The sequence below is a fragment of the Martes martes genome (assembly GCF_963455335.1).
Source record: "Martes martes genome assembly, chromosome: 1".
In the NCBI taxonomy this organism is placed as follows: domain Eukaryota; kingdom Metazoa; phylum Chordata; class Mammalia; order Carnivora; family Mustelidae; genus Martes; species Martes martes.
Genome location: NC_137888.1, coordinates 76,906,750 through 77,195,107, shown reverse-complemented (window position 1 = coordinate 77,195,107; position 288,358 = coordinate 76,906,750). Strand labels below are relative to the sequence as shown.

At 37.6% G+C, this 288,358-nt stretch overlaps 2 protein-coding genes across 6 annotated transcripts; one reads left to right on the top strand and one right to left on the bottom strand.

The window, feature by feature from the left end:
• Nucleotides 1-50,827: 50,827 nt before the first annotated feature.
• On the bottom strand, nt 50,828-226,141 carry MBNL1 (muscleblind like splicing regulator 1). 5 transcript variants are annotated; one of them, XM_080798683.1, is made up of 12 exons: nt 193,694-194,144; nt 192,488-193,485; nt 89,118-89,288; nt 87,975-88,085; nt 79,106-79,306; nt 68,055-68,312; nt 66,808-66,861; nt 65,730-65,883; nt 58,067-58,102; nt 57,279-57,373; nt 54,215-54,289; nt 50,828-50,944 (listed from the first exon to the last, which is right to left on the bottom strand). In XM_080798683.1, exons 2-11 carry the CDS (start codon nt 192,659-192,661, stop codon nt 54,233-54,235), a joined length of 1,311 nt encoding a protein of 436 aa, XP_080654809.1. In that variant the 5' UTR covers nt 192,662-193,485; nt 193,694-194,144; the 3' UTR covers nt 50,828-50,944; nt 54,215-54,232. The 5 variants fall into 5 exon arrangements, with proteins under 5 accessions (XP_080654809.1, XP_080654807.1, XP_080654805.1 ...); XM_080798681.1 differs by lacking the exons at nt 50,828-50,944; nt 54,215-54,289; nt 87,975-88,085; nt 192,488-193,485; nt 193,694-194,144 and adding an exon at nt 130,931-131,092 and having other exon boundaries at nt 56,638-57,373; XM_080798679.1 differs by lacking the exons at nt 50,828-50,944; nt 54,215-54,289; nt 58,067-58,102; ... (2 more) ...; nt 192,488-193,485; nt 193,694-194,144 and adding exons at nt 158,957-159,076; nt 225,942-226,141 and having other exon boundaries at nt 56,638-57,373.
• Nucleotides 225,403-228,665, top strand: LOC308342055 (uncharacterized protein; the record flags this gene model as incomplete). The annotated part of the gene is made up of 2 exons (XM_080802248.1): nt 225,403-225,575; nt 225,695-228,665. The coding sequence occupies 2 exons, from the start codon at nt 225,403-225,405 to the stop codon at nt 226,518-226,520; spliced, it is 999 nt and encodes a 332-aa protein (XP_080658374.1). The 3' UTR covers nt 226,521-228,665.
• Nucleotides 228,666-288,358: the final 59,693 nt, after the last annotated feature.

The following is a 288,358-nucleotide window of genomic DNA, read 5'->3' as shown; positions in this document are numbered from 1 at the left end:
TATCTGTTACAATCTCCTTATTCAGATTTGTTATAAGGGAAAATAATTCCACAATACACTTTCAGCCAGACAGATTAAACTTGAAATTTCCAAAATATTAAAAATCACCCCAGCCTTTCACTTTCTTTATGAAATATGCATAATTTAAAATCATATTACTTTTTAAAATTTTTTAACTCACCTTAAAATCATCTAAATAACATTGCCTATATTTTCTCTTAAGATATAATTTTATTGGGGTACCTGGGTGGCTCAGCCAGTCAAACATCCAACTCTTGTGATTTCAGCTCAGGTCATGAACTCAGGGTTGTGGGATCAAGCTCCACATGGGACTCTGTGCTGGGTGTGGAGCCTGCTTAACAGTCTCTCTCTCCCTCTCCCTCTGCCCCCCTTTCTAAAATTCTTTTTAAAAAAAAAACATAATTTTACTCTATCAAACAAAGAAAGAAACTTAAGATTGAAATTCTAAAGCAGCAGAAGAGATTAAGGTCAGCAATTTCAAGGCGGGTATTAAACAGATGTTTCTGTATTGAGACATACTATTCCGGAAAAGCAATTAAACAAAGAGTTTTCTAGTGTAGCTCTCATTTTTTGGTCATGCTTTTCTTCCTGTATTTCAAAAAAATTTTTAAATCAGTATTAGTAGATATCTATTAAAGCTAAAAAATTCACTCAACTGGATTTTCTGCTTTAAAATTTAAAAGAAACATTCTTTCTGATTCTTAAAGTTTACTGGTTTATAAGCTATCAGGTAAACAAACTGAATCCATCAAAAGACCATTTATTAGTGTTTTAAAAAAATAATACTGCAAAACACAGGAAGTTAGGGGGAGAGATTTTTAAATGAAGGGATGATCTTAATCACAGAAGTGTCAACTTTTTGAAATGATGAAAAGCAACATGTTCAGAAAGGGAGCATTTGATTGACAGATGAGAATCTGCACAAAAGCTTTGAGAGTTTGATCCTGGTCTTTTGTGAAGTTTTTGAATTATGAAAATAATGAATATACCATGTTGTTCTTAGGCATTTCTGCAAAGGAAGGGTTATTTGGTTCAATTTTTTTTCCTGTTTTTGTTAAATATAATTGCTGTTAAACTGTCCTATAAATGTGATGGTCTTTGGTTGAATCTAAAATTTAACTTTAAGATGGAATAAAAGATAAATGAAATCCATATCTGCCATTAGATTTTGTTTCTACCTGGATGAGTCTACAGTTGAAAAAATTCTAAATACAATATAGTTTAACCGAATGCTCTTTAACCAGTCTTATTGGATAGTTAAAATATATAATGTAAATAATACCAAAATCACTTGTTTCATAGCGGGTCTATTAGTTTATTTAAAAAAACTAAAACTCTTTATTTATGAATATGTACTTTTATGAGACATTTGTGACTTAAGTTGAGCTTCCTGAAAAATGGATTCTGAGAGGGATATTTGGTGTCAAGTTTATTACCAAATGAATGGTCTCAGAAATACTTCTAAGGATTAAGAGCAGAGAATGGAACAGGAGGACGAGTTGAACTGTGATGCATTTGTGTAAGTTTTCTCAAATTGAGGCAAAGGATCCAGGCCTCCTTACCCTTCCTGCACTGACCAGCCACTGGATGTGAGCTGCATGCAGGGGAGGGGATGTGTAAGGCAGCCTCCTTCAAAAGAAGAACAATTCCCCAAGTATGAGGCAACTGGCAGCTCTAACCCCCCAGTGCTCCCAGCAGTTGAGAAATGAGTACCTCCATCCTGAAGGTGGTGGATACACTATAGTAAGTGCAACAATTTTCAAACAAACAAACAAAAATTTTCCAGTATACCACTGGCACTTATGACTATGATATCATTAATACTGGAACTGAAACCTGAAAATAACATGTCATCATCAAGCCCAACGGTCTCAAAGCACTGAGGAGGAAACTGTACAGATGTACTCTACACACCAGACAATTTTAAAAGATATTGGACTGATGCTGTTCAGTTAAATTTCAACTCACATATGCACAGTCTACATATTCCTCCTTGATATCCTCATTCAGATGCCTAAATGGCATATTGAAATAAAAATCCACAAGGTGCCTGGGTGGCTCAGTGGAACCAAGATGCCCTTCAACGGACGAATGGATAAGGAAGATGTGGTCCATATACCCTATGGAGTATTACGCCTCCATCAGAAAGGACGAATACCCAACTTTTGTAGCAACATGGACGGGACTGGAAGAGATTATGCTGAGTGAAATAAGTCAAGCAGAGAGAGTCAAGTACCATATGGTTTCACTTATTTGTGGAGCATCACAAATAATATGGAGGACAAGGGTAGGTGGAGAGGAGAAGGGAGTTGAGGGAAATTGGAAGTGGAGGTGAACCATGAGAGACTATGGACTCTGAAAAACAACCTGAGGGTTTTGAAGGGGCGGGGGGTAGGAGGTTGGGGGAACCAGGTGGTAGGTATTAGGGAGGGCACGGATTTCATGGAGCACTGGGTGTGATGAAAAAACAATGAATACTGTTACGATGAAAAGAAATTAAAAAAATTAAAAAAAAAAAAAAGCCTCTGCCTTTGGCTCAGGTCATGATCCCAGAGTCCTGGGATCGAGCCCCGCATCGGGCTCTCTGCTCAGTGGGGAGCCTGCTTCCTCCTCTCTCACTGCCTGCCTCTCTGCCTACTTGTGATCTCTGTCAGTCAAATAAACAAAAAAAAAATCTTTAAAAATAAATAAAATAAAAATCCACATTTTACTTTCCCTTGCATAAGTGTGCTCCTCTTTCTAGATACCTTTTACTCCAGCAAGTGGTACAGTCGTTCTTCCCGGTGCTCAAATGAAAATCATCGGATGCATTATAGTTCACTCCCTGTTGTGCATCTAATCCATCAATACATTATGTAGGCTCTTCCTACAAAACATAAGTAGAGTTGAACCACTAACACAGTTACTCCCTTGGCATAAACCAGTATCTCCACTTGACTACCGCAGCAGCCTCCAAAGTGGTCTCTCCACTTCCTCCTGCCTTGCAATCTATTTTCCACACATCAGACAGACGGATTCTTTTACAACTAAAAAAGATCATGTCACTCCTTTGCTTAAGATAGTCTAAAGACTTCATATCTGCCTCACAGTGCCACTTACTATCGATCTTCACCACCTATCAATTTCCCCGCCTGCCCTCTGCTCTGGCTACCCTAGTCTTGCTATTCTCTGAAGACACCCACCAAACTCACTTCCGGCCCCAGTGGCCTTTTCACTTTGTTTACTCTGCCTTGAACTCTGGGCAGTGTTAGAAATCTGCATGGATGGTTTCCTCACTTTTGTGGATCATTAGTGATCTTTTCACCGCTCTTGCGATCCTGAAATTAAATTTTGTTTTAATATGGCTGTTAATATGGATGGCAACACACTTTGTCTAAAGTAAATACTTAGCATATAAGCATTTAGCATGATGAGGAAAGAGAAAAATTAAAGGTGATGATGGAGAAAGTAAATTTTGCAGTTTTGCTCAATAAAAGAATGTTCTAGTAATTACTGCCATCTGGAGGGGACCTATGCAGAGGTGGTGTTTCTACCATCTGGAGGGTGTCCACAAGGTGCTAGAGAATCACCTGCTAGTGATTATATTCAAGGACTTGGATTAGGGGTTGGTCAAATGAATCTCAATATATCTAAGTTCATATGATTTTATTAGAATTTTAGAGACCATTGTGTCTTACTATTTCATGAATCCTTGAAATATTTTAATTTATGTTCAGATTTCACTAGACAATCCATCTCAACATGCTTGTGGTTTGCCATTAAGATGACTCTTCTTGTAAACAAGGCAAAAAGCAGATTTCTCTTGAAGCATTCATTATGCATATGAGCACTTGATTAGAAATATGGCAACGGGAAATAAATAATCTCTTGAAAGTTCATTACTGAATGATGCTATCATGTTCTAAATAAGCACAGTGTGAATTTCAGACTGGCTCATTAATCATTAGAAGACAACTCTAATCAGTGGAATGTGACTCTAACTTTACTTTAGGGCAATTGTACTTGATTGAAAATAGCAGCCAATTAAGAAAAAAAGTACAAATGATTGGCAAGAAGGAAAAAGAGAACTTTAAAATCTTAGACATAATGACTCCATTGATTGCTAAAAATTGAGTTGTTTAAAACTTTCAGTTTGTTATAACTGCCTTGAATTAATCCTGCACTATGCAGATTAGGGAAGTAATTTCTAAATATAGTACGCAGTATTCATTCTCTCCTTCCTTAGTTTAGAACCCCAATTATATGTGGACTACAACATACTCATGGAATGGACCACATTTCCAGTCACCTTTATGGTTAGGTGACAAAATTCTGAATAAGATTTTAAAGTTCTCTTTTTCCTTTTCTTATAATGATGTGAGATGATAAAATGTCTTTGTGATAAGATTAAGTGAGGTAAATGACAAACACACTGTCACATAGTAGTGATAGGCTACTGTTGACATTCTGACAATGCCTCTGAGGGAGGATCTTCTGCTTCTGGACCACCATGGACACAAGTAACTGAAACTGCAGTTAAGGGGTAAGTACTATACATTTCAATACATATAATTCATCTTTGCTTTCTTTAGGGGAAGGGGCTATATTTTTTCTTCTTTTGGCTTAAGTAAACAAAAATGGGTTTTATATTCCAAGTTGTACTTAACACATGACCAAAGTTAGCCCCAATGTGGGTCAGTTAAACCCAGCATAGTTGGTATTAACTAAACACAAAGCTCATGACCACTGAAGTTGACATATGGATTCTGATATTAGCTGACTCCTTGGACTTCTGAGATTCTAGCATTGGTTCTAGGTCCACATGGCCTCTTAGGTTATTACCACTTAGTGCAGTTAGTTACAGTAGAGTTTTAATGAGATCAACATAACAAGGCCAGATATCTTCTCTCTAGTTTATGACTCTGGAATGTACACTTAGTATTAGGTGGCCATATTACAGACAATGCCACTGACCACCAGCAATATTTGGAGTGCATAAATTCATCTCCACTCCTAGAATAGCAAATCAAGGATTATATAACATTTATGCTAATTTAGTAGACTTTGAACACATTTAGTATAACCCCAATTTAGCACTATTGAGCATGATCGACCTGTACCAGATCTTACTGTAGCAGAGACTGGTTTAGAATATTAAGCAGCCTGACTCTAGTTTCCTATGCTCTTTCCCCACCCATAATTGTGAGGTACAAGCTTTAACTCTGCAGTCTGGGAACCAGATTAGAGTCTACATTTTCTAATTTGCTTAACACAGTTCATACAACCTCTCTAAGTCTCATTTTTCCCACTTCTCATCAGTAAAATGAAAATGATTGAATTAATATATACATTAAATTTGAAATAATACCTTGCACACAGAACTGATATAATGCTATAAATGTTGGATACAATTATTAGGATTAGCAATAATTATTTTAATAATATGAAAATATTTTATGTGCTACCCATTTTATTTTCAATAGATCAATGCATGATTTAGCACCAAAATTTGTAAAGGAAAATAAATACAAAAACCAAACATAGTAGGCAAGTTTTGATTTCACTCTTTTAACTATGAAATATCAAGTGGATAAAAAAATAATTGAATTTTTTTTCCATCTCTTAAGTTCTTGGAATATCAAACTTTTAATCAAACCTTTAGCTCTCAAAATGCCTTTTACTACTATGGCACACTGTCTAAAGCTGCACTCAGAGGAAATTTCATAGTTTAAATACATATATTAATCAAGCAGAAAAATAAAAATAAACTTGTAGAAATTCAAGAAGCTAGAAAAATGCCAAATTCAAGATAAGGAAAAATAGGAGAATTTAATGACTCAAAAAATAAAAAAGGAAAGAAAGAAAATGACTTGAAGTTATAACTAAATTAAATAGCCATTAATTTGGAAAAGTTATAACTTTTACCTAATCCAAAGGAGACAAGGAAAAGAATATTAAAATAAAGAATAAATACAGGGAAATAATTACAGATATTGAGAAAACTAAAATAACCAAAACGTACTGCTTGATTAAACTTCATGAAAATACATTTTAAAATATAGATAAAATGATTAATTTTCTAGAAAGATATATATTACTCAAACTGACCTCTACAGTGGGAAGTTGGTTTTTTTGTTTTCTTTTAGTCAAATAACCATAGAAGTTTGTCAAAGAGCCTCCTTTAAAAAAATTGGTAAGTGGAGTAGATTAGTATAAGTAAAGCCATTCTGTTACATGGACCCTCCCCCCCACCAGCCCCTGTAGAGTGGAAATTCTGACTAAATGAGGCAGCTCTGGGTGGGTGTGGGGTCCAGAAAATTGAATTACTATGTCATTGGTCTTCCTGACTCAAGCCTGGATAAATAACACAGTGAGATCTGCACAGAGATTAGCTTTCCTCAGAAGCTCTGCTCAATTTTTTTAGTGGTAGGTCCTTAGATTTTTACAGGGACAAAGCTCACTGTGCACTTCAGAATTCCATTTGTCCAGTTTTTTCCCCCTCTGTGAGATTTCCCATTTCTATCTGATTTGCAGAAATAAAGCAAAACTTCTCATAAATGATGACTTCTCTCCACCCTAACCTCCACAATTTTTTTCTATTAAGAGTTTATTTTTATTCATATATCTTTCTTTCCTTCTTTTTTTCAACAAAATCTTAGTAGGCAAAGGGGGTAAATGCACATTTCTTATCTGTGTTATTTATTTATTTATTTATTTATGAGAGGAAAATGGGGAGAAGGAGTGGTAGAGGGAGAGGGAGAGAGAGAATCTTAAGCAGGCACCATACCCAGTGCAGAGCATGGTGCTGGGCTCAATCTCATAACCCTGAGATCATGACCTGAGCCAAAATCAAGATTTGGATGCTTAACCAACTGAGCCACCCAGCCCCATGATCTGTCACCTTTATTTTTTTTTAAAGATTTTATTTATTTATTTGACAGACAGAGATCACAAGTAGGCAGAGAGGCAGGCAGAGAGAGAGAGAGGAGGAAGCAGGTTACCTGCTGAGCAGAGAGCCCGAAGCGGGGCTCGATCCCAGGACCTGGGATCATGACCTGAGCCGAAGGCAGAGGCTTTAACCTGCTGAGCCACCCAGGCGCCCCGATCTGTCACCTTTAAAAGAAAGAATTTTTATTCTTGTTCAGAAGATGTCAGAATATGGGGCTCCTGGGTAGTTCATTTGGTTAAGTGTCTGCCTTTGGCTCAGGTCATGGCCCCAAGATCCTGGAACCAAGTTCCACATCCAGGAGCCTGCTTCTCCCTCTGCCTCCCCTCTCTCTCATGAATAAATAAATAAAATCTTCAAAAAAAGCCAGAATGTAGGCATTGAAGTACAGTATATATTTTTGAAATAAACAATTTCATGTAAGCATTTTACTGAGATATTTAATACTTACAATTATGTATAAATCTAGCAGTACAATAGCTTCAAATGTTATAATATAGTCATCATATCGATTTAATGTCAACATAACCAATATAAATATACTTTAGCTTACTACATATTATTGGTGATAGTAAAGATTAAAAATATGAAAGTTGACTTAACGGATATATCCACATTTATGTAAGTATAGACTGTATATCAATGATCTGTTTTAAAAAATGACTATACTTTCTTACTAGAAAATACATCTCCGTTCCTCATATTCCACTTTACTCTGTTTTGAAATTCTTATCTCTCATTTTTGTCCCCACCACCAGAAGAAAGAAAAAAAAAAAAGGATTGGATGATAAGAATTTTGAAAGATAGTCTTGGAGTTTGCTTAGCTTCTCGTCTGATACTCATAACTATCCAATAGGTAAGTCATCCTTTAGAAATAATTCTAATATTCTCATATTTTCTATTAAATCAATGTACAATATCTACTTGTAATATCTGATGATTCAAGTTATTTCTCTAAAATTTTATATGCAAGACTTAAGTATTTTTTTGTTTCTAAATCTAGTTTCAGGAATATCGCATTCCCCAAAATCAAAGTGTTATATAGAGTGTTATGGCATTCCCAAAAATCAAGTCTTTTAATACTAACAAGAAGCCAACTTTTACAATTTTTAACAAGCTAATTTGAAAGACATCATTTATTTTATGAGACAGAGTAGTATTTCTAAATAAATATTCTTAATTCTTCAATAAGTTAATCATAGATTCATACACAATGTAACTGTGCATGTTTAAAACTCATACATAGTAATCTCAATGTCTATAGCCAAGTCAGGTGAGCAAGTTTTAAGATAATTAGTACAGCAATTAGTACAGCAATTAATTAGATTAATTAGATTAATATATTCTGCTTGTGTGTTTCATAAATAAAAAGAAAATGAATTATGGTATTGACTTCCTGATAACACAACATTAAAGCAATTGGTTTTTTAATATAAGGGTGCAAGGTGATCTCAGACTTAACTCTTGTTTGAATTGTTTTACAGTGAGAAAGTATGTCTTTTGTAATGTAATAGGCTTGTAACAAATTTAATTAGAAATAATTGGTTAATTCAGTGGAACAAATAAAAAAAAGACAAATTGACATTCTTTGATCTTTCTTTTCCTGTCCCATCTCCCATACTGTCACCTTCAAAAGACGTTGACATTTAAATTACTTAGTTCTGCTCCCTTGTGCTGTAACTTACCAAGACTCTAAATCTAATGATCACTGTCAACTCTAAGTATAGCTTCTCATCATGGTATGACTTTGGGTGGCAACAGTGAGCAGGGAGACTGTTTTATTTCCTGCTCTGTGACATACTATAATAATTTAAAAAGTATTTGATAAATAAGTAGTTAAATGAAAAGATAATGAATGTAATAAGCACACTAGGCTTAATAAGATAAATATTACTTTATCCACATACATGACATAAAAATAAAGATACTAAAAACTATTATTTGGAGAAGCCCATTTGTGGTAGAATTCTTCCTGTATTTTGTTCACCTGGTTATTTTCAGTCTCTTGCTAACAACTGACATTTTCTTGACATGTTTCTTATTTTGTTGACTTTGTCATTCAGAAGAGAAAATAGAGTTAAGCACCCATCTTTTGCATAGCACAGAGAGTGAAAACACCCTGGGCCAAGACAACAATGCAATGGGATAGAAAAATCCTGAGGAGGAACTGGAAGTTAAGAAAGGGAGAGAACTGACAGCAAATGGAGGGAAGAAAACACTCTGGTTGGGAAATTAGAAAATATCGCAAAATTCACCTTCAGAGTAATGTGCCCATTGACTATTTTGGTATTAAAATTAAAACAGCGTTTACAAAGCCACTGAGACAATAGATAAAGTGTTTCATTTAACTCCAGAGAACATTTCAGTTGGCAAGTGACTTATTTTCTGAAAAAATGTAGGAAAACAGCTTAAACAATCACTATGTCTATAAATGAGTAGTGGTCTTTACTTCCTGACCATAAAAAGAAAAAATAGAACTTCAGTGGTGGAAGTACTGTATACCTCATTCAATTCCTTAAGTTTCAGACAAGAAAGCAATGGTGCACAGCAGTCAAGCTACTTAACCAAGTTAAGTGAAACTGTAGCTACTAACTTTTAGTGAGATGTTTTTTTTTCAAGATTTATCTAATAGTAGAATTCTTTAAAAATGACTAGACTTCCAGCTTCAATACCATTATGGTAGAGAAAGGCAAAGGCAGCTATGGATCTCTGACCATGAAGGAAGTGCAGATCAATAGCCTGGGATGGGTGTGGACAGATTTCTGATAATGGTGACAAAATGATGTCATATGAATCTTCCCACAGGTAAAAGTTATAAAGCTCAGACACATTTTAAAATACTATTTAAAGGTACCAAGGAAGTATATAAGTGCAAACAAAAGCCAAGGGAAATTGTATTCTCAAAAATCATCATTATGAAGGTTAAGAAATGCCTGAGTATGCTCCAAAGACCATCTATAGAGAAGAAGAAGCATTCTGCCTAACCAGCTCTAGAATAGAGAGGAAAGTGCTCAGTATTAGAATAGCAGCTAAGAATTTAAAAGGCAAATCTGAGAGAAGTGCAGAAGTACCAAGACCCAATCTTTGCATGTTAAGTTCTGCAGAAATCCCAGACTGACCACTAAACTATAAATGTTCAAAGCAGAGCCCTGGGGGTCTGGCAAATAGTGCAGGGAAAGATCAAATGGAAATATCATTTTGAAAAACAGATTTATCAGGTGAGATTTGTGACTTTGCTGCTTTTTTAAACAAGTGGATTCTCTGACTCACATGCCAGTTATTGATTTGAAACATGAAAGAAGAGAGTCTACTGCTGGCAGAGCATCTAGAAATTTGAGTCTTCAGAGGCAGAGTTACCAGGATCTGTGAGCCTAAAAATGTGAAATACATTTTTCCTGAATCGTCAGCTTATCACCATGCCATCATAGTGAACACCTTCAGGGAATTAGGCTACAAAAAAGCAGCAGCTGTTTGCTGGGAGGAATAAGCAGGGTTATCAGCTGCTGCATTCTACTGGAAAGAGTGAAGTTACAATTTGAATCCAATAAAATTAACTGACTGCTATAACTAACAAATCCCCAGAATAACACAACAGAATCCAGAGTTGCTACAACATAGAACCTACAATATCCAGTTTTCAATGAATATTATTATATATGCAAAGAAAGAGTAAAGTGTAATCGATAATCTTAAAAAAATAAACACCACAAATCAAATGGGACCTTACTTCCAGTTGCCCAGATGATGGCTCTGTCAGACAGGTACTTTAGGAAAGCTATTACGTGTTTGAAAAATTGAGAAAAAATATTTGAAAATAATCAAAGAAAATGGTCCAAAAGAGTGAACAGAAATTACAATATATGAAAATAGAAATTCTATAATATAAACATTGAAATGAAAAATTCACTAGATGGGATCAACATCAGATTGAAAGTGGTAGAAATAACTTGTGAAATTTATAAGAAGATCAAAAGAAATTGCTCAATCTCAAGAACAGAAAGAGTCAAAGTGCTGAAGAAAAATAAATATAAAATAAGTAAATAGAAAAATACCTTTACTGGGATAATGCCTAGAGGCCTAAAAGACATGCAATTAAAGTTCCAGGAGAGGAGAGACAGGCATAGAAAAATATTCAAAGGAATGATGGCTAAACACTTCACAGATTGGTAAACAACCTTAACTTTCAGATCTAAGAATCTCAACAAATCAAAACAAACACTGCACATACACACAAAGGATAAATATAGAGAAAATCACACCAGAGACAAACTGCTGAAAACTAAAAAATAAAGAAAAAAAAGTTGTGATAAGCACCGAGAGAAAAGTAACACAAAACATATATAAGAACAATGATACAATTAGTAGCTTTTTGTCATAATAAAAGGAGTCCAGAAGCATATTCAAAGTGCTGAAGAATCTTTTCCCAGAAAAATTATCCTTAAAAAACAAAGGAAATATAGGTATTTTCAGATAAACTAACCATGAGGAAATTTATCTCCAGCTGACCTAGATTTAAAAAAAAAAAAAAAAAAGTGCTAAAGGAAATACTTCAGGTTAAAGGAGTTGTTCTCTGACTGTAAGAGAATAGTTACAAATAAATACAATATGGTATCTAGAAAGGCCTCCAAGATATGTAAATTAAACAAGTCACTTCTGCACAACCTGTTGGCCAAACAAGAAATCACAAAAGAGCTTAGAAAATAATTTGAACTAAATGATACAGAAAATGTTACCAGAGTTGGGTTCTTTGCCCCCACACGGTGAAACCAGTGCCAAAACTCAAAGTTACAGGCAAGGCTTCACCCGGGCTGCAGCTCCCCCGGGGGCACACACAGCGTAAGGGAGTAAACTCTAAAGGGAAGGTCCTGCATATAGAAAGAAATCTCCCACCCAGGTTCCCACTAGGGTCTAATACGTTAATGAGAGAAAGGTGGGGGGGGGGGAAGCGCTTCTTCCTGATTGGTTGGAAGGGCCTCGTTCTGATTGGTCTATATTGGCAGGCAATTCAGGCAGCTCATTGTTGCTCTTTGGACTCAGAGTCCTGTTTTAAGTCCAATTTGTTTATGCGGCCACGCTCTGGTTCTGTTTTGGGGAATAGTGGTGTAATAGTAACATCCAAAGGAAAGTGTCCCGCTGATGAAGTTTTTCACTTGGGGTTTGTTCCCATGGTCCCTAACCGTCTCAAAACAGCAAAAGCAAATGTGTGGGATTCAGCTGAAACAGAAAAAAACAATAGCTTTATATGTTTCTATTACAAAAGAAAAAGGTGGAGAACCCAAAATCTAAGAAATGAAGAACAAAATTGATCAGGAGGAAGGAAAGAAGGAAGAAAGGCAGGGAGGGAAGAAGGAGGGTTAGTTATTATTGCTTTAAAGTCTAATGTCTGGTCCATCTCGGAGTTTCCATCTGTTGATCTGCTGATTATTTTCCCTTGAGGATTTTTCATGGTGTCCTGGTTCTTCCTATGTTGAGTATTTTTGGGTTGTATCCTGGACATTTTGAATATTATGTTATGAGACATGAATACTGGATCCTGTAACAATCCACTAGAGAACTTGGATTGGTGGTGGCAGTGAAGTTGAAACGTCCTTAAGTTGAAACTTGAGTTACTTACTTTGTTGAAACTTGAAGTTCTACCTTACTTGAGTTGAAACTTGAAGTGCTACCTTAACTTCCACGGGTAGAATTCCTGTGTGGGCTGAGCTTTCAAAGCCAGTGCTATGTTGCATTTGGTCTGTCCCACAGACGCCCAGCTCCAATGGAGCTGGGACTTGGGTCAGTTCAAAGGCAGAATTGGAGCCTTCCCCAAGTTCCCTTCACGGGGCAATTTGCCACATATTCTCAGCCTTCAAGGGCTCCCTTTTCCTATTCCTCTGGCTTGACTATTGTCTTGTTTGGTTTTGCATTTTGCTTTTGTGTTTTGTTTTGTTTTTGGAGTTTTAGCTGCTTTCACTGCCACAGTTAATGCGCAATTGGGGCTGCACTTGGAGCAAGGGCTCCTTTTCCTGTTCCTTCTACCAGAAAGACAGGGTTTCTCTCTCTGAAATTTGCTCCCTGTACCAAATCCACAGTTGCACCTTGAAGCTGCCCATGCTCGTGGCACAAAGATAAAAGAAGGGAAATAATCAGGAAACTCATTCTCTACCGGGCATTTTTCAAGTTTGGTCTTCCACCCTCCATTTATTTTCTGTTGTTAATTTTCAGAGTTCTCAGGTAGTTGTTTGTTTTTGACATTATTGTCCGAAGTGTTTGGCTGTGATCAGTGAGAAAGATAAACTATAGCGGGTTTACTTCATTTTGATCAGCCCCCAGAAAACTAAGGGTGATTTTTTTCAAATTTGCTATGATAATCACAAGCATTACTTATATATTTAGGAATGAACATGAAACATTACAAATAGTCTGTGCATTAATTTTTTTTAAGATTTTTATTTATTCATTTGTCAGAGAGAGTGAGCACAGGCAGACAAAGGCAGAGGGAGAAGCAGGCTCCCCGCTGAGCAAGGAGCCCGATGTGGGACTCGATCCCAAGACCCTGGGATCATGACCCGAGCCGAAGGCAGCCGCTTAACCAACTGAGCCACCCAGGCGTCCCTGTGCATTAAATTTTTTAAAGCTGCTTAAAAATAGTTTCACAAAATTTCAGCCCAGCATAATTGAAAGAAATGGAACACACTCACTCCTGTTATGTATGTTGTTGTTGTTTATATGTACTGGGCTCCTTATTAGAACATATGCTTATTGCCAGAAACTGTATCTTAATCATCTTTGCTTCTGTCCACCATGTTTAGCACTGCATGTAACATATAGTAAATGTTAAATTGCCCTGAATTCGATTTCCATTATTAGAAAGGGACTCTGCCTAGGGGCGCCTGGGTGGCTCAGTTGGTTAAGCAGTGGACAGTTGGTTTCAATTCTGGTCATGATCTCAGGCTCCTGCTCAGGGCAGAGCCTGCTTGAGATTCTTGCTCTCCCTCTCCCTCTGTCCCGCCCTCCCAGCTCACATGGATGTGTGCTCTCTCTCTGTAATAAATAAATAAATCTTCAAAAAAATAAAAGAAAGGGACTCTTTCTGAAGCCCTCTCTATCTGCTGTAATAGTTAACCAGGTGATTTTTCTACATTCTCCTACCCCTACCTTTCACGCTATTAAATTCAAAATCCTATAGTGAGTAAGAGAGGACCTGAGTTGAAACCGAAAGGCTCTACATAGTTAACAACAGCAGTAGCTTTCAGAGAAAAAATTAATTCTGTCAGTGGTATATCAAAAGGAATTTAAAAAATTAGTTTTGCAATAAAGTAGCAGTATTCATATTGTTACTGACCCCTCTAAAGATTCTTTCCTAAGGTAAGAGATTGAGAAAACAAGTTATCAATGTCCATAGACATGTGAAATTAAAGATACTGATCACTGGGGATAAATTTTAACATATAGAGATATGTTAATATCAATAGCAATAGAAAGATTGATGCATTGATACCTGCATATAATTAGACCTAGATCACATATGTGACTCATTTTGAGAAAGTATCTGTTTGATGGGAAATTATTCTAAAAGTAGCAAAAATGTATGAAAAGATGAATTTGATTATTTGGTTCTTATTTTTTGGTTTTATTCATGTGAAAACAGTAATTAATAAATCAGTTTCTGAACTCAGAAAATTGAGTTAGTCATAAGAGTTGTTAGTTACATAATAATGAGAATAGTTACCAGCCTACTGTTATCACCCACAGTTTTGGTAAAATTGTTTTTTTACTAATAGTATAAAATTAATATTGAAATTATAAATAATTTTTAAAAGAGTGTAATGATCCCAAATTCCATCATTTTAACATAACTATAACCATTTTGAATTTTCTGGAAATTTTTTTTTCCTGGGCATCTATTTCTCATTTAGCCTTAATGGGTCTACACAATTCACACCATGCTTTCCTTTTTATCTAAGCCTTACCATGATGCCATATTGTCTTCATAACATATAGCAATAAAATCATAACACTGATTTTAATTGGTACTTAACATGCTGAGAAGAGATGGTACCGTGGTTATCGCAAATAATTTTTTGGTGGGTGATTAGACTCTCCTCAGTTTTTATTCAATTAAATAATACTATTATAAAATTTGTATCTATGTTGACTTTCCATTTTTTAATTAACTTTCTTAGTAGGAATTTTCAGAAGTAGAGTTAATGTTTTAAAGATTAAAATTATTTTTTATATTTGAAAAATATTATTTAATTACTCTTCCAAAATGCTGACTTTTGTTAGCGATGAATAAAATTACTTTCTTTACTCTATTTTTAAATCATTTGGTGGTATCTTTTTGAGGGCAATTAATTTAATAAAGAATAAATGGCATGTTGGTGTTATTGTGCATTTCTTTGATTACCGATTTTAATGTTTTCATTGCATTATCTTTTGAAGATTGTTTTCTATGCCCTTTGAATGAACTTCTCATAGATCTCTCTGGCGCTAAGCAACAAAGAAGTATTTGTAATCATTTAATCACGGGAACAACTTTTTAAAACCCTTGTAATCTTCTTTTCAATAGTTCTACTTGTTGATAGAAACCAGTGTTGTTGGTTTTTTTTGTCTAGTTGGCAAACATAACTGAGCATTGACTAGACTCTTTATATTAACTATCTCATTTAATTCTTTTTGCCAGTCCTATAAAGTAAGGACTATTATTTATTGTCACCTTCGAGGTGACTGGAGAGAAGTTCAAAAAGGGTAAGTTACCAAAGGTCATACATCCAGTTACTGCTGAAGTCAAAACCAGACCCACACCCCCCCGCACTTTAACACGACAAACTACCAAATACGGGAAATGTTTATATAAACAATCTGTCACACAGAAGGTGTTAGAAAATGATCTGATTCATACTGTCTCATTTCTGAGCTTTAGCCTCAGCCTTGTGACCAGGAAATAGCCAGAGAGTGGTATATAGTTTACCTCTCAATATGACTAACGAACTGGAATTGTGGAGATATTTTCCTCATGATCTGTGTGAATTGATAAAGGGAACCTTGATGGAGTAAGACCTGGGCCTTCTACTAATCCCCTGGTTTTCTGTTAACCCACTGAGTCAGCACCAGAAGTTATTTAAGTTCTCAGGATCACAGTGCCCTCATCTTTAAAAACAGCATCTACAAAAATTTCCTTGGACTAAATGAGATTATATGTGTAATGGACCTGAAAGAATGCTGAGTACCTAACAGGTGCTCAATAGAGAGTTGCTATTTTTTGTGCTTCGTTTCCAAGACTTGATTTGGATGTGCAGTGTGTGCAGTGGCTCCAAATGATTTGCTCAGACTCTGTCATTCCTGAGAGTTACTAAACCACTTAATTCTTGCCAAGACTTTAATTGGAATGAAAATAATCCAGTTCAGAACTTCCAACAAGTACATATACATTGGAAACTTTCCAGTGTAAACTAACTGACTCTTAGTGGATCGCTGGACAATTTCATGTCCTTCCATATCTCTGTACCTTGACTATTCATTGTGTAAATTCCTGCAATAGGCTTAAATAATCGACTGAGGGAAAGAATAAAGAACCTCATACCGTTGACAAGATTCTGACTCCCACACGTCTAATTACCTCCCTGAAAAGTACTCTTCTGTACTCTAGCTCCTGTCTCTCAAAACACTTAACCACGACCTTGATTTTTGTTTCTGCTCATTACCAATAGGTTTTATCTTCAAAGCAGATATGAGTAGTGCATTATTACTTTTTAATCCAACACCGACACAGGCATCGTTATAAGATATCCATTCTTCTTTGGAAGCAGTTTGTTTTGTAGAGTCCTTTATAATTTAATTGTTCCTGATTCATGATGTAGTTTAAGGAGATTCTCAATGAAACATGTCCTCTTTGCTCATATTCTATTGTTTTCTGCGGGTGTTTGTAAGCCGTTTTGTCTTTCTCACACAATTGCAATCTTTCTAGAATTATTGCATTTATTACCTTTAAGAACAGTATAATCTCTATTTAATAATTTATTACCTTTAAGAACAGTATAATCTCTAAAAAAAGGTCACACTTAGGAGCTCGAGTAACTTTACCTAATTTCCTTTACTCAGTAAAGGTAGTGGTGAGAGTATTTGGGGTCTGCAGAGAATAAATAGGTTAAACAGATATTCAAGGCTGACTATATTTGAATGACACAAAAACTTCATAATTTTAAGGTGTTTTGCAGTACCTTCTATATTGTAATTATTGTCTTTGGTCTTTAACAATCCAATGCTCACCTAATTAAAATGGCAGTGCTAATTCTTATTCAGGCTGTGTGGTATTTCTATTCCTACCGTGATGGATAAATCATTTGGAGGACATAACCCTTAACAACCTTTAACAAGACCTCACTCTGTAATCTGTCAGAATTATTCCCTGAATACAGTTATTCCTTCTTCTACTGCTGAACATTTATATAGCAATGAAATGTTAATAACTCCTAAGAGATTTGGCTGGAATTTATTATATTTTAGAAGGAACAATTATTTCTCAGAGAGCCCAAGATTAAAATTGGATAGTCTATCCAAGGACCTCAACCTCAAAGACTTCTCTAGAAGTAGAATGATCCAGAAAAGCCAGTTTGGACAGGCTTTGAAAATTTCATCTTTTCTCAAGAAACTGCACTGATGCCAATGACATATGGTTGGAATGTCTTTTCTTGGTAGCCATATATTAAACATGTGACTTTCCTGCATTTGCTTACTTATCACCTCACAAAACACACAAGACTCTTTTCTTGACCATGGTATGATTAAATGTCATCCAGTGCATATGGTCATAATTTTTTGCTCATAGCAATCTAGCTACTGTACACCAGACTTGACAGAGGTAAGCCTTGCAATCCCATCCGTTATAGTGCCAACTTCCCTTTTTGTGTATAGACTTCGTCTTTGGTTTTATCTCATCTGTCTCTTTCTGTCCTTGATTTGATTCTGACCAGAGCCATGCAAGTGTAAGAACCTAGTTAATCTTCATCTATGCTGGCCACAGTCATCTAAGACTCGCTTTATACTCCCTAACTGTAGGGTTTTAAAATTTCACTAACTTTAGAAGGAATTGTAAAACAAAATTTTATGTGGTAGGTGGTACTTTAATAGTGATTCTTTCTCTTTTCAGAAGCTCCTTAATTTCTAAAATGACTCTTTATCTGCTTGACTATTTACTACTCACTCAGTGTGGATTCTTAAATGTGGATGTAGGACAAATAGTTTTATTACTCAGATCTCTTTCTTCCTTCCATGTGAGTTTTGAGATTTCTTTCTGGCGGTAGGATCACGAGAAAAATGTCCTCCACATACATTCCATCTCAGTTTAAATCTAAATATGTGTATATACTCAAATATACATGCATATTTGTTTTGGTCACTCCACAGAGGGAGATGGACTTACACCCAATATTTGGTTTGAATGTTGAGACTGCTGATGTCACCTACATCAAGAGAGTAGGAAAATGTTTGTTATATAATGAGATTTTTGGAGAGAGCAGGCTGCCTCCCAAGCAGGTCCAAAAGTGATTTGAGAGAGGGCGCTAGCTGGGGAGTCCTTGTGCTGTTTAGAGCTGGGGCTGCAGTGAGAATTCCTTGTGTGGTTTGAACCCCCTGCCGGAGTAGATGGAAGGGAGTACCGGCCTTTGTTATCAGCTTGCCCAGATGCTAGGCCAAGTCTGGGAAGGAGCAGAGAGCCTTAAAATCCCCCGTCAGGAGGCAAATACCAAAAAATGGAGTTGGACTCTTAATACAATACTACACCTGCATAAACAGCACAGATTTGAATACACCTACCTACACATACTGCCTCCTTTATCAAATCGTAGGACACGATTTCTGTGCCTTGCAAGGACTTAGGTTTCTGTGTCACTCCTGGCTCATAATTCCCGCTCCTTTGCGATTCTGACTTGTGTCTCCTGTCCCCGGGCTGTTTATGTCGTTGCACTTGGGTTGATCAAGATGCAGAATTCAGTCCTTCTACATGACTGAAAAAGCAACTAAAACAAAAATGTCTCACTTACACAGGACATTTGTATTTGTGGCATGCTATTCTAAAAGCTTGATCATTAAAGGGAAGGGAACAATAGGGAGATGTCTATCCCCACTGATGAGATTTGCCACATCCCTTAGAAGGTAGAAGCGCCTACAAGTTTGAACTTCAAATAACTAGTAGATTTTTTTTCTTTAGGATTTAAAAAAAGCTGTTCCCCTTTGATTATATGAGATTGTAAATCGAAGCAATCTGGCACGTGTGAGCGCATGAACACCCACACACCCACACACCTGTACCCGTCCCATGCGGAAGAATGCCGACCCGCGGTTTGAAGATCTTGTTGGCTTCCTTGAGGCTAAACGGGGCAACATCACACAAACTTGTCTTAGGCTCAGGAGACTCAGAAATTCTGATATTCCCTCAGGAAAACAAAACTGGAGATCACTAAAGGTCTTTTATATTGAATTTTATCATTTGTATAAAACTCCTACAGAAAGTATCCAAATTCATTTTTCCTCTTTTTTTTTTCCATTGAAAATATATCTCTGAAAAAAAAAACCAGAACCATTTCTGTTTATTCCTAAGATATATATTCATACCTCACTTTCCCTAATGACATGTGGGGCTAGGGGTAAATTATTTTCAGTGTCAACTTGGCACCATGGGTTGAACTTGTTTGTAAACATTAAGCCTCTGACGCTCACTGGCAATGGTGTCAACTGTGAGCATTTACTGAGAGTGATAGGTCTGGAGGCTGCGCTGCACTGCTTCCTTTCCAATCTAACCCCGGGGCAGATTCCTACTGAGGAGGACAGTCTGATCACTGTACTTGCTTGATCTTTGTCTTAGAATACAAATAATTTGGATGACTCACATATAAATTTTAAGGTTTACTTTTCCCCAGTTCTAGGACCTGGGGTTTTAGAAATAGTATGTCCATCTTTTATAGAAGCAAATAAATATTTTGCATAACAAAGGAGCTCCACGGGGCTCTTAAGGTTTACTTTTCCCCAGTTCTAGGACCTGGGGTTTTAGAAATAGTATGTCCATCTTTTATAGAAGCAAATAAATATTTTGCATAACAAAGGAGCTCCACGGGGCTCTCCAATAACTAGAAAACATTCAGATAGGAAGATACTTGCCTCACCCAAATTTGCCGAAATATTAGGAGGGGATTTTATAGGAAAAAAATTACACGCATCTGTTCCACATGTCAAATATAAAAATAAAAATATTATTACCATGCAATATTAGACACTTACGATTAATGATGTATCTATTTTCTCATTCATTAATTATTTTTTTGGAAGTAATTTTCTCAACTGATACAATTCAAGTGACCAGCAGTGGTTTCTTATAAAATGTTCTCAAGGATCCAAATGAATCAATGAATCTTTATAATTAAATGTATCACTTGCTTTCTCCCTAAAAAAAGAGAAATTGATTTTAAAACAGATGATACGTCCTGATATATCCTTTAGCCCAAACCAATGCCGACCAAGTATATCAGGTGTATCCTTTCTATAAATGTTTTTATGGGTTTAAATAATTGTGAGCAAATCAGGTTAATTTGAATTTGAAAGTGATCAAGACCAGTGACATTTCTCTGGAAAATACCAGGTTTTCCCAAGATCTCTGGAGTCAAAGGCCTCATTTCAATTCTTGGTAAGTTAATAATATGATATTTGGCAAGGCACGTGTCCTTTCTGTGCTCGGTCTCATCATCTCTCAAAGGGGGATAAAAATACCTATTCAATAGATGAGTTGTGAGAATTCATGTGAATGAAATGATTTTCAGAAAAAAGCAGAGTCCAGTGCCTTGTTCACATTGGGACCTCATACGTGGTAACTAATCTCATCATGGTACAATTGCATTTTCTGGGTGTTTTTTCTTCACTTCTAAAAATACATATTCTTCTGAATATATATGTCTGCTCCACGGCAAGATGACTTTTAAGGCTATTTGGTTTGTACATGTCTCAAGCAGACCCTTTATATTTACTGTAACCTCTCTCCCTCTTTTTTTTTTTAAATTTATTTATTTGAGAGAATGAGCAGGAGAAAGCACAAGCCATGGAAGAAGCAGAGGGAGGAGCAGGGGGAGAGGGAGAAGCAGACTCCCTGCTGAATAGGGAGCCCAACATAGGGCTTGATCCCATCCCAGGACCCTGGGATCATGACATGAGCCAAAGGCAGATGCTTAATCGACTGAGCTACCCAGGTGCCCATCTCCCTCTTTTTTTAATGCTCAGGTGCATATGATACAAAGGAACTGTTACAGGCACACACAAAGAGGAAAATAATCTCTCTTCTTCCTGTTCTGAAAAGGTTTAGACTGCATAAAACACAATTTTTTATGAAAAATTTATTTTATATATAAAAAGTATATATATATATATATTTTATAGATACAAAACTTCTACCCCTAGGTATATGCCAAAGCTTCTATCCCAACATATATGCCAAATACAACTGAGTTTAAGTTCCTTCTTACAAAAGCACCTGCAAATGTTTAACTAGCTAATGTGAAAGATCATTCTTACAACTTCACCAGTTTCTGGGCCAATTTTTTAAAAATTAATGTGGTGGGATAATAATTTGAGAAGCTTTTTTCGGCTAAGTGATCTGAGCTATCTTGGTCATAGGAGAGGCATCAGAAGGAGAGGAGAGATAGAAGATAGAAAATTCTTAGCTTTTTGATTCAACTTACCACCAATGTTAGAGAGAGACTAATTTAGAAAGTGACCAGTTATCAGCCAGAACTCGTTTTTCCTCCTTTCACCCAGCTCCAGACCAGATAAAACTCCTATAAATTCAGGAAGAAAATTGAGAGTATTTCATCATTGGTGGTTCTCTATCTTACTTCCCACCTTCACCCTACAGTGTACCTGGGAGGGCTTTAGAGTAGCAGTAGAACTTCTCAGAATAATTTGAGGATGATTCAAGAACTGAGAAGACCTGTCAACCACCAATCCTCTGGATTCTGGTGATTGTCAGCCTTGCTGAAGTCCTCCCATTAAATGGTGTGAAAACGAGGCTCAAGAAACATGTGAGGGGTATTAGAAACACAAAGCGTAGCTTCTCAGCACCACACAGAGGTGTGCGAGAGCAGCCAAGTCTTCTCAACGTCCAAGAGAAAGGTTCCAGAGGTTGAATGAGAGAGGAAATGATTAATATAAGCCTGGAGTTGGTTCCCTCAACCAAGACTAGGAGCTCTGTAGCAGCAGATGTGTGCACAATTGTCCTGGGCAGGGTCTGGTTGTGAATGCAGTGATCACAGAAGATGGCCAGCGTGGACTGGACCATGAAAGCTCAATCACAAAATTGACTCTGTTTCTCTGGGAGTGATTAGAATAATATAGGTTTTGTTTTTGCATTTGTTTACAGCAAGCATAATGAGGCTTTTGTTGAAAGAAAATTTCTTTTCAGGAAAAATAAAGGTATATTTTTGTGTACATGCTGTTCCTGGAAGGTTTGTTGGTGCCAGGTGAGAGAAGCCAGATCTTTTGACCCAGAGCCACAAACAGGAAAATAAAGTAAATCCCATATTTTCTGTCCCCAAATTATACCAATTTTCAAAATTTAGGCTCCCAATAATTTAACTCCTGTAATGTTTCCTTCTATAGTCTTCATGTTGAAAGATTTCATCTACCAAACAAGACATGTGTGTTAGTGATAATTCATATTTCAAATTTTAAACCAAGGGATATATAGCTTCTTGTCAGCTTGAGTCAATCAGATCCTTCCAGGTCCAGTGGAATTTATTTGGGTTAACATCTTTAGTCTTATTATGGTAGAGGACAGGTTGTTTCTTCCCCCAAAATTACTGAACTCCTAAAATCCCAAGCACTGAGTAGTTAATATTAGTTCCCATTTTGAGCATGAAGGGATGGTGTAGCTACAGTGCATAGAGAATGTGCATCTCATCCAAGTTCAAGGCTAGGAGATGCTATGCGGCCAAACAGAGGACATGTGAAGAGGATAGATTACGGTCATTACGAGTAAATTAGAATTTAACTCTAAGAAAAGGACAATTCAAGGATGTGTTTAAAACTTTGTAGGGCTTAATGATATACTGTGTGGTGACTATCATTACATAATAAAAATAAATAGATAAAAATAAAAAAATAAAACTGTAGAGCTATCTTTCTTGCCCAACTATACATCAAATAAGATAAGTGGTAGGAAAACTACTGAGAAATGGTTGTTGGGAATATTCTTAATTATTTAACTCACTATTTCTTACATAATATCTTCTGTGACAAAATTTCTCTTTGGTAAAAACTTGGCTTTCTTTGAGAGACTGATGTGTTTCTCTCTCTTTTTAAGACTTGAATTTTTTAAAGCGGTTGGGGTTCAAAACAAAATTGAGAGAAAGGTACAGAGATTTCCATGTACCCTCTGCCCACACAGGCATGGTCTCCCCAGTTATCAACATCATTTACCAGAGTGGTACGCTCGTTACCATGGATGAACCCACAATGACACATCACAATCACCAAAGCCCATAGATTCTTGGAGGGCTCACTTTTGATGTTGTATATTCTTTGGGTTTGGACAAATGTATAATGGCATGTACCTATCATTAAGATGTCATATAGAGTATTTTCACTGGTCTAAAAACATCCCCTGTGCTCTGCTTGTTCATCCTTCCCCCACAACCCACCCCCGGCAACCACTGAACTTCTTACTGTCTTCATACTTTCGCCTTTTCCGTAATATCATGTACTGGAATCATATAGTATGTAGCCTTTCCAGATTAGCTTCTTTTGAGTTCTTATACATTTTGGATAATAGAGCTTTATCAAATATGTCTTTTGAAAATATTTTCTCCCAGTCTGTGGCTTGTCTTCCATCTCTTGGCATTACCTTTCACTGAGCAGGAGGTTTTGGTTTTTGGGGTTTTGTGTGTGTGTTTTTCTAAAGATTTATTTTTTTTATTTTAGAAGGGGGGGCGGGAAGAGAGGAGAGAGAGAGAGTCTTAAGCAGACTCTGTGCTGAGTGAGGAGCCCAACATGGAGCTCCATCTCACAACCCTGAGATCACACCTGAGCTGAAACCAAGAGTAAGATGCTTAACCGACTGTGCCACTATGGTGCCCCTCACTGAGCAGAAGTTTTTTCATTTGTTTGTTTGTAAAGATTTTATTTATTTATTTGAGAGAGAGAGCGAGAGAGCATGAGAGGGGAGAAGGTCAGAGGGAGAAACAGACTCCCCTTGGAGCTAGGAGCCCGATGTGGGACTGGATCCAGGGACTCCAGGATCACAACCTGAGCCAAAGGCAGTCGCCTAATCAACTGAGCCACCCAGGCACCCTGAGCAGTTTTTAATTTTAGTCAAGTCAAGATTCTCAATTATTTCTTTCATGGCTCATGTCTTTGGTGTTGTATCTAAAATGTCATTGCCATACCCAAGGTCATCTAGGTTTATCTTCTAGGGGTGTTAAAGTTTTATATTTTCTATTTACATTTATGATTCATTTTTAGTTAATTTTTTTGTGAAGGATGTAAGTTCTGTGTCTAGATTCTTTTTTTTTTTTTTGCATGTAGATGTCCAGTTGTTTCAGCACCATGTGTTGAGACTATCTTTGCTCCATTGTATTGCTAAAGACCTCTTGACTATATTTATGTTGGCCTATTTCTGGGCTCTCTATTCTCTTCCATTGAGCTATTTGTTTATTCTTCTACCAATACCATACTGTCTTGATTACTGTAGCTTTATAATAAGTCTTGAAGTTGGGTAGCACCAGTCATCCAACTTTGTCCTTCTCCTTCAATATTGTGTTGTCTGTTCTCAGATGTTTCCTTCTCCATAAAACTTCAGAATCAGGTTGTCAATTTATGTTCCTCTTTTCATGTGAGTAATTCAACTCAGTCAATCTTCTTACTTTGGTTGCCTGGAAAATCCGTGTAAGTTATACCTGCTCTGTCATTGGAATTCTGTTCACCCTTATAGTTGGAAAATTTTATTTTCCCCTTTTATTTAATTTCATTTTTTTGAATCATATCACTTGGATAAAGTAAATATGGACATAGACCACATGGTCAACCCAAATTTACTAAGCCACATCATTCACCTGCTTCACAAAGATAGAGATCTACTCAATAAACCTGAAAGCTAAGGATATAATTCCATTCTCTTCTTCAACCAATGCATTTCATTCTTAGTTATGGCCTATGAAAGGAGTCACTATTCTTCTTAAGACAGGAGGGAAGGCAGACTGCTAGTGATCAGACATCAGTAGGATGTTGGCTCCCAGGCTCATGTTGACAAAATCCTCACTAACCCCAATTTTCTCTTGGAAGTGCTTAAGCATTGTTATTGCCTTGAAGAGATTTCTCACATTCTGTTCTTTAAACCTGTCTTTTTCTTGGTGTGTTCTTGAACCTGAGTTTGTCCTTCACTGAGAGCATGTGTGTTTGAGCTAAAACCACACAGCAAGACACACAGAACAGACAACTGCTTAAAATGCCTATTTGGTATGTTCTCTTTCATAAAGGACAGAGCAAATTCTGTATAAATATCAAACATTAGTGAACTATTGATTTAAAAAATGATTCACTTATTTTCCCAGTTATAATCTGAGTATCTCTACTCAGTGTCAACTTTAATGTTTCTTCATTACTACTACTGAAATAAAATAACTACCAATAATAGCTAACATTTTGAAAACTTACTACGCACCACATACTGTATTAAGTAATTTATATTTATTTCACTTAGTCTTATTTCTCCTAGAAATTCTTGATGTCATCTTTATCTCCTTTTCAGATGAAGAAACTGATGAACAAGAATATTAGAATTTTTCCTGTATCATAACCTAATAATTGAATCCAGGTAGACTCTAAACTGTATCCTTTACCTCTTTTAAAATGGTCTTTAATCCCAAACTATTCTTTTTTTTTTTTTAAGGGGGACCAAGGGCAGAGGGAGAGAGAGAGAGAGAGAGAATGAGAATGTTAAGCAGGCTCCATGCCTGGCACAGAGCCCACCACAGAGCTCCATCTCACAACCCTGATATCATGACCTGAGCTGAAATCAAGAGTCAGATGCTTAATCAACAGAGCCGCCCAAGTGCCCTTAATCCCAAACTATTCTTAACTACTTGAATATACTTCTAGTAGTCTCCAAAGAATCAGGACTATGATCTCAAATCACTTTATTGAAGTTATATGTATGACCAACATTCATTAGAATTTTGCATGTCATTTCTTCTTCTCTGAAAACCCTTCTCTGGAAAGCTCATATTCATCCTTCAAGACTCCAAATGCCTTCCTCAATGAAGTCTAACTCTCTCCTCTAGACATTGTTTGTTATCCTGTCTTCTGTGCTTTCTTGGTAACTTGTTCATAGCTTGTGATAGAACTTACTGCCATAATTACAAATTTCAAGGCTTCCTTTAAGGCAGCTAGAATATTCTATTTCTTTGGTACCTGGTAGGAGCTAAATATGTTTTTCTGAGATAAACACTTTGAAATTCCTCAAGCCAAAAAAAGCATCATTCTGGGAAGAAGTTCAGACAGAGAAATAGATAGTGCATATACTTTTCGGAGAAAAAGGAAGAATAAATTCATACAATTTATGTGCAACTAGAACAAGAGCAAACTAAAAGAGATGGACGAATCTGTTGGAGCCTTATCTATCTCCTCACTCACAGCCGTATATTTCTGAAGAAAACATCCTACAAAAAAACAGAATTCTCTGACTGCCTTTCCACACTGCACCAGAACTGAGGATCTGCACAGAACCCTGCTCATCTTCTAGGTGAGGCCCCTGGCTTGGAGGACTTCTTAGATCACATCAAACGCCAACACTGACATCTGCTGGAAATACACACTGGACACATTTTCTGCTCTTGGTTATAAAAAGGGGAAAAAAAGTGCAAGATGATAAGAAACTACCTGAAAACTACCTCAGAACCCAAATCAAGAACTAATATATCAAGAAAATGTGAGCTTGAGCAATCTTGGACATTTCTTTCATTAAGAATATAATCTTGGAAAACAATGTTTTGGTGATAAACATGGCCATAGACTTATGATTCTGAATTACTAATTCTTTTACAGGTAACCATTAGCATGGCCCCCAAAATATATTTGATATTTTTTTAAAAGCAAAATTAGATACATATCTCTGAAAATGGGAAATTCAATTGATTTCCACCTCACATCTTATAAATAGCACAGTTGGTGCTCTCTGGATCATAGCAAGCACTAACTCATTTTGAGGCTTCCCTTTTCACGAGTACGAAGAACAAAGCCTTGACAGGGTTTGTGTTATTCTACCTATTCTCCTAGGTTTTTTCTTTGCTGTCTCCCTTGTGAAACTAATTAGGTATTTGAGAAACAATCAAACTGAATAATATTCTTTCCCTCACTTGTTTATTTATAAATTTTAAGTATAATCAGATGTAACATATTTCTTTCTAAACTTATTTTTCCTATCTATTAAAACATTTTGGTAAGAGAAAAAGTTCTGTGACTCAAAGAAATTATTTTACTTTTTAAATCTGCATATTTAAAATTGTTGCTATAGAAATTAGCTGCTAGCTTCCTATCATCTGTTGAAGAGGTTCTTATTTTCTTCAAAACTTACTCCATAAGTTTTCTTTTTGAGGAACTAAGGTATTTATTTTGTCCCTTTTTGCTTCTCGGTTGTTATCTCTTTATTGTAAAAATGCAACAAGTAAGCAGAAAAGGTATAGGAACACCTCAGAGATATTGGGGTTGGATTCCAGAACACTGAACTAAAGCAGCTATCATAATGAAGTGAGTCAAATGAATTTTTTGCTCTCTCAATGCATATAAAAGTTATGCTTACACTATAATGTAGGTTATGAAGTAGGCAATAGCATTTTGTCTTTAAAAAAGCAATGTATACACCTTAATTTAAAAATACCTTAGTACCAGGAACCTGGGTGGCTCAGTGGGTTAAAGCCTCTGCTTTCGGCTCAGGTCATGATCCCAGGGTCCTGGGATCGAATCCCGCATTGGGCTCTCTGCTCAGCGGGGAGCCTGCTTCCTCCTCTCTCTCTGCCTGCCTGCCTACTTGTGATCTCTGTCAAATAAATAAATAAAGTCTTTAAAAAAAAAAAAACCTTATTACTAAAAAATACTAACCATCATCTGAGCTTTCAGTGAGTCACAATCCCTGACCATAGATCATTGTAACAAATACAATAACAGTGAAAAATTTGAAATACTATGAGAATTACCAAAAGGTGACAAAGATACAAACTGAGCAAATGCTTTTGGAAAAATGGCATTGGTAGATCTGTTCCATGCAAGGTTATCATAAACTTTCAATTTGTTTAAAAAAAAAAAAAAAGCAGAGTATCTGTGAAGCACAATAAAATGTGGAATGACTACTTCTAAAACACTAATTTATAGCTTACTGTATTTTAATTACACGAGCACTCATGTGACCATCACCCAGATCTATAAATAAAACATTGCCTACATGCTTACAAAAGCCCTGATTGCCCCTTCTGGACTGCAATCCACACCCTTGCTTTTCCTGACATTTTAACCTCTAAATACACATCTCTAAAGACCATAATGTTACTGGGGGGCGCCTGGGTGGCTCAGTCGGTTAAGCATCTGCCTTTGACTCAGGTCATAATCCTGGGGTCCTGCTCGGCAGGGAGCCTGCTTCTCCCTCTCCCTCACCCGCTCCCCCTGCTTGTGCTCCTCTCTCTCTCTCTCTGTCAAATAAATAAAATCTAAACAAACAAACAAACAAAAACCCCAGAGTGTTACTGGGGTTTTAATTTTGTATCAATGGGGTCATAGCACATGTTTTCTTTTACGTTTGGCTTCATTCAGTCAACATTTTGTAAGTTTTGTCTGTGTTGTTGCACGGTGACTAGGACTTTTCTTCACTGATCAATATTATTATTCCATTTTATAATTATATCACCATGTGTTCATCCGGTCTATCACTGATGGATATTCAGGTCATTTCTGGTCTGCCGCTGTTCCTGGTTCTAATGCTTCCACAAGCATTTCTGTGCCTGTCTTCTGCTGCATTTGCCGGCATTTCTGTTACTTATAAGCCCAAGAGTGGATTTGCTGGGCTATAGGTTATATGGGGCTTCAACATCACAAAACTTTTCATGAAGTGGTTATACTAATTCATGCTCTACCCAGCCATATAGGAGTGTTTCGCATCCTTGTTGACACTTGATATGGGCAGACTTTTCATTTCAGCAAATGGGGTGGATTTGTAGTAGTATCTCATTTTGTTTTTATCTTGCATTGAATATCCTCTTTTATAAAGTATCCATGTAAGTCCCTTGCTCATTTTTTTCTAATGGATTGTCAGTCTTTCTCTTATTAATTTCTGGAATTTTAAAAAAAAATATCCGTGTAGTTGACTTTTGTTGGCTAGCCTCTTCAGTTTCTTACTGTTATCTTTTGTTGGACAGAATTACTTTAATACAGTTAATTTTATAAAGTCGCATCACATAAATTACTTCAGACTGAATGCTCCTTAAATCTGATGTTCAGGCAAATAAATAGCTCCATCTGTATGGATATAGACAGCTGAGGGTGAGGATAAACATAAGGCCCATCGGGAACCCATGTGTCTTCAGATATGTTCTCCCTGCTGAGAGCTGACTGAAGTCACATAGATATTCCAAAACACTTAATATTCAATCTGATAAAAAGGAATTTATCTCCATCCCTATTAAGTCCCCCATTCTTTCTCCACCAATTGTATTGCGTGGCACCAGTGGCCAGAAACTTCAGTCACCCTGTGTCCTTCCTCTCTGTCTTTCTCCTCCATACTCATCAATCACAAAACACACTTCTCCAGACTTCTGTACTTCATATATTCTTTCTCTTCTCTGTAGCAGCCATGAATATGCACCTCCCAGATCTCCAGCTGTGTAGGAAGCACAACTGACTGACAGTCCTAGCTGCTTCCCTCCTCAATCCACCACTGCATTCATGCCAAGGCTACATTTCCCATGAGCTACTCCCCCCACTTTCTTTTTTTGGCATTGTAGAACAGCGGGAAAATAAAGGTCTTTTAATTTGTATTCTTTTTTTAAAATCAACACTTTTTAAAATTGAGATATAACTGACATATGACATTAGTTTCACATGTCCAACACAATGATTCAATATTTGCATACAATGTAAAATGATCACCATAATAAGTCTCATTATCACCCATCGCCATGCAGAATTATATTTTTTCTTTTTATAAGAACATTTAAGATCCATTCTCTTAACTATATTAACACTAGTCACCATGCTGTACATTGTATCCCCAATTTATTTATTTTGTGACTGGAAGTTTATATCTTTTGACCACCTTCACTCATTTTGCTCAGCCAACTACCAGTCTGTTCTTTTTATCTATGAGTTCTGTTTTGTTTTGTTTTTAGAGTCCATATATAAGTGAGATCATATGGTGTTTGTCCTTCCTTGTCTGACTTATTTCACTTAGCATAATGCCCTCAAGGTCCATGTTGTCACAAATGCAAGACCTCATTCTTTTTTATGCCTGAATAATATTCTATTTTCTCTTTCTTTATGCATTCATCCATCTATGAACACCTAGGTTGTCTCTATGTCTTGGTCATTGTAAATAATGCTACAGTGAACATGGGGATGTAGATATCTTTTCAACTTCATGTTTTCTTTTTTTTTTTTTTTCTTTTCTTTTCTCTTTTTTTATTAACATATAATGTATTATTTGTTTCAGGGGTACAGGTCTGTGATTCATCAGTCTTACACAATTCACAGCACTCGCCATAGTACACACCCTCCCCAATGTCCATCACCCAACCACCCGCTCCCTCTAACTCTCCCTCCCCTCCAGCAACCCTCAATTTGTTTCCCAAGATTAAGAGTCTCTAATGGTTTATCTCCCTCTCTGGTTTTGTCTTCTTTCATATTTCCCTCCCTTCCCCTATGATCCTTTGTCTTGTTTCTCAAATTCCTAATATCAGTGAGATCCTATGATAATTATCTTTCTCTGATTGACTTATTTCACTTAGCATAATACTTTCTAGTTCCAACCACATCATTGCAAATGATGGCAAGATTTCAGGTTTTTTGATGGCTGCATAATATTCCATTGTATGTATACACCACCTCTTCTTTGTCCATTCATCTGTTGATGAACATATAGGCTCTTCCATAGTTTTGGCTCTTGTGGACATTGTTGCTATAAACATTCGGATGAACACGCCCCTTTGGATAACTACATTTGTATCTTTGGTGTAAATACCTGGTAGTGCAATTGCTGGGTCCTAGGGTAGCTCTATTTTCAACTTTGAGGAACCTCCATGCTGTTTTCCAGAGTGGCTGCACCAGCTTGCATTCCCACCAACAGTGTAGGAGGGTTCCCCTTTCTCCACATCCTCGCCAGCATCTGTCATTTCCTGACTTGTTATTTTTAGCCATTCTGACTTGTGTGAGGTGGTATCTCACTGTAGTTTTGATTTGTTTTTCCCTGATGAAGAGTGATGTGGAGCACTTTTTCATGTGTCTGTTGGCCATTTGAATGTCTTCTTTGCAGAAATAGCTGTTCATGTCTTCTGCCCATTTCTTGATTGGATTATTTGTTCTTTGGGTGTTGAGTTTGATAAGTTCTTTATAGATTTTAGATACTAGCCCTTTATCTGATGTCATCTGCAAATATCTTCTCCCATTCTGTCCGTTGTCTTTTGGTTTTGTTGACTGTTTCCTTTATGGAGCAAAAGCTTTTGATCTTGATGAAATACCAATAGTTCATTTTTGCCCTTGCTTCCCTTGCCTTTGGTGATGTTTCTAGGAAGAAGTTGCTGTGACTGAGGTTGAAGAGGTTGCTGCTTGGCTGTGTTCTCCTCAAAGATTTGACAGATTCCTATCTCACATTGAGGTCTTTCATCCATTTTGAGTCTATTTTTGTGTGTGGTGTAAGGAAATGGTCCAGTTTCATTTTTCTGCATGTGGCTGTCCATTTTTCCCAACACCATTTGTTGAAAAGACTCTCTTTTTTTCCATTGGACATTCTTTCCCGCTTTGTCAAAGATTAGTTGATCATTGAGTTGAGGGTCCATTTCTGGGCTCTCTATTCTGTTCCATTGATCTATGTGTCTGTTTTTGTGCCAGTACCATACCGTCTTGATGACTACAGCTTTGTAATAGAGTTTGAAGTCTGGAATTGTGATGCCACCAGCTTTGCTTTTCTTTTTCAACATTTCTCTGGCTATTTGTTGTTTTTTTTTTTCCTGGTTCCATATAAATTTTAGGATTATTTGTCCCATTTCTTTGAAAAAAGTTGATGGTATTTTGATAGGGGTTGCTTTAAATGTGTAGATTGCTCTAGGTAGCATAGACAATTTCACAATATTCATTCTTCCAATCCATGAACATGTAAAGTTTTTCCATTTCTTTGTGTCTTCCTCAATTTCTTTCATGAGTATTCTATAGTTTTCTGAGTACAAATTCTTTGCCTCTTTGGTTAGAGTTATTCCTAGGTATCTTATGGTTTGGGGTGCAATTGTAAGTGGGATTGACTCCTTACTTCCTCTTTCTTCTGTCTTGTTGGTGTGGGAAATGCAATTGATTTCTGTGCATTGATTTTATATCCTGACACTTTACTGAATTCTTATACAAGTTCTAGCAGTTTTGGAGGGGAGTCTTTTGGGTTTCCCACATAAAGTATCATATCATCTGCAAAGAGTGAGAGTTTGACTTCTTTTTTGCTGATTTGGATGCCTTTAATTTCTTTTTGTTGTCTGATTGCTGAGGCTAGGACTTCTAGTACTATGTTGAATAGCAGTGGTGATAGTGGACATCCCTGCTGTGTTGTGGGCCGTAGGGAAAAAGCTCTGTTTTTCCCCATTGAGAATGATATTCTCTGTGAGTTTTTTATAGATGACTTTTATGATATTGAGGTACGTACCCTCTATGCCTACACTGTGAAGAGTTTTGATCAAGAAAGGATGCCATAATTTGTCAAATGCTTTTTCTGCATCTATTGAGAGTATCATATAGTTCTTGTTCTTTCTTTTATTAATGTAATACATTGATTGATTTGTGGATGTTGAACCACTTGGTCATGGTGAATGGCATCACAGTGGCTAGTATTTTGGTGAAAATTTTTGCATCCATGTTCATCAGGGATATTAGTCTGTAATTCTCTTTTTTGATGGGGGTCTTTGTCTGGTTTGGGGATCAAGGTAATGCTGGCCTCATAAAATGAGTTTGGAAGTTTTCCTTCCATTTCTATTTTTTGGAACAGTTTCAGGAAAATAGGTATTAATTCTTCTTTAAACGTTTGGCAGAATTCCACTGGGAAGGGATCTGGCCCTGGGCTCTTGTTTGTTTGGAGATTTTGATTACTGCTTCAATTTCATTGCTGGTTATGGATATGTTCAAACTTTCTATTTCTTCATGGTTCATTTTTGGTAGCTTATATGTCTTTAGGAATTCATCCATTTCTTCCAGATTGTCTAATTTGCTGCCATATATTGGCTCATAATATGTTGTTATAATTGTTTGTATTTCTTTGGTGTTGGTTGTGATCTTTCCTCTTTCACTCATGATTTTATTCATTTGGGTCCTTTGTCTTTTTGCTAAGTCTGGCCAGGGGTTTATCAATCTTATTAATTCTTTCAAAGAACCAGCTCCTACTTTCATTGATCTGTTTTACTGTTCTTTTAGTTCCTAATTCATTGATTTCTGCTCTGATCTTTATTATTTTCTCTTCTCTTTCTGGGTTTAGGTTTTCTTTGCTGTTCTTTCTCCAGCTCCTTTAGATGTAGGTTTAGGTCATGTATTTGAGACCTTCTTCTTTCTTTAGAAAGGCTTGTATTGCTGTATACTTTTCTCTCAGGACTGTCTTTGCTGTATCCCACCGATTTTGAACAGTTGTGTTTTCATTTTCATTTGTTTCCACGATTTTTAAAAATTCTTTAATTTCCTGGTTGACCCATTCATTCTTTAGTAGGATGCTCGTTAGCCTCCATGTATTTGAGTTCCTTCCAAATTTCCTCTTGTGATTGAATTCTAGCTTCAGAGCATTGTGGTCTGAAAATATGCAGGGAATGATCCCAATCTGTTGGTACTGGTTGAGACCTGATTTATGACCCAGGATGTGGTCTATTCTGGAGCATGTTCCATGCCATTAGAGAAGAATGTCCATTTTGTTGCTTTGGGATATAATGTTCTGAATATATCTGTGATATCCATCTGTTCCAGTTTGTCTTTTAAAGTTTTTACTTCCTTGTTGATCTTTTGCTTCGATGATCTGTCCATTTCAGTTCCCTACTATTATTGTATTTTATTGTATTATTGTCAATGTGTTTCTTTGATTTTCTTATTTATTGGCTTTTATAATTGGTTGCTCTCATGATAGGGGCATAGATATTTAATATCGTTAGAGCTTCTTGTTGGACAGACCCATTAAGTATGATATAGTGTCCTTCCTCATCTATAAGTCTTTGGTTTAAAATCTAATTTGTCTGATACAAGGATTGCCACCCCAGCTTTCTTTTGATGTCATTAGCATGGTAAATGGTTTTTTACTCCCTCCCTTTAAATCTGGAGCTGTCTTTGAGTCTAAAATAAGTTTCTTGCAGACAGCATATTGATAGGTCTTGCTTTTTTATCCATTCTGATACCCTGTGTCTTTTGATTGGGACATTTAGCCCATTAACATTCAGGGTAACTATTGAAAGATATGAATTTAGTGCCATTGTATTATCTGTAAGGTGACTGTTACTGTATATTGTCTCTATTCCTTTCTGGTCTACTACTTTGAGGTTCTCTCTTTGCTTAGAGGACCCCTTTCAATATTTCCTATAGGGCTGTTTGGTGTTTGCAAATTCTTTTAGTTTTTGTTTTTCCTGGAAGCTTTTTATCTCTCCTTCTATTTTCAATGACAGCCTATCTGGATATAGTATTCTTGGATGCATATTTTTCTCATTTAGTGCTCTGAATATATCATGCCAGTTCTTTCTGGCCTGCCAGGTCTCTGTGGAGAGGTCTGCTGCCAATCTAATGTTTCTACCTTTGTAGGTCACAGATCTCCTGTCCTGAGCTGCTTTCAGGCTTTTCTCTTTGTCTCTGAGACTTGCATGTTTTACTATTAGATGACAGGGTGTTAACCTATTTTTATTGATTTTGAGGGGGGCGTTCTCTGTGCCTTCTGGATTTTGAAACCTGTTTCCTTCTCCAAATTAGGGAAGTTCTCCTTATAATTTGCTCCAGTATACCTTCTTCCCCTCTTTATCTTTCTTCTTCTGGGATCCCAATTATTCTAATACTGTTTCATTTTATGGTATGAGTTATCTCTCAAATTCTCCCCTCTTGAGTCAGTAGTTGCTTATTTCTCTTTTTCTCAGCTTCTTTATTCTCCATCATTTGGTTTTCTGTGTCACTAATTCTCTCTTCTGCCTCATTTATTCTAGCAGTAAGAGCCTCCATTTTTTATTGTACCTCATTAATAGCCTTTTTTATTTCGATGGTGTTAGATTTTAGTTCTTTTATTTCTCCAGAAAGGGATTCTCTAATATCATCTATGCTTTTCTTCAAGCCCAGCTAGTATCTTTATAAAAGTCATTCTGAACTCTAGTTCTGAGATTTTAGTAATGTCCATATTGATCAGCTCCCTGGCTGTTGGTACTGCTTCTTGTTCTTTTTTTGAGGGAAGTTTCCATTTTGTCATTTTGTCCAGAGAAGAACAGGTGAATGAGAGAACAAAATGCTACAAAGGTAACAACAACCCCAGAAAAATATACACTAAACAAATCAGAAGAGACCCACAGTGGGGGGGCAAGGGGGGAGGAAGAAAGGGAAAAAAAAAGAATATGATCAGGCTGGTGAATAGAACAGAGATACACATTAGATTTTGTGTATATTTTAGTCTGTTAGAAGAAAATGCCTCCCAAAATTTTAAAGAAAAAAAACCTTACATATATTCAAAAATAAGGGTAAATGTAATGAAGGGATGGAATATGACTGTAAAGATGAAAATTAAAATGATTTTTTAAAAAGGAATTGATAAGATAAGAAGTTGGCTGAATAAAGAAAGAGAAAAAAAAAAGAGGAAAAATTGTGATCAGGCTGGAGACTAGAACAAATTCATGTGCTAGATTTAGGTTATATTTTGATCTGTTAGAAGAAACTGTATCCCAAAATTTTAAAGAAAGAAAAACCTATATGTTAACAAAAAAATAAAGTTAAATACAATGAAGAGATAGAATATGACTATGACAATGAAAATTTTAAAAGATTTTTTATAAAGGTATTGATAAAATAGTTTAAAAGGTTAAAATAGGAAAGAGGAAAAATTTTAAAAAATTTTTAAAAATTAAAAAAAATTTTAAATTTAAAAAAAAATTTAAAAAAGAAAAAACAAAATTAAAAAATTTAACTTTGAAAGACTAAAGGATCATCAGAAAAAAGCCGTGAATTCTATGTGCTGCTGGAGTTCCACAGTTCTCATTGATCTGTGAACTTGGTCTTGGCTGGATGTTCTTGCTGTTCTTCTGGGGGAGGGGCCTGTTGCAGGGATTCGCAAATGTCTTTGCCCAAAGCAGAATTGCACCACCCTTGCAGGGGCCAGGCTAAGTAATCTGCTTGGGTTTGTGCTCAGTAGCTTTTGTTCCCTGAATGCTTTCCCTACAGCTTTGGAGGACAGGAATGAAGATGGTGGCCTCCCAATCTCCCGATCGGAGGAGCCAAGAGCTCAGGGCCCCACTCCTTAGTGCGCTGTCAGAGTAAAGCAGTCAATCTCTCCCATCTCCCTGGTCTCCAGTCACGCTCTGTGCTCACCCAGCCTGTGATCCAGCATTTCTATCTCTGGTGCACAGTCTTGTTTGGAGTCTCCAAACTCAGCAGATTTCTGCCACATATTCCTGCACTGCTCCTCCCAGAGGAGGAAGGAGGGGGTCTCCCCTTGTGGGGTCCCTGCTCAAGGAGCAGTGGTCTGACTGTGCCTCGGATCAGGGTTTAAGGTAACCCTGAGCTGAGAGCCCACTACTGGGCTCCGTCTCTGCAGCCAGCTTCCCCATTCCAATATCTTGGAGTTCTGCTACACTCAGGCACCCTTGATCTTTCTGTGAACCCATGGGTCCTGAGACCACATTGTCCCGATGAGGGGTCCACACCCCGCCCCTGCTTAGTCACTGGAGCAATGTCCCTCCACGGAGCAGACTTCTAAAAGTTCCAATTTTGTGCTCCGCTGCTCCACCACTTGCCAGGATCCGACCCCTCCCCCCACAATCTATCTTCCTGTTGCTTCAGATTCACTTCTCCACATGTCCTACCTGTCCTACCTTCCAGGAACCGGTCTCCTTTCCATTCATAGAATTGCTATTATTCTTTTCTTCTCTCTCCTGTTGAGTTTGTAAGTGTTCAGAGTGGTGTGATAACCCTCTAGCTGAATGCCTGGGACCAGAGGAAACTTAGGCCTCCTATTTCTCTGCCATCTTGCTCCTTCCCAACAAAGTGCCTGTTTTCATTTCCTTCAGATAAATACCCAGAAGTAGGATTGCTATATTGTATGGTACTTCTATTTTTAATTTTTTGAGGAAACTTCTGTTTCCTACAGTGGCTGCACCAATTTGCATCCCCACCAATGGTGCACAACCATTCTCTTTTCTCCACATCCTTGCCAATGTTTGTTATTCTTTCCTTTTTGATCAGAGCCTTTGTAACACCTGTGTGATGATAGCTCATTGTGGCTTTGATTTGCACTTCCCTGATGACTAGGGATGTTGCACACCTTTTCGTGTACCTTTTGGCCATCTGTATTTTTCTTTGGAAACATGTCTGTTCCGATCCTCTGCTCATTTTTCAATCAGATTTTTTTTCTATTGGTTTGTAGGAGTTCTTTATATTTTTTAGATATGAATTAACCCCTTATTAGATGGCATCCCAACACTGGAGGACTTCAAGGATCTGGTGAGGGTGGAAGATGCAAAGAGAAGGAGGAGGATGAGATGGAGAAGGAGAAGGCACACAAAGAGGATAAGAAGGACCCGAGCCAGCTACCGCCATTCCAGTTCCTGGGCCAGCCCTCACTAAAGGAGGCCTACCAGACCCCAGCCCTAGATGGACAGTTCCTGGAGCCTGAGCCCCAGCCCAACTTGGCCTGGAGGAATGCCTGGACATGCAGGGGAATTTGCTATTGAGGAATAAGACATTGGTCCCAGGCCCAGCCTCCTGGAGCCACCCAACCAAAGGCCTCATCCTTGCAAGTACAGACCTCACTGGAGAACCACACACAAGTTCTGGAAGATCCAGAACGGGTGTTAACCTGGGCTATTTTAACGTCATCCAGGCCCTGGACCTCAGCGTCCAAGTCATGGATGTGGGAGAGATGGGTATAGTCACTGCGGACTCCAAGTACAGCCAAGGCCTCAGACACTGCCCTCTACAAACTTCCCTGTGCCTAGAGATGATCCTGAACATTGCATGGTTGAGTCTGGCCTGGAGATGCTCACAGGGCCCGAGCATGTGGCACTAGCAAACTGGAAAAAGGAGATAAGTAATGCCAACTACCTACAGACCAATTTGGTGTCCGCAACCAACTCTTACAACTTCACCATCAAGGCTGTCACCTCCAGAGCCAAAGCAAACATGACATTTGAGGAAGCAGAATAGCTCCTGTGGCTCAGGATGAAGTATATGAGAGTCTGGGGGCTTTGCAGCTGAAGCCAGGCCACTGCTGCTCCTCACTGAGCTCCTGTAGCCTTGTGCTGGAGCGCCTGCCGGCAACATCACAGTGCCCTTCCACAAGGTCAAGGGGCCAGCCTGGCAAGGTGAGTCCAGAGAGGCCATCCCCATTCTGAGAGTGGTCTTAAAGATGAAACGTTCCACATACACACACAGAGTCCTTTGACCTGGTGAAGAAGCCCATAGCCCAGCAGAGCATGGAGACTTCCCTGTACTGGAAAACACTGCCCCACACCCCAGCCCATTGCCCAACAAGTATCCTGGCAAGGGTACCTGGTCCATCCCACAGAAGTGGCCTTGGGGCATGCAGATGCCCAGGGAGGTATGGCACACTCTGTGGTCATCACTTCCAGGAACTGTCTAGGGGGTTGTCACCTTCTCCATCTTGGGTCCCATCCTGTGCTCCCTAACTCCCCTAGGCTCCCTGTCCACTGTCTTCACATACCTAGCCCTCCCCATAGCATGCCCTCTCCAGAGCAGCAAGGCTTGGGGTTTGTGTGGCCCAGGGAGCAGGAGGGATTGAGTAAGGCAGGGCCAGGACTTTTTGTCCAGCCCTGAGACGGGGTGGCCCCTCATTCCTCCAGACCCAATTCCCATCCCCATCTCCCTAGGTTGGTCTCAGTTGGGGCTGGCTTTAGTTTCTCCTTCCCAACAGGTCTTGAGGCAGTCCTTCCCCCACCAAACACTGCCCAAACCATCCCCCCATCCCAGTATGAGTGCCAGTCCCTCCTGCCCCTCTTGCTACCTTCTGACCAGGCTCCCCTACCCCACCCCCACCAAATAGTAAAACTAAGCCTCTCTCTCCCTCATACCCCCAAACGCAAAATGCAGACACAAAATAGCAAAATGTGGGGCTTCTTTAAAGGGCCACTTTGCTTGGGGGGGTCTCTGTTTGCCTGGCTGAAACTTCCTTGTAATTATGCTGTAGTCTCAAACTCCTTACCTTATCCTCCTTTTTGCCCTCTTTCTTTCACCGTGTCAGATAATAGAACAATATGCGGGTCCTTCCCACTTTCTCCTGCTTCCTACTCAGTATGTTTTGTTTTGGTTTGTTTGTTTTTTGTTTTGTTTTGTTTTGCATATTTCACCCATCTTGGCATCTACTTCCTAGAATGCCATAACTGTTCACTATCCTAATTCTGACCATCATGTTTTATCACCAAGAACTGCTTTTCCTCTTTCTAGTTTTCTCCTCAAATCCTCTGCCAGTGGCAACCAGAATATTCCATCTGTCTATAGATGGCCTCTGAAAGTATAAACTCTTTAGTGACACCCATGAGGGCTCTATGATCCTATTCCAGCCTGTCCAGCTTTCCCATTGACCCCTCTGTGCCTTGGATTTTAGTTGATAATGACATCAATGGCTTCTGCCCATTTCCTCTGTGCTTTAGCTAAGGTGGCCTTTTCTGCCTGGAATGCCTTTCCCTCCTCTTTGCCTGGATACGGCTGCTCGTCTAGTTGGCGCTTCTCCGGGAAAGCTTCCCGTGCCACCTCAAGCCACATATAGTGCCTGACCCCACCAATCACCCTGTCCCCTAAGTGCTTCTAGCTCCTATATGGTATGCCTTTGTACCTTTTCCCAACTGAACTATGACCTTCATCAGGGCAGGAGTGGTGCCTTATTTGTTGAAACTCCATAAACACCCGCTTAGCCCAGAGCAATCCTCCAATAAATACTTTTTTTTTTTTTTTTCAGTTGAAAGTGCTAAACTCAAAAAAAAAAAAAGTGCTAAACTCTAGTAACTCATTAATTTACGATCTTTAAAAACTCTCAAAAGACCAAATAATTGATTAGTTTGTTCAAAGATTTTGCAATTATGAGAGGACAAAGTGTTTGTAATTTGGAAATTAACAAGATAGAACAGCAGCTGCCCTGAGTTTTCTTCATTTCAGGATTATGGGAACCTCCACCCACAGGGTCAGGAAAAGAAGAAAAATAATATCAAATGAAGAGCCATCCATTTTCCTTTGACAACGATGCTGGAGGAAAAATTAAAATGTTAATACTAATGATTAAATTGTGGTTGAAATTTTGTGGTGATCTAGTTTACTCATTCAAACTTCAATATTCATATTTGAAATAAGACTGGTAAATAAATCAGGGCTTTGAAGGATTTTTTTAATGGACTAAGGTAAGCATTTTAATAATTTCTCTTATGTTTATTTCAAAATATTGTAACCATTTACCCAGGCACGTGGTGGGGATGCACTTGATATTGGCAAATCAGATAATTTAAAAAGATACTCACCTTCTGCCAACACATCAATCAATTCAGGTTAAAGACGTAGTATTATCACATTTTGTGGGACCAAAACTCAGGTGACCATTACATCATTGACTTTAAGTTTTGGATATTGTTTGGATATTGTGTAACTATGGAAGGTAAATAATATAAAGCTTTTAGAAAGTTGCAAGACATGGGAAAACTGTAAAGTTAGAAAAGTTTGTGCCCATAGACTCATCATCTTCTGGCTCTTTCTTCTCCATTGCTGCTTAGGAACAGGGATCTTTCTCTCTTTTCCATAGTAGTTTGCATAGTCTTTAAGGGTATAAGTTATCAGTTTGAATTGTGTCTATTTGTTGACATCTTTCCAACTCTTCTCTGTGTTCTTTGAGCATGAGGACTGATTCAGATTAAATGTATTGTCATCGGTGTCTACCATAGTGCATGACACAGATTAGCATTCTCTGAATTCTTACAGAACAGAGAACAGGGGACAAAGGTGAAGACAAGGTAGGAGAGAGGGATGGAGAGAGAGAGAGAAAAGAAAGAAATGAATCTAAGTTATTTTCCCATGAAGTCTCCTAAAGCATTTAAATCTCATTAACTATAAAGTGGAACATTTCAATCTCTTATTCAGGGGTTAATTAGCAGTGAACAGGTGGGAAGATTGTTTGTGGGGGAATGGAGTGGCTTCCCAGACCTTTTCAAGTCATATCAGATGAAATAATAGTTCAATAGGCCTTTTCATAGGAAGGTTCTGCCGGAAGCCGAGGCTCCAAAAATAATGATCAGAGCTCTGAGGCCTGTGAAATAATATAAAGGGGACAGGAAGGAGTAAAAAAGAAACTAATTAAAACAAGATAAATATATTAAAAAGCATTCAGACTGTAGGTGTATATTCTGTACAGATCAATTTCAGCTACAATTCTTATGATTTGTTCACAAATACGTGTCTGATGTTCCTCCTATGCTCCGCTGTTGATGCTAATTAACACAGGCTTGAGGTGCCTAGGAAAGGAATATATAAATAAAAAACGTTCCGCAGATGATAGGGAAAGACATTTGCATGCAAGGCAATAGGCTCTCACTCCCAGACTTAGAAATCTTTTAAGGTATGCAAAAATACTGTAAAGGTTTCTTCTCTCACCACAGACTTCTTAGAAGAATATGTTCATAAGGTATATCACACATACAAGAATATCCCTGCCTACATTCTCCTCTCCATAGATAATGAGCTCAGTAATCACAGTTTTTATTCAAGAAGGGAGGGAAGTTTAATTAAACACATTCTAAATTACTCCAGTCAGTCGTTCGGTGAAAGAGGTTCAGAGTGGGTTGTGGGATTGGAAATACCAGTACTTTTCTCCGGACTATTTTTCAAAAAATGGAAGACCTTGAGATTCTGATCAATCTTTCTAGATTTTCGGTGGCCACATTATTTTCACTGCCTGAAAAGCGGAGTCCAAGAGAATGTTCCTGATCTGCATGTTCAGTTGAAGCTAGGAGATAGATTGAATTAAAATTCAAGTACACAAACATTCAGCCAGCGGTTACTAAATACAAAACTTGGTGCTAAGCCCTGAGTGCCCTTCTGAGATGAGGAACCCTGGTTCCTCCCTCCTGGGAAGAGAGGAGGAGAAGATTCGTAAATCTTCTTTGGGGAGATTCAGATTCATAAATAATAAACTTGTAATGTCAGGAAGAATAAAAGAAGTACGAAAGCAAAGGCAAAAGCAATAACCACTGAGAAAATAGAGCAAGGAATAACGAATGATCCCTCGGTGATGCCAGGAGCAAAGAAGGGAATGCTTCTAGATGCAGTGGGATTTCCTGGAGCAGAAAAGATGAGTCAGCATTCAGCAGGAAAGATGTCTGGAAAAGGTCAGCCACCAAGGTCATGTTAAGCCTTCTTTACTTCATTCAGGTCTGCTCAGCGGCACCTCCTTGGAGAGCGGCACCTTGTCCTCCACTCCCTGGTTAATAATGTGGTTACCCTGTTAGCAGATTTTCCTGAAAGTTCCTGTCTTCGAACTTTTCCAAAGACAGTTGTCTTTTTCAATAAAATTGTAATTTATATTAACCAATTTTGATGAACTGGGGTATCTTTTGGAGGGCAGGAGCGTGAGGAGGTAACTACCTAAATAAATAGGTATTTATTGGTTTGACTTAAAACAGAAACTTCTGCTATAAGTAGAATGCAAATCAGGATGATGAAATCACAGAAACCAATTACAGTTTTAGAGAATTATGATCAAAGATTATACTGAGAGAGGTTTTATTAATACCCTTTTACTATTCTTCCCTAAAACAACATACATATTTTACTGAGTTGGCAAGATACTTTACATAATTTTCAACTAACAGTAGATAAAGTGCATGTTTTGTAAGATATATTATTGTTCTGGATCCAGTAAACTGAGTCACTTAAGTGGGTGGATGGTCTAAGAAACAATGTAAATGATTCAAAGTAAAAAATAAAGGAAATGTATCAAAAGTGGTTTAAATAAAAAGCAACATGTTTACTAAAACAATTAGAAGTTCTAAAACCCAGAAAATTTATAAAGCCTTCTATAATCCCACCACTAAAATTACTTTCCCATGTAATTACATCATTTTTGAAAAATGTTTTTTAAATACATAACACTCTGTGATAATTTGCTTAGTCATTTTCTACTGAAATCAAGACTGTTCTTGGATTTACCATTATAAAAACTGTTGGAATTAACATACTTAATCATAGATAAATATTTCAATATTCAGATTACATCTTAAGGACAAAATGCGTTGGATAATGAGACGGGTAGTCAGATTTTTGCACTCAAAAAGAGAGTAATTTTCATTTAATGTTATTTTAAATTACTTTGTGATACAGTTAGTGGGCTTGAGACAGTTGTGGGAGGTAGAAAATAAAAAATCTGTGTGTATTCAGTATTCTGTAGATCTTATTTTAGTCATTACACTGTGAGCTTGTTGCCATTCAATCTTCTATCTCAGAGCCTAGCACAGTGCCTGGCACATAGTTTGATTCTAACTATAGTGTGTATACAGCTGAGTCAGTGCTACTTTAAAGCTTCTAAAATAACCCTATGATAAAATATGATATGGGAAGATTATGTTGATCAATATAATAAACATTTTAAATGCATTGCTTAAAGGCACATTTTTATGATTATTAATTAATCCATTCTTTTATTGGCTCTGAAGCACAATTTAAATACAAGACAATTCAAATTAATTACGCTTCGCTATATCTGAACTATTGTTTTCAAACTGACATGGCTTTGGTAGGATCTATGGTCATATCGTGCTGGAAAATGAAGTACAAACTTTTAGAATGAGTCAAAAAGTACTTAATTCTATTTTTGAAATGTTCACTGCATGTGCAGCAATGAGCAGGAGCTGTGGTAAATTAGAAGACAAAGTTTCTCTACTTAACAGGAAGGCCAGAACTATAGATAACACAAATAGATAACAGCGTATGGCCCCAGGCTCCTTGCAAAGGGAAGCATAACCTAAGAACTAGGACTGAAAGTTAAAGATCGTGTGGAATAATCTACAAAATGGCTAAGAATAAAACAGCAGTCATAAGTAACACGTACCAAGTGCTTGCTGTATGTCGGGCACTGTTCTAAGCACTTTATGTATATTAACCCAGGAGTTGCCTCCATAGCAATGAAGTCAGAAGGTCTAGGGGTAGGGACCCAGCATCAATACTTTGTAAAGATCTGCCAGATAATTCCAGACTGTAGCAGAGTCTGGGAACCACTTGAAGATCCTGCAAGTGCAAGGTAAATATTGTTACGATTTCTGTCTTAAGGATGCAACTGAGTCACAGCTAAAGGAACACAAAGTGTTGAAAAGTTGAGAGATGAATCGGGTGGTCTGGTTCCAGAGCGCTTCATCTTAACCACTGCAGAGGCCCTCCCACCCCTGGGCTTTACTGCCATTTCTAATGCATAGCTTTGATTTTTATGAATTTGAGGAGATTTTTAACATGTGTCTTAAAAAGTCATTCTAGGAGGTTACGCTCTATTCCTATTCTGCTTGTTCACTACCAGCATCTGTGACATGGTCTCCCTGGGTAGTACCTAGCTTTACCATGCAAAAGCTTGTGCCCCAATTCCTTAACCTCCTCCTGCCCCCAGATGTTGCTACTTGTAATTATCTTTAGAGCCCACCGAAGTCCACATCTGGGAATTGGTTGGACTTGTGAAAAAAAGGGGCCCAGGGGTCGAGCAAAGTGGAGCATACACTGAGGTTCTTCCTCCTCTTCCTGAGACCCCATTCAGGGCCGGGATTTTGACTGATACTTAGACACCAATTACTGCGGCTTCTTTTGTTCAGCTTCTGCTGCTGGCTGCAAGTTCCTCTTTCATCCTGAACCGGAAGTCATGTTACATGATGGGACTTCAGGCGGGGTGCGGTGTTGGGGGGAGCTAGGGTTTCTGCTTAGCTTTGCTACTCTCACTACACGACTTCAGGCAAGAGGCATGCAGTTTCTTCCAGACCGGTGTACTGTGCGCCATTCTAAGCGGACAAGTGTCGATGACTCTGAGGAAGCATGGCAGTCGGGCTTGGGACAAGGAGAGCTCCAGAGCCCCAGGCCCCACTCAGGCCCAGCGCACATCTGGATTTTGTTCTGGGATTCAGAGCACCCACGACCCTAGGAGAAACCTACAGTCCAACTCCCAGGAGGTTTCGAGGGGAAGCTGTGTCCCAGCATGGCCCCACCCAGCCACAGTCTGAAGGAAGCTGCAGATTTACCACCCACCCCAAGCGCTGCTGGGGCCCAGGCCCCCTCTAGGGATGGTTGGGACCAGCCATGGCAACAATGTAGAGCTGGAGGCTGGGCCAGTGCCAGCAAAAGGCACAGCGCCACTTTAAAGCCATTTCAGTGAGGCCCAATACTGTTCTGACAGATCAAGAGAACTTAAATCGCTGTACATTTCAACAGTTTCACATTTTTGGACCCCTCTGTGATGTTAATACAGTAGACTTTAAACTTTTAAAGCAGATACCTCCCAGGCTTTCAATAGTTTCCAAATCCTTGAGTGACATTACAACACCCTATTTTCTCCAAAACGTAAGAGTACCTCAAGTATTGAAAGTGACTGCCTCAGGCTCATTAGAGAATGGAGTGAAAGCAGGTAGAAAAAATTACAAAATCGTGTTGCTAAGTGCCCCACAGGTTTGCTTACACGTTAAGTGACTATTTCCTGTGTGAAGGAAGCTACTGTTCAAAATGCGCCTCAGTGACATTATGGATTGCTCCATGTCACTGACCTCCAGGGTAATTCCAAAGTGTAAACTCTGTGAGGGTCAAGGGTCTGTAATGAAAGAACAGCTCGAGCAAATGATTTTGCTCCTCAGATAAGAAAGAAGAAAGGAACGACGGCTAAGACAGGGTCCCGTCTTGTGGGCTGAGGACCCCTAGTGGTCCCCGTAGTAACAGCTCCTTCTGAACTTCCAGTGTTGCCTGGAGCGTGAGTATCGGAAACACCATTTTTCTGTAGTGATGAATAAAATACAGCATCATTTAAAGTACAGAAAATGTTACAATTGCTGTTCACTACTGTCATTCTTTCTCCATTTAAAGATACCCAAAATACCGTGACTAATTGGAGAGAGTCAGATGTTTTGATGTTCCTCAAGTTTACAAACTCCTGCTTTAGACCCTCATCTCCAGGACACCTACTCTATTTTTGGTAAGTGGCACCCGGAGAGTTGGTTCCACTGAGAATAACAGAAATGTTCTACAGAATTCAAACAGTAACAGAATTGTATTAATTATAAATAATATCTTACTTTTAGAAAACAACAACAACAACAACAACACTGATCTACACCAGAGAATTTTGCAGTCTTTGTCCAAATATGAAGAGGAAATCACATAGAACAGCACTAAAGGAACAAATGGGCAAATTTCTTCACATGGGAACTCTGGCTTTCACTGGTTATTAGTGGAAATTGCAAAATGTAAAGCTATATGGGATACCAGATATGGGATGGGATGTTGTTCTGACAGATCAACAGAACTTAAACCGCTTGACATTTAATCAGTTCCACATTTTTGTGAATGGGATAACCCTCGCTTCAACCAAATTTTTAATTCATTGTTTAGAAAATTCACATACACACACACAGGAGTTATGGCATGGCCTGGCTCAGCTGTATGTGTGTAACCGCTTTTTCCCCCTGAATCAATTACTATTTCATTACTGAAGTATTCTCTTAGATTGCCTGATTTTCTGGTGTTAGTCTCCTGGGGAAGTCAGACCAAAAAAAAAAAAAAATTCTTTAATAGAAAGACAGTGCTCTGGAATTGATAAGCGAGAATTTTTTCCCCTTAAGGTTTCCCTCCCCTATACTCAAACTAATATCAGCCAGTACTTGAAGTGTCAGGGGAGGAGAGGGCAAGATTTTTCAGAAAATACTGGGCAACACGTCACAATTCCGATTCTCACTTCTGGCACTGAAGGACAATTACTGAGAAAAACAGCCAGTGCCTTCCTCGCGATCAGTTAAAATCAGATGATGAACTTTCATATCAACACGTTCCTAAAGACAGACAGGCCCGAGTGCTTGAAAGGCGCAAAAATAATTTACTCTTCAGTCTCAGGTACGCAAATATACTTAAGAAAGAGAAGTTTTATTAGGGCAATTTCACTTTATTTTTCCATACAGCAAAGTCAACTACTGCAGTAATAATAAAATAAGCATAAAACAAATTGCAGCCCAAGACAAAATACATAATTTTAAGCAACTACAAGCAGAAAGTAAGTTGTGATTACATAATAGTAAAACCAAGCACATCTGTCCTTTCAGCAGATGAAAGCGGGAGGGTTGCTGGTAAGTGCAACATGATAGCCAGCTGGAACGAAGGCTGGATACACAAATTCATGAAACAAGTGCCCATTAATTACCACATTTGCTTTTTTGAGTGCTTCTGAGTTGAAAATTAAAACCGTGAAATTTGAACTGTGTTTTGTTTTTTTTCACCTGCTGAAAGAACAGGATCCTACGGCAATTAAAAAACAATCACATAACAACTATAGCTACGGTGTGCTGTTTGGTTTGCCTGCTTATGGTTTAAATTTTGTGAAAGTCAATACTTGTTTTGAAGATTTTTTTTTTTTTGTGAACAATAAACCACTGAAATTGGCAGAAACTGATTTGTATCATATATGTCCTTAGTATAGTTCTCTCTTTTTTTTTTTTTTGTTTTTGTTTTTTTCGTTGAAAGTTTTAAACATGCAGTAGTTTCGAAAAATGTACGGAATATCTGATCCATGATTTCACCTTAATGGTTGAAGTACCTGCTATTTTTGGTAATGATCTTCAGGCAGATTTGGCCCAATGGAGTTTTTGTCAGTCATGAGATCTCGGAAGGATGGCATATCTTTCCAGCTGAAAAAATCCTGGCAAACTACAAGCTGTCCACAATAAAGCAAAGCAACATGTTTGAAGGGGTATGGAGTGCTAACTCTGTGCCACTTTTGCAAGCAATTTTGCTCAGTCTGTCATTTTATTAGCCTTAACAAAACTCCTTGTAATTATAGACGTTTTTATTCAAAATAAGATCTTACTATTATACAGGTTTCTCTCTTTTGACTATATACAGAAGTGCAAAAAGTCAACCTTCTCTCTAGACGTTCCAACATGCTAAATTGCAGCATAATCAACCCTCAAGAGTTTGCACACACGCTATAATTCTCATTACGTAAACTTTGAGTATTTGGATTATCAACAAAAAGTCCCTTGTTCTATTTATTGATTATGCAGCTTATTTATAACAAGGCCTGATATTCAGGGATTTCAAAAATATTAAACAATACTTTAACATTTGAAATGGATACAGTAGAAAATAAATTTTATTCTAATATCTAGGATCTAGATCTTCTTATAATAACTAATTACAAACAAAATAAATCATCAAAATATTACTCAATTGTCTGCCAGGATTGTTGCGATAGCAACAACTTAACTTCTTACTTAGCAATGATTATATATTTATAAGATATCCATATAAAAGATCTTTGTTCTTTTAATGAAAACTAGACAAGAACTAACAATGACTGACATTCTTACACTTTAATATTAAATCAGTAAAATATAAATCATTTAGTTAACAATAATACGAATATTCGTATGACACTACATGTAATTCAAAACTGAGTATGTTATGAAGGAAAAACTACTTTAATTTTTTTTGTATTTTGAAAAATTCATTGGTAAAATCTAATAAAACAATAGTCTATAAACTGAAATGGTATTCAATTGTTAATAGAAAATGAAATCTAATAAATGTAGGAAATGAAAAACTACATTTTAACAAGAAAAATAAGTAGTATTCTATAATGTAACTAACTACAATAACATGTGAAGTCACCATTACTCTCTTAACATGATTGAAATTACATTGGTATGGGTTCCAACCCGTAATGTAATAATCTAAGGCTTTAATAGATGTACAGTACAATCAGTAAAATCAACACATCAGTCTTATATTAGAAAGCATCTCTCTCAAGCATAAAAACTTGCAGTAAACTTGGAAGTATGGAAAGTTCTATAACCGAACTTTCGCTTCTCCCATTCCATACTATAACTACCAGTGACCTAGCCCCTACTTCAGCAATTTTTAGAACTGCTGAACAGAGCAAAAATATCCTTTGCTAGCTGCAACATCCAAACCACAAAAAAAGGAATTCCTTTGGATGAATCCATTCTTAAAAACTGAATGCACATCTATTTTTTTTTTAATTTTGTAAAAGGCTTTCTAAGGCTATAAGCAGTTAATCTGAACAAAACAAAACAAAACAAAACAAATCACATATAAAATTCACCCATGTACTTAACCCACCCAATTACTAGGTTAATTAAACATTTCCCATTTTCATATTTTGGTTTATCATGCATCTGATGACAGTGCTGCTTTCTTCTTTGTTTAGAGTCACTATTTGAAAAGTGACTGTGATGAAGCATTTAAGCAAATGTGAAACCATTTTTGCAAAGCATTTATAGTCTTTTGACTTTTGACAGAGCTATAAATAGAAGCAAAATAATTTCCTCAAACATTTTTTTTGTTATCGTGTCTCAGAAATGGCATATCCCTTTTGAATAACATGTTATACAGTATAGTATGCATAAATATTACACTACAATGCATTAAAATAATTTTTTATATATATATATATATCTATTATATATATCTCCAGTATGTGTGAGTTTATCTGTATCGAGAGAGTTTGTGTTGTGCTGTCTATTGTTACTGTAGAGTTAAATTGGCCATTTCTGAGACAGCTTTGGTTTCCAAAAAAAAAAAAAGAAAAAAAAGAAAAAAAAAAGAATGGTGCCCTTTGACTGATTAGTACTAGCAAATAAGCAACAAAATGTGGCTCTGAAAACAATAACACTGAAGAAATAATACTCTAATTTGATGTACAGTCTATGGCACTTCATGAGAATCCTTAACAACATGGTACTTAAAGCCATGATGTGCTTTAAAAGATACACAGTTGTGGTTTTGCTTGGCACATTCATCTCTGTCAGATCCCTCCCTCACCACATCTTAAAATCTATTACATTAAAAATATTACTCTTAAACAAAAATGACTGTGCATGCACGCTCTCGTCTATAATGGCAATTTTAAATACAAGGTGCACCTTTGTTATTTGTAAACCTTGAAAGAAATAAACTTATTTTTAAAAAATTATATCTTGGTCTACAGACGTACCAATACATAAGAGAATCATGGTTACACCATAGTCTGTCTTTTCCAGATGGCATGAATATATAGGAAACTAATTAGGTATGCATATCTTAATGCATAACTCTGTGCTAGAAAAGAAAGACGATGTTGTTCTTTTAGACAGGAATATCACCTCAGCACAAATATCAATTAAATGTACAAAGTGTATAGGCAACAGTGTGCAGTGGATTTCCATGTTGTCTTTTCTTCTGGTTAACATGCAAAATGTGGCTGTCTTGTGGCTGAGGGGTTTTGTGTGTGTTGCTTGACGGTATATACAATATGGCTAATGACCTCGTCCTTTACTCTAACCAAGCACACTGTCCTTTCCTCTTTAGTATGATCTACAAGGGAAAAAGAGATAAGCTTCGTTAAACCAGACAGCAAAGCAGTTGCCAGTACATACCGAGTATGAAAATCATGTTTCTGGATTTCAAGGGTAAATATATGCACGTTGTTCTATCTTCATATAAAAACAAAAAACCCTTCACAAGTACAAGTGGACCTAAATTCACACCTCTAGGAAAGTAACAGGACATGCACAGCTTAATAAAATCATGGGCTCTTCTGGAATATTACCCAGTACGGAGCTAAAAGTATAAAAGATATTTGGAGAATCAAGAGGCAGAACGTTGTCGAGCTCTTTTGGAGCGCAGCCATCGGGGCGCAGAATTTAAGCTCGCTTTAATTCATCTCTTTTATGGTTTAATCGGTTTCAAGAGTCATCACCTGGCCCTACAAAATGAAAATCCATGCAACACTAAGTCCTGTTAAACATGGCTCATCCTGTTTGGGTGCTTGATTAGCACAGTGTATGGCGAGGGGCAGGGGGGTAGAAATTATACTTTAAATTTAAACTGTTTCGGATAACTTAAAGTTTGGGATTTTTTTTTCTCCCCTAAAGCCAAGGAAAAAAAAATCTCTTGTGCTCCTGACAAATGAAGGTGGAAGACATAGGACCACGTACTTGTGAATTGACAGTTCCAGTTTTTACATGACCTTTGTTCTCATCAGAGGCTGTTTACGTAATAAAAGTATGCTTTAGAATACAATCATGTGAATGAAAGAAGTCACCATGTTGCTACACTCAATGACCAGTTTAATTATTGCGACTACTCATGAAAATAAGCACTTGATAAATAAACACAACATTAAGAGTCGAAGCTTCAGTACAGACAAATCCACTGGCTTGCTACTTGGTGAACATACAGCCACTTGGTATCATTTTTTTCAACCTGGATTATTGCTCAGAACTAAACATAGTTACATATAATCCATTTGAAACATACCCAATTGATTATAAAAGCTTGAAGTCCCTCTTTTTTTTGGGGGGGGGGTTACAATAAAGGAATGGGGAAGGGGAAAATGAAAAAAGGTCCCTCTTTTTTTAAACATGTCAAAAGGAGAACTTTTCTTCCAAACCTACATACTACAAAGTAATGAGAGTTGCTTATTCAAAAATGTGGCTCTTGTTCAGGACAATTTATTATCAGGTTATTGAGAAAACGTATGAAGTAGACAAAAATCATTTTTAATAATTTAATTCATGATGGCAGCCTGTCTCTGGTAGTATTTCTTGGATTGCTCTCAAATTTTGTCTATCCTCTTCTCCTGCCTGGGCTCAACCTCTGTCCACTTATTGTGATGGATTATGACCACGAGGGCCTCAGAACTGCTTCTCCACCACCAGCTCCTCACTCGACACACTGTCCCTTCTTCAGAAAGGCCCTCACGCCTCCCTTCTCTCTATAGCAACCATCGTGGCCCCAATTCACTTGTTTTCTGACTCTGCTGGAAAAAAGGTGCTCCTTCATCTTTGCTCCAAGAGAAATTTGTTCAAACCTCTCTTATTTTAATAGAGTGTGCTGGAATTTACATATGGATCTCATTGTGTATTCATCTTGATCTCATTGACACGGCAACACATGGTAACACAGAGCAGCACACACACAAAAATCATTTGTAAATGTGTTCGTGCACAGATACATGAAGGGAAACGACAAGAAGATCACCCATCTTATTACCAGATTCCGTTTCAAACGTGGCGGCTGTTTTCAAGTATCAAAAATATTCTGAGGGGCGCCTGGGTGGCTCAGTGGGTTAAAGCCTCTGCCTTCGGCTCAGGTCATGATCCCAGGGTCCTGGGATCGAGCCCCGTATCGGGCTCTCTGCTCAGCAGGGAGCCTGCTTCCCTCTCTCTCTGCCTGCCTCTCTGCCTACTTGGGATCTCTCTCTGTCGGATAAATAGATAAAATCTTTAAAAAAAAAATATTCTGAGCACATATGATAGCTTGAATGCATGTACTCTGAATGAAGCAGAACCTCTCAGGATGAAAATTGGCCACCTTTCACAAGTATCTCAGTCAATGTGTTTGAAGGGAAATCACAAGAGTTTCAGATTATTTTTGAGCAATGGCAACATCTTCAGAATTATGCAACCCTCTAAGGTGACCACTTTGAAGTACCTGAAATTCATCTGGCTACGTGGATGTATGTGTATGCCTAGATTTGGTGTGTGTATACACCTATTTAAAGTCCACCTCTTGGGCGCCTGGGTGGCTCAGTCAGTTACTTAAGTGTCTGCCTTCGGCTCAGGTCATGATCCCAAGGTCCTGGGACTGAGTGCCACGTGGGGTGGGAGAAGCAGGTAGCCTGCTTCTCCTTCTCCCTCTGCTCCTTTCTGCCCTGCTTGTGCTCTCTCTCTCTCAAATAAATAAATAAAATCTTTAAAAAAAAAAAAAAAAAAGTCCAACACTTTACATTCAAATAACCCTGTGTGTGTGTGTTTATGTTTGTGTGTGTGTGGTGAAGCATGGAGTCAAGAGGGTACATGTTCTCCTTTAGGATTTAGCAAAAAAATTTAAAAATATTTAAAAAAAAATGATGACCTACACCAGGGCTCAGCAAACTGCTACCTGGGAGCCATACTGGGCCTGCCGCCTAGCTCTGTAAATAAAGTTTGATTGTGACAGAGACTCACCCCTCCATTTCCATATCACCTCTGGCTGCTCTCCTGCTGGGGGCTGCGGGTGGGGCGGAGCTGAAGAGTTGCAACAGAAGCCACAGGGCCCAAACAGCCACATATTTACTACCTGAGCTTTTCAGAAAAAGTCTACCAACCCCTTATGAATACCATCCATTTAGTTTTAAGTCATATTTTTCTTTCTTCATGCTTGTGTTTATTTCTACTAAAAATAACAATCCAATCAACAAATTTTATTTTCCCTAAGTATTATGTATATTCACATATTAACATACGTATTCTAAGTGTGTATGATAAGATTCTTTATAACCCATTTAACATAAAAATGTGAGACCTTCCTTATTCCACTCAAAACCTTCAGTACTGAAACATATGCTGTGTCCTAAGTTCATTCATTCATCTAAGCTTTAATTTGTCTGTACCTTCTACTTAGAGAACTGTGCCAAGCATTAGGCAGGTGTTCAATTAAGCATATGAAGATACCGAATTTAAAAAATAATTGAAATAACATAAAACATATAAACATTTTCTCATAAAAATTTTGCAAAATTTTCTGAAGTGCATAATACCAAGGTTATCTTAAAAAACCATTACAAATAAATACACACTATATATGACATAATGAACTTACTGTTTAGTGATGAAAATTCTACATCTGGGTTACATACTTGTGGCTAGTCAGATGTTCGGCAGATATTATGGGTATCTAGCAAACAAAAAATTATCTGATGAATGATCCATGCGAGCAAGCCAACAACCAAGAGATGAAAACATTTTAATATTAAATTTTTTTTAAGAGAAGTGAAATTCAGCTGTGAGGTGACAGTCCTTATCTGGCCAACATAACAGTAAGTTAATGTAGACTTAATGTCAAGGTAGCAACTCATTGTTTAAAATCTTTGTGTTAAATACTAGTCTATAAATGTTATCAGTTTTTAGGAAGTAAGAGAAGTAAAACTACCAAAAATTCATGCACAGCAGTAATTGAAAGAAGCCCTTTTTGTTGGCCTACACACACACACACACACCCCTGTGGTTTCACTTAGGGAGTCATCCAGAAATCAAAGTAGGAAATGCCTTGCCTACTTTTGTGCAACCGATTTCTCATTTTCGTTCACCTTATGGTTTCTAGCTTTTTTTTTTTTTTTCCCAAATTAAAAATACCAGGTAATAATTTTAAAGGAGTACTTCAAAGGAACCCGAGAAGAGACGAGGTTCATTTCAGAACCTATTTCTGAATCCTGATGGCACGATTTATTGTATTATAAATGGGCACGAGAGTCAAAGTTGAGAGAGAAAATACAGGAAGAAATCAATATAGAGGTGCCTCATCACAATGGTCCCCAAAGCAATGAACTTCCAATTTGTAGCCTGATTCTCCTCCAACCCAGAACTGTGGCCGCTAACCCGGGAGCAGGTAGTGCGGTAGCGAGAGGCAGTCAGAGGACCGAAAGCACGGGTTCTAACCCGAGGGGGACCCATTTCTTGGCTGTGGAACCTTGAGCCAAGCACTTAATTACTCTGTGGTTAAAACCTTCTTGTCTACAAAATGGCGCTCATCCCATCTCCGCAAGGCTGGTGGGAGAAGAGCGACATCGCGTCCATGAAGGCATTTCGTTGTTGTTGTCGTCTCAATTTAGATGTCCTAGACTAATTCAACAGATTGCAATCCACAGTCTGGAGTGTAAATTAATATGTCTCTATTTTATTTCCATTTCTCAGCTGACATCTTTACACAATTGTACGGCATCGGCAAATGGCACGAAAATGTGCTCCAAGCATAATGAAGCTTCTCATACCATTTTTCCTGCTGCTGCAGGACAGGATGTTGCACCCAACAGTGTAGAAGCATCAAGGATGGGGCTGTCGAAACAGACCAAGGACCTTCAACACCAATCGATGCAGATGAAGGGCCAGCTATAAACTTCTGCATGCATGCAGGCTGCATTTTGTGGCATCAGCTATTTCCAGCATTGCTAATATACTGTAGGCATATACATATGTATGTATATGTAGATATAATATATGTGTGTATATATATATCCATTTCCCTTTTCTTTCTTTTGGTTGTAAAACAGTACGAAGACCCAAGATTATGCATGAAATGGTCACAGCACAATGCAAAAAGTAAAGTGTCCCCTACAACCCAGGTGGCCCAGGGCACATTGGAATTTGCTTGGCTGTAGTTCTGCTTACACCAGCAATTCTGTCGTCATCCGTGGTAAACTCACAGAGCTCGGCATCATCGATTTGCACCATAAATGGATCGTGTTGAATCCATTAAGAAATTTCTGCCATGGATTACTTACTAACATGCCACATATGCACAATCTAGTATTCTTGTAAATGAGTCTGATGTGTTAGCATAAATCCAGGGCTATTTTGACAAGCTTCAGAAAAACTAATGGTTCTTTGCCAAGAAATGTTTAAAGCTTGTCTGAAACTTTAAAATACATCCATTTTGGCAGGCTGCTTTTGAAAGTTGTATAATGGCTGCACTAATAGTTTACAGTTCTTTGACAGGACGTGGTGTCCTGGGGAGGGCAGGATGCCTACTTCTCACAGCCCTAGCTACAAATTCAGATGGCACTTAATTGACCTTTTCTGCCCAAGGGGTTACGTGTTGATTCCCATCTGATGCTGGTTCTTTTGCTTCATCTGGCTACATTTAACCACAGTCTGTGGGTGATCTAGAATTGGATTTGGCTCTAAATTTTTTCACATGCTATCAACTGTACTGAACTTTGCTTTCATAACAAACACCTGTAAGTTAAAGCCAAAACCTACTTGACCTTGATTCAACCGTTATTTTCCAGAGTACAAGTTAAAATAGGATCAGAGAATGCTGGCTGAATCGATGTCCATTTTTAAAACTTTGAATATTTTAATAATCATTTTCTTTCATATAGTCATTCTTATAGGTCATAAAATTCAAATTTCTGAAACAGATCCCACTTACTTATGAGTAAACTGTGAAACTGTTACTCTCCGAACTTGTACACAACGCAGAATGACTCAATTTACCGTCTTTGATGTCTTTTTTTTTTTTTTTTTCCTTCATAACTCTCCAAAATCTATGCTGGCTGGCTAATTACAGAAATAAGAGTGCATAGGGTTTTTTGCTTCTGCGTTTGTTTTTCCTCGAGAGCACTGAGAATCAAAACTTGGATGCCAATTTAATTTATTTTGAATATACAATCTGCTTATCAAACAAAACCCTCACGAATTTGTAAAAAATTCTATTTACAAGACTGGTCATTTGTGGCATATAGAATATATTTAAACATTTTGCTTTTTATTAAGAATTTGGGCAAGCACTAAGAAATGGTATATGCCAAATGTTTATAATAAACACCTAAAATTAGCTGCATTTTTTGATCGGCCAAAAACACCTGCACAATGGAGACCCAGTGAGAATTGCTTGTGTAAATATCATTTTAGTAGCTTTAGAAATGGAGCCGCGACAACTTTGGAGCACTTATCAATGGCATAAAAGCATTCTGCTGCTCATCATAGAGAGAATGTGTAGGCCAACAAGAGGTATCTTTGAAACCCCATGCTATTAAAGCACCCACCACAGCCCTCACGTACACACGATTCCCACTGACCTCAATGGGAAATCCGGTGCGTAAGGGCTGTTGGATCGAGCCCTATTAGAGTTGGTTTTTAAGAAACAAAGCTGTAAATTAGCAAACCTGGTTGGCTGTGGCTGTTGCAGCGAAGGGAACACTTGTGGCAGATGTTGTTGCTGCGGACACAGTGGCTGGCGTAGCACCGTGCACCATGGGAACTTTCGGAGGGAAAATCATATAAGCAAACATACAGAAGAGTGTAGCAATATGGAAACCATGGCAACATGGAGGAGATAATTGGGCATGGTATTTATCACAGCAATAAGCCATGTGACGGGACATCATCACCAGCGAGTGACATGCAATCACAGCGCAAAGCAGGACAACATTCCAAGGAGAGAAGGGGAAGGGGGATGAAAGAGAAAAAAAAGGGGAAAAAAAGCTTGTTACCATCAAATCAAGAAAATTGACACAACAGGCTTAATTTGCTACGTCAAAAACAAGAATTTCATATAGTGTTCATAGTCAGACATTCAAAATCTACGTCAAAATACAGGTATTTACTTCATTTATACAGTTATCCATTTGAATGAATGTACTTTTTCTTATTTATTATTATAAAAATACACAATATATTACTTTTATGATATAGATTGTTTTTTGTTGTTACACACCAGAACTCATAGTCCAATCAAAATCCACCAAAGGTGACTAAAGGAAACTTGTGTGTAAAGAAAACATTTATGTGAGTCCGTGTCAATTAAATAGAAAATGGCATTTAATTGACAGGTGTTAGTAAAAGGGAAATGGACTTGCCCAATAGGATACAAGTTAAACTTAGCAGTGGATTTTGAGGGGCTGTGAGGTGCACCACAGGTTTAAGATAATCAAGAAACAAAGCTGGCACCTACCAACACTTGTAGCGGGTGTCATGCACAATATTGAGCCTGCCCATCATGCATTGCAACAGGAAGGTGGATTTGAAAAGGGAAAAGAATTAAAACATCCCATCACACGTGTAATTAGGAAATTCATTTGAACAAAGAAGAAAAATTGTTATTATGGGAACAGTGGCATGTAACTGTCAGCACAATCAAATCATACAATAGCACAGTGATCAATTAGAACTAGTCTCAAGTGAAGAATAAAAGCCAGTTTAACTGTGTGCTGGTACACTTTGTTTCTCCTCATCGCTGCCTATAAATAAACGTATGCTGGGAGAAGTTTGAACTTGCTTCGTTCTTTTAAAAATCGTATCGTAATTTGTTTTGTTTTAATCTGGTTACTAGCCATCTGGCGGCTTTGCTATTTCTGACTTTAACATATGACTGTATTAACATTTTCTTTATATTGCGCACATGTTAAATAATTAGAGAAATTATTTATTATTAAAATGCTAGGTAATCCAATGCACAGAACTGGCTTAACAATGTAATAAAACCAAACGTTCATTTTCATTCCCTTGGTTTTATTTCCCTGTTCACCGTAGCGGCAACCACACAGACACGGAAGGGGTGGCGACCATCCATCCGTACAGGAATTTTATTAGGAGGGATACCAGGCAATAAATTATGCATAAAGAGAAAGTGAAACTTCAGCCTTGCCTTTGTTTGGAATTTAAATGTAGAAAAAACATTTAGAGGGGCTCTACTTCTATGTCTCAAAGTGGTTTGCTTAATAGGTATCTGGGGAAACAGACTGGTTTTCACCATTGGGTTAGACCTTCAGGACTTCTTACAAGAGCAAATGTTCTACAAAATTGCACATACCAAAAAATCGTTGATTAGGCTTCAGTGAAAACCCTGAATGGGAGATAATGAAGATCTATCCATCACATATGGGGGCTTAATAGTGATGTTTCGATTGTTCCAACCATGGTGTTAAGATGTTACGTATATAGTCCCTGTTCTCTTCTACATATAAACAGTACAAAATGTAATTTTTTTCTCCCGAGTACAGGGCCCTTCCCCACGTAAAGAACTACTGTTCTTTCTATGAGATTATTTTAGATTTCCAGGTTTTAAAATATCAAATGATTTTATATTTCTATCTAAATCTTGGCACAGCCTATCTAAACACTAGCGGCATCTGGGATGAACATTTGTTAGAAAAATATCTGCCAGTTGAGTCTTGTCAGAGATGGCCCTACAAAACAAAGCTGCCATTGAGAAACACTGGGCTGGCTTCCCTGTAACAGCTGCAATTAGTCTGTTATCACAATCAGACCGTGGGCCCAAGGATCAGTGATCCAGCTCGGTCAAGGAGCTGGGGAGGCATCCTCTCAGGTGGAGTGATATTACCCGGACAGGCTTTTTTTTTTTTTTTTTTTTTGGAGACACTTGAAGATCTCTATCATTTGCTACTACTACCACGTCAAAGACTTGTGAGAGACAACAACAAAAACAGACCAGTAATAACAAAGACGTTAACTGGAGACAGTAGAACAAGTGAAATTTAATCCTGGGTCTAGATCCTGGGACATCATTATCCTCTCAAGGTGGGGGCAAGGGGACTGGGAAAAGAGAGGATGAGAAGATGAATGAAAAACAGTAATGTGGTATTCCAGGAATATTAAAGCCAGCTTAAGTACTGTACAGGTTGTATGTTTTAAATTTACTGTTTATTGTTATGCTGTACTTTGTCCATTATATTTCATCCCATGCATAATTTAGCCTGCACATGCCGAAAATGAGTTAACTCTCCTATCTGTCTAAAGCTTCTGTGATCTGAATTTTAGTCTGAGTTATCTTCCTCATTACCATTATAACCAGTGCACACAGTTTTGAGAGGGATTTGCAGCAAATAAACATAAGGCAGCAATGAAAATACTAGCCAGGTGCAATAACTCACAAAAATGAAGACATAATGCTGTAGGACCCACTTACCAAAACCAAAAATCACTTTGAAATGACCATAATATCCATCTTTACATCAAGTGAGTTGATTTATTAATAATGATGCACAAAGAGCCAATTGAAATTTTTAAAATTTTCCACACAAGGTAAATTTTAAGTGAATGTATTTGTCAATTTCAAATTTCCCCTATGAATATATTTGCATAGCAGAATGATGTGTTCCTAAGGAATGCATTACTGTTTGAAGATGCAGGAAAAACAAGTAGGAAGGTAATTTACAAATGCAATGTTTGCACAGTTAAAAATACTTCAAGGAGAAGGGAAGGATTTTAATGGAGATTTGGCTGGAGGTTTGAATTTGGATGTGATAATGCAAGCCTCTGTATGGTTAGAAGTATAAAGCTGATTTAAGGTCTTCTAAAATTTGTATCACTTAGGACTAAACTTGTGTCCTTTAGGGCTGAAAGTTCACAATCAATTGAATTAGTCTCAAAATTGATACCCGAAACAGCAACAGCTTCATACAGTTTATTTCTGTTTCTATTCAGTGTTTTGAAATTCTATTCAATTGCACTACTGACTTCAAGAAATAACAAATAAAACCTAGTGCTTCCTACCTTCCAGGCTTTATTCTAAACTCTTAGACCTGCCTATGAAAGAGCTTTGAGAGATTGTTTTCTGAAATTGTTTAACACTCCTTTAAACACAACCTTATGAAATAATTACCATTAGTATCCCCATTTTATTGATGAAAAGACAAGGCATAAAGAGAGATGATAACTTGTGGTGGAGCCGGATTTAAAGTCCCAAGCCTGATCTCTAATCACTACACTGAGTTTCAAGTAAGCCATCTGCATTAATTTCATTAATGATAATAAAAGTGACAAGCTGGGAAATTTTGTTTTGTTTTGCTTTCATGCCCCTGCACCTCCCCTCTCATTCCCATTCCCCGCCCCCAAAGAAAATTTCCTAGCCTCCTGTTTCTCTACGTCTGGTAAGTCGCAACACAAGCCAAGACTGAAGTTGCTTGAAGCACACTATTTTTAGATGGTTTTAAACCACAAGCCCACACTGAGGGGAGTATACTAGGAGGAGAGAAGAGAGGTGGTCTTCAGAGGACAGCAAGCAAACAAAAATGGCGAGGGAGAATGGGGAGAAAAATTCCTGAAGATACAGAGGACGGGGGTCTGCAGGGTCCTGAGTAGTCGGGCACACAGCCTGTGCTTCCACAACCAACCCGCAGGCACAGGCTGTCAAAGGAATGGGCTGCTCTTGAGGCTAAGGAGCTCAGGCAGGCATACCTGTACCCAAGGCAGCCCCAGGAACTCTGGAGTGCCTGCCTCGCTGAGGCCCTGGAAGCTCGGGCAAGAAACACACCAGCAGTGACCAGTGCTGGCTAAAGATGGAGAATGGGCAGCCTGTCTACCCTACTGGACCACACAGGACCTCTCTCTGAGGGTGAAGATAGGAGGGAAGGGAGGGGAGGAGGGAGTCCTGGAATCCTAGCAATGTCTGGTATTTCTATCCAACACGGTGAGCTTAGAATTTAGAGGTGGACTGAATCTAAATAGAAGAAAATAAACAACTGATGTACATAACAGTGATATTTCTCACCTTCTCTAATCTCGGGGGTGAAACTCATACCTACCACATAAGTAGACCCTAGATTATGCATGTACAAATAATTTAGTCTTAAAGGGTGAAGATTTAAAAAAAAGTAGTATGTATCTAAAACTTAAAAAAAAAAAAAAAGAAACTTGAATGTGAACTTAATGTACTATCTGCATTTATTTTTTAAGTGAGATGGAGGGTACAGAACCCCAGTCATGGAGTCAGGTTATCAATAAGGCCTAGTTCATCTTTTAGGCCAAATCATTTTTTAGGACTTCATGTAAAGAGCTCATAGATGTTCAGAGACTGACTGAAACTAACCTGACCCGATTTCAAGTTCTATCTAAACCTTACAAGCCATGCAACTTGGAGCAAATCACTGGGCCTCTCTAGGTCCCAAATTACCCATTGGTAAAATGGGACTACTAATGCTAACCTTTCAGGGTTGTTGTGAGAACAAATGAGATAATGTATATAGCATATCCAGTGTAGTATGGCACAGAGCAAACACTCAATAAAGGTAGCTCTTTTGAACAAAATATGTGAAACAGCTGGGCCAGAGGCCGTAGAGAGCCATGGGGCTTGGAACTGGAAAGAATGTAGACCTTCTAAAGGATTAACATTATGTTTTTATTTGAACACTGCTAAACAAATATTTCTTGATTCTAGGTTTAGCTCCTGGGTTATAAGTTTATAATGCCTAGTGTTAATATTGGTACACCACGTGGCATTGACTCAATGAATGGATGGATGGGTGGGTGGCTGGGTGGGTGGCAAAGAGGGAATGAAAAGAGGAAGGGAGGGAAGGGGGATAAGAGGGAAGAAGAGACAGATGGTCAGAAGGATAGATGGATAAATGGATGGATGCATGCATGCAGGGAGAGATAAAAGATGAGTACATGCCGCGTACGTCCAATTTTGTTATTAAAAGTTATGAAATATAGTAATTTTTTTATCCAGCTACCTGGCTTGCTGCTGAACCCCAATCTTTTGCCGGCAACCTAGTCTGTACACATGGTCACCTCCTCTAATGACTTAGACAACTATGCTTCACTGTAACTTCAACGAAATAGACCGACATACCTGTGAAGTTATTACTGAAGCAAGAGACTACAGGGCTCTAAAACTCTAAGCAGCAAAAAATAAATAACTTCTATTTTCTTTCCAGTTCCAATACAGCCTCCAGAATATACGTTCCAGATTATTATATTGTGGGCAGTTAGGATGCTCTGATCATATAATTCATCTGTATGTCTGCAGAATAATGTAGTCTTTGGAAAATAAACTTCCTTTTCTCCCAGGTATTATATATGAGATTGTAGGGATTTGTGGTAGGATGGATTTCCTGTAGTTCCTAACGAGCTTTTAAAAAACTGAAATAGTTGGAAAAATTTTTTTAATTTAGAAATTTCACATATAAAGATCCAAATGAGGTGAATAACTGGAAAAGAAAACTCAAAAGATCTGGCAATCCTGGACATCAGGGCCACAACATTAGATTGTGCAGGCTTGCACAACCAACCACAGGAGGCAGAGGCACAACTACTCTACAATGTAAATGGAGCCACAAAGGATGTGCAGTGTACAACAGGTACAACCTGCCAGGCAGATATTCCTCTGAGGCAATTAAAGGCTAAGTCAAAACATTCACCTTTAGGTTGAGCCTGTGCTCCCCAGTGCCTCCCAGACCCCACAGTTCCTAATTTATTTCTTGTTCCATTTGTTTATGTTTCCTGCCTGGCCCCTGAGGCATTTTAGTTTACATTCTCTGCATTACATTTTTTCCCCTTCTGGCTGTCTGACAAAGTGGTTAGGCAGAAGTAAAGATGGGCTCTCTGTTTTAACCTTTTAATGTCATAGAGACAATTTTTTTGTATTCAAGCATGTATGACAAATAATGACAAAAGTTCAAAAGAATGATGAAGGTATTACCTACTTCTGATTGTGTGACTAATAAAAAGGTTAAGCTCCTTAAAACTGGGTTACAAATAACTGTAATTTTATATTACTATTGCAATAATTTCATATATTTGTTAAAATATCAAGAACAGAATACAGAATAGCTCTGATGCAAAATTCATCAAAAAAATGCAAATATGTCTTCACATTTTCAGCACCTTTCAATATAGTGTGACACATTTTATTTAAATTAACAATGCTTAGCTTCTCAACAGAGAGATAGGTATGATTTTGAATTATGAATGTATTTATTGTTCTACCCTGACTTGATTCTTACCTAGCATCTTTTGCTCTGTCTTATCCACAGACTAAAAAACCTTTCTAGGGAGAGACTACTGTCATAAATATCACTGTATAATGCAGTTAATGGTTAAGCTTATTTAGAAAAGTCCTTAGTCATTAGAATGTTATTGGAGAAACTAACTTATATAAAACTCACTTAATAAGACAGAAATGTTAGATTTCCTTAAATAATACATGGAATAAGTTAGACTTTTTTTTATTTTTAGATTTTAAAGACATTCACTTTGAATGGCAATGTTTCATTCCTTGAAAATAAACTGATAAAGATAATCTTTAATTTCTTCAAAGAGATTATGGTAGTTACCTACAAACTCTTTAAACTTTGTTTAGTGATCTGACTATAGAAAAACTGAGAGATCATTTACTGAAGATGGCATAAATCTAGGGGCATGGCAATTTATATAAAAGCAAAAAGATTAAATTCTGGGAATCTCCAAAAACCTATGTACACTGAGAAAAAAGTTTTAATCTTATAAAAGGTAAGAGAAATATATAAGAGGGATTTTCTCCTCTGAATGCAGTAAGTACCTTGCAGATCAAAATGACTTAATTTGTATTCTAAAATGGACAATCTGCATTTTGATAGATCCTATTTCATGAGTACAAATATTTTATCCATGGTGCCTAAGGCACATGTATGCCTAATTCACAGAACACTCCTGATACTCCAATTCATTGAATGTTGCTACAGATTCTACATATGGATGGCCAGCTTTCAGAGATGCACTGTATAAAAAGTTGTGGTTCGTAGTAAAAACTAACATGAATATAATTTATTCTTTTGTTCATGATTAAAAAAATAAATGATCACATTCCCTCATGACATTATGAACCTAATGCATTTAAATACTGTCAATATAGGGTAATATACTAATGATGCTGGACCTCTGACCTACATACCTTGTCATTAATTTATTAAATTGATTAGTAAGATAAAATCATCTTATTAAATAAATCTCTGAAGCCATGGTAATTATTTTAGAAAGGTTAAGAGGGAAAGAGGAAAATGGGATTAGAGTCTCTGACTAGTTGAATTCCAGATGATGAGAAGTTTAATGTGTATTTTCTGAGATAATATGTTTTTTTTTCCAGATTATAGTAAGTTTAATATGTATTTCTTCCTCTGCATGAAGAGCAAAAATAATAAATTTTCAAGTAATTAAATGACCGATTAATGTTTCCAAATTTTATACCCTTGTGGAGAGCTCTAGAGTATGTTTATGTGACTAAGCTGAAATCACAAATGGGTAACTCAATAGTAGATGTAAACTTCCCTGGGCACTTAGAACTATTTCAATGTTAGCTCAGGAGCAAATAATGATTTTAGGCAATCTACTGATTGGTACCAATAAGAGTACTCTTTATGAGCTCTGGAATACAGAGCCAGTTTTGTTTATTCTCCACCTCAAAAACAAAAAGGCTGAAAAATAAAAATCAAAATTATAAGTGTCATTTCATCAAATTCAAATTTACTCTATGGAATCATGAAGGCAAAGGGGTCTTACAGCAGGAAAGTGTCATAAAATAGCTTGACAGACATACAACAGTGTTGAGGAAAGAGGAAAAAAAAAAGAGAGAGAACTGTATTTCAATTCCAAATTACACAAACAAAAATAAATCTAGAGAACATCACACTGATCTTTAATCCACTTTCATTAAGCTAAAATTCTCAGTTTTTAAGGAAAATCACATGAGATACCTCAGGTCAGTTTCCACTGTGGACCACCTTACCTTTCACCTTATCTATGGCTAACAGCAAAGTATTGGGGGCGTGGCTTATCTGCTCTACCAGTACAACTCCCTTCAGCTCATCAGATTCGTTCGTGAACAAGCTCAGACCCCTTACCTGGTGGGAGAAATGCTGTATGTTGTTGCAACTGCATGTTGGCTAGAGCCTGTTGGTACTGGAAAATACCAGTGTTAAAGACTGCGGTGGCACCGTTGGTTTTTTCAAGAGCAGGCCTCTTTGGTAATGGGGGAAGTACAGCTTGAGGAATTCCCTGTTTAGTGAATGAGTATAAAAAACAAATACCAGTAAAAAGAGAAAAAGAAAAAAGAAAAATCAGTTGAAGGCTAAAATTGTTAGGAAGCATGAGCAAGCAAGCAGCAGAGCACTGAACTACCCAGGGTGGGGGAAAAATCCAATCAACAAAAATGAAAGGAAAAAAAAAAAAAGGCAAGATAAAAGCTTTAAAAGAAGCATTATTTTTGTCCAAAAAACCCACAAAAAACAAAAAACAAAACAAAAAAACCCGTATCAAACCAAAACAAAAAAAGAAAAACCCCACTAGGACAAGATCACATGTTATAATGTGTTAAAGTGTTTTAAGTCCCATAATGCTTCAGGCTTTCTGTGAGAAGCCACTGATTTGGGGAAAGAAGAAAAGCTGCACTGCGAGCTCCATGAGGATTGACGAGTATAAGCAATGTTAATAGTTAATTGTACAGAGTGACCGAAACAGGTAAAATAAAAACTAATCCCACTCTGCTCCTCCCCCACCAGACCTATCTAGACATGCAAATGTCCCAGAGCATGCAAGTTTTTTTTTTTCTTAAACACTGAACTATAAATATTAAAAAATAAATAATTCTATCACTAAAGCCATGCTAACCAAACAGGTACATAAATATACAGTCAAAAATACATTTTTAATGTCCTTAAAGTATTTCACTAGAACATTCTACAATGTAGTTAAACTGAATGTGGGCTGCTGGGCTTTTGGAATCTTTCATGGTATGATATCCGTCCAGGTACTTATAGTATAGTCTTTCCACTAATTTTGTCAGGAAACCACACTCAGTTTTTCATTGTACTTTACAATTTTATAACAGAAAAAGGAATATATATTTTTAAATTGATAAAAAAAAAACTTGTATCTACAATAAAGCTACATGCCAAGCTAAAAGGTGAAAGGTCATAGTACCAGGTCAAAGGTTGCCTCGAGGGGTCGCTTCAGTGATTTGACAGCCGACTGAGTCTTAATTAGCAGGCAGCGAGCACATGATGGCAATGGGCCAGTGGGGTTCAAGCGCATTAACATAAACAGCAAGCAGAGGTGCATCATGGGGGCAGCAGTGCATTTTTGGGTAGGTGAGAAAAAACAAATAAAAAAACAAATCATCGGAATGCCATATACAACGAATAACAAGACTAAGCATGCACAATAAAGGCACTACTGAGTTGTTATTGGGAGGATAACTCCTCTTTGTAGTTAATTACAAACAAGATACTCTAACAGAAAAAAAAAGAGTGAAAGGAAGAGAGGAGGAGAGAGTCTGCCTTCTGTATTTTTGCTCAAGTATCCGTAAACACAGAAAAGACCTCTCTCGTGATTATTTTACTGTGCTGTGAATACCACACAGTATGTTTTATGAATATTTTCATGATTAAGTCATATATTTATGTAAAAAAAAAAAGGACAACATTAAAACAGCTAAGCAAAGAACAAAGAATGGACTCATTAAAATCAGCTATTAGATCACATTAAAATTTACCTTAAGAATATAGGTATCTGCTCTAAAAGATCCAATCTCTAACTCCTTGAGTGCTGCTGTCTGTCTTTCTTTCTGTATGATGGCATAGTCAAGCTTCTCTAGTTTGACAATTAAGTCTATGCCACAATATTATGTAAGACAATCTAGAGAGCACACTGTTGAAAATCTGGTGGCTAATCCTCAGAACAACTTTGCTTAAGCAATCCTCCTAAATAGTTCCAGATTATGTTATTGTTAAAAGCAAGATATATGTAGAGAAGAGTCTTGATGTGCAAAAGAACACACCGAAGGGGAACAATGGCTGATTAGATGGCACACAGAAAAATAAGAGGACCGAAAATGGCAATATCGTTAAGTTGAAAGGAGAAAGGTGTTCTTTACAAAGCGGAAATTTCAGAAACCCTATATCCAGAATAAGACAGAGTATTAAGAGTTAGGCCAAGGGTAGGAGCAATCGGAACCATTTGAGGAGTTACCCTCACATCTGTGAATGGTAACCTCATTATGTATTGTCTGGGATACCTGAACAAACATATCTTCAGCAAAAAAAAAAAAAAAAAAAAAAAGAAATAAAAAAAAATTTTAAGGTTAATAAATGAATAGCTTGTAGTCAGATATAGTGATTCACTTTGCTTGATTGACTGCTAACAGAGACAGAGCTGAGGTGGCTACTCACCATGGCAGCTGCGGTGGCTGCAGCCTGAGCCGCTGCAGCCTGGTTGACCTGGTATTGGGCAGCCTTGATCTTGGCTTGCAGATGTGCGGGAGGGTGAAAGTATTTGCACTTTTCCCGGGAGCATCTCCCTTTGATGTAATCCATACACACGGTGACTGTGTTGTCATTGGTGTCAATCATTGTGCTGTCAGCAGGATGAGCAAACCGACAATCGTTTTCTCCTCTGTTGCAATTGCCTCGCTGGTACTCTCGACATACCTATGAGGTCATTAAGCGCAGGGGGCTCAGTCAACATGGGCAAAGAGAATCCTTCCGAAGATTTTTAACTTAAAGTGTGCAAGACTGGTGGTAGAAGCCCACACTTGTGAAGAGGGAAAAGATCATTTGCAAGAAAAAAAAAAAGCACCAAATAACCTTGAGGAGTTCTTCATTGAGTACACAAGTTATAACCCCATATAGTAGGACTTCCATGAGAAAGAAAATGCATTTTTTGTACTAATTATGATATAACATCTAATTTAAATTAGGTCTAATTTAAATTAGGGAAAAACAGTAACTTTACACTGAAGAGACCTGGCAGGCCCCACTTTAACCAAGTGATCAAAATTAATAACACCAGGAAGAAGACATAATGGCATCATGTACCCATTGATAGGACACACCGAGAAGAAGGCTACCACATCGCTTCCGTTGTATTATTGCCGAGACTGCATAACCTGAATTTAATCATAAGAAAACATCAGACAAACTGAAGTGGGGGAATGTTTTACAAAATAACTAATCAGTACTCTCCCAAAGTGTCAAGGCCATGAAAGGCAAAGGATGATGAGGCACTGCCACAGAGTGAACGATCCCAGGGTCAGAGAAAGGATCCTGGGAGAGCAACTGGCGAAATCTGACTGAGGTCTGTATTTGGCTAATTGCAGAATATCACCGAACTTGCTTTGTAAGTGATGACACAGTCGTGCGAGTGGTTAGTATTTAGGTAAACTGGGTGGGTGGATAGGCAGGAACTATTTTTACAACTTCTGTGCTAATCTGAAATTATTTACAAGTAAAAGTATAAAAAATAAAATCTGACAGCTTTTTAATAAAATGTTTCCATGAGTTGTGTTCCTGATCATTAGAGATTCACTTGGTAGTTACATGAAGCAGATGGAAAAAGATTAGTTTTTGTTACTATCTGCTTTATATCTGTTAATTCTGGATGGCTTCCCTGGGGAAAGGGTGAAAATGGATCATTTCTCAATTTTGACTGTTACTATTAAAGTTTGTCATGATGGCTGCTCAAAGCAGGAGTTAACAGCACCTTCTTCACTTGGGGTAGTTTGACCTTTTCACCACAAGAGGGCCATCCAAAACACAGAATGTCTTTAATATTTCCATGCTACTTAGTGCTTCAAGGGAACAGTTTTTGTTTTTCGCATATCTTTTCACAAACTGAGAAAATATACAGACCCCAAGCACTTTACTTTGGAGTACAAGAAAGAAATGGGAACCCTGTTATGATTTTAAAAGCACAGATTTTCTTGGCATTTGTGAACACGAAATGATCACACTCAATTCTAGGTACTTTTACCCATTATATCCACATCCCATTATTGAACAAAGTGTTTCCTTTAAAGAAGAATGCTATAATTTATATCATGCTACATCTGAAAATGAGCACAGTAAATGACCCCTTGAACTACTTTTAAACCTCGAGCCTTGTGTTCCATATACACAGCAACAAACTGACTTTATTCATCACCTCATTCACTTTATTTAATTTACAAAAAGTTACTGAACAAATACTACAGGCCAGATACTCTGAGAGATATTAAGAATCTAAAGATGACTTAGGAACTTACAGAAGACCCTCTTGCTTTTTTTTTTTTTTTTCATTGCATCTGTCTTCTCGAACAGAAGAAAACAAGGCTAACCAGGGTTTTATAATTTGAAAAGTGGAAGTGATCAAAGCTGTTCCCCTGAACTAGCATCCTCCATTCTGGCTGAGCACTGGAAATAGCTGCGGAGCTTTCTACACCACAAATTCCCAGTCCCTAACCAACACTTAACTGGATTAGGCTTAACAAAACAATCAGGATGAGAGAGACACACTTATCTGAGAACAAAAACTTCTCATATACGTATATGAAATTAAGGCTGAATTTATACTATCGTATGAACAAAACGCTACCTTTGTGTTGAGTCACTGCAGTGTCCTGCAATAGGAAACTATATGAATGCATACTTCTGGGGTTAGTTCTCTAGTAATTCTTGTTTTCTTGAACATGCTCACGAAGGAACTGGCAACAGAGGAGCTGACACCCTGTCTGTCAATTTATCTTACTCTCTGCCTCACTGACAAGAAAGATCTGCGAGCAGCCTATTTGTGGGCTCTTTAAGAACTATTAAAATCTAAGATTTGTTATTTTCTAAAAAACAACTATGACAGTGCCTGATGCCAGACATTTGAGCGTCATTCTCCTAAAATACAACTTGAGTGCTGGGCTTTTGACTTTTTGTTTCTCTGTCTCAACATTCTTTTCACTGTCAGTGATATAAACTGAGATTCAGAATGCATACAAATGGTCATTCTAATACACATTTCTCATTCCTCTCCTTCTGCTTCACGCATGTGAGCTGGTGGTTCCTGTAGGTTAAGGACCGGTTTATTGTAATTTTCTACTGTTTCCTCTTTTGCAAGATGCAATTCAGGAGAATTCAAAATGTATTTAAGGGGACCGATAAGTAGGAATCCACTTAGAATTTGTCCTAAAACCAGCCTTTTCGAAGGCTCAAAGGATTTAGTCAACTACTTTGGCCTAAGATGCCTTTTTTTTTACGGTCTTATTTTTCCCTAGCTTCAAGTTCTCACAACATGAGAAATGGAACAGAATAAATATACTGAAATAGCTGTTTTCCCATTATTTCTGCTTTTGAAAAAAAAAAAAAAAAAAAAAGGAAAATCTCCTCTGAAAACTTGTACTCCTGAGAGCTATCTGCCAGAGGGGCCAGAGAAGTGTGCCACACACCAGAACACATCGGTGTCACTGGTACCTATCTGACCAGAGCAAATTCCCCAAGGCTTTTAAGACATATTTTTGTCTAACGATCACAGGATCTATCTCCTGACTGTAGGATTTGGGTTTGGCCTGGTTTCTTCGATGAACTCAAGAATTAGACTATGCTGATCCTCAAAGGAAGTCTCTTTGATGTAGTATTATACTAGCAAATGACAGAAGTGGCTGACAAAACGTCAACAAATCTGATCTCGTAATTCAAATCAGGGTAAGAAATTGCATGATTGACCACACAGAGAATTTAAAACACAGCAGGTTTAAAATCCTAAGAACATGGTGGTTCTTTTTTCTCTTCTCATCTAGTCTTCTGCAAGGACACATTTTTCAAATAGTTGTAATGATGGCATAGCTACTACCTGGTGGCCTGGTTTTGTTCAACAGTGTGTGTAAGCTACATAATGTCCACAGTGATCATTTGTGATGGCGTCATCAGATTCCATCAAACCAAGGTGCATTATAGGTAATGCTTCCAGAAATCATCTAGATTATTTCTAGATATTCTCATGTTGCAAATAATATTGCAAAGACTATATTTACCACTATCAACATTTAAAAACCATTTTCTAAGGTTAAATCTGTGGAAATGGCATTAGCGGGTCAACAAATATAAGTACTTTTTATAGTTTGGTAAGTGCTTTTCAAACATTAAAATAATTCCATCTATTTAGCTAAACACATAATGTGTTTCTATCAAGAAAGTGTTTGTTGAGTCTTTTACTCTATAAACATTAAGGAAGGATTTGTTTTGTAAATCAGGTAAGTTTAATAAATTTTCATACAAAATAGGTAAGTCTGCTTTTAAATTAAAACCCATCATTTCAATAAAGATATTCATTGAGGCCATTTAAATACTAAATTCCATTTTTAGAACCATCTATGCAATAAAGTTTATAACTTTAAAAAATCAAAAGAAAAAAGTACTTAGAAAAACTTCCAAAGAAATGTGAATTATTCTATGTAACCTTTTTTTTGTTGTTGTTAATTATGTGATGGTATGTATAGTGGAAAGAAAATAGAGTTTAGAATCAGAAATAGTGGGTTCTGGGGCACCTGGGTGGCTCAGCTGTTAAGTGTCTGCCTTCGGCTCAGGTCATGATCCCAGGGCCCGCATCGGGCTCCCTGTTCAGGGGGAAGCCTGCTTTGTCCTCTCCCGCTTTCTCTGCTTGTTTTCCCTCTCTCACTGTCTCTCTCTCTCTGTCAAATAAATAAATAAAATATTTTAAAAAATTGTGAAGGGGCGCCTGGGTGGCTCAGTGGGTTAAGCGTCTGCCTTCGGCTCAGGTCATGATCCTGGGGTCCTGGCATTGAGCCCCGCATCAGGCTCTCTGCTCAGTGGGGCACCTGCTTCCCCCCCCCCTCCTGCCTGCCTCTCTGCCTACTTGTGATCTCTTTCTGTCAGAAAAATAAATAAAATCTAAAAAAAAATTGTGGGTTCTATCTAGTTCCTATACTTACCAGCTACGGAATTATGCATACTGAATAAGATAATGGATAGATAGCTAAAAACACACAATACAAATCTGGGGTTAAAATAGACAGTTCTGTTATTTGATCTCTAGGATTTTTTTTTCTTTTTTTTAAATGAATGTGACAAGCATATTTCAAAATGTTCAGAATATTAATAGGTTTTATAAGTGGTATTAAATTCATCAAAGTTCTGCAAGTTAAGGCACCAGGATTCTCAGGACATTAATGGCAATATTTGAATTTCTCCAAAACTGGACAGTCATTTGCATGTTTGTTAAGGAGCGAACACTCTGAAGTAATATGTTTTATGCTCACCATGTTTAACTCGGTCATTTTTGGAGGATAACTTCCAAAAGCAGGAACAGAGAGCTTATCGTAACAGGAACAGGGACTATTTTAATATTTTGGGAAGTATTTTAAAGTTTCATGACAACTATTATGGAGCTTATTATAAGTTCACATACATATATCAATATTTAAGGAATATATATATTCCTTAAATATATATATATATATATATAATCTGTTGTTCAATAATAAGCACCATAGACTTTATTTCCCATTAAGCTTGAGCTATATGAAACTTTAAAGAAGGAATACTGGATAATCAATAATTTTATCAAGGTGTCCACAGCATTAGTGGCCATGAGTGTATAAGCTAATGCCAAGAATTATCTGTATTTTCAATTCAAAAAGGATTATAATCTCCACAGTTTAAAATTCTGGTGATTATGGGTAATGATCTTAGCTGATTACATAGTTAAATTCCCAAGACAGCTATCTGACGATATCTGTTATCTAATAATTTGGTCCACCTAAACTTCAGACACCCATGTCAGCTACCTCAGAGGATTTCTGTTAAGATCAAATGGGAATTGTCTTTGAAATCTAAAAGGCAGAACCTCTCACTACCATTAGTCCAGAGAACACAAGCGTATTTCCATAGATAATATAGCTAAGAGTTTGTCATTTTACCTCATGTAATTAAAAATATAAGTAAATAGGGACGCCTGGGTGGTTCAGTTGGTTAAGCAGCTGCCTTCGGCTCAGGTCGTGATCCCAGTGTCCTGGGATCGAGTCCCACATTGGGCTCCTTGCTCGGCGGGGAGCCTGCTTCTCCCTCTGCCTCTGCTTACCACTCTGTCTGCCTGTGCTCACTCTCTCTCTAACAAATAAATAAATTTAAAAAAAAATAAAAAAAATATATAAGTAAATAAATCTGAATATATAGGAATACATAGGAATGGTCAACTGAAAACAACAACAACAACAACAAACCTTCCATTAAATCTACTTCCAGGTCTTCAGTTAGTCATTCCTATGAATGAATGTATAAACCAACAGGCTCATCAATATGCCAAAATGCTGAAACCTATAGTTACTTTTATTACTTTCTCTAGATAAATGAAGATAGGGAAGTTAGGGAAAGAGATAAATAGATAAATGAAGATAAGGAAATAGCTTTAAGTTGTAGGAAGAAATGAGTGGAAGAACAGCAAAAATGAGTAGCTAAGCTTAGTAATTACTGTATTTCAAACAACTTACAACTTTACAACTCTTTCCTCCCCAAACAAAACTCCAACTAACCAGAGAATCGTAACTGATGGACTAGATGTTTCAAAGGGGATATGACGACATTGTAAGGAGCTATTCTAAAGCCTAATGACAGATAAAAAAAAATAAACTAAACTACAGAGACCTGTGGGCTTGAAACTTGTCATAATTTAGTAATGTTCTAAAGAAATTAAAGTAGACAAGCAGTAGCTAAACACTCTCCACAAAAATACAAAATTAAAATAATCCTATCAATAAGCTTCTCTCATTAAAAGCATCTGCTTTTCTAATCTTATTTTGAATCAAATGACTTTTCTACATAATAGATCATGACAAATCTGTTAAACTCCTATAAAGATCTCAAGCTAGACATGCCTTCTACTACTACTCGAATCCTCATTTAGCTTTTAATGTTCTTTTTTGTATGTAGTCAATCAGGACCATACTGTTTTATGCCTGCATGCGAAAAGTCACCAGACTCTTCTGTGTCCATAAGGAGAAGAAGCGATCAGCATCCAATGGCCTAAATTAGGTACTCGTGTCATGATTATGTCAGTAGAATGAGATTTCCAGCACAAGAACAATCTATTTTAAAAACAAACCAACTCCAACTGGAAAACATCAGAAGCCAAGTGGTGTGCCCACCTTTTCTGGAATATATCCTATGTTTTTCTCATATAGACAGTTGCTATAAAAATGATGCACTTAACCAAATAGCGATCTAGTATCTTCATCAGCATCTGAAGTATATGATCACTGGTTAATTTTTTTGTTTAGTTAATGCTATTAAGCAGTATAAAGGACCTTAATAATTATCAATTTACTTGAAATATTTCGTTATGTGCACTGTGTTCTTAGCAACTGAATAAAATGTCAAATGTTCAGTGTATTGGAGGAGGCAGGTTTTTAGTTCCGAGTCACAAATAACTGGACATAAGGTAAATGATGAAAAGTTAACACTTAAATAACAGGTGCAGGCATCCTGTGGGCTAAGTATTTTATAGACTATTGACATTTAGAATCACTGGGCAGATCTGTAAAAAGACTCCCAAGCCCCACTGCAAACCTACTGCATCGGTCTACGTAGTCTATCAGTTTGCATTTTTAGCAACCATCCCAAGTGATTCTAATCACACTGAAACTTGAAAACCACTGCTCTAGGACTAGGGGCATGAACGAGATGCTGTATTTTATAACTGGAATGCTCAAAATGTAAACATGTTCCCAAGGAGAATGTTAACAAATGTTAAAAATCTGTCATGCTTTATCTTCTCTGTTTGATTACACTAAGCTCTGAATAAAGTCATGTTTTTTTGTGATTAATTAATTAACTGGCTGACTGGCTCATTTATGCATTCATTTAGCAAGTTATTGGATATCATTTATGAGCCTGGCACTATCCCGATGTGGACCTTTTCTTGTTATGGGTAAGACAGCAGTTAAAAGGTTTCAAAGATCTTCCTCACAATATTTTTTACTTGAAAGATGCTCCCTCGTTCTCCCTTGGATATTGTTGCTCTTTATAATAAAGTACAGATACAACTGAAAACCTTAGTCCTTTCCAGTACCTATAGATTTTAACAATTTCCGAAAATAATGACTGAAAATAAGCTGCTGCTTAGAAATTACAAAAAGGTATCCCAAAGTCACAGAATGGAATTTTAAAAGCTTCACATTTCAGTGACCAATATTTAAGAGATTTGCTCTTCTTTACAGAATACCATAAATACTGAATTTTACAGTACAGAAAGTAGCAGCTACAGACTCCTAACTAAAAGGTATCCAATAAAGGATGGATAATAGGCATACTGATTCAAAGTTCATGTGTGTGTTTTCTATCTATATATTTAATAAAATTTATAATATGTATTTATATACTTAAATAGGCTTATTTAGATATTATATTTATTTATTTTTTTGAAGATTTTATTTATTTATTTGACAGAGAGAGATCACAAGTAGGTAGAGCAGTAGGCAGAGAGAGAGAGGAAAGCAGGCTCCCTGCTGAGCAGAGAGCCCGATGTGGGGCTTGATCCCAGGACCCTGAGATCATGACCTGAGCCGAAGGCAGGGGCTTAACCCACTGAGCCACCCATATATATAATTTAAATATAATTTAAATATTATATTTAAATAAAATTTTATTAAATAAAATTTTCAATAGCTTAAAGTGGCATGAAAAGCACAAAGACAACCTAAAGTTCCCTTATTATGTTCTAACTGGAGGCAGTCTTACAGATTATCTCTTTCAATCCTCTAATTTTATATGTGTGGAATATGAAGCTCAGAAAAGATGAGAAATTCAACCCAAGGCTACTCACCTAATTAGCAAAATCACTATTCTTGGGTTCCTATTGTTAGATTTAACATTTTTTGGTGCCTCATATCAGGTGCTGTAAATATGTCAGTTCTTTCAAACAGAAGAACTAGAACGCTGATAATCTATGGCATTTTTAATGTCCTTGTGGTCTAACAATGTGCAGCAAGAAGAGAGAAAGAAGTGGCAAGAAGAGTTGGCCAATATTTAAACTAACTTAAGCTTCTTTCACCTTAAAAGGAACTCAAAATTCAAACACGTACTTCAGAGTTCCATGAGGAAAAACTATAGATTTAAGCCCAAATAATAAACATGTGGCCAATCGGCAAATAAGTGTGTGCGCTCACTGCAAAGTCATTTAGATCCTAGTACGCTAAGATCCTAGTGCAATTAGCAAGAGAGGAAATAAGCTGAAGAGAGGAAGGGTCTGGAATCTCAGTGCGGAGCCGAAAGCCATGCCCCTGAACCTCACGCTGTAATATGCTAACAGACCGTAACCCTGACATTGGAACAGATCCTCTTCGCCAGAATAAGATAGGAAGCTGCCCTCCCACCATCAAACATTTAGATCAGAGGAATTGAGGTTGAGAGGAAATGACAGTCCTGCAGCAGCAGCCACTTAAGAGTAAAGCAGAAGATGACAAAATATACACGGCAGCTCCTCACCGAAAAAAAAAAGGAAAAAAAAGAAAAAAGACACAAACCCCAAACCAATGATAAAGCTGTTATTTTAATTAAACACTCTACAAAGTACAACCGATTACGGACTACCTAAAACTGTGGGAGGATTAGTTCATAAGAGTTCTGACCACATAGCTCAGCCTTGAAAGAGATTTCAATAGAGATTTTTAAGCTTCCTAAATATCATCTCCTCCTAATAACTAATTCATTAAAGTTCATCCCATGTTGCCTACTGGGTTCCCTTCAATCCACAATTACGCATTAGGAACCCAGGGTACGCTTCGGAAAGATTGGGGCAGGGGGAAGGTGAGTCACATATTAAGCATCCAGTAATTTTTAAATATTTACAATTTCCTAAAGTTCCTCTTATTTATCCGCAAAGAGCATCAATTTACTAGTGAAACAAGTGCAACTGCACAGTGACCAACCACCCACAAGGCAAAGTGTATCTCTAGCACACCCTGGTCTCTGGTCCACAGGGGGCGTGCAACCAAGGTCTCAGAGTCCCTTCTCAGTTCTCCATATGGTCCTCTCGTCATTAGTAGCTTTCTTCAAAATATTCACGAAAGGTAAGAACTAAGTCTGAACAAGCAAACAAACAACTCTGAGGAATATACGGGAGCCAGAATTGCTTGCTTCCTCTCTGTCCTATCACATGTATGGGACTGAGTTATACAATGTTTAAGAATGGAGTTCTATGTTCATACCCAACCGGAACATCCTTTCTACGACCTCAAATAAGTTGTGCCCCAACTTTCCCCCTAAATTTACTGTCCTGTAAGATGGAGCTAATGATAGTATCTTCCTCAGAAGACTGTTTTGAAGATGAACTATGCAATGCATGTGATGGGTTGATGCTGTGTTTGGTAGATAGTAAATACCCAAGAAATACCAACTATTGTTATTACTACCATCAAAAAGGTGGTGGCAGTTAGAACTACGCTGAAATCTGAGATCCTTTCAGCAGTGCATGCAATGAAACCCTATCAACAAGAAATTGGTGCTTATTAAATGAATTCCTGCTCAACCGATGAATTATGAGTGTCAATTATGTTCACACAACAGTCTTATTTTGCCTCTTCCTCAGTAATTAACAACACTCAAAACTTCTCAGTCCTAAGTATTGCCTCATCCTAACCAGGGAAAAGAAGAAAAGAGTCATTTTGTTCCTTAGTTGGACAAGAATGGCAGGCTTCAGAGTCTCACTGTACAGTAATGTTGCCATTGTTTTTTTTCCCCCCTCATCTGGAGTTTACCAAATCCCTTCATTTACAGCCATGCCGAAATTCTGAACAACCATTTCAATGTAAGAATTACCTCTTTCATTTCTCTTTCATGCTGCAATAGCAAAGCACATACATCTGATCATCCTTGACTCTGAGACTTTGAGCACGATGCAACTTCCAATTTAAAAACTTGGAACAGAACACACTTTGCAAGCAAAGAGGCTTTGCTATTCCAACCAAAATACTGTGGGGCCTGTGAGAAACTCGCGATAATAAATTTTAAAATGCTTGATACATAGTCACTGAGCAAACTGTTGTGACAACAAGTATCAGGGGAGGAACAGAATTTGTTATTAATAGTAGCAACAATGGACATTTAGGGAGCTGTGTGCTTTGCTCACAGCTTCGCTGTGTGCCAGACATCGGCCTCTTTAAGGGAAGTGCCATTATGATGTCCATTTTAAGGACAAGGAGCCTGAGACATAACGAGGTGAATGGCAGTCTGACCCCAGTCCAAGTTTCTATCCACTCTTAAAAAAGGGACACTGTGGTCTTTACACACGTTCCATTTGTCAAACACAGCATACCTCAATTCTCCCAAAATGCTCCAGACACTAAACCAAAATGTCTTCTTCGATTTTTTTTTTTTTTTAACCTTCATGGCCATGGAAGAAGCCAACCAGACAGCACACTTTGAAAATCAGGATGGAGCCCATGAAGAAACCGACTAATCACTCCTACCTCAAGTCTGTCTGTCCGCATTAATTTCTGTGCGGCAGCTGCAGCAGCCGCAGGTACAGGGACCCCAGGATTCCCTGTCACCAACATTGGTGCGGTCGGCAAGATCTCTGCTGGAACCAGGCTTGGGGACACAGGTCCCAGGTAGGGATTAAAGGCTGCTGATGCATTGGTGGCTAAGCTTGGTGCAACTGAAAACATTGGCTGGAAAAGAAAATAAAAAGCAAAATTTAATCTACAGGTCCTGGCTCGAATTTGCTACCCCACATTATACATCTATCCTTCGTCCACCCCTCCATGATCCATTTCTCCTTCCCTCCCACCCTCCCTCCCCCCATCTAATTCTGTGTGTATTTACTCCCATTTGGGATAAGAATCTTTTTTAAATAAGCATTCATCAAGTCCATGATTTTCTAAAATATAATCAGTAAATTACCCATTAAATTTCTGCTGGGATTCTGAAACTTGTTGTCTGTAATACTTGTAATTTCTCTTTGAATAATAGACCAGTTATTCGATACAGTAACTTCTTGTGGTCACCTCATCTCCATTTTTGCCCGGATTTAATCCCAGAAACTTGTCTAAGAAATACATTTTATAACTGCTATGTCAGATGAACTTGAAAGACCTGTTTACAACTGTTAATGGGTTGCAAGTGTCCTATTAGCTGGAATAAATAAAGCAGGACTCCCAGCGGATAACAGAGTTTCACAGTCAATATAAACTGTGAATAAATCTCATGGGATATGGCAAAGATGATGATGACACGATTTCTTTTGAACCAACGTAAGGCACAGCGTTTGGCATATTCACTTGTTGCATGTTTTTCTGGAGAAACTATAAATATTCCACCAGCTTATCACACCCTTGGGAAATATTTAACAAAGAATTTACCTTACTAGGGAGAAACCATTCTGCATGTGAAGTCTGAAACAGAAAACTAAACAAAGGCTACAAGACTTTTCAAGGAAATACACAAGGTAGCACTGACTAAAATGTCACAAGACAGGGTTTCTACCACAAATGCTTTCATGGATATAGGAGGGTGGTTTCTACTTATGATACGAAGATGTGCATATCAGGAAATACATCTGTTTTTGAGTAGAATTAAATAATTTACCTGCAAACTACTTTAGCGATTTGCTTTTCCAGTTTTTAAAGCGTAATGTTGCATAACAATTTTCCACCTGAAGGGTGGTCTATTTTTAACTTCCTAATTCAATTGTGTTTCAATTCTTGAAGTTTAATATTTTGTGTAATAATGTTTGTCTCCAAACCCCAAAAATTCATGGACAAAAATGGATCCTGTTCTTTAAAGGACTTGTGAACAATTAATTTTCTTTACCCTGTGGTAAGGAACAGAATCGTAGAAACTTCTTTAGAATGAGGGGAACACTAGAATGTAGCTAATTCTTCCCTCTTACAGAAGTAAAAAGTTAGAAGAACCCTGAGCTTACACAGTATTCAAGAGAGCTTTGGAATAAAATTCTATGCAATTGAAATGTAAAAGTAATTCTTATAGCTCAAAAACAATCATGGAACACTACATCAAAAACTAACAACATACTGTATGGTGACTAACATAACATAATGAAAAGTAAAAAATTAAATAAATAAATAAATAAATAAATAAAATTCTTATGGCTCAAGAGAAATGCTTTAAAAAAATAAACTGTCCTTATTTCGTCGGGCCCTGACTTGTCCAGCATTAAGAAGAGTAAAATGAAATTCAAGTGTTGTTTTTCTTGGGGCAGTGGTTCTCAAGTCTCTGGGGTGATTTCTGCCTTTGGCAGGGCACATGTCCCATGTGTAGGGCACATGTGGCAATGTCTGGAGACATTTTCGATTGTCACAGCTTGGGGGTGCTGTTGCGTCTATGCATAGAGGACAGGGATGGGGCTAAGTGACTGGCAACACACTGGAAGGCCCCTCACACCAAAGAATTACCCAGCTCCGAATGTCAATAGTGTGTAGGTTGAAAAATCCCTGTTCTAAGGGATGCACTCATCTTTTGACTTCACAAATTGTTTTAGGACAAAATCTTTGCAGCTAGTGCATACATTCTTACTTAGAAGACCATGGAAAATAAAATACTTCATACGTAATTTGATTCACTTGGGAGAAGAAACAATACACCAGACATTCCACCGGGATAGTTACGCCTCCAGACGTGTTGGTTTGAATGCCGTGGTTAGCTGCCCCGCCAGGTGGAGGGCTCCTGCCTGATGAAGTGGCCTAAAGGAATACCTCTGATCCTCACCCCCACCTCTGCCCAAAACACTGACAGCCGGAAACTACCTGAGCTCTCCACATACAAACAATCAATAATCGGTCAGAAACTGGGGCCCAGAGCAATCTCTGTCCATCAACAGTTACTTGAAAAGCAGCTCATCTTACACTGCTCCAAGGTCTAACGGCTGCAAAGGGCAGTGCGCCGGCAAGGGCTGACGTGTACCGTGAACCCACGTCGAACTTGGACTGCTCTTCAAACATATTCAGGTCGAACATTCCCTGTTACATACTGTCAGATAAACTATGTGCAATTTCAACCAGACCAGCACTCTGATTTCCTATCCGGCATTTAAAAATTATAAGAAATTTAGCACAAAAGACCAGAAGCCCAGTTTTAAAATTTGGAGAGCAGAGCCAGTCTGTATCACTCCTCTTCATATTCTATTGCTATGAATTAACAGGGATTTCCAGGTAGCGGATTTTTAATGTGTACTCTGTAAAGTTACGGAGATGTTTATGTCATTGTACATTATTTAGAAGCAGAGGTCAAACTTACAAACGTATTTGGAGGCAAGAAAAGCATTTTTTTTTAAGAAAAGCATTCTTATTTTAAGAAAATAAGACCAGTGACCAATAAAATGCAGCTCTGTTAAATCTCAATGAATAAACTTATAATCCATGATGCATCTAGAGGCAGCAGTTGCATATCACAGATAGAAGAATACTTCTCCTAAATAAAAATATTGATCTCACTAATCGGCAACAATTTTCCTGCTGGATTGTTTCTATAGAGGTGTCACGTGAATTGATTTTCTGACTTAATGCAGCTGAGCAAATTCAAATCTGAAGAATTTTAGGGCACCGGCACCCAAGTAAAATCTAGCAGCTTGAAAAATCTGAAACATCAACTACTCAGCAAGCATTCTCTCCAACTGTTCCCTCTTCAGATAAGTGGAGCTATTTGCTAAGCCAGCAGAGGATCAATAATAATAGCTCTATACTTTGAAACTTGATCCCAAAAGCTGCCCCCAGAAAGGGCAACATTCCTTCCTTTATTTGGGGGTTTTGTAAATTTGTTACATTCTTTTTTCAAAGAGCACCTTGTCGGAGGTAGGTCACTTCTTGGCCCTAATCAGATTAGCAAGGCGCTTGAACTGCCAAGTCTCCTTTCCAAAAGCCATCCCGGGGAGGGTTTCAGCAGAAAGGCAAGGGCAGACGTTAATGCTGTGGTATTATCAAGTGCCTTGTATTTTCTCTGAAGTATCCACAGGATAACATATAACTACGTAATTGGAGTATTTGATACTGACTACATCCTTGTAATAATGACTTACAGATATCTCTGTTCCTGGAAGGCATAAAGAACGTTGGCTTATGATTGCCTTTTGCAAGTGAACACCCTCAGCAGAGAAAAACAAATTGCAACCTTACGAGTGCTGGTGCATTTATGGGCTAATCCCTGGTTTGTTTTAAATGAGACATTCTGATTCTATTAAAGTCATCAGGCTTTATTAGAAATTAAAATGATGTCCAATTTCACATGATGACCCTAGCTAAATGTGTGCAAACATGATTATTGCCGTAATTCCTTCCATTTATTGTGTGCCAGGCATTATGCTAAGGGCTTTACCTATGTTATTCTATTTAACTCATGTAACAGTATAATATAAACTCCCTGGGCAAACAAAGGCAACAACTCCAGTTGTGAGTTGGGGCGGGGTCGGCTATCGGTTTCACTCACTGCTAAATCCCCAGGATCAAGCTAGATGCCTAGCACATAGTAAGTACTCAATAAACATACACAGACTAAGGGAGTGAATGAAGGAATGTGTGAAGAATTACAGTCTTGTCAGGTGGATTTTATTAGTCCCTCCCATTTTGCAGACAAGGAAAAGGGCTCACACAGATGACATGTTCATCATCGCAAAGGAGAGCATGAAAGACTTAGGATCTGGATACAGGTGTGTTGATCCTGAAACCAGTGGTTCTCGGGGCTGGCTGGCCGTTAGCATTGGAGAACATTGACCCCCGAATGCCTTGGCACTCCCCACTCATCACAATCTCGGCAGGACTATTTAAAAATCTCCTGGGTCATTCCCCTTCTATACATTACGTGGTATTCCACTACTGAAAAACAGGAACAGGTTCAGATTTCTGATTGTATGTGAGGCCTCCAAGGAGACATGTGTCCTCACAGCTTTCTTCTGAGCAATGCTTTTCCCTCTACATGGGAGGTTGTTCCTGCCCAGCCCTTCTGTTTAATTCCTAATCACGCTTCAAGAATCACGACTCTTTCTCTTCAAGTTTCCCCTGATCCACCCACATCTCCAACTATGAAGAGGGTTTTTTGTTTTTTTTTTCCCTACCCTCTGTTACCATAGAACTCCTCACCACTCGAATTTGGCATTGATCACCACACTTGTTTACTTAACCCTCGCTTCTCAAATTTGACTACAGGCGTCCCAGTGGGTCTTCTGCACCGGGCTTCCCTCACTCCGCATGGCACCAGCGGCTGCCATTGGCACAGCTCCTCTGCACACTGGCTTCGTGTCGGAAGTAATGCTTTTGCTGTTTCTCCAGCACATAAACTCACTTAGCAAACGCATTAAAAATTTTCTAGCATAGCTATGTGAACGTAAAAGAAAGCGATTTAATGTTACTTCCTCTCTACTTGACAGTGTAATCGTTAACTGGCCTAGGATGCTTGTTTGAAAAGTATAACGCCTTTTAGTTTTGTTTTGCGTTTTTTGTTTTTTGTTTTTTTTAATCCTGAGCTTTCTAAGTTTCCACACTGTGGTATGACCATGCTGTAATGTTGCAAATATCAATAGGAGCCCTACCTTATTTTAATACATTATGTGAGCAGTGTTTGTGATTTTTTTAAATGGATAGAATATATATAATAAATAGTATCTTATCAGCATTTGATGTGATTTATGGAATACAATGATTTTTCTAGATTTTACCTTTGTGCGTGTGTGTGTGTGTGTGTGTGTGTGTGTGTATGTTTGTAAAGGCTGAACTTGCAAGCAGTACCAAAAAAAAAAGTTTTTTTTTAACTTGATAGCACATAATCAAGGTATATAAAGCCATGTTTCTGGGTACACACAACCCTGTACAGAAACGAGAGACATTCCTGTAAACAATTATTTTGAATATTAAAAGGCCAAAGGCTAATGGGAGGTCTCAACAAATCACATTACCAAGTCTTTTTTTTTCTCCCCAAGAATGCAGCATATGACTAGAATAAAATAAGAATACTGTTTCAAAGTCTGCTTCTAGACTTTGTTGACTGGGCCAATCACAATGACCACGTGGCTTTATTTTTAATGTCACCTTGCCACTTCAATCTAGTTTTACTGAAGTAACAAACATTTACATAAAGAAGACTCACTTCTGGCCCATCAAGTAAGAAGGTATCAGTACGTATGGCCCGGTCCCTAAGATTCTGGCCCATCCTCGAGCTGCTCCAGGAAGCACCGGCTCCTTGACCGAAACGGGCACTAGAAGGACAGGTACATGGACCACAGATGACAGCCATGGTCGCGTTTTACTGGAAATGCTTTCTCACAAAGTGGCCTTATCTCAGTCACTAGTTGGGAAGCCTGGAGGGTAAAGCACTAAAAACCAATTTAAGAATTCTAGGTGTTCCTGAAAATGTGACAAATGATGACTTCAAAACTTTCAGCACGCAGCCGCCAACACCATGATGCAAGAACACTGGGACAGCAAAGGTGAGGCGTCAGGAAGAGCAAAGGAGCTCCCAAGACTTTTTTGCTAAGTCCAATAACTTTGAATTTCTTATCGCTAGGCTATTTCAAATTCATGAAAGGCACAGGAATTCAACTTCAGTTATGTACCTCAAGGCAGCTAGGTGTGTACACCTTATGGGGAGCTGCCCTCAGAAATTACCAATGGCCAAGGCTAAGGTTTGGGAGCAAACCTTAGGGAAAGGCACAGGAGTGGAATGGGAGTGCAGAGCTCAGATACAGCTTTTCATAACCACTGCTTGTGCAGAGCTCTTCAAGGGCAATGACAAAAGCACGGAATCAGGAGAATTGCTGAAGACATCTTTCTGGGATGGATCAAAGAAACACACCAGATGCTTCTAAGTTGTGAGCCACAAGATATGGTCTATATTTGGTTAGGTTGCTTAGTTTTCTGGTTGGATTATCTCTGCATCAGATAGTGCATAGCAAAGTAGTAATACTTTTTTTTTTTTAAAGTAGTACTTACAAAAAATCCAAATATTTAATCTTTTACATTTGGAAAACCAAATACTATAGGTCTTTCATTTCTCTTCAAAGATCATATAATAAAGAGAAATATGATCTTTTTACATTTTCCTTAGGGGCTTGGAAATGATAATAGAATTAATGCCAGTTACTTAATAATGTCTTATGCAAATTTTAGGGAGGAGACACATAGGTAAATTCAATGACTTATTTTCAACTACTTATTTTCTCATCTTTGAAATGGAAACAATTATGAGATTGTTAGGAACTTGAAGGTAACATATTTGAAACTTACCACTATATATTAATGAAGTCAGATGTCTTAACTGAATCAACCAAGGACCCAGAGCTGGTTGGTGGGATGTTTCTACATTAGTGTTTCTACAGCATGGATGCCAGAACCTGAACAGCTTGGGTTAAAATCCTGGCCCCACTACCCACTAGCTATGTACCTTGGGCAAATTACTTAACCTTTCTGAACCTCGTGTCTTCATCTCTAAAGTTGAGATAATATTATCTTCTTTGTAGGACGATGGTGTGGATTTATGATACAAAAAGTAGTGAGTGCAGTAAACGCCTTTAGAGTGTTGTCTCTGCCCCCAGAATGGAAGTCCTCTTTTTGATTATTGGCTTGGTGCATTTCATAACAACAGAATAAAGTCATCAAAAGAAGGAAACTCTCCTTTAAAGCCCTACATTCCCCAAGTCAGCTCAGTGTCATCAAAATTTCTGAAAAGATGAAAACCCAACCAAGTGGGCTGGGTTTATGATCAGTAGATCACCGAGGCCCTGGCTGCCTCTGCTAATAGTGTGTTAGCATAAACCCAGCTGTACACCCCAGACTACGCTACCATCTCTATAATGGGCTTGTACTCTGGCTCCTGCTGATGATTCCTTTGGAACCACAGGGCCAGGGGAACTACCACAAACCTCTGCCTGTCTTCCTTGTATTCAGGAAACGCCTTACTTCATTCTTTCACTCATCAACGATTTTTGATCTCCCTATATGCCAGGCACAACTGGAGGTGCTTCTGGATTTGATTAGAACTCCCCAGTTCCTCCTCCTCTTCGTGTTCCTTCAGCTATGGTTTTAGGGACCAAACTGGTTTGCCCTAAAAAGATAAGAGGCTTCACCTACTCGACTACAAACCCTGAAACTGCTCAGGTACTCCTACCACTCCTGATATTATGGATCTGCTCACAGTATCATATCCTTCGATAGAACCCCTACCTGGGCTGGATCCAAGTGTGTGCTGTGTCTTCAAACACTAACATCTGTACTAGTGGCCATCCTCTTTGAGTGACAACCATGTCCCGTAATAGTCACCTGGCTGCTTCCAGCCCTGTCGTCATCCCTATTTGGTGACCCAGCTTTCAAGTTCCAGTAAGCAGCTGGTCATGACCATCTCATTTATTTCTGAATCTCTGTATGATTACTCTCATCAGCCGGGCTGACTACACAAAGGATCGAAAAGTCTCAGGTGGGATTTTGAAGGCAAATTTCCTGGATTAGAGCCTTCTCTACAGTCATTAAAGCCCCAAATGCTTTAAAACTGAATAATTAAAATGACTTCTATACTTATTACAAAAATGCCACCCTGAAGAGAGTGTATTTTTAGACTATGATCTCAGGATGCCTTTAGCAGAAGGGTAATTCAGCATTCAAATCTAGTCATACCAGGGAAAATTAACATAAAGCCTGAATGTGCTCACAACTAATAAAAATAAATGTTTTGTCTAAGTAGAGAATTTTCCAACAAAGACACCAGGACATGTGATTTGTCTGATGGTTTCAGAAATTATGATTTCGTGATTTTGTGCACACCACACGTTTGTTACCATATTTCACAGACATGAGCATAAACGTTAACAATCTGTCCCAGGATTACCCATATGATGACCTTGGAATGGCCTTGAGAGTAAAGCTCAAGGACTAAGTCAGGAGATGGGCGAAGATGTCACAATGAGTAGGAGCTCAATGCCATGACCAGCTCTGTTTCCAGCAGTATGGCCCAGAGTGCTGCCCGTCACTGAGAGGGTCGAGACTGACAGTAAGCAGGCTTTAAATGTTTAAGTGGAACAAAGTATTTCACATCAAGGAGAGATCGCATATCAGCTAAAGTAGTAGCCACCCCAAGGATTTATCAGATCTTTGAAACTGTGTGAGAGGGCCAGCTGTTAAAGACACCTCCTGTCCTGTGTTTTATGCTAGTGAGAATGATTATAACTAAACTTTTTTTTTTAACCAAATGGAAATCTTCACACTATCCCAATGCAGATATATTAGCAGATGTCAGATGACACAAAAAATAAGTTTAAGATATCATATTTTAAACTGAGCCCCCAATAATGGAAAAAAAAATATATCAGGTTAAAACAGACACAGAATTATAATATTCTCTCACCTCAACTGTATAGTACTGATAATTGGTATCACTGCCGATGTGATATGGAGATCCCTCCCACCTCGAAATGCAATCCCCCCCTCTTTTTTGGAATGATTGGTGCATTAAGTTCTAAGAGAGAATAATAATTACATTGAGTTCAGGTGTTAAAATGTATTAGGAAAAAAATTAGTTAGCACACATGCTACAGTTAGCATATCAGAAAAATGTGGGTCTTCACATTCCCATAACACCATAATATTGCATATAAGTTAGTGACATAAATTACCAACAGATACATTCTGATCATTACAAATTTTAACATGCATTTAAATACAGAATTATTATATCACAATTAATATCAGAATACCTTTTGTAATCTAAAATTACTTATGATAGTAATCTTACATTTTTATGAATAAATGGGAGTAAAGGTTATTAAAGTCATTTATGGTATACATTCCCCCAAACCCCCCAAATAAATAAATAAATATGATCAGAATGAAAAGTTATTCCCATACACACTGCTCAGTAAACATTAAACCTCTATGACCACCTACAGTTTAAAATACTTAGCTCTTTGCTTAAAAGCCCTGGGAGTTTCTGCCTCTCTTCTCCTGATTAGTTTTCTTTTAATGCATGATATTGATTCACCACTATCAGAATTTTGCTAGCATTTGTAACTACAAAATAACTTCAGTTTGAGTTTGAAAGAGTAACAGAAGCTCTTTTTCAATAAAGAAAATGATGCAAACAGATCCTCTTCAAGGAAGGAGGAAAGGGAGAATTTTTCTCAAAACTAAAGCTGGTCTATACCAAATTGTAAAAGTATTACTATTATTAAAGGGAGCCTGAAAATGCACATGGACTATAGTGATGAGTTTGATGACCATTTCAATACCTGCAAATCACAGGATTTCATGTGAAGAGAATTTCAGGGGGAGAACATGTCATAAGTAAATTTCCCCATGATTGAACGAGAAGATGAGTTAACTTTGCAGTGTGAAAACTGTTTCCAGCTTTGCTTGGTAATTTTGCTAGAAAATGCTAGACACCTGATACTGTTACCTATGTTCACTTAATCGAGTGCAATCATTACTTTCATACTGAAACTGAGCACTTGGAATTATAAACTCGATGAATGAGAACTGGAGATGTGCTTACCACGGGTTGTAATGGGGCACCGGGCATCATGGCATTGGCTAGTTGCATTTGCTGGGCCAACATGGCCATGTTCTTCTGCTGAATCAAGTTATTGCGCCCATTTATCTCCAATTGGGTTTTTAAGTGTGGGGGTGGATGAAGATATTTGCAGTTCTCCCTGGAGCAACGACCCTAAAAGACAAAAGCAGAAAATATCATTTAAAAAAGATTAGACCAGCAAATCTTAAAAAATAAAGATAATGCAAACCTACCACCTGGATCTACCATGGGTTTCTAGCACATTGCACTGTACATACCCACTTATCATACATTTAAAATAAGTAATGAATTCTCCCAAATGCACTATCCAAATGAGGTGTTAAGACACTCAAAAAAAGTCTTAAAGCTTAAAGAATTTCCCTTCTTTTAATATTAGCACTAATATTTCTAGTTCTAAGTTTAAAAATCTACAAACTGCCAGTGTAATCTTAAAATAAAGAATATGAAATGAAGAATATTAGCTCCTTCCAAATCTCCTGGTTAACTTTAATGAACCCAAAAGAATCACGAAGTTTTAGCATCTATTTTTACTTGTATTGAGTTCTAAGGAAATGAACTTAAGAGGATTCAAGGCACACTGTATCTTCAGTTAAGCACCTTTACAAGTATCACTTTACAAGTATTAACAAATAAAATTAATTACTACTAAGCTTACAAACCCATGTATTAAGAAATTTACAGGTGAAAAAAGAAAATGCCCATATGTTCCCCCTGTACATAGAGATTAGTAAGTATAATGAAACATTGGTGAAAATGTAGCCTTCAACCTTTCAAAGATAAATCTAGTCTCCACTGATCAAGAGGTATAAACCAACAGGAAATAGACATACATATCCTCCAAAAGATATATAATGTAAAATGGAGGAACAAAACGTTAGTAAAAAATAGGATCAATACTATCATCGTTCCACTGTTTCCATATTATTTCAATATGTTCTCAAGCCTTTATAGTAAAAGGTCTCATCAATTATAACCCTGACAACTTCTTTCACTGATAGATCTAATTAGAACTGCTTGGGAGGGTCAAAGAAAGATTCAACTGAAGCATCAATCACTTTCCTGAGCTTTCTTTGATTTTTCTAAGAAAAATCCATCTGCCATAACTTGACCTCATACTGTAAACTGACTCAGCATGCTTACATTTGTGATAAAAATCTTGTCACAATCCTAATTTGAAAGATCTATTTCTGGCTTGTTTTGATTCAGGTTTTTAGGAATAAGTTTCTGCAAAGGGCTAATCTCATAGGATACTGCCTTTCATTTTGGCAACCTTTATGTAATCAAGCACCGCTAATAATACTTTAAATCCGAAGGTAGCATAAGACAGTAGTTGATACCAAGGAACTGACAGGTCCTAAGACGTAGGGGAGAGGCCTAGGTCTCCCATCAGCAGCTGGAACTGCAAACAAAACTAACTTCTTTAAGCCTCAGGCCTTGTATCCATTTCAAAATCACTATAGGACCTGCACCACATGTTTATTATGAAGATCAGAGGACATAATGTGCATGTCATGCCCCTGGCACCGCACGGCACTCTGTGGGCAAGGTAAAGGTCAGGAGCTGCTATCTGCCACCACGCCCACCCCTTTAATCGTATATCTCACAAAAGAAGACCAAAATATTGGCATGAAGGTAATTTTTGTAAAATCCCTTAATTATGCCTATTGATATGTTCACAAAGTAACATTTATACATTTGTGACTTACTGCATACGAAATCATGCTTGCCATCTGTTGAGATCATGAACATGTTATTAGCTTGAAAGCATCCGGATAAAAAGTAACTTGTACTAAAAAAACAACACTTACAGTCACAAAAGAAACCACAGAGAACGCCTGGCCATGCAAATAAGCTCCTGGCTAACACGGGATGCGATCTCAGGGCTACCCAGGTGAGGTGTCCTAGAGAAAACCTGCTTTTTTCAGGACAAAGAACAATTTGGCTCTAAGGGAAACTCTGGTTGCCAGTATCTTCACATCGTATTTCTTACTAATATTAGATCTATTTAAGTGAAATAAGCGAGGTTATACCCCCCACCCCCCACCCCACCAGGACTCCGCTACTGTCAATTCATTCTGATCAGTTTCTATAGCTCCACAAATAGCACAGAGATAGCCCTCAGCCTTGAACTAGGCCTGGCCAACACCAATGCTGATCTTCCTAAACTCTTCATCTGAGCGCTTCCCATCACACGCACCACCCAATCCCTCCTCCCTAGGAACACAGCTCAGACTGGAATCATGGAGACAAATCATATTGTTCTATATACATTTTGTGTCAGATCATGTCAGGCCTTTCAAGAGATGCTCAGACCTTTGGTTTTTGTTTTGCATTTGCCACACTTAGGAAAAATGCCATTCTAATTTCTTACAAACACTACCTTTCTATACACATCTTGATTTGACTGCTCTGAAGCTTCCCTTTCAAAAAGCTCTGTTCCTAAGAATCAACAGAGGATATTTGGTGAAAAAACAGGCAGACAAGCAGGCCTCTTCCACACAGTCTGTGGCGACAGACCTTGGGGGGGAGCCCAGGGACCTGCATTGTCACAGTATTCCAGGTTAGCCTGATAGAGCAAAAAACACTACAAAAACACAATTTTGCAAAGCCACGTGAATTTTTCATTGACGTGTGGGGGAAAGAAACCAGAGTGGCCTCCGCAGTTGACGTTAGATAAACTCAGCTTCCTAGGGAGTTCAGATCGTGTTTTATGCTGACTATGCAGCTGAATAATTGTGGTTTGACAAATAAAAAGGTCAAGAAAAGGTTAGAATAAACATCCTCTTCTAGAGGACTGCCTGAAACTCTGGGGAGAATCACAGCAATATACCTCTCGTGAAGAATTAAGGAGAACACACCCCTGGTACCTCTCCAGGTACGTCCACAGTCTGCACCTGAGTTCCCAGCACTGTACCTCGGGACCCATTTGCAACATCAGTGAATGGACACGTCTTAATAAATCCTTAAAGGTGAATCCTACTCCAACTCCATTCTGGAGGCAATGAAAATAGTAGAACGAAAACTAACTCTAATATCAAACTTTGATTCAGAGCTGTACTAAGTTACTGATGCTTTTATTCGAGGCCAGTAACTTGAACACCCAATAAAGCTCTCCATAATAAAGGGAGAAGAGGTAACAAAAGTTTTTGTTTGTTTTTTTGTTTGTTTGTTTGTTTGTTTTTAGTTTCAGCAGGGATGAAACTGGATTTTTGTAGCGTTTCAATGTATTTGGTGTCCTAAAACCTATACAGTGACAATACATTCTAAAAATCTAAGTACGGAAATTCCGCCAGTATCTAGCACTCACACATGCAAATCTGTGTAAAGGAACTGTGTTCTAAATCATCCAGAGATTTCACTCCAAGAGACAGTAAATCAAGCTGCTAGGATTAATGCTAAAATACAAAGTAGTTTTTATTCCTTTTTGATTGCTCTATGCTGTTCCACCTACTGCTATATGATTGTACATTTTATCCCACACAGCTTGGTTTCAAAGAGCAGAATAGCAGCTGTGTTATTTACTTGCTGTATGACCGGGTAGGAGCTAAGTGCTCTGAGTGGCCATACCTTTTTGGTCGAATAGCAACACCCCCACTCTGATTTCACTGGTGATGTGTAAGGTTGAGCAGGACACTGGGCCAACTGCATACGTGGCTCCCGCTGTAACAGGCTGTCAATAAGCTAATAACGAACAGCAGTTGCCTAGTTTAGCACTAGATCTGTTAAAAGTACTTAAAATAATGCAAAAGGCAAAACCCAGTGACAATGTCTGTCAGTCATTAATAATGCAAGCTGGGCCCTTAATCATCGCTCTGTATTTGCCACACCCGCTACGGAAAATGCCGCTCTGATACATTTCTTACAGTGTTACGTTGCTGTGGTTTGCTTTTGTTGATTGCACTGACATTTAGTGTCAATGAGCTTCCCAGATGACTGGCAGGCCACTCTATAGGGTCTATACCATAAACATCTTCCATGCCACTCAAAGTGGCTTTTTACAGGTTCACTGAACACAGATTTCAAAGACATAGTTGTAAGGTACATACTACGTATTTTAAGTGAATGGAGGAAGTTCAGTAAAGCATCAATTCAGACTAAGTCTATTTTTCTCCAGTAATTTTTCTACATCTTTAAAAGTAATCTTTCCAAAAAAGTCAAATTTTCCCTGTGTCGTCTTAAAAGCCTCTATGAGACCAATCATGGTCATTCAAGAGATCAACTTATCAAGCCTTTAATTTCTGAAGTTATAAACTGTCCAACTGTGAATTTAAGGGTTTTCTCATTAGCTTCTGAAATGGGCGTGAGTTTGTGATTATAACGAAGGAAAACGTATGTTTAGATTAAATGTGTGAGCTTCAAAATAAGCACCTGGTTAATTTTTAAACATTGTAGTTTGATAAAGTGCACTTTTACAAATTTATTTTAAATTTTTTTTTTATTTGAGAGAGAGAAAGAGAGAGAGAAAATGAGTAGAGGGGAGGGGCAGAGGGAGAGGAAGAAGGAGGCTCCCCACTGAGCGGGGAGCCAGAGGATGTGGGGCTCAATCCCAGGACCCTGGGATCATGACCTGAGCTGAATGCAGATGCTTAACCAACTGAGCCACCCAGGTGCCCCAGTGAAATGTACTTTTAAATAACTCATAGTAAGATCATATACAGTACATACCTAAAAATGATGTGTATGTATATACACTATATAACATATATAGCGAGATATAAATTATAGAATAAAGATAAAATTGAATTTAACGATAGATGGCAATTTAGAGATATGATAAAATGGCTTCTTAGCTATTTTTAATATTTATTTTAGAACTAACAATCAAAAATGAAATGTCTTACTTAGAAGTCAGTGAAACTTAATAAAACAAAAAAATATCAAAATTCTATTTGAAAACCAGAAAAACTAATCTCCCATTGTTAGCTATAATTCTTCTATCTAAAATAAAAGGCATACTGTGATTTAAGAGTTCAGAATATAAAAAGAAAAGACATCTGATTAAGCTGCCAAATGGTAACTATGTGGTAGAATTAAAATTATTGGATCATATTTAGGTAGATTCTAGAAATAAAGGGGCAATGAAAAAAAATCATAGGGGTACCAGCTTATACTGATGAGTCTTTTCCAATTTTCACTAGAAATACTGGTTTTCAGGAAAAACTGTTCAAATTGCAACCATTTATTTCAATTGTTAAAACAAAACCCATATTTCCTTTGGGACGACTGAGATATACAAATGTTTTTGAAGCACTTTCTGGCGATACTCATTGCTCAGATACTGGGCAGAAACTCTGTCAAAGGAATTTGGTAGCTTCCTATTGAAAATTCTTACTTTTTATTTTTTCAGCTAAGATGACAGAAATAGCTCACAAAATTTTTGCCAAAGGGGAAAAAATTGGCAGTCAAGAAATAACATTTCATGCATTTCCAAAAATGTACCTTATGGCTCTACCACGCTAATTTATAATTTTCAATTCTAATACAAGGTGAATAAATTTACATAGGTAGAATATCTACTCTAAAATCACAACCATCTTGTGGTAGGAAATTTATGGCAGTTTAAAACATGATTAACCTTTAGAAAGCAGTATATGCATGCAAACATGCATGCACACCCGTATAGACTCACTGTTTTGTTTTCCTTTGGGTGGAGAGGAGTTTGATTAACTCTAGAAATTACAGTTTATGGGCTTGCAAATATTGAAAATAAATTAATTGTACCTAACACACAGGATATTGTTGCTCCTGAATGGATATTTCTTTACACCCTACCTGTTTCCCTAAAGGACTTGCTCCAGCTTACAAGAACACATGCATCTTAAAAGGCAGCTCAAGCTTTCTCAATCTCAGCACTCTTGACGTTTTGGGCCTTACAGGGCTTTGCGGTGGAGCTGTTCTGTCCACTGTAGGATGTTTAGCGGCATGCCTGGCTTGCTAAATGGCTGCAGCACTCCTGTCCTCAGTTATGACATGAAAATTGTCTCTCAGTATTGCCCCATGTCTCTAGGGGTGAGGGGGGAGGCAAAATCATCTCCAGTTGGCAGTCAACTACTGCTTTATACCTAATGGAATTTAATAGGGGCTGTATTCGTCCGCTTTGCTTGTCACAACAAACCGCCACAGACAGAGTGTTTTAAACAGGGTTTTATTCCTCTGTTTCTGGTAAGAGTGCTTTCTGGCTTGCAGACGGCTATCTCCTGCTATTCCTCATACAGCCTTTCCTCCGAGGGAGCCGGAGGCCGGCCGGGGCGGGGGAAGTTTGTAGAGAAAGTTTGTTCCCCGGAGTCTCTGATAAGGACGCTAATCTTATCAGATCAAGGTCCTGCTCTTGTGACTTTAACCTCAGTTATTTCCTTAGAACTTCCATCTTCAAATATAGCCATACAGGAAACAGGGCTTCAACATAAGAATTTTAGGGGGACACCAACATTCAGTACCTAAAAGGGGCACACAATTAAAAACTGCCAACCCAAAGTTATTTGTAATTAGCTTTAAGTGTTTTCGTACTACACTTAAATGTCTGTCATTTCCTCAAACCTAAGATAATAGATTTGTCCTATAAAACCTAACTCAAAAAGAGTGCATTCCTTCTAGTTTTGCTAGATTCTAATAGCTACAGCTTCTAAAAATTTCCAAGGTATGAATATGTGAGTTTCAATGTTGATTTTTTTCTTATTTGAAATTAAAACAAATAAAGACTGTGGTATATAAAAAAGTAAATAATTAAATTCCAAAATCATACTAATAGCTCCATCCACCTGGTAACCAGAATACTGGATATGCTGACTTTAAGAGTAAGCAACATTTTCTTGGTTTTACTTCCCTATGGAAAATTTTTATCAGAATAACAAAAAGTGAGACATATACTCCCTACTTTGGAAAAGAAGCTACTGAGAAAGGTAAATTAAGTAGCCAGAGAACCCAGAAAAATAATGAAAGACTTCTGACCACCGCCTGAAATTGCGGTGGACCCAAGGCATAACGTTGTTTTTAGTCATATGCAAATGTATACATATATATGTAAGTAATTATACACACACACACACATATATATATTCATCCCAGTTATGTACCTATTTCTAAGAGCAGCATATGTATTACAAACTTAGATTCCGCTTGTGTTGCAAATTTAAGAAACCTAGAATATAAGACTTAAAATTTACATTTCATGTTTTATTTGGAAAAACACATACTTACAGAAAGCTACAGAATAAAACCTCAGAGAACAGTGAACTATCATTTGGTATAAATCCCTAATGTAGTAGAATAGATATCTTCATTTTTTTTCTTAGAAAATCTCCATGGGGATTTCATTGATTTTATGTTATTGTTTTGTTTTGTTGTGTTTTATAAACAGTGTATTATACTATTTTGTAAATATAGTATATATACTCTTAATAAGCAAGTGCCATGTATTTCCTATATTTTAATATAATATAGTAAATATAAAATAATCACATGTTAACAGTATTTTTTCTATTTTCTCTTTATTCTCAAATATTATAGCCCTTTAACTCAGACAACAAAATAGGAATTTTGTTGTTGATTTTGCCTCCTGTACCTATTTCAGAGTTTTACCATGTGGAAAGGCAAGAAGATATTCTTTATACCAAACATTACTTTTCCTGTTTTAATTTCCTCATCGGATTCTCAGGCAATACCAGCAACAAATGCTTAGCATTCTCACAGAATATGAAGGAAGGAGTCAATTCTCCTTTTATTTTGGTGGGTATTTTATACTCTTGAGTTTTCCAAACTTAACATGAAGCAAATACAGTAACACTAATTAATACTTAAAGCTTAACTTTTTAGGTGTAAATTACTATATATTCATCCAATCAACATATGGCCATATGCTTAGAGCTTAGAGGTCAATACAAGAGCTGGGAAAAATTTCTCCTATCAGTGAGAGAAAAGAGCAGAAATTTATGAATGTATTTTTATTCAAATAGTCTCAATTTCTTAAATTATATTACACCAGATACAAAATGTTTTCAAATGAAACACTACAGAAGGCCAATTTAGATTTTTCCTTTTCTCGATTCCATAAAAAGTTCATATCCACACAAACACTATGGTTTGACAATGATTGAGACTGCCAGGAAAAGAAAGAAATACACAAACCCAGGTACATACACACAATCTGTTGAGTGCAAATTTATAATTTTACCATGGCCTGAAAGAATGTAACAGACTGTTTCACTCGGGTTAAACGTTTCCTCATCAAAGTCTAACGTGATCTTAACCTAGCAATTTTAGGTTTAGACGTTTCTAGCTAGTATTCAAAGGCTGTTCTAGGCACTATTTCATAGAACATTCCGAAGTGAGATGATGAAGATTCTTGGACATTAAAACCAATAGTGACATTTACAATATCCCAAAATATCCTCAACACTGACGCAAACTCAACGCACTCTAACTCAAACATCGGGATACTATGACTTTTTTCCCAGAGAACTTGGGAGCTTTAATTGCACAATTCCCATTAATCATCTTGAACGTGGCATAACTGAAACTCTACACATCTCGAGCAGCATTATGTAATGCATGAGAGTCTGAGGGGGTGGAGAAAGAGAAAAAGGCAACAAATCACACACATTCTTGTTACAAAAATACCACTCCTTTCTCCAGCGGCTTTTGTCTGTGAGAGCTCACATATACACACAATTGTGAAAGCAACAGCTATATCAGCACACTTTTACCTGACAGTCCTCTGAAGAAATTTCAGCCTCTTCAGTGAGGGCCCACAAGGATCTTAGGCTAAGAAATGTTTGCAATGGGATGCTGTAAGAAGAAATGGGCTCACCTTTTAGCAACTCCCACCCATGGCCTCTCCTCCACCCCACAGAATCCCACAGAAGTGTGTAGCCTACTGTATGTAGTTTAGTGAAGGGTTTAATTGGCACCTACTGTCTGTCCCTATTCCAGTCTCCCTGCGCTCCCAACATGGATCTGGCCAACATCCCTGAGTCAAACCAGAGTCTCCATGACCTTGTGAAAGCCCAGTGACATTTGGTAAGTGCCAGCATCATTAAACAGTCCAACATTTCTTGGCTGCTTTTTTATGGCATCATAAAATTGGAAATGCCAGGCCACTATGTTTCTATTATTTTTTCAACTGCTTCATTATTTTTTCGGTACAGCCACTGTCAGACTTCTAAACTGTAGCAGAAACACTTCTAAAGTTTTATGGCATCCAAATCAGACACTCTTCGATCTTGGCTAATAATTAAAAACCCCAGCATTGACTTAATAAAATTTAGTGCTCTATTTGGAGCGCATGCCTTTCAGTTGAGAACTATCAAAAGTTTTAAAAATAGTACCCGATTCATCATCATCCCATTATTAGGTGGATTACCACATGACTGTATCTATTATATTTCTAAGGATTTCCTGAGGGTAAAAAGAAGGTATAGGTCTTAAGTCAAATGCATTTAATTTTCTTCCTTAACAATCTTTTGGAAGACTTGTTTGAGCAGTCCTTTACAGTCCCTAGGGCACTGGCAATGCAAAAGCACTCCACCTTTATATACCGCCCCAAAGGTATGTAGGGAGGAGGGGGTGGTAGAGTTGTGGGGAAGGGGCTTCTTGTCCAAGGGCACATAACCAAACCAAGGCACTCTAACTACGGAGCTGGCGCTCTTCAGCACGATGCTCGAGAGATGCATTCGAGCTGATGATCACTTTCACATTCTCAAGTATGTATGCATGTATGTATGTACGTATGTACATATGTTTTTCTAATCATTACTCACACTAAAACATAGATGACTCTAACCAGAATAGGTCAGGGCCAAATGAACGCTTCCATCTCTGTTGAGTTCTAAAAAGGAAAATATGTTTCACAATATAAACAACTGATTTCAGAGAAGACTCATCCACATGGTATTTCCAAAGTGTAATGGAAAACATTAGATTCTCTTTCAAATTTCAGCTTATCTGCCGTTCATTTTTTTGCCTTCAATGGGACTTCTACTACAGGGTCAACAGTAGAAAATAACTGAACACCAGACAAGTTAAAATTCTGCTTAACACTACCCACTTCAGCAAGACATCTAGTGAGGCAATAGGTTCTTGGATTATCTATGGACTTCCCTGACTGGCCTCTGTGATTTGGATACAGCACAAATGGATTTCTGGATATACCAATGGATACAGGATATATGACAAATACAGAAAAGGTGATTTTATATAGGGAAAAAAAAGTATATATATATTCTTTAGATACATAAATATATATTTACTTATATATTGTAAGTGTACATATAAATATATATGCATATAGAAATGTACATTTGTATAAACATATATGTGTATACATATTCTTTACATATATAAAATCTTTATATATATAAAATGAAAAATAGAAGTTAGTGATATAGAGAGGATGGCTAGTTTTAAGGGATAAGTCTTTTATTCAGCAAGAGAAAAGAAACTAAAAAAAATCAGAGGTTAAACATCTTGGTGATGTGAGCTCAAGATTAATAACACTGTTACCTTGTATATATATGAGGCATTAGCTCTGTTTGTACCTTCTAGATACACATACCTACAAATAGAGATGACCCTATTTTTACATACCTAAAGAAAGATTTATTATTAGTGATGATAAACTTTAAAGAATAATGTCATGCAGTATTTTTCAAGTCCCATTTCGGTATTTCCATTGTAAATCTTTCAGCCAAGTCCACTCGCTGGGAGAGTGTAAGCTATGCAGAGGATTAGTGCTTAGATAATTCTTTCAACTGTAACAAACGTCCAAAATTTTGTCTGTCAGTTACATGCAGAAATTACAACACTACACTGCTTTCTAATATTTTAGAGACATCATCGTCTTCGCCAAATCTCAAACACCTTTCCTTTTTTGTTTTTCATTCCGACTCCTCTGTAAACCTCTGGGATTCCCTAACTGAAATCAAATGTGGTCGCTTGCTGACCTCACAAACCTGACCTCAAGTCCAGTGATTAAATGCTACCTCTTCCCATAAACAACAATGACAGAGCAGGAAGAAAAGGTGAGGCGACAAAGGTCCTTACCACTGCTGACCACTGTCTCCTTCAGACAGATCAACTTTGTACTTGAACAAAATGTGCTCAATGACACTGGCTCTGTTCCTGTGGGGAAAGCACTCCCTCCCACCCACCCCCCCACGTCCCCATGACAATTTGCTAAAATTGTGCACAGCCATCAGCCCTCTCTCAGACTTCAGGCTGCAGCGAGGAGAAAGACAATTGGCTCGGGAGCCCAGAACACGTCTCTATTGGATGCTGACTGCAGCAGCATAGGCAGTAAGGGTGAAAAAAAATCTCCTGAAAAAAAGAAAGAGCCGTATCACAACACAGGCCATTTGAGCCTGTCTCTTTCTTTCACCCCACCCCTACCCCCAGAGACTTCCACTGGCTCTCTAAGGCAGGTCCCCAAATACCTAAAGAAAGGACATTCAACGAAAGTTACTTACAAATCATCACTGGGAATGAAATAGGAATTTGGAGAAAGAATTTAGAGAAAGAATTCATGTTTCTAGTATCCTCCAGTAGCTTTTTGAGAAAGGATCCACGTTCACAATAAACAAACAAGTAAAACTAGATGTCTGTGAATTATGCAAACCTTACAAACATCTATAAGAAGGCTCTTTTTAAGGCAGGAGGGTACTGAAGTCATCACTTAAACAGAGGCACTTGAAAAAGCTTCATCATCACAAGGTTGCTCTGTTCTAAAAGGCAATCAGAGGCTACAGAGTGTATTCTTAAGTGTTTATTTAAGAGGAAAAGTATGGAGATGTTGGGCCTCACAAGAACGCCAGCCATGGCAACACTGTTTTTTAATAAGCCGGAATGTGGAACGTAAGAGGGAAAGCACAGGCTGCTGTCACCTGATGTTTTTCTCTGGCTATCATATCAACGACATTTAGGCTGAAGTCCCCATCGGCTAAACACCACGGTTGAGTGCAGCGAGTAAAGCAACGTATGCATGAATTTTACTCCCTACCTCTGGCTAAAGCAAGCGGCTGTGAGTAGCGATCGTTGTTTACCTTCCTTGGTACTGCGTGCCTGCTTCTCTCCTGAGAGAGTCACACGGTTTTACTGTGCCTTGTTTATACATCTTCCCTCCATGCCCCTTGCCTCCAGGAGGCAGTGTCATGTCTCACACTCATGCCCAGCCGGTGGGCCCGGCCAACAACCCCAACAACTGTTGCCCTGTGTTTCAGAATATAAAATATGTTGTCCAATAACGTTCTAGAACATCCTTTCTGCAACTTCTCCAGGACCTCTATCAACTCACATACTACAGTCCCATTTTCTCTTCATCAGTTTTATTTCCCTTCTTCCCTAGTCTCCTTCCATTGGCACCTTTTTCAGGTAACTTCTTACCTCTGTCCCCAACCACATCTTTGTACTCTGCTCCGCCCACCCAGATAAGGGCTACGGTTTTTGTTGGGTTTATCCGTGTCCTCAGCTCGTAAGCTTCTCCTATACAGGCGTCAGAGATCTGCACACAGGCAATGTCCCAGGACTTGACATAAAAAAGCAACTGAGCCCCAGCTCAATGGTTAACATCACATGAGCTGCCATCACAGAGTTGTTTGCTCGAATGCCAACTTCGATACTTACTAAGTAGTGAGATTTGGGGTTAATTATTCAACCTCACCAGACTTCGACTTCCTCTTCTATGAAAATGAAGATAAGAATACCATCCTGGGGATGATGTAAGTATTAAAGAAAAGAATGCACACAAGGGCCTCAATTATGGGCTGGTACTCAGTAAATGGACTTCCCTGGGCCTTTCTCACTCTCCTAAGTGCGTTCTTTACATCCCTGGGACCTCACAACCTCTGCTTCCTATTACTCAGTCCCACTTCTCTGCACGAGCTTGAAAGCACCCTTTCTCCTCTTCCTTCAACCTCCCATTTTCTAGAGTCCTTCAGCACACCATGAAGTTAGAATCTCTTCTTTTTTTTTTTTTTTAAGACTTTATTTATTTATTTGACAGACAGAGATCACAAGTAGGCAGAGAGGCAGACAGAGAAAGGAGGAAGCAGGGTCCCTGCTGAGCAGAGAGCCAGATGCAGGGCTCGATCCCAGGACCCTGGGATCATGACCTGAGCTGAAGGCAGAGGCTTTAACCCACTGAGCCACCCAGGTGCCCCGTTAGAATCTCTTCTAATGGAACTCACACTAAGCATCCAAGTAGCCCAAGATAGCAATGTACACGGTCCAGCACACACACACAAAAAAATGAAACAAAACAAAACAAAACAAAAAAAACCACCCATCCAGAGCCAAGGAGAGAGACCTGGATTCACTGGAGTTCTTGGCCCACTGGCTATGTGACTTTATGTAGGTCTCAGCTCCTAGCTCAACAGTACCTTCAGCTGTGACACTGCATCCAAGCAACGTAGCTCTTGAGTGGCTGTGAGGAAGCTTACTCAGTTCCCGGTAAGAGCCCACTAATGCTCATTTCTCTTACCATTAGGAAAGGGGGCATCTGTATTTTAAAAGGAGTTGATAATAACAGGGAGCCATTTTCTTAAGTTAAATTTAATTATGAGAGGTGACCCTTTCAAATGTCACCTTCTGGGGACATTTTCTTTCCCACTGTCCCTCCCTTCCTCCTCTTGACTTTCTTGCCAGAGAGAATGAGCTCACAGTAGTGAACTCAGCACCTGTCAAATTGTATTACAGGTAATTTCCACAAGTCTGTCTACTCCTCTAGATTAAGAACTTGTTAAAGACAGGGCTAAATCTAAATTAGCAACCTAAGCATTTTTAGTAAATGTTTGTAGAATGAATAAGCAATTGAAGAGACAGGAGGGCATTTCCAGTGTCCCAGCAATCACATCGCTGCGATGATACCATAAGGCCTAGGCCACTGGTCCTCAACCATGGCTGCACGTTATAAATAATAAATTTCTAGATCTAGCATCCACCTCCAGAAATTCTGATTTCATTGATCCTGGCTGGATCCCAGGCAAGCTCTCAGATGAGTCTAATGACTGCTTCTCTGAGGACCATTGGTTAGTCTATATATACCAACCCACATTCTCATTTACACATCAATCACAACTTTTTCCATAGTTCTTGCAAACGCAGTGTTTGCCAATGACTCCAGGACAACTGCTAATGTCATCTGACTCTCCCTTAACTGATATTTCTGTTTCTCACCTGTCTTTCTCACAGCTCCTTCCCTGTACAGTGGTGGAAAGGGTGCTCAAGGACAAGGACTACGCAAAAAGAGCTATGACCTTCCTTTCCCTTGGGCCTCGGTGTCTCAGACCACAGCACCACCTGCTTCTGAATGCCTTGTTTACAGGAAGCCAAAGAGCTCATGGGAAAAAGAGGGTCATAGGACCCATGTCATCAAGGTACCCATGAGAGCCCTTAAGTATTTTTGTTATATACTCGATTTGGACGGTACTGTAAAGAAAGAGTGTATCAAAGATTTTGTGGCATTTTAGATATCTAATAACGGTTCCTATACAATTTAGTTTCACTCTCATCCACAGTGGGCCAGAGGTCTTGGGCGGCTCCTAAGTTATCTTTGCAGTACTGCTTTTATGACTCAATTATAAGTTGCCTATGCTCAAGCTAAAATTTTCACAGCTGCAGTAAATGTTTATGGAGGTAAACTGGCATGTCATAAACTTTCAAATAAGGAGATATGAGGTCTCCACAGGATTACTACCATTTGTTTTGAAAGATCATTACAATGGATAGAAACCTTACCCTAATGGTGACCTCCTCTAGCCCTGTTCAGGTGTAATTACAATGTCTGTCTTTAACTCTCACAATATTATCTATCTTTTACCCTCAGGGCAATCTCAAGAAGTAATTCTTATTAGTCTCCTAGTACAAATGGGGAAACAGAAGCTTCAGAGGTTAAATATCCCATGGAAGGTTCTACCTTTATGAAGTGATGAAGTCAGTACTAGACATGTCAGAGTCCCCATGCATCCCACTGATGGGTGGGCAGGATACAGGTGGTCTAGACAGTCTAGGGACTGGGGGCAACTTGAGTTTGTTGTTGCTGTTTGCTTGCAGATGCAACACAGGATTTTACTACAATTCAGAGAGAGAAATTGGAAATTGATAGGTCTCACCCCAGAAATTATCAAAAGGTAAACAGAAGGTTTCTTTTGTGTTTCTTGCAATAATACCAAAGCATACGAGTCTATGAAGTTGTTCCAAAAGAGCTAGATTTATATACAGAGAAGAAATACAGTGCATGCGCACAGACACATCTATGCGGACACAGATGAAAGAGAAAACAGAACAAGTGATTCATTGCCTCTTAAACTGAAAAGTAAGCTAGAATATAGGCAATGAATGGATGAAGAAGGAAGGGAAAGGAGGGAGGGAGGAAAGGAGAGGAGAATTGTTGCCTTGTCAATTGTTGTCAAGGGGCTGCTTTGAATATACTTCACCTTAAATCTTATTATCTTCTAAAATGACTCATTTCTACGTTTATTCACCAACTATTTCTTGAGGCCTCTCACGTGCTCAGTGCTATTGGGTAGTGGAGACAATAAACGGATCAGACATTATTTCATGAAGAGAAATAAGGCATGCTCATCAATAACTAGAATATAAGGATAGAAGGCAAAGAATGCTATAAGGACGTTCAGATAAAGAGGTCTCATAATTTGAAGGAAAAAGAGAATGTTTCCATTTAGAAGAATCAGGTAACAGCTTTGAAGAAGAGGTAGAATTTAAACATGAAAAGTTACAAAAGATACACAGGCAGAGAAAATAGCATAGTTTGAAGCAAAAATGACAAATAACACATTTACAATAGATGTGAGAAATAAGTGTGAAAAGTAGGCTGACTCTAGTTTGGGGACAGTTTCAAAAACTGAATTACAGATTGTCTACTTCCTTCTGTAGAGCTGGGAGAGCCACTGACTGGGGCCAAGGACACCACGAGCACAGCAGCCAAGTTGTACTTCATGAACTCATCAGAAAGGAGGGCAAGAGCTCCTGAAGTGGCCGAGAGAGGAGCCAGGGAGACCAACGAAATCATTACTTTAACAGTCCAGGCCAGAGCTAATGCAGACCTGTCTCCTAATAATCTCCCAGACCCAACTTTTTCACAATCTCTCCCCCTCTACTCCTATTCTAACATGTGCTAATACATACATACACACACACTCTCTCTCCCAGCCATAGTGAATTGAACTAGGTTCAGTGTCTTTCACGAGACATCACTAGACCATGTATATCCAGCTACCAAAATACTCGCCCTTCCAGGTGTTTTTGGCCTGGCCAACTTGTAGTTAGAGTTAAGAGTCTCCAGTTAATGTCACCTTCCGCAAGAAGTTTTTGTTTTTAAACTTCCTCTTTGTTTAATGTTCTTCTGGCTGATTCCAGAGCATTCGTTACACCTTATCATAATTACATGCCAGCTGCCTGTTTCCTCCACTAGACCAGGCTCCGTGAGAGTAAAACCATGACTTTCTTTTTCAGTTGCATTCCCAAAACAATACCGAGAATAGCATCAGGCTCATAACAAATGTTAACTCGTACAGGAATCTTATAAAGCAAAATGTACATTACATCCTACATACACATAATACATGTTTAATAGACATACATACATAGAACATACATTAACTATACGTCTAGCTTTCAAACGTACCTCGAGCAGTGCTTTTTCAACATCTAGCAATGTTTTGAAAATTGTTTATTGACTAACTGCCAAATTAAGCTTTATTATTCTATAATTTCTTGCAACTTAATAGCAAATTCCTGGCTCAATCATTAGTCCATTATTCTGCTTCACTGTTTCCTTGTGCCAAGATAAAAACTGGACTCCACACTACAATTACATCAGAAAAGAGTAAATAGGAACTGTAATATGGATTACTCAGATTGGAAAAGGTTACTTAGAAGTATCAATATGGGGCAGCTGGGTGGCTCAGTGGGTTAAGCCTCTGCCTTCGGCTCAGGTCATGATCTCAGCATCCTGGGATCGAGTCCCGCATTGGGTCTCTGCTCAGCAGGGAGCCTGCTTCTCCCTCTCTCTCTGCCTGCCTCTCTGCCTACTTGTGATTTCTCTCTCTCTGCATGTCAAATAAATAAATAAAATCTTAAAAAAAAAAAAAAGAAGTATCAATATGGTAGGAAGCTTGGCAAAAATCCTGAAGCACTGCTCAAGAGACCTACCGATAAAGTGAAACTAACTTTTGTTTGCCTGCTGTAGTATTTCCTGTTAGAATTACCACTTTCCATTTTTCCCGATTCCATAAAAACCCACAGCAATAAAAAAAAAAGTTCATGCTTGCCTCATTTTATTCTACCAGTAGCTGATATTGGTAATTTTAATGGAGGTTTTCTGCATGTGACATTTTCAACTAAAATATTTGAAAATAAGAATTTTACTATCCACCCTAAGAGAATCCTACAATATCATGAAATCAAATATGAAAAGCCTTTCTAAAATTAAATGGAATTGTTCTAGAGTGGTGTAGTAAAATGCACTAGCATAAAAAAAATAGGAATTAGCATATATGCCTAACTTCTAAACAATTTTTTCCCAAACTCTTTCAGTGAGTCATAATTCTGTGATTAAGTTTCACATAATTCAAAATACGTTTAAGTCTCTACATGCAACTATTTTTAGCTATTTCTGAAATTGTTTGTTTTGGTTTATTTCATCATTAGCACTTACCTATAAGTCAAAACAATTTCAAATTTCATTTAAAAAGTTGTGGTTCCTAATTTACAGTAAATTTCTCTTGTACTGAATCAGGACAACTGTTTTTGGTTTGTTTTGACTAGTTTTTACATAAATTGTGCTCTGAAAAGGAAACTTAGTAAGGCAGTTTATTTTTTTAATATTAATCTCTGAAAGAGAATAAAATTGATAATCAAACAGACTGATAACAAACAAATAGTAATTCCTCTTAAAAGTAGTATTCTACATTATAAACTGCCAGGGTTTTGCTAGAGTACACTAGTTTATATGGGGCAGGGGCACAGGTCCCCCCCCCACTTCTCATCCCCCGCCACCATGAGTGAGTGGATGAAATTACTGGAGCCCATGTAGCACACAGCAAGAAAAGATTTATAATGTATTAGTCAATGCAGTTATTGTAGGGAAAGATAAAACAGAGTACCCTGGAAGGACCAAGAAACAACTTAAAAAGATTCAAGTACAACTTTACAAATTATCTACAGCTTTATTATTTGTGTTTAAAACATATAATCCATCCTTTGAGACTAAACAGCTCCCAAAATGACAACGTTCTTAACTGCCAGATTTTAAAGTTGGGGAAACTTTCAGGTTAGATCACCCATTTTTAACAGCACATTACTACTATTACATGGGTTTAACAGTACTGTCTTACAGTGTCTTCTCTTTGTATAGTCCTACCAGCTCACTACTTATTGTGGAAACTTTGTCATTTCTCCTTTTGTTGTCTTTCCAATGATATATTTAAAAACATGTTATACCCTACCCCCCAAGTTTTTCCTCAATGTATTTCTATAGGTCCACTATTGTAAAAACACCTGTCAATTTACCACAAACCATTTCTTCTACCTCAGTTTCATAAATAAAGCACTGCTCACACAAATGAACAGATAGATGGTTCTTCAAAATAAAGAGGTAATCTCCAAACTTCCTTTTTGAGAATTTTAATCTACTTCTCTTTTATCTGACTGCCTATCAACACCCAAAAACCAAAAGGAAAGGTCAGGTGAAAATAGTATGAAAAGAAAAGGTGGGGTGGCATGGGCCATAAAACCTACCACAGGGTATACTTCAGAAAAAAAGATAATCAGTGCTATGACGAGTCCTTCATACTGTGAAGTGCTACCAAAGAGGACAAAGTACAAAGGAAAACATGGCGGGAGTCAGGCATTTTCACAAGCATTTTCAATTAACTTCACAATGACCGTATGAGTAACTGGTATTAACCATGTTATACGGATGGGGAAATAAAGGCTCAAAGAAGTTAAATGACTTGCCCAAGGTTACAGAAGTAGCAAATAAAGTTTAAGTCTCAAATTCAGATCTGATACCAAGTTGGAGGATTGTGTCCTCTATAAGAGAGCTGGCTTCCTAGGAATCCAAAGAGCCAGAGGACCTAACAGGTAAAATAGCATACAGGTGGGAATTTCAGGCCATGCAATGGCCAGTGGTTAAACTAACCTGATTGGAATGGAGGCTTTATTCAGGGGAGATACATTCAGAGAGTAACGGCTGTGAAAATGAGTGAAGGAAACCTCATTCAAAATGGAGCTGGGAAGCTAGTAAGGGGAGGGGCTCTCAGGTACATTCCTTGGGGCCAGCCTGCATAGTTCAGCAAGAAGAATGAAGATCTCCTCTCAGCCTGGCAACAGCAAGCTCCCCAGCTCTGCAGCCAATGAGAAGCCACCACTCGGAACTCTGATTTTTCTCCCATGAACTTTTGTCAAAACAATACCTCCTGACTTACTCAGTTCCTTTATAAAGGGATGCTCTCCTCCTTTGCTCTCCAGACTTGCTGATGGTTTGCAGAGTTTTCCTGTTCTGAATTGCAATTCCTCTGCTGTTTCCAAATAAACTAATTTGCTGCCTGAGAACCTTTGTTGTTTAATTTTTAAGGTGGACAAGGTGAAGTAAGTGGAAGTAACCTAAATGCCTAATTAGAAAATCTACAATATAAGCAAGGATAACCCATTCATTGAATGTCTTTGCTGAGGACTACCTGAATGTCAGGAAGACCTATGGTGAAGAGGACCTAAGTCATAAGGATATAGAAAGATCGGCACTCATTAAACAAATTAAGAGTAAAGGCGGTTCCTGTGGTTTTATGGTACCCAACAACCCAAGACAAAACAGGTGCACTAAACTGTTCAAGTGGGTTACTGTAAGCTAGGGCACACATATCCTCCCTGAAATTTATTATATACCAAAAGAGAAGAGAAACACAGATTTGAACAATAATCAGGACTACCATATGATACCTTAGTTTATAATAATTTATATTACTCTATGAAGAAACGAAAATGTACCCACTCTATTATCCCTCAAGCAACTAAATATGCTTTGAAATTTTAAATTTATAAAACAAAAACATCTGTCACAAAATAAAAGCTACTTATCCATTTTTTTTAATAAATTATGAACACACTGGTTAAACAGAAAGTAAGAAAATTAACTATGGATAACAAGGGGAAAAATATTACCACTTACTGTCGATGCTCCCCCAGACAGAACAGTAAACATAAGCTACTCAACTAAAGTTCTCCCAGAACTAGCCTCCACCAGACTGCCACTGATGTTTCTTCTCCTCAGAGCATTGGTCAGACCTGCAGCTATGGTGCTAATTTATATGTTCACTTACTGACTGACTGATCCCACTAGGGATGTAAGATGCATGGGGGCAAAGCCTTACTTCCCCTCGCTCACCGCGAGCCGCAGCGTTAACAAGAGGAAAGAACCGGTCTCACATTATCCTCCCCCACGACTTCATGATGGGAATACTGTTAACCTCGTCTCCCATTTGCTGACAAGGATTCTGAGATGCTGTGAAGTGAGGTAATTTGTACAAAGTCACAGAACAATTAAAGCAATGGAGACTCATCTGCCTGATTTATAGGTACTGTATAAACAAATTCGGCAGGCTATGTTTAGAACAAAGATAGCATCAAGCTGAAATTCAAACAGCCAGTGGTGTTTAAAAGGCAGCAATTAAGAAAACAATCTCTAAGGACCCTTTTCATTGTACATTAATACAGTCAGACAGACTTCTTATGGCCATCACCCCAATACACTTTGAGTTACACGACGGATTTCACGCAAATGGACTATTCACAACTGACTATGTCAGTTGCTACAGTGTATCAGTATGTCACAGCTGGTTTGTGTGAAATCCATTAACAAAGTTGTCACAAACAAAGTTGTTGCCATTACCCTTTGGAAAAAAACTCAGTTTTGCCCCAAAGTAGCAGTGGGGACGCTATAAAGATAATAGCATGCCTCTGTCGTTCTCACTTTGGATGAAATTGTGAAGAATATCTACCTGATAGTTTTGATATTAAAAGCTGTAGGTTCATCTTGGAAAACCATGAAGGATGAACTGAATGTCACTGATAAAAACAGATTCATATAAAACTAGTTGCTCTCAATAACTGCTGGAAAAGTTTCATAAATTAGGCACTGTTTTTTCAGTGAGGTCCTTAGAAAAAAATATTTACCATAATTTTGTACTTTCTACTAAAAGCGATAAATATGAGGATTCTGAAGGGAAAAAAATGACTCTTGAGACAACAATCTTTACAAAGAACTGATGGGTTATAAGTAACATTCAAACTCACTGCGCCAACTACTGCACATACATAGGAAAGAGGATCCTCCATCTACAATTTTGCTAATTTCCTATTTTTCCATCTATCTATTAATCAATATATATTGGTTGCCTAATGGCTTATCATCATGCTGGGTGACAGAGGATAGAAAAAGAAATACAAAGTGCAATTCCTACCGGTAAATAGAGTCAGATGTAGGAGGGATCGGTGGCATCTGACTTCATGAGAAATTTCCTCAAAAAAAGAGGAGTGGATAAAGCTGAGCTTAAACGGTCAAAGGAAATTCTTTCAGACCTGGAGAGGATTCATATCCCACCCCACCCCCCACCCCCCCGCCCATTCATTGTCTGGAAAAGGTAAATCGGTGGCTTTCTTAACCCAGCAGTCCAATATGGTTCTAGAGACTTCTAACTCTTTGTTGCCATTTTCTGGTAAAGACTAGAATTACCGTGCTTCTTAAAAGTGCTCTGGGGGGCGCCTGGGTGGCTCAGTGGGTGAAGCCTCTGCCTTCGGCCCAGGTCATGATCTCAGGGTCCTGGGATTGAGCCCCACATGGGGCTCTCTGCTCAGTGGGGAGCCTGCTTCCCCCTCTCTCTCTGCCTGCTGCTCTGCCTACGTGTGATCTCTCTCCCTCTGTCAAATAAATAAATAAAATTTAAAAAAAAAAAGTGCTCTGGAATCTAGGATCAGTCTCGGATATCAAACAATCCTTTAGGATAGACTCTAGCTGCACGATAATTTGTGTTTGTAATCTGCATTACAGACTTAAAAGGAACCAAAGTCCATAATCCCCTCCTGTACCAATTTATTGGGAATACAGTGTCACTGCTTTCTAGGACCTCAGAGAAAGGACCTCTAGAAGACAGACACACATGCAGAGGGATTTGAGGGAGGAATGGCACAGGACAGGGAGACAGCCCAGTAAGAGTTGGGTGGGAATGACAGCCTTGTTTATAAAGACGACTTCTGTCACCTTCCTCCGGCATCTAAGCAAGGGATTCTGGACTCCTTTTAGGAGGTATCTCAAAGAGATAAGATAACACCATTCTAGAAACCTCGGATCTCAGGCAACAAATTGTATATGACAGTAAAATGCTCAAAAACTCAACAGGCCATCTGCACAAGGCATGTTTCTGGTGAAAAACACTTAAGGGGCTTTGGGATTTTCTACTCAGATGAATTTTCAGGAATATTTTTGCATCTTATATGAAGTTTCCCTTACATTCCTGCAAAAAATGGAAACAGCTACCTTTCAGAAGAACACGATAGTATTGGCAGTGCACCAAAATATTCTGAAAGGCTACTTTTATAATATATGTTCTTTCTTTGTGTGTGTCTTATGTAATTTTGCCAAAAATAGGAACAGCTTGGTTAAGAAGAAATGTTAAACATATATTATTACCAAAATTAAAGATTAACACTACGAATGTTTTATATTTCTTGCTGTTCCTTAACCAAAGCAGAAATTCTAGGACGGTTGTTAATTCAAAGAGGCTGAAGGAGTATAGGTATGCAGGTTTTCAAAAGCATTCCGTCCATATTTTGAGTTTTGAAATAGCACATGAAATGTGTAAATATGTACAATGGACTCAATTAGTTGAACTCTGCCCCCATTAACACCACTGCAATGGACCCCGTATCAGTTATAGTTTCTCATTTTTGTTAGAAGCTCTGAAATGTTTAATAGAAGCATTATGCAGCAAAGAGAGGTGAACTACTTATTATTATGGATACAGTATTACCTAAGCAGCAGTCCATATATTAAAAAATAAGGTCCATCTTTAATGATCTCTTGTTGATATTTCTTTTTTTTAAAGGCTTTATTTATTTATTTGACAGAGAGATATAGAAAGCGTAAGTAGGCAGAGCGGCAGGCAGAGGGAGAGGAAGAAGCAGGCTCTGCACTGAGTAGGGAGCCCAATGCAGGGCTTGATCCCAGGACCCTGGGATCATGACTGAGCTCAAGGGAGACACTTAACCAACTGAACCACCTAGAAGCCCCGTCTTGTTGATATTTCTATCACATAATTTAAAGACGAAAAAAGTCTATATGCCACTATTTGCTACATATAAATCTCAAAGTCCTCTAAAATATAAACATTTTTTTTTTAACTAAATGAAAGGACTTCATGATGCTCCCCCTCTTTGTAACCCATGCTCAGTAGAAGAAACTCTTAAAAACCCTTTGCAATTCATTCAGGTGATAAAAGCAAAGAGAATGCCAATACTTTCCTACCAATTCCCTGCAAACTTAGCCTCCCCCCTACCAAAATAGAATCGGAACGAATTCATCAGAATTTTAAAAATGTGCCTCCCTGTGAGTTGGGGGTAGGAAGGGGACAGACAGACAGGTTCCATGGGCCTGAGGTAATTATATGCTACTTCTCACCACTTCCCATTAGGATGTCAGCACTTTGCCAATCAAATTTGATTTTCTTCCCTCAGAGAGACCCTGGTTTTCATCATGAACTATGCCAAGGGGTTTCATACAGAAAATCCCAGTGAAATAATGCCTGGCCCATGTTTAGCAAAATGCCACACAAACAAAACCATGTCAGGCAGGAGCCAAATGCCCACAGAATAAAAAGCGTAAAGAATAAAGCCCCCCCTCCGCCCGCCCCCCGCACTGCCAGCTTTCCTCTCAAAAGCCTTCTAGAGCTGTAAGGAGCATTGCTGTTTCAGGTGTGATTTTCAGGGAAGTTGTATGAACCAAGGTTTTAAACGCAAGTGACAAGGTCAGAAGGAGGAAGGTTTACAGGTATGAGGATCTGGAAGAAAAAACAGAGATGTGGCAAGAAGTTCAGGAATTTGAAGGGTGATGTCAGAAATCTATGAACAGAAGCTTACACAGTTACGTAACACACCTGCTCCTAGCAGTGAAGACTTCCCATTTCAAATTTGGGACCATCGTTATCCATTCTAGGAAAGGTTTTCATTTCTCCAAGAAGGATCTCCTACATGTGAGATATGCTGCAAAATTCCTTTAAAACTGATAAAGGAGACAGTGCTTCAGAGCCGGTGCTCAAAAAGCAGAAAGATACATTCAGGTTCCGATCCCACTCTGCCACTTACCAACCCTGTGACCTTGTGCATAACTCATAATCCTCTGGGCCTCAGTTTCCACATCAATAAAATGGGACTAACTATACAATCTACCTGATAGTGGGATTTTTGAGGATTTAAATAAAAATGTGTGTAAAGCCAATAGCTAGTATCTAGAAAACACCAGTAGACTATAGTTGGTCTTCTTATAAGTTTATCTGGATTTGTTAGGTGAAAGTTTTCCAGTCTCTCTTACATGAGTGTATTTTGAAGGTCTCAGTTCACTGTTCTGGTAAGGGGAGGGGGGCGGTGGGCGGCTTCCCACAAGGTCACAGCTCCCGCTCTGCTGTTCCATAGACTGTAGGACAAGGGCATTCTTGCCTGTGCTCTCTAGCCCTCTCCCCTGAATCAGGTGTCCCCAGGATCAGTGTTACTGCTACTTGAGTGCGCTTTCTCATGGCAAGAAAGAAGGCATGATGTCTTAATTCCAAAACCTTGATCTCAGACTCAGTCACCAGACGACTATCCCCCATTTATACCTATTCACGCGTCCATGTGTGAGTGAGTGTGTGTGCAGAAAGATAAACATATGGAAGAGGCAGAGACGGAAGTCTGTGTGTGGATCTGTGTACACAGAACAATCAATATACATGCATGTACAAAGGGCACATACGGAAATTAATCCCTACTCGAGGTCTGTGAAGTATTTCGTGTGACCTAGGAAGGACAAATGAAAGGGAATTAGGCTCTTAACTGCAAAATCTTTAGTATTAACCTATTAAGATCTATAGTCCTATTTTCTAGTAACTCAGAAACTGCTCCACTACCAACCAACCTTCCTCCTTTGCCCTTATTTTAGAGCATGATTTATGTAATAGAGATACTGTTTCTCTCCATTAGTTCCTTTACCTATATACCCATGTAAGTAATTTACACGTAAATTATGAGATGTGCTTAGTGAATACCCACCCAATATTGTCAGTGAAATGTTTCCAGATTCCCAGCTCTAGCTTTTAACTGCTAGGTCTCTGACCCAGAGTCTTTGGCCATTTCTCAGAAAATTCTGTGCCCCCTTCAGCCCTGCCTGTTTCTCATCAGGTGTGTCTAGTCATACCTTTTCAGAGACAGAAACCCCAGACTGGATGTGGGCAGGTGGATGTAAGACCTCAACTGGGAATCCGAAGCACCCATGAGCAACAGGCTAGAGGAACAACATTGCTCTCCTCAGTTATAAGAATGGGACTTCTGGATTAGGAAAGCTGAAAATCTAAAAACCATTAACTAATTTTTGTTAGACCTTGTCATTTTTCAAATCCTGTTGGCACGGTATTGGTATGAAAAGATCCTCGGGATTTTAAAGCTTTGTGTCCCCCAGAGCTTTGTATATGCCCAAACGGAGCAATGCTCCATTTCCTCAGTTGCTGTTTGTACGAATAGTGAACGAGGACATACTAAGGTGGGCGGCCAACTGGGTGTCCTCTCTGGCTGGGTCACCAAGCCTACTCAGAGCACATGGCTCAGACTTCCTCCCAAGCACCAACACAATCGTACGTGTGTCATGGATCTTTGGGATTGTTCCTGAATACCCAAAAAACTACATGAATATATTGGATCTAGGGAAAACCTGTTAGCCTAGAAAACAGGGCCAGTAGCTCAGAGAATGGAGCACTGTACAGGTTGCTATAAGCCACTGACCTCCATTCTTACGGCTTCCTTTTCTCATGGACTTCTGGAATGCCCCTGGTAAGCTGATTTCCCACTCTTTAACTAAATCAATAGGACTTTAATGACCTTTCTTAGGCTACTGGAGATCAGTGAGCACATACATGTATATACATACTATGCACATAGGTAGCAAATATACATAATTTGTTTTCTATATTTAATTTTAATATTAATTAAATTAGGAGACTCTCCTAATATTAGGAGCATCAAAATTGCTCAGGAAACATATACGGATTAGAAGGGCACAGGTAAGGTTGAACTTCTTGGACATAAATGCTTTCTGCGACTTCTGATGAAAGCAGCAGAGTCATTTGTTCATGAAAAATGCAATGAGAACACTTTTGTGGGACAAAGAGTGTATACTAGGGAGGAATACTTCTACAGGAATCTGCAACAGAGAAAGATAATTAAAAGAGGGTGACTAAACATATTTTAGTTCTTGACTATATGAAATCATGGCTTTTGAAGGAGGAGACACACAGTGTCATTTACTCTTTTCAGATTTTTATTTTTAGAAGACAAATTTAATCTTAATATTGCAAGTCTTCAATGTGGACAACTCCTTTCTTTCCAAGGATTTGCTTTCTTAGCTTTCGTTTAATAACAGTTTTATATTCGACACCAACTGCAATGCCGTCTTGCGCTTGGTGCAGGGTTATGCTGCTGCAGTCATACAAAAATAGCAAAGGCAAAAAAAAAAAAAAATACACAGCAGACCGGAATAGTAGACCAGAATAGCTTAAAAATGGAAGCTTTTGGATAAAGCTCTCTGAAAGAATTATAATAGTTACAACACCTGATTCCATGCTGTAAAATCATTCTTCTTTCATTATATAATATTAAAATTACATTGGGGATTCATATTTCTTTCTCCCCAGACCAATAAACTATTAAAGCTATACCGGGTCTCAGAAGAGTTCAAAATCCAAGCTGCACTGGCCTGCTGTGTCTGTTTACTTAATCTATTTTTATAACACTGCAGTAGCAGAACCAACTTACCAAATACCTGCTTCAACATTTTGTACCACATTGATTCAAGAGATAAAATTTATGAGAAGCAAGCAGCAAACTCTGTTTGTTTTTAATAAATCAATCTACTCTGCACTATTAAAGTCAGGGCCACAAGGAACCCCAGATAACACCGTTTTAAACATCTGAAATACAGCCCCAAAAGATTTTAATTTTTTTCCCAACTCTGTTTTGCCAGGGCAGACAGCTTCCCCCTTCACCTGTGTGAACCAGCACACGTCACCATCCTCAGTTTGCCCGTCTGAATGCCTGCCCCAAAACCTCGCAGGTTTCTTGATACACAATAGGTCGTTGGGGTAGGTGTATCGCCTCTACAGCAACCCAAGACACAAACGTACTACAGCGAAATTATTTAATAAAATAAACCTGTGCCAGTGAACATCCTTCATGCCCAAGAACGATGCCAGATTGAACTTTTACTTCTGGAAGAATTTCTAACAATTCAATGTACCCAAGAAAAATAAGCTTGCGAGTACTGACAAGAACGGGATTTGCCAATTAAAAGTGGTTGCCATAGAAACAGGATTTAATATGTTCTGTGAAAAATATGAACATGTCATGCTTTCTCTTTAGTCATTTACATTTGAACATAAAATGTGAAAAACACAATTATAGAGAGGAGTGTAGCTCCCTAAGGGAGCATCAAACACATTCTCTTGTTCGGAAAAAAAGAAAAGTTCCTTTTCTCAACCAAAAATGAACACATGCTCTGTTTTCTTGAAATTTTTAGAGATTATTTGAGTAATATATCACTTCAGTGTATGGTGTGATTTTTTTTTTTTCTAGAACTGAACTTTTTTTTTTTCCCAAAGTACTCTAGTAGATTTATATTTTCTGAAAGTCTTCAAACACTGTGCTCTTTGAAAAATAACTTTTAAAAATATCTTTTGAATTACTCAAGGGGAAGATCATTACAAAGGATCCTTTGACATTCTAAACACTCTAAATACCACATGTTAAAAAGTATTTTAAGTACATCATTGAATGTTCCTGACTGTTGACTCAAGGGATTAATATGGGTTAGACTCTAGCCAGATGACCATAACCAGCCACAGAATATAAAATAGTGAACTACTCTATCACTTTTATTACTGTTTTACTAACATCGTCCATGACAAGAATTCTGGACATAGTGCTATTAGTCTTCAAGTGGTGACCCAGAAGATAAATATTAATGTTTTGTAGAAATTCTATTATGCAGTTGCCAGATTATACTCCTTTCGATATCAGTGTAAAAAGCAAGTGACACATTTAAAATGTGTTTTTTGAAAGGCTCAATCCATTATGATGTGAAATGATTCATTATGTATAAAAGGAAGTTATCCTATGACTGATGAAAATCAAAAATTATTTATTCCTTCATCAGTTGAGCATAGAATTATCCATTCACGTGGGAAAGGTGCTGATATTATACTTAATACCTTAATATAGCATACCTTTGACTATTCAGAAATGGTATGATTATTTATAATTGAAAGATTTTAACTGAGTTAAAATCTAAAGATTTTAGATGAAAGAAAGTAGGTGTTAGGAAAGAGGAGGCTAATTTTCTTAATCATAGAAAATCATCTGAGTTAAAATATTACAAAGTATATAAGAGTACCAGCCCTATAAATTGTCCTGTCTTCCCTTGTGAACATTTTCTCTCCCATCAAAGAGGGCTAGAGAGTACTTTATTTAAGATAATGATGGCTCTTGGAAGATTTAACCAAAGAAAAGCCTAAATACAAGAAGAAACATGCTTGGGGGAAAAATGTATTTCAAAATACCTTAAAAATTCATTAAAAAAAAAAAAGTAAACAAACCTTAAGCTATTTACCTTCCAAATTACAACACAGATGCAAATCCTGAAACTAAGTATTGCTACCAAATAGAAAGGGTTAGCATTCTGAGATTCCTACTAGAGATGTGTAACCTCTCTTGCATTACTTTAAAAAGTATAAGTAATTCTGAAAATTATACCATCATTACTTGGTCCTCTTTTCAGGCCTAAAGAGTAAATAATATTTATCTAAATAAACTTTATGAGAACACGCCCAGTAAAGAATCCAGTGTGTAAGCGATACTCAGACAAACAATTGGCCAACTCCGGACACGGCCTATCTAATGGTACAAAGTTCAGAATTATAAACACCTGACGGCACGGGTTTATAAAATCAAGACATTTCCCAAGCAACACAAAAGAATGTCTGTTTCATCAAGCGATAAGGTCCTCCCCCTCTGCAGATTGCGATTTCAAGTTTTAAAGTCAAAAGTTGGAAAGCAAACATCCTATAAACTCTGCACCTGCCAGTGAGCGTTGGAAACAACCTGCTTGGGGGCCTTCTGATTTGGTTCAACAACCAGCACCGTGTCAATGCTGCCTTCGGGATGTTAAAACACTGTGGCTGTAATCTAGCTGTTCTTCAGTTTCTTTTCTGAGATGGGTTCTGAGATGGGATACTTAGAGTATCACCATTATTGTCATTAATGTTGCTCGTTTTAAAATTGACAATGAAATGTAATTTTTAAAAAAATGTAACTTCTAAAAATCACTTGAACTTAGTTTGTATTCTTTTCAAACTGTGTACATTTTATCTTCAATTACTTTTCTGTAATTCTTTAGCCAGGCAAAAAACAGGGAACAACGCTCATGGGGGGTAAGGCTTATTTGACATATGAGAAATACTTTTTAAAGGAGCGCCTAGGTGACTCCGTGGGTTAAACCTCTGTCTTCGGCTCAGGTCATGATGTCGGGGTCCTGGGATTGAGTCCCACATCAGGCTCTCTGCCCAGCAGGGAGCCTGCTTCCCCCTCTCTCTCTGCCTATCTCTCTGCATACTTGTGATTTCTCTCTCCATCAAATAAATAAATGAATTTTAAAAAAATTAATTAGTATACCTGGGTCTATGGACAAAAAGTACAATGATAGGTACCTGCTCCACTAAGAAGCATTTCCTCCGAGCAGGGTTCGCTAGAGCCGACCTCCATCCACCACCCCCTCTCAAGCGTCACTTCCTTAAAATAAAACGTGGACTTCTGTTGTATACCAGGCATATGGTGTCTATAATAATTCAAATGCATATTACTTACATTTTACATTTTGAAAAGCAGTATGAAAATGTTTGTCATTCTGTTACCCAAATGATCAACACGTTTCAAAGTAAATTCTCATTTAATCTAACTAAACAATAATTCTAACAAATAATAAATCTAAACCTCCCTTTACTGGCATGGATTTACTCAGGTGCTAGGAGCACAGTATACATCTGCTCAATGGCCATCACGTAAAAAGGAAATCTGAGGGATGCCTGTGTGGCTCAATCAATCGGTGGGGCCGCTGCCTTTGGCTCAGATCATGATCCCAGGGTCCTGGGATCAAGTCTCACATTGGGCTCCTTGCTCATCAGGGAGCCTGCCTCTGCCTGCCACTCTGCCAGCTTGTGCCTTCTTTCTCTCTCTCTCTGACAAATAAATAAATAAATAAAATCTTTTAAAAAAAGGAAATCTGAAGTAAATGAAGGTAACATCTCTCTCTCTTCGTCACAAATCAAAGGGACACTCTCTGAATCATTTTCGCTCCTGTTCTTTTTCCTACATGACAGCAACACAGTTTTCAAGGTAAAAGAACCGTGAAGTGTATTATAACACATCTACATACTAAAAAGCATTCATCTCGCAGCCTCAGCATCAATACAATGCAGAACTGCCCAGAGGATTCCTCCGAAAACAGCTCAAGAGCGGACACTCGGGAATTAGTCCCATGGCAGTTATTCCACAGGGATAACAAACCTTTGTTGATCTTGTTACAATGGATCCTTTACACCAGCTCATCTAATTTAATCTAATGTATTCTCTATTCATGAGGAGGGTCATAGACACCTCTGTATGTTATGGACGTACTCTCCAGAAAACTGCCCAAGTGGAATTAAATAAAACCCTGGGGCTTGTGAATACCCCTGCTGAAATCATGAGCTCCTTTAGCGGTTCTGTGTAGCTTCTAAAGAATCCCCGAGTTAAGGTGGACTGCCACGCTCCATCCCACAGCAGGACTTGTCAAAGAACGCGGGACTCGTCAAGGCAAATCAGTTCCTACAAAATCATTATTGGCAAGTAATCTGATGGAGAGGCTTTTGGTGGCTAATAGAAAGAGATTTCAGAGAAATCTGGTAGAAACTTGTACCAAAGCAAAACACTGATACCACCTTCAAGGAGAGCCCTTGTTGTCTGGGCTCCTAGAATCCAGAGGTGGCATCAAGCAGGTCTTCCCTTCTGGGGCTGACTGGAAGGGTAGCCCCTCTGTCTCTCATGCGAGAAACACTCCTTGAAGGAGAGGTTAGTGGGAGACTCAGTGGGAGACTAAGTACACAATGACAGGCAAAATAAAACAGCATTATAGAACTAAGAATGCTAAAGCAAACAAAACCAAATAAAGTTGCAGAAAATAGTAGGGTAACAGAAACTGAATTTAAAAGGCAAGGAAAATAAGTAAGAGCTAGATCCTGCCTGACGAAATAAGAAGAACTATCAGAACAGGGCACCTATCCAAATCCCACTTATATTCTGCCATTGAGGACAACTAGCTTCAAAATGGAAAATATTAAAGATAAAATGCAGTCTGCATAGTCGCCTGGGATACATATCCAAAAGAATTCATGGACAAGAGAAGCAGTATAAAACTGAAAATGAGCTTCTAAAAAAGCACAGTTTTCCCATTTGTTTTGGATTTTCCAAGTTTTATTTTTCTCTTTCACATTTCAAATTACTTGCAGCTTTAAGGAAGGGGCAGAAAAGTCTTACTTCCATTCTCTCTAGCTCCTTTTACAAATACAATGTATGATTTCTCCAGCTTTTGTCCCTTCTTAAAAATATTATGTGGCAAGGGACAAATATTCCATCACAGAGTCATCATTCATGATGTTACATTATGATTTTAGGAAAGAAAAATGTTTCTTTTCCCTTAATAAATCATTGTCTTAAGTGGCATTTGGTTTAACCACTGCGTAAGACAAACAGGGTAAGAATGGTCAGCTAGAATGGTCAGCTAGTTTTCCATTTGGCTCCTTCTATTGCCAAGTGGGTTTAAAGGCAAACCATGTCATACTTATATTGCTTACTTGATTAAACATTGCCACCTCTGCTTACTAAACAAATCTAAATATACCTTCCTTGGGGTAACTAAGGAGTGTGTTATGGCTACTTAGTTACACTAAGGTTGTTTCTAAACCAATTGACAAATACGCCCAATGCCTAATATGTTCCTGCCTCAAAAAATAGGATCCCGGGGCACCTGGGTGGCTCAGTGGGTTGAGGCCTCTGCCTTCAACTCGGGTCGTGATCCCAGAGTGCTGGGATCGAGCCCCGCCTTGGCCTCTCTGCTCAGCAGGGAGCCTGCTTCCACCCCCACCCCCGCCCCCGCCTGCCTCTCTGCATACTCATGGTCTCTCTCTGTCAAATAAATAAATAAAATCTTAAAAAAAAAAATAGGATCCCTGTATTGAAGCAGGTTAGGGTGTCAAAGAGCAGTTGAAAGACAAAGTAGTAAGTCAATCAATTATTTGACATCAAACAACTAAACCCTTCAAACTGACTGGGTTGATCATTTTGAAATGAAGTTAAGCATTTTAGAGAAATACCAATTTAAGTCTTTTCTTACTCGATTAAGTTACAAAGCTACACTAGATCACATTTTTAAATCAAAGACATGAAACATACCTTTCACAGAAACACATGTGGAAATTAACATTTGTGAAAGGAAAAAGCAATTATTTGCCCATTAAATTAAGACCAATTTTCATAAAAATATGAATGTGGAAAAATAAAATTAAATTTTACTAACTATTGAATATGCTAGATCATCACCAAAATGAATTTTCTGATTAGTGGTTTTTCCAGTAAACAGCATACCATACGGTCCCCTGCTCTGATATAATGTTTCAATAAGTAACTAATCAAAACATGTTCATCTTTTTATATTATATCAAAATTTTAAATATCCCAACTATAAACAGGAAATCTTTTTTAAATAATAGTGTGCATTTATAGGTAGGGTATTTTTTTTTCTATTTTCTAGCAAGAAAGGATATATACCTAATTTAATATGCCCCTGGGATTTTTCTATACTCTGCCTAAAATATACAGATGTGGCTCTAGCAAGGAAACCTACAAACTTCTGCTACCTTCCCATATACCCATATTTACACATATTTCTCCAAATACAGATGTGTTTATCTTTCAATCCAGGCTTTGTTACAAATAATCTTGAATACAGGCAGCGTTTAGAGCTGCTTTTTATATAAATGTAATGCAAGTGTGAAACTTGTTATAATGAAATATCTATTATAAAATCTGAGCTTGGGAGAAGATGTATGATTTTTGCCATTTGGATAAGTCTAAAAGAACGGAGGAATTTTCTTATGACTATTTTGACTATTCAAAGAATCTTCCTGTGTAATGCCAAACAAAAACATATCAATATTCAAAGGGAAAAAAACAGTAAATGCTTAGAGAAATGTACAGTGGGAGATATACACATGCAAAGTACATTAACAGTCATAAATGACTGAGAGAAATGCAATACAGGAAAATGCGTAAATGCCGTATGGAAATACAACATGTGAAAACGTCGTAACTCCCATGTGAAGGGCTTAATGTAATGTAGTGAGGTATTACAGATAGTCTTTATTTAAGCTCACAATACTCCAGATACACTTAGCCAACCCTTTGGGTGCAAGGATGATGAGGAAAAAGCTATAAAAACTCTTTTCAAACCTCTTTAGAGGCTTGTACCTAGTAATCAGTTAATAATCTGAAAGTCCTTCCATCCACAAGCTTGTTTTTCTGTCCATTCCTCTTATCTTCTTTCTCTCATTTCTTCTACCTGGCTCAGTGCCAGTTAGACCTGAAGATAAACTTTGAACTTAGAGGCAAGGAAAGAGTTCAATTCGAGCAATTTGGAAGATAAGGAGCTTTGGAATTCTCAAATTATCTCACTTTCTTTCCTTCTCTGATCATTTCAGGCACTATATTTTAGGCATTCGAGGACCAATGTGTTCTACAACTGTTAACGGTGGATTTTTGTGGGCACTTCCTATTTTTATACTTTATGATGCATCTTTTAAATTTCAAGTGTGTGACAAAAGAAGTGTTCTCGAACACAGAGAACACAGTAAGTGATGGAGAGCGAAGGAGTTCCTTGATCTCAAGGTTATACAACACGAAATGTGCTAGTGAACAATGGCATAAAAAAATCTCACACCTAGAAACCTAAAGAAGAGTTCTTTGTTGTTGAGAATTAATATTAACTCACCCTGTCTGGGAATAGCAGTCTGTGTGGTTTTCGAGCTCTGTTCGCTTTTAGAAATGATACCTAGTGGGGGTGCCTGGGTGGCTCAGTGGGTTAAGCATCTCCCTTTGGCTCAGGTCATGATCCCAGGGTCCTGGGATCAGGCCCCCATTGGGCTCCCAGCTCAGTGGGGAGTCCGCTTCTCTCTCTCCCTCTGCCTCTCTCCCTGCTTTCTCTTTCTGTCAAATAAGTAAATAAAGTCTTTTTAAAAATGATACTTATTTAGAAGGTCTTTAATTGCCTTATAATGTAAGGATCCTGTCATGAACTTTGGTCTATCTTAAGGAAATTAGAGTCCATCATCAGCAATTCAAATAGAGCAGAGGCACGGTACCTTAACATCTTCATCTGAATCTTTGATGAAAACAAACAAAAAAGCCAAAAGAAAACAAACTTTAAAAACCTCAAAAACAATCCAAAAACAAAATAAAGAAACAAAAGCCCCTGACAACCCTTCTACAACTTCCTGGTCCTTTGTCACTTATTTGTAGCAATTATTAAAATGTCATTTAGAAAAATCTGTGTTCCCGTAAATTTAATGAAGACAATTCTGAGCTATCTGGAATGGTTCCAGGAAAGGAAAAGGCATCATGCCCAAAATATTAAGGTAAAATAAAAACAATAGTTTGAAAGAAAAGCTGAAATGATTTTAATATTTAGACCTCCAAGAAAAGCTACCATGTATCCACAGGTGGTTTGCAGTGGAAGGGAAAATGCTGTAATTACTCAATATTAACCATCATTGGTTGGCAAAAGGGCACACTGTGATCAGATATTTTCAGAAATAACCATATCCTACACGTATAGAAATTCCTGCTTCAGTGTGCATCCTGTCCATTTTCTAGTGTTTTCAATAAAAATACTCAAATTTAGTTATCAGAAATGTCAGTGGCATCCTCTTACACAAGTCTTTATATTTAATTGCCATTGTTTTCAACCTAGCTTTAAGTTGTTCAGTGTATGTTACACCTGAGAGATAAAGTTATAAACCCAGTCAATAGCATATTCAGTCTACTACAAACATGTATTTTTAGAACTCCTATTCTAATACTGACGTAACATAGTATATTGGGTATGATTTCTTAGTATTACTAGAATTGTAAATAGCTTTGAAAATCTTCAAAGAGGAAACCTTTCATAAGCATTTTAAAAATAGTTTTCTAAAAAAAAGTCTATTTATTATATATACATGAGGCAGGAATACTCTATTAAACATTTAAACAAATTCAGAAAGGTTACAGCATTGCAAACATGTTTACATTATATTATACCTATTTTATAGTAATAAAATATGAGTTTCACTCAAATAAAACAAAATAATTAAAACTGATACATATTATAGGAACAAGCACACTACTACCTCTCATTTAAATAGCAAGAACTGATGAAATACTACTCTTAATACTCTGTCCTTGTACCCTGCATTTGACCACTGAGTATTTTACTGAAAAATAAATTAACTAATATAATAGTTTTTTACAAATCTGTGATTGTTTGATGGTAAAAGAAATGCAGGTACTATAGAAGACAGTTTAGTCAATGTTAAAGAATTCTAAACAAGTAACAGCCAAAGATTCTGAATCATGAATGTGACCTCCAAATATCTAAGGTGTGTCACATCATATGTTTCCATTCTATCAACAATTTGTCTTTGGGCACATAATGACAACCAACATTTATTGTCATACAATGTGTGCTACGCATGGTTTTAAGGGCTTCTTCATATGTGTTCCCTCATTTAAGCCTTAACAATCCTATTCAGTAGGTACTATCATTAGCCCCAAATACAGGATGATGACACAGGTAAGTAATTAGTTAACAGTCACATGACTGACAGGTGGTGGTGTCAGGGTTTGAACAAAGCCTTAACGTGGTCTCAATAACCACTCTACCATCCCTAGCTACAGTGTCTCTTCTATACTACCCACAGGTCATGGTGCAGCAGGGGACAGCAAGTAGTTACAAATGAACCCAGAATCAAAGGCCCACATAAGGACAAGGACTAGGGGAGGGGCATGGGGGGCATGCCTGGGTGGCTCAGTCAGTTAAACGTCTGCCTTCAGCCAAGAGTCCTTGGATCTATTAGAGAGTAAATATCACCTTATCAAAAAGGAAGACACCTCTAAAGAAAGGACTGACTAGAGCCATGATTAATAGCTTCTTAACGATGAAAATCTCCCAGCTACTTGGAACAGCCTCACTGTTAGTGCTGTATTTCCCTCACTGCCACGGTTGTGGGGTTTTGTATTAAAGCAACAGGAAGTCAGCATGTGAATCACCAAGCAGGACCTCTACTCCATATCACATTCTGAGTCTAGGCAAAGAGAGGAAAAGGGAACATCAGGGAAAAGAGGAAGTGAGGAAAAGACAAACACAACCAGGAGAAGATGGGGAACCGAATGTAGACTTTGAGGTGGACCTCCAGAGTCACAGCTTCCCCAGAAGACACAGAGTGCCCCACCTCTCAGATCCTCTGCTAAAGACAGAGTTGGGACAAACGGTATGATCCTTCTGCATTTTTCACAGCAAGCTCTTCTTCCTAAAAACACACTGTCTGCCAACAAAGTGTTATTTTCGATTCCTTAGGCTTTTGACTCTCCTCTCAGCTAGATCTAATACGCGATCATCTACATAACGATTTGATAAATGGAAAGTTTCCAACAACTATTAGTCAGCAAGTCTTATCCGCCATAAACATTTCATTCTGCTTCTAAAAGAGCTTCATATTTCAGGTATAAACTGGGAGTCACAATAGCACTTTCAAAGAATCTCTCATTTAAAATATTTTAACTATGAAGGCAGAGCTACAGCATGGTGTTAAACAAAAAATTGAAACACTCGATATAAACAATTAAAGTACAGTTGAATTTATAGCCGTTCCAGACAATATGTGAGAGTATTTTCTAAGATAGCTGACTCAAATATTTGTAGTCTTAAGACAAAAACCTACATTCTTAATTTTACATTTTAGTCATGAATTTTAAAGCTTTCTGAAATTAAAAAAAACTATCTTTCATAAACTATAATTCCATATTATACTTAAAACTATGAATTTATGACTATATTGATGTGTCCTGTAGCAAGAGAAATTTCTCCAGGAAACAAAAGGGTGATATCTACACTTGGATTTTCTTAAGTCTAAAAGGGAAATAAATGTGGCTAACATTGCACTGCAAATACTTCCTACCCTTATTAAATTATACAATAGCATTAAACCAGTTGGAAAATATTCCTCTCAGGATTTGAGAAATACACAGAAACTTAAGTACTAGTTCTCTATTATTATAATTATTTATTTTTATGAATTCATTACCCAAAATGTTGTAAATATTTGTACGCATAATTCAACAGTAATCAGTGGTGTTTATCTTGACTAACTGATAATCTACAGACTGCAGTGCATTTATGATTTCAATGGAATTAATCTTCAATTCTCTACACTTCACTATGAAAAGAACTATAAGCAGGTTTCCAAGAGGAGCCTTTTAGCACTAAGGCTTTATTTGCAAGAGGAAAAAAAAAAAAACTCTTGGGCAAACCCATCTTTATTTACTGCAATATATAACTATTCTCTAAAAGAGTAAAAACTCTTAACACCTTGTAATGTACATGTCTGAGAGATATCTTCTTTGCCATATAAATAAGATGTAAGAATAATAGACATGTTTCAAGAAGCAACACGATGAAGTCAATTCTCCTTCGTCCATGGGAAAAATAATGACAGGTCCTTTTTTGACCTATGAGAATGCCAAGGTTCTGTGGGTGATGGGCAGGAGATGGGGGGGTGGGGGTGGCAATCTTCCTTCTTAACAATTCCTGCATCCCTAAAATCCTCCTCTGTTGTTTTTAATCACCTTTCCAGATTCAGACTTAAAAAAACACTTTATTCTTTTTGGTAAATTTTATCTAGATGATTCCACAGGTTATATACATCAATTTCACTTTCTAAGCAATCACACCCTGCCCGTTTTCAGCTGGCTTCCTGTGACAGCGTGTTGACACCCTTGCTTGAATGGTCATGGCATGTAAGGGAAACGCCAGGGCATATCTGTCAGCTCTATGGATTTAAGCCACTGCAGTGTGGCTCCTTAATGATTCATAATGGAGCTGAGAAGTGACCACTGGCAGTGCTGCTGGGAGACGCTGGTGGCTGACACCGATTACAGAACGCGGTACAGATGTTTTCCCAGCAAAGATGCCTCAGAGCATCTCGTCTCATCGGCTCACGATGGCACACGCCTGCTATCCAAAAAATGAAAATAGATATTCAACCCCCTCCTCTTGCTAACAAAATAAAAGAAAAACAAAAAATCCAAACAAAACCAAAAAACTAACAAGAAAACTAAACTAAACGTGTCTTTTGTTGGGCTTCTAAAAAGTGGCTAATTTTCAAATAATAAATCACCGGACAGAGTTTATAATAAGAGCTGATTTTATAAGTGCTTCTTCTATAGTTGCGCTACTTTTCTCTTCTATCTCATAGTTACCTTTAAACTTCAATGTTTCTAAAGGAAAACAGATAAAGGAGATCCTCATTTTTTTTAAAGTCTTCATATGTAAAAGAGGTATATTAAAGCATTTACACAGGATATGCTATTTAGGATTTGCTTTAAAATACTTGAGCCCACCTCACCCCACCCCCCCAAAAAGTGGGATGACAGAAGCAACAAGATTAATAAACATCAAAAATGTTCAACACCGGATTATGGTATATTAATAGTATTCTCTCCACTTCTGTAATATATCTGAAAATCATCATTTAAAATACTTACTTAGAAACCTATAAACATGGGGGTTTGCTTTAAATCACTACTTTCCCTAAATTAACCAAATCACTTGACAGTCAAATATAAACAAGTCTAATATATTTTCCCCTTAGAATTAAAGCTTTCATTACTTTGAAAAAGAAATACACAATACATTCTCAGTTTCATTCTAGAACCCTATCGTTTTAGCCTCTTTGCTACATCCAACTATTAATGTCTAACATTCTGCAAACTATAACCTGACTGTTAATTAAGGGCAAATGAGACGGTAACTAAAGAAGATCTGTCCTGAGTCACCATCCAAACTAACTGACACTAGTAAGCAATTATTTTGATGTCCCTCATTTTGCTAACAGAGAGTAAAACAACAAAGAATGACTGTGACATTCAAAAGCCTGCTCACTTCCCTCGTTGGCTGCAACACTTGTTTTTTCATTATGCCTACATATTTAAATTTCAGCCGTGCACTTGTCATAATCTACCCTCCCAAAGCCTCAGATTGCTGCATTTCTAAAACATAACAGTAAGCTGTAAGACTCCTTCATTAATCTTCCAACATGGACCACTTAAAAGTAAGTGAGGCATTATAGCCTAATTCAGTTAAATTTTCCATAGCATCTACATTCAGATGGAAATGTATCTGCCAGCTTATTAGGTGCTGAGGATATTACATTATACTCTGTGACGCTCAGCACGATGACTCACACAGCAAAAGAAAAAGAAAAATGGATTGAAATGGAATAAAATTAACTGCTATAAAAATCAACTGGTAAAAATTACTCATGATAAAGACTTGTACTTTCTCTAAAAATTCCATCTTCAAATGAGAGATATATTGGTCCTTAAGACCAGAATAAGACACTTCGGATGGCAATGAAATTCAAGTTTGGAAAGTAGTTACTCAATATTCAACCAGCAACAAACCCTCTGGCTAGGATTACAAACCTAGTTTAATAGCTTCTTAGCTCCACTGTGATCACTGAGATCACTCTTCTTTTTTTATTTTCCACTTTTAATTCTGCAGTTAATAAACTGTGGAATCTTAGAGTCAGAGTAGGATTTAGAAATAGCGCTAAGTCAACCACCTAATCTTGTAGATAAAGAAGGAAGGCTCACAGAATGTTAGTCTTGCCTCCTCCTAGATTAGAGCAAACTTAGCCTTCTTTACGTATTTGTCCTGACACAGGCTGCCTTGTTTGTGCTTTTGAAAGATCCCTTTATATATCTGAGTGTAAAAACTTACTTCCCTCTCTCCCTACCCACCCCTATATATATAAACACATACACAAAGATTTATATGTGTGTGTGTGTATACATAATAGAGGTATCTCCTAAGCTGACAGTTTCTCTGAAGAGAAGAAGCCCCTGGAAACTATCTCGTAATTTCTAGGGGGGAAAAAAAATCGCATAAACTTTCAGCCTTGTAAAAGATGTTAAACAGAACTGTATAATTAAAATAATTTAGTCCTGTTATGCCAACCTCAAGGCTATATCACAGTTGTTCGCAAACTGCTATTAAGACAAAATAAAATTAAGCAAAAGCTTCTTCATTCTATTTTCAGAAGCTAGATTTCAAAGAAAAAAAATTAACCGCTTAACATCACCAACTTAACCTCCAGTACAGCTTTTTAGCAATCTCCATATTAGGGAAGATAAACTAAACTTAAAAGGCTCAATTACATCCATCCAATTTGAGGTCTCAAAATCTGAAAGAGGCTTTAAGACCTCAGACAGAGAACAAATGATGAGACAATATTAATATGTGAGTTCTTTTGCCTTGTAGTGAAGCAATGTGGAAACAGCAAACATTCAAGCATTTTGTCTCTTTATTTGCTGGGACCTACAAAATTTAGTCATGTGATAATCTTTTACTTAACTAGCGAAGTAATAAAAAGGACTACAAAATTATAAAAAATATCAGGAAATTGTTTAGGCCATATATCCATTTCACTTTTTTTTTTTTTTTAAGATTTTATTTACTTATTTGACAGAGAGAGAAAGAGACAGTGAGAGAGGGAGCACAGCAGGGGGAGTGGGAGAGGGAGAGGCAGGCTTTCCCCTGAGCAGGGAGCCTGATGTGGGCCTCGATCCCAGGACCCTGGGATCATGACCTCAGCCCAAGGCAGACATTTAATGGACTGGGCCCCCCAGGTGCCCCTCCATTTCACTTTCAAAATTTACAAACTGCTAAACAATACACCTTGGGGATTAGTCTTTAGAAAATCTATCTTGACATACATTTTATAGGCATAAAGTATACTAACGATATGACACATGTGGATTTCAAATCTCCAGCAGAGTGAAACGCTGTCTAAATAAGTCACCTGCAACCATCCTGTCTGGTAGTACACAGTTAAAGGCCACCATTCTCTGCAGAGCTTCCCAAAAGAGAGGTCTGTTACACAAGGCTCATCCCAGCATGGTGGGAAACAGGGCACCATTCAGGCAAAGCAGTCCATTTCCACAGAGCTGCCGGCACATTTGTAACCAAGTTCCTAACACAGCCCGCCCTGGATCTTTACTCAAAACCTCCAAAGTGGCTATGCCAAGTAAAAGGTAGGACAAGTCATAATATAACAAATTGGTTTCTTTTTTACCTTTGTCAGAACAGATCCCCTGTCTACTCGTTTGCAATCTCTCACCGTGTCTGACTTCTCTTTTCCCAGGTTGGAGGTTTTGGTCACAACTTGAAGTTAATACTTTAAAATATTTTAAAGAGAAGCTAAATCATGTTGGCTGCACCGAGTTTGGAAAATAACCTGAAAATACAAATATGTTCTAAATGAAGTGTTTAAAATATTTAGATTTTTACTTTCAAATGAAGTCTGTTCATTCATTGGTCCCTCTAGGCCATAAATGTATAGTCCCGTGAAAGCTCTGGTTTTACAATTCAGGGGACATCCCTGATTACTATATCACCTGGGATGTCAGACAGGGTTTCAGCTCCCACATCAGTTCTGATGGGAGGTGGATTTCTGGAGTGACGGCAGGCATGTAATGAATGTATCCTTCCTGACCTCTGCCAGGCTGTACATACGCTAGACATGGAAAAGTATGCAGTGTTTTACTAGAAATCACAAAAAGTGCATTGTCTCCTTGCAAGTGATCTCTTGCTGAGATAACAAAAACGCAAAGTTATTGTAAGTCACACCACAGCTACATTGTACACAGATGTCTCTTGTCCTAAGGAATTTTAAATACAAAAGATGCAGGCACTGCTAAACAAAGATGGTATTAGAGTCTCTATCAATTATGTAACTTAAGGGATCAAATTAGAGAAAGAAGGAACTCTATTCCAAAAGTTTTACGTGAAGAATAAGGGCATCCGGAATCTGTAACATATTGTGGAGCAAAAAAACACCTGACAGATACTCTCTTTCTGGAAAGGTTTTGATGGAATGTGGCTACTGTATCAACACAGCTTATGTTCCCCGGGGCCATCAGCTGCATGACTGATGGGTCTCATTCTTGATTACGGTACAGGAAAAGCATGAAAAAGAATGAAATGTGAGGGTGATCCACTGAAGATGATTATCTATAAAAGGGCAAGACCTGACATATGTTTTCTTCATTGCAAAATACCTGGTACACGGTAAGTGCTTGTTGAATGTATCCAGTAAAGAAAGGATGACAGCATATCAGCTCAATCTGTGGTGCTGATATAAACCAATTATATGACATGCATTTCAGTATTTAATTCTTAGTGCTCTCATCTCTAAAACTGAACTATCAAAACCTGTCTCAGTGGGCTGTTTTATGGAATGAATGAAATCATGGAAGTGTAAGCACCTAGCCTCGCACCACAATGGCTGGCATACAGTCAGTGTTTGGTAAAAGCTCACTGAAAAAAAAAATGCTTGAGACAGTTTAGTACTGGGCTAAAACAGAAATTAATTTCATCGGGCTATCCCTTTATCTACCACCTTTATCCTACTCCTCTTTGAAACTTATTGATCTCTGAATTTAGCTGGAAGAATTCTAATAGCTCTATTTAACTTAATGATACTAGTATATCCCAACTAAGTCCTTACCCCAACACCGTTTATCCTGGTATCTTGTGGCACAATCTACAAAATTAGCAACTGACTTGTTAACATACTAGAATAATGATTAGACTGTTGGTGTATAAGGCATGTTTAAATTACCATGGCAACTTAAATTTGTATCTCTCAATGCTCTTTTCGGATGCTATGATAATGATATATATATATTTATATATATATGATAATAACATATCAAAAGTGAAAAATATTAAATTTGTAGATAAAAATGAAATTCTAGAACAAATGTATAGTTCCAATAGTATAAAACCATGTCTGAAAAGGACTGTCTTTTATTTATGTTCTCATAAATTTAATCCTCATTCTGCTATTGTTATCTAAAAATATAGAATTTGTCATGGAACTTCGCCTACTTTATTTGGTATACATTTCTATGATTGAGTTTCCTTTCTACTAAAAATACGGAAACTTCACATATATTAACTTAGACAATTCCACAGATATTTCATACCTGTTCTTTCTGTAAAATATTCTGTACATTCGAGCACTCAGCAAAGTACTAAAACATTATATCTATATCATTTCTCTTTCTATATAAATATATAGAGAGGTTTTTTGTTTGTTTTTCCTTTTGGAGAAATGAATACATGCAATTAGCTCACGGGAAGGTTAACTGAACTACTTTTTGTTTTGTTTTGTTTTATCTTAACCCTTAAAAGTCTAACCTATGGTTCCGAAGCAGGGGCAGTTTTGCTCACCAGGGGACATTTGACAATATGTGGAGACAAGTTTGGTTTTAAGAACTAAAGGTTGAGAGGACATTGCCACTGGTACGTAGTCAGTGAAGGTCAGGGATTTCTGCTAAGCATCTATAATATACAGGATAGCCCCCTACAGCAAACGCCTATCAGCTCCAAAATGTCAGGAGTGCAGAGGCTGAGAAACCCTAGTCCACATCAGATTCAATTTAATAATATGCCCTTCAGAAATTGATATATCCTTTTGTAACATTAACCTTGAAGTAAGAACTATACTGTTTGTAGGCGTTTAAGACAAACACAGTGTGATATTTTACAGTAATATGGATAAGTTTTTTGCATCTTTATCCGAGACTTGAAACATCTGCATAAGTGATCCCTATTTACACATCTCTGACACAATCTTGAAGCCCGTTGATCCTGCCAGTGGATCTGCACTGCAGTGAGAACAGAGAATTGAAATGTGAGCAATGGGTGCTTTGTCAGAGCGGCTGCAATCTGCAAGTCAATCAGGCTTAATTGGTCCAATAAACAAAAACATTACATCAATTATAAAAATCTCCGAAATCACTGTCATGTTTTCATTGATTAATTCCTACTCATTTACTCAACAGAAAGAGTTTTGTAGCAAGAAATAAAATGCTTTAAATCACATCCAGTATACTGCAAAGCCAGGTGTCTAATTATAGCAACCTCCCCCCACCCCCTTCACTCACTTCTTTTAGAGAGCAATGTTAGCTGCAGAGACTACTAACTCCTTATTGCGAGCTACATTTTTTAATTTTTTATGTCAGTCTTCTTAGGGGGAAATGTCTGAAAGAAAATAAAATTGGTTCTGGGGTAAGAAGCATTGGCTGAGGTATCAATAATTTGGTTAACTTATTAAATGCATACTAATTAGCTAACCCTGTCATTAAGTCACTTTTACTCTTTGAGTTAGCTCCTATTACAGCAATATTTAGTCTTCCCAAATTAAAAATACTAAGACCTATCCATTTCCCAGTGGTTTTCAGGCCAAATTTAGGAAAACACAAATCTGCTATCTGCCACTACTCAACCTGAACCAGTCAATGGTTTCCCATAGACTTTAAGTAAACGCTCAACTCCTCAGCTGAACTCACAAAGTGCCTGGTAACCTGAGGCTTACCTTCTGGCCCCATGCCTTCCCTTTTTTTCCCTAACTGCCCCTTAGCAACTGTCATTTCAGTTACACCACAGTGCCAGCAGTTTCCGGAACATTCCGTATTTTTTTCAGGCTTGACTTGAAAATCATTGATGCTTCATCGCAAATGTGTTTTATCTGTCTGGTTTACACCTTTATTCTTATCCTTACTACCGAGTATATCACTGAACTACTCAGGAAGCCTGCCTTGCCTTCCCTCTTCTCTGTTTCCGTAGTATCCTGGGGACCTCCATCAACGAGCACATTCTACTACGTCCTCTAAGGATCTGCTCGGTCTCCTATGTGAGACTGATTCTTTAAAGGTAAGGAGCCTCAACTGTGAAGACTCAGAACCCTTGGCAATGGCTGGTATAGAACAGATTATAAACACTAGTAACTGAATCGATGAAAGGATGAACGATGGTCCTGTCATATAGATTTGGGTATGTGGGTTCCTTTCTCCACTGACAATGGTAACATTTTATTCTCTCCTAACCACCCTCAATTATATACATATTCTATAATCAAGTTATCTACTCACTGAAGCCTTCAAGGTTCAGCTTCAGTGTCTGTTACATAGTAGCTATTTAATTAACATCTGATGAATAAACAAATCAAGAAATGAATCCTTAAAAAGTTGTTGAGTATGAGTAAAGCAAGGACAAAAGGATCTCAGTCAAGGCTGACTAGCAAAAGGAGGGGATAATGTGCAAGTTATTTCTCTCTGGATTTGGGAAAACAATGTGTACGAACAAATAACTCTACTTGGCAAGTCCACTTGAAGGATACATGCATATTCATGACACCAGGACTGCAATTTTGCTGGGTTTGAAAGTTTTCAAAATAAAATTTAGAAAGGAAAAATGCCAACAGCTATAATAAATGTAGAGTACCTGCAGAAGGGTCAACAGAGTGCTAGGAGATCCCCAAGCAGAAGAACGAGAGGAACCCCCACCCAGCTCTGGGAGCAGAGACCAATTAGGGAAGATGTCACAGCAAGGGGGATTCCTGGGATGAATCTTGAAAGACAGACAGGGATAAAGAAAAGGAGAAGGGAAGGAGATTCCAGGATGAGTGAATGACCTAAATGGCATAAGCACAGAAGACATTGTTTACATTGCACTCTATCAATTTAAAAAAGTTAAAATGTGTGCTAATATTACCACAAATCATACCTCAACAGATAATATAATTTTTAGGTACCACTAATCTTTTTTTCCTACTTTGCTAATTTTATTTACTTTGTTTTTAAATTATATTTTATTATTTGTTGATATAAAAAATAATAGATACATTGAAAATAGCTCAAACTTTTGGTATTTGCAAGCATTACCTCTTTGTTTGTTTGTTTGTTTGTTTTTACGTTAAATCTGAACCAACAGGGTTTGGGATATGGGCATGGGGTTTGTGTTACAGTTTTGTTATGTGATGGAATAACACAGGAGCTGTCTTGGCTTCAAATAAAGATGAACGATCTATAGGAGGATTGAAGAAGTAATGGAATACTAATCTGATTATACGCACAGGCCAAGGACCTATTCAAGAAGCGTTAAGGTGAAGATACTTAAAAAAAAAATGACAGAATAAGCATATTAGAAACTAGAGATAATTAAACATTTGGAAATCATTAGGGCCCTGAGCCAAGGTACTTGGTTGCCATGACAAAGCCAAAAGAAGCTACAGAAAACTTGACAGGCAGGTATCCTGGGAGAAGCTGAACACAGAGGGAAAAGGCCAATGTTTTCAAGAGGCAAAAAGATTATAATTTCCTAAATCTCTCTTGGGACTATGCTCTGAGTATTACTCTGCCTTGAGTTTTAGAGCAGGAGTCCAGTCTGACTGCAAATGAAGTCAAGATACAGGTACTGTAAAACAGGGATATTTTACCTAATGTCTGAACCCTCTTCTGGCTTTTCAATTTACCATGAATCACGAAGAATTTCCTCTTTGCTATTGGATAAAAAGGAGGAGCCAGGAGCACATGGGAAGCAGTCATTCACCAACCAGTAACGAGCCCTAGAGCCACTTACAACAATAAGTTGCACTCCATGCCCCTCTCAAACCCCAGAATGGACACCTGGGGTTCTATATTGCTGACCCCTCTGGGGTTGGGCAGGAACCTGTCTGCACTGGCCAGTGTTAGCTGCTGGGGGCATCTCATCTCAACCCCCATTTTCAGTGACCTTATATTGATAGCCTGAAACTAGTTGTGGGATTACAGAACTCAGCAAACAGACCCGCAAACTTGACAGATCAAGATGGTTCTGTTTTTTTCCCCTCAGAGAGCAGATTGTTAACCACTTACCACCATACCACTAGATCCAACCCATCTCGACAGTCAAAAACCAAGGACATGTCTCATGATAAATAATAACTAAAAAAGCTCAGCAATCTGTTAGCAAGCAAATCAGTTTGGATTCCTCTTATAAATCAAATGATTCGAAATTTGCATTATCGTTTGTCCAGCTTAAATGTCTAGATCAAAATATATATGCATATATAGGTCTTGCTAATATCAACTAAGAAAGAAGCAAAAACCATTGCTGGCGTATACATGTAGTTGAAGTCAAATGACAGAACAGGTGGACAAGTTTAAATTGTGTTATTTTGGGGATATAAGGTTTTAATCTCCAGGGGAATAATTAATCTCTGTTCGTAAGTGCTAAATATCGCTTCTGAGATTCAAATAGTTTTCCCTTACTTTTGAGCAACTGATCATCTTTCTATACCATATGTATCCATTAAAAAAACAAACAAAACAACAGAGTCCTTTTATAATTTAGAGGTGAACCGATCACTCAATTCTCTTGATGGAAAGGATCACTAAACTAGTACTGTCTTATGCAATCCATATCAGAAAAGAAGTAAAATATGTTCTTTCAGTATGAATAAAAGGAAACATGAAAGAAAAAATGTCATCACTTGGGTATCTCAACCCATTCTCTTCATTCCAAAGAGCAAAGGAAAGACACCTATTTCTCAAGAAGAAAACTAACTGCACGTGGGTATTTCAAAGTGAATGATTCACATGTTTTTTTCAAATAGCTTTTGTGGTCTTTTCTATCCTTTAATGAGTCACTTAAATCCCAAAAGGTAATTTTCAACTCTATTTTCTCCTCAATCATTTGTCTTCCCCAGGCCCCCTGCCCTGATAAATCAGGCATACAACAATGCTCAAGAAGCAGGTGATTGAACATTATACTTACAATCTTCGCCAACACATCTGTTTAAATGTGCATAAATGAAAGATACCTTTAATCAAATATATTAGTAATCAAAAACACTGACATATTTATAAGTAGTGAATTAACCTGCATATGACTTCACTTTAAAAAAAGGTTTTATTTAAATTCTAGTTAGTTAACACATGGTGTAATATTTATTTCAGGTGTAAAATTTAGTGATTCATCACTCACATACAACACCCAGTGCTCATCACAATTTAAACCTCCATATGACTTTAAAGTTCCCTAAATCACAATCTCTCTTTAAAGTTTAGCAATTCCTCTTTTATACACATTTTGACTCTTCATGGAATGCCAGAAGCTATTCTCAATGATAGGGCATACAAAGTTAAATAGTCTAAGTTAACAAATTCTTTTTTTCTTAAATACAGCCTATAAAAATACTCGTTCCTTAATTTATACACATACAAACACACCTCTTTAAGAAGAAAACTAATTGAACGTGGGCACCTTTTTTTTTTTTTTTTTTAACTTCTCAAGTGTTTTCTGCCTCATGGATCCTGTGGATCCCCATATTCCTAATTCTAACCACCCATACATACCCTCACACGGGGCAACCTTATTTCTAACTCTTTGCATCTCATTGCTTTGATCATTTTATGTTATCTCCTTGAAGTTCAGATTCCCCTGATCAGTAACATCACTCATTCAAATGTGAGCCTACAGTCAGAATCCTATGGGAATCATAACATAAAGAAGCAAGAATAAGATGGTTAAATGAGACACCTTTTGAGATCCAATTTCTCTGACACTGTTTTCTACATATCTTTCCTCCTGTTCCACATCCTCCCCCCTCAAATTAAACCACCAGACATCCTCCCAGAATCCTAATTATCACATTACTGAAACACAAGTAGTCTTTAAAGTATTCCTCTTATGCATGCAGGGGGACTCCCCTGCTCCTACCAGACTCCCTCTCAGGGGTGGGAACCTTGCACCAAAGACAGTGTGTGAGAACTACCTCTGTTGATGTTTATATAACACATTATTATTTTCCATAATCCTCACAACAGCCATTGGAAGTCATCCAAACAGATGCTACTACCTTATTGTAGAGGTAAGGAAACCAGCTCTGAGATGCAAAATGTCTGGTCAAGGATCATGTATTCAATGAGCAGCAATGGTCTTAACTATAATCAGGTCTGCTGAGAATTGACCGGCCTCCTTTCTGTGTCACTTTTAAAGTTGTGTGTTTTTTTTTTAAAGATTTTATTTATTTACTTGACATACAGAGATCACAAGTAGGCAGAGAGGCAAGCAGAGAGAGAGGGGGAAGCAGGCTCCCCGCCGAGCAGAGAGCCCGATGTGGGACTCGATTCCAGGACCCTGAGATCATGACCTAAGCCGAAGGCAGAGGCTCAACCACTGAGCCACCCAGGCGCCCCTCCTGTGTCACTTTTAAGGACAGTAAATAACATAACTAATCCCAGCTACCACTCCTGAGACCCTCTATGGGCAAAGTACTGTACTGGGCTCTCTACAATCATATTCTCCCGGCAGCTTGGAAAAATAGACAAGGCATACTTTGCAAATCAGGACTGCATGATCTCTGCTTAGAAAAATGTTGAAAGTGAAGCCCCAAAGGCACAACAAAAGTTGTGAATTTGGGGTTAGAACCAGGTCTTCCCATTCCTTGGCTGTCTCCCTCCCATAGGACTCTACATTTGGGACTATACACATGGTAATATCACAGGGAAAATGAACGACTTGGTGTTAAAATATATTTGGGGAACTGTATGCACATACAGAATACACATACACACATATATATATACACATACACACATCTCCTCGGGTTTAGACAACAGAAATAACTGTATTGTTATAATTTTTAAAACTAAAAAGAATATCATTTCTATAGTGAAGTTAATGTTCAAAAAAGTATAGTGATGGGGCGCCTGGGTGGCTCATTGGGTTAAAGCCTCTGCCTTCAGCTCAGGTCATGATCCCAAAGTCCTGGGATCGAGCCCTGCAGCATCGGACTCTCTGCTCAGCAGGGAGCCTGCTTCCTCCTCTCTCTGCTTGCCTCTCTGCCTACTTGTGATCTCTGTCAAATAAATAAATAAATAAAATCTTTTTTTGAAAAAAGTATAGTGACATTATTGTATTCCACATAATAATTTCAATTTTTCCAGGTAGCATAGACATTAAAACATATGCCCTATTAGAAGGCTCCACTTCTCCTAGAGCAGATATCATGAACATGTTAACTTCGGATCCTCAAAAATTACAGAAAAAAGGGGAGAGGTATCTGTATATTATCTAAAACTAGGATACCTTTTAAAGGTATCCTGGGGGCAGGCAAACCCATGTTACTAAGTGGTTTTCTTGTCAGGATGCACATTCGAGGATTGAGTTAAGGAGCAGATACTGGTCAAGCTCTTTTATAAAGGGTTGACAGGCTGAACTCACAACGGCTTCACACTGTACAGGCACAACAGTGGGAGGCCACTAAGCAATCTCAGAAAAGAACAGCGTAATAAATTCTTGGGCCAGTATTTATATATAAAAAGTACGCTGGAATACCTGCTTATTTTAGTCTGAGACTATAAAAATTGCATCTGAGCATAATGAAACATAAATTAGGGAGACTGTTGTCTTTCTTAGCACACATTTTAATGAATCAGAAGGAGGTTTCATAAAACTGTGAAAACAGATGCTTGTCTCGTGATTATCCCCAACCCATGCTGTTCTGTGGCACTGGATTACAGGGTGGAGGCAAAAAGTCTTTCCACTTCACACCATTCTGGAGTTCTTGTTTCTTCCCATGAGAAACAAAGTGTCATGAAATTGAGGCCTGAAGCAATTTTTTACATATGGGGGGGGGCAGGCAGGCTCTTCTCTTCTCCGTGCTTGGGTGAGTGACAGAGTCATAATGGCCACTCCTATTCCTGCTGATCATCAATTCACTTTGGCAACAAGTGTTGTGCTAAAGGGACCAGCAGCTCCACAGTGACTCCCTCGTATGCTGCAATGACTCAAGCCAAACACATGGCAAAAATACATGACATCTTGTGCTGCTTCTCCACTCCGAGCTCCTGATGAAATTTACTAGAATACTACAATCAACTAGAAGCTGATTAAATAATTCTTGGACACAAAGTCACATTCAGTGGCTCATTTTCAGGCTCATTTCAAATTGGTTTGGAAATATCCATTCTTTCATACAACAATAGGGGAATACTTATTTTCAGCATATGAGTCTAAATTTTGGCCAGTATCTAATGACCCAGCTCACCTAGCTGTATCACATCCTCTGCTCGCTAACAAATGATTGCATTTTTCTAACTAGATCCTCACTGGACAATGAAAGAAAATAAAATCTGGGAGAAAAGGTTAATTCTATGATCTCATAAGACTTCAGTGTTTCAAAACTTCGCTATACCTTCAATAATGTACACTTAAATATTTTATGTGAAAGTTCAAAAGGAAATTTGGTCTCAATTTCCATGATTATCAGATGCAGACTCATAAGCCAAAGTTTAAAATATTTTGCTTCCTTTTATTCAATCAATGTCAAGTTATTTTCACTCTGTAATTCTTACTTTAATCAAAAATTTAAATATTTATGTCCCAATTACATAATCTTGGGGGTTTAAATCTGCAGAGCAAAACTAAAGTGGATATATATACAAACTTATTTAATCCTCACAGCAGCACTATAAAATAGGTCATGTTATTGTCCAGTTCCCTTGATGGAGTACATGAATCAAAGGAAATGGTGCTCCGATGTCCTAGCACCAAACCCTGATGCTACTTTGTCTCTCAGACACTTGGCTAGGGATTACTGTTCTTTGTTCTATCTTGTTTTGTTCTATGTACATACTTTCAGTTAGTTATTTGCTCATTCCTCCACTTGATAAGCATGTTCTGAGCACCTGAGTAAGGGCCAGGCTCTGGAGGAATAATGACAAGTAATACAGAAGGTAGGCCTCCTAGGATAAAGTTCCAAGTCTGGGGAGGACAGCAGAGTTTGGACGAAATAATTAAATTCTACTGGCAACACTACTGAAATGACAGGTAAACAAGAGAAGCAAAGGTTTGGGGACAGTCATTGAAAAACTCTGAATCTCAAGTCCCTCAACCGTTAAAAAAGGCACAAATAACAAGTGTTAATTCTGAAGAAAATAACTGTAAAACCACATCAACTTTATATTAACTTCTTTTACACATTATAAATATGCTTGGTTTTACTCTATAAATGATGGGCATGGGGGGAAGACACTTATTTTTCACATGGTAAAAGACGTAAAATTACAATGAAGTAATTAAGACTATAAAACTCCAATTTAGGATATTTGCTTTATATCTTAAAGAATAAAGGGAACTTGACTACAGAAATAAGCTACAGAAAAATCATACAGTCCTTTCACTAATCAGTATGATCTTCCACCTGAATATATACCTAAAGTACTTGCCTTAATAGCAAAGCAATGACTGCAGTGCAACCACTTAGAACATGAAACATTTAATCCACTTATCATTAAAGCCTCATATGGTGCAAACTGCCAAAAGATAGTATGAATAAAAGCTATTGTGCACTCCTCAGTCAGCTGCCTCTCCATTATGCTTTTTATCAACAATTTTTTCTATTGTCTGCAATCTCTCTCATTTAGGCATCCAGGTAGCAACCAAATTACTTCTTTCATTCAAATTGAGGGACTAAGTTTTAATTTTAAAAGATCCTTAGTGTTCACCCTAAGGCAGCTAAAATTTATGTTCACATTGATTTCTCATCTTCTCCAATACTTCCTATCTATGGAGCATAGGCCAGGTACCCTTAATACTGGGAGTGCTGCTGCAGAGATCTCCTAAACCCCTGACCTTGCCTGCCAGATTTCAGGGTTAAGTGCTCATATGCACTCTATTTCAGAACTTCTACCAGATTCTCAAAATGAACCATAAGCTAAAAAGATGAGAATGTATTTGGATAGACTCTTTTTTTCAGGAATTAGTACACAGGAGATACACCAAGGACTCAAACAGTAAAAAGCTATGGAATTAATATTTTCCATTTGAATTCACCCAGAGGCATCTATCTACCTCTTACCCATCCACCTGTCCCATCATGCTTTCCAAAAAAAGGAAGGTAAAAGACAAAGCAAAACATATAGCAGCTTGGTCAATTTCTACGCACTATTCTGTGTAAGTACCCTGAAAGCTTCCTTTTGTAGCCTCTGTTGTGATTAAATTGGTGCCACATGACTAATTCTAGCCCAGGGACCCTTGAGCTAGTTTAACCTCTGAGATGAGTAGAAGCCAATGTTTTCCCCTCATCTCTCTGTCTGAGCTTCAGCTACCTCGGAAGCCACATGTTGGAGGAAAATGGAGCAAACTTAGATCCCGGAGTCACTGGATAGAGGAGCGCACCACTGAGTTTACAAGAGCAAGAAATAACTCTTTGCTGGAATTAGTCACTGAAACTGGGGGGCGGATTGGGGGGTGGGGCGGTGCACGGAGGTAGTGGTTGCTACTCATATCAGTTTACCCTGACACCCTCAAATTGAAGATAAAAAAAATACATCAGTTTAAATCTGTCTATGCATTAATTAAAAAGGGGGAAACTGTTTATTACAAGTGTAATTTCTATATTTTTATAAACCATTCATTACAAGCTAGACTTAAACTAGTTTATTTAGTGACATGCCATATAATCCAAAAAGTTTACATCCATGCACCTCCCTAATAAATAAGGATAAAACCTAGCTTAATGTCCAGATCAAAACAGATATGTGACCCTGTCGTCATCCAAGCAACAGTAGAGAGCATTCACACAATGGTGCCAGCCACAGTAGACACAGAGCTAAGGGGGAGAGTCCCGCTACACCCCAGAGGACTCAAGTCAGTAAACAATTACAGTAGGAACCAGTGTGGGGTACCATGGGAATATCTCCCATACATGGGAATAAAAGGACCAAGGGAGGTTCCCCAAAGGAACTATCACTGGTATTGAGTCTAGAAGGACAGGTAACAGGTAGAAGAAGTTACTTAAGAAAAGAAGGGTGGCAAAGATGTTTCATGAGAAGAAAGAATGATGAGAAAGCACAACTGTGAGACAGTAAGACACGCATATAAAAAAAAACTGTAGGGAGGCTGGAGAGGAGAGTCTAAACTAAAGGGTACTTCAGGATCGCCTGCTAAGGTGAGCCAGGGCAACATGGCACTTCAGTTTAAAATTCCAGTGTAAATATAGGACCTTCTCATGCTTTCCTGGGTGCTTCCGGGAGATGATATAATGTTTGTGCAACTGCATAACAGACATGATCAAACAGTGCTTTAAAAGACTTTGGATGACGATAATAATAATAATACAAAAAGATGAACATATGAAAATTGTCATTAGCCACATTTTATTCATTTGGATACATTATCTCACCCTTCAATTTTCCCTTTTTCACTTATCTTAAAAAGAAAGAAAATGAAGTATTTTCAGGAGGAATTATAATCAAGTGGCTTATATTATAAACTTTACAGCCTTATATAATTTAGAAATTTAAACAGATATATTTTACTTCCAGAATAATATTGAGTCTAAAACTCAGAGAATGGTAACCAGTTCATAATCTCTCTGTGACTATGGAGCTGTACTGAAAAAAAAAAAAAATGGAGCATTGATCACTTATGTAAAAGGTAAATAAAGTGGATTATAACTAACCATAAAACAAATAGTAACATACTATAAACAGAAACATATTCACTCTATTTTTGCTAAATGGGAGACAGAGACAATCTTTCAGTTTTTGCTTCTTCTTGGAATTATTTTTGCTAAAAAAAAATCAAAAAACATAATTTGACTACGCTAATTAAGGGATTTATGCCTACAGTGTGTCTCAGACCAAACTTAAAAACATAAACCTAATCTTATTTGGTTGATATGAAGAGTGGTATAAACCACAACACTTAGGCAAACATTTGCTTTGCAACTTTTTATCTTTTCATAATTATTTTTCAGTCAAATGTTTCTACTTTCTACAATAAAGTTTGGTTAAAAATTTCATCTGGCTTTGGAAGTATCCACTTTTGAGCTCTAAGTTACATTTTGTTATGTTGTGACTTTCTTAATCAGGAAAAAAGAAAGTCTGATAAAATAACCTGTCCCATCCCTTTGAAATTGAGAATTTGTTTTAGAAACAGTTTTTGAGGTTCACAAAGATAGCCAATTATAGCTATCAGCCTTGTACTCTGATGGACAGGCCAAGAACTTTCCCCTGATAGCACTGGTTTGTGGGGTTCCTGAAATACATTAGGGGATCACGTGGAAAGGGATTACAGTAAACAATGTATATATACATGGATAAAACATGTTTCCACCCTCACAAAATGTATAGTCAAGGTGAGAAGTTGAACTAATGGATTTAAAAAGCAACATACAAAAAAGCGCAAACGTCAGGCAGTGAGATACCCACACAGCAAACAAGATGGAACTAAAGTAACAGAAGACCACCTTCTTCAATCTGACTCTCAGGAAGTATTTGGTTCATCTCGCTTCCTCAAGTTAGCCTCTCTACCCATTTTTTTTTTTTTTTTTTTTTACCCCTTCTCAATGTCTGTGACATGTGGTGCCCTCCATTATCCCTACTTTAAGGTATCTTCATTCTTTTCTTCTCCACTGACTTCTGTACCTTCCTTTAGTGGGAAAAAAAAACGTCTCCATTGGAGGAACACCTCTAGCCCTCTACAACAATCTTCTTTCCTCTGCTTAATTCTCTGACGCCCACTTCTTCTCTTTTTTATTACTGAATTTCTTTATAGAGTTGTCTAAACTTGTTGAGTCCTCATACATATCTTCCAACTTACTACTGACTCATCTTCTTGGAATCTGGTTTGCGCTGAGGAGTCTGCCTCCTACCTCCCCCTTCTAATTCTACTCCAAGTGCTCTCTCAAAGGTTACTACTGTCCTTTTCACTGCTGGTCAGTGTTCTTTTCTCATTTCTTGTCCTATCTGTGGCATCTGCACCATTAACTACTTCCTTCTTTCCTCTTTGGCCTTTCTTGTTTCCTGCCACTTTCTTTGACCTCTCTCATTTCTGAGAGATGCACCAAGATTTGTCTCTATATCCCTTCTTCTCCCCATCCATTGTCTCTTTGAATATAACACAGCACTATCCTGTGACACAGCATGATCAGTGCTAAGGGAGTGGCTTTCAGATGCTTTCTCTGTAAATTCAACTACCCAGCCAAATCAGTGATCTACTACTCCCTGCTTACTCTCTCCAAAGAAAGAGAACACATCAATTCTAACACCTGCGTTTCTTACACTGACAAACAGCAATGCCCCATCCCTGATCACCCAAACTATAAACTTCAAGCTCGCTAACTTTCCTAGCTTTCCTGTTGAGGAATGAGGGATAAAACACTAGCACAGTACAAAACATTCACTGTGCACACTCTTTAAGTACCTTTTTTTTTCAAAGCATCACACTAATTTTCCTGAAATATCTTTGAGTGGGCTATATGATTTTATTGTTCAAGATGGACTACTATGAAGTAGGAACTAAATAATTTCCTATTATTAGGATGACTAATAGATTAGTCAGAAATGATATTGAGCTTTTCTAGTTCAGTAACTGCCTCCAGGCTTTGGAGCAATAGTAAAAACTTTCTACAGGAAAGCTCAGATAAAATCAAAAGCTAGTGTTTTCATAAGCTGTTCATTCAGAAGTGCAAGTTTCCATTCTTTTTCACTTCTTTTTCTAATTTTTTTTTATCTTTTCATTTCTCAACATGCCACAGATATAGGGTTACATTAAGCGATTCACTTACAAAATAAGAAGAAACAAGTTTCCAGTTGTTCCGTTCACTCAAGAAAGCCACTGATGTTTGCATTTTCCTTAAATATTGCTTATATGTTTTTCCAAACTATGAAACAAGACACTGTAGGTAACACAAGTCAAAAACTAGCTCTATAAATTAGCACCAAGATAAATAAATGCAACAGCTAGCAAGAATTACATAGTAAGCCCTGAAGAACTGTTATTCGAGTATTTTCAAATGTCTACAGTGTGTGTTTACATAAGTACTCTATTTAAGCACAAGGGATACATTCCAGGGGAATGAGCCCCAGGAGAAGGCATGATAGCCAGGACTTGGGCTGATGAGAGCTTGCTTCACTGTCAGCAAAGGCTCTTCCTTTCTCTCCAAGCTCCCACCTCACTTTATTTCTGCAACCCCTATTTCTGTTCCCAGGCTGTGGTAAGGTTTATTATGCCCCCCATAATGTCCTAAGACTTCCAGAAAGCCTCATTTCCATATTAATATTTAACTTCTTTCCTCAAACCTTTTCTCCAGCAGTTAAAAACCTGATAGTATTAAACACAATGTTTTTTTTTTCTTTCTTTCTTTCTCTTTTTTAATACAGCAAAGACATCCAATATACTTTTGGATGTTGCTGCTGCTGGCTGACAGTTTAAACTATGAAAAAGTTTAAACTATGAAAAACTATGAAAAGTTTAAACTATGTAGTGTGTGGTGCTCCTTTAATAACAATTGCCATAAAATCCAAATGAAAATAGGGATGGAAAACAAACTGAATTCTTCGAAACCACCATGATTTTCTTAACCTATTTCTATTTATTTTATTTAGAATGCGATTACATGGGTCAATGTTTATTTTTAGAATAGTACTAACTGCCCTTTTGCTTAGGGTTTCTGTTTTCTCATCTGGCAATTCCCCAAAGTTCTATAAATGGAGGGTAACTCAACCTACAAAAACAGTATCTTATAACCTAGAACGTTCTCATCCTACTGTAACCACTGGCTGTTACCACAGGAAAAATTGAGGAATTTCACCCAATTTCTTTTGGTGAATTCTTTGCAGTATTCTAAAATAACTATCTCTTTCCTAAAAATAATAACTAAGAAGAATGTGTTACCACTAAACTTATCCATTCATTCATCCACTCACTCTTTAATTTTCACCAACACACACTCATTTATTCAATAAATACACATTTGCGTATCCAGCTGTTTGATGAAATAATATACTTTGGTGATATAGCAGATTCTATATTCTCTAGTGTTAAAAATACATTTTCTCCTTAGAGGAAGGTGCTTGTTTTCTATACTTTTTCTTTCTTCCCATTACATGTATTTTCGCTCTTAGAGAATTCTCTGGGGCCACAGAAACCAGTTTCATTAATTGTAGAATAAATTTTAAATATGACTTGACTTTTCTAATTTATGGCTTATCTTGAAGGAAAAGAAGAGCCTGGACTCTCCCCCACCCCCGACACCACTATTCTTTCAAACAGATTAAAATTTGTACCACCAACTATATAATAAAAACAACAATTATACTTTCAATTTTAGTGTTCACAAGAGTGATACCCAAGTGTATCATCAGTGGGCAGGATTCTGGACAAGGCTTACTTCTCAGAGTTTACTTTTAGACTTGGATTTACAGGGCTTTTCAGATAAATGAATTATTTCACAAACAGGATGAAGCAGACTTTATAAAAGGTACTGTGCTATGCATTATCTCCCTTAGATTTCATTCCATCCAGGAAGGCAAAGTGATGGGTACGCTGGAGAGGACACATGATACAAAGCAACACAGTGATTAAATGCAAACCTGTCCCAGGAAACTCACGAACCCAGTCAAAGTTCAGTGCTTCGTCCACAGCCTTCTTACACGATTTTTATTCTTTGTCGTAAAGCTCCTGACTCTATCAAAAGTGCCACAGACATTACAAACCTCAAGGAGAAACTGAGCCAATTCCCTAAGACTCGGTAGATTTGACTGACAGGTAGAAAATGGCCAATTTGAGGCCTTAAACAAGAAATCTAACTTTAAAACATCTTTCAAGTGGAAAAGTATAACTTAAAAGTAATTAAAGGATAGTTGTTACTCGATTTGAGATTCTGTTAATAAAAATAAAGTGTTAATTCAATTAGCATTTTTTAAGTAATTTACTTTCATTCTGTTACTTGTCAACCCACTGGAGACATTTAAAAAACAATTTTGGTTCTCTAAAGAACCTAAAATCAAACTTTCCTCTGAGTCGAGATGTCCTGTTTAAAGGGCTCTATTGCCACGCAGCAATCTTACTAAGGTACTGTTAGGTACTCCTTTGTTGCATGGGAGTGTATTAAATGTTTTTTGCAAATATACCAACACAGTTTCAGACAGGAAGTCACGAATGCTGACAATGACCAAACACGGCTCACTTTCTTTAGCGTGTTTTCCCTCTTCGTGCCGACCTTTTTATGTCCAATGACAAAATTCTCCTCGAGGAGAGAACGCACTGTTTTGATTTGGACTGCTGCCCGTCATGTTTTTTTAAACATGGTAAAACAACAGGTTAAAACTGCTAAGAATACGTCCGGGGCAAGGTTTAGGAGAAAAGCTGGTACTCAGTTATCTCGGTTATTTCATGTGTACAGGACTTCACGAGGAGTTCAACTTTTGGTAGTTAGTAATACTGCTTCAATAACATCTCCAACTTACTACCTAGTTAAAACTCACCTGATGAATGAGATAAATTAAGATCAGGCATCAGGAAACAACAGGAAAGAAAAGCAAAGCACTACTGGGGTGTTTCCACACACAAACAGTATGTTCAACCCTCTAGAATTCAGGGACACAAGACCATAAAAGCAAATGTTAGAAAAGACTATAGCGAGTTAACATGCGATTGCTGTTCTGGTGTAAATCTTTTCTGGTAAAAGCAGAAGACTGTGTGTGTTCATTTCCAGCTCTACACATGCAGAGAGAGAGAACCGGAAGAGAGGGAGAACTAGAGGGAGGGGCCCAGTTTACAGTCACACTGGAAAAGAAAAACACCTGTTATTGGTGATTTTGCCACTTTGGACTCAATTTTTTGTTTACCTACACATCGAAGTGTATTTTGCAAAGCAAAAATTTTTAAATGTGCAATGACTTAGCACGTGATTCAAGAGTTTGCTCTTGAGATACTAGGGAGCGTTCCACACTATCTTAATATTATAGAAGCACTACTGTAACATATGGTCTTTTTCAAATTAAGGAGACACAAATGTTCACAGAAACATTTGGTGTGATTTTAACTCTCAGTTGAAGTTTTCTAAACAACCGTCCTTCAGGTGCCAGCACAGAGTATCTCGGCCTTGACTGCAAGGAGCTAATGTGTCTGCCATTTACTATGCCAAATAAGAGGAATACCTGTTCCGATTACCCCAAAATACCTGTATAGCAACTTCAATATCAACAAAAAGGGTTAGTTTTAACACTAAGCATAGTTTATTTTCTTCTTTTTAGTGTGTTTCATGTTTTTAACACGGACTTTAATGGAAAGATGCTTTCTTTTTTTTTTTTTTTAAGATTTTATTTATTTATTTGACAGACAGAGATCGCAAGTAGGCAGAGAGGCAGGCAGAGAGAGAGGGGGAAGCAGGCTCCCCGCTGGGCAGGGAGCCCGATGTGGGGCTCGATCCCAGGACCCTGAGACCATGACCTGAGCCGAAGGCAGAGGCTTTAACCCACTAAGCCACCCAGGCGCCCAGGAAAGATGCTTTCATTTTATTCTTTTGGGGAGTATACATCACAAGAGGAAGAAAATTTGTAGTTAAAAAGTCCCAACATTTTTGAAATCATCCCCCACAAATATTTCACCTTCTAGATTTACACTCTGACTTCCCACATCATCTGCATAAGCTCTTCACTTTATGTCCACATATTACAAATCACCACTTCACGACAGTACATATTTAAAAAGTATATTTTGATGACTTCTTTATGTAAGGTTATATATATATCAAGGATGTATGATACTTTTTTTCCTCAAGTGTCTGGCACCAAAATTGAGCTTTTAAAGCTAGAAATACCATTTTTAATTGTATGAAAAGCTGATGTAAGTGGATTCTAATAGATTTTGATTCCTTAAAGTTCTTTTCTCTAAGCTCTTGAAAAGTTTTAAAAACTCAGAATACTTTATTCCTACATTCATTAATCAGGCTGCACTGATGGTTTCAATTTGGCCAGGTCCCTAAACCAGTCACTACAAAGACTAGGTACTGCCTTAACCCTGGATCTGCCTTAACCCTTCCCTCTGTCTCTGAGGGAGCCCCAGGCACCCTGCCCTTCCTTCATGGAAGCCCGGTTTTCCTATTCCTTTGGTGGCCACAATATCCTTAAGTGAGTTCTTCTCTTACTTATCAAGCATGCAAAAAGGGCCCACTCTTTCCCAGACCCTATGTAAAACACCGCAAAGAAGTAGAATGAACATCCCTGACCTCAGAAAGTTGAGAATCTAGCAAGGAAAGTCCTAGGTCTGACTAGCATTCAAGGCTAACCGTTGACACTCCAATTCAGCCCAGGTTAACTCACTCTCCCCAGGACTAGAGCCCCAGCTACTGGTCTGGGTTCTGCTTCAAAAAGAAAGACAACAAGAATGATAATCCTACCATGTGCTTAATGGGGACTAATCTCATCATCTGGTGACGCCGATGCCAGTCCTTGTCATCAACCCAGATGGACAGAAGTTCACCTACCTTCTGGATGGAACCACCACTCCATGTCTGGGTCAGTTCTGATCTTCGATACCTTTTTCCCCCCTTTCTCCACTGACCTGCCACTGAGGTAAAATGTCTTTTGGCGGGGAAGCATATAGATTCTTGGAGAATGGAAGGGCATCTAATCACCAAGATCCTGTCCATATCTAACACAGTCTGGGTTTCTGATTTTCCCCAACCATGCATTTCATTCTGTGAACATACTTTATTTTTAAATAAATAATTCCAACTCTATCAATTATTAATAAAAGTCACTTACTAGAGGTGCTCTTTAATTTCCATCATCTACTGTCCACAACAATGCAATACAACAGATACTATTATTAGTTTCATATACAGATGAAGAATTGTAAAGGGGTATGTGATTTACCTAATATCACAGAGCTGGCATGTGGTAGGGCTGCAATTCCAATCCTTGAAGGCTCTACCTCTAGAGTGACTCTAAACCACTGAACTAGGCTACTTTCCCCATCAGCATACATGACATCATGATTTATGCATCATAAAAGGTATGAGTACATATGGAAGCAGGGTCAGAGCTCAGAGACAGGATAAGGTTTTACTTCATGTTGTTGCTATTGTGCACAGAAAACATACGTGTTCCTGTTTCATTTGGTTTTCCCCAGCAGACAGACTTTGGTCTGAATTCTGACTCCACCACTTTCTAGTTGTGTGACCTTGGGAAAATCACATAATAGCATGAACAACTTGTTGGCTATTTTCTATATGCTAGCCACTGTGCTAAGTGCTTGGCATACACTGTCTCATTAAATTAAATTAAATCTTCACAAAAACCCTGACAAGGAGAGGAATTCTTCATATTTTAGAGCGTGTGAGACTACAACTGAGAGAGTAAGCAGCCTTTTTTTCTAAGGTCAAAGAGCCAGTGGGTGAAAAGTAGTCCAGACTGAGCTGGAAGGAGGCTCGGGTCGAAGCATCTTGATGGCACTATGCCATGACAAGGTGAGGACTGAACTGGGGAACTAGCACTCAGAGCCAGGGGTTACAACTAATTAGGACCTCTGCTCATTGTCCATCAGTCCAGAGAGTTCTCATTCTCCCCAAGAAAGGACAGGAATACACAGGAAAGAATAAACAGTGTACACTGAGAGGTACCAGTCTCCTGAGTTGAGGGATGGCAGAAATAAATACTCAGGGATCATTATGATGGAGATTAAGAACCTTATTTGGAGAACTAGCCTAAGACTTTGAAGACTTTCAGTGAACAAGTACTTTGTTTTGTTTTGTTTTTTTTCTGAACTAAGCGTTATAAGTTTCTATTCCAAGGGACGCCTGGGTGGCTCAGTTGGTTAAGCCGCTGCCTTCGGCTCGGGTTGTGATCCCAGGGTCCTGGGATCAAGTCCCTCATCGGACTCCTTGCTTGGCGGGGAGCCTGCTTCTCTCGCTGCCTCTGCCTGCCTCTCTGCCTGCTTGTGTGTGTTCTCTCTCTCTCTCTCTCTGGCAAATAAATAAAATCTTAAAAAAAAAAATTTTTTTTTCTATCCCAAAACTACTCCAGCTATTTTGTAAATTGAACTTCCTAAAAAAGAGCATTCAGAGTTTACATTCTTGGTTTTTCCCCTTAGGTCCATACTGGGTCTTGATTCTATCTTGGGCATTGCTCAAGGGGACTGGATTACAATTATACCTCCCAAAAAATCACATTAAAGGAGCCTGGGCAAGGTCCTATTAAATGATGATAGGTATCCACTCAAGTCAGGGAGAATCTGGATTTTGAAGTAATAATTCTAAGTCAGGCAACCAAACAGCACTTAGTTAATAAATACACCATATAATTTCACATACATATAATTATTGTAGCACCGAGAATGTGCACTCTTTCCACTTTCATATCATAAATAAACAGACATCTTTAGAGATGCAAGCTGAGGGATTTTTTCAACTTTGGAAACAATGGAAATCAATTAAAATTTTTTGCTTAGAAACAGAAAATGAACTGCCTACATATACACGTGGGCCTAATCTTTTCAATTTTAAGAACTTAAATTTTCAGAAACCTGTCATAAACTAGGATCGTAAACTAAAATAAATGGCATGCCAGAAGTTCAATACTCCCTTCAAACAAAAACATTTTAATGATTCTTTTGCGTACTTTTCAAAATCCTCATATAAGGAAAGCCACACTAAACAAGGCAGACATAAAAGGGCAATTCTAAAGGCCTCAATCGGGCTACACTGTGGGAGTGAGCCCATGTTTATCGGTCATGATCAGACACAGCTGATGCTGCAGGAAATCACTTTAATTCCTAGAGACTATTCATTGCCCTGAAGACACAAACAAGATGGCCACTCGAATGGACCGCACAGTTAGCAAACAGTATGGCGGGGAGGCAAGTGCACTGGATTAGAATTCAGTGATTTGCATTTTGGTCTTGGCTCTGGGCTTAAAAACTGTGAATTAGCAGTCCTCTGTTTCCCTATCTGCAAAGGGGTCATTCCATTATTTATTCAATAAGATTTTTCTATTCAGGTGGTGGCTAAGAGCTTCATGGCACCAATATTTTGTATCATGTATCTTTTCTGTACATCCTAAAAAAGAAATCACTAAAGTCTAAATATTACTGGACTGAGTTCAGCTTATGTGAAGTTACCTCGTGAAGTTATCTTGTCCCTTAAACATTAAACACAGTGGATACCACTGATTCATTATGTTCTGTTAAAAATACTTTAAGTAATTTTAAAGTTTTAAGATAATTTTGTAAGGAGAGCCTGGGTGGATCAGTCGTTAAAGTGTCTGCCTTTGGCTCAGGTCATGATCCCAGGGTCCTGGGATCGAGCCCCACATTGGACTCCTTATTCAGTAGGAAGCCTGCCTCTCCCTCTCCCACTCCCCCTGCTTGTGTTCCTTCTCTTGCTGTGTCTCTCTCTGTCAAATAAATAAATAGAATATTTTAAAAATGTAAAAAATAAAATAATTTTGTAAATGCCTAATGTCAATTTCTCTATCTCAATATTTAATTATATTAAATAAAATGATTAACAATAAATAGTCTATAACGTAGTTTCAATTCTTGTCCTAGAGGAATAGAAGAATTCTAAATAAACAAAAAAACGGAAACACACTTTGTAAGCCAACCTGAGAATAATGCAAACTCTTGGCTTAAGACTGTGCCTTACATTTTCAAAAACAGTAAACTCATTATAAATAATATAAGAATTAAAACATTACAGTTTTCCTTTTCTGTTTTTACATATGAAATCAATTACCCAATTTAACGCACTAGAAAGACTTCAAAACATTCCATTCACTTATACTCTTGAGGTCTAGAGGAAATAAAATTGGGATATTTTCAAGTGTAAATAAATGCTTTGTTGCACCTCTTTTAGTTTTAAAAATAAGCATCCTAAATAAGCACTATCAAAGAGAAGCTTGATTCTTCATTTTGTACAGCTATTTTGTAAACATTCTTCTTTTTCATTTTTAAAACCTCAGTTACAGATTTAGTTATTGAAATGAAGGAGTTTCAGTGTGACAGCTAATAGCCTGAATTCCAACTACAGGGAATCCATTAACAGATTGAGTCCATATGGAAAAAGAAAACAAAAGAGAAAAAAAGAGACATAAATGGAAAGTAAGGCCACTGAAGATCTCACACTAGAAGAGCTGCCTTAACCTCACTTCACAGATTAATGCTTATGAATGAGGCAGGGTAAAGAATAAAGGGTTATTAATAATGCTGAAGAGATGATCTGTGTTGTTTACTCCAAGATGCTGCTGAGCTCTCTCCTCCACACCCCCCCCCAACACCCTTCATCCAGGTTATTTACACCCACATGGAGTGATTTTATTTTTTCCAAAAAATTAGGGGCAGGGAATAAGTCCCTTTTAAAAAATGAAAATAAAGGCCTAAAGAAAAGAGACCGCTACATTCAGAATGCTAAGCAGTGATATTTGACAAAGGACAATAACATACCCTTGCACCACCAAGATCTAAGCAGCTCTTCCCCTTCCTTTTGAATTAATTATGCTTTAGAAATTCAAGTTTAAAGAATTTAAGGGTATAATAATTGAATGTTTCTGGTTTTGAACATTAACAGGTAAATAAAATACAGGCTTTTGGAAACATGAATAACTTCTATTTTATTTTTGACTGTTTTCACTGTTTTCATTATCGAGATTTCTCTTGCTGCATACACAATGCAGATTGTGAAGGAAGAAAGAAGTGCTTCCTAGATTCCGATCCAAAGAATGGAAAAAATACTTTAAAAAATCTATTCGATCTAAATTTAATATAAATAAAATAGGTTAGAAATATTAACATCAGACCCAATTCCTAAAAGAGGTGTTTTAATAAGTAGTTACCCAAGCTAAAACTCATATGCTGGCTTCATCATCAAGCAGAGTTCCCCAAGGACACTCTTTAGCTCTTCAGTCCACATTAAATCCATGGCTGTAGGTTTCTAGCTTCTAGAACAGCCTCCTGGAGAAATCAGAGTCTTACCTTTACATATCTTCCGCAGATGTTTCTTGGTGCTTTGAAAAGTCCTGAGGTCTATGTCAAACGGCCATTCTCTTGCTCCCAGGGTCTTAGGGGCTTGGAGAAATCCCAACACCTGCTGCTACCACTGAGTGTCGAGGCTAGAAAAGCTTCAGGGTTTTGACAGCAGGATCACTGAGCCACAGCCAAAGCTTGGGAAGCCTTAACAACTGAAAGCAAGTGTAGAGGGCAACATGGTACCCAGCACGGGCTCAATTGTAGCAGCAGGGGGAGGAATATTCCTGCCCTCACAAGGGTACAGAGGCAGCCATCAGGGAACCCAGGCTCTGTCAATGGACAGGGCGGAGGAAGTGGAGACATGACCGCACAGCACGAGACCCTGGGGGAACGGAACAACTAGCACAGAGCTCAGGTAGCGCTTGAAAAGAATCACCAAAATTCCCCGACAGAACACAAGAAGCAATGGCGAAATGCAACGAAATACACGGAGACAAGCCATTCTAGCATCCCATAAGAGAGCCAAAAACACAGTTGGGGGAGGGATACGGAGCTCTAGTTCTAGAAAGAAAAGTAAGGAAGACATATTACAGTAGGCCTACTATATTTGAGCTTAAAAATCTAACACGTGACATAAAAATGCCTAAATCCTGTCACTATCACATTCATATTAAGAAAATTTACAAATACAGAAAACCACACGGTGCTAATCCACAAGGCGAGAGAAATTAAAAGGTAAAGTTGTACATTATTGGAGGAGAAAATGTAATAGAAGTGTTAAACTGAGCTGATTTCTAACTTGAGAAATCATGAAAATTGCTTTTTCAATAAGAACAACGAATACTTTATCAAATACATCTCTTTCTACTCTGATCAGATTGGGAAGACTGAGATATTCAATCAGATAAGAAAAAAAGAATATGAAGAAAAAGAAGCAGGTGGACAAAGAGCATTCTGAAATTAGAAGAGGAAGTCACAGAAGAAAAGGCAAGAAGAAAACAGAAGGAAGACAGGAAAATGGAACTAACGTACTAGGTGTTAATGTACAGTCAGCTAAACAGCTCACTAAGACTCTCCTGAAACTGGACTTCGTAATACCATGTTTTCCAGAGAGCTCCTTCTAGCATGTTAACCACCGTTCACAGCTCAATGACTCACAAGCCCTCAGGAACTCACCTGGAGGAGCCCACTGAGTATTAACTATCCAACAGGTACAAGAGACAGACCCTAAGGCAATTTTGCTTTAAGGAGCTGGATAAAATCAAGCCAGAAAGGAAATATAAATTCTGACGGAACTTTGATAATTCCTAATAGGTGCCCTCCAAAAAATAATCAGCTTTACTTGGAAATTATCATTTTCTTTTTGTTTTTTTTCAAGACTAGAAACAAATTAACCATGGGTGCTGTCTTAAGCTTGCTTCATAATTAAGTGAGAAGAAAATCTGCCGGTTGATGGCAGCTCTGTGTGTGCGATTCTTGACTTCAAGGTATTTGGTTACAAATGTTTTTAAATCCAAGTTACCTAAAATATGAATAATAATCTTTACTTGGTATCAAAAAGCTGAAATCAGTTTGTGTTAGGAAAGGTGGATTCCCATCCCTCACCATATAGATAAAAGTGATACAGATATACAGTTAATAAATGACAAAGCAGTTCTTGTCGGGCAAATTTACTTATGCCCCGTAAGGCACGAAGGGTCCACCACTTTTACAAAACGGAATAGCCCTTACACTACATAATAGTAAGCACTTCCCAGGTAGCTAGTACTTTAAATTTGAGAGAACTAAGAACTGATAAGGGAAGGGGGTGTTGAATCTGAATTTCCCTTTAGAAATACTTTAATTGTATAAACAGTACCTAAGTTTAGATGTTGAACTAAAACTTAGTGTTTTCAAACACAGTCATTTCAATATGATAGGTTTGGATAAGGAAAGACTGAGTGAACCCCTATGGTAGAAACCAAATGGAAGTTTGGACTTAAAAAAAAAAAAAAAGAAAAAACTAATAGACTGATTTCAAATAAAATATAAAAAACCAGTTACAGTCTGTTTTTTGACCTATGCTGTCAGTCCCACTCACAAACATCAGTTTCAACAATCAAACCAACAAAAACTAAAACAATGTGGAAGAGTACCAAAAAGTGAGTAAATGTCACCAAATGTGACACAGCAGCATGTATGCATTTAGAGAGCTCTTTAGAATATATGCTGTCTCAGGATTATTTTCAGTGGAAACAAAAAATCCTTACTGGCTGTTTAAAAATATACATTTGATTGCTACTTAACGAGCCTACTAAAGTAATAAGACCATATAATCTAAATTTGTGTTTCCCTGTTGTTAAGCAGCACAAGGGGAGAAATTTTTGACAAATGTGCAAACAATCATATCCCTGTACTTAGCCTGGAAACACAGCAGGTGCTCAATAACAACTCATTGGCTGTATGGTGCTACCGCAGGTGAGAAGGCACGCCTCAAAAAAGTGTGTGCGTACAGGGATGGGGGGTGTGGTCAAATAAATTTCTTAAAAGTTCAACAGTTATCTTCTTGCATGGTTTGTCATGCTGCCATAAATTCCTAAACTTGATTGTCTACTTTTTTTATGCAATACCTATTAAACAGAGATTATCTAGGAAAATTTGGTCTACACCTTTGTGGAAAACTTATTATGTCTATACCTTATGTCTATATGTATATATCTTCCAATCTTTTAATGCAAGACACAGGTGAACTATTAATTGGCAATATTCATGTGTGTTCTAAATTATAAGAGGGACGATATACATATATATATTTTAAGTCATACAGTAGGCTTTGTCAAAATGGGAAAATAAAATTTTAGAGTGAGAAAAGATGAGATAGCTCATTCGAATTACTCATTTTACTGACAGAGAAACTTGCTCAAAGAAACTACCTTGGATTGGTACATAAATATATTAGCAATGTCAAAGACCCATCCTATGCAACTATCTGACTAATATATCCAATATCTTACTAATCTGCTTACATAATTATCTTAAATTGAAAAGAATATTCCTGGCAAGAATTATGCATACTAAATAGTTTCTTAAGTTAAAATTCTATACTCTATTGCTGTTTAAAAAAGGAGAGGCTCATTTAGGATGGAAAGGAGGAAAAATTGCTTTCATATACTAAAAAGTCTTTTTTATTTTTTTTTTAGATCATTGTGGGCCAAATGAAAAACAAGAGTAAAAAATAGTGGAAATTACAATGGAAGCTGTGTTCCATGGACTGAGGCATCTAACAACCTTCAGGATTAGTACCTTCCAGTCGCGTAAGCTGGGAATGCATATGAACTTCATTTACGGAATATATATAAGATCACAGATCAGGTCACAGGTGTGGAAACTGTGACTCCCCTCCAAAACGACATTCTGATGTTCAGATTATCAGAGGCCATTTTCCAGTGGGCGCCATGTCAGTCCTGGAGAGATCAGCCCTTCCCAGAAGATACCTTTGTGAACTGGCTCCCCATTTGCCTTATTCACTCACCAGCATCCATTAGCCAACTCCATGCTTTATCTTCAATAGATAAGATACGGCTTCTTCTTGCCATGGTGCCATGAAAAGGATCCAGAAGGTTCCCCTTAAACAACACTTCCTGAGTGACTGCTGCAGCACCAAGAGTAAAGGATATGCCCGGTCAGCCACTTTTCCTTCTCAGCAGTATTAGCAGCAGCAGCAGCAGCAGAAGCTGGAGCAGACCATTTAGACCCAACTCCTTGCAGGATGCTAGCCAAAGCACTCTTGTTTATTCTACACCTAGACAGAGTTTACCCGTATGTTTGCACCTTTCCCAGAGTGTCAAAACAGGTGTTTTCCTGTGATCATGCTTAAAATCTGCTCCCCAAACAAGGTGATAAGTATACTGTCACTATGAAATTCTAAGTTTCTAATTCTATGGAAAACATGTTCTTAAAGGTTTACTTTATTAAAAGGTAGCCGTGATGAAACCTCTTAAGAATTCATTCTCACTTCTCACTCCTAATAAGCAGGTGGATTGCTCTAAAATTTCCTGTTAATGAAAGAAAGGATGTTACCATATAAAATAAATGCCATCATGCAATATTGGTCACTTCTTTCCTAATGTTCTATCTGCCTTCCTGGCACAGAGTCACTTTTTGCAAACACTGTTTTCATAATCTTTACAACACTCCCAACAGATGGGGAAATATCAGGTCTTATGATCTTTATTTTACAGAAGGAACAATGACTTCTTTGCTATTATATTCTATTCCCATTTTGATGTTATTGATGAGTTGCTTTTCCTTCCAGCACTGTTCAACTTAATGGCTAGTGGCTAGAATACGGCTGCACAACAGAGCGGGCAGGTAATGTCATTAACAAAGCATTTCCTTTACCGAACTGATTTATCCAGACCTAAAATGCTATAGATATGAACAGTATCTAGAGGTTTTTTTAAAAATTTAAGTAGCTCAAGGGGCGCCTGGGTGGCTCAGTGGCTTAAGCCTCTGCCTTTGGCTCAGGTCATGGTCTCAGGGTGCTGAGATCAAGCCCCGCACCAGGCTCTCTGCTCAGCAGGGACCCTGCTTCCCCCGCTTCCCGCCTGTCTCTGCCTGCCTCTCTGCCTGCTTGTGATCTCTCTCTCTGTGTCAAATAAATAAATAAAATCTTAAAAATAAATAAATAAAAATAAATTTAAATAGCTCAAAACAAACTTAAATAGCTCAATCAAGGATGAGTATAATGCAGATTACTATTTTCCTAATATGTAAATACTATTTACTTACTAGAGAATAACCGTAAAGAGTCATAAATACCAGAGCACAGGAACATTGTTCCCTGCCTAGCAGAGAATACCAATTCTCATTAGCAAAATGGAAACCCTACATACACAGAATCTTCATATATAATGTTTCTTGTATATTAATACTTTTCATGTTCACTTCATCATCAAAGTAATAACAGGAACAATCACTGACACTGACTGAATGCTCACGAAGTGCCAGGCACTGTTCTTAGTGCTTTAAATGCGTTATCCCATTTAATCTTCACTGCAACCTCAGATCAGATATTATTACTACCTCGTTTTGCAATGCGGATACTGAGGTGCATTCAGGTTCCATCACAAGTTCTAAGTCACAGAGCTCGCAACCAACATGGACCCAGGTTGTCCAGGTCAGAACTAGAGCTCTTCAACATTCTGCTACAACTGTCAAATGAGTTTTGGTTTTCACTGCTTTATATATTGCCTTTAACAAGATAGACATTAGAAAGTGTTTACATAGGGGCACCTGGGTGGCTCAGTGGGTTAAAGCCTCTGCCTTCGGCTCAGGTCATGATCCTAGGGTCCTGGGATCGAGCCCCACATCAGGCTCTCTGCTCGGCGGGGAGCCTGCTTCCCCCTCTCTCTCTGTCTGCCTCTCTGCCTACTTGTGATCTCTGTCTGTCAAATAAATAAATTTAAAAAAAAAAGAAAGTGTTCACATAAAATTAAGATTTAATAATAGCTAACATGTATATCGTACATATTGTGTGCCATAGAAATCCCATAAGTTCTTGACATGCATGTGTTACAAGGTTCACAACACCCAACAGGGCAGAGAGGCTCCCATTTAGCGGGGTATATTGGAGGAATCAGAGGCACAGAACATCAAGGGAGTTGTCAACGGTCACACAGCTACTAAGGAGCGAGTGTTAGCTCTGGATCCAGGAAAGGTAGCTTCTGAAGTTGTGGTTTTATGCCTACCCCTGTCCTCCACTACCTCTTGAAAGCTGATGATGTGTTACACTTAAAGAAAGGGAGTAAGGAATGTCAGGTCTGGCTGGAACCCTGGTAGGAAGAGGATATGTTATTCCTGTCTCTTCCCAAAAATTTAATATGCATAAAGTACATCCATTTATATAATACACAAGTCTACATCCATTTCTCTTAATGATGTTTACTAACTTTAATTTAAGGAATTAAATGTTTCACGTGATTCTCAGATTTAAAAAAAGTCAAGGACAATTTCGGCTTTCACATTTGTCTCAAGTGTATCATGTCTTCAGACGCACTAACAGGACAGTAACATTATTATCACCACAGTACTGGTCATTCTGTTTAGGGGATTACCATTGCTGGCAGCCATACTTCTACTTCATTCCCATCGTTTAATTATACATTTAATTATGTGCAGGACCAAGACAATAATTGTGAGATTAGAGGAAGCTTCAGAAATCTGAGGCTCATCCCTTGAGATACAGGCTGAAGCAACCTTGGACCGGGACACCTCCTTGAATATTCAGCAGCTGAAATGACTTTTTTTAAATTAGCAATAGAGGACACAAAGTCACCTGGGTCATCTTAGCTCAAATCAAGCACCTATGGTCGCAAACGTAAGACTGGAAAACCAAGGAAGAATACTGAAACCAACCTATTTCTTTAATTTGGCAGCAAGCCTAACTCTCTGGACTAAGTTTGGCTAGCTTCAGCTTTTTTGGCTTTAACCTAATAGAAATTAAAATAAGAAACCATGAAAACTTCAGAGAGCAAATACAGTTATGGTGAAGATATCTTCACGATAACTAAATTCTAAATTCACCATTCACTAAATTCTTTCAGAATTTAGCCACAAGCTATAAGAAAGGCAACCATTTGGTGGCCTTTAGCAAGAAGAAATTAAGGTGCCCATGTGGCACAGCTCAAAGTGATATATACTAACCTATTTACTCTCCATTATTTTTAAAATCAAGAGTTTCCAAAGAAGGAAGATGACAATTCTTTACGCGATTTCTAGACAATTATCTTCTCTGCAGAATTCCTTGAGGGGTGGCATTATACACTGTACCCACATAAGCTTGATTCACTCTTTGGCTGACAACAAGATTTAAATTTATCTGTCTTTGATGTTAACACCAAATTAACACAAAAGTTATTCAAAAGTTCTTTTAAAAAAAACACACACATTCTGACATCTTTCGAGTTAGAAAAACAAAGTAACCTCATAGGCTTTTACATAAGATAGAGCATAACAAATGATCTCTATGACCTTGGCATTATTAAGTAATAGGCTAGAAAGATCAGGACGCCTTTATGCAGTCATCTGAATATAAATATATACATATATGAACATATATTTTTTCTGACTATTCAAGTTATCTACCGCAACTACAATTATTTCTTGCTGATGTTAATGACAATGTAATTAAAAACATAAAAATACAAGTTTGGGTCATTTTGAGACTTAACGTTCAGAAAGATAGAAAACAACAAAAGTCATATTTGTAGATAAATACATAAGCTGCTTCTTAATCATCAACTCTTACTGGGTATACTCTCTTATTTAATTCCTTGAACTTGGCTTTAGCTGGAAAGAAACATATTAATAAGCACCAACTCTAGGCCATACTTAGATTAAAACATGTATGGTTGCCGAGAGCTACCCACATTCTTCTGAAACTAAACAATGCGTTATTACCAATCCTTAACTAATATCAAGTCAGTCAAGTATAAACTGGTGACCTAAAAGTGAAAAGCTCTAATTGTGCATTACAAATTCCTGAGTCATTTTGTCCTCACAACTTTATGCTTTAAATAAACCTAAACGCTAGCTAAAGAAAATCTACAAGCAACTCAGTATGACTTAGTGTTTCCAAACCAGGAAAAGGAAGGACTTTCGGTGTTCGAGATAACGTTTGTTTTCTGTGGTCTGGAAAATAAACATTTCCTATCCAGTTAAGCAGTTAAGCACAGGGACTCTGTATGTATGTGTATGTGTGTGTGTGTGTGTGTGTGTGTGTAAAGTGCCTGTGTTTGTGAGGGTAAAGGTAGAAAGGAGGAGAGAGAAAGAGAGAAATGAGAGGGGAAAGAGAAAGATTTTTTTAGAAGTATTTAGTGTTCATGTAACACCAAATTTTGTGCTGAAGTTAGAATATATCTCAGCAAGTTATGTGCACATGAGCCACGAAAAAATAGCAATCTGTCAATAAAATGAACAGGAAATGCTTACCTGATCATATATATATTTCTATTAATTCAATGATACAGAATGATATATTACATAGTTACATAAAATAAGAGAAGTCTTGGGTCTCTAAATTGGATTGATTTGTTATCTTTATTTCAATATAGATAAACCATTTTCTGCATTTAAATAATATTAACATTTTTTTCCTGATAGAATAAGCGGATTTGGTCCTGATTATCATGCTTATATAACACTAGACATATATACTTTATTTTAATACATTTTATGTAATTTATTGTTTACTGGAGTTACTGAGCAATGGCCAAGAGAAGTAATCCTTTTGTATTTGTCAAATATGGATACGTACGTAACCTATCAAACCACTGTTTAAGTTGTCAAGGTATGAGTAAGAGCTTCTACTGCAACCATCCATCTTCCCATGTGTTAGGTGGAAATGCATCATACAAGCCTCTGATTCATGTCTGGGTACAAGATTATAAATTAAAAGGGCAAATCCCACCTCCATGTCAGGTATATGGCTACATCTACTAGTTCAGTTAATCCTCATTGCTCAACTTTGAGGCAGGTATATTACTGTTCCCATTTGACAGATAAGAACATTCAGAGAGGTTGGAAAATCTGTCCAGCAAAATCAGAATGTCCCTGGATACCTTGGGTAGAAACTAGGGACTAGTGGGATTACACACACACACATACACACACAGACACAAAACCATGATATTTACAATGTACACTTTCTTGGTTTTTGTTATAGGGATTGTTATACATATCTTTTAAGATGCACAGAGAGTCATAATTTATATCTTTGAGGATTTTTTTTTAACGATTTTATTTATTTGACAGAGAGAGAGACAGCAAGAGGCAACATAAGCAGGGGGAGTGGGAGAGGGAGAAGCAGGCTTTACCACGGAGCAGGGAGCATGATGCAGGACTTGATCCCAGGACCCTGGAATCATGACCTGAGCCCAAGGCAGAGGCTTAATGACTGAACCACCCAGGCACCCCTATCTTTGAGGATTTATAGAACTATTTGGAGACTGCTACTCCTTCAGTTGTCAGATAAGAAAATGTAAAGGGAAAATTATTTCAAACCAAATAGCAGACAGATTTTTAAATGTCCAGAAGGCTTTTATTTTATCATTAAAATTAGTCTGTTTTGAAAGACATGCATTTTCTTTATACACATCTGACATTGCCAGCTGACCTAAGCCAAGTCAACTCGGCTAAGGAGTAAACATTACTCTTTTATTTGTACCAGGTTCTCTTAATGCTGAATAGAAAATTTCCCCATTTTTATTTTTGTTTGTTGTTATTATAAACTTTATGTTGCATAATTAAATGTGACCAGTATTATTCCTTTTTTAGGCCCAGTTTCACTCCTAAATTAGCTCGTATCTGTCTCTTAGCACAGGCACTTCCAGTTCTACATTCCTGTTTAAAATATTTCTTCCCCCCTCTCTCCACCTTTTTTTTTCCCTTCCAGTAATGACTAATCTTCCTGTTATTCTACTCTGTCAGTTTTTCCCCTGATATTCTTTTCATGTTGCATAACATTTACTTTTCAACAACTCCTTTTAGAATTTTACTACTGTATCCTTGATGCTAGCCTTCCGTTTTCAACAGATTAACACAGTCAATATTTACATACTAGCAAATTTTTTTGTCAACTTCTATGCCATTCAGATTAAGCTATCTCCTCGAGTCAAAATGCAACTATCCCTTCAAATGACATAATGTAAATGTCCATTTGTTGATCTCCAAAGCTAAATTCAGTCTAATCCTCCACCATCAGACACCACAATTAAAGGGCTTAGCTTTTTGTCTCCTTTCAGATTTCCTGATAACTATTAGCAAAGCAACATAATGCCACTTCTTTTAAAATTCTCTTAAAAAAACAAAATAAAATTCTCTTCCTTTCTAGGACTTTTCCACAACATAATAAAACATATTAGCATAGACTTACAAGAAGAATGTAAAGTTTTTCGTCTTTCTGATTTTCAACTGAAAAAAATTATTTTAATTATATGTCAAGAATCTGACTTCTACTCTAATTTTAAGTAATTGTAACAGCTATGTAGCTACATACTGTATGAACACGAGTAAAGAGTAGAGTTTTTATCCTGGAGAAAACATCTGAGTTTTAGAATTACAATAATTATGTAAATATATCTAAAATATATGACATAATATTGCATGCCTAACAAAATGCTAAGCATAATCTCAGATTTACATAGTCCATTTTTTTGGCAACTTCAATATTATATTCATTATCTCCTAGTCATAGAATCCTACAGGAAAAGCAGTAACTTACTAGTCCTATTTACACTGGCTATTCATACAAGAAGACGGCCACAACGCTTTAGAAATCGTACATTTTCTAAAATCCTAACAAAACACACTTTAATTACAGGAGATAAAGACATCCCTAAAATGTCACCCCCATTTTCTGAAAATAAAAGTCAAATAACGTTTAAATATTTGGTTAAGTTAAAATAGCATAAGATCTTCCTATTTACTTTTAGTCTCGGGGGGAATCCCCATTATTCCCTCTTCTTTTTCAAGTAACAAAAACTAAAACCTCTTGTTTGTCACATATAATGCCCTATATGGGGACATCTCATTTTTCCTTGGGCAGCACAAATAACTTTCAAGCCTCTAACTTATTGTCCCTATTTTAGACTCTAGGGCCAGGGACTCTAAAGTCAGCTAAAACATTCTTGGTTAATATTCATCATATAGGACATCAAATGTTACAGTAACCAAAACCAATGCATGTACATGTTTATTTTTTTTAATTACATCACATTATAAGTAGAAAACAAATCCAAACTATATATTCTATGAAAAACAGGGCTCATGCCCACCTCCCCAGTGACTAGCACAGTGCTCACCTTTCCCCACTCCCCTCAAAAAGATGCTCAATAAATATCTTCTAAGTGGATAAATTCAATCATATAGGGGTATATTATGGTAAATAAAGAAGGAAGGACAAGACACTTCCTGGCACCATGAGAAGTAATATTCTCAAAATGCTTTAATTAAAAAAAAAAAAAAGAGGATTAGGAGAAATAATTCAAAGCAAAGCCCCAAGGGAAATTTAATCAAAATTTGTTAGAATACTTTGAATGTAGCTATAACTATATTTAGGTCTTATATTAAGAAAAAAGCTAATGTCTGATTCTGAAATTGATAAATAAAATGAAACTCGTGCTTTTTTTCTGCACCTTTCTAACAGAAACCTTATTGCGGAGGTGCCAATTAGTTACCAGGAAAAAGTTCTTTATAGAAGAATTACAGGTAATGAATGCAGGAGCAGTGATATAATTAAAAGTCACCATTCTGCAATCCTTAAAAAAAAAAAAAAGAAAGAAAGAAAAACCACACATGACACCATAAACTGATCAACAATGAGGTGAAACCACTGGTCCAAGTCTGATGAAGAACTTTATAGGACTGGCCAGGCTGACCTGAACTCATTGACAGATTTCAGCATCATTAAAAGTGGGAACAAGAGAAATTATGCCCCCTTAGTGTGAAGCAATCAAAAGTACAGAGCACCATCTAGGAAGATAATAAATAATAATAATAAATTGCATTACAAGTGAACTCAAGTCTAGGTTTAATTTTTAGTCTACAGAAAATCAGGGTGATGGAAGAACAAAGTAAACATCACTGTATAAGTAAACAATTAGCTAAATTTAGAACCTCAAATCTTCTTCATGACAACGACTGAATTTTTCAACAAATAAAGGCATGGGGAGAAAAAAGCAGAAATTATCATAGAGTAGAAGAATCTTAAAAGATACAATACCCAAATGGAGTGTGCAAATCCTATTTGGATATTCATGGGATCACTCCGCCTATAAAAAGGCTCTTGTAGTAACAATAGGGAAAAATTGAACAAAAAGTGGGTACTAAGTAATATAATAAAATTATTGTCAATTTTGATAGATTTGGAAATAGAATTATATTTAAAACAAGTTTTAATCTGTTATAGATACATACTAAAGAATTTGTAGGTATACTAATAGGATGTCTGAGATCAGTTTTAAAACACATCAGGGATAGGGGTGCCTGGGTGGCTCAGTGGGTTAAGCCTCTGCCTTCGGCTCAGGTCATGATCTCAGGGTTCTAGGATCAAGCCCCACATCCGGCTCTCTGCTCAGCAGGGAGCCTGCTTCCCCCTTTCTCTCTGTCTGCCTATCTGCCTACTTGTGATCTCTGTCTGTCAAATAAATAAATAAAATCTTAAAAAAAAAAAAAAAACATCAGGGATAAAAGGTATGTTGAGGTAATAAAATAAGATGGGAAAAATGATAACTGATGCACACAGGATACAAGCATACAAAACGCTATTCATACATCAAAAATAGCACTATATTTTCTCTAATTTTGTACATGTTTGAAAATTGCCATAATAATTTTTTAAAGCTTCAAAAAAAAAAAAAAAACCCCACAAACAGAAAGCAAAAGAGAATGAGTTACTGTCTGGAAGAATAATCAAACTTTGCTATATTTCTGACCCAGAGTCACAAAGCCTAGTTGACAAGCTAGACTTTGCTTTTTACAATTTGATCTGGCTGACCTAATTCAATTCATTCATATCTGTGAACATAAATATCTCTATATGTAACAGAAAAAACACTGACTTAATCTACTTCAAACATATATATATACACATATATATGTATGTATATGGAAATAAATTACAAACTTAAAAAATCTGAAAATATAGATATCATTAAAATGCTTTCTTGTTCACCTTCATGTCACTCGTGTACGTATCAATTTAATCAGATGATAAGGTCTTTATGAGCAAAGTCTGCGTCCTCGTCTTTCAAGCAACAACTGTTCAACATATGTTTCTAATGGGCCTACTACTTATCAAGTATTCCACTAAACAGTGAGAACACAAAGGTGGTGAGAGGGACAGAGGGAGGTACATAATTATGACTCATGTGCCAAAGACAGTTACAGAGATATGAATGGGGCACAATACAGACACAAAGAGACAAGACAATAACATGGTTAGGGCTGGGGTATGGAGAAGCTTCCTAGTGGAGCTAATATCTAAACTAAATCTAAATATGAAAAAAGTTACAAAACTATTTTAGGGAAGGAAAAAAAGTTGTAAGAAGAAAGACAGAAAGGATGAAAGACTTTAGGCTGGAACAGCAAGAGACCTTCCTCTTTTGCAACAGGGCAATATCACTAACCCTCAACGTTACAGACACTGGGCCTCAGTCAGTGACCCACTGGACTCAATAAAATGCTAAGTACTTAGTAAGGGATCAATAAATACCTATTAATTAATACCTATTAATTAAGGTATGGAGAGATAAATGCTAGTATTATTTGACTGCTCACTGTGCACCAGACATTTTGCTAATATATTGAAATAAATGTGATTCTTTTTTTTTAAGATTTTATGTAGTTTATTTGAGAAAGAAAGTGAAAGAGAGAGAAAAGGAGAAGGGGGAAGAGCAGAGGGAGAGGGACTCCCCACTGAGCAGGGAGTCTGATGCGGGGCTCGATCCCAGGACCCTGAGATCATGACCTGAGTCGAAGGCAGATGCTTAACCGACTGAGCCACCCAGGCGCCCTGAGATAAATATATTTCTTATTCAACCTCACATCAACCTCAAGGTAGGTCCTAGTCACTCCATCAGCAAGGGGTATATTAAGCGATGTTCTGAAGGTTTCAAACAATGTGGAAAGAAAATACCTGGAAATAAAATTCTATGTGGCTATTCTACATGGCCAATTGATTAAAAAAAGAAGAGAAGCCACTATGAACAGTGAGCACTGCTCAGTATCTAAGTGGCTCTCTGGAGGGCAAGGACCTTGAGTTGTGGCATCTGTCAATTTCCATGATGTAAATACTCCCACCACCACCAATTTCAAGCTGCCAACATGACATCACTTAACCTGGAGTTGGGAAGAGATCTTTATGTGGGCCAACTCCAGCACATCACTGGCCATAGCCTTCAACAACCCATTCAGGTAAAGAGTTATATTAAGAGGCTAATTATATGTTCAAGAAGATAACAAGCAAATCAAAGAAAAGGTTCAACTGTTAGCTCTGTCTACAGGAATCTGTATAAAAGCAATAGCCAACTCAAGTTTGAAATTAATGAACTCCTAAGGAATAGAATACAATGTATGAAAGGCAATGAGATTCCTCAAGGAAACATACATTTTCTGTGAATGAAGAGTTGACAATTAAAATAGTATTTTCTATATGATTAATGAACTGTGATTACTAAATGATTTCCTATTAAACTATTCCTCCCTCAGGTAACACATAAGGGGATTTATTTCTAATTAGAAAAGTTAAAAATGAAAACACAGTTGAAGGAAATTATTTGGTTTGGGTCATCAACAGACATGGCAACCAAAAAAGGGGAGATTACTTTTGCATACCCTGTGTTTTACAAGCTTCCTGCCATATAAAAGGTGTTGAATGATACTGATCAGAAAGAAGGAAAGAAAAAAAAAAAAAAAGCCAATCATAGAACTAGATTTACATACTTGCAGTCTTATTTAAAGAATATGCAGATATATGTATATAAAGGGGAGTTCAAATGATTAGTATTAGTATATTTACACCATTGCTTTAAAAACATTCCTTTAGGTTACTCATTTAATAATAGCACTGAATGAATAAGCATAGTTAGATGAATTTTATATAAGTACAAAAGGGAGTAAGAATTATTAATATTAATATATTGATCCTATCTCCTTACAAAGTCCCTTTTCATTGAACAAGTGTCCAACAAATAAATACATCTAATAAATATTTCATGAAATATAAAACAGATTTTTCAATAGAATGCAAATATAATGTTGAAGAGAAGCAACTGGTGATCAGCAAAGCAAAAAAAAAAAAAAAAAAAAAAAGCTTAAATTAAACACAAATTTCTTGAGAGGTCTAGCAACCTTAAAGCAGATGTCTCCATTTGGGGCATGTGGGCAGTCCGGTGATGACCTGTGACTGAATCGGGCTCTCATGAACCCACAGCCTGTCTATTAACAGAATTCTGGCTTAAAGAGACTCCAGGGAAAAAAAAATGCAACCCATTAGCACCTCATTATGCTATTTAATACACATGCAAAATAAATGCAAAGGATGTTTCTGAGCCTTGTTAGAGTCTCTATCTGTATGTTGTTTTTTCTGATGCTGCTATCTCAATAGTAAGTCTCCGACATCTTTCCCTGGGTCAATTTGACTATTGATTTTTACTCACAATGCTTATCAAAGGCAGAAGGATATCACTTTTTTAGCCTCGTGCCTTAGGGGAGAAAAATTTGCAGAATAAATGATTAAAAACAACAACAAAAAATCAATCAACAACACTGTTGCCAAGTATATAAAATATCTCAAACAACCGATCTTGTTACTTAACCGAATTGACAGTTTTTTCAGCCCAGTTATCAGACTGAGATGAGAGTATAGGCATATAGTTTTATCTTTGCGGTATCACAAGTAGTTGCGCAGTAAAAGTTCAAGTCAAATAATTCTAGTGTTCTATACACAATGTTGATTTCATTTCCTTGAATGAAAGAGCCCTGCAAAGAGGCGACTGTGTCAAATTTTAATGAAATGTATGGTCTACTTTGTAACTATAATATCTATAATTTGTTTTTTTGTAAAGCTTGGAGGTGGGATAAGGAAGGTTAGAACATGGATCAGGAGCTAAGATTTCAACTGATATTCCACATTTCGCCCCATTTTAATAACAGTAAAGCGTTATTTATTGGAAGTTTACCTTGTGTCCGGCCTATGCGCAGACATTAGAGATTCATAGATGACAAAAGACATAGTCTCTGCTTTTAAAAAGCTTCCAAGAGAGGGGACATTAGGGTTCAAACTAACCACAATGGTCTCTACTAGAGTACGGTAGAGTTCTAATGTGTCTACTGACACTGCATTTCCATGCAGTAAAATAATCTTAATAAGTAATTTATGTGTTTTCATGTTTCTATATAATGGTAATATTACCTAAGTTACTAGAATCCTATCTAAAACAAAAGTGAATAGGCTTTGGGTCAGAGATCAAGAAATTGCCTTAGGCCATAATTGTTCTGTCCAGATTTTTTTAAAAAGCAAACAAAACAAAATAAAAAAAACTCAAGAGAAAACAAATACTACTATCTCTTCCACTTAGTTTCAAAGTGGATCTGACTACACGGTCTTTTGAAATTAATGCGTCACTACACTGCTATACAAGCAGGAAGCATGGCCTGGAACAGAGATATGGAGTCACTGATACTAAACTCCTTACAATGTTCACGATGAAAGAATGGCACACACCAGGCTCAATTTGCTATCTCCCGAACATTTTCATTATTTCCCAACCTGCGAGATTAGAAAATTAGACTAGCCTCATAACTACCAGCAAACAAAACAAACAGTACAGAGATCTTTAAATTCATCACTTTTGGGCATTGTATGTCCCTGCTCAGGACAGGAAGTATTGCTTCATTCCAAAGGGAGATACCCTATAGAGTCCGTATCTCTTTAAGATTATTATCAAGGTCTTACCTTTTCTGAAAAAACACAGTTTGCAGAAAAGCACGCCAAATCTAAAATAATGGATCAGCAGAACTTATTCTCTAAGCAGATGACATTTACAAATTGTGACGCTCCTTGAAGAGGGCCAATAAGTCTTGAGAAGTAATATATCTTAATGTTCAAGTGGCGACTGTGGCAGTTGTTACCAGCTACATAATTACTCCACTCTAACCCTTAATGAGCCTGAAGTACTAAATTTTTAATCTCCCCTGATGACCCTCTTCAAAGTGGATAAATATAGGTTTCTTCTGAAATACTTAATTGCTAGGACTACTGGTATCAACACATAATCTGGATCATTTTTGACTCTCTAGAACTTTTTATTTTCTTTTAAAACAGCTTATATCATAGAGCCCCTAAAATAATTACTGGAGGGAAAAAGTCATGAGCCGGTTAAAAGGGAGCAGGGTCTAGGCATTTATACCTTTCAAAAGCCTAGACTCTCTTTTTTCTGCTTCAGGCTGAAGATTTACAATACTGTGAAGTTTTTACACTTGGAAGACAAAACTTTTTTTTTTTTCTTTCTATAAACAAAGTGTGGAGAAATTTAAGTGCAACAGAGATACATGGACCTCCCTATAAATAACATGTTATCTTTGCTACTATTACTTCTACAATAAAACAACAATAATTATAGTTGTTATGGTTGCAGTCTGGTACCCAGAATGTTCCTCTCATAGTAAACAGCAACACTGATCTAGGCTCATCTCAACATTTTCAGTAGAGTTTTTTGTTTGTTTGTTTGTTTGTTTCTCTTTTTTTTTTTTAAGGAAGGAGGAAGGAAGGAAAGAAAAACAAAACTGGTAATTGTTTCTATCCTGGTAATATCACTTCTCCCTATGCAACTTTTGAAGGGTAAATATTATTCTACATGAGCTTGATACTTTTCTAACAAAGCAGTTTTATTAACAGAGAGTTAATACTGTTACAAAAACAACTGTGTTTTGCCCCACTGTACCCACCAATTATCATTTCCCATTAGAGACACGGGCTGTATATATAGCCATGCATCAGGAAGCCTGACCATGTCCCTATGTTCTACCTGTACAAAATAAAAAAAAACACGGCGTAAGTGCAAATAAAGGCCTGTTCCAGAAATTTACGTCAAGATAACAGAAACAAATCCATTAGAGTGCCAGAGCAATTTAACTGCTTGAGTTCTACCATAAATGAAGGATTCCTCAGAGAAATACTTCTTATAGTTATATGTTACTATTCAACAAATGTGCCTCTCCACAAAAAAATTCACTAACATTGAACTTAAAAGCACATTAAATCAGGGTGCCTGGGTGGCTCAGTCAGTTAAGCATCACGACTCTTGATTTTGGCTCAGGTCATGATCTCAGGGTCCTGAGTTCAAGACTCATAACGGGCTCCCTGCTTAGCGGGGAGTAAAAATGAGATTCTCTGACTCTCTTTCTCTCACTCTGCCCTTCCCCCCAAAATAAATTTAAAAATCTTTTTTTTTTAAAGCATATAAAATCTGCTCACAATTATTGGTCATGGTCAAAAAGAAACATTGCTTTCAATTCATCAAACACTTAATACATGCGAAGGATATTCAAAACACCATACATAGAGAGGTGATTAACGTAAGCTTCCCATTCTTAAGGAGCTTAAAAGCTAGTGTGGAGAAAAAGAAACATGAACAAATGAACTGTAAGATCAGGTATAATGTGATTTGTTCTGTGACACACAGAATGCTAGGGAAAAGTAGACAAGAAAAGTTATTCATTCCATGGAGTATGTCTCATCTGATAATCATTGTATAATAAGGGCCACTTATGAGTAAGGGCACAGAGACAGAATTAAATTCATCCATCACCTGCAACCACAGGTTGGTTACAAATCCAAGAGTTTAGCAACAAGCAAAAAGCATCTATAAGAATCAACTGGCTATACAGAATTTCAAATATAGGGTATAAATACAAGGTACTGTATATTTTATTATAATCTTAAACTGTGTTCTATTCCTCCTTTTATTAGTTAGTTTTATCAAACTCAGGTATAGACCTACATACCTTTTTTATTTTTTTTGGAGAGCCTGCTATTATATAGCAAAACACCGTAAACCTTTAATGCCACTGGTAATCACGGCATCAGAAGAGCCAAGGAAGTTCTTTACCATTAATAGCAGCGAACACCAGCAGGTCAGTGCCTTGACCTTAATAGCAGTATTTATCCACTAGGTGTGTCAGTAATGCCTTTTTTTTTTTTTTTAAGTAATGCCATTTTCATGAAATGAGACAAGACAATCCAGTTTTTGCTAGGACCTACTGACTAGTCATATTTAAAGGGCCCCAATGATCTTAGGATCTTTAGGACTATACTTGGGCCCTAACCTCACTGGTGCTTCCTTGGTTCTCCTAAGCAGTAAAACAGATGGATTGTGAGACATTGTTTCTAAAGACCCTTCCAACCGCAATCCCAAGAACCTATGGATCACAGGAGTTCAATATTAAAAGCAATAAAGAGAAAAACGTCTTCTTTCTTCACGGAAAAACCTAGCACCTGAGGTTTTTATTCTTAAAATCCTTATAAAGCTTCACTTGCCAAGGAATCATTGACTACAGAGTGATTTGCCTTGACATAGTTACTCTGGTAAAAACTTTAAGTGGAATCACAGCTAAATCTCATTTTCTTTTAAGTTACTTCAAAAATACTAGAAACCCTTCCAACGGTACAAATAAAAATGAGCTTAGTATGTTATATTCCAAATTTTCAATATTAACCTCATATTGAAAAATCATAATAATCAAGGGTACTTAACTAGCCAGGATATTACAATTTGAAAGCTGGCTGCAGTCCGTGAATGACTGCAGTGTCTTTTATTTTTTAATCTGTATTGATTTTATTTCTATACTTCAAATTGACATAAGAGCAAGTCATGGCTTAGGAACAAGATTTGCAGCCTGTCCTTTCAAAGATCTATGCAGTAATGATAAACCCCGTGGTTGGAATCCATCAGGCTCACACTGAGCACTGTCCCTGGGTGAGGAGCTGCTGGGGGACAATGTATCTTTTCAAACCACCTAGAATAGAATCTGTAAACCCACAAACGAATGATTTTCCATCGATCAAGCCCTATTTTCATTCAAATACAGTTTAAAACCACATGTGGAATAAATTTTATCAACCTAAAACATTTTACCTTTAAGATTATGATGATACAGCTTTATTTGTGCTACTGGAATTAAAAAAAAAAAAAGCAGTTCAAGAAATAGAACGGCCAATGTTCTGCCATGATGGTTGAGTTAAAACTTACAATGCTATTACATAATTTCTTGTTGTGTTTCAAGACAATACTCATTAAATAACTGGAAATGTATGAAGCAGTATCCTTTTCAGGAGTTTTGTCATAAGATAAACACGTTTTAGTGATCAAATCACTTTCAGAATGCTTGTAACTTGAGATTTCATTTTTCTTCCAATAGTGACCTGTTTTTCTCTAGAACAGTTACTCAGAAAAATATTTTCAGCTAGTCATAAGAATGACTTCCTTAGAAGCCCTTTCCTTTGTACTATTAAACAGTCTGGAAAATTGCTTGCTTGACTCATTCATGCTGTCAAAATATACTACAGGCTTAGGCTGACCATCCATTTTCCATTTCCTAGAACAACACATGTAATTTATGTATGAAGTTCTAAAGGAGCAGCATTTAGAGTTTTAGTACCACTTTCATGTGTTGATAGTTTATAAGACTATATCCACACCCACACAGGCTATGTCTGAGGACTGCTGCTTATGGAAGAAAAGTTTCACACATTTAAATCCATTATACTTAAAAGGTAAAAGGTCACATGAACAAAAGAAGGTCTCTTTTGTTTTAATAGACTATCATCACGTTTAATTTCAGTGCTACAAATGAGACTCAATTAGAAATTCAAAGAGAACATATAATAGTTATCAGGAGATTACTCTATGTGGAGTTATTTGGAGATACTAAGAAATAAAATGTGTAAAATATACAAAATTCTGCCCAAAAAAATAAAGAGTCAACCAGGTCATCACTGGAACTCCACATTTATTGACACACATTATAAGACTTAAAAGTAACACTTTTTCTTTTATCAACTGGCTATTATAATTAATAGAAAAGAGATCACAAATTGAAAGGTATGCAATAAATGGAAACCAGTTAATTATAATCAATATACATTAAATAGCATTTTTTAGGGAACAGAGATCATAGGGAATGTCATTTAGAAAGAAAAATTATTTTTGAATCAGAAATCTAATGAAGATGTTAATGAAATGAAGTGACTCCACTTTCTAACCATGAATAAGAAATTACTAAGTAGGGGTGCCTGGGTGGCTCAGTGGGTTAAAGCCTCTGCCTTCGGCTCAGGTCATGATCTCAGGGTCCTGGGATCGAGCCCCGCATCCGGCTCTCTGCTCCGCAGGGAGCCTGCTTCCTCCTCTCTCTCTGCCTGCCTCTCTGCCTAGTTGTGATTTCTCTCTGTCAAATAAATAAAATATTAAAAAAAAAATTACTAAGTAGGTGAGAAGATTATTTTGTTTTCTTAAATCATGTTTTAAAATTTATCTACAGCACTAATCAGAAAGCAAAGCCAGCTCTGTGTCAGAGTCTGGAGCATGCAAAGATTTCCAGATGGTTTTATCCTTAGGAGAAAAATACATCTTCTACATAGATTGCGAAGCCATGGCAAAAATACTATGTTCCCTGAACCTCTCAGCAATGTTAAAAGAGCGATTGTTAACCAGGAGCATATAGCTGTTTAAAAATACATCCGGCCATGTTTCTTGGCTTAGAGATTCCAAGTGAGTAAGTCTAGCTGGTAGGGCAAGCGGTGGTGGGGAGCAGAATGGGGGAATATGCTTTCCCAAGTCTTTTTTGCTTTGTGCTGGAAGCCTGGAAAAGTACCCGAGATGCTGTTTGGCACACAGTGGGCATGCCACGTAAGCTGTTGACTCACTTGGAATTAAGTGGATCCTACTGTTAGTATGGTTGATCACTAGGCAAGGGAAAGGTTTGGGTCTAGTAGGTATTTGGTGCATAAGCGGTCCAACTGGCACCATCTCTTATATACTCTGTTCAGTCCTGAGCTTTTCTTATTTCTACTGTTAAAAGTTCTAAGCTGGGAGGTCTTTTGAGTCCAGGATTTTTTTTTTTTTTTAAAGATTTTATTTATTTATTTGACAGAGAGAGACACAGAAGGAGTGGGAGAGGGAGAAACAGGCTTCCCGAAGAGCAGGGAGCGCTCTGCGGGGCTCGATCCCAGGACCCTGGGATCATGACCTGAGCTGGAGGCAGATGCTTAAGGACTGAGCCACCCAGGAGCACCTGAGGCCAGGATTTTAATAGGCATTTCAAAAAATAAATAAATAAAACAGTCATATTATGTTCCCTCATTCTTCAAAAATCAGGCTAGCCAAATAAACCAGAGGTGACAAAAGGTTATAGATCAAAAAGACCTAGAAGGTAAACATAGGGAGAGGGTGGTCCTCTAGTCATTCTGAAGCAAATGTATTATGAAAAAGTAAGCAAACTTAAACTTGGAGTTCCTAATCCTAGGAAGGATTAATAAGGAGCACCTTTATTAACATGAAAGTCACTTTCATCATCAGTATCTCAATATTGTTTCTTAACTCAATATTTCCATAAAAGAGAGAGAGACAGAAAGAGAGAGAGAGAATGCACAAGTGCATGCTCCTCGACTGTTGATATTATCTGTAGAGACTTGTCTGCTGGAAAATGTTTCTTTAACTTTGGTTTGGCTCCTACCTTGGAGCTGATGGGAAATAAAAACTTTTCCATGGATTAGAGCCAACTGAGCTGCTAAAACAAAAGGTAACATTCATCAGTGAACCATGGTACCATGATCTCATTCTGAGGGTTAATTTTTTTTTACCTTGAGTGTGGACTGTCTAAAGTTTGGAAAAAGTCAAACAATTAATGTTAGAGAAACTAAGTGAGTAGCAGCCTTATCTTACATGTTGTTATTTACATGGAAAAAGAAATATTTTTAAACTATGAAACATGAAAGAAAACAGTAGATAAAAGGAACTCATTTGATTCCGAGCTTATTTCACTTAACTTTCTATCTCCGCAAGCCCCCCACCCCCCACAAAATGGGAGTGCCCCAGACACATAGACATCTGGCTTATTACTTCTACCTATATCCAGTAATATGTAGTTTCCACAAGAAACCATTCTTAAGGAGAAGTGAATTTTTATCAATAAAACATGGACATCTGAGGGTGCTACCTCCCTTGATTTTTAAAAGAAAATCCAAGGTTTTACCCATCTGCTCACTAAATATCAATTGACAATTTAATCCTAAGAAGGCTTTACAGCATAATTTTTGCAACTTCTAAAAAGTCGAAGACAAATTTTACTTTCCCTGCTCCCAGAGGTCCTCCTGCACTTTCTCCTAATTGGTTTGCATGTTAAAAGCCTACACAGCCAACTCAAACAGACTGTAAGCATCTCCTTTGAACACATATTTGATCCTTCTTCAACATCAAGTAATACAACTAACTCGTTGCCACATACTAAATCAATGCGCAGCAGAAGAGAATGGGCAATAATCAATATCCTTAACAAGAAGGCAGTAGTACAGCTGAGTAAATCAAACAGTAAATGCACAACTCATATCCTAGATTAGAATGTAACAGAATTTATACACAACTGCAAAGGAAAACCTGAAGCTAGCCATGGGAAACTACCAGGCTGTATTATTCCTGAAGAACCAGTAAAATCAAGAAGCTGGGATTTCCCCCTGCTTGCTGCAGAAAGCATATACTCTCCTAGGTCTAACTAGAGTCAAAAGTCTCAAGCTCGTGAATTAGGCAGCACCTTTAAAGACCTGGGAGCAAAGGAAACCATTTCACAGAGCTAGAATTGGATCCCTGTCAATTCGGAGTAACAGTGAAAGGGGAGAAATGAGGATGTGGTAAATGGGGATGAGCATGGCCTTGGACACTTCTTTACACCTTTCAAGAAGTAAGTGCTAGATAGTTCACCAAGTAAGTGAGTTTATACAGGCCTAGAAAGAACAAAGTAGGGAGAGGGCAAATCATGAAAAAGTGGGACTTTAATATTTAACCTTCTACTCTGTGCAAGTATTTTACTGAATAAACATCAATTTTACTTTTGAAAAAAGTCCTAAGGGAGTCTTTTAGGAAGAAATTTACATAAATAATATAGTGTTCAAAATATCAAATGTGAATTATTTACTTTAGACCAGCATAGAGCTAAAGAGGCATTAGTTTTAAATGAAATGAAATTCAGATGGCTACAACCACTTTTTCATTCATGGGTAACTGCAGTTAGAAATGGGTGACCATGCACAGACAATTATATGAACACTGAATTATTTCATTAATACTACTCCCAATGAGTTTAACGTCAAGGGCTACACACCTTGAGAGGCTAAGGGGTATCTTCTCTTGATAACGGGTAAGTAAAAAAGCTAGGATGTGATATGGCACATTTATATACATCATCCAGATAAAAGTTGATTCTGATTTTTTTAATCAAGTAACGGATAGATCCCTTTGGGACAGTAAGCGAACTGATATGGTATTTATTCTGACATAAGGCAAGTTCCTCTTACAATGGGAAAGATAACTTGGACTGAATTCCAGCACCAGGACACAAGCAAGCACACTAGCAGCTTCCATGTACGCGGACTATTTACAAGGATGCAGACACTGCGTGAAGTGACCTGGATTATAGAACTGATCTCACGGACTCCACACGAAACTTCAAAGCCGATATCCTGAGACTCCTATTATAGAACAGGTGCAAAGTGACTGACACGCAGTCAGTAAAATGTAACCGACAGACCCAAACCCAGATCCAGCTGAATTCTTGCTTTGGGCTCTTAACCAGCTCTTACTGTTTGCCTTAAACATTTTTGCATATAGCTTTGGCAATTATTCTGAAGATCCTACTTTGATGAAAAGTTCCAAAGTAGCACTGGGACTAAGTGAAAACCGCCAGTGGCCATTTTCTCATTATCCCTGGCACCAATATTTATTTGCTATAAAGTAATATTCATTATAAATTTCATCCCAAGAAAAAGAACACAAGGCTAAGCCAGATATTCAGAAAACACCAATCAATCAAGCTAACATTAAAACAAACTCAGGAAGAAAATGCCCAGAGAAATAAAGTCAAAGAACAAAAATACTGCTCATTTTTTCCTATGAACAATTTTGTCCTAGACACGAAATAAGTTTGACTTTTATGCCATTTGAATTTTATTTCAAAGACAACTGTGTCAAAAATCTTTCTAACTAGCTGTTTGACTAAACTGATACATTCAAGAAAATGGCCCCAAGGCTGGGAGTTTCTAATCACTCAAAGAAAGGATCCTCGTAATACTTGTGACTGATGTTAAAGGTTGTCTGTTCGCTTTTCTCCATGCTATCATTCATCTAAATGAACTGCTCTGTGAGAATATATATTTCCCACAGGGCATTTTAAATCATATAATGAACACTAATATTTGAGATACATCTCTTGACAGTCCAGGATTACAATTTAAACTATTATTTACTAATACCCAGGAAGCCAAGGTATTTTATATTCTTAAGACCATGTTTTTCTGAGAGCAAACATGCTCTTTCTGCCATATCGCAAACAAAATGCAATCAGTGATGCTTATATTAACACAGTCATTTTTATTTCAATTACACAGAATGCAAAAGTCTTAAGAATAGTGTGAGCTATTTTAAAATTAAAGTATTCACGTGTAAAAATTTCCTCTCACTGAATCTAGGTATTTCAGTAATAATAATATAATAGTTACTATACAAATATACAAAGAACTAAAATGAAGTACTAAAATTTTATTCTGAGCTCATTTTTAAGCTATGATATTAAAAGTTATTATAAATACATAAATGAGACATACACTATAGAGACCTATTGCAAAATGGTTTGGCTTTTAATTTTATACAGTATAACTTAACCAAGACTTGCAAAGGCTTGTAAGCATATTTTTTGGCTTGTTTCCAATATTATCATAAAAGCCCAGTGAAACTCATAAAATAAGAATGAAATCTCAGCCTCTCACAAAATAACAGCTCATGCATTAGAAAAATTTTTATTATACTATTTCTTTGACTAAGAAAGCACATTCTATCTTATGCAAAAAAAAAAAAATGGCAGTTATGAAATGAAAACCTCCTTATCTGCTGCCCTTTACTTCCCTTCTAAGCTTTGTCTTGGAATCCTGAAATTCTCATTTGTTTTTTTCCCACAGCAGCCTATTATTCTGATTTGCTAAATTGATTCCAGTCTGGCATGACTTCCAAAATTCTTCTTGATCTAACGCTTTAGAGTTCTCGACATTATCAGACTTCTAGCTAAAATGTTAATATAAACTTCCCACATTAGGTGAGAAAAAAAAACCTCATTAGTGATTATTCAGGGACTGTTTTTCGAATTACGAAAAGTGGGAGTGATCGTGATTTTAAAAACTAGAGTTGTCTTAAATGCAGGCAATTACAGTGACTCAACAAATACTTGCCCAACTATGTCCATTGTTCAAACAGGCGGATTCACTAATAATCAACACTGTATTTCGTCTGCACAAGACCACGATGTTGGGCTTCCTAATACTCTCCAGCTTAAACTAGGGAAACTCGGAGTGCAGGCAGAAGGCACAGGCTCTGAAGACAGGCTACCTGGGCAGAATCCCAGGTCAGCTGCCTCCAATGGTGCCACCTTGTACAGATTACTCAATCAGTCTGAGATATCATCATGTTATATCATCAATAGATAATGATCAGATCAGAAACGCAAAATTAACCACTTCTAGGTGCACTACCTAAAAACCAATCTGACTCAGGTTGCTTTTGCTAAAAGATGGAACATGAGGGATGGGTCTGGTATAAATCTCTGACCGTGTAAAAATCAGCGGTAAACCTGTTCTGACTAATACGAACACACAGTTTCTCTTGCAGCACACATAACCATAGCTGAAATTCATCTGTTCTTCCTACACTAACTACGTAACAATTTGGTGTTCTTCATAACAAACCTCCTCAAATACATGACGACATTTAATGCCTGCTTATGTTTTACATGGGCAAATTTATGTTCTACTGGGAAATCGTAAAATTAAAGAACAGAAGAGTTAAAAGAATGTTTTAGTATTCGATGATCATTCTAATTTTCATTGTACTCCTCAGAAGCTCAATGGTAACCACTGGTCTACCAACACCCAAAAAGGCAGGGGCCCTGTGAGTCATTCACCCTTGCAGCTGGATTGCCCATCATCATGTCTGATACACAGCAGGTTATGAATGATGAAAGCGGGGGCGGGGTGGGGGGATGGGGATGGATTGTTTTCCTTTGGTTGATATGCAGAAGTGGCAAAAACTTAGGTCTGCAATTTCTTTAAACTCCTAAACTTTTAGTATAAAAACATGTTTCCGGTGAAAATCTCTCCTCTGGCATTATTCATCCTCAGTGCAAAATACAGAAGCCAAGGGTACCTAAGAAACAGTTTTTTAAATAATAAATTTGCATTTCTCACTACGCACACCTCCTCCCCCACCTTATGTATGTTACATACATACATAAGCTACTATATGTTAATTATAGGTCAAAGGCTTTGCAGGAGCTCCTTAGAGCCCACCTATGCAAAAACGTACAATGTAGATGACTCTTCTTCACCGTAGGTCATGACTCATTAGTTCATGTGAGTGTAAGTCAACCTGTGGGGTTTTTTTTTTTTTAAACATATTGGATTTTCTTATGTGGACATTTGTTTTCAATTTATTACTCTGCTGTGATTCATGGAAGGCAATGTCTGGCAGTAAAAGTTTATAAGAGAAAAAAAAGTTCAATAAATAAAATCAGGATGATAATCTTTTCTTGTGGCTAGATTGAGATTTCATTAGTTTCCACTTAACCATGAAGAGATATGAGATAATGTGAAGAGAGATAGTTCATTCAGAACACAGATCTTTCTCAACAGGATTCGTTTTATAAATAATGAATTCTTTAGTTATTTCTTTCTTCATGGTTCATTTCTTGGTTGCCTCCCTTAAAGGAGAATTGTTTTATGAAAAGCAATGTCATCTACCAAAGAGGAACCTTATTTGGGGCATGATAAATTTGGCTGTGTTTCTCTCAAAACACCCCCCTTCCTTTTTTTAATTTGACCCATTTGGTAAGCTAACACTCTTTAGTTTTAAAAGCTTCCTGGGACTGGGAGATGTCACTAGACTTATTTTCAGTCTACAAACGATTTTAGAATATTAGATGAGCAAAGATATCTGAAAGCAAATTATCGTCTGAATGCAGTAACATGGAAAAGAATGAATTACGGACGTAATTTATCCGTCACAAGCAGATCCTAAACACTGATTATGTCCGTGCTTGTGCAGAAAATTGAAAATGACAGAAAAGCTCCCCAGCTTTTCTAACTTTAATTTTCCATGTTTTACTTTGCATAATTTACTGTCAACTATTAACAGCAGATGCTTCTTGCCTTATTTGAGAACAGCCTGGACATAAGTGTAAGTGACTCTGAAATCCAGAAGCCTCACACAACGAGTCTGAATTTTACACAGAGAGATCAATTCTGACTCAAGAGGCCTGGAGTTATATGGGGTCTTAAGGAAACAGAGTGCTGGATTCTCATTAAATACTAAGTCTCAACCTAACATTAACAGAAATTCAAATATAAATATGGTTGAATAAATGAAGACAGCTTCAGAAGAATCCTTCTGGGCCTAAAAAATATGACCTGGAGTTAAAATATAGGTGGTTCCCAACTGACCAATGATGACCCAGGGATAGCTACCCTACTTTGGTGGCCCAGGGATAGCTACCCTACTATGGGAACTCTCTTAGTAGGGATTCCGTCTAGTTCTCTTTCCACTTATGGTTTGAGAGTTAGTAGTTGTGAGAGGGAATGGAGGGAAAAAGGAAAGATAAACCACCAGAGGCATTTCTGTCTCCCTTCCCTAAGTGCCCTTTCCACAGACCCTCTAATCACTGTGGAGAACGTCCCCCTCTAAACTCCATCACCACCACCCGTAATATATTGGTCTCCCTGTTAGCAATTAGCCCCTTAAGGACTTCGTTTTTTCATATCTGCCTTCCCAAAGTTTGACACAGGAAGTGTTTAACTTAAACTCCTTGAATTGTGGCATACCCATCCCCTAGACCTGCTATATGCCTTTCGTTTCATATCTGGGTCTTTATTGCTGATCTTTTCACTATATCTTAAAATAAAATAGCCAGAACACAAAAAAATAATATTTTTTTTTTAGTTTTGATATTTTCACTATCCACCTGTGCTACTAGTAATTACAAAGCAACAGTATCAAAACAACAGCTACACTTTTGAAAATTTTAGGAATGAAAGGGAACAGAAAAGAAGCTCATCAATAATATTAAGTTCCACAGTGGACCAGACTCAGAATTAACAAGCTGTACATTTGAAAAGAAAGCAGGTTGAGGTTGTTTGTTTGTTTGTTTGTTTTGAGGGGGAGGGTAGGTCACTTGGAAGGCACTGACAAAGAAGTTTTCCCACCCTGACTAAGCTTTGAACTACAGTCGATCACCCCACACCATCTTTAGTCCCTACTGATTCTGAACCACTCCTCTGTTGCCAGCCAGCTCTGGGGAACAGGAGCAGCCCAAATATGAAGCTGGGGAACCTCTTGCACTTCCTTGCAGAAGTTTAGGAGAAACCCCTCTCCTGCACCAGGCCCAGACAAATTTCTGGAGCACTAAACTGAAACCTGAAATGTACCGTTCCCATAGAAACAGTTTGACAAAAGCTGTTACGGTCTAAGACACTAGTAATACTTAAAGATGTATGAGGAGATGGCTCTCACCATGCTCTGTGGAACCTCATGGGTTTCACTAATAACCCTATTTTCCCAGGTAGTATTTGTACTGGACTATAAGTCGAGCATCCTAGGAGTTACTTGACTTCCCAGGGTTGGCCCGATGACTTAACCACACCACTTCTGTGGAAAATGCTTTCTAAACAATTAAAACTCAGAATATGGCTTTTTTTTTTAAATTCATGGGGGGGGGGTGGCTATCTCGTTTCTACAGTGACTACTTACTGAAGATGACTAATTTAAAACCATTTTCCAATACGACCATACATTTAGAATATATAATCTTAAAAAGGTGGTGGCACCTGCTATCTTGCGGCTATCTTGTATTCACTTACTGATTCATTTGTGGACTTTAAATATAATTACTTCTGAGTATTCACTGTTTTAGGCTATCTGCTGTTAATCTGCCTTAAACATTAATTTTTATTCTTAAGCACTCCTTTGTTGAATCCTTAGGATGTGGATATGTAAATTAAGAAGCGAAGTTTTAGAGGAAAGTGGTTAAAAGGGCAGGCTGCGAAATCAGGTGACCAGGCTTGGAGTTCACATGTTACCAGCTGAGTGACCCTGTGCGTGTGGCAATCCGTGAAGTGGGAAGAATATCAGGAACCCTCTCAAAGAGGTTTTGTGAGGACTAAATACTATGAAAAAATTAAAAGCACTGAAAATACTGACCAGTATATTACAATTTTCAATAAATATCAACTCATTTTATTTCATAGAGAGGAAATAAAAATAAAATATATTTGTGGAAGCAGAAACAGATGCCAGAATAACTACAGATTCTTTTGTTGAATAAAGTCACTTGAGACCTGTTCTTATGACATGCATTCCTGTTACAGTTCAGTTATAATTATATAACCGTAAATACATGTATACATACACACACACTGACAAAGGAAAAATTTAAAAATGAAGCAATTATCTTTTTTTATGTAAGTAAAAAGCAATCCATTTGTGATATTCCAGGTTTTATTGACTAAATATAACATGATTTAGTTGTCTAAATGTCTCTGGTTATCCAGGACAGGAAACGATGATATGTTTACCAACATAAGAAGATGTAAGTTTCTCTTCCGAGGTGGTCCCCTCAGCAACCCCCATACCTAAGTATTTTTCAGGGAGAGTTACCTGATTCCGGACTTTTCTTCAAAAAAAAAAAAACTCTCTTTCATCCTCGTGACTACCCTCCTGAACATCCATTCTCCCCTTCTACCTTATCCATCCAGGGGCTTAATTTTAATCAGGACAATAGTTAAAAGAATATAGTTCCCACAAATGAGCAAAGAGGGAAAGGGGGGTGGTGCAAATCAGGAAACAGACTCTTAACTACAGAGAACAAGCTGATGGTTACCAGAGAGGAGGTGGGTGGGGATATGGGGGAAATAGTGTAGGAAAGTAAGAGCACACTTATGGTGATGAACACTGAATAATGCATAGAACTGCTAAATCGCTAAATGGTAAACCTGAAACTAATATAACACTGTATGTTAACTACATTGGAATTAGAAGTAAAAAATGATAGTATTTTTAAAAAGACTATAGTTCCCAGCCATCCTTGCTGCCAAAATCAGCCAATGAGAGGCCAGGATAAATCACTAGGTGAAGCTCAGAGGACCAGAGTGAAAAGACGCCTAAGTAGGCTAGGATGTGGTCTCTTTTGCCCTTGCCCCTTCCCACTTCCCGGAATGAACGTACGATGGCTGGGGCTGCACTGGACATCTTGCAATTTTGAACTAAACCTCAGGTTGGAAGCTGTGTGCTCCTCAGGACTAAGGATGAAGACACCCAAGTTCTAGGGACTAAGACATCATCATATAGGACTAGACAACTAACATATCAACCTTAATCTGTTTATGCCACATGCTGGGGAGGGAAAGGTTATCTCTATTACTTAATGCTGGACACAATTCCTTAAAGACAAAATGTCTAAGTAATTTCTGCATATTCAGAGAGAAATATAAAGAAGGATCAGAACCATTGGTTTTATTTTTTTTTTAAGATTTTTATTTATTTGTTTGACAGAGAGAGATCACAAGTAGGCAGAGAGGCAGGTGGAGAGAGAGGAAGAGAGAGAGAGAGAGAGAGCAGAGAGCCCGATGAGGGGCTCGATCCCAGGACCCTGAGATCACGACCCGAGCCAGAAGGCAGAGGCCCAACCCACTGAGCCACCCAAGCGCCCCAGAACCATTGGTTCTGAAGCTAGGGACTGTTAGCAAGCTGGGAAGAACACAGAGATAACACAAGAAGAATAAAGAGATTGCCAAGGCCCAAAGGTGTCCAGGCGACACCCATTCAGTCAAATTATAATATATGAGGGGTCATAACTATCAGTATTTTCAAAGCACAAGTCCTTACAATATAGAAAGTTTTATCTCTAACAATAAATCAAACTTTACCTCAAAGTCTTTCAAAAATGTGCCAAAATATGATAGATAAGGCTTTAGGTGATGTGCATTTGATGTTATTTGCATGAAAAATATGTAATAGATAAAACCTGTGCAATTATTATAAACGACTATTAGGATCTCCTCACCAGAATGACTCGTGTATAATGAAATTCACAAAGAAATCACTATTCTTAAAAAAAAGAAAAAGAAAAAAGAAATCACTATTCTAATAATCAATTATACTTCAAACAGCTAAGTAATTCTAATGAGCCTTTCCACTTGCTTTTACTGAAGTTTCTGCTTATTAATAACTATCATTAGTGCTAAATCAAACACTATCTATTTAGTTAATCCACTTCCCACTGACTGTCATAATTTCGGGCCTGTTAACATAGAAAATTGCTCCCTGATCTAAAAGCATGGAATGTGTTTTTGCTGAAGTTAAAAAAAAAAAAAAATTTCCTCAATAGCATCTCTTTGTAAGAAAATAAGAAGCTTTGTCTAAGACTGCAGGAAGGCAGAGGCATTGCTCAGCATGAAAGGTAACAGATTAGTGATGTTGATAGCTGAAATCCTCTACTTATCCTTGGCAAGGAGAATGACAGAATAAACTTCCCAAACGAGGTCCCTAGGTATCTGTGCTGGAACTAAGAAACATTCAATTTCTCACCTCTCAAGTGAACTGGGAGTGTGTCACACACAACCTGGATAAAAGATCTGCCCCACCCTGAATGGATGGGGCAGATCTTTTAAGTAACAGCCTTCTACATGGAATTGTTTTGAGGCTACTTATGGACTCAGAATTCTGCATCAGTTCAGAAGTCTGAAATACAATGCAAGGTTGAACTCAATTCTAAGTGCCACACTGCTTTAGGTGTAAATTGTTTGTTACACACAGGAACTGAAGGGAGGTTTAAGGAGGGGAAAAAAAAAAATAGATGCAGGGTACCAAAATCTTATGAAAGGAAACAAAATAACTAGTTCTAGAATTAGAGCCTTAGGGAGCATGATTCAAAACATGACTTGAAATTTATCCAAGTTTTAAAATTTTAACTCATTTAAAACCTATTTTTCTAAAAAAGTTCTCATTCTAAGAATATAAATAGGTAACTGAATAAAACTGTAAGTACTGGGGCACCTGGGTGGCTCAGGTCGGTTAGGCATCTGTCTTGGGCTCAGGTCATGGTCCCACAGTCTGGAACTGGGCCGCATCCAGGGCTCCCTGACCAGTGGGGAGTCTGCTTCTTCCTTTCCCTGTACCCCTTTCCACCCCCACTGGTGCTTGCTCACCACCCTCTGGGTCTCTCTCTCTCTCTCTCTCTCTCTCAAATAAATAAATAAATAAATACCTTTGGGACCACTTTATAATGTCCAGTTATGTTACCTTGTTCCTGTGTGACAAACTAGAACTTTGATTTTCCCTTACTGGCTTTGTTTTCTACTTGCTCATTTATCTGGATGCTTACATATTGGTGTGTCTTCTAATAGCTGAATCCATGCATTCTGCTAGGTCTTCAGAAGCACCTTAAATGTGTTCACTTAGGGCCCTTGAGGCCCTGCCACTTTGCAGTGGAATGTGATCTCTGATGTCTCTATGACAAATCCGATTGGCTGGGCTAGAAATGTACACAAACGTGTAGAATAGTGAATGAACCTTAATTATCTAAAACAAAACTGCCTAACTTGATAAAAAAACAAGTAAAGTTCTCAAAGGTAAAAGAATTTTGCTAGATTTTTGGAAAATAGATAGTAAATATGAAGGTTATATATATCGCCCTTCCTCCTTCACCTGAAAAATGAATGAATATCTGGAAAAGAAAAATTCAGTAAGCAGTAGTCTTTTTGTATTGATCACAGGGTGAAAGCATACTTTTTTGATAGCATAAATAACTTGACATCACAATAAAATACATTCCGGGCTTTCTTTAAACAACCACCTAAATTTTAGTTGAGTGATTATTACTGAAGAAAATAGGTAACTTGCCAATTAACTGTTATTTAAGTCATTTCTAAATATAGTATTTTAAGGCAGCTTTCAGTGTTGACATTTTTCTTCAGTTTTTTTTTTTTCCTCTTTGGTATCCCTTTCACAAGCTGTAAGAAAAATCCTTTCCAGCCTAAAATAATCTACCTTTTCAAATGTTCACCGTTTCTGAAGTAACGAAAACACTCGAATCTATAGTGTATAAGCGATCTCATTCTCAATTTGAATATATTCTTAAGATTGCTGTCAATGGAGACTACAAGTACAAAAGCAAAATTAAGTGAAACAATAAAGTGTATAAAATAGTGTTTAATTTATAAACTAACACACAATATTACAGCTTTTGCTCTCTCTTCCTGTTATCATTCTACTTCCAACATGCTTAATATAAACACATATTCCTAATTATCGTGTACTCTCATTTCACTTAGCAACACATCTACTACGATACAGAATTCTGTGTTTTCACACAGTACATTTAATCTAAGTTAGTTATTTAAACTTGGAAATCACCGATATGCAACTAAAATACTATCAGCTAAATTTCCTTCCTGTTACCTTCAGCAATATGCCAATTGATTTCTTCTACGTAAATACTGTCTTCAACTGTTCGACTTCAGTTTTTAATGAAACAAATCCTCTTCTTCTAAGTAGAAGTCTGCTACGAACGTAAGTCACCTGGGAGCCTGGCCAAAGTCTGCAACAGCACAGCTGAAGGCTACAGCCATTTCACAGGGTCCTCTCACAGAGTATTTGGTTTGCTTTCCTAACTTGCTAAAAATAGTAGATTACACAGGCTACCTCCATCTCATGGCTCAAGAACTCACTAAAGGCTGGACTATGGATTGTAGGAAAACATACAACACAATTAAAGAAGTCAGGATATTACAAGCTTTCTAGATTCCTTCCGTTTACTCTCTGAAACAATACAAATGATCTAGTGGTTATTGGCATGGAAACCTCATAATGCTCCCAAATTTCAGAACTTCAAGCATGAGTCACAGAGTTACCTTTAACTGTTAAAGTACGTTTTTGATCTATTTTAGCCACAAAGTGTTAGTTATAAATACATATCTAAGAAAGGTGGCTTTTGAAACATGAATGCTTAATTACATATTCCAAATCAGTTAAATGAATTCTTAATTTGGTTATTTCACTAACATTTTAGGAGCTATTGTTCTGGGTATGAACCTCCACCACAAATAAATTTTATGTTTGTTTTTCTCCTTATTCAAATCAAAATATTTTACCAAGTTTTAGACAAGATAAATTAAATTTCAGTTTCTTTTAGAAAGACAAAGAACGAGGACAAAGTCTGCATTGATTAGCTGCTATAATGAGTTCATTTCATAAGTAAATTTAAATCTTGAAATTACTCGTTATTTTAAAAAGTCCTTGATGTGGCAGTTCAATCTTGTTAACCACACAGCATGTCATTAAGCAATGCTGCTGTTTTACTCAAAGGGAGACTGTTCTGTGTCCACAAGTGAGCAGCCACTAAAAAAATATTTTGAGATGGAAAAATAGCAACTGAATTTTAACGTTTCACAATCTTTCCAAATGCTGTGGAGGCAGGTCTTCTGTGAAACCACTCAATGTCACAGCCAAGTTTAATGTCCTTCATTTGGTAGCTACGAGTGCACCATCAACTGTCTATAGGATTAAAAATTGGATTTACTAGTAATTGGGTCAAAACAGGGTTACTTATGGACACAGCTGGTTACCGACAAGTGTAATTAGCCATTTGCCCCTCATTTTATGAGTCCTCATCTCTAATTACACCTAAATATTCAGTCAGCAGGAACTCAGGAATATATATTCACAAAGGTACAACCACTGTGCCCTTCATCGATGCCTTTCACAGGAAAGTAAGAAAAAGGCCCGATGGTAATTCATAACTTTTGGCTTATTGATCTTTCTGACTATGACATGAAGAAATAATCTAATACTATTAGATACCTTTGTTGTTGTGAACACCTCCCTTGACATACTACTCTGAAGATAATATCCTTGAGTCTTTGGCGAAAACTTTGGCAAAGTAGGAGCCCAAGCTAAGCCAAGAAGCAATTAACTGAAATAGTCAACTCACACGTTAACTCATAACACATCAGCGTGAGTTATGAGTTAATGTATGAGTAGACTACTTCAGTTAATTCACCCCATGTTATTAAAGAAAGCATTTTTATTATAATAGCACTTTTTTTTTTTTGCAAAAGACAAGATGGATCTATAAAACTTTTACTTCTCTATAGATGTAGAAACAATAGTGACTCCCCCCCCAGCCGCCATCCACAGATTCAAAGAGTGAATTCTACTGGCACATTAGTTTTTAAAGGCAATTCAATTAAACCAATAAGTGAAAGTACCCAGGAATCTTCACATTTCTAGTCTTGACCTTGCATGTCAGAATAAAGACACATACGCTATCTTATTAAAAGACACATTTTCAAACTTGATACCTGAAATACGAACCAATGACATTTCTGAATGTCAAGATACATTAAAGCAGATCTTGTATTCAGTATTATGTTGCCCAACAAAAGCTAACTTTTAACACTTCTGGCTGAGACTGTTACAAATTTCAAAATAATCAGGATCCAACAAAGTAAACTAAGTTATTTCACATTAGAAGTTTAGGAGCTAAAAAAAAAAAAAAATCCAAGTACTCATATTTAAAAGTTTCTATTATGAAACAACATTCAACAAAGTTTATGCCTCAGATAGAGTACTGGAGCAGCAGGAGAACCTTACTTCTCTATTTTCCACAAAATACACTGCTTCTGGCCTTAAAAGAATATGCTTATACAATACAAAGGAAACCCACGATATCATAGTGTTAATATAAAAACTCTAGCCAAGTTTAGCTGCCTAGAAATCTGTTCTTTTATAAGCAATGGTGCAGCACCTTAACAAACAAGGGAAAACATATCATCTTCATTCAGCTATTGCCATGGCCTTGAATAATCAGCATATGCTAACACACTTATCTATATTTACTATTCCTATAGACATTGACATTGCTATAACTAAGTAAAAAGTATGCTGATACCCTGTTTTAGAAAAAAAAAAATATTGCATTAAAGGACTGATAAAGTTACTCTTAACAAACAAAGTTTGACCAGACATGGCTCTATTGCTTCTCAGTAAAAGTCCCCCTCCCCCAAAAACATCAGTAAGAACACACCGTATAACTAAACTATTAACAAAGCAATCCATAATTCCAAACTCAAGGGACTATATGTCCATATCCCCTTTATTCAATTATTGCGTATCCTTAAAATAATATAATAGTTACTCACTTTCAATGAATCAAAGCAGGCGATTACTCGTCCATTTTCAACTTGGCAGCTTTTCGAAGGATGTGCAAATTTACATTCCGTGTCTGGCCGTGAGCAAGTCCCCCTTTGGAACTCTCTACATACTTCCAGTGTTAGCCATTTTGTGTCCCGAATTGGTGTGACACTAACAGCCATGTTTAGATTTTACAGGTAGTTAAATTTTTCAGTGAAACCAACAAACCCAACCCCTCCACAAAAAAAAAAAAAAACAGCAACAACAACCCCCCCCCAAAAAAGCTGAACTGATAAAACTGTAAAATGATGATGAAAATGTCCCCTCCAAAATACTTTTTTCCCCACTCCCTGCTTTAAAAGTACATGGAAAATTTTGTTGTCAATATCAAGGAAAAGATCTCCCACTAGAAATTCACAGCATGAAACTGTTAATTCAAAGAGGTTTTGGTTTTTAAAGAAATACTAGACTCGTAAGTAGATGAATGTTTAAAAGTAGGGCCTCGAATCAGCCTTGTGCTCTCAGTAACCCCTTCCCAGTGCCAATTTGGAGCCCAAAATGCAAGCATGAAAACGTGGCAGACCCTCTGACACCGAATTTCCAAGCTGCTTTCAGCAAAGTTGTCTGAAAGGGAATCTCCTCACAGCTGAATTTGCAATGGAGTTTGGTGGTGCAATCGGTATTGATTAGTTTGGCATAGACAGATGAAGCAGTTTAGAGCAAATCGAGAAAATGATTTTTTTTTTTCCTCCTTGATTTCCTGGCAGAAGAGATCTTACTTTTTCAGCAAACTTTTCTTTTAAAACTAAAGCAGCCTAGGGCAATGCCAGATACTTAGAGCTTTTGTCTTGATTATAAGTAGAAATGGGGGTGTCTGGGCTAGAGGTGGAGGGTGGATGTGCTGTCGTCACAGTCTAGCTGGCAGCAAGCAAGGCAAAAGCAGAGACTGCTCTAGAAGCGGGTCCAAGCAGCAGAGACGTCAGGAAAGGCACTTCTTAGTACCAACCTGTAGAAAAAAGAGATAGGTTAAGATTTACTAAGTAGCACTTCACTGATGTCCTACAGTATCACAACCTTGCCATGTGCTACCAGACTAAGTAATATTCAAGTCAGCTTTTCTCTCTGTGTCTGTCTCTTGCTCATTCTGTCTCTCTCTCTCTCTCTCTCTCACACACACACACACACACACACACACACACACACACAATACTTACAGTGAAGCATATTGCAGCCAGCCATCGTAGATTTATTAAAAAAAGGGGCCGTTTCCCCTTGTGAAGCAATGCATGATAGAGAGATAACCAATCACAGATAGTGTTGCAGCAATATTCTGGGCAGAAAGCCAATAGTGTGGGTTGTCTTATGAAAGGTCGCGCCTGTCAGACGTTCATTACTATGCTATAAGCACAGAAAATGTCCATCAGATGTGACTTATTCCACTGCAAGAGGACGAGCATGTGGGTTTTGAATTTACCCAACATGCAGTTAGTGGACTAAACCATGTTAGTTTCAAAACAGCTTCTAAGACAAGTCCATGCACTTGAAGATCATTACCAGTGAATAAAGGCAAGGTTTAAAAATTGCAGCTGACTTCCAAGCTGCTTTTCCCTCCGGCTCTGCGCAGGGACAGGCACTGAACAGCCTGCTCCCGCTGTCCTGACACGTGAATAAAAAAGGAAAGGGGTGTTTACAAATGGTACATTCTCCTGACCTATCCAATTCACTTCCTTCTAAAGCCCAAGTCCTGCCCCTCCACTGAAAGCAGCTCTCATACTGTAAAACTATTCCATTCAGCCGGCAGACACTTTGTCAATATATCACAGGCAGGCGAGATGCGAACAAAAGCATCCTTTATTTGAACATTTTTTAAGCAGAAGCTGAGGTCATGTGGGGAAAATAAGGAGTGCAGTGTTGTCAGTGTGTCTGGCAAATCTGAAGTCAACCTCAAGGGGGAAAGTGATTCCATCGCAGAAACATTAAATATTAAGTGAGCAATCTGATTTGGGCAACATGATGCACTTCGGAGGTACGAACGAAGCCAGAGGTTGGGGGCTGGGGGCTCCCCTGTCGCCCAGTGATCTACTACGAGGCTGCTCCTAACAGCAGGGCGTTTTTGCCTCTCACAACTTACTTTCTCTTTCAACCGGGATGAAAAAACTTTCAGAAAATGCTTAGTACTTACAGAAACAAAAGTGCATAGGTTTTTTTTTTTCTTTTGAATGTTACCAACAAAGGAAACAAGGCTTTAATAACTCCAAAAATTTCCCACTCCACAGAGGCACTGGCACAATATAATAATGTTTGATCACACTTCTTCTAAGGCCAAATACAGTCAATTAGCATATGGTACATGTGGAACCATGATTTGGAAACTGGAATACAGGATATGAATGTATAAACATAGAACCTGAATAGATCTACCTATGGATATCTAGCAGAATTCTGAAAAAAATTCTTTTAGGATTAATAGTGTCATTCTTTTTTTTTTTTTTTTAAGATTTTATTTATTTGTTTGAGAGGGAGAGAGCACTAGAGAGAGCAAGCATGAGTGGGAGGCAGAGGGAGAGGGAAAAGCAGAGTCCCCACTGAGCCGGGAGCCCAAAGCAGGGCTCAATCCCAGAACCCTGGGATCGTGACCTGAGCAGAAGGGCAGATGCTTTAACCAACTGAGCCACCTAGGTGCCCCAATACTGTCATTCTTAATACTAATTTAAAAAAAAAAAAAAAAAACTAGCAGAAACCAGGTTTAAGGAACACTGTAGTAAGACTACAACTTTAAAAAAAAAAAAAAGGCTAAAAAGAACCAACTCAAGAAATATTTTTGTTTTCAAAAAACTTTCTGGTCCTACCTCCTGATTATATAAAAACAAAGTCAGGTTGGTCATAAACTCTAAGATTCGTCCACCCTCCTGACTCTGCTCTACACTCAGGATTTCTCAACTACTCCAGGCCTTCAGCATGTACCCAGCTGTGGCCAATAACCTCTTCTGTCCTTCTCACTGGAATCTTCAAGTGCTTCACCTGCAACCATTCACCTACTTTGGAAGCCAGCTAAGATGTCACTTCCTCCAAGAAACTCCCAAGATGTCACTTTCTCCATCTCCATCCACCCATTTATTGGCACGGTCTTTTCTGAATTATCTTTGCATCCCCATATGGTGTGTTACTCCCTTCTATGTATGACCCACTAAATAATATGTCAGAAACAACGTCATTCGTCTCAGAACCCCAGTGCCCCGCATGGTGATGGAAAATATATGAAGCTCCATAACTTTGATAAATTAAATGATTGATTACTACATCCGGACTGGAATTATCTTTAGGGCACAGAAATACATAAACACACATATGAACACACCCTATAAACACATGTATAACACAACACATGAACACAAGCACACACACACACACACACCCCCATCACGGCCTCTATCAATTACTCTATTCCCAGGTCACATGGGCCCTCCCACTGCCTGGGAATCCTCCCCCAGCCCTGGACAGCTCCCTCAGACATTTCCACACAGCAGCTTTTCTAAAGCTTCAACACTTTCAAGCCCTTCCTTCTCCATATTTCTCTCCCTAGCAGCAGATGATGGTCTTACACGTCACAAATATTTCATAGCGAAAAGAGCAGTCCTCAGACATGAACCCTCTCACCTTCCCACCACCCATCTTTAAACTCTCTTTCTGTATGTTTCATTTTACTCTTCCAGTTTTGCCTTCCCTTGCACACTGTAAGCGTCTGCCTTGACTCCCTCCTCCTCAAAACATCCATTCCCTTTACATTCCCTCTATCCGTGAATACCCTGCCTTGCCCACATGCTGTCTCTTAGTCCTCAACATACCGAGGTAGCTCTGAACTCGAGGAGGTGGCGTGGCAGGAGAAAGGGGACCCTGCTACGCGTCCTTCCTCTCCCTAATGCTCTTCATCGGTTGTTCCCAGACCCATGTCTAAAGAGTCATCTCCACGTGCCGTTTTTCCGCTTCTTCAGTTTTGAATCTGTATCAGTGTGACCTCCACACTCACTACTTTCTGTTCAGCAATGGCCGTCAAGGCTCCAGTTCGAGCCAAATCCAAAGACTACCTGAGTCCTTGTCTTTACTTGACCTCTAACAGCAGTTACAGTTCCCTCTTTCCTGAACCTTTCCTGTCTTAAACTGACACATTCTAACCTTTTGATTTCTCCCACTGCTGCCCCTGTAGTACCCTCCCTCAGAGAGAGGAGCTGCCAGGAGCTGGGAAGGTTCTTGGCGTATGCCATGCTGGTGTAGCTCCCAGGACTGGTTAGGTGCTAACCCTTTTTTGGTGTGACACACTTCCTCATCCCTTCGGCTTGGTAAATCCCTTCTTGTTTAAGTTGCTATTCAAATATCACCTTCTCTGGACGGCTGCACCAACTATGCTAAACACTATCCATCTCAGAACAGCCTCGGTACGTTATAGCTCTTGGAACTTTGGCCCCCAAGGTTATAAATTCCACGACAACAGGGTCTACCACCACTTTTTTTTATCCCAGTTCCTGGAACATAACAGATGCTTTTAAAATGTTTGATAAATGAATACATTTTATTCAAACTCACAGGAATAATCATGTATATAAGGATGCATCCCCAACAGCGAGGAAATAGTTCATCACCAGGCCCCACAGCATAAGAAAGGATAATGGTACCACTAGAAATATCTTCATTGGTCAGTGGTTATGTCTAAATACAACCACAAAATCCATTTCCAGAGTTATTTTTCCTTTTTTTTTTTTTTTTTTTTGCCATGTTCCAGGCTTAATCTGACTCAGGCACAAAATATACTTTAATTAGTAAAATGCTTGCAAATGGGTATTTTGGACATTTTTATTTTTCTGTAGCAGAGATATTCTACTCACTTCAAAAAGAGTTCCTGAAAAAAATTATAGATAGACATGTATTTGTAAGTTCAGGACTGTTCAATTGTCAAATGTATAGGCAAAGATAATAAGCAAAATGTTTCCTATTATCTAGGCATAGAGACTGAGCAGTCAAAATGGACACCAACCTTTATGCTCTGTTAGTGTAGCTGCACCAGGCAATGAGTGTTGCAGTCCTTGATATGGGGCACTGGGGTAAAGAACTGAGATTATATCTAAACTTCTGATATCAGATTATAGTACTATTTTATAATCCTCTTTACTCAAACAGAAGAACTTCAGGGAAGACTGGAAATCTTCATAATTGGAAAAGGATCAAAGATAAAGTAAATTAAGATTGTGTAGGATTTGGATCAATACTGAATTCTCAAAACATTATTTCGACTAGTAATGGATATTTATCCTAGAGATAGCGAAGGTGCTTAAAAGTGTGTGGGTAATGTCCACATGGTAAGAATTCTTACAAACCTATTTGTCCTAAAATTATGTGTTGTTTGTAAATATTACTGAAGAAAATATTTCTACTGTAAAGATATTTACTAAGAGGTAAATTGCTTCTGAAGGAAATGCTTTACCTATACTTCAACATATTATAATAAACTTCCCTGCACCAAAAAAAAAGAAAAAAATTGGACCATTTAATAGTTTTGCAGTAAGAATCAAACTTTTTTTTTTTTTAAGAATTTATTTATTTATTTGAGAGACAGAGATCACAAGTAAGCAGAGAGGCAGGCAGAGAGAGGGGGGAAGCAGGCTCCCTGCTGAGCAGAGAGACCGATGCGGGGCTCGATCCCAGGACCCCAGGATCATGACCTGAGCCGAAGGCAGAGGCTTAACCTGCTGAGCCACCCAGGTGCCCCAGAATCAAACTTCTTAAAACAGATATAACAACAAGCCCTCTTGTACCTATTGATCAAATTCCAAACACTAACCGAAGAGCTCCTCACATTACGTGACACGTTCTACAAATAAGCATGTTCTGCCGTAAGAAGCAAGATCCAGTTTCTCCTTGAGTGATATCAGAAATCACATACATTTCCTACTTGAAGATATGAAGAGGGAAATAGGCAAAGAAGTGAATGTAAAGCTGGAGGGTAGGAAGCTAAGAAAAGGATCAAGGATAAAGTAAAACAGTGTGGTATATTGCTAATAATGAGTCGCACAGTACATACTAGCAACAAAATGGACAGTGGATAGCTTAGTATAGCTACTTAAGGGCTGCCTACATACTGCAATAGAGGATAAATGGGTGCTTGCAAGGTAGGAGACTGAAATTCTGTTTTGGAGAAATGGATGGCTTCTATGAGCAAGGTTAAATGTCTTAGTCATATACGTGTGATCATCATTTCAGTTCTTTTGAACCATATATAGGGAGGTTCATACTACTGCCTCCCAGAGCAGTTAGCTGGGAATTTTGGGGACTTTTTTCATAAGCTTTTGATTTTGAAATAGCTAACTTATTAAGGAAGTTGACAGAGTAATTATTTGAGGTTTGGTTTTATTTTTTTTTGTTTTGTTTCACTTTGTTTTGTTTTTTATTTACTAAGATAGCTTCAACCTAACTGGAAAAGAAAGCCAATTTCACCATACAATGTTTGAAGTTGACAAAAAGAAGCCCCTTGCCCCAAACCATAACTTTTCCCCCAGACTCACTAATGTCAACAAGTCCATAATTAGCAATGCATGACATTAGTGAATTAACTCACAATACAATTTTGCCCAGGGCTTGCCCCAAATATTAACAGAGATTTCAGTATGCAAACCAACTAAGCATTTCTGGAGGCTGTACAGCCATTTCTCTACTCACTAAGGTACTAAATAGAGTAACAAGACCGTTAGTTATTACATGGGGAAAACTGCAGTCTGAATGGGTTAATGCAGTCTTCAGCAGTATTCAACTCCATATAACAAAAAGCTGAGATCAGTGTTTCTCAGCAAGGGGTAAGCACACTACTGGTAGCACCCATAGCCATTTTAAGTGAGGCAGAAACAACATATTTTAATAGATGCTTCAGAATGCAAAAACTAGCTTATCAAGCCTGTGATCACATGGATAGCATTGCTTAGAAAGAAGCGAATATTTAATAAAAGTAATTTAGAGAGTAAAACTAATATACCAAAAAAAAAAAAAAGAAACCAAAACCACTAAGTAAATATATTGGCAAAAATCATGAAGGAGATATGCAAATAACTGAAGTTTTAGAAATACTGCTGAGAAAAAAAGATAACTTTTAACCACACATGCTGACTGTTAATGTGCCCGGCCACTCGGACACATTGCACTGTGTTAGAGTGACAAGCTGCTGCCAAGAAAAGGAAAGTTTACTAAACTCAAGTAAGTCATCTACAGTCTGTCAAAGTACTCCTTTACAATTCTGGAGGGCTCAAAATCCTAAACCACCAAGTGGTCCCTTACCAGAAGGATAATGAAGGGGCCATGATTAGAAGATACACTATTGCCAAAGATTAGAATTCCAAAAGCAACTGATTGAATAGCACTCAATAGAAAAATGATTATTGTCCCTCCAGTATTGATATTTAAGACCAAAGAAAACAGGAAGCCTCGATACAATGATTAAAAAGTGAATTTTGAATTGTCTCCTGTATCAGGCAAAATAAAAAAAAAAAATTAAAAGCCTTAAGATCGTTAGAAGATAAACATCATGATGGCAGGCTGTACTTCTGTATACTGGCTCACTAGCTTTGCACCTAATTTGGTCTTCATCTGGTCCCTACTGCAAAGTTATCTTCCTGGAAGCTTTTCCAGCCACTATCAAAGAGTATCCAACTTTCTGTTCCTCTCAACACCAGCACAGGCTTGCCAGACCTTTACCTTTCTTTTTTTTTCTTTGAGGCACTTGTTAGTATTTGGTGTAATATCATGTACCTATCTTACTATCTGCTTATCATCTACTTTTGCCATTAATATGTAAGTTCCATGACAGCAGGCAGCTAGCTCCCCAAGCCAGTTCTCCACTCAACAGCCGGAACCGAAAGTGCCTCGTCCAGAGAAAGCCAGCAGTCTGTTTGTGGGATGAGTAAATATTTCTTAGTATATCTGAATGCTAGTTTGTAAGCACTTTATATAAGGTACAAGGCCTGTTTGATACACTGGCTCTGTCACCTTTGTAACTGACTGAAACCAGCATCAAACTCCACTCACTGGAAAGAGAGCATGAGGCAATGAAGTCAACAAAGGACTGTATTTATGTATCTCCTCAATTATGAAGTTGATGGAAGATTTTCTTATCCACAGAATAATGTGAAATAGTTACATGTGGCTTTGCAAATTTAAAACACCTAAATAATCATCTGTGACTTCCTGACAGAATCAGTCTTCAGTTCTGGCAAAAGAAGGGAAAATTTGCATTTTTTTCTGAGGATATTCAAATAGGCAGCTTTTTAACATTTCCGGCTATTCTACAAGAAAGTATAATGACATAATACTATAATGCCACTTTATCATTCTTCAGGAAAAAAATTAAGCCTATTTATTGTTTTGTCTACTCTACATATTATACAAAGAAGTCATCTTGTTAACCTTACACAGTCATTTCTGAGCTGTCCATATCATTTAATATTTCAAAATAACAAATAGGAAATCAGAACACAAACTACAACAAAATTAATAATGCTGTTAGGTGCTCAAGAGCTAAAATGGTAGGAAAAAACAAATCTCACCATTCTGAACATTTTCAGGAACAACAATACACTGACCCAAATGGAATCTACCAGTGTGAAATTAGCATGACAAAACTGAGAATGCCAAAACATGATATTGTTATTCTCAGTGCAATGCCATAATTATAGACTTTGATTCTAAAGTTTACCCAAATGAGTTAATTTTATTTGGCATAGTAACTGGGGCCCAAAATCTTAGTTTTAAATTTTTTACATTTCTATCTTTTGAATAGTATCACCTACCTTCCTACAAGGTTGGCGGCACTTCAGCTTAAAACATGTTTAAATATGATCTTCATTGCATGAGAAATGGTAGCAAATTCATCTATGCTTCCCTAATATTGTTATTGCCCAACTCAAAAAGAACTATGAAGTTGGTCAGTGAGAAAACATGGCGCCCCGTCCATCAGTGAGATCTACTACATGCATACCTCTCTGTCCCACTGTCCCAACTTTCCTTCCAGGGCAGAAATCACTCTCACAACTGGTGGTCTTTAAGGTCCTCCCCACAATTAACCTGTGCCTGTTTTTCACTTGAGCAGACTCAACCAATTGAGCTAAATTATAAAGTCAACATGAGAAGAAATGACCATATATATATATATATACATACACACACACACACACACACACACATATGTACATATATATGAGACATATATGTATGTGTACATATATATGTATATATGTATGTATAAATATATATGTGTATACATATATACATAGAGAGACAGTGCATGTGAGTCAGAGTACACCAAAACTAAAGTATATCTATTAGAGCCAGATTTAATCATAGTTGTCACACTTCTCAGAATTTTTAAAATCCTAATGTGGCAATAACCCTCAATACTGTCAAGTATATCTAAGTACAAAACCTCCACTTCAACAGATGAATCTTGAATTTCCAGATAGGTCTGATTTAAAACCTAACACAGCGACCTCAATCTGGGAAATTTCACTGACCTATTTCTATTGAAGATAGCCCAAAATATGTGGGCAACTATTAATCATTATGAGAAATCTAAGTAAAATGTATGTTAATAGTTAAATAAAGAGATCTCTATTATTATAAAGAGATAGTCATTCTTCAGAATATAATGAATGAAACCAATTATAAATATAGTATGGTATTATATTAATGTATCCAATTTAAGGAATTAGTGGACTTCTCATGACACAACACAGTACATAAACAACTTCTTTCCATTTAATCAGCAAAAATCTCTATCATTTTACAATGACAGAGATCTCTTACTGCAAACTTTACAAATACTCAAAGAGTCAAAATACTTACTGCAAACTTTACAAATACTCAAGCTATAAATCATCCTATAAATATAAATCATCCTATAAATATTTCTACTGATATATTTAACCTTAAATTTTATCTTTTTAAATAAACTTATTTCTGATAACAATAAAATAATAGAATGTTTAACTTCAGCTTTTAAAAAATCACAAATTCACATACACTCACATATAAATAAGAATTCTATTTTCCCTAATTAATAGTGAATCAAGACCCCATTGCTTTTCCCTAATTTAAAGGAGGAAGGAAGATATGTAACGAAACAAGGACATGCACTGATAACTCCTATTTTCACTTGAGTGTAGCTTAAGTATCCTTTGAAGAACATTCCCTATAACTCACATACTTAACTAAGTCTGAGATGCGCGCAACAACAAATTATGCTCATATTATTGCAATTGCTATATAATAACCCAGAACTTCAAACTGAATTTTGCAGAAGCCTAGAATTTTAAAAGCCAGTCCACATAGGGAGGCATATTTAGTTCATGCCTATAGGTCTCAGTATTTCTTACAAGGCTTAACATAATTTTGTTTTTATTTGAATATAGTTGACAAACAATGTTACATTAGTTTCAAATATACAACACAGTGACTGGACAAGTTTATATATTATGCTACATTTACCAAAGTGGAGTTACCATCTATTACCATACAATCCTACTATAATATCACTGAAGATACTGTGCCTTTTATTCCCAAAAATTATTCATTCCTTAACTGGAAACTTGTATTTCTTACTCTTATTTCCCATTTTGCCTATCCTCTTACCCCCTCCGATCTGGCAACCATTAATTTGTTCTCTGTATTTATAGGTTTGATTCTGCTTTTTGTTGGCTTATTCATTTTATTTTTAGATTCCACATATTAGTGAAATCATATGGTGTCTTTCTCAGTCTGAATTACTTCACTTAGCATAATAATCTCCCCCTAGGTATGTCCATGTTGTTGCAAATAGCAAAGTCTAATCCTTTTTATGGTTGCATAACATTCCTGTGGGGTGTGTGTGTGTGTGTGTGTGTGTGTGTGTGTAAATATACCGAGTTTTTATAAAAAGAGAAACACACTGAAATCTGCAAGTCTGAAAACATAATATTAACTGGAAAGAGAATGTCTACATGATACCTGCTTTTTTAGCTACATGTACACTGTTTACCACACCTTTGTGTCCTTCTAAGTCCTTGAATTTCTAACATATCTAAGAACCGAAATCTCATTATAAATGCATCAAATGATGCAGACCTAGAATCTCTAAGTCACTGATACACAGGACCTTTTTGGCAGACATACATGAAAATGTCATGTCTTCGCAGAACTCACATTCAGAAAGAGATGTCAAATAAAATAAAAACCTATGAAGTGGTTCAATTAGGACTATGAGAATAAAGGCTTCTCATAGGAGAATTATAAGGCTCAGGAGCAAATTAAAATTTGAACCAAATACAGTTTATTTAAGTTTTAAGACTCTTTTCTCCCTCCAGACCTAGACTTCCACACTGCCAGTGACTACAATAATCTAAATCATTCCAAAGTCAATTGCCAATTTGCACTCTTAACTATGGTTCTGCTTTTTGGGTGTACTGTGAAGCAGGGTATAAATTATACGGCTATTCTCTGTATAGAGATAGAAACTACTAAATAATGGAAGAGATAGTAAAGTACAAATTAAAATGATGAACAAAAATCTCTAGCAAGTAATTTACATGAATTACATACATCAAGCCTACATCTTTTCTTTCTCCCTTTCATTGGTTTTAGACATTGCTAAATGAATGCTTTTCAATTATAATAAATTTAAATCACACAGAAGGGTTTTAATAAAGTCCAGCTGAACGCTCCCACCCCACTCCACTGCCAAATCAGACCCCCACCATCCCAAAAGTAACCTCTTATTAGTACAGTATATACAGTCCTTTATCTATGCTCATTCACATACATATAAACATATCTACATATACACACTCATAAGTTTATGTTACAGAAATTATGGAAACATACTAACAAGCATATTTTTCTGAGGCTTCCTTTCCAGGACATATGATGACCTTTCTTTGTCAATACACATAGGTCAATGTAAATACTTTTCAATAACTATGTATTATTCCACTCTTTGTCCATTTTTTTAAATAGCAGCCACCTAGGCTAATGCTAATTTCTCATAAGCAACACTGTAATGTATGTAAAAAACGATTCTTACATTGAGTGGTTTCAATAACAAACTTACAACATAATGTACATGTAAATAGTAACTACAAACAACGAGCTTCCTATAAGAAAATATTCACCAATCTGTGCTTCCACCAACAGTGAACACTGCTTTTCTATATTGCTAAATCTATTCCAGGCCTTTAAAAGATACAATCCCTATATCTAGACTGTAGATTTCAAAAACAACAACAACAAAAAGATTGTAAATTTCTATTGTGGGAATAGACCAAAGGTATGACGCGTCTTTTCTCCTACAAACAGAACTTAAAACCTTGTCTTTGCATTTCACAAAATATTTTCAACCGTTAGCCCTCAGATGGCAGCTAATCAATGAAAACATTTGTAAAATCAGTTTTTCAACTCCCATTATCTCAAAATAAACCATTTTACCGTAAAACAATCCTAATGTTCACATTTTGTAATAATTTGCTGAAGAACAAGAACTGGGAGTCTGAATGAATGTCTGGGTTGACAGAGTATCAAAACGGACAATATACAGCTTACTATTCTTTTCTTATTAATAAAAACAGAATGTGTACTTAACAGAGTCTGCAGAGCATGTTATATTTGGAAATCACTGACAGCACAATGTCATATGATTAAGGGAATGCTTTTTTTTAACACATTATTTCTACAAATGTCAGAAAATATCCTGCTCCCCCCCATCTCCTTTTTTAGACACAAATTGACTAAAGGAAATGGTTTCTGACAACTACTATAAATAATGCAAGGCATTATCAAACTAGCTAAGGCACAATAGAAGTTTGGTGAACTCATGTAGGCCTACACACATTTTCTCATGTGGTAATTTCCCCCGAGGCTGGGACTCCTCATATAGTCACTTCTGACCCTGGAGTAGAGTGCTTCCCTGAGGCACCAAGTCCATCCAATTAAAACGACAAAGGTAAGTATGTATTCTTGTAGGATTTTGCCAATAGACATATGTCCTGTTAGAGAATAAAACACTCTCCCCTCACTCTGCCTTCCTCAAACTCTTCCTCAGTTATTAAGTTACAGCTCACAGAATAAACAAGTACCAACATACGATGGTTCGCTGGCAAAATGTAGGCATTTTAAATGCTTTTATTCTTTTTCACAATGTGACTTTACCATGTTGCCAAGTGTAAATAAGGTCTTGCTTCTCTCCTAGGAGATCAAAGATTTCATTCTTAGCATTCTGTACTTTCCAAAAGACTACACGGACTGAACACGCTATGAACAAACTAATATGGGATCTGAGGTTTGGGTCCTTTGCTAAATAGAAAAAGAACACCCCCTTCTTAGTTATTTTAATTACCTATAAGGTTCTGCAATTCCAAAAAAGCTGTCACACGTGGAAATCCAAAGAGCCGACCACACCCTTCTAATGAGACAGTGATTAAGGTTCTGCGTGTCTCCACTGGCATCAGATACACTTAAAAAGCAATGACCAGCTTTCCATGGCCAATTACAATGCACTGATGGTCGCTAATAAACTCAAATAACTGCCAACAGTTTATTAACAGGGACACTTTTTGTTCTTGGATACTGATGCTCTAGAAAGAGTCTTGGACTATCTGCATCAGTCACCTGGGGATGACTGTTAAAATATATATATTCCTAAGGCCTACCTTAAACCAAGTGAAGATAAAGACCAGGAATCTACATTTTAAATTGAACTCCTCCAGGTTATTCTTAATCTCATTAAATTTTGGCAATTATAATCAACTGAACCTAAAATATTACTTCCACCAAAGACTGTTTACTACATATCTACCCAAAAACTCCCAAAGAACTCAGAATATCTGTCCTGAAAAGTCGGACTGTTTGAGATTTGGTAACAAGGTTTTTACTAAAGTCTATGAAAACTTTAGAAACTTGACCCACCTGCAAAATGTTATGCAAAATTCTGTTATATTCACTTATTAAAGTATTATTTTTAATCAGGCACCATGCATGTTCCTCCACATCACCCTAAGATACTACTCATCATGTCTCAAACCACTTATATTCTCATCCTGTTCAACAGTCACTCCAAGTTAGCATGCAAAAGTTACTTAGCTTATTAAAAAAAAACCCAAAAACTCCCCAGTAGGGGCACCTGGGTGGCTCAGTGGGTTAAGCCTCTGCCTTCGGCTCAGATCATGATCTCAGGGTCCTGGGATCGAGCCCCACATCGGGCTCTCTGCTCAGCAGGGAGCCTGCTTCCTCCCCCCCTCTCTCTGTGCCTGCCTCTCTGCCTACTTGTGACCTCTGTCTGTCAAATAAATGAATAAAATCTTTAAAAAAAAAAAAAAAAACTCCCCAGTATATCTGAAGGAATGCACTGGTTATATTTAAAAGGCAATCATAATGAGATCTTCAAACTTCATATTGTTCTATCATTTAAATGTCAAATAAACCATTATGTATAAACACACACACTAAATTCTTTAAAGGCAGTGATACTTAGATTTCTTATTTCTTAGTAACAATGAGAATAATTTGTAATAGTGAAGTCATTTTGTAAAAAGATGAAGAAACAATTAAGCACCTACTCAATCACCACAATATAAGATCAACTGTTAATAACATAGGTAAGTATGAAATAGGAATTAATTTATGAATGGGTGGGTAGGTATCTACGTGTGTTTGTGTGTGCGTCTGTGTATGTGTATCCAAAGAATAAGGAAAAACTTTTATGAGGAAATTAGTCAAATCATGGTCTTCATATACAACAAAAAACTAGCTCTTCATTTATTTTATTTAGTTAAATTCAGTTAATTAACATATAGTGCGTTATTAGTTTCAGAGGTAGAGTTCAGTGATTCATCAGTCTTATATAACACTCAGTGCTCATCACATCAGATGCCCTCCTTAAAGCCCATCACCCAGTTACCCCACCCCCACCCCCTCCCCTCCAGCAACCCTCAGTTTGTTACCTATGATTAAGACCCCCTTATGGTTTGTCTCCCTCTCTGGTTTTGTCTTCTTTTATTTTTCCCTCCCTTCCCCTATGTGTCTCCGTTTTGTTTCTTATATTCCACATCTGAGTGAAATCATATAATTGTCTTTCTCTGATTGACTTATTTCCTAGCTCTTCATTTAAACTGAAGTAAAAACTCTGTTAAAATTAACGGGGGGGGGGGAGAAATTACTTAATCTTCTTGCAATAAGAACCACTTTATTCTGGATAAAACTACAAACTATGCTCTCTCCTTTATTAAGTAATAAACCCTTGAAGTGATGAACTTTTGAGAAGTTGGTTTATGCTACATTTCTTTTTTGAGTTTTTATACAAAATCTGCAGGTGTTCATCTGATTCTTTAATAGCAAGTTTCTACTGGAGGAGCCAAGTAGAAAAATTTGTTTTTTCCCCCAGAACTCATACGTTCTATGATTGTACAACACAGCAAATAATATTTTATATATAGATATACAATTATTTTTATCTGATTGTTGCCATTTGATCCTCACAACTCTTAAGAGATGGTTCTATTACCTTGCCCTTTGTGAACAAATAAACTGAGGCTTGTACGGTTTGACTGACTCAACAAAGTCCCCTAAGCTAATTAAATGGAAGAATCAGGATCCCAAATCAGGTCTTCTGATTCCAGCTTTAAAATTTCTTTCACAACACATGCTGGCAATTTAACACCAAGCTTTACAGAAATGACAATGGCCGTAACTATGATAAAAACAGAGAGAATGGGGCTGGAGTGGGATATGGTAGAGCAGCAACAACTGTATCACCCAGGGTTTGTGCTGAGATTTAAGCGAAAGAGAAAGGCTCACATATAGATTCTGAAGGAGATAAGATGGTCCCTTACAGAGCTGAGAGATGGATGCTACTGTCCTTGTATGTCCATGGGTATGCACTCGACACTAATAATGTACACTTAGGGATGTGAAAATGACACACCACGTCTATCAGCTTCTTGAGACTGTTAATCAATTTTAATCTAGTAATTAATGCATGACAGGGTTGTAAATACTCAGTAACTGATTTCAATATTAATTGTTGAGGAAGAGGTCTGTGAGCATGATTTTATTTTGTCTGCCCTCTGAACAAGAAGAACCTACATTTTCTTCAGAGCTTTCATTACAGGAGCTTAAAATGTATCAGCTAGAAACCTTCCCTATAAGTAAAATGAAATGCTGCTCTAAAAGTATAAAATTGAATATGTGCTAAGCAAGTCTGCATATAGTACGGCTGATCTATATCAACTACTAAACAGTGTTTGAAAAGCAGTGAAGGGGATAGAATAACTGTCTAAAACACTTCTAAGCCATGTAGAGTCGGATAGATCTTTTGACAGCTGTTAAAACCATAGAAAAGTACACTAGAGAGAAAGCACTGAGGGTCTGAAACAGCATAAATGATATTTTCCTTTTACATGTAACAAACTTGTTCTGTATTATATTAGTTGCCTTACGCCACAAAGAAATGGTAAATAATGCATTGCTTTCAAATATGAAGGTGCAAAGTCAAAACAATTAAAAAATAGCTTATTTATTTTTTATTTTTTATTTTTAGTTCTTTTTTCTTCTCCACTCTCCTAGAAAAAAAAATATTTTCCTAAAAGAAATCCAAATATGTCCAACACATACAATAACCTTGTTAAATGAATAAACACATTCATCAAAAATAAACAATACACAGGTAAAATTGTATCTATGTCTTGATTATATAAACAGTTTATTGATGGCCCTTTATACATAACCTAGACACAGAGGGTATTTTTTTTTATGATTTTATTTATTTGACAGACAAAGATCACAAATAGGTAGAGAGGCAGACGGAGAGAGGAAAAGCAGGCTCCCTGCTGAGCAGAGAGCCTGATGCGGGGTTCTATCCCAGGACCCTGGGATCATGACCGGAGCCAAAGGCAGAGGCTTTTACCCACTGAGCCACCCAGGCGCCCCTACAGAGGGTATTAATACATGGATCCAGCTGTGAAGAATTTACCACTTAAGGGGGAACATAAAACAAACACACCTTTTCTGTACACAGTAAAACAAAGTTAGAAGTACACAATAGAGATAATAAAGTCTGGGGAGTTAAAGGAAAGAGAGGTCAGGGGTGGTTTCATAATGCATAAGACATTTAAGATGGAAAGATAGAAGGATGAATCTCATTTGGTTAGAGACAAAAAGGAATGGCAATCCAGAAAGCAGGAATAGAGCCAGAAATGACAGGGATATGGGAAAGCACAGAACACGAGCACTGGGGGAACTGGTCCGAATGGAGCACCCACGTGCCATGGGGCTGGTGGGAAATAAAGCTGCGTTTGGGGACTGGAACCAAATCAGTAAGGGCCTTGAAGGCCAGGCTGAAGAATTCGAGCCTTACTTCTTAATTAATTGGAATTCATCCATTCCAAGATTTCACCCAAGGATGGAGTCAGAATATTTAACTTAACATCCTAAGGGCTAAGAATAAGGCCGTACATGAGATCTGAAGAGATCCTATTAAGTAAACTCGGGATTCTTCTACTTCCTAAAGCTTTTGCTTTGGTTGCCAGAAAGCTGAGAGATAAATTTAGGGCTCGATTTCATCTCAAGTACTTGTTTCATCCCTTCTCCTTCTAATTGATTTGTTAGGTCTCTTTTTTACAGTCCTATTTTATGTGCACTTTACTGTTGTAAGCCAACTCACATCTTTTTCAATGGAGCATACATCACACATAAATAAAATGGAAGTAACATTTGTCCTTACAACCAGGTAAGGTTGTAGATGCGATACTTTCAGAAGAGAAAAGAGAACTTCTTAGAATTCACCATCAAGGGGTGCCTGGGTGGCTCAGTTGTTAAGCGTCTGCCTTCAGCTCAGGTCATGATCCCAGGGTCCTGGGATCGAGCCCTGCGTCGGCCTCCCTGCATTGGCAGGAAGCCTGATTCTCCCTCTCCCACTCCCCCTGCTTGTGTTCTCTCTCTCGTTGTCTCTCTCTCTCTCTCTCTGTCAAATAAATAAATAAAAACTAGAATTCACCATCAAGTAAAGCGTACTCCTCTAAAAATATTAGTGAAAGATTGTCACACTGGATGAGGATACCCAGTTACTGCAAGGGACAATTGCTCTAAAATCTACAATGGCTGGGTTCAGCAACTTTTTTTTTTTTTTTGGGCCAGGCTGTCCAGTTTGACCTTCCGTGCAAATCAGTGTTCCTACTAGATGCCAAAATGACCTTCTGAAACTTACAAGGCTTCCAAGGCTACAGATATTTTCAGCTGTATCAGCCCTGGCTGTCACAGCATTCTGCATGAGATTGAGTGGCAAACCCGAGCCTCCTGTACCAGCCTGACCTTTCAAACTCAGAATATTGCGCTGCCACTCAAAATTGAGTTTTTTCTTTCTGCAATACTTTGTGATGCCATTTCTCTTGCATAATAGTAAAAGCATATTCTAACCATACAGTGGTACTTTTCTTTACATGAAAATAAAATCATCCCTGATACACAGGAAACCTAACATGAATAGTTTTCATTTATTTCATGTAAAATAAATATTTATTGACATCTATAAATAATAGGTTTTAATCACCTGAAAAGATTATTTAAATTTTGTGGCAGTAAGAACTATAATAATATGTCACTATTTCTACAATGGCCAATATGAAATTTGAGAGTTGTCTAAATTTTATAATTGCACTTGCATAATTATATCTGCTTATGTTAACCATTATGTATTCAATGCCTAGCACGGTGCCTAGAATATAAAAGAATCCAAATTAATATTTAAGTGAATGTTGCAGAATCTGCACATTTAATTATACTTCATCTATCACAGAACTACTGAACTGAAATAAAGGTGCTTCATTTTCTTGCCAAAAAATTAGTATATTAGCATGGCATACTCCTCTTAAAAAATATGCCTGAGAATTCTTGGTATGTAAAGGGAAAACATTTTCTGAATCCATGAGTGTCAGGTCATTTATAAATAAAACTGTTGCTGTATGAATTGGTTAGAGTTGAACACCAATGGAAGAAAAGAGCAATGGAGATCAATTCATTAAGACACAGAAGATTCTTAACAGTCTCTACCAACTGTTTGATCTCAAGCCTTAAAAACTACTGGAGTGATGGTGTATTCAAACTGACACCTGTCTATCAGAATATCTTTCATTTTATTTCCACGTAGGGTCTACATTTTCACAAGTCCTGCTTGCTGTCAATGCAGAGAACCAGAAAATGGTATTAAATAAATATTTCAGAGCAAATTCCTAAACATTAGTTGGTGAATGTACCTGTTTGCCTCACACAGTTATTCTATTTTTAACTGTAACTTATGTACTACTCCATAATCCTTTATAAAGGATATGTACCTGGAAGGACGGTAGACCAACACACCTACAGGCACACAAGACACACACCTGCACATGCTCTAATTACCATGTTAGGGATATGAGGGAAAGTGAGAATGTTAAATCAGACATCTTCAAGTGAATGTCAATTCTCAATAAAATGTTTTATTATTTTAATATTGGCAATAAGATTTCTATATCCTAGTGATGAGAGAAATGAACTGAATTATCTAACGCCTTCAATAATGCAGCTGAATATATGAGAAGCACATTTGCAACACTCTTTTTGGGCTCAAGACGCTTCTTAAAATGTGCCACTTAAAGTCATCCAACTGAGCAATTGGCAGAGTGCTCTGTCATTCAGAAGTGACATCAGAAACTTCACAGGTGGCAAAGATTTTGAGTCTAAAAGTAGATTCTGCTGATCTCGGTGAGCGCTGGGGTAGAGGGTATTAGGTATGAGGAGAACTAATACTACGCAAACCACACAGGCATATTAGACCATTTGATCAAGCTCTTCTTTCCAAGCCAGCGAAACTTCAAAGTCCACTTCATCATCTCTTCTGCTGTTTTATGACCGCAATGCTTCCAAACCCACCTCTCACATCTTCCCTTCATGTAGTCTTTTCAGAACCAACTTGGATTAGGTCTCAAACTGATATTGCTGTCAGTATTTGTGTACTTAATTCATACCAGACAGATGGAAAAAAGCAGACAAACAAACAGCAGAACCTCTGGGTTAGGATTGCGGCACTCCCAGTACTGTGCTACATGACCCCTGGGCAAATTACCTGACCTTAACCTTGCCAACTGTCCATTTTCTCACCTGTGAACTAGAGAGAGGGGCGGCACCGCCCAAATCTCAAAGCACCATACAAGAACCATATATGGTCACATATGGAATAGAATAAGTTCCTACCAAATAAGTTGCTATTTTATAATTATTAAGATTGCTAACAGGCTGGTCCTTTTGTGGTTTGGTGGTTTTCATTATTTCCCTAAAAATGGACCTTTTTCTTTAGGCTGTAAACTTCAGAAAAGCAGAAGGTATATCCTTAATTTCTCTTGAAAATTTCAGTCAAAACCTTATCGTGAAGCTTTTTATGCCGTGGGCTTTAAAGAAATGTTTTTGATTAAAAATGAATAATGGTAAGCAATAAAAGAAAAATTCTGAGTCTTCTAACTGAGACTGCAGCTTAAATGCTGGAAATGAGGGACGAACACTTCACAGCTGAATGGGGTCTTAACAGAATACGCACAGTTGCATTTTTTGGAAGCTGGCCTACAAAATACAGATTTCCTGCTCACAAAGAAAAAGTTGGAGGAAATGGAGCATCATGTGCACATCCAAAACCTTTTGTCATTAAAGTCAAGTATAACACACCTCTCTCTTATAGTCTTAGCTTCTCTGTTAACATAAAAGTTGCAGGCTCTGAAACTTGACTGTCAATATGGAGTGATTTACTCTCCTCTTCAAGGAGTGAGCATGAAGAAGCTTCCGATAAATTAGGCGTCCCCACCTTTCTCCCAGAGTGCCAACACCATAAATAAAGTAATCTTTTCTGTCTAGTCTAGAATGACACTACCTTTGGGTCATGCTTCTTTATCAAACACTGAGACAGAAATACAAGCAGTTTAAATATGAAATCACATAATTAAAATAAATCATGGGATGGCTTTGTCTTTTCTCCCACATACAGAGCATGTAAAGAGTTAATGTGTCTACTGGATGGTTTTAGGCAAATTCCACACTCTGCCCACAGGCAGCCTATTCTTGGCTCCTGTGCCCACTTTGTTTTGCCCGTACATTACTTGTGAATATTTCTATCACTACACTGGAAACTACTTTAAGAACAGGGCATATCTTACTCACCTCTTTATCCTCTGAAGGACAGAGCGTGATAGGTAGCCCATGGATACCCCGTACTCAATCGATATTTGCTAAATTAACAGACAGGGTTTTCCTTTGAGGCTAAAAGCAATGGCATAAGATTCTTCCATTTTTCTTCTCTAGACATTATATAATTTCATTTGGTATGTGTTCTAAATAGCTCTATGAAGAGAGGAATTTGTTAGCAAAGTGACATGTTTCCAGCAGAACAAGTCTCCAATTAACAGTTTATCTCTTAAAATCGTAAGCTATGCCACACAGTGGCTGAGAACACAGACTGGTGTGTGAATATGATAGAACATGAAAGCATAAAATAACCACATGAAGGAAGATAAGTGAATTTAGCATGCACTCTTGAGTTACCCTGATCATTTATTTCTCGGTGAAGATTTTATAGCATCACATTATTGGTGTGAAAGTACATTATCTTCTGGAACCTCACTAAGCTTCCTCTGAGAGCCTCCCAAATGCAGTGTTGTAACAGGTCACACGAATGCAAGCCCTTACCCCCTCTGCTGAAGACGGGAGGTCTAGTGTGTTTTGTTTTGTTTTTGTTTCTAAATCTAAGAAACAAAGATTATAAGCATTTGTCAGACTATATGCCAGCGTCAAAGCAAAAAGATGAAATTTTATTTGCCAGCCTTTGAAGTTAAATTTATACCTTCTCAACTTAGGTCAGTTGTGGCATGGGTGAAGTTTTAAAGTCACTGTATCATAACTCTACCCACCCATTCCCAGCATAATCCTATTGGGGTAACAAAGAATGTGGTTCTGAAGTAAGAAAAGACTGGGCTTCAATTCAGTTTCGCTGCTCACCAGCTGTGTAACTTTAGGCAAGTAGGTTAACTTCTCTGAGTCTTTGTTTCCTCACTTCTGTCAAGAGAATGGTGGCTCCTGCCACAAAGTCCTGTTCCCTAACTGCTGAACACCATTACGAGATGGTTCTTTCATAAGAGAATGTAAGCTGGCAACGTCTCACAAAGAAGACACTCAAATATGGTAGCTAGCCTCATTACCTGCCCCCCCGTTCATACTGTTTCCTTCCACATTCCGAACAGAGTGGCAAATTTCTCCTCCATACAGCATGCCTTGACTGTTCAGTTCCACAAAGCCTCCTTCTTCGGATTTTCTTTCTTCTTTGAATCTCCTCCTTTGGCAATTATAGAGAGCCAACACTCAATTGCAGGGGCTCCTGGATGGTTCAGTCAGTTAAACCTCTGATTCTTGACTTCAGCTCAGGTCATGATCTCAGTGTCATGAGACTGAACCCAGAGGTTGCTTAAGAGTCTCTCTCTCAAATAAATAAATAAAAATCTTTAAAAAAAAAAAAGGGGGGGGCGGGGCACCTGGGTGGCTTAGTGAGTTAAAGCCTCTGCCTTCCACTCAGGGATCCAGCCCTGCATTGGGCTCTCTGCTCAGCGGGGAACCCGCTTCCTCCAATCTCTCTCTCTGCTTGCCTCTCTGCCTACTTGTGATCTCTGTCAAATAAATAAATAAATAAAAATCTTTAAAAAAAGAGTCTCTCTCTCTGTCTTACTATGACCCTCCCCCCACCTCCCACACATGCCTGCACATGCACTCTCACTCTCTCTCTAAAAAATAAAATAAAAATACTCAGTTGTACTGTCTGCCTTTCATGTCTTTCCCTCCAGCTCAATTACAAGCCAACGAAGAGAAAATACATAATTCTCCTTAGAATCCCCTGTCCTGACCTACTATAATCCCTTAACTCTAATAGGTGCTCAAAATATGTTTGTTAATTAGTTATTTAGCAGAACACAAAGGATGAATTGATTTCCCTGTATTGCTTTATTGTTAACATAGTAAAATAACTTTTTAAGTGAAAAGACCTCAGCACTTAGCAAACTTTAATCCATTACTGAGAAACAGACACAATAATTTCTTCCTGTATTAACTGCTCCCAAAACAATATTTACTTTTAAAATTCAGCCCTCAAAAATAGATTTCTCTGAGTTATTTCCTACATGCAATTTTCAGTAAATGTGGTCCCCCAGAAAGCATTAGGCAGAATAAGTTTGAAGGATATATTTTTTTCAATAATCTCAATTGTTCTGGACATTTCAAATTACTTTTTGGAAAGGTCATGCAATGCCTCAGAGAGACCCTACACCTGGGTCAAAGATTTGCTTGTATTCCCTGTTGTTCACTTTTGCTATGTTCATCAAATCTCTTCAAGTCTTCTGGACGGGGTATTTAAAACCAAATACCTTAACTGAATGCCACTAAGTTGACAATGCAGCTTTCCCTAAAATGTCTGAGCAATGAAATTCAAATAATGGCTCAAAATAATTCGGAGTCAACTTGTCTAGTTAAAATTAGCCCAATGAATAGAGAAAGCAAAGAAGAATTTCTCATTTCAACACTGTTTAATCTTAGTTACTTAAAAAATGAACACTTTCTGAACATTACCTCTAAACAGCACAACAAAACAGATTTTACCATATCTTTATAGCATAAGGCAAAAATCTGATAAGGAAAATAAAAATCTAATAATAGAAAAAAATATGTACTAAGTGTGGCTCTGACATAATACCACGAGGCATATAAACAAAAGGCAAAATAAACCACTGTTAACACGATTTTCTCTGGCTCTATATAAACACGCTATAAAGACATAAACAGTGCAATTTTTATTATTTTTCACAGATATAGACCATCTAAATAAATAATAAGTGGTAAATATTTATAAATAGAATCAATTTCTTGAAAACCATCTTCATTTCATGGGAATTTTTCTATGCATGTTAAATACAACATCATCTATCACTGCTCTGACATTTTCTGCTTAAACTACCTTAAGCCGTTTACTTGTAAAAAGCATGGAAGGACCTTAAGCGAAAAGGCCTGTGAGTATTGCTACTAAGCTTTCTATTCTGTCTGAACTAGAACTATCCTCACAACACCAAGAAACTGTGAACTCAGCTAACTGCTTATTTATTCCCATATGTACATCACTCTGTTTATAAGAGTGTCTTATTGTTAAGGAGTTTTTATTTCCAGGAAAAAGAATATCACAGTTATACTGATACCTTCCCTAAAATAGCAAGGTCTGAGAAGTATAAATGTCAGTCACATTGAGCACATTGCAAACTTGCTTTATCATGTATCTGTGTGCCACCTGGTTTATCACAGAGGACAGGTGACACCGCTGTTCCTTTAATAAGAGACCAGAACCGCCTGGCCAACATGAAAGCATTTCCCAGCAAATAACAATATGCCCCTGAAGACGAAATTATGCTTACTTCAGAATTACCAGTTTGGGATGAAGAATCTGGTGACGTTCTACAGTTCATCAGATCCTGTGCTTTATTTAAAAGAGCTAGACACAGAAACGAAATATTTTAAGAATTTAACATGCGTCTTCTACTCAATCGAGTTATAGTTCCTGATAAAACACAATTTTAAGTATTTTTCTCTTAGTGACATTTTAAAATATAGTTCTTTATCCTTTTTAAAGATTTTATTATTTATTTATTTATTTGAGAGAGAGAGAAGGTGAGACAGAGAAAGAGAGAGAGAGAGAGAGAGAGAGAAAATGAGCAGGGGGAAGGTAGATGGGAAGGGTAGAGGAAGAAGCAGATTCCACACCGAGCAGGGAGCCCGATGCAGGACTTGATCCCAGGACCCTGGGATCATGACCTGAGCCAAAGACAGACATTTAGCTGACTGGGCCACCTAGGCGCTCCATAGTTCCTTATCCTAAAAGAGTGCACAAGTAGCAATGTAATAAACAGAATTAACATTAAAGATTAAAACTTTTACATAAGAAATTTTTGATGAAAAGTTTAAAAAATTACTGTATTTTAAAAATCATTTTTACTACCTCCCATTGCCTTTCAGATCCACATTTAAACAGTTGCTACATACATCCTGTAGACCCCATGGGGGGGTCCCAGTCACTTTTCCCCCAGCATATAGGTCTTCCTTTTCATTTCCTGGCATTCCCCTCATCTTTTTCCTACAATCTCTACTTCATCCTATATGTGTCCTATCCTTCCTCTATAAATTGTCACTGAAATACATGCCTGTAAGATTACAGGCCTAACCATATGTCTCATGCTCCCCATTGTGTATCAAACCTATACCACCTGCTCCTCAATGCCCCCCCCCCGTACCAATCTCCTCTCCCACCTGATTCCTCCCTTCTTCCTATCCCACATGCTGCCTATCTCCCCCCATGTCTTTTCTCTCTATCCTCTTATTTCTAAATGCTGTAAAAGTGTGACTCTGATAGAATTACAAATGTTTATGGTCTCAATCTCCTCTATGCATCTAACACAAGTATTTTTTAATCTGTTTTTATTCTTTCATGTACAAGCATGGGTTCTAGAACTGGACTACCCTGATTCAACTCCTTCTTGTGTTTCTTGTTACTTAGGTAATTTTGGACAATTAACTTGTTGGTGCCTCATTTTCCCATCTATGAAGCTAATATACTAATAGTACCCATCTCACAGTGTTGTTCTCAGGAATCCATGAATTAATTCATAAACCCTACCCTAGCATATTGAAAAAGTCCAAAATGTTAATAATCTTCATTATAGTTCTTATCCTCATTACTACTCTTTATCATTGGAGGTGAGAAAAAAAAATTGGTTAAAAACGTGGATTTGGAACAAAGGCAAACAACAAGCCTCATAATTCTACAAATGATAGAGAGATTTCTAGTCATGCTACTTAGTCTTGAAAATATAAAGGTCATAAGGCCTACTTTACAGCTGTAAAAAAAAAAAGATTAAATGAGATATTTTATTAAAAAAATATATAGTAAGTAGAACTTCTATTTTTTTTAAAGATTTATTTATGTAGTTCAGAGAGAGAGAGAGAGAGCACAAGCAGGGGGGGCAGAGGGAGAGGGAGCCCCACTCTGGGGCTTGATCCCAGAACCCTGAGATTATGACCTAAGCTGAAAACTAAGAGTCAGATGTTTAACCAACTGTGCCACCCAGGTGCCCTTGGAATTTCTATTATTAATAGTTATTTATATGTTTATCATTTCACAGATATAGAACACAGGGATTGGAAAGAGTAAATGGTTTTCCCCAGGCCACATACCTGGTCAGATCTGGTATATAAAATAAAGTCTACACATTGTGAAGCTTGTCTGTGCCAAAACCCCAATAGTCTCTCCATTCAAGATACAGACAAAAATGTAACGAACATATACAGACACAATCATTTTAAAATGATAATAATAAAACTGATATCACCTCTTACATTTGCTGAATGTTCTACTTTTCAAAAATTAGCCCCCACTGAGGTCTGCTTTTTGTTGTTCTACTTACACTGCAACAAACATTGGATTTTCAAAACAAATTTAGAAACTCTTTAAAGGAAGTGATGTGTCTTTTCATAATACAGCTTTTTTGAAACTAAGACTTAGTAAATAGAAATATCAGTGAGGGGGCCTTTGGCTTGGGAATAGAGTTGCAAGTTCAGCCAATGACTCAGAGCTTTTCCTACCAACTTTTCCCCACACAGCAAGCCCTATGCCTTCCTTTCCTTCTTTCTGTCACCTAACTTGACTACCACCACCCTGGCCCAGACTATGTTTCCACTGGGATAAGAACTATCCATCCACATAGAGTGCTAAAAGGTCATGGTAAAGGTAGTTCTTCCTTATAATCGGAGAAGACAGAAATAAGTAAAATGTGAAAGTGTCACTACCACTATCATCAACAATGCTGGTAAATGGTTGCTAAATACATGAGTACAAATTTCGCATGCAATAGGCTCTGAATGGTCTGTAAGTTCTAATACTACATCAAGTTCAGAAAATATCTTTAACGATGTTCTAAATATGAACTGCGTAATGCCTTATTTTGGCAATCCTGCTATTTAACATGCTTATGATGTGTTTTGACTATTAAACTGTAAAGTCTCACTGTTTATATTTCCTCACACTCCCACTGCATATATTATTGTTACCATACTTTCTGGCATTTTCTGGAAGAGTCTATTCAGTCACAATCACTGTAGACAGATGTTAGTAGGATAGGAACGTAAATACAGAAAAGTACAGACAATGTGACTACATCTTCCACCAACTATGTACTTAAAATATTATTTTTGAAAGCCCACAAAATTGTATTCATAAGTGGGACACTATTCCCTGTGTCTATACCTTCTGCTTTTATTATTCCACTTTTCTTTTACTCAATGTCATGTTAAATTTGATACTCTGGCTGTTTCTGATTAAAATCTCCTGCCAATATATAGTTCCCTCATTGATACATTTCTTTTCCCAAAATGAAATCACTGCTTTTTAAATATATTTTAGTATTACTTCTACTTCTTAACTTAAATATATATATTTTTAGCAAACAACCTCATTATAATTGTCAGTTTGCTTTCAATCTAGTCTTTGGCAAATTCTCTGCATCCACTGTTCAACTTCATTACCCACTCTGGTCTTCTGACACAATAGTAACGATTTGTTGACTTCAAAAGGTGATATTTTATGGTATTCAACAGTAAAACGGAGGGCAAAAGCTATCTATATTCTAGTACAGGACATCTGGAAATCTATATATTTCTACTAGAGAAATGAACTAAAGAAATGAAAAAGAACACATACAAAAATCCTGTGTCTGAATGTTAAATATAAATGTATGAAAAATATGTAAATAGTCACTAAATAGATATAATGAATGCTGGCTTAACAACACTATTTTTGCATGGTTGAAAAATAAAGAATAGCTTTGGTTTTCCATTATTTATGCATTAAGACTGTTTTCTTTATTACATGTATTGGTCAGAGCTACGTTAAGACTTATGTTTCCTTATCTGTACTTCCAAACCATGTTACCAAGCCACTGTTTATGAAATACCACTTTCTACTTTACAGTTATTTTCAAAACTCTTACTTCTGCTACCAGACTGCCACTTCTTTGAAGACCAGTATATTTTGATTAAGTTTGGTAAATATCACTGAGCCTAGCTTACTATTTTGCCCCAATATGTATTCACTTAAATCAACATTACAAAATAGAATATCTCAGCAATGCCATGTTTATTTCATATGATTAAACTTGTTCCCATGATCCTCGGATCTTGTTAGCTCTTTAAAACAAGCTCATGCTTAGTTAATAGCTCCCAAACTGTTTTAAAATTCAAAATATAAAGAAAACCCAGTTTTAAATATAAGTTTCTCTTAAAAATCCTTTGGAGGAAGAAATATCAGCTGGAGGGACCATGGTTGATATTTGCATAGGCAACAGCCTTTAGATTATATGATATTTAGCACAGTTCCTTTTAATAATATGGCATTATTTAACAGCCAGATTATTTGAATAAATTAGCCTTGTCTTGGGAACACTCAGCCTTCACACAAACACTCACATAAATATTGTGTCCACATTTCAGAGGAGTATTGCCTTATCAATTCTTATTCACCTCTTTGAGTATATAAAAGATATAACTCTCAATTTCTTAGAACAATTTCCAAAGAGATGATAGTTTTTCCTTTGGAGCATATACACTACTGGAAGCATAACAGTTATTTCAGAAACCTCTTCACCTTTTTAAAAGCATTGATCTCAGTGGAAAAGGAATTCTTCACTCTATAAAATATGGTTATATTCCATCACAAAGATTAATATATCCTGAACTGTTTTAACAAAGGATAATCACAGAAACCTGAGTAAGATCTTAAAAACCGTGGGGAAAGTGCCAAATACATAATGTTTAATACTGTAACAGAAATGCTTTAAAGATTCTTCACTTTTATGGATGTCACAGACACATGTATTAAGATGCCTCTTGGAAAATGTAAATAATTATCTGTAAGAAATGTACTAGGGTCATTAAAACCTATTAATAATATGTGAAAAACTGTAACCATGTATTTGCTAAGTGCTTTTTTAAGGATATACCTATAATGTTTACATAAACATACATCTTTATAATATGAAAAACACCACATAAAAATCAATTTCCCCAACTCATCTAAAAATATAAAATATGTCTAGAGACACTCAATGCCATATGTCAATAGCTCTTCTTGAATTCTCTGCTTTGCAATCAATAATTCTCCAACCATTAGAGGATATGTTCCATGACTCATCAGAAATTATATACAAAGTTAATGGGGATCAGTGTTCCCCTCCACATCACACACATGCATCGACACTAATGGCAGTTATACCTCATACAAGGGGAGACAGATTCAAGATGGCACCTAGCCAGGAGGCAACTCTTCCAAGTTTCTCTATAAAATCTGCCCTCCCTGCAAAAAAGAACCCACTATATCCACCCTGTCCTATATCTTTGGCAGCCTTGAAGGAAGTAAAAGTAAGCATACTTTATATGGGTAGAAAAGAACTGCATTTTTTCCAGCGTAACACTGCGTATGGCAAAATGTACTTCAGTTATGAAAATATCTGAGGGGAATGTTTCCAGGACCTATGCCATTGTGCTTTGTTTGCTAGTCAGATGCTTTCTCAAGAATGTGTTCAAATTATAAAGACAATTATCTCCGTGTATAGAAATCTTTCAAAGCCCATATTACCACAGAAACCTATTTTTACCTTTCTTAACATTCAAAACAAGGCCTTATAGCCTACAAGTGAAAATCTCAATCTTCTGAATTTATTAATCTTTGATTAACACGTGGTCAGGAGTTTGTCTGGATTTACATGATGTTTTTATTTTCTAAGGAAGGAAAGTCATAGGATAGGAAAATACATATTAAGCATTTAAGGATAATTGCTATTTACCGAAAACTCTATTTTAAAATAAATTTTAGTGACTCGTTTATGTTTGGTAACTTCAGGACAATGATAACTATAGTGTCTCTAAAATGCTCCTAAGTAGCAATCATACTCTATTCTGGCCTTTGAGAGGTGTTAAGACTCATCCCCTAATTATAAGCCTTTTCTCTGTTATTACTACCTCACCATTAAATCTCTAAACTAAACAGTAGTTTTGAGGAAATAAAAATAGATGTTAGGTAGTGTGTTTTCTCAAATTTTGGTTACAATGGATAAGAAAGACAAGGTATTTCTATGTATAGTAAACTTCTTTAGCTTGTAAAAATAAAACTCAATTTTATTATATTTTAACCAGCAAACTCTTTCAGCTTTCTCTCAGAATGCTGCTTCCCTGCTTTATTCTAGAACAACACTACCCAAGGGAAATGCAATACAAGCCACATTTGTTATCCTAGGCATTCTAGTAGTCATATTTTAAACAAGGAAAAAGAAGCAGGTGAAATTAACCTAACAGTATATTCTACTGAAACCGATATATCCAAAATATTATCATTGCAACATATAACCCATATAAAAATATTAATCAGATGTTTTACATTCTTCCCTCCATACAAAGTTTTCCAAATCCAGAATGTAAAACTTAACTAGCCACATTTCAAATGCTCAACAGCCACATGTGGCTAGTGGCTGCTGCGCTGAACGGCACATTCTAGATTTCCAAAAATATGAAGCTTTCTGGCCTAAAAAGCCACCACTTCAAAATCTTCCTATGTAACATCCTCTATAATCAGTATTGCTGTTGGGATTTTATATTAAGCCAAACATTTAAGTGAATATATTTCACTTCCTTGCTCCACTCCTCTGACCCTCATATCTACTGCTCACCCTGATGACTTTTTCTTGAGAGTCTAGGAAGCCCCAGTGACCTATTCTCTTTAGCTCCTTCCAAGCGAGATCTGGGATGTTCTCTAACCTGTGCATCTTCCATCACCAAGCAGAAAACCAGAAGGTGCAGCAAGGCTATTCTCTCTCAGTTTCCATAAATAGATATATCAAATACAGGTCTAATGAACCACGGCAGTGATAAATGCAAGGGCAGTTTTTTTGCTTATGATGAAAATAGGAAATTTTAATGATAAAGTAACACACCCTTATTCAATGAGAAAAATGATTTTACTCTCCCCCCACCATCCCCAACCCCAGGAGAAACCTTGGGATACTCTTTTCTTGATCTGGAACAGAACCCAGTGCTTCATTTCATAGGAATTCTGTGCCCAGAGGAAGAACAGAATGTTGGAAGCAAAATTTAATGAATTCAACTTGGAGTCTAAGTTTGCTTCAAATGTGGAAATGTAAACACAAGCAATAATATTTTAAACCCTAAAACACTCTGGATTCTCCACTGGCATGGCTGCATAGAATATCACACTTTTGTTCTTAGTTACCTGAGAAAAAAAATTAAACTAGGCACATGTGAGCCTTTCTAAGTCTCTTAGTAATAATATAACCTGATTATTATGTCTTAAGTGACACTGTAATTATAGACGGATGGATGAACAGGTTTTCTGGTGCTGACCCAACCTGTTCCCTAAAACACAAAAGGCAACTTTTGCACTTCTCCCTGAGGAAACCCCCCATTAAACAAATAAAACTAAAAACTACGTCTATACTTTGAAAGAAGGCCTACCAACACAGTAATCAAAAAAAAAAAAAAAAAAAAATCACCCCTATGCAAACGAATGAAAACCAGAACACTGTGGTTTCCTTAAAAAAAAAACAGTTTTCAGCTATAGTTGTCACCAACTTTAAGAAAGCAAAGATACAAGTGACAACAATGTGCTTTCTCAGGCTACAAAATAACATTATTCAGTGTTTCTGGCTATAAGTTTACATCTAAGACATATTCTAAGTATTGAACTAAATATTCTTCCGATGAATTTTAGAGTCGTTGAACTTTCATTTTAACCTGCCTTAGTGATAATATTTTATCTCAACAGCAGGACAAGGAGAAACACCAACGCTCTCAGGAGCCCACAGAGATAACGTGGAGTGGATCACTTATGCGGGTATAGAATAGTTAGGTCCGAAATACCCTCTGTGTATAAACAGACACTGTGTTCAGACCCAGGAGGGAGGAACACCGTGTCCACCGGTGTAGTATTTCAAAGCGCCTTGCAGAGGGCCTGCAAATCCAAAGGCATTAATTATGAGTTCTCTCTCGGTGTATTAATTTGTTTAAGAAATTCCTCAGAGTACGGCAGAGTTTACCATCCGTTTGCTATCGCCTGTGCCTGTGCTGGTGGGCACACAAAGTAAAGACAGTGGCAGTAACCTTTCTGGCAGCTTCTTACTCCGTCTTAATCCTAGGGAAGCCCCCTCCACGGGAATACACCACCAAACCCCAGCAGCCATATATCTCCCCCCCCCCCCCCCGGGCCGGGGAGAGACTTAGGAACACAATGACTCTTCTAGCAACACCCCTGTCGTTGTAAAGTGCTGTGAGAGGGGCAGGCATAAGCTCCACCATATACCTGCTCGTGTTACAGGCTCTGGAATCAAAGTATTCTCACATGACACATTACTACCAATAACAGATTCCGGCTCCGTTTAAAAAAAAAAAAAAAAGTGCGGGGGGCGGGGGGCACGGGGGCACATATTTGTCCTGCTTTTGTCTAAAAACCAGAACCCAAGTACTAACTACTTTTCATTCTTTTCAGTCTTTCATGAAAGCAATTCAATCAACCAACTGCGGCTCCACCCAGAGAGCCTCTATACTTACTTTTCTTACAGTTTTTGAGTGACGCACTACAAAACGATGGGGGGGGGAAAAAAAGAGGAGCCCTCTCATGCAGGGCGTCTTCCGCCCTGTAAACTTGGCAAAAGGCAAACTGGACTGAAATACAGCACTCTCCATATAAGGAAGCCCAGCTAAACATGTCATGCGTAATTTATGGGTAGCAGGCAAAGAATTAACCTTTGCGTGCACATATTTGGCCCAGATGAAAACCGGGCTGCATGGCAGCCCCGGGGACAGGGATGCGGGCTCTCTCGGGAGAAACCGCGGGTCGCGTCTGATGGACTCGCATCTTCTCCCGACGAAGGTCATTAAGTTGTAAGTACACTTCCACGCACCTGTTTCTTTCCTTTCCCCCCCTCTTCCTTTCTCGCCCTCTGTCCTTCTTTCTCTTTCTGTCTAGACTGCCAGACTGGACGCCGGCTGCGCTCTGACAGGGTCCGCAGCGCCCGGAGAAGGGCTGCCCGGAGCTGGGCTGCAGCGGCAACCTCCCGCTCTCCCCCGAGCTGGAGATGGTGCGCGATAGGAAGCCGCCCGCCGCGGCGAGCCAGCCCCGGCTGCTCCGAGACGCAGCCGGCCGGAGCCTCCTCTCACTTCCTCCTTCAGCCATGTACAGCCCCGAAAGAGTACAAACAATGCAGAGCAGCGGAGCCGCGCAAGGAAACTGTGAAAATGGAAACTTACCTCTCACATTTTTTTCAGAGGCAGCCCGACTGCCGACCGAGTGCCCAAGGCATTGTGGGAGTCATGATTCCGAGAGGCCCGCGATTTAAAATTGAACTTGTCAGTTCCCGGTCACGGGAGCATTGTGAGCGCCACAACTCATTCAGCTGCAGTGAAAAGACTGTTGCATGTCGCTGTGCAGCCTCTTATCGCCGAGGTCTGGTTTCCGCTGCTGCTGCGCGGCCCCTCCCCCGCCCGCCCAGCCCCACCAGGAAGCCCGGGGCGGACTCGTCGAGCTCCCGGACGCACGCGGCGGCGAAAAAACGCTCGGCAACTTTCCGCCGCCCTCCCGCCCTCGCCCGGGCCGCCCTGGCGCCCCTCAAGCGAACCAAGTCCGCAGGGGGTGGTCGTCGCCGCTCGCGGGTCGGCGCCGAGGGCACAAGGAAACCGGAGCCGGCGCTGGCGAGGTGCATCCCCGCAGCCGACCGGTGGTATCTTCCATCTTACACGTTCAACATTATAACAGCCGAGCTACATAGTGCAAATGGGACGCACCCCTACTACTTTCCGCTCCTTGCAACCAGCCGGGCGGACACATAGGTTCGTTTTTTTAAAGAGGCCGGCGGATGGGGCTTTTTGTAAGGAAGCCGGCAAGGTTAGGTTGAAGGTGAGAATCAGCTCGGCAGAAAACGGTAAGGAGCTCATGGGGCTGCCGCCTTAAAATGCACCACACAGTTTTTGAACCTGGATGGCTCACAGGCGGGAAAGAGATCTGCAAGACTGCCAGGCTGTCTCTTCCTCAAGGAGCAGGGTGTCCACAGTTTTGCAGTTCCTCAGTAAAACTGACTGTCACGCAAGCACAAAAACTCCCACTGCGGCTTCCACTAGAGCTTGTAAATAATATTTGGAACGTAAAATCCCCTTTCTTCCCAACTCTGCATTACACGATTTATAGGAAGCAGAGACCCTTCTCTGAAAATAAAATATCATTTTCTGAAATACTGGAATATTCCAAGGCAAATAAGTCATATTATTGCTGGAGCAAAACAAACCACGGCCCCAAATCATAATTCATTGGGTGTTATAAGATGCAAGCCGGCTCCACTTTGAATGGAAAGAATTCTAGACTAACATGATAATGTTTTGGAGGGTTGGGGGCAGAATTTCCTTTGAATTTAAGGAAGTTTGATAACTTGTTCGATAACGATTCTAATTTAAAACATCGGTTCCATGTTTTGGACACAGTGTGGAATGAAATGGTGGATATGGTGCCATGTTCATCCTACAACTTCGTTAAGTCCTATTAAAGAGGGTGGGGCCGGCTTAAGGAGGAAAAGGGAAAACATTGTGAAAGGTGCTAAAGTTCAGGAATAAGAGGCATTAATAACAGACTTGAGTTCTAGCCCTTGGCTAGATCCCCAAAACAGTTAATATTGTGCACTGCTCCCTTCCATAACAAATTAATTAATTAAATGGCCCTACTTCTCAGTGTTAATTATTGAAAAGTACCCAAGTGCACACACAGTTGTGGCAAAATTAAAAAGGATACCGACACTTTCTCAGAGACTAAGAAGGGGCATTCTCTATCTGCCAATTAGTAGCTATGAGGAATTCCTTTTTTTCTAATCCAGCATTCGATTCAACAACTACATCGAATGCCTACTATGCCAGAGATACAAGAATGGATAACACAGTCCCTACCCTCCAGGATAATACTTCTACTAGGGAAGAGACAAATAAACCAATTACCTCTGTCTGAGGGATAAATGCTAAAATGGTGTTGGCAAGCCAAAGGGGGACTGGGGAGGGTTAAGGAAGGCTTCCTGGAGGAGTTACTTTCAACAGGTGCCTTGAAAGGTATATAGCAATTAACAAGATGGAAAGGGACTTGCGTCTGGTCAAATGGAAAAAAGAGCATGGCAGATACAATGGACCTGCCAGCTTTCCTGTCAGAAGTGAGGGAAGGGTAAGTGTTGGGGAGTGGCAGGAGATGAGCTATAAGTAGGTCTGTTGTAATCCAAGGAGCCTGAGCTTTAGTCTGAAAACCGTGGTGAACTGAAGAGTTTACACAGCAACGGGACAGGTAGAATTTGGACTTGTAGTTCAGAAGATCCTGTGGCAGCAGCTTGAGGGTGAATGGGAGTGTGGGGTGGAGGCCCATAGAAGAAGGGTGAATGGGTGTGGACAGACTGGAAAAATGACTCATGCAGGGAATGAGGAAGGGAGGAACCTTGGGAGGCTCCCAAATCCCTGGCTTAGCCTACTGGATTGTTTGCTACTTGCCTTTTAATGTCTTCCATTTGCCTTTCATTCTCCATGACAACGGCCCCTGACTTCTGAGCTGGGCCACCTATGCATCTGCTGGCAGGTTGGCGCCCTAGCCGGCTTCCACGCACCTCTCAGAATGTCCAATGAACCGCTAAGGCCTAATCCCCGTTGTAGGAATTCATTTTCAATTGTTCTCAGACCCTTGTAGACTTCCAAGTTAGAACTTTGGTGTTCTTTTTCCTTGTGAGTTAGAAAGTTTGCTGTTTGGAGCAACATGGTGAAAAGCAGGACTTTGAACCTGTGTATGGTGCAAGAGGGGAAATTATTTTTTCACTTCAGCACTGAAGGAGGGGGGGAAGTTCTGGGAACAAAAGAGAAATTGAAACTGAGACAGATTTTCTGCTCCACCGAACAGAATACAAAGAAATACAAGAAAGACCCTTGAGTGTTAGAAACAGTAAAATAAACATCCTCGTAAATGACAAAGAAGAGAAAAAAATGGTGTTTTACATTAGATAAAAGAAAAAGGGGTGGTTAAGAAAAACTATAAACTAATGGTCAATTTAGGATTCAAAAAGGACTCAAAATAAATTGTGATATGAAGCTAGTTTGCCATAGATTTAGCTTAATTTAATATTATTGATAATGCTAGAACATGGGTAATGACATTGAAAGTTTTGAAGCACTGTAACAAACACCAGATCATATGTTAAAAATATTAAATCGTGTTGCCAGCTTTCAGCTACCAGTAGCATTCTAACCACAATTTAAATTGTGGAAATTATTAAAAAATCATTAGTAATAAAAAGTAAATAGTTTCTCATTTAGAATACCACTGATATTCCCTCAGTGCCAGGAAAGCATGAGCAGTATGGTTTCTTTTGCTTCTGTGAAGTGTACTTAGAGTTCATGGGCTCATGAGTGAGCAGATCCATAAGTACAAAAAGAAGGTCATTTGTGGGTGGAGAGGGAAATTACAGAAAACAATTTCAGATGAAATAAAACTACATTTTCAGATAAAGGAAAGAATGTTCACTGTAGGTTCTTGAAATATTTCAGACCATTCAAGTCTTAATTATACCAATGAATCCCAATAGAAATGCAGTTAAGGAGTATGGCTTTTAGAGATAATATCAGCTAGCTGGTTTACCAATAATATAAATAAAGGAAATGGTAGCATTTATCTTTCTCACTCAGATGGGAGTCTTTAAGGCACCTGTATAACTGTGTGAGTGTGTGTATGAATTGTATCTTCCTTGTCCTACAAACCACATTTATAGTTCAGTAAGTTCTAACTGCCTCCTAAATGTAATTTGGCTTTCCTGGCAAAACAAACAAACAAAGAAACAAAAAACTCAATGAAAATATCCCAAGAAGGTATGCTTTTTAAAAGTCAAAATATGAAAAGGTCTTCAATCACTGATCTAGGAATGCTGTTTTTATTATACCAGGATAAAAATAGTCCATTGCAAGACAGGGCCAAAACAGACCCAAATGTAGATCTTTTGCATTCTGGTCCACGTTTAGATACATATGGTTGAGAGAAGAAGCTTCTGGAAGGCAGGGAAGAGTTGGAAACGTTTTTGTATGGAGAATCCATTTTAAGCAGATACATTAAACGTGTCTCGATTGCATTTCACAGTGGAGGAGGGAGGCACTCTTTTATAGCTTGGATTCAAACTTGTTTAGGTATGTGAATAAACACACTGATAGAGTCAGATGATTTTAGTTTACCTTCAAGGACCTTATATATTTCCCACACTAAGTTTTTAAAATCATACCCAGTATTTAAATAAAAATAATTTATATTCTATTGTATATTATGTATATATATAGTGTGCTGTGTAATACAACATATTGTATGTATATTTTTTGTGCCGCTTAAAGTGTAAATCACTTAAGCGTGAAAATATTAGATTAAAATCAATGTATTTGTCTTAAAATGTTTATAAAGACTAAAACTGAGTTACAAGTATTTGGACATATCTCAATTAAGCTATTCTACCTAAAACTTGAATCTAAATCTTCAATATAATTATTTTGGCATCTGGCAATAGGGCAATATAAAAAATACACTTCGGAATTAAAAGTTGAGAACCACAGAATTTAAGTTGGGAATGGAGCGTTAGAGACCATCTGGCCCTCTTCCTTTGTTAGACCAGACAACACTGTATAAGTAAATTGGCACCGTGACAGAGCAGGACCGGCATCATTGTCTTCTGACTTCTCAGGCCATTTACTGTCATTGGTTTTCTTAAAAACACTGGGGGCAACAAGAAGCTCTAATATAGGCATAAAGTTCCCCAAGTTTAATGTAAAGAAGGGCCATGCAAGATTTTCAGTAGAGTTACTCCTCTATTTTTTTCCTTCCTTTTTTCTTCTTTTCTTCTTCCACTCTTTCTTCCACTTTTTTTTTCAAAGATTTTATTGATTTATTTGACAGACAGAGATTACAAGGAGGCAGAGAGGCAGGCAGAGAGAGAGAGGAGGAAGCAGGCTCCCTGCTGAGCAGAGAGCCCGATGCGGGGCTCGATTCCAAGACCCTGGGACCATGACCTGAGCCGAAGGCAGAGGCCTTAACCCACCGAGCCACCCAGTTGCCCCACTTTCTTCCACTTCTTTCTTCTTTTCTTTCTCCACTCTTCCATCCTTCTTTCTATCAGAAAAGACTTTTCACATAATCCCTCTGTTCCAGATTTCACAAATGTTTATTAAGCATCCACCGTGCTAAGTCCTGTTCTGAGTACTACGGTTTGAGATATGACCACAGACCGATCACTACCCTCAAGGAATTTACAGGCTGCTAGAGGGAACTGGGCACTAAACAAGGAAGAAATAAATATAAAGAAACAGGTAAACATGGGAAGCAAGTTCAGATGGAGGTAAGTGCCATCAAATAAGAGAAAGCAGGTTAGCAGGACTAGGGAGGGAGGGTGTTCAAGGGCATGGTCAAGGATTGAGGTGGCCTGAGATCAGCGAAGCCCTCAAGGAGAGGCAGAACATCTGCAGAAAGACCATTCAAAGCAGTGAGAACTGCAGGTCCAAAGCCTTGAATCCCGACTAAAGTCCCAACAGTGAATAAAAACAAACAGGACACTACCTTCAAAGAGCTTATAGTTAAGTGAGAAAAACAATGAATCCTAATCAAATTAATCACACTCAAAATTGACAACTGTAGTCATGAGACTTGTGGTCTGTGGGAACTATCCAAGTGTTTGGTTGTATTAGAGGTTGGGGGTGGGGGTGGAGCTGGGGGATGGCACATGATCCATATTTGGTTTTTACAGAAATAACTAGAGTACTCTCTTGACCTCTAGTGTGGGGGCTAATGGTCTAGTCCCAGAGCAGAATGCAGGAGGTGCACCAAAAAGAGTGGGCTCTGCTAGGATGGCAAGGGGCAGCAAATAGCCGAAGGGCAGTGGAAAACCCTTAGCAGTGAGATACAGTAAAAATTAGAATCTTACATCTGAGAACTGAAGAGAATCTGTAAGATGACCACCTCCAAACCTTAAGGGAAGTGAGAGTTACGTGTGTGTGTGTGTGTGTGTGTGGGCATGCATATGTGCACTTTATTTCTTTCTTGAAGTCAACACAGTATAGAAAATTCAAAATTACTGAAAATAGAATATTTTTATAAAAATCAGCAACGATTCCAATTCCCAGAGATAGTCACTGGTCGTACTACAGTTTATATCCTTCCAGGCTTTTCTCAACACATTTTTTACATAGCTGACATTGTATATATGCAATTTTGTGTTCTGTTTTCTTTCCCACTTAATCTCATAGTATAACTTTATAAGACAAATGATATCTCTCATGTCATTCATCTAAACCTTCCTTTATCACATGAGGTTTTGGGGACTGGACAATTGACCCTTGACCAAAACCTCACAGCTAATGAGAGGTCAAGACTCCTACCCCACAGTGTAGTATTTCACAACCTACATCCCAGATCCTGAATTAATGTGTCTAATATTTAATATATTGACATTCTACTCGGGATATACACATGTTTTTTAATAAGAACTGTCACTAAGGAAAAGGAAATGTACAATAATGGTCTTTTAATAAATAAAGCAGTTACAAAATAAATATGGGGATGCCTAGGTGGTTCAGTCAGTTAAGTGTCTGCCTTTGGCTCAGGTCATGATCCCAGGGTCCTGAGATCAAGTCCTGTGTTGGCTCCTTGCTCACTGGGGAGCCTGCTTCTCCCTCTGCCTGCCGCTCCCCCTATTTGTGCTTTCTTTCTCTCTGACTAATAAATTTCAAAAAAATCTTTAAAAAAATAAAAAATAAACAAAAATAAGTATGAAACAGGTAGCCAGAATGCCAAAGTGGACATATTACGTATGCATGTTTATAGCGTATAATTACATGTAATATTAAGAAATGCTTTCTACCATCTCATAAAATCGTGTGTGTGGCTTAGCCCAGAATCCCCTGTAATTTTTTAGAAATAGTATCTAATAGGTCTTATAGCATGAATGTTATAGTATAACTATTTAATATACTATAATGCAAATATTTCTATCTATTAACTCTGTCCATGAAGAATAAAAGCATCTGAAAATATGGCCATCGCCTTATTGGTTCCTAAAGGCAAACAAATTTATGAAAATGCCAATAGCAAGGCTGGTTTTTCCTTTCCTGAATGTCTATTTTCTCTCTCTACTCATCTCATATTTGAAGTTCTTTCTTGGGGCTTCTATGATCATTTATATCCCTCCCTTTCCTCATTTCATTGCTGGGTTCTCTCTGGATCTTGTCAGCCCCTCTTATTCCTTGTTACCTCTCTGTTTCCTGAAATTACCTTCAGATAGTTTCTCAACAGGTGTCCTAAAGGCCTTTTGAGAAAGGACAACTTTTGTTGCATTAATAAATGGTGGGAGATTCATATACACATGTTTTTCTTTTTCTCCTCTTTGCCTTTCCAGTAGTGTGGAAAGTCAGTAGTACGGTCATAAATTAATTCTACTATCTTAACATAGGCATCGGTATGCTGGCTATTGCTTCTTAATTCATTGAACAAATATTTATTGGGCACTGATTATATGCCAAGTGTTGCGCTTGGCACTGGAGATAGAGAAATTATTAAGATTTCTGCAAGGTACTCATGGTCTAGTTCAGCTGGGGGGTGGAAGTGAAGGGGCAGATGTGGAAAAAAAAAAAAAAAACACCTCACACTTTTGGAAAAAAAGTGTAGCAAATGAAACAATTCAATTAAATTCAATAAACCCTGAGTGCTCACCATGTGCCAGGCAGATGGTAAGGAGGCTAGGGCTGTGCCAGGCCTTGCTCCTCACGGACTCCCAAGCAGCTGGCAAATGGTAAAATTACCTGGCACGTGTTAAGTGCTTCATGGCAGAAAGACAGAAAAGTCATAAAGGGTCATGAGACGGACAAGCAACCTGATCATAGGAACACTTTTAACAAATCACTGCCCTAGCAATGTGAGCAAGTTTGTTCTTCTTATTTTTTAGGCTGCTGTTAGCCAACCGAGGGCCAAGACTAGACTAGCTCCCAGACAGCAGGCTTCCTCACCTCACCTTTCGTGAATCCCAGGCTCGCCTTGCAACTCTCTCCTTGCTTCCCTCAGGCCTTCACCAGCTAATCCTCAACTAGGTGATAGGAGATTATCTGATTGAAGTCATTCACAGAAAGGTGAGATTGAGGCTTAACCTTTCAAAAGTAATTAGTTTGACAAAAGATAGTTGGATAACCCTAAGGAACCAAACCGCTAACTGACAGAGCTTGGAGGGCTCTGGTGAAGGGCCTCTCCATCTCACGCTCCCAGACTCCCAACACCACCCACAGTTATGTCTTTCCCTATTTCCTCTCCAGGGATAAAGAAGAAGGGAAACTGGTGAATTCAGGAATGTGACAGGACTCTAATGGCACATAAGCTCTCTTTGCAGTCTCCCAAGGGGCGCACGAGGTGGTATTTATGAGCCCATCCTAGAAATGGGGAGACTCAAAGTAAGGCAGTGGTTCCTGACTTTGGCTTCACTTTGGATCCATGGAGTGAAATCCAGACCAATCAAATCAGAATTTCTAGGAGTGCCATACGAGCATCAGTATTTTTTCTGAGTTCCTCAGATGGCTCCAGTGTGCAGGCAAGATGTCCTCCTACTGAGCTAGAATTCAGGAAATGGAATTACCCAGAATCAGTGGCGATCCATTGACCTGGTCCACTTTCTCCCTTTGGCAAATAAGGTCTATTTGGCTTGAAAGAAACAGTGTTCTCTGCAGGAATGTCTGTCTCAAATAGAGTTAGGTTTGGGTAAACAGGTGCACGGATGCATCTAGACATGTGGGAATCCGGACTAGCTGTCTGGAGCGAAGGTGGGAGTGCGTGTTTATCACGCACCTGGTAGGACATGGTGGCTCTAAGCAGCCTAAACACATTACTTTATACCAGGTGAGCGTCTGTGGTCTGTCTGTGGGCTTAAAAACAAACTAGATACGGTCGAGTCCACACAGAGGATAATCCTACACATTCTATAATGCTTAGGTTGCTATTTATTTATAATTCCATATCCTGTCTCTTTCTAAGAAACTGTGATCATGAGCACTCCTTGAGAATAACATTAGGGTCTCTGAGAGATCTAAAGCATCTTAGGCCACTTCTTTTTGGATTTATTTGTATTGAACTATAGAATGTGTGTGTATGTCTATTACATAAAAGTGTGCATATATACACATGTGTGTATATATGTGTGTTTGTATATATATGTGTATATATATATAACTTCCTAAAAAATAAAATCTTGCAAATTCTTATATACTTTATGAATTCATTCAACAAAGTAACATGGTTAAATCATGAATACAAATACATTAATAGGACATTTCTTACTCGAATCTCATTTGCAGGTAACATTAGAAGTCTTAATTTATGGTTGTTGTGAATGTGCCTTCGGTCCCAAAGGCCACAGGTGGGTGGCTCCGAATGCCCATATTTTCTGCCACAGGCTTAGCAATGAGTAACTGCCGACAGGACCTGATCCCACTGAGCCTTCCCAGTACTGAATGTATTTTTAGACGATGTTGAACATTCTTTTCCCTTTTCAAACTTTTTCTGGCTGTAGGTCACCAGCTCACCAGTAAAGGCGGCATTTTCACTGTCCTTTTGCTGTCGACTTTCCTCTCCAGCTCACAAAGAATCACTAAGCACCTGGCATAATTCCAGCCTTTCCTAGAATCTGAGACCATAGAATGAGCAAAACTAGACCTCAAGGCTCTTGAAACATACAGTCCAGCCCGCAATAGCTATGAAATAGTAAATAATTATAATCAATCAAGTAAACAATATGAGTGTGCAGGGTGTAGTGACAGAGAGCAAGAGTGTAAACAGGTGAATCTAAACTCAAAAGATAGACAATTATCATTATCTTTATGATCTCTCTCTCTCTCTTTTTTTTTCCCCACATGATTCAAATGTCTAGAATTACAGCCACGTGAGAGCTGTCCCAGTACTTACACTACATGTAGGTCTTCAGTGCTGGAATTCCTTTTAATTTGTAAGACAGAATTCTATTCCTGGCTGCATGAAATAGTGACTTCATTTCTGTCGAGATGCACATTGTCCGCCATAAAAGCCCCGAGGGCAAGGTTTGGGGAAACCTGTGACTGATCTCTACTACACCTCCCTTGCTGTGTTCTTTGCTGTTTACATTCATTCATTTCTCGGGTTTAGTCTTTTAAGGTTATGAAATCTACAACAGAAAGCCAGCTTCTCTCTCATCCTTTCAGAGAGTGTAGCATGTCAACTTTTGAATTAACATATGAAAATCCAATTGTATCATCTTTTGTTTCGCCAAAGTTAAAGGCTCTTTTTTAATCTTTGTTCCTGGATGTAAATTTTTTTTTCCTGTTCCTGAATATAATAGGTAATATGTGCTCTTAAAAAAATAATGTATCAAGTGCCTTTAATAGGAGTTTATTAATTCTGTTCGGGTGCCATTGTAAAGTTGTTTATGCATGAATATTCTGGACTAGCAATAGGGCGGTAGTCTGTAACTCCCACCCACAAGCTACTCCCATGCACAGTGTAACTTCCTTCTACAGCGTCAAGACTCCCACATTCCTACAAAAGCACTTTCCTACCTGTCATTTAGTCTTCACAATTAAATAAAGAAAAAGTTAACTGTTTAAAAGAGGCTGGCCACTCTGGGCCTCTCTTTTCATGAAGTCATTCTTCCCTGAAGATGGTCTAAATTATAGACTTAGCCAGAACAGTTTTTCCTCTTGTGAAGACTTTGAAGTCTGTTTATTCTTACAGCATTCTGGTAGGTCTGTCTAGGAAGAAACCATAAAGTTTGTCAGGGTTCCTAAATACCGAGAACTCTATGTGGGCCCTGGGAGGTGTTCCCTTTGTTAGATTAGACTTGAACTTGTGGAAAAGGGCATATGTGGCACCAAATATCCAACTTATATGAGACGGCCAAAATTAATTATTAAGAAAAAGGAGTACATGGGTGATGCTTGGTCCAACGCTGGATATTTTCCTCACTGTGATGGAAGAAGGCAGCTGAAGTGAATCTATTTCATTTATGACTAAATTCCCAGGTGACTCAAGAGAAAACACAGCCTCTTGGGGTTACTGGCAAATGGTATACATGTGCCAAATACAACACATGGGCCAGCTTCCGCTGGCAAGGGTCATGGCTGCTATAGCCTTGTCCTTCTGCCTGTGTTGTTGGCTCCTCTTGGAAACAGCATAGCCACCTCTCTCTCACCAAACTGGTACAATGGCTTGTGTATGCACCACGCGTTTTAGCAGAAATAAGGGGGTGTTATTTCCAAGGCTTCCACTCTCTCTCTCCCTCAGTTCCTATGAAATAAAGACAATCTTTGGAGTCTGTTCTGAGGCACACATTTCTAGACAATGTACTCTCAGTTTCCTGCTAAAATAAACTGTCTACCTCATAGAACTGTGATAATGAATGATTTCACAGGAATTGACCTAACATATGTCAGGCCTTTGACAAATTACAGCTATTGTAATAATTTCAAATTATGAATTTAAAAATGTAGAATATTTAAAAAACAAGCACATGTGAAACTTCAGATCTCTCCAAAACATGACTGTTAAAATCAAATTACAACTTTAAGAAATTTACAGCTATTGTTTATAAGATAAAAGATCCTTTTACAATCTTTTGAATGGACAGGAAGGATATAATTAAAAGGGAATCCAAGATGTTCCCTGGAATGATCAACAGGCACTTTAGAAACATCACTCTTAATTGACCAGAGCACAGCTTTCTTTTGTCCAACTTTCCCCCTCCACTTTATGAGAAAAAACATGGGAAGGACAAGCCAAGCCAAGTAAAAGGCATCTATCACTTTAAAAAAGAATATATGATGCACAGTTGCATAGAAACCACATCCTTCAGAGCTGTGTGTGTGTGTGTTTTAATGCAATCGGAGCTGTTAACACAAGATACAAATTTAGTTATCTACTTGCCTCTTTTAAGTAACACAAGTCAAGAGATGTTCCAGGCATAGTTTCTCTTTTTTTTTCCCAGCTTTTACTCCTACCTCCCTAAAAAATGTATCTCTCGATTTCATCAGAACAAACACCCTCAGAGCTCTAACTGAAGAAAATAATGATTATGTGTTGCTAAGTACTATTTAGTAACAAAGGCTGGGGCCACAGGAATGGTGACATCACCCACAGAAAGAGGAACATTTATACTTTTGAAAGAGATTCTTTTCCAACGTGATGGGTCACCAATCAGAGGAACAAAGCCAAATAAGGCAGGAGGACAGGACGCCTGGCCCTGGAAAAGGCATCTTTAGCATCCGATTCTGGAGTCATGCCTCAAGCCCACGTGCTCTTTCTACGCTCCCCTCCCGAATCTAGTTCGTGTCAACAAATGTGTACTATTCTTACTGTAGAAAGCCTACTATTCTCATACTTCAGTATATTTGCTTCTTGGTGAATCTGTCCACCTGTAGTAAGCAGCAGGTCAGGAAGTGGCTTTCTGTTTCAAGAGTGTTCCCCAAATAGTCACATCCTGCAGATACCCATGCATTTACACACGCATACACTCAGAAACCACACACCATCTCACACTTTGCAATAATCGAATGACACAGTGAGTCATCAGACCCACGTGTTTGCAAGATACAATGGACTGCATCACTTAAATAGCAGGTAAGTCATCTATACTCTTCCACACTTCCCAATACCAGTAACAATGATTTTCTATTTGGGCGTTGTCAGAAACACTCAAAAGTCAGCTTGTGGCTCCTACAATATCATGTCTGCCTGCCTTGGGGAAGTTACCGTTGGGTTCCTCTGCACCCCACCCATTGTCATCCTTCTATTCACACGCAGTCCAATGCCACTGGTAGGGTTTTTTTTTTTTTCATTGTCAGCTCTTAACCCAAATCAGAAATAGAAGCAGCCACACTAGTTGTCATTAACTTCTCAAGTATATGGGGACACCACTTGTTCTTGTCCCTAATAGCTATTAGGTTTGTTAAAATAATAATAACAATAATAACAATAATAATAATAACAATAATAATAATAATAATAATAACAAAAATAACAATAATAATGATGGATAACAATAATACGAAGAAGAAGAAAAAGGAGGAGGAGGAGAGGAGGAGGAGTAAGAGGAGGTCCTTTTCAGGAAGATATTCTATATTCCCTTCCTAAATCACACTCAGCCTCCCAACTCCCCCTCAAAAGTTGTGTCCAACTAATTCTGGGATTTAAAATGTAATAACTGGATGATTTCAATCTCTTGGGATAATATAAATAAATCAGAGGAAATTTATAATTGTTCTGAAAATGCAGTGTCGATACCTGCCTCTTATAATAGGAACAGGTTGATGCTGTAAGGGTCCCTACCGTCATTGGCGCTGGGATTTGAGAAGAATCAACGAGAGAACATCTGTTGTCCCCAGAGATTGGAAAACAGCCTCTTCTCTAGACTTACCTACTTCATATCCACGCGAAAACTAAGGCGCCTGATGACCCCATTACCAGACATCAGGCTACCTGATAAAGGTCAGCTATTCCACAGCAGTTGTGCTGAAAAATCTTAAATTGACCAATTCAAATAATATTTAAGCCCTTTTCACTTTTATCAAACCCACACCTATTATAAAAATGATGAAAGGGTAAGAAAATGTAGTTAACTCGCAGAGATAAATTCCTCTTACTTGAAATTTATCTAAATATAATAATTTATCACTTGAGAAAGCTTTTGACTTTCTCAGTCAGAAGTAATTCCTGCTTCTCTTCAAACAACAGTTTTTTCCTACTCTGTGTTAAACACAGAAAACGAATGGATCATTTATTGCACGCGGTTCCCCAGTACATACATGTGCCTGTCCTTGCAAATATTTGCTCGCGCTGTATAACTCCTAGCCTTGGCCTACAATCTCAGTAACCTGGACCTTTGTCAACCCCAGGTCCCTAGCTTCCTCTCCCACTACTCTCTGAGACCTGGAGGAGTCTCCCTTTCTCCTTCTCAGAGAGGCGGATCTCCTTCCTGCCTCTGCACTTGCACATCACTCTTCCCAGGGGCTTCTGCACCGCACCATGCTTCTCATCATTCTCATCATTCTTCTCATCATTCAGGTCTTAGCTTAAATATTTCCCTTCCTGAGAGGCCAGGTAGGTAAAGAAGCTTCCCTTCTCTGTTTCGCTATCCTTTTACTTTGCTGAATTGTCTTCATGCTGCTGCTATTATCTAAAATTCCCTTTTCAGAAACTCACTTGTTAACTGGCTTACTCATCGTCTTTCCCCACTAGACTGAAGTTCAGCTCCTCCAGGGTAAAAACTTGGTCTTGGTCACTGGTATCCCACAGCATCTAGATGGGTGCTTAATGCATAATGCTTGATATATGAATACAAGAGTATATGCACTTCAAAATGGAAACAGAAGCTTCTCACAAGAATTAAAACCCTCTCTTCGCATAGCCCACTTCCTGAGGAGAACCACAAAGGCAGGGTCACCAAATACCTCTTCTGGCAGGACCACAGAATAGAAAACAAACAAACAAAAACCAATACAAAACCATGGCTCAATGTTAAATCCACGTACTGTTGAAATGTTTTTACAGTTCTTTGACAATTTTCTGAGTTTTTTTGAAAATGTATTATCCCAATCCTTTTCCTCTTGATGAAAACTTCAATCATTCGACCTTAATGCTGCCTCCCCCAGGGAGCCTTGTGCCATGGCTGCACCAAGAAGTATAACCCCCAAGTATTTTAATGTCTCAGGTGACTCCTTACATTTTTCATAGTGTGGCTGAAAATTCACGTCTTTTGAGATTTTTCCTACTAGTGCCTAAGATTTCAGAGGGGCTGTGCCATATAATATATACATTTTTAACTGTATTTAAACCAAAGCTTTGCCTATTCTGTTTCTCAATGTAAGTTCTAAAGGCAGTGTATTAATGATAAAGATCCATTGTAGAGACAGACACACCAGGATCGGTTTGGTGACCACTATCAAGTGAGCTCTCTCAGAACCTTTTTTTCCTTAAATCTGTAAAATAGTAATAATGGTACTTAACTCACAAAGTTAGTGAGGGGGTTAAATTTGTTAATCATCTGAAACATCTAATATACAACTTTATTTTAAAACTGGTACTAAAAATGATATGCAATGGTACTAAAAACTAGTACTAAAAAATGTAACAGCAAAGCTATTATTATTATTATCATCATCATCATCATCTAGGACCTAATAATCTCAAGAACCAAGTCCTATGTTTATAATCTTAAACTTAATCTGTTGGATACGCACACAAAACAACTCCAAACAGTTTTCCTAGAATAGCTTTAAAATCCACTTCAAGATGAAATATAAAACCAGGAAATAATTACAAAACAATATGTGAACTATATGCATAGCCATGAGGCCAGCACAGGCAGATGGTTAATCAGGAAAGAATTCTGGAAGGAGATTGCTCTTCCATCTGGCTTGAGGGAAGCAATGAACCCTAACTGGCAAGGGAGGGTGGGCACATGTTTTTCTTGGGGGTGAGGGCAGAGGCAGAACAAGTGCAAAGGCAGTGGGGCAGCAAAGCAGAGCAATTGCCCCCAGGATCCTAAGAGATTAGTGGTACCCACTGTGAACCCGTCCCTTTTAGTTGCATGGAAGAGAGCCAATACACAAAGAAGAGAGTTCTCGGTCTATTTGTTGTCTCCTGGGACCACTTCTTTTGTTTCAGTTCCTTTCACTCTGTGTTAACAGAACTATCCCACCTGACAACTGCATTGCAGCTCAGAGCACAACCATACCCATGGCCTCCTCTACACGACCTTGGGAGATAGTTGTTATTTTTGTCACATTTGTTTTATTTATATACAAGGCTCAGAACTGTTGAGGCCTTGTGCTTACTCATCACTTGAATACCTAGTATGTTCCATGCATTTTTCTAGACACTGAGGATGTAACATGAACAAAACATTTCAAACCAAACCCTGCCCCCATGGACCTTACATTTTAGTAGCAGAAACAGACAACAAGTAATTAAACAAAGAAATAAAGATAAAAATTTTATGTAACATTGAGTGTTATCAAGAAAATTAAATGAGACAAAAGGATAGAGAGTGGGTTAGGTACATGATAATAAAATACGTACTTGGTCATGGGAGATACCCTTTAGGAGGAACATTTGAACATCTGAATAAAGAAGAGCTGTGTCACAATAATGTCTGAGAAGAATATGCCATGAAAAGACAGGGAAAGCATGTGCAAATTCTCTGAGTCAGGAATGAGCTTAGGATGCCCTAGGGGCAAAATAAGGAGTGGAGCCAGATCGTGGTAATGAATGAAGGGTTGAGAAGTAGGCTATGAGGGTGGAGATGTAGGTAGAGGACAAGACACATAAGCAACAGAGAGGAATTTGGATTCTTTCATAATTAAAATAGGAAACCATTAAAGAATTTTGAGCAGGGAGTCACATGATTTGATTTCTATTTTAAAACATCATGCTGGCAGGAATGTAAGAATTGAAAGAGGGATTTCTTAATAGTCTACAAGAAGAATGGAGATGTCCAGAAGAAATGATAGTGTCTTACACTGAGCTCAAGATGGTGGAACGGATGAACCCAGTCAATGCTGAGATATATTTTGGAAATAGAACTGACGGGCTTGCTGATAAATAGGGTATAGGTGAAGGAAAGAAAGAAATTAGTGATGCTTTTGACCTGGATAACTGGGTGTAAGGTGGTGTCATTTATCAACCAAAGAAGACTGGGCATGGAGCAGAGTGGCAATGGGTGGGCAATGAGAGGCTTTCTTTTGGACATGTTAACTTTAAGATGCCTGGTAACATCTGAAGTTTAATAATCACTTTGAGGTATGAGTCCGGAAGTTGGCAAAAAGTTAAGAAGGTATAAATTTTTTTTTTTAACATACAGTTGTGGTGCTAGATATCTGAATAGAGAAGAGAACTAACCATCCAAGATTCACAGTCCATAAGTGACAGAATGGAAACTGAAAATGAATCTTGACACTGACCCACTTTCTCTTCCTGCCACAAATATCAGGATGCATTCATCATTATGAGTACTAGAGTAGAATATGGGGGAGTGCTAGGGGCAGGAATATTCTAGAAAAGGTTGAGAATTTGTCCAATGCTATGGACTACACAAATTCATGGTTGCTTCTTTCTTTACCTATTTTTCTGTAAATGTGATGATACATGCACAATTAACTTTTAAAAGCCACTCTGGAATAATAAATTCATAAGATTGACCAAATACCTCTGATAACCTACTTTCTTTTCTAAAATTAACACTTTTTGGAATATCCAAGAGGATAATTAAATTCATACTAAATGTAGATTGAACAAAATTGAAATATAAAGATAAAAGTTTAGCCAATAACTCAAACAGGTATTTCCAAATTGTATCATAACATCTGAATTAGAATTATCAGGTTTGTTTAACAGACATGGCTGGGACAAGTAACACTTAATCTCCATGGCTTGGAAAAAAAATTAAAAGCCAATAAATTAAAAAATAAAATCAAACCAGTAACAATGCAGAGGGGAAAAAAATTCTAAAACTGGAAACAAACAGAAACAAATGAACCTGGTGGTGGGTATTATGGAGGGCACGTATTGCATGGAGCACTGGGTGTGGTGCATAAACAATGAATTCTATTACACTGAAAAGAAATTAAATTAAAAATTTAAAATAAAATCAGATACAGAAATAAAGGTGCATAGAGATACATAAAAAAAAAGAAAGAAAGAAACAAATGAACCTTATTATATTTCAAATGAATACTATGATACCCTACATGGAGAGAAAGAAAAAGAGGCAGGGATGGAAGGAAGAGGGAAAGCAGGAAGAAAGGAATTCATCCAAGCAACCACAAACACAGTATTTGGTGGGCTATGGGTATGTGGGGTAAGAAGTGCACACAGACCCAGAATTCTTTTTCAGTAGGTTTGTTTATTGTAGTGGTTTGGGTAAAGTAATTCAGAAATTATTTTAGATGTTTTATAGAAATGAGTAAATAAGTAAACATGCTGATGTTAAGATCCAAGGCTCACGCTATGGAAGAAGGAGCACACAAACATGGCATAGGCGAAGGTGAGAAATAAGCTTCTGGGGATGGATTAGAACTGGAGATATCAGATAAACTCATGATGCCCAAAATATGTGTGTATAGATACAAGAATTTTTATGAATGCATGCATATGCTCTTGGGTATGCATACTATGTGCATTTGCATTAATATGTTTTTGCTGAAAGGGTCAACAAACAAAAACACTCCAGTGGCAGTGAGTATAAATAACCCTGATCTTGGCCTCTTAAACCATTACCCATCAAAAGAAATGAGATGTGGGGTGCCTGGGTGGCTCAGTCATTTCAGTGCTGACTCTTGATTTCAGCTCAGATCATGATCTCAGGGTTGTGGGATCAAACCCCATGTCAGGGAGTCTGCTTGAGATTCTATCCCTCTCCCTCTTCTTCTGCCCCTCCCCTTGCTCTCTCTCTCTCTCTCTTTGAAAGAAAGAAAGAAAAGAAGAAAGAAACAAAGAAATCTTAAAAAATAAAAGAAATAAAGAAAAAAGAAGAAATGAATGATTCTGGGTTTGGGATGGGATAAGTATGAGATGAGGTTAGAAGATCTTTTTACACCAGAAAGTGTTCACTAACATGATGGAGGCATGCCACAGGGACATAGGAGCCAGAATAAGAGGGCTTCATTATTTAAATGTAGACAATTTGAGCACCATTATAATTAAGGCAGTAAGGAATTATAAACCATTGGAAAGACAGAAATTCATGACTTAACATCAATAACAGATATACAAATTAATAGTTAAATACAGGAGAGAAGGGAGTTCTTTTGCTTACATTAGAATGCAAAAGACTGACTGAAATATGCAAGGAGTGCTGGAGCTGGAGAATCATGATTTTCTAACTATCATGCATTACAGTAAAGACTGCATCAGATGAGAACATCAATTAATATTAAACCCAAAGGGAAATGTTTCATGAGGAGTTGTCATTATAAAGTAGAGAAATGAGGCAACACTTTGACATGGCAACCTAAGTTAGCATTACCAATGGGGCAAAAATGAGCATCTTGTGGCTCTAGATATGATCGCATGAGAGGAGACATCACCTATGCCATATTCTAGCAAAAAATGCATAGCCACAATCTCATCATGAGGAAATGTCAGACACATACCAATGAGGAACACTCTGTTAAAAAGAAAAGAAGAGTCGGTGGATAGACTTTAAAGTTTTCAATTTCATAAAAGACAAAGAAATGATGTGGAAATGTTCCAGATTAAGGGAGGCTAAAGAAACATTGCAACTACATGTAACACATGACTCTAAACTGGATTCTTTACTGGAGGGGAAAATACTATAAAGGGTATTATCAGATAAATAGCAAAATTGGAATATGGGCAAATGTTAAATTAAAAGTATTGTATCAATGTGAATGTATGAAGTAGATATTGTAACCGTTGCAGAAGAGACTACCTCTATTTTTAGCACTTACAAGCTGAAGTCAAGGGTCATGTTTTTTATAACTTACCCTCAAGTGGTTCGGAAAGAAAAAATGGAGACAGAAAGATAGAAAGAATAAGAGCAAATTATAAAGCAAATAGGGCAAAATATTAAGATTAGGCAAATCTGGGTAAGGATATATAGGTATTCATTATGCTATTTTTATTTTTATAACTCTTTTGATCTTGAAATTATTTCTTAATAAAAAAATTTAAAGTAGGTGAAGTATAATGAGCATTTCTAGTGAACATTTAAGAGACTCCAATGGCATTAGATACAATTTTTACTCAGAAGGCAGCCTAATTGCCTAGAGAATGTTCCTACCTCTTTTCCATTTCAGACCTGTTCACCAACACAGGAAAAGCATAAAAGCATTCTGCTTCAATTTTTTTCTTATGCAAAATGAAAATAAATCAAATTGTGGTATGATTAAAGAAAAATGCTGCTAAATTTATTTTTTTCAGAATCAGAATTGTGGTGACTTTTTTCATGATCATATTACTATTTGTGTTTGTTTCCAAAGTGAAAAGAATTTTTGAGGCTATGATAACCACCCAATATTGAAAAAAGGTGAACTTAACAATGAAGTATCTGTGAAGTAGAATAACAAAGAGCTGTGACATTTTATACTAACTTGTGGAGTAAAACCAGTAGGCTAACTTCATTTCTGATTTACTTCCCATGGTTCCAATATGAATTAATGATTTTAATGCCATTTTTCTTTCAATTTGGATCTAAAACTACAAATCCACTGTTCTCCTTACTAATACTGAAAAATTAAGACTCACAGAAAATAGTGAAAAGACAAAGCTGGAAAGTATCAAGAGGACATCAAATCTAAGTCCCTAATTTTAGTTCATATAAAATAATAAAAATAGCAATGATTTTAGGGAAGTATTGGAAATAAAATTCTCAAACAGCAAATAATTTACATTTTAAAGATTTAAAAATTATAAAGATATAAATGTTATATTTTCTAGAGTACAGGTGTGTACATTACATTTCATAAAATGTACCCTTTTAAATGGAAATATTCAGAAATGTAAAAGAACCTGCCTTTATTCTTTATATTTGCAGAAATTATTTCCCATATGAAAATGAGATACATATTCTCTCTTACAGAGCACCTGTCCTTTCAAAGCACATATTTTTGTGAACACAATAATTTTCTCATTGAACACATATTTTTATTACTAGAATAAATATGAATATGTTACAGGTGGCACTTATCCAGATTTAGACGATTTTTGTTTCTGAATTCAAAACATGCCATCCCTCTTAGTTTGCACCCAAACCACGATCTTTCTTTAGGGCAACAAACTCTCATCTACTTTTGCAAATGAGAAAATGGCCGAAAGAAAGGGAAACCAAACAAGTGTTTCAATGTTTCAGAAGCTCTTTTGGAAGTCAAGTTATTTATGTTAAGAACAAATAGCATCTTTGTTTCAAAGTGAAATTATTATCTGAGCCGTAATATATTTGCCAAGGTGGGATAGAGCCCTCTAGAAGCAGGTCATTCTCCTGCACAGATGGGTGGCTCTAGAAAGTTCACACTGTGAAGGAGGGCGCAGACACCCGCTAAACCGTGAGATTTGTTGGATCAACCCTGGATTTCAACAGTTGGATGGATGCTGAGCAAGATCACGCACACACCACATAGTCAACCATGTCTTACTGAGACAGAAAATTTCACAATGCTATGCTGCAGTCACCCAGTTTCAACTTAGATTAGATTCAATGAAAATTTATGCCTTAGGGTGTCACCTGAATGTAATCTTAATGAAACAGTAAAATATTTATCTATAATTTAAAAGTTAAAATTTGTGTATGCCAGTAATAAATTATTTGCAGTATTATATCTAATTTCACTTCAAAAATTTGGATTTGGGGGTGGAATCTAAATGCTTTTTTCTTACTACACTGTGTGCAAGAAAAGCAGAAGCAATGCATCTTGTTACCCTCCCAGTAATGGGAAGATCGGCTCCTTTAACAATCTGCGTGACTAAGGAAACTCAACCAGGTAGCACTAATTTTTTTCTGTAAATATGATTTTGTCACAGAAAAAAATTTAAATTTATTTTCCTTAATCTGGAACTAGGCTGTTCATTCAGAGATTTCAATAGTTCACAACCACCACCACCACCACCACAACACATCCATCTTGCCAGCAAGATAGGATTTTCTCTACTTCTTGGGCCTTCATTTGCCATTCTGAATTACTGTATGTTGATCAATTTAGATTGTAACCTCCTTGGGCTGTGTTTTTCGTGGTTGTTATCAATTATTCAGTGTAATACCACACTACGTATGACAAACATACAACACTTAATAGTTTATGGTATCAAAATATCTCATCCTTAAAATTCTGGACATTTAAAAATACTTCCATCTTTTTTTTTTTTTTTTCAAGAGAAGGACATTATAAGTGGTTTTGTTGCAAAGAACAGTGATCAAGTTCTGGTGTGTTTAATTAGTGTGTGATACATAAAGATGAACATACACAATTTTAATGGATTCCTCACAACTACCAACTTAATTTTAAGATTTTGATCTAGTTAAGAATGTCAAATTTGAGTCAACAGTTCACTGACTGAATTTATAACACTAACAATCTGTTTTCCTTCTCTCTGTAACCAAAAGACAACAAGTCCCGTCACAGCACATTGCATGAAAATGATTTTTTAAAAACACCATATTTTCTAGGTAATGTAATAGAACCCATGTGACGGCTTGTTTAACCAAACTGATTAAAATGAAGTCCGTTAATTTATGGAATAATGCAGACTTTCTTTTTCAAAAGCCATGTGATTATTCTAATTAAAAAAAAACAAATTAAATAAGCATTCATTTGCTTAAAAAAGATTTAAAAATTACTGTATGATAAATATAATTCTATTACATAGTTAATATGTATATACATTACTCTAGCGTGGCACAAATAAAAATAATTCTGCTGGATTTAGATTACTTTAGAATTGCCTAATAAAATTAGTTTCAGCTTAGTTTGATCCCCAATTATGAATCCAAATGGTCTTACAGTTCTTGTCCAGTTTTGGGCATTAAAACTACAAATTAATCTTAAAACAAACATAAATTTGTAAAATTTGATTTACTTACTTAATTTACACTTTTAAATGCTACTATCTACACTACAAATTGCTTTTTCAAAAGTATTTCAATATCATCACAATGTGATGATATGAAAAATAATACTGAAATGTAACACCTTAAATAACACTATGTATTTTCACAGTAAATAGAATCAAATGCAAGAATATCTTTTTTTCCATAAAATGTCCAACTAGTCATAGGCAAAATGAACAAACAAATATAGGTAGGATAACTTACAAATGTTAGGAATACACTGGAGCTAGGGGAAGAAAAAGTTTTCAAATTTATATCAATACAAAAGTTCTTTCAGCATTAAATTGTGTACAAAATTATGAAAAAAAGAGAACTTGTTTACTTTTCAGTTAAAATAATTTGGAGATCAGTAAGAACTTTAAACTGGCCCAGCTTTTCAAAAGGTTGTATGTGAAGTTGAAACGGCAAACTTACTAAACTTCTTCATTTAAAAATATTGAGTACTTACTTGAAAATTATCAGATTTATCTCATCTATTTCATAATCCAACCAATATTTAAATTGTTGTTCCACAAACAGTAATCCAAGCAATAAAATGAAAAATAGCAAGTGAACCCTTTCTTCTTACCGCAATGTCTTCTTTTCCGTTGGTTGTTAAGCTGCTTAAATAGTTGAGGTAACCAGCATCTCCAAGGGCTCTGACTCCACTCAGCTCTCTTCAGTAAATTTTTTTTTTTCTCTGCAAAAGGACACTACCAAAAGAGGAAGTTGTGAAACACCAGAGTCATTTTGCTTTATAAATTCTATGGAGAATGGAAAAGTCTTCACAAACCTTACATTTAGAATCATGGGGACAGGCTGTAATTTGTGCTTTTATACATATACAATTAACACGTACACGAATTTATAGGTGTAAGCAAGTTTTCAAAAAGTTAAGTTATTGAAATATATACTTGATTATGCAATGCTCATTTACATAAGGAAACATCTCCTCTGTGGCCGAAAGATAATCATAGAAAAACAAAATACCGCTCTATACAGACGAAAACTGTCAAGCTGATACATGAGGAATAAACTTGCTTTTATAAGGCTAATTAATTTAAACTCTTTGGAGTATGACCTAAATGCTAATCTGACTACAGACATAATGTAAAATGAAAAAAAAAAAAAAAACTTCAGTAAACGGGCATTTTCCTGGAATCTGGGTAGTGGTTTTTTACCTACAAGCCTTAAACTTCCTTTCTCATGAATAGTTGCCTGTTACATATAGATAAAGCATTGCAAAACTGAAACTCTTGCTTATCCATAAGCTACGGTCTCTCTCAACTTCAGCCACAAGAATAAAAAACAGGTGCAGGTCCTGCACTGTTGAACATAACTGGTCCAGTTTCTACCAGGTTGGAGCACTAATTGAAAATATTTATGGGATGGTAAGGACAATGGTGGAAAAAGGACAAAAAAAAACCGTTGATCAAAGCCAACACTATCGCCAACCTCAAATAGAAGGAAATACTCATATATGTACTTCTCCCAGGTTACTGAATAGAAGCAGCAGACGAACAGCAGATGAACAGCTGCAATTTGTATGTGGCAGTCGCCCCCCCCCCCATCCCTTGCTGTTGGGGAAGGGAAGGGGGGCGGGGTGGATTGCAAGAATAACAGTAATTATGCAAACCTCCACACACTGCAAGAACCATTTTCTGGACTTTGGAAACTATCATGCTCCCAGGATATCACACTCTGCTTTTTACTTAACCATATTTTCAAAGGGGCAATAAAGAGCAATTAGGGGATAATGAAAAACGGAAACATTTCCCCCTTTCACCTAAACTCCTATGTGATGTGAATTTGCAGGAAGTAAAGATAAATGAACAAACAGTACTAAGAAAGCTGCCACAACGACAGCAGAACACCAGAGCATCATCAATATAAAATTGGGCTGGAATTCTTTACTGAGATACTTAAAAGAAAATTCTTGAAGAAAACGTTATTAATGAGATTAATATCGCTTAGATTCTATGTATTTTGAAAAAATTTAAATATGACCGTATTTGTGAGTTTTTTAAAAAAAGATTTCATTTATTTATTCATCAGGGAAAGAGGGAGAAAGAGAGAGTGTACAAGCAGGGAGAGTAGCAGGCAGGAGAAGCAGGTTCCCAGGTAAGCAAGGAGCCCTATGCAAGACTTGATCCCAGGATCTTGGGATCGTGACCTGAGCCAAAGGCAGATGACCAACTGACCTAGCCACCCAGATGTCCCTAAATATGACTCTATTTGACATCTGTTATAAACCATTAGGTCCACCTGCCCACCGAAGACCCAGGCTCAGTACCGGAAGGATAGTGCTGAATATCGGTCGATGGTTTTAATGTGCTAGCTCAGTATTTGTGTCCCTTTCACCTGGATGGTGGATGCATGTCTCTGTTTCTCCAGTGATCCTTTCCAGGCTGGTGAATATGCTCAAGGGTCCCTCCGTCTTAGACAGTTCTCCTCTGACTGGCCTGTCCTATAACTTTCCAATTTGAAAAAGTTTTCATCATTGACTTCTTTAATGTCTTCATAGTTGTGTGTGTGTGTGCGCACATGTGTTTGTGGGTGTTTGGTAGAACATACATAAAACTGACAATTTCTTTATTTTATGTTTATAGTCCAGAGACATTAATTATATGCATGTTATTATACAATTATCATCACCACCCATCTTTAGATCTTTTCATCCTCCCAAACTGAAACTCTATCCTCATTAATAATAATAACTTCCCATTCCTCTTCTCTGGCCCCCACCCAGTCCCTGGCAGCCACCATTCTACTTTCTGTCTCTATGAGTTTGATTTCTCTAGGTGCCTCATGCAAGTAGAATCGTAGATGATTCATCCTCGTAGCTGGCTTATTTCACTCAGGTGCATCCCAGGTCACAGCATATGTGAGAATCTTTTTTTCCTTTTTAAGGCTGAATAATATTTCATTATAGGTATATGCCACATCTGATTTATCTGTTCATTCGTCAATGGACATTTGTGTTTGCTTCCACTTTTTGGCTATTGTGAATAATCCTGCTGAGAACATGGGTGTACAAATATTTGAGTCTATGATTTCAATTCTTTGGGATATATTCTCTTTGGGTATATACCCAGTAAATAGAAATTGCTAGACTTAAGTATTCTTTACTGCTGGATCATATCATGATGCTATGCTTAAATTTTTGAGGACCTGCCACGCTACTAAATTCTCCTGTCTTCATGCTTCATCTTTTTCTGCCTTCTGGTTTCTGCTTCTCCTATTAACTGAGACTCTCTTGCCAAAGTCACCAAAGGTCTATGTTAGCAAATCCAAATGACACTTCAAAGCCCTCTTAACTTCTTCCCAGCATACACCACTGGTGACCACTTTCTTCTTATAGACGTGCTCTCTGTGCTTGAATTCTTCACTCTCTCCTTCTGATTGCGTGGCAATCTCTTCTTTGACTTTCTTATAGGGTTCCTGAACTGTGTTTATCCATTAAACGTTGCTGCTTCTCAGGATTTTGATCTGGGCCTGCTCCTCTTCTTATCCACAAGCCCCTCAGTATATTACCATGGTATCAGTTGGCAAATACTTACTGCTCCCACATCTCTGTTTCCAACCTAGATATCTCCCTAGAAAATTTTGACCAGTACAAAATTCAAGATCGTTTTGACTTATGATCTAGAGAAAAGCATCTGCATAAAGGGCCTGAGATCAACCACATTTTTTACTTCTATTGTTTAACCTTGGATAAGTCAGCTAGTACTTCTGAGCCCTGTTTTCTCATCTGGAAACAGGGGCCATTAAAAAACCACTTTGAAGAATTATGGGAAGATTATTTTTCCTAATATCCAAAAATTATAAAATAAAGAATACTTTGTTGTGTTTATAGTAAAATACAGATAAGGCAAAAGTTCATCCTGTTTCCCTCTAGCATGATTCTTCATATATATATACATATATATATGTATATGTGTGTATATATGTATATACATGTATATATGTATATGTATATATGTATACACATGTGTATATATGTATATACATATATATGACATATAGAATGAAATAATTTTGTGGGTCTTTAAATATATAAACATCATAGTATATTTTTCACTATGACTTTTTTTTTAACTTATCAGTATAGCTTGAAGATATCCCCAAGTTATTCTTTTGAACTGACTCATACACATCTAATCCCCCTATTGATAAAGTTTATGTAATTTCTTCACAATTAAAAATAGTGTAGCCAGTCAATAGCATTATAGATGCCTCCTTAAAAGTGTGTACAAGACTTTTATAAGGTTAAGTATAGAAAAGGAGAATTGTTGGACCACAGGGTATATACGTTTAAAATAAAAATTGTTATTGCTAAATTGCCCAGTCAAAAAAACAAAAACAAAAACTTGACCAGTTTGAATTTCCAACATTTCCCGTTTTTCCACTCTATTGTCACTACTTGATATAATCAAACTTTTAAAGATTTGCCAATCTGATGGGCAAAAAATTGGTGTCTTAATATTTTTAACTTGTATTTCCCTGATTACTATGGAGATTGAACATATTTTAATGTTTGCATCCCCTTTTGTATTTCCTGTTTTGTAAATTGCCTGTTCATTATTCCAGACATTTGTTGTTTGGATAATTGTCAACTTTTTATTGATTTGCAGAGTTAAAGTTACCTTCTGTTTTTGTGTATTATAATCCTTGTTCTTTTTTAATGCTCCAGTTATTAAAAATACTGTGGCTTTTGAGATGATCCCAATATTCTTTGATAATATCCTTACATTTTGGCACAGTAAGATGTCCCAGGCTCATTTTGTAAATTTCCTAAACTTAGCCCTTTCTCTAAAGGGCCTTGGTTCCTTTTAGTGGGACCGGGGTTTTTGAGACCGCAATTTAGACATTAGTGGTGCTACTGGGTTATCATTAGCATTAGGAATAAACTGGATTATTGCAAGCATTAGCAGTTAGCCAATATAATGTTAGTTATTTCTGTATGCGAAACAGTATATATTTGGAAGATATATTTAAATATGTACTAGGGTTTTATAGCATGCATTAATACTACCTCATATTTTGCATTAAAGTAATTTAAGAATAACGTATCTGGTACAAGAAAATATTTTCTGTTAAGTAAACACTGGGCACTAGAAAGGATATTTTGAGAAAGAAAGGCAGTAACATAGTCACTGTCATGTCTTGCATTTGGACCTTTCAAAAATACCCTTCCAAAGAAATTTCAAAAATCATGTAGACTGGAAAAACATTACATAGCTTCTATATTTTTCATTTTTTCTTTCACGTTTATCATTATGATTCTCAATCTGTTTTCTTTTCCTTTTTTGCTATTATGTACTTACCACTTAAAAGTAAGTAAAAATCTTTGTATTTGTCCTTGAAAAAAAGATTTCAATTAGAATAAAATAAATATATTCATGGTTTTAGCCACCATTCTTTCCCAAGACATATTTCATGGCCACTTTAAAACTACTGAAGTAGCAACATTTCAATTGCTATCTGCAGAGCTCAGTGGTGAGAGAAGTACTTCTGATTCACTGATTTTATTTCTAATTTATTAAAGAAATGGCTTTAATATTTAAGCATTCATGTAATAGTCTTGTTTTGTTTTGCACAGCTAGAGAATTGAAGAGGAAAGCCCTGTCTCCTCATTCTTAAATACCTTTGACCTTCAGGTTCTTTATCTGTAAAAGAGATTGAGAATACCAACTTCACCGGGGTGCCCTGAGGATTAATTGGCTATTATAGGTAAAGGGCCAAGCACATTAAGTTTCCTGATAAGTATGATGCTGATAATTCCGGATCTTATTTGAAAACCACAATTGGACAAAAAAAAATTTCTTCTAAGTTGTGAATTTACTTATTTGAAAACATTACCAAGGTTTACAAATTAAATCACTAGTTTTACATTTATATTGTATTGATTGTGTTTGTTAAGAAAAAATGAATTAAAGGAACCAGGACTATGGGAGATTTGTGGAGAGTCATTTACTCATTCATCCATTGAATATTTATCATCTGCTCTATGTAAGGAGGTGTACTAGGGACTGGGAATACAGAAAAGAATGATTGGACTTTGTAGGTTATTCTGTTTTTCTTGCCCTTTTCTATCCTGCTTTTGTTGCCTGGAGGCTGATCTCCACACAGGGAGGTCCTTTGCTCTCTTCTTCCTGGTTTCCATTAGCCAATGGATGCATAAGCATGAGAAGGAAAGAGAGAATCTGGAGTATGTTTTTGTATCCACATTATCCGGTGAGGCCACAGTTTGGGAAGTAGCTACATTGCTCTCTCTACAGCCACGGCTCCTCTCTGGGTGCTTCTCTTCCTCAACTTTTCCTCTGATCAAGTTCCAGTAACACGGTTCTTCCTTGTCTTTCAGTCTAGGGGTGACAACAGCTTTCTACCACTGCAGACCTACAAGTGCTTTACCATACCTGGTTGACTCCTAATCATTTCAGCACCTGTCAATAATCCTCTCACTTAATGCACTATTTCAGGCAAAACTTAACCTACCTTAATCCCGGCATGCAATCAAATTACACAAGGTACTTTGAAAGTGACATACTAGAAGGTACACAATTTCAGAGGAAACACAAGGATGGAAAATTATGGAAGATGTACTAGGCTGGGGGAATCCAGGATCGCAGTTCAGAGCAAGAGATGAACTGAGACTTGAAGGATAAGGATAAGGAGGACCTCACGGGTATTTAGCAGGGCTGGGTTTGCAGGGGCGGGGGTAGGGGGAGGAAGGGAATTGGAAAAGAAACAGAAGTCAGAGAGAGAGAGAGCGCGCGTCCTATTTAGGGAACTGCCTGAAGTATGCTATTTGGGAGGGATAAGTCAGGGGTGGAGGTGGGGTTAGAAGAGGGGATCATGAAGGAGCACATTAAAATAAGCCAGAAAGGAGGCATCAGAAGATGATAAAGGGCATGGTAAGGAATGGACCATGAAATATGACCACTGAAGAAGCAAAAAACAAAAACAACAACAAACTTTTAACATGAGTGATCAGGGCTTTGGGGTATCTGCACTTTTTCTTATTCTTTACTGATTCTCTTTCTTTGGGTAATAAGTTTCATGATTTTTTTCTGGGAGAAACAAGCCCATCCTCAGTATCAGCCCATGTAAGGGGAGGCACTGATTACCCTCACATTCTATCTTGGTGTAAGCACATGACCAACATCTGGCAAATGAGTTTAATCCTTTTTCTTTGCCACAGGGATTGGCTTATATTTTTAGATTTATTTATTTATTTGTCAGAGAGAGAGAGAGAGAGAGAGAGAGAGAGAGGAGCGAGAGTGAGCACAAGCAGACAGAGTGGCAGGCAGAGGGAGAAGCAGGCTCCCTGCCGAGCAAGGAGCCCGATGTGGGACTCGATCCCAGGACGCTGGGATCATGACCTGAGCCAAAGGCAGCTGCTTAACCAACTGAGCCACCCAGGCGTCCCACAGGGATTGGCTTAAAGACGAGTAGGTGATTCAAGCCAGCCACTGAGACTTATTTCTGGAAATTTTAAGCTCTGCTTTTCTTGGGTTAGCTGGATGTAAGACCAAGTTCTGATGATATAATCAGAGTTCCTGACTCCAACTATGCCTGAACACTTATCTTTGTTCTTTTCATTTACTGAATCAAAAATTCTTAGATTTCTGTCACAACCACCAAAGTCTTTCACATCAGGAAGAAAACTATGGAGGAAAAGACAAGTTTTATTTGAAGTGTAAATATCAATATCAAGAAAAGCAAGCTTTTCATTGTCCCTGGAGCAGCACTGTCCAATGGAAATACAATGCAAGCCACATCTATCATTAAAATTTTTTTAGTTAGTACATTAAAGAGAAACAGCTGAAATGAGTTTTAATAAAGTGTTTTATTTAACTCAACATGTAGAAATATTACTATTTCAATATATAATCAGTTCAGAAAATTGCACCCTGTTTAATTTTTAAATTTAAACATAATTAAAATTAAATACAATTAAAAAATCAGTACTGGGGCACCTGGGTGTCACAGTGGGTTAAAGGCTCTGCCTTTGGCTCAGGTCATGGTCCCAAGGTCCTGGGATTCAGCCCTGCATCACATTGGGCTTTCTGCTCAGCAGGGAGCCTGCTTCTCTCTCTCTCTCTCTCTCTCTCTCTCTGCCTACCTCTCTGTCTACTTGTGATCTCAGTCTGTCAAATAAATAAATAAAATTTTTTAAAAAATTAAAAAAAATTTTTTTTAATTCTAAAAAAAAATAAATAAATAATAAAATTAAAAAATCAGTCCTCTGTCACACTAGCCACATCTCAAGTGCTCAACAGCATCAAATAACATAGCCCTAGACTCGATCCTAAAGTACAGGAGTTGACAGAAGTCCAGTTGAAAGTGAGCCTATAGTCAAATTCTAGGGCCTTAGAATGGGGAACTATTTAATATTTTTGAACAGGGAAATGATGTAAGCTAAACAATGCTTCAATAAAAATAATCTGGCAGTTTTAGCGTCCTTAAAGCTTTCCTGATTTCCCAGTCAAATTAATGATGCCTTTCTCTATAATCCTCTTGCACAGAGTTGTAAGGACACATGTCAGACTCTCTAGGGACAGAAACACTTATCCATTTTGAAAAGGCAGCCAGAAAAATAATCTGTTGTTGAGCAGGAGTCTCTCAAGACCTTGCCTATGCATTCTTTTGTCCCTAATGAGATTTGGAACATTCCCATGGCATTAAGTAGTGTGCCAATTTCTGAGTCCTGCTTCTAGATGATTTCAGGTACAGTGGAATGATGAAATCAGATGTCAGATACAGAAACAAGTAAAAACTTTTTTCTAATGTATGCATTAACTAAAAGACCAATCCCAATTCAAGACCTATTCAGAGAAACAACAAGAAATCTTAGAGTCAAGAAAATATACCATATACTGTCAGCTCCAAAGGGGGAAAATATGCTTCACTTTGTTCTTGTTCCCTCCCAGTTTCTTGCCCATAGTAGGTTTTTTAAAATTATGTTTTTTTAATGGAACTAACAAGTTTTAAAATACAAACCATAGTCTTTCAATCCTTCTTGGATAACTAATATAAAATAAAATGGGACACTTCAAAAAGTTTAATTTTTTATCAACTTAACATATTTGAATAACTTCTTATTTTTTTCTGATCAACATCCCATTTTCTATTTTTTATAAATGTAAAATGATTTAAAGATACACTTTTCATTCCTCAAACATTCACTGCAATTTTAATCAAGTGATTATATCAATTCTAAGAGTCTTCATGTCTTAACAAATGAATCACGTTAACAGAAAAATTTTTATAACACCCTTTTTCTGTAAGAATGTTTTAAATTCCTGAACACAGTCATTTTATATGGTTAGTGAAACATTTTGTTTCAGCCAACTGGGTGAGGGCTATGTTTATTATTTCTGCAGTGAAACAAAGAAAGGATATGTTCTCCTTCCATGGTACACAACTGCTACAACAGAGGAGCACATTTCCAAATGGGGGTCAGGTCAGGAAAAAACTCCCCAGGGGAAAGTTGCTACAGACTAGCCACACCCAAACCTAGAAAATGTACTATAACAGCTATAGGTGATAGCAACAGCAAACCGTTGTCCCTGTGAGTTAGATGTGACTGCTTTTAGAACAAGACTTCTAGGGAACAATGGTGTTGTGTAGAGTTGGAAGCTCTCATAAAATTATACATTCACTTCATTTACTTGCTTTTTGTTTGTTTGGAGCAATGATGAGATGCATATTTAAGAAGGTTATGGGGATTTACAGTTTTGGGGGCTGGAAGCATCAAAATGAGAAAAGGTGTTTCTTGGGGGGGAATTTAATTTCTCTGTTCTTGGAAGGCAGCTGTCTTTGTCAATAGATTTAACTATTTTTGACTTTTGAAGACCAGTTCTAACTGTTGATGGCAAGTATGGATATCCACTTGGCCACTAACGACTGAACCCTTGGTAATCATTACTGAGAAGCTTTACAATGTGCTATTTTGTTGTAAAACATTTGCATGAGCCTTAATACAATCCGTTCTTCCTAAAAGCCAATTTTACCAGCAGTTACACAGCTTTTAGAAAGCTTCAAATAAAGTCACTTACGTTTCACAGTGACTGAAAATTCATAAAAATATCAAAGCTCAAATCTCTTATTCTGTGTTCTCAACTAAATCAGTGGTTTGCAAGGTTTTCTGAGTGTCAGGGTATGTTACACTTTTGTTTCCTGAAAAAAAATTTTTTTGAGATATACATATATATATACACATGTACAGATAATATGTGTGCATATTTACATAATACATACATAAATGGTTTTTTTGTGGATGGGATTTATAGAAACAATATGTGATTATCATAAATGTACAAGGAGGACAATATAGATCACTCTTTGTTTCAATCAATTGGGGATTATTACAATTCAGTATTTATATACATCCTTCTAGATTCATAGACATATATGTCTTTTTTTCAAAAATGGATAACATAGAAATATAGCAGAATCCTATATAACCACATTTCTACTTTTATTATTCACATACTAGGAAAATACATAATGACAAAGTTACTGTCAATTCAATAATACTTCTTATTCACATTATCACCTACATATATTTGAAAAGTAGTAGCACGTATTCCTATAGAACATATATATCCAGGCTACTGAAATACCTGTGTATGTATGATTTGGAAACCTTTCATAAGAAGTATATCTCACACATTGAGAACCACTGATTGAAATCATTTAACAACCAGCCATGCTTGTGTGGCTGTTTTTGATTACTCTACATTCAAAGCAATTTCAACTGCCAGAGCTTCCGTTGTCATCAACACACACATGGAATATTTCTTACAATTCAGGATAGGCCTCAACTTGCAAGAGAAGATCTTGGGAATCAGTTTGTCTGATTATGTAATTATGTGACTTCAGGAATTAAGTATTTGTGGTTCTTACACTGAAGGTGAGTGAGATACGTCAATAAATTTTCTTCCTCAAACCTGGGAAGACTTCTAAAATGAGATAAGAGCTGGAGGAATTATTTAAAGAAGGAGCTATAATACTTAAGGAAGTTAGTTGGGCAAATGAAGTTTTCAGGGAAACATGTTGTCAAAATCTCAAAGAAATATCCAGTGAATATCGCACTAAGAAAGAGCAAGAGGTCAAAATTCACAAAATAATTTATATCAGAAGCAGAAGAAGTACCATTTAGAAAGTGAAAGGTTTCTTTTTAAGTTGGAGACAAAATTCTAAACAAAGGCAAGTTCAGAAAATAATATGATGAACACCTGTGTACCCACTACCAGAACAAGAAACTATTAATCTCTGGGTATCTTTTTGTCAGGTATTTTCTTCTTTATATAGCTTCTATATCTTTAAAAACCAAACCTTGAAGCAAGGTTGAGTAAAGTGTTGGGGATATTGCAAAAGAGACTGGAAAGGGGAAAAACCTTCTGGAGAAGTAACTCCTAGGTAATGTAAATGACACACACTCAAAAAAACTTTCAGAGAAATGAGTCACTGGAATTATTTAAAACTGCAGAGACTCATCAAAGAGGGGAGGTTAACTATGACATGATTTAACATGTTCTAAGTAACTTAGTTTCCATAGTCATTTCATTACAACTCTTTAACTGATTAATTTCAGAAATATAGACAATGAGTTTTATTGGAATATGACCCAAAAGTTTATTTGTGTCTTAGTTTGTCTGAATTCCCCCATAATAATAAGATTGTACTTTGTTGTTAACTTTTCCAAAGGATTCATAAAAGCCTACTTACATAACATGGCAGCCAATATTACCTGTTCTTTTAAGTCCTTTCACATGTCATGCATAGTAAGCAGTGATTGTTAGGTGTGATAATAGTATGGTGATTATATTTAGAAAAAAAAAAAGATTAGTTTTCCATGGCTATATAACAAATTACCACAAACCTAGCAGCTTAAAATAATAATCTCACAGTTTTTGAGGATCAGGAGTCTCACACAGCATGGCTGGATTCTCTCTGATCAGGGTCTCAAACTCCTGACACTAAGTGACATTCTGGGTTGCTCTTCCCATCTGAAGCATAGAACCCAAGCTCATAGAGGTTGCAGACAAAATTCAATTCCCTGGGGTTTTAGGACTGAAGTTCCCATTTTTTTACTTGCCATTGATCAGAGGCTGCTCTCTGCTCTTAAAGACCATACATTTTTGCTGCCTGGACCCCTCTATCGTTAACATTAATGGAGACTATCTTGCATGTCTAGATCCTCTCATGGGATGAATTTCTGACTTCCTCTGTCTCTGATCTCTAGACCTAGACTCATGTGATTAGGCCAGACCCACCTGAAAAAAAAATCTTCCTATTTTAAAGTCACCTGATTTAGGATCTTAGTTACTTTTGCACAATTCTTCACAGCAATGCTTATGTTAGTGTTTGAATAACTGAGAGAAGATGTGTATACATAAGGGCCCAACAATCTAGAGGGACCACCTTGAAATTCTACCCACCATAAACCCTATCAGTTAAAGGTACATACTGACATGTGAGGATAGAATGACATGATGTGTAGGATTTGCATTCAAATAATCTAAAACCAACAAAGAAAGAGAGTGAGGAATAGATGCAATAAAATTGGCAAATTTTGAGTTTTGAAACTGAGTGGTGGGCATTTAGGAGGTTATTCTACTATTCTTTCTGTTTCTGCTATGTTTGAGAATGTCCATTAAAATTTAAATAAATAAATAATAATTAAATAAATAAATAGCCGTCTCTCAGCCTTAATCCTGAGACCCACACTTGGATCCCATTAAACTTCAATCTTGTGACTATAAGTTAATAGTTTGGGTCCTTCCTTTCTTCTGGGTCCCTCATCCAAGCTTTCCCCAGACATTTAGAGCCCTGAAGTAAACTGGGACTGAGTAGATCCCAAGACATATCTGGGGTGGCCAGAATGGTGGACGTTAGTGCATGGACAAGGACTAGAGCATTTGCCATGGTGAAGATGAGGAGTATGTGTGAGATAGTGATCTCTGGCCAAAGGGACAATTGTGATCAAGTGAGCCCTTACAATGATTGGAAGGGGTAAGGAAATAAGGACGCCTAAAAAAGAGGAACTGTATTCCATATAGAGGAGTGTTAGCAATAAGTATAGAAAGAATGATAGAATTAGCAAATCACCATTATGCAATCTTCAATGTAACATGAAATTTAGACAAGGATAGAAGATATATGTATATTACTTCGTGAAAATTTATTAAAAAACAGAATTTTCTCGTAGTTTTAAAATATCATCATACAGATAGTCTTTTTTTAATTATAAAAGGAAAACAGATCTTTACAATGGAAAGATCTTATGATTATTACCTTAATCGATCTAATTTAAAATTATCATTAGTGACACGCTATAATTTATGTGACTCCTGATTAACGCAATGAGAGTTATACGCTATCACGTATATAATATTTTTGCCCAAAAACTTTTACTTGTATCTGATCATAAGGAAATAATCATCCAATCCAAAATGTGGAGCTTTTTCTGGACACCCATCCTGAACTTGCTCAAAATTCAGTGTTATTAAAAACAAGGGGCACCTAGGTGGCTCAGTTGTTAAACGTCTGTCTTCGGCTCAGGTCATGATCCCAGGGTCCTGGGGTGGAGCCCTGCATCGGGTTTCCTGCTCCACGGAAGCCTGCTTCCCCCTCTCCCACTCCCCAAATTTGTGTCCCTTCTCTCACTGTCTCTCTCTGTCAGATAAATAAATAAAACCTTAAAAAAAAAAAAACCCAAAACCAAAAACAAAAACAAGAAGCATAGGGATTGTTTTGATAAAAATATTTCAATGAGACTTAACTAAATAGATGAAATTTGACTGGGTCCTGGTTTGAAGAGAAAAACAGTTATAAAAGACATGTTGGAGAAAGAAAATTGAACAGTAGACTTTATAATCGAAGTACTATAAGTAATCTTGAGGTAAATAACTGTGTTCTGCTTTTGTAGGAGAATGTCCTAGTCAGGATGTGTTCTAAAATAGTTAGAGATGAAGTGGCATGGTGTTCAACATACATACATACATGTATATACAAACACATGTATGTGTGTGAAGAGAACAAATTTGACAAATGTTCACAATTGGTGAAGATTATATTGGTGTTTATCGTGCTATTCTTTCAGCTTTTCTATAGGATTAAACTTTCAAATTTAAAGAAAAAAAATAGCACTACCTTTCCTGAGTTTAGTGTCTGTAGCTATAAAATGAGGGGGTTTAGAATAAATCATTTCTAAATTCTTGACTCTTCTTTGATTCTACATAAACTGGAACAAAGAAGGCAACAGTTAAATTATTCAAGAATTTAACAAAATAGATTAGAAGGATAAGAAAGTGCTGTGATGACATGGGCAGTTAATTTAAAATGATTTTGCAAATAACAGGTAGTCTACTGCCTTGCACATAATTAGTTTTGGTTTTTTGGTTTGATGATGGAATTATACTAAAGCACTTTAATTCTTTCAAAACTTTAAATATATCAGAGTCCAAATTATTTCTACTTTGAGAATAATAGTTACACGGTTGATAAATGTAAAGAGATTTATTTATTTCATATCAATAGCATATTTTTTGAGAAAAATAGAAATTCATCAGTGATTCCCTATCAAATACTGTGGACAATTTTCAAAAGCTATAGCAAATGTATGTATAGTTTATATATATGTGTATATATATATTTTAAAAATTTTATTTATTTATTTATTTGACAGAGAGAAATCACAAGTAGGCAGAGAGACAGGCAGAGAGAGAGGGGGGAAACAGGCTCCCTGCTGAGCAGAGAGCCCAATGTGGGGCTCGATTCCAGGACCCCGAGATCATGACCTGAGCCGAAGGCAGAAGCTTTAACCCACTGAGCCACCCAGGCACCCCAATTTTATATATTTTTAATATAAATTTATATATTTATAAATTATATATTATTCAAATAATGAACTGATTATTGTCTACTACTATTTCTTAAGGAAGAAATTTTAATTTTTTATTTAACAGACTAAATCCTTTGGTTCCCCCACCATGTAGTAAATTAGAAAAAATTGACAGTCCTTAATTTATGAGCACTGATTAAAAATTAGATCTTGTTAAGTTACATTTATTATTAAGTGGCAAGATTAAAAGATAGAAATATTTTAAAGTATACTCGAAAAGCAAGAATTTCAGATGTTTTATTTGAAGATTCTGAAAAACACATAGGGTTGGAATAAAATGTACTAAATTGTTGATGAATCATCTTTCCCCATGGTGACATAGAATATTATTCAGAAAGATAACAGTGAAGAAGTTCCTTCTCCAGCTAGAAAGAAAACTTTCAGCAAGTAAAGAAATATTCCTTAAATGATTCCTTGCCTATATTATAAATATTAATCAATTTCTTTATCAATGATTTTTACATCCTCTTTCCTTTATTGATTTATTTATATTGGAATAATTTATTAAAAATCTTCATGATCTAAATCTATCATAATTTATTTAAAATGATGTTGAAAGAGAAGAAAATGAAAATTACCTAAAGTTCAGATTTTTTACTCACTAATTTACTATGTATAAAGTAATGTTTAGCTAAGTATAAAAGGAAAATTGATATAATAGGACATGATAGACCTGGTAAAGTTTTGGACAGAGAATCAACATTGAATATTTGTCTAAGGCATATTTTTTGAAAAAAACAAAACAAAACAAAAAAAAACATTCTTAGAATGAAAATAACATGTGCTTCTCATTGAAACTCTCAGAGATTCTTGACAACTAATCCCAAGATCTTTCCAGTATGCCTTGACACTATATCTAGATTTTCTTGCTAAGCAGGAACATCACAGTCCATGGACTTAAGCATCAATTAGCTATTTTGTGACTAAAATAGTCTTGTCTCACTTGGAAACATCCAAACTTATGGATACACTAATTTTTTAAAACATTGGTCATGTAAGTACATTTTGAAATTATTTATTCTTGTAAAACACAAATGTAAATTTATTGAGAGTTAAAAATAAATTCTGCTTTCATCTACTGATAGTGTCTCACTCTTATCTCACAATGAATATTAAAATGGCTGAATTTTGACCAAATGTAATTTTCAGCCCCACATCACATGACACATTAGTTATGAGAGTTTTAATTTATATATATATATGGATATCCATATATATGGATATAAATACACACATATACTCAATATATATTTGTTAATTGGGTGATTCAATAAATGAAATATCCTGGTAACTTAGTAGGTGCTCAATGTTAAGGGATAAAACTGCTTATGTAATAAATGTTTTTTTAAAAACTTAACATGAACATTAACACTTAAGAATTTAAGCTGAGACCAGTAGGTCTTCTAATAGACCTGTTGTCTATTAGATTTCCCAGATTTTAGTATCATATTTCTCTCTTACTTTTTCTAATGCTTTATTGATTTCAAATGTCAGAATTACCAAAACCTAGCAATTTTTACTATGAAAGGATTATCCCTTGTTCACCGTAACAGAATATGTTTAATATTGCTTAACTAAACAAGGAAGAAACATTAATTCTACTCTGATTAGTCACATGCCAAATTCACATCTTTGTCTGATTTGTTTGCATCTGTTTTATTTTAGCTTGGTCAAGAAAACAATAAAATCTTGAACTGCACTACAAAAGACCAGAAATGTGACTGAATCAATGAACTACCATCCATGAAAATAGTTATACTTAAAAGGGATATTATTACAAGGAAGTCCTATAACTAAAATGGAGATGGGAATGTGATAGTATCTTCATGCATAGTGCTTTACAGCTCTCCAATTCATAGATTTCATGTTGGATAAAATAATTTGCAGAACCCTGACTCTTTTGAGGCAATTTTCCAAACTGTCTAAGGCAAACTCACCACTGTTTATGCTGCTGAATATTGAAGTTAAGAAAACAACAACACAGGATTATTGCACTATGAAATATGTTGCAAAAAGTTCTTTGCTGCTTACCTGAATAAAGTAGTAATTTTATTTAGGATGACTTTTACTCATAAAATAGTATATTTAAAAATATGACTCTATGTACTTACAAGGTTTATACAACCCACCGTTATTATTAAACTCTGGGTGTCCTTAAATAAAGATTTAGGTCCACATCCCAAATCATTTGAGGAGTATTATCCCTCGAGGGCCCATAGTATACCTTAATTCTGCATCTAAAAGTCTTTTTTTTCAGTTAAATTGTATTATGGAGATATAAGTAACAATATGAAAACATTGATACAATACAATATTTGAACAACTTGCATCCCATAAAACCTGTGAATTTTCTGATTCAAATGGAACAAAATTATTAAGTTATGTGTTTGCTAATACTTCATGATGAAGATTATATTAAGATCAATCTTGGTAATAGTGCTATATTTCTCATCCATCTCCTAGGTTAAAAACTATAATGATTTCGGGCGCCTGGGTGGCTCAGTGGGTTAAAGCCTCTGCCTCCAACTCAGGTTATGATCCCAGGGTCCTGGGATTGAGCCCCGCATCGGGCTCTCTGCTCAGCGGGGAGCCTGCTTCCCCCTCTCTCTCTGCCTGCCTCTCTGCCTACTTGTGATCTCTCTCTCTGTCAAATAAATAAGTAAATAAATCTTTAAAAACAAACAAAAAACAAAAAAAAACTATGATGATTTCTGTCTAGCTAGATCCGCAGCTACTTCCTCTTCCTGACTTGGAGTGAACAATAATTGCCTAACTCCACAGTTATATTTAAAACCAGGTTTCAAAAATTTTTCATAACAAAACTTTCTGTTAAATCATCTTGAATTTCATTGAAAATGTAGTAGAGGTGCATAAACATCTAGAATAGGAAAGAAAAATCAACTACTAAGGGGACATTTCCTTTCTGTTATAATAAATTAATTATGCTAAAAGTCTATGTAATATAATTTTTCATTTGAGCATTTTTTTTCAAGTTCCAATTTAAATTCTAGTTAGTTAACATATAGTATAATACTGACCTCAGGAATGAATTTAGTGATTTATCACTTACATATAACTATGCACTCATCACAATAAGTGCCCTCCTTAATACCCATAATCCATTTAACCCATCCCCTTGCCCACCTTCCCTCCAGTAATCCTCCATGTGTTCCCTATAGTTAAGAGTCTGTTTCTTGGTTTGTCTTTCTCTTTTTTTCTCCCTCTGTTATCTGTTTTGCTTCTTAAATTCTACATATGAGTGAAATCATATGATATTTGTCTTTCTCTGATGACTTTCTTTGCTTAGTATTTTGCATAATACTCTCTAGCTCCTTCCATGTTGCTGCAAATGGCAAGATGTCATTCTTTTTTATGGCTGAGTAATATTCCATTGTGTAGCCATATCACATATTCTTTATCCATCCAGCAGTTGATGCTACATCTGGGCTTTACCATATTTTGGCTATTGTAATATCATATTTTATTTTCACTGATGTTTAAAATTCATTCTGATGGGAGCCTGCAACTCCAGACACTAGGATTGAATAGAACCCAATTCTGTCCTCCCATGCATCTCCACCTGATCCTTTTTTTAAAAACATTTAAATTATTTATTTATGTATTTGTCAGAGAGAGAGACAGAGAGTGAGGGAGAGAGAACAAGCAGGGGGAGTGGCAGGCAGAGGGAGAAGCAGACTCCTTGCTGAGGGAGGAGCCTGGTACAGGACTTGATCCCAGGACTCTGGGATCATGACCTGAGCTGAAGGCACATGCCTAACTGATTGAGCCACCCAGGCATTCCATCACCTGATTCTTCATCTAGAGTACACATGACTCTTATCCCAAAAGTGGTTTCATACATTCAGTCAAAAATTTAGATGAAAAGTATCTTAGAATCTCTGGAGAAGAGAGAAGAGCAACAACTTAAGAGAAAACAATCAATTATTCAGGAATTTTTTATTTTTTATACACATAAACGCAGTGGTCAGAGAGGATCTTATGTGTTAAAAGCAACTGAAGTGAAATCATAAGCATAAAAGGAAGTCATGCTTGAAAAGAAGGATATTTCTGCTTTTGGCCATGAGGGAGTAACAGAGTCTAGAATTAACCTTAATCCATAAACAACTAGGACACTGGGCAAAATATAGAAAACATCTATTTTCAGAAACTGGAACACAAGCAGTGCAACTAATGTTTCTGAGAAAAGAAACTAATGAGTTGAGCTTCTTGCATGAAGGTCATTTCTGGGCTGTAATATAGAGATGGAGAAACCAAAATGATCCTGGCAATCTCATTGAGTTGGGGAAATATTCCAATTTGAGGCGGTTGCAGAAGTTAGTTTGCAGGACAATGTATCTGAAATAAAGAAACCATGTAGAGAAGGAGACCCAGCCTGTGAGTCTTTGGCTGAATATCAAATACATACGAGTAATATGAAACCTCATAAGTACAGACTAGGAATGTCATCCAAGAAAGGAAAAATTACATTGGAGCTTTAAGATGAACAATTCCCAAAATTCACACAGGGCTGGGAGTTATTTGAGTTCCCATCAGTGAGAGCAGAGATGCCTTCTTGAGTACACAGAACATTCAGTAGAATCTACAGAAGGATCTGGGCTTCTGAGAAGTGAGGCTAAAGTTGCCCAGAGTAAATGTTCTAGATTTTCCCTAAAATGACTTAAAAAGAAAACTCAAAAGATCAAATTTCCAAAATGTGGACCACATCTAATAATCTTTAAAGGAATACAACAAAATCCAGCACTCAGCAACCTAAAATTCAGTGTTTGGCACCTGACAAATAAATGTAAAGGCATAGCAAAAGAAGTTACCCAAAATGAAATCAGAAAAAACAAAGACTAAACAACATAAATCTTTAGTGCTCTGAGGGACAGTATAAAGCAGTCTAGTTTATAGGTAATTGGAGACCCAGAATGAAATGAGGGGCAGCAGAGGACAAAAACAATGAACAGAGTTCCCATACTTGCGAGAACTACAAGTTTTCAGATCCCTGAAGCCCACACTCCCTAACAAAATAAACACAAAGAAAACTATCCCAACATGTAACATAAATAAATTGCTAAAAAAAAAAAAAGCTTTTGAGATTGAAGATGGGTCTAAAGATAGGAAGGAGACGGAATTAGGGTCATGACTGAGAAAAACCCAAGGAATTAAAGCATTCCATTGTCATTCCCTGAAGGTTTACAACAGGCAGGGGTAAATTTTTAAACTGACTTTATTATTGGCATATTTTTTTTTTTTTAGTCTGCCATTAAAAGTGAACAAAATTGAGGATACTTAATATACAGTTAATAAAATACCTATAAACTACTCATAGCAAAAAATATTTATTGGAGATATATGGGGGGTGTGGGGTGAGGTCAGAGAGTAGGATGTAGAGAAGCTATGGACTATGTGTTACTTATTGAAATTTTTAGCTACTCCATCAGGAAAGTCTTTCTTTTTTTTTTTTTTTAATTTATTTATTTGACAGAGATCACAAGTAGGCAGAAAGGCAGACAGACAGAGAGAGAGAGAGAGAGAGAGGGAGGGAAGCAGGCTCCCTGCTGAGCAGAGAGCCTGATGTGCGACTCGATCCCAGGACCCTGAGATCATGACCTGAGCCGAAGACAGAGGCTTAACCCACTGAGCCACCCAGGTGCCCTCAGGAGAGTCTTTCTTGAACATGCAGAATAATGTTATGCTACTTTAGAATTACATTCATATTCAAGGACTCTCAATTAGATATTTTATCCTATAAATTCTCTCTTTTCCATCTTTCTCTTTCCTCAGGTGTTCTTTATTAAGGGTAAATCATAATGTCAAAGAAAAGAAAAGGAAGGATACAAAATTCTACCCAGCAGGAATAACAACTAACAGATCTTCTAGGGAGCATTCGAGAATCAAAGAGAGAAATGAAAGAAGATCCCAAGGATTCAGACTCTGACCTGGACTTCAGAGTTGAGGATGAGAGTTTGGTGAAAAGATAAAAATGTATGTATAGATGGAAAGATCTCACAGAATAAAGGACTATGGCCTAATTCCCCAGAGTTTATAGGCCTTGGGCCACCAGATAATATCTTGGTTCACGTAGGTGCTGTTCATACTGTGGGGCTGTGGTATAGTTAGACAGAGATATCTTGAGTTACAGTTGCCAAGCTTCCCTCGATGACAAATGGAAGGTATGAATCCCAAGGTTCTTGCATTCTCTTTGGGGTAAGATGACACTGGCTGTGAGGATACTGTGAGAGCTAAGGTAGGAATGTGCTATCATAATGAACAGATAAACTAGGGGTTGAGTGTGGAGGGGGCAGAGGTTTAGGGGGTCCATTATTATGGTCCTGGAAAGACTATGTGATATGCAGGAAAAAACCTCAGAGATTTACATATTCCCAGGTGCCCAACATATGGTCTTGTTATCCACATGAGTATATTTATTCTTGCCATCTCAGAGTCTAATGAGATCTCTTAGAGCATTCAATATGGCTGAGGCATCTTTTGGAGTGAGAGGAGCCCTGGATGGGGGAGCTTGGTGAACTGACTTCTACATCAGTTTCTGCCATCAACCAACCATGTCATCTTCAAACCACTAAGGCTTAGTTCTTCCATTTATAAAAGTTGAAGTTAGGGCTATTTTTAAGATCTTCATCAGCTCTGATGTTTTTTGAACTTTCAAAAAATTATCTAGCTAATTTCACAAACCTAGAAAATTGTATAATCAATATCCAGGTTTCAAAACTCCCAAAATATGACATTTAAGAATGAAGGGAAAGAGAGTTTTTTTACTTGTCACTTGTCTATTTGTACTCCTTAAAATCCTATGCTCTTTTTCCACTGCCTTAGAACTCTTTTCACTACATTAAAATGAAATATTAAATACCTAATGTACTTAAGTCTAATGTAACAGCCAACTATTGGTAGAAAATCACCTGGAGTTTAGAAGTAAATCAACCACTCACCCTTCTGGTAGACTTTTATAAATACGAATAGAAATATTACTTGTGAAGATTGTCTAAGGACTATACAGGATCTGACTCTATTTTGTCTCACTTTATTACTCACACATCTTTAATTTCTTTTTTATCCTGATTTCTTCTTTGCACATTTGTAGCAGGAGCCCTAAGAAAACAAGTCAAGGACATTGTCTGTGTCCTCTCTCAAACGTCCACCCCACTTGCAAGTTTCTTTTCTTTCTTTCTTTCTTTCTTTCTTTCTTTCTTTCTTTCTTTCTTTCTTTCAGAGAGAGCATGCAAATGGGGCAGGGGAGGCAAAAGGAGAGATAGAGACTCTTAAGCAGACTCCATGCCCAAGCAGAGCCCGAGGTGGGGCTCAATCTCACGACCCTGAGATCATGACCCGAGGCAAAATCAAGAGTTGGGTGCCCAACGGACTAAGCCACCCAGGGGCCCCTGCAATTTTTTTTTTCTCTTTTCAGATTTCTTCCCTGAATTTACGTTGACAGAACAACTTACTTTACCCATTTTCTTTCTCTTCTTAAAGAAGACACACCAATAAATTCCTAGTGATATTTGTTAATTGTGGACCTCAACAGAGGCATATTTTTAAATTACTGAGTGTGTTTCCCTGGCTCCTGAAGATTTTCAATTTTAAATTTTAAAAATATCACCTTTTATTTTTATTTTAAAGCATTCAAGTAGGAACCCAAGCAACCTATTGTAAAAGGAGCAATCAAGCCACTGCATAATAAACCATAAACTACAACAAAAACACAAATTGAAATGAGGATTGTCATCTCAGGAACTGTCACAATCAAAAGATTTAGAAGTTTTCATCATGAAGATACTGGGTAATTAGTTTTATTTTCTAAAAGTTTGATTATGCTCATTTATAGGAATCTCAGCATCATTCCCGCATTAAACATTAATTGAGCACCTACTGTGTTCCTAGGCTTGTCTGCAGGTGGATATATGGTGGTGTTATGCAAAATGTAAAAGGCATACATATTACTAGTTAGGTGAAGCCCATAATGGTCCCCTAATTAGAAGCTCTGAGTTGGTGTGCAAATATACAGTAAATAGTGCTTTACATAGGAAAAAAAATGTGCATAATAATCTCCAAATCCCATCCCATAATACTTGTAGTACTTATAAAGTTATCCTTATGTGTCAAAACTCCAAGGTACAGCATTTTGATCAAAACAAGACTCACTTTTTGCCTCCTTCTCTTAAGATCTGGACCGATAATTCTAGAATCTAAAGGTGCTAGATGGGATGCCTGGGTGGCTTAGCAGGTTAAGCCTCTGCCTTCAGCTCGGGTCATGATCTCAGGGTCCTGGGATCAAGCTCCGCTTCAGGCTTCCTGCTCAGCGGGGAGCCTGCTTCCCCCTCCCCCTCTGCCTGCCTCTCTGCCTGCTTGTGATCTCTTTCTCTGTCAAATAAATAAATAAAATCTTTAAAAAAAAAAGGTGCTAGAACTAGAGGAACTTTAGAATCATTCAGTACAGTGGTTTCCAAACTTACTTGACAGAGGCCAGGTGGCTGCCCAGGTGGGTTGGGGGAATAGTGGTGGTTTTAGGGGCAGATTGGCTGAGCAGGTGGACCTCTGGCATAACCACAGCAGTAAAAATAGCTTGGGGGAGGGTCCAGTGCTCTCTGCTACACCCTTAGCATGGCTTTGCAAGTCACATATTTACATGATTCGTCTAGGCCCGGTAGACGCTTGAATTTGAAAAGCTTGCATTATATCCTCACCTTTCTTTTTTTTCATTCCATCTTTCCCCTCGATGTGCAATGTGTAAGGAGGTCTATTTCATTGGCTGATGTTCTCCGAGATAGCACGTTCTTCCACGACCCAGAGGGAACCACAGTTTTAAATAATTTTTCCTTTAACTCATTAATACCTTATGCTATTTTATATAAATGAATTTCATGCTTTGTTTTGGGTAGAGATTATTAATGCATACTTTTGGAATTATTTTTCTTTTAATAGACTACTTGTGATAGCTGAAATTATAGATCTAGGCTTGGAAGTCGGATTCATCTCATTTGCTTTAGATTTCTCACAGAAAAAAAGCTAAGCTGAACTACTGACTATTAACCCTCAAATTCTTCATAACATTTAGAAGAAATAAAAACTGAACAAAAACTTACGTGACAGAAATAAGTGGTAGAGGAAAGCTTCCAACTTCTATTTTGCCTGTTTCACTGTTCAATATGATAACCACTAGTTATATAAGATTATTTAAATTTAATAAAAAATTTTAAAAAATCGGTTCCTCAGCCATGTTAGTTACATTCAATAGACATATGTGGCTAGTGGATACTTTACTAGACAGCTGAGACAAAAACAGTTTCCATCATTACAGCAATTCTATTGGACAGCCAGAGAAATGGAAAAATACTGTAAATTGGAGAAAATTGCTTGTCAACTATAGGCACGAAATCTTACTTTCCCCCTGTCTCTTGTCATGGTAAGGAAATTGTGACTCTGTGAAAAGAAAATCTGGTGTGTTTGTTTTCCTTCTGACATTTCTTTCAATTGTCATTTCCTCCTGTCTGCCTTATACTTCTAGCGTTTCATCCTTCCTGCTCAGTCTGCACATTCAACACAGAGACATCTACCATTTCCATCCACAGCTCCCTTTCCTGCTAAATAAAGCAACTTCTCCGCTGCCACTAATATTTGCTATAAATTGTCATTCTGTGACTAGAAAAGATTGGATTATACAGACCCCAGGAAACAGCTTTCTGCCTTTGATGGGTCTCCAGTAAATATCTCTGCCCCCAAATACCTTCCAAGGATCTGGTCACAGTGCTTGAGATCCCACCACGTTACTGAAACTGTTGAGTGTTTTTCGAAGTTCGCTACTAAAATGCAAGTTTCTGGCTGCTGTGTACCAATCTGGTGTCCATATGCAGCTGCTGGTAATGTAACAGGTTAATGCCCCTAGGTATATAGAACCTGGAAGGAAAGGAGCGTTGGCAACTAGGGAGGGCAGAGTTTGTCAGCAGTTTTCACAAAATACCAGGTCGCTTTTGAAAACAGACTTCCTTGCAAGAAAAGATGAGACCAAGAAACATAGGGTGTTTCATTCAACACCTTGGGAGAGGTTAAACCTGGCTTTGATAATGGATCTATGGATTCTCTTTTGTGCCCTTGGATACACTACTTAACCCCCTTAACTTCCATTTCCTGCCCTTAAAATGGGTCTAAAAGTAACTTAGGATAATGAAGGATGTGAACACAAGGTATATCTCTGTACAAAGCATACATTTTCTGCCCCAAGTACTTGAGAGTTGGTGGGTCAGAGCTGGGGCTGAACCCAGAAGATTTCAAAGGGACAGTAACACAGTTTCCACGGTGTACGGTGATGAACACAATGGGCACACCTGAGCAGAGTATCCTTCGATCATTATCCAGAGGAGACTGGATAAGGAGATTGAAAGTTAGAGGAGAGATAAAATGTAGGGCTTGGCAGAAGCTGTGTTTTTGCTTTTGTTTTTGTTTTTATCTAGCAGATTCCCTCAAGGACTGAAACCAGAAAGAGTGAATTATTTCTCATTGTCTTAGTTTCTTGCACCTGTCTGGTTTTATACTGACCTTAAATATTCTTTTTAGTTACAACTAGAAAATAAGTGTATATTGGGTATATATCTGTGTCCATGATATCGGTATATTTTTCCCTTTAGGGTTTGTTTGTTTGTTTATTTAATCTAGAGGGGCAGAAAGATTTTAATTTTACAAAAAAAAAATACATGAACCATGATATAGGGTGGTACAGAGTGCCATGGGAACACAGGGGTATCTGCTCAGAAAAATAAACTTCCCTTTAGCTGCTAGTAAAATATCCAACCCAGAGCAAATGTCATTCCATGCAGCCATGACTCTCAAATCATGGTTAACTTATTTAAATTATTGGGGAACTTTCCGTATGTCCTTCCTATCATTATCTTCTTTTTTTTTTTTTAAAGATTTTATTTATTTATTTGACAGAGTGAGAGATCACAAGTAGGCAGAGAGGCAGGCAGAGAGAGAGCGGCAAGCAGGCTCCCCACTGAGCAGAGAGCCCGATGCGGGGCTCGATCCCAGGACCCTGAGATCATGACCTGAGTTGAAGGCAGAGGCTTAACCCACTGAGCCCCCCAGGTGCCCCATATCATATCTTCTAATATAAATCACCTAGAATCAAATTTAAGTATTTAAATTATGACTGTCTCAGAAAATTACAATATTCCACTTATCAGTAGTCATCATTCATTAACCTTACCCATATGACGTTAACATGAAGAATACCAGTAATGTACTTCTGATCACACAGAGCTATCACAAAGTGTTCCTTAAGATCATCATTTATTTTTGACTTTATGTGCAATTGTAACAAGCTTTTTTTTGTTTGTTTATTGTTTGTTTAGAAGTTTCATAAAGGCTAACTAGTGGTAGCAAATAAGATGCTCTGGAGCTAGAAATGCCCAAATATGAGCCAGAATGGAATCTGAATTTTGAAGAAGAGAATTAAGGAGATTTTGTTAAATAATACTGTCGTTTCAATAGCAAGGCAACACAGAATGCATTTTATTTTATTTATTTATTTTTAAATATTTTATTTATTTATTTGACAGAGAGAGATCACAAGTAGGCAGAGAGGCAGGCAGAGAGAGTGAGAGGGAAGCAGGCTCCCCGCTGAGCAGAGAGCCCGATGCGGGACTCGATACCAGGACCCTGAGATCATGACCTGAGCCGAAGGCAGTGGCCTAACCCACTGAGCCACCCAGGCGCCCCAACGGAATGCATTTTAAAAGGCTTCCTGCAAAGTGACTACAATGGAAAAAGAAGGCATCAAAAGTGATAAGCTTCCACTATTTTCCAACTTATGGAATCTTACTTTTATTGGTGATGAGTGATAGACGAGGTGTTATAAGACCTTTAGATCTAGTATTTATACCTTCAAAATATTGCCTCTGATTTCTAAAGCCTTGCAACAAAGCTGTTATAAGCTTTCCTTTCTAAACTCTGTTGCCAATGTCAGAGGAAAAACCTACTCTTTAGGAAAGATTTTGAGGAAAATTAAGAACCTATCTTGTGTTAAGTTCAAGTGACAGAAAATGGAAATAGAAATTAAAGGGTCTGAACTCACTTAAACCAAGTTATTAAAACTTAAATACACTTAGAGAGTGACATGTGATTTATATCTAATTTATCTCATACTGGAAAGAGTGACCTAAGAGTCTTTATGGAGCAAGAGCCAAAGAATCAAAATCCTGAAGGAAAAACAGAAAAGAAAAGATCTTCGGAGCAGCTTTTCCAACCAAACACCATCCTAAATATCTACCTCCCAGAACAAATACAAAAGGTTCACTTCTTACATAACAGTTAACTTTCCAAAGAGCTAAAATTAAAAAACAACAACAAAATTTGTGTGTTTAATGTAGAAGTAATAATAGAATAGTATTGTTAGGACTGCGCAGTCAAAATAGGGTTCTCATTGAAAATAAAACTCCAATTTAAACTAGAATGTTAATGAATACCTCATTCCCACCCCACCGCAATTTTGGGCTCAGCTTCTTTTGCACTATTTCCACAGTCTGCTAATTAAAAGGTCTCCCTGTCTCTTGCCTTTTTTCTTCCAGTTTATCATTTTATAAGATTCATTTTACAAGACTAATCTTTCTAGAGCAGTGCCGTCCTATCTCATTTCACATTAAGAAATCTTCAAAGGCTCCCATTTTTAACTGAGTTAAGACAAACCTATTCAGCTGCACTTCGGATTCCTCTATCCCAGCGGTTTTTCAAATGAATTCTCTGGAATCCTGACAATGCAAACAGGTGCTGCAGGAGTTACATGAGATTTGGGCCCAAGTGCAATGGATGTTGAGACTGTAGTTATCGTCTATCATCCTGGGGTTCACATGGCTGGAGCATTAAAGGAGTAGTTGCACTAAATTTGAGTTTACAGAATAACTTTAATTATTACTTTGACATATTTTTCATACTAGGGTTATGCACAAAATTTTATTTAAAAAAATGTTTGATTTCCTAAAAGAGTTTGGGAAAGGTTGCTCTACAAATGCAAATTTTTAAAGATTTTTATTTATTTATTTGACAGACAGAGATCACAAGTAGGTAGAGAGGCAGGCAGAGGGGGAGGGAGAAGAAGTCTCCCTATAGAGCAGAGAGCCCGATGCGGTGTAGTTTTATCACCAATTATGCCAATCAATCTCCTGTGTAAAGTACCATGCTGGTTATTTACCAGAAATTCCCTCCTCTTCATCCCATTTCCCAGGTCCCCACATTAAATCTTTCCACGGCCATCACAGCCTTTGCTGATCCTTCCATCTGTCCAACTTTCTCTTTACTCTGCATCATGTTGATGACACCCTTTGGGTTTTTCCTCTCTGTTTCATCCATACTCCATGCCAGGTTTATTTTTCTTTAGGACAGGAATTATCTTATTTTGCATTTATTAAATGATCAAATTTTTAAAGAAAAGAATTAGGTACAAGAATCTGAAAGTAAATATCACCACCATCACCGTCACCACCAAAACAATTCCATACATGCTGCCTTTTGAAGCCTCTCATCCAATTATAGGTGTTTTTTAATTAGGGAAGTATGTAAAGTATGATAACTTCAAAAACATATGCAAAATCACCAATATTTTAGAGTACGTTGACAGGATGGTAAAATATGATTGCTATAACAGGGATAATGAAAACAATAATTTATTGAACACTTATCATGTGATAGATCTTTCATATTTTTTCCTATCACCTAATAGTTCTCCAAAATGGACAACACCTCGCTTTTATAGAAGAGAAAACTGATACTCCAAGAGGTCAAGTCTTTTGTTCAAGGTTACAACAAGAATGAAGGGGGAGAGTCAGAATTCAAATGCTGTCTGTGTGGCCCAAGAAGGAATGCTCTTTCCAGTTCATCACATCATTACTCAGAATAGAAATAAGGAAAATAATAACAACGGAAAAAAGGAAAAAATAATAACAACATATGAATAATAACAATTCATATGTATGAATTCTCCATGCAAAGAGATTTGAATGTTACTACTCAATGCTTAGAGACTTTTTCATGTCTGTTATAGAATTTTTGCTTGAAGGTTTCGCATGATAAAACCCCCACTTGGACTGAAAACTGCCTTCTCAGTTACTGAGCATTTCACTCTTCCTGGCTGAGATGAAAAGCTCACACCAGTACAAGTGACAACAAAAGGAAAAAACTGAGAAAATAGAAATGTCATATCCATAGTTACAGATGTGAACTCAAAACTTAGACTGCTTCTGACAGTAGAATAAGAATGAAGAGAAAAAATACAGAGCAAGTGTTAGTTAAACAGATTTGTGAGAAAGTCTGGGATAGCTAATCGAGTAGTGGTTAAAGCTAACTAATCTAAGAGACAGAGACAGACTTCCTATCACAGCAGGATGGAGTAGAGGTATTGATCAAGATGCTCTTGAAGTATATGATCGTCACAGACTCGCAGCTCGTGCCCCTGCTTGCCTCTCGGTTTGAACGAATGCCAGCAATGTGAGTCTCCTTGAGAGACCTACCGCCTCTTCATCGACGCAACCAGGTATCCTTTGTCAGTCCTGTTTTTACCTTCTCTTCCTGGTTGGCAGTCTTTCCAATTTCACTCTTAGCCTGAAGCACTCTGACTGGCTGACTGGCTAAAAACTAGTTGCCTCATTTGATAATGCTTAGCAATTCAAAAGTTATCCTTCAGTCATGAAGCTAAATTATTACTTTGGTGGTTGCTAAGCAAGCTTAATATTTTTCATAACTTTCACCCTTTTTTAAAAAAACAAGTTCAGGGTTTTTAAAAATATTATTTATTTATTTGAGAAAACTAGAGACAACATGGTGTGTGCAAGAGCTTGCATGAGTGTGGGGGCTGTGGGGAGAGCAGCAGAGGGACAGGGTGAAGCAGACTCCCTGCTGAGCAGGGAGCCCAATGTGGGGCTTGATCCCAGGACCCTGAGATCATGACCTAAGCCAAAGGCAGATGCTTAACCCACTGAGCCACCCAGATGCCCCATCTAAACTTTCACTTTTGTCATTTCTTCTTTATAGAGTGATCCTATAGAGTTTGAATTCCTAAATTATAAGTAGTAAAATGACAGTAGCTGCAGATATATTGAAAAATAGCTCCTGTGAACATCACCTTGAGACAAGCCTGAGTGTACTAGGGAGAAAAGAGTCAGAACAACAGCAATGCCCAGGGGAGGGTTGTCTCTTGGCGGGGGGGGAGCCGAGGTACAACTGTTAATCAGCCCCAGGGCTGAGGTTCAGTTCCAATTACCCAGAAACCAGTTATCCTAGTCTGTTTACAAAGTCTCCCTCTGCCTCTTCCTCTTTTTCTTCCCCCAACTCCTTTTCTCAACTGTTCCTCCCTCCTCCCTCCTCATCCTTAATACTCATTTTCCTGACCTCATCTCCTCTCTCATTCTATATTGATTGATCTGAAGTATGACTTTTCATTTCATGAGAACATTTCTCCAAAGTCAGAGTGAGCAGAACCATGTTAGACCATAACACCACTGAGACAATGTTTTTAACAGACAAATAAGAAACTCTGTGAATAGGATAATCACTACTTAAAAGATTTCACTTCTTATTTAGAAATTAAAGGTGATTTGTATCTATTGAAACTAGCCATCATTTTGTTTCAAAATGGGAAAACTATAACTAGCACTTACTGAATTTTCATTATGTGTCAGGTACTTGGCTAAATATTTTACATGAACTTCCTCATATAATCTTCAAAATCAGTACCTATCAGTCAATAGGTACTATTATTATTATTCTTACTTAACCAGTAATGGAATTGAGACTTACAGAGATTAAGCCATTTGTTCAAGGTCACACAGCCAATAAGTATTTTGACTCAAGACTTGAAACCAGATGCTTCTAAAAAAATAAAAATAAAAATTGTGTTCTTAACCACTTATATTTTCACAGATTTTCAATTATTAATATTAAGCCATATCTGATACCCTTTTGGCCAAAACTACTCTCCTAAAGCTATTATAGAATAAACTGAATGAAATGCAAAAAGCAGGCTGGTCAAATTTCACAGAGAATTCGTTTGGGTCAATAATAGAATCAGTTCCAACAATAAATTCTGCTTACATTATATTTCTCCATATTATGATCAAAATGGCTTTTTTTTCTTCTTGCAGAAATCTTTTCATGTAGCATGGTAAAATGGTCTAAACACCATTCAACAACTCCAGTTAAAGTCTTTCTCCAAAAAATGATCTTACAACTGGAAAAACAAGGATTTTGTGGGGGGGGGGGAGGGTGGATAATCTTCTAACTTTAATGAAAAGATCTCTTTAAGAACACAAGGGAAGCAATAGCAAAAACGAACCATTGGGACTTCATCAAGATGAAAAGCTTTTGCACGTAAGGGAAATAGTCAACAAAACCAAAAGACAACTGACAGAACAGGAGAAGATATTTGCTAATGACATAATCAGAAAATGGGGTAGTATCCAAAATCTATAAAGAACTTATCAAACTCAACACCCAAAGAACAAATAATCCAATCAAGAAATGGGCAGAAGACATAAACAGACATTTCGGCAAAGAAGACCTCCAGATGGCCAACAGACACATGAAAAAGTGCTCAACATCACTCAGCATCAGGGAAATACAAATCAAAACCACAGTGAGACACCACTTCACACCGGTCAGAATGGCTAAAATTAACAAGTCGGGAAATGACAGATGTTGTCGAGGATGTGGAGAAAGGGGAACCCCCCTATACTATTGGTGGAAATGCAAGCTGGTGCAGCCACTCTGGAAAACAGTATGGAGGTTCCTCAAAAAGTTGAAAATAGAGCTACCCTACAACCCAGCAATAGCACTACTGGGTATTTACACTAAAGATACAAATGTGGTGACCTGAAGGATCACTCACACCAGAACATTTATAGCAGCAATGTCCACAATAGCCAAACTATGGAAAGAATCTAGATGTCCATCAACAGATGAATGGATAAAGATGTGGTATATATATACAATGGAATACTATGCAGCCGTCAAAAACCAAAATCTTACCATTTGCAATGTTGTGGATAGAAGTAGAGGGTATTATGCTAAGCGAAATAAGTCAATCAGAGAAAGACAATTATCACATTATCTCTCTGAGATGAGGAATTTGAGAGGCAGGATGGGGTTCATGGGGGGAAGGGAGGAAAAAAATGAAATAAGATGGGATCGGGGAGGGAGACAAACCATGAGAGACTCTTAATCTCAGGAAACAGACTGAGGGTTGTGGGAAGGGAGGAGGGGAGGAGGGATGGGGTGGTTGGGTTATGGATATTGGGGAGGGTATGGTCTATGGTGAGTGCTGTGAACTGTGTAAGACTAATGAATCACAGACCTGTACCCCTGAAGCAAATAATACATTATATGTTAATAAAATAAAAAAGCAAACAAACATAGAAATGATATTTTTATATTCAAACCCTGTGCTGACCTCCGGGTGTGTATTTGGAGCTGCAGTGTTACAGAGGATTTATTGATATTACATCATTTTATTATCTCCTGCGAGGAAAGGGTCTCTCAGACAATAAAAAGGTCACCTGGTCTAGGGTCAGACCTCACTTGCTCTAGCCAGGCTCACCATGATAACAGAGATTTGCATATGAAGATTAACCGCTCTGTTCCTGAAGCTGTCTATCAGGAGCATCCCCCCACATCCCGTAGAGGCAGAGAATTACTTGTGCAGCCTCAGGCCAAACTAAACAATAGCTTTAGCCCATGACGTCACAACCCACGTGATTTCAGCTGTCACTGTTGTATGGGCTCTTACTGTTGGTTCCCCATACACTAGACTGAAATCCTGTGTATCTATACCCATCTAGTTTAGGTTTGTGACTTCTCTCAGGGCACTGTTATTTGGGGCCTTGAATACTTCTGGGGAGTTCATTGACTTTGAGAATCAGCTCCCTTAGCCATGGTCCCAGCTGGTCCCAGCAGGTGGAGATCCCAGCATGTGTTGAGATGAATCCATTTATTCATGACATTTAATTGTTAAAACTGGGATGAAACTTTAAGATCACTTAGTGTGTTACTTGAATCAGTAGCTCCATTTCTTCAAGTGGAATTTAACGGGAAAGCTCAATTTAAAAAAATACGGCTGAAGAGAAGTGACGGTAAAGTTGAAACATGAGTACAGAATTGAGAAGGTCTAATCTAATATTCCCCACCCCCACTCCCACCCACCATACACACCTATTCAACCTTGTTAGAGTACAGCCTTAACATCCCTGACTTATTTCAACTGATCTTGAGTCGCAGGTACGTTGTCCAAAGTCACTCAAAAGTCTGGGACCCAAAACTCAAACTCAGTATACCAGCCAAGGCCACATTTTTTTCTTTTTTTTGACAAAGGGTACGTGAGTAGGGTTTGGGAAAAGAGAGGGAGAAAACCGTAAGCAAGTCCCACAGTAAGCACAGAGCCCAATGAGGGGCTTGCTCTCATGACCCTGAGACCACGGCCTGAGCCGAAATCAGGAATCAGACACTTAACCAAGACACCCTCGTGCCCCCAGGCCATATTTTTTGGACACATAAAATTAACCAATACATTCAGGGTTCTTAATCCCAAAACCTATGCTCTTCCTGTTATGAAGAAAGGTTTAGGATCCAACAGAATAGAAGGGACAATGCAGTACGTGTTGCTTGTTGCTTATCAAATACTCATTCTCCTTTTCTTCCTCCTAACAAAACATAAAATTTTGAGGTGAAAGCCAATAAACCTATCTAAAATATCAAACTCTCTAATCTCCTTTAGAGTAATTGTTGGCCAGTGAAACCCAAGGAGAGGTTACTGGGTGCAGTTTGGGCAAAGCTCTTTAGAGAGGCAAGCTGGTTTGGCAGTTATGTGGCCACATGGCCTCCTTTGTCTCACCTGGAATTTGGACCTGGTGACTGAAGCTAGAGCAGACATCTTGTGATCACAAATGTCAAGAGGATCAGAGACACCTAGGTCCTAATGTTTTGGAGTCAATGAACCAGTACTAGTAACTATGTCCAGATTTCCTGTTACATAAGAAAAAGGAAAAAAAATTTTTTTCTAAGCCTCCCTTAATATATGCAATCTAAATCCTTAATTGATACAGACAGAGACACAGATAACTACAATGAAGCTCTTGAAAACTGAATAATGATGAGAACTTTGTGCCTAAGGAAGTAAGGCAAAAGGAACAGGGTTGATATCCACTAGACATAATGAACACATCGAACACTATGGGAGACCTAATGAGGCAGAGCACTGGGAGACTGAACAGTTGCCATGAATTCAGCAAAAAGGTAAAGGGACAGAAGCAGTTATGGGAAGAAAGGAGATGGACATTCAAGAGACCTAAACTGCCTACCCACAAGATGAGGAGGGACACTGGCATGAATTACAGTGAAAGCTGTGTGATTTTTTTTTTCCTCTGAACCTTTCCGAGAAGTGAAAAGTCGAGAGAAGGGCAAGAACAAATTAACTGCCTTCGTTAGCAACCTCCACTGTAAGATGCCTCCTGACAGACACTTTGAAGAGCTTGACCTTGACTGGTTTGTCAATATAAGCTCCTCCTCACCCCAAGGTTTTCGGCACAAAGACTCAATTAATTAAACCCTCTATCTTGTGACTACAAATGTCCCCCTTAGTGCAAGAGCTGAATCACAAATTACTTTTTTAGACATTATATTTTAGGAGAGTGGGGTGGAAAGAGAGAGAGAGAGCGAGAGAGCAAGCTAGTATGCTTGAGATGATTTAAATTAACTCCTACCTTGAGGCTGAGGGATGTCTCTGAATTTTCCATAGCCATCCACAGTATTTCCTAAGGATACATTTCTGAGGAGCATCTAGTTTTGAAGAAAGAATGAGGGGTTCCCAGTAGTGGAGAAGGTAGAGAGGGGAGGATTTGAGATTCGAATTCTCCACACAGAGTTGAGATGGGGAAGCTTGAACGGGTGATATAGTACAAGAGTCTTAGAGGGAAGTGAGCACAGAGTATCTTCGGGGAAAAGAGAATGGAACAGCACAGGTTTTAGTCAAGTTTAAAGCCAGAGACGTAAATGAGAGCCCACATGCACCTATCAATACATGGTCATGTCAGTTGGAGTCCTAAGCTTCGGGACAAAACAGAGATGAGAGCAAATACAGGGTGAGAGTTGTGGCTGAAAATCCTGACAAAGGGAGACAGCTTGTCTCCTTTTCTCCCTCCCTCCCTTCCATGTTTCTGGACCATCAGAAGCTACCACACTCAAAAAAAAAAAAAAAAAAAAGAAGTTACCACGTTCATTGTCCTAGCCAAGTTTATTCCCCCCTATTCTCTCAAAACCTGGGGAAAAAATGGTTCTCTTTCATGGTTCCCCTTTGAGAAATCTTTTAGAAAGCATAGAAATGTAAGGTATTTACTCAAGCACGTTTACCACCCTTCTCCCCTCATCTGCTGTTGGGAACAATTTTGCTTCATGCAAAAATACAACATTAAGTATGACTTTTGCCAAGGAAAGATACTTGCTTTTCAAATTTCCAAAACAACAGAGCATGAAACTCAAAACCTATTATGATTATAACGTATCCATAAGCTATCCAAATTCTTCCAATAAAGTAATCATTTATTAAATAAATATAGGTTCCTGGCACTTGTTAAATTAACACATAGATACTTTAAATATTCTGGCAAGAGATTATCTAATTCTCTGAGTAAAGGGCATCGAAAGGAACTTGACTGGTACCATACAACTATCTGTATTTGCTTTTTTTCTTCTATCCTTCAATTCCCTGTACTTTTGTGGCCTCAATTTACTTTTGGCCAAACAGCAAATCGGTTCATTGGAATCTAACCATTTGTTGAGAATCAGCTGTACAAACATGGTCTCATTTAATGCTTGAAATGAGCATCTCAATCTCCGCACGCACCCCCTCTGAGATTCAGCCACTAGCTCAAAGACACTCAGTTAGTAAAAATGGTAGAGAATTTTCATTTGCCTTGAATTCAGTTAGCAACTTAAAAAAAAAAAGGAACTTTATTGAATGAGGATAAATCTGGATGTTACCTCAAGTTGTTTTCAAAGGATGTGGGTGGGGAAAGTAGAGGCGAGAGTTAAAACCAAGAGTATTCTAGGCAAAACCGATTTGAATACAGGCGTTATGCTAATTTAATAACGAATACCTGGAACTAAAGGAACTTTGCTGGTGAAACAATCAGAGAGAAAATGAAAAATTAGCATTTTTGTTTAGCGATTTTCTTTCTCTATGTAGAGAAATATGGCTTTATACAACAAAATTTGTAAACATGGTAGATTCCGTTTCCAGTGACCCAGCTGGCAGAACCAGCATACAGCAGAATAATGAAAGAGTTTCCTTAGGGGCGCCTGGGTGGCACAGTGGGTTAAAGCCTCTGCCTTCGGCTCAGGTCATGATCTCAGGGTTCTGGGATAGAGCCCTGCATCAGGCTCTCTGCTCAGTGGGGAACCTGCTTCCCTGCATCCCCCGCCTGCCTCTCTGACTACTTGTGATCTCTGTCTGTCAAATAAATAAATAAAATCTTTCAAAAAGAAAGAAAGAAAGAAAGAAAGAAAGAAAGAAAGAAAGAAAGAAAGAGAAAGAAAGAACGAACAAGCTTCTTAGCAGTCTTCACAGACCCTCACCACTGCTCCTACACCTCTCTGGGGCTCTTTGTGATTTGCCAGCCACATACCTGTGACTTTCCAGAAAGGCAGAAAATGGCTAATGAGCTGCTTGGCTATTGTTCAATCATGAAACAATTTTCCCGCTTTTACGCAATAGGACAATTATATAAATGACAGATTGCTTTCCACATTCAGCACAATAAAGGACTACATTTCAAAACTGTTTTTTTCTTGGTGGGTCAATGATTTTTTTTTTTAACTTAAAATATCCTGGAAGCTGAAAATACATTAATTATATTACATTAAAATACATGAAAAATTTATAGAAGTTTCATGTAAGCATTTGAAGTATGCTTTGCGGTGCCTGGGCAGTATAGTCAGTTAAGTGTCCAGCTCTTGGTTTGGGCCCAGGTTGTGATCTCAGGGTCATTAAGTCGAGCCCCACATTGGGCTCTGTGCGCAGCTCAAAGTCTGCTTGAACCTCTCTCTCCCTCTCCCTCTTCCCATCCTGCTCTCTCTCCCTGTCTCTCTAAAATAAATAAGTAAATCTTTAAAAACAAACAAACAAACAAACCAAAAGTATGCTCTGCTTTCTTTCCAAAGGGACTAATTCCTGAATATTTGTTTAATTTCTAAAACAGCAATGATTACAAATATGACAGACACAAACTGATTATTTTCTAGGTCTTCTCAGAGCATAAATACATATATTCAAAATGAAGTGGTTTGGATTTAAGATTTTATGTGTAAGAATTCATAGACAACCTAGTTTTACTATATTTTAATGTTCTAAAATAGGGTTATAATCTTTTAATATTGTTTTATATGTTTGAACCATTCAAATATACCTATTAAGAATAAGGTTAAAGTTCAAAATTATCTATTTCTAAATGCCACAAAATTTTCTGACTATATTCAAATATTATTTGCATACTTACACAAAATTAAAAATAGTCTGATACCGCAGCATTCCTAAAAAAGAGATTATTGTCTGATGACCCCTCTCAGCATTTTCAGTCCATAGCACAGTACCCGGTATATATTTTATACTCAGTAACATTTAGTAAACTGCTAAATTTACTGAACAGCCATGAATTACTTTATTATCTGTTAACATTTTTTTATTGCATGGTAGAGGAAATCTAGAAAATTTTAAGCATCCAAAAATTCTGACATAAATTACAGTATAAATCAATAATCAAATTAATCCTAGACTAGGACCTATTGGTTATAGGATACTTTCTGAGATGTGAAGTTATTTTAAAATATTCCATGAATAGCAGTAGTATATTTAGCTACAAATACTGTGTTTTCTAAACATTTTGTCTTAAAATGTTAACCTCTGAATGGGAAATTATTTCTTTTAGTGTTAGTATATTCTCTTGGTACATATTTAACATTTGTCTATTGTGAGCAAATTCATTCACGTTATAAACCTTGCCTAAGGACATTCCCTCTTTCTTTATGCTTTTACTGGTTTCCCTTCATGATACCATTTTCTTCCTCAAAAGGACATCTCTACTTGTCCTACTCTCCCAAAGCAGAACCAGGAGGATGAGATATTATTCCTGCTCCCCAGTCTCACTCTGGCTCCATGGTTCTGCAACCATAGCTCACCAAACCCTTCTCCTTTGAAATCTTTGTGTTGTTATTACTTTCCTTACAGTGTCCATTTACTGATCTCGAGGAGACTCCATTTCTACAACTTCAACACTTGGAGTGAAGTCTATCTTCAGTCCACTCTCTACCACTGCGATCACCCATTGGTGTCCCCTCCAACTCCTTGGCCCAATTGTTCAACTCCAGCAGAGACACGCTGGTCATTGCTCAAAAGTGTTACTTCAAGATCGCAGATTCTGAAACCTGCCTTTCAGTCCACAATGTCCTCCTCCTTACATCGGGAGCTACCATACTTCTGTGGAATCTGTTCCTTTCTCCACATCATGACTCTTGGGTTCTAACACTTTTGTACTCTCCTTAGGTGTGAGAAGCCCCTACTTCCTTAGCCCCCTTACTATGTTTAAGAACCCATGGTCAACCACGTTTGCTTTCCTTTCCTTAGCACTATTCCCCAGTCCTGGATACATTCCACAATCTCTTCCTTCACTCCTATTCCCTTGCATATTGTTCAAGGATATCAGATGGAGATGTGTCTTTCAGGGACATGAATTTCTATTCCCTGACCTCAGCTGGGTTTTCAGTCTTTTTCAGTAATATTCTTGAGTTTTTACTGGCTGATTTTCTCTTGATTGCCCTTGCTTGTTATCTATCTAAAACTTACTTCTGACGATCTTCCTGTCAGCAGGTGATCTTTGTACCCTTTCCTGGAGAGGATTTAGGCAACTGAATATGAACTTTCCACTTGTCTCCTATACTCCCTATGTTCTCCTTGAGGATTCTGATGGATTCCTGTCTCACGTTGAGGTCTTTTATCCATTTCGAGTTTATCTTTGTGTACGGTGTAAGAGAATGGTCAAGTTTCATTCTTCTCCTATAATGTCAAATGGTCTCATCCCACTGACCTTTTCTTTCTGCTCTTGTTATAGAGGAAGAGAGATTCCTCCATTTTCCTTGTTAAACTTCATCACCTATATTTTGGAGCCTAATTCTTTTTCCCATCTCCCAAGAACACTGTCTCCCAGCTCCTTTAATTTCCCTTCACTTGCTTTTTTCGGTCAATCCCTCTCTTTCCCCTCACTGAAGGCAGGCCCCAATTGTCACTGAACTAAATAAACTTTTCTCATTATTGTATTCAGCTTAAGAAGCCATCTTCTTTCTCTTATTTCCTAGCCAGATTTCTTTAAAAGGTAGTCTGCTCCTTCTGTTTTCTCTTCCTCCCCTGGCTCTCTCTCTCTCCAGCCACTGGGAGTGTAGACTTGGCCTCCTTGGTGCATTGGAGCAGTTTCCCCCCAGAGAGCTGCACAAATCCCCACATCCAGGGTCTCTTCCTAAACTACTCTTAATGTTTAATCTAATACCACAGGCCGCTTTCCTTTTCAAATGTCCAAATCATCTTATTAACAATTATTTAAACTGCTATTACACACAGTACACGCAACAGAGATAAATATTATATGGTCCCTTTCTTTAGGAAACCCACAAACTAGAGATGGAACATACTACTGAAGTTAAGAGCCAAGAGCTACTATAACAGAGAACGAAGGGAATGATCAGCTCTACCAGGGAGAGCTGGGAGCAGCCTCACTAGTGTGGCGCCTTCACATTGTGTGGGGACTGGTTCGTGTTTGCTGGGTGAGCAGCTGGTGAGCGCTGAGGACAGATGCAACATGCCTGAGGCACCTGCTTTGGAAATGGAAAACAATGTAGTACATTTCAGTAGCTATAGAACATCAAGCTTTCAGGGTGCTGCACAGAGACTAGAAAGGCAGTTTGAGATCTTTTTAGTCCTAGTAGAAGAGGTTAAACTCTGTCCCAGTGGTAATGGCCAAAAGAGACTCTTCAGATGTAAAACTTCATGATGTGATTTGTCTGAAAGAGAACAG

Coding starts and splice junctions, on each gene's coding strand:
- MBNL1 (XM_080798683.1), bottom strand. CDS start 192,661: ATGGCTGTTAGTGTCACACCAATTCGGGACACAAAATGGCTAACACTG. Junction 88,086..89,117: donor GTGCCCCATTACAACCCGTG/GTAAGCACATCT, acceptor ATTCTCTCTTAG/AACTTAATGCACCAATCATT. Junction 57,374..58,066: donor GACACCCGCTACAAGTGTTG/GTAGGTGCCAGC, acceptor TCCCTCCGAAAG/TTCCCATGGTGCACGGTGCT.